We start from the raw sequence: 256,752 nt of genomic DNA on the forward strand, positions 1-256,752 counted from the left end.
CAATTGCCGATCCTATAATAGTTATAATTGCAGAAGCCATTTATTTAACAAAAAAAATTATACATTTATATGGGAGGAATATATTTTTGTTTTTCCAAATAATCAATAGTTAAATTAGATAAAGTAACTGCTAATGTTAACTTTAAAATATCATTTATATCAAATCTATCAACATTAACACTTCCCATTTTGAATACTTTTTTTAATACCATTGAATAACCAACAGTTCCAACTGATAGTAATGCGCCATTATATAATCCAGTTATTATCCACTTATTATCACTCATTTATTTATCAAAAAAATTACTATCATCAAAATATTTAGTTAACTTATTTATGATTAATTCAACATTTATTTCATTACTACTTTTATGATTATCATATATTTTGGATAATATGTTTTTGATATCTTCAATAATTCCATCTTCATTTAATTCATAATATTCTAAAGGTGATTTAATTAAATCAATTACTTTTTCTATATTATACTTTTCTTTATCAATCATTGATGCATTGTTAAATGATTTACTTTTTATATCAGTAATTACATCATTTAGTTTAATTCTCATTTCTTTACCATGTTTAAAATCAAACCCAAAACATATACTCGGTCCAACAGTTATATTCATTTATATAGTGAAAAAAATTACTCTCTACATCTTATAACTAATTCATAAATTACAGGGAAATTATTTAAATCAATTAAGTATCCATTATGATTTCTAATTTCTAATCTAAAATTATTAAATTTAGGAATGCAAGGTTTGAAATCACATTCTGTTAAATTATAATTTATTTGCGTTCCAAATTCTTTAACATTCTTCAATGGTAAAATGTTTAGTAAACCAGAATTACAAGTTATATCTTTAGTTGCTTCGAATGTTTTTGTAGGATCGATTAAATTGCAATAAATATAAAAATGTGTAAAAGGCATTATATTTGGTGTAGCATCAGCATTGCGTATCCTTATATCTGGGGTTATTCCTAAAATTTTAGCTAAAGGTTTTTTAACTAGAAATTGATGTTGATCTTCATTACCTAATTTTATTCTTATTTTATCAGAGCTATCACTTTTAATCAGTCTTAATCCAAATCCAGCAGATGCACCCATTTTTAACCGAGCTCTTCTATTAATTTCTTGAGCTAATGTATCTAAATTATATAATCCTGGTTTAAGATAAAGATGAAACCATTTACTTTTATTTCTATCATGAATTAAAAAGACTCTATGTTCAATAGACTTATCCGATATATTGTAAAAAGAATTACATAGACTTATATTAACTAATTTTAAATCAACACAATTCTTAAATTCTCTATCTAATTGTACTAGTAAATTATGTGATTTATAATTTGTAAGTTTTCTAGAATCAACAAATATTCTGTATTCTTTTAATTCCGCCATTTATTTTACATATTTTCTCATTCGAAATCTATTTCATGGTGTCCTTTTTCATTCTTACCTTTATATACGAAATAGAAATCTCCAGAACATAATTCTTCTAGATCTTCACTTGATAATCTATGAAATCTATCTGGTAAATAAGTTCTGAATTTATGTGTATTTCCTTTTAATCCTTCATATTCTAAATGAATTATTAATTTATCTCCATATTTGTTAGTAACTGTAACAATATTTGTAATTAAATATTTCTTGTGAATTGTTAACTCAGTTAGTTTTTTGAATTTATAATCTACAGATTTGACGCTTGAAGTATCTTTAATTCTATCTAAGAATTCACTGTGTACTTGTTTACTCTCCATTTATTATACAAATTTTTATTGAAATTGATTAACACGTTAGAATCCTTTTCATAATCTCATTTTCTTTTGTTTCTTCTCTTTTGAATTTTATATATTCATCTAAATTGCAACCATAGGCGACTGTGTGGATTCCATCATCTAAAATATATCATTTATCATCAAATGGGTTTAGACTTATCTTCTCTATCTCTTCAATATACATTTCATGATCTTCAGATCTTAAACATTTCATTTTATGTTTTCTAACTTCTTCATTAAATATACAATTGATGTAATCTTTGAAATGAATATTCTTTTCTACTACACTTTTAGTTATTCCTTTTAACTTTTTAGCTTCATGTTCTTTAGTTTTATATGAATACATTTTAGATCTAATACCTATGAACTCTATCATTTCTTCACCACCTAATTCATCCTTAAACTTCCCAGGAACTTTTTTATTATCATTGCTAAACAATTCATGATTTTTTGGATAGTTACTAAAATCAAAATGATGATTTAATATTTTTAAATCATCAGTTATGTTATCAGTTTTTATCTTTAATATATAACTGTCAGTATCAAAATATAATATTTCAATGTGTTTTTCCCCAAAATGGGGTTGCAATACATTATAATAGAATTCATACATCAATAGCTTTGAAATTTCTAAAACTGCAGCTCCAACATAAATAGGTTTATTGAACTTCATAGAAGTTCTTTTTAATTTAACTGCAGCTAAATTTTCATCGAATATTCTATTACCTATGAATTTCGGATACGATTGTAAATGCCTTATCCTTTTACCATTACTAACTAACTCAATATCATTTCTATTTCTTATGTTTTCACAAGTCTTACCATAGAACGCATTGTTCATTAGTTTAAAGTAATCCTTCTCAAAATCAGTTTTAGCTTCAGTTCTCTGTGTAGTATTAAAATCTATATATTTTTCTAACCACTTAGATTGATTAAATGAAATATATCTATGTACTTTTTTTAATATCATTCCTTGATTCAAATAGAATTTTAACATTCTATAATGTACTACATAATTATATTTATCTTCTTGAGTTACCATTAACTTTTCAGTATGAATATGATTATCGGGTTTAATTCTTTTTTGATAATTTGATAATTCTTCATGTTTAACAATTTTATGTTCGGGACAATATGCTAGATTTCTAGATTTAAATTTAATATTTTCAGGGTATTCTAAATCTACAACAAAGAAGTAACCAATATCTGAATCATCTGCAATATCTAGGATTCTTTTCTTCCAATCAAATTTATCAATTTGTAAAACTTCAGTTATTTCAAACATCCCATAAGGTTGTGGTTCCATCATTGCCCAACCATAAAGATTATTTGCATCTATGTATAATAATTTATATCCAGGATTATCATTTACATTGAAATATCTATCACCCAATACACCTGAAACACCTCCTCTTATAGATTTTTCAAATAATAGTAATTGATCTATATTTGTTAACAAATCCATTTTTATATTTGTAAATTTTAATCCACAATCCCATGTTAATCCTGGTGATGAATAACAATGACAAAGATCAATGTTAAAATATTTTAGGTTTACATCTCTAAACCTTTCGAATATATCAGTTAATAATAATACATCTGATTTTAAATATAAATCTACTAATTGCCCATGATTTTCTATTTTGAAATGATTCCAAATATTCAATGTTCTATTATATACTTCATCTTTAACATATTCATTTTTTAATTCATCATAGAATTGTTCTTTTAATAATTCAGTTATTTTAAAATCATTATGATTTTTATAGAAAGAATATGGAATTGCACCTTTATATCTCATTAATTTAAAATCATCATAATTTGGGTAATATTCTTCTAATATCTTTAATTCATCATCAATTAATGATTTTGATAAGTTATCTAATGAACTATTTAAAAATCTATATGAATCTATAAATCTTAAACAACCAAATTGAAATGATATATAATTCTCAGATGTTTTAGCTAACATTCTAAATTTATAAGTTGGTATTTTATCTTTTGATTAATTTGAATTTAATATTTCTATTTCATTATTAATTTCTTCTATTTTATGACACAGTTGTTTAATGAATAAATGCGCGTCATACCCCGATAAATTGTGAAATATAATGGGGACAAAATTTACTTTTTTAGCTTGCAAATTACAATTCTCATGTGCAGCGCCTCTAAATTTACCATTCAAATGATCATGGTCTCTTACTTTTTTATCTTTATAATTAAATATCTTTTCACAATAATAACATTTATCTGCAAACGCAAATACTTCTTTATCTTCTTCTGTCATTATAATTTCTATATTTCTATTCAATAATTTACTAAATCTTATTTCATATTCAATTAATAAGTCACAAAAATGATTAATAACATTTTCATTTCTATACTGATAATATTCACTTTCAATTAGTTCTGGATAATCAGATTTAATATATAACCCGAAAGCAGCAGCTGATTGATGAATCTTTTTAATAGTATTTGTTTTTGGTGGTTCTTCTGAATAATCACTTTCATTAGAATTTAATTTCTTTCTTTTATAATATATATCTTTTCTATCTTTATCTGTTAATTCTTTATTTAATGATTCAAAATCTCCATATATTACAAATGGTATTTTATTTTTGTAATCATATTTTTTGAATTCTAATATTTTATCCTTTTCATTTGGTAAAACTAATTTACAATAATCATGATTATCACATAGTTGTTTATGATTTAATAATGTACTTTCATTACTAAATTTATGTAAACATTTTCTACATAGATATATTTTATTATGGTGATCACTTTCTGTTCTAAAAAATAAATCTATTTGTTTAATCCACATATAATGATTCTCATAATATAGTATATCTATAACATCATTTGAATCATAATCTTTTGATAGATATAAAGGTTCTAATGTATAATGTTTAATATTATTTCCTTTTGTATTTGGTAATTTAATTAAATCAAATACATTTATTTTAAGATTATTATCTCTTTCTATTTTTGGAATATTTTTAATTCTAACAGGATACTTATCTATCTTATAATTATTTTCAAATTGTTTATAATGAGTTAATCTAAAACTATGTGTAATATCTTCTGTTGGATGTAAACAACTTATTATAGCCCATATAAAACATTTATTATCAAAATTTTGTATATTTATTACACCATTAGTTTTAAATGGTAGTTTAATATAACTTGTTCCATTTATACTATCATCTTTATAATATGATAAATTATTTTCATCAATTGGTTTTGATTTTGTTAACTTATTATATTTTGTGTTATAAACATGTAAAGTTATAAATATTATCTCATCAAATATTAAACCAGATCCTTCAAAATATTTCTCTTCTATTTTAGTTTTTACTTCATTATAACATTTATTTAATTTATCATCTATATGTTGTTTAGATATAATATGTTGTGAATGAGAATTTATATTATATATTGGTTTATCTTCAGATTTTATAAATTTAACTTTAACTGATATACTAATTTTTGGATATTCTACGTTTGTAATTATTTTTATTATTTCTTTCATATTTTCTAAATGTTTTTTATTTTCTTCTATTGTTTTTCCTTTATGAAATTTAAACTCGATAGCTGCTGGACCAATATCACTTTTAAATGCTTCGGTTATCTCTATATCTTTTTTATTATCTAATGAATTAATATAATTTCTTACATCTTCCATGTATGGTCTTTTATTGTTTAATTTATTTTTTATTCTTTTAATTGTCTTCTGTTTCTTATCGTTATCATTATCAAAATAATCTTCACCTAAAATATCATTATTCTTATTTCTAATATGACTTATAGATTTTAAATGTTCTTTATAATATCTTTTATCACTGAATGATTGATTACATGTATCACATTTGTATGTTTCTTTTTCATTCTTTAATTCTTCTAATTTAGTTTCTAATATATCATCCTTATATTCTAGTTTCAATTTATTCTCTAAATGTGTTATAGTTTTATTGTGTCTTGCTTTTTGGGATTTATCTATATCTATATTACATGTTGGGCAGTAGTACTTATTTGCTTCCATTTTAATACTATATTTTTTATTAAAATTGATTTTAGAAGTTCAATGATTTAAATGTTATTCATTTATGTGAATATTTTAAGAGTAATAGGGATAATAGGCTTTCGTATCAAAGGTTGAAGGGTCGAGTGAGTAAAAAATGAAAATAATAATAATTTACAGTTGAATTAGGAGTGTGCGCGACTAATTCAACTGTAAATTATTGTTATTTTCATTTTTTTACGAGCTCGACCCTTCGACCTTTGGTATGAAAGCCTGTTATCCCTATTACTGCCATTGTTGTTTGCCAAAATCAGCACTTTTTAAACATTTTCGAAGTTTTCGTGGGAAATTTTGAAGACGCTTTGATCAATTACCCTGATCTTTCGTTTATATTTGAATCTGCCAAAGGCCCATCAGCATAAGAAAATTGGGTCGATCTGACTCAAGATGGCCGTCCTATGACCTTTTTAGTGCCCAAAAATGTCAATTTTGGCCAGAATTCTAGGTCCTGTAGCTTCCTACTGGTTTGCCATTTTCATTGCAATTGCTGATAGGTATTCTTTAGAGAGGGGTGTTTAATACCTGGGACAGGTATTTTTGATCAGCCAATTATGACGCAATTGGCGGCCATCTTGGTGTCATCAGTACTCATTCGTAGGTGGGAAAAAGTTTTTCCACATTAAATTTATACCTAAGCATATTGTGTTACTATATTCAATTGGAAAGTTGTAGCCCATAACGTGTTCTATGATTGTGGCGAGTTTCAAGGTCATTGGTTTTTGTATGTGGCCATCAGGGGGCATTGAATAATTCAACAACTTAGTATTGCTATATTATATTTGTACCAAGGCATATTTTGATACCATGATCGCTTGCAAAGTTGTAGTTCATGACATCGTCTACGATTGTGGTGAGTTTTTAAGGACATTAGTTATTCCATATAGTCACCAGGGGGCGTTGAATAGTAGAATGACTTAGTATTTCCTTATTAGATTGGTACCTAGGCATATTTTGTTACTATGATCAATTGCAAAGTTGTATTTCATGACATGTACTACGATTGTGGTGAGTTTTAAGGTCATTGGGTTTTGCATATGGTCACTAGGGGGCGTTGAATAGTAGAATAACTTAGTATTTCCATATTAAATTGGTAACGAGGCATATTTTGTTATCACAATCAATTACAAAATCATAGCTGCTCACATGTTCTATGATTGTGGTGGGTTTCAAGGTCATTGGTTTTTGTATATGGTCACTAGAGGGCGTTATGTATTGAAATTGTTAGATTGTTGAGCATTTGAAACCACTGCCCAAGTGAGCATGGTGTCCCTGGACCCCTAGTTTGGTTTTGTCGCCCGCGACAATTCATTATTTTGGTTTTGTCGCACGCAACAATTCAATATTTTGTTTTTGTCACCCGCGACAATTCATAATTTTGGTATTGTCACCCGTGGTTTTGTCGGAACATTAAGGTTTTTGGTCAAACAGCGTGTTAAGGTCGTTTTGGAAATTTACTCGGTCTGGTATATTTTGGATTACTGTGTATGTCATTTGTCAGGACATTAAACAGAAGACGACTTAGGATACTACCTTGCGTGACTCCACCAGTTAGACCGTCTCATTCCAAGATGAGGCGTCCCGTTGATTTCGGTTACAAGTTTCCGTTCAGAGATAACTCCTGAGCCATTTGGGCGACCTATCATTGATACTGTTTCCTAATAGCCTGTTTAGTAATGGCTGATGTTGAGCCTCATCAAATGCTTTGTTGAAATCCACCGTTGAACAGGATTCTAAGACTGTGCAGAAAACCCGTTATCGCTGCTTTGCAGCTATATTTAGGGTTTCTGCTGCCTTCGCAGAAACCCTATTGTATTCCTGCTGATTATTATTATTATTAATATTATTATTATTATTATTATTATTATCATTATTATATTCTTTTTCACACTGGATCTTACTGAAAGCATATAAACTACTGCAACTTACTTTCACTGTCGGTGAATCCATTCTGTTACACAAGTACTACACTGCATTGACAAATACTGCGTATAATATTAATCAGAATGCCACTGTTTACTCACTGTTAGCCTCTAAACATCGAAATTTAAGCCCGATTCAAACAGTATCCATCTACGTATGTGTATTGCCTACGTGTCATTCCCACAGCGCGTCTGTTTGTGTCAGTGTCACTATAAGCATTGATAGAGCTGGTGTACTAGATCTGTAGTTTTTTGACGCCTTATAAAACGTTACCATTATGAAACCTAAACAATGCTAACCATTCAGCGTCATTTTACAAACGACAACCGTAAATCGATGTGCAAAACATCACAGGTTTATGTGTACACATACAAGCTATTTGGTAAAATATTATTGATAAAGATGTAGAATGGCTCCCTGTGATTATATAATGACCTCTATTTGAACGTCGGAATGTTATATTGCATTGAATATCATGAGAAGACGTATTGTAATAGTAAAGGATGTATGATTATATCAGGAGCGGCAGGCATAAATAGAAATGATAAGTAAATCGGATTATCCTGTCATGGGGATGCTAGTGGAATGACGAAGCTATCTACGATCTGAGTAGGGCCGGCGTGAATTTCATCGGCGGCTACAAGCGGTCTATATAAAAACGTGTAAACATATAATTTCAATATTCAAATGTTTTAGAAAATATGTTCGATATTAGGGGTATGCAGGTTTCATGAGATTAGCAATTTATAATAGCATAGCTGTCATATACGGCTCCGCGTCCATTGATGGCATGTGTATAAGGTGACAATTCAATTCAATACTTTATTGATCCTTATTACATTGAAATTCAGGGATAAAATTCCCAAATTCAATAAAGTTACAAATTTTAAACTAAGAAAATACAAAATACAAGACACACGGGTAATTCATACAGAATAACATGAATAAGTTATTTAAATGACAATGTCTATTTCAACCCAGACTCAAGTCTAGGATATCGAGTGACAGCCAAACCGGGTCCCGGGACCGGGACGGCTGGCTACACGATATGCTCGAAGTCATGATGAAGCAGACATCAGAAGAGCTCTTTCTTCAACCATGGATGCAATGAAGTTGCAGACCAGCTTAGAGGCAAAAGTGAATCGAAGTCGGTCACAAGTTGACAATTTCTTTTAAAAATTAGACCAGTCGAAGACTGTATCATCTACCCAATCGCCAAATCTCATAATTCCCCAAATTTCTTAAAACTTCGATTTCAAATTTGCAATTCCACATTAGCTTATCCCAGAAATTCTACATTTTTTCGCAGGCGTCAAATAATTTATTAAAGTTAATTTTCTTGTTTAGTATTTTTATCTCTTCTTCTATTGTGGCGCACTGAATGAGGTCAGTCTCGAGTGAACGCAACTGAGGAATTTAGCCTTGTTTGTGCCTCCTATACAAGCAATAGCAATCCTGGCAGTATCTTCCCTGTATAGAGCTAATTAATGCAGCTATACGCGAGAGCCTGGATGATTATATTCTGCTAGCATTACAATATTCCTTTACGGATTTACTTGAAACTTTCGTGAGATGTACGGATCACAGGTACCTTGAGGTAAGTCGAAGGGATCTTTGATTGGGGACCCCGTTCACCCACCAGGGGGCGTTTTACTTTTGAAAATTCTGACATCGAAAAGTTACTGTGAGAAAAATTTTTGTCTCTTTGTTTTCAGCTTCAGCCGAGCACGAAAGTTGTTCATAACAGCCTGGAGGCTAAAAAAGTCATTGGGACGCCCTATCTGCGATTAACCGTTTGGGCTCTATGGGCTCGAAAATGGGCCCCCAAATTTTTTAATGAGATTTTTGCTCCTAGCTCCTTAACCGTTGGAGATAGAATCGTGGTTGCAAAGAGTGATCAGTAGCCCTTGCGAAGTCGCTTTTATTGATGTATGGTATAACTATGTAACTCATATGGTTCTCCAGTAGCGCCACCTATAAGATGCTGGAATACGCATTTTCATCTATATCGACTAAGGGTATCAATGGATTTCTATAAAAATTGATACACATGTACCTGGTTAGAAAACGAAACGAACCCCTTATATGATTAGTTCCCATTTTAACCACTAGGGGGCGTAAATTTTGAAAAATCGATTTCAGCATCCATTTTTCGCATTTAATGCGGTCTGTTTATTATGAAAATCACGAAACTTGGTATAAGAACAAAGACATGTGTGTAATATGCCATCCTGCATGATTAGTTCATACAACTGCCACCAGGGGACTGTGAAAATAACGATTTTTGCTCCTAGGTCCTAAACCGTTGGCGATAGAATCGAGGTTTCAATGTGTGGTTAGTAGCCCTTTTCAAGATACTTGGATTTATGTATGGTTTAAGTAGGTAACTTATATTGTTCTCCAGGAGCGCCACCTTCATTTTGCTGGAAATGCATTTTCATTGATAGCTACTAAGCGGATAAAGGGATCTCTATAAAAATTGATATACATGTACCTGGATATAAGATACAACGAATCCCTAACATAATTAGTTCCTATTCTAACCACTAGGGGGCGTTAATGTTGAAACTCATTCTAGCATCAGTTTTTTCGATTGTAATTCAGTAGTATGCTAACCGGCAAATTACCGGCCACTTGGGCATGGGAAAAGTACCGTATCTTCGTTATTCTCGGTGTCATATCCCCTAACCTTGGTACATTAGAACTTTTCGCGTAGTATCCCATGTGAATCAACATAGCCATGTTATCAGCTGACCCCTAGGTGGCGCTCCTCATCCAGCAAGGCAGAAACCCGTTATCGCTGCTTTGCAGCTATATTTACTATTATTATTTTTCACCTTTTCACACTGGATCTTACTGAAAATCTATTAACTACTGTCCTCGCGTCTATTCTCAATGAAACCATATTTAATCACAAGCACTACGTTGTATTGACAAATACTGCATGGGTTTTTCATCTGATCCTCACAGTTCACACTTCAAGCCTCTGAACAGCGCAAATTAGCCCCGTATTGAATAGTTTGCCATTTTAGTGGAGTGTCAGCAAGTTAGGCAAAAACCGTAATGTTTCCAATGTCTCTGTTTTTAACGCATGCGCATTAGGCTAAGTAAGTGTTGGAAAAGTCTAAGTCGAGAAATGAGTACAGTGCGCAGGCGTCATGAAAGTTTTTACATGTTTCAAAACTGGGTCATGTAAGTACGGTATTCGCTTGAAATGAACCAGCGTGAACTTTAGCAGCGGGATCGTGATGTCTAAATAATCTTGTATCATATGCTTGCGTATTATATCTTAATACAATTAAATGAATTGTCAAAATAAATAAACAGTGACATTGGGATCACCATAGAAAGTGCACCAAAGTTCATAATGGTTAGCATTTCGAGATCAGCATTTTCGGGATTCGAACATGATAGCGTCGTATAAAATAAATCAGTGTCACTGGAGTCATCTAAGTTCAAATTCAATTGAAATAAGTTCAGTATTTTTCGGGGCTCGAATGTGATAGCGCCGCAAAAATAAACGAGTGACACTCGGGTCATCAATGTTCAAATCGAATTGAAATAAGATAATTATTTATTGTGGGATTCGAATCTAATAGAAACGGAAACATTGGAGTCATCAAAACACTCATTCGTTATGCGTACACTGACATGACCCAGTTTTGAAAGTTCTGACATGAAGTGACGCCTGCACACTCAACCGATTTCTGGACTTAGAGAGAATTTCCCCAACACTCACTAATGCGCATGCGTTAAAAACGGAGACATTGGAAACATTACGGTTATTGCGGAGTGTCATGCACAGGGGTTTGGCGATGGGCTTGGATTTTATTTCCGGGTTGTTGATAATCTCGCGAGAATGGTGCTAAATATGAACTGCGAATAAATTCAAAATATCACGGAAATACCTTGTGTTTATATTGTTTATTTATCCGCTATAAAGTTCTGATAAACAATTGGTCGTTAAGGATCATTATCAGACGGTCGTTACGCTTTACTATATAAAATCACAAGGGATGAAACGCAGTTCAAGTCGTGCCAGCCAGAGAGTTGGGACAGTCACGTGACTTAACGCTTCTTATTTGACTGAACGCGAACCTGAAGCATATAAGATGGAAACTATGATACGAAAAATGTTTGAGAATAACTTACATTCAAATGCATTTTTTGACTATGAATTATATATTTCATCATAATTTATTCTTTATAAGTTATTTATTTCATATGAATCATAATCTGACAATTGATATCGGTCGGTGAATATGTTAACTTTTCGTTTTGAAGTTTTAAATGCGATGACGTCATCAGAATGTCACGTGACTGTCCCAACTTTCTGGCTGAAAATTTAAGTACAGCGGAGGCCTGGCGTTTCATCCCTTGTGATTTTATATAGTAAAGCGTGACGACCGTCTGATAATGATTCTTAACAACCAATTGTTTATCGAAACTTTATAGCGGATAAATAAACAATATAAACACAAGGTATTTCCGTGATATTTTGAATTTATTCGCAGTTCATATTTAGCGCCATTCTCGCGAGATTATCAACAACCCAGAAATAAAATCCAAGCCCATCGCCAAACCCCTGTGGTGTCATGTTATTCTTGAAAGTGGAGTATGTTGCCTAGGAGTATGTTGCCTACAGTTATAATCCCAGAAAGTCAAATTCAAATTGTGTACTTTATTGTTTCTTTTCCCAATATCGTGCAAGTAATATTCCGAAGTAACGATAATATAAGATGATGAATAGTGATACGTTTTAACATAAAATAATTCATATGCTGTAGTCAATTTGGGAGTGTTGTGCGGAACGACTAGTAGCAAGCAAGGTAGTATCCTAAGGCCTGTTTTTTAAATTGCTTGCAGCACGGATTTTATTACCCAAAAAATGGAAGGGTGGAGGGAAAAATAAGAAAAAAAAATTTTTCCAAAAGACCTTGTAAAAAGTGGAAGGGTGAAGGGAAAAAAATAAAAAAAATAATTTTATTTTTTTTCCTTTCAAACAGGAGTTTCATCGCATAATCTGGAAGGGTGAAGGGAAGAAAAACAAACAAAAAATAAAAATTTTCCCATTTATTGCCTGCTATAATGGGATATCCTGGAGGTATAAAAGAAAAAATATAAAATTGTTAAATCACATATTTCTTTATTTCAGAACAGAACACAATCTTATTGATTTCCTTATTTTTTGCCCCTCCCAACCACGCACAGTCCAGCATCAAGGCACGTAATGCAAATTGGACCCACAGTCTTGTATAATGCCTCTGCCTCTTTCCATCTTTCATCGTCTTGGACTCTGCTGTGGCGCCTCCCTCCACTCTCACCACCTTTCCGCCATCTGTATCTACCATCAATGCCACATCAGACCCCCTGAGACCAAGTGACAGCCTTGATAGTCGCCTGTCAAGCTCTTTGCTTCCTTTCCAACAAATGAGTTGGAAAGCTGCCGCCGCCATTTTTTCTCTAATTTAGCGGTCAGAACGGCGGGCGGGAAAAATAAAAATATTTTTTATTTTTTTAAAAGTTCACGGATTTTCAGCACGGGTGAAGGGAAAAAAAAAGTTTCTTTTTTCCCAAATTGACGGAAACGACAGCGCCGGATCCGTGCTGCAAACAATTAAAAAAAGGCCTAAGTCGTCTTCTCTTTAATGTCCTGATAAATGACATACACAGTAATCCAAAACGTACAGGACCAAGTAAATTACCAAAACGACCTTAACACGCTGTGTTCCATACATGGCCAGAAACATGGAAGATAGGCTTCAAGCTAAAAGGCATGATATGGACATTGGATACGAAGAAAACCCAGGTTCAGATTATACCTTTTTGTTCGAATTAGAAGATTATTTTATTCGAATAAAGATTACTCATTATAATGAAAAGACTATTTAGTTCCTACAAAATTTTGCTCTTTGGTACAAAAAATGCTTCGTTGAAACAATATATTTGTTCGAACAAAAAAAACTTAATGTTCTGAAATCTTATGTATATGATTTGTATGTGACAGTCAAATAGTTTCGAGTTGGGTGACTGGAGAAAAGGAGCAGAAACCTATTGGTGCTTCAGAGTAAACAAAATCGCCAATATAACGGTAACGCCGCTGATGTATCGCAAGACGGCTGAAAATCCAGCTGATCCGTTGTCCCGAGCGATAAAATATGGCAATTTGACACGGTGAACTATGGTGGCATGGGCCAGCCTGATCATCAAAGTTTTCAGTGCACGACAACATTCTTCTGTTTCAGTGTGTTACAGTCAATCTTGCTGAAGATGTGGTTCTTGATAATGCAATTATACTTTGCGTACAGTGTCACCTTCTCATGTCATTTAGCAGACATTACACAATTTGATGTTAAGAGACATTTTGACAGTATACTATGACATTTTGTCAAAGTACAAATAATTCGACGAAACGAAGATTTTTGGCGAGAATGCCCATATACGTGCACCGTTACACGCCGTGTCCATCTCAAGTTAACTTCTGATAGGACAGCCCCTACCTTTATACACTGTCTCTAGGTTTGCTGGTCGTCGTTTCGTCCCAGAATAGTTTCTGATAATACCTCTACGTTCAATTGCGCAGCTGAGGTACTCCATGCAATATGTGAGGTACTCCATGCAATATGTGATTCCTAGATTGTTAAATCATATCTTATCTAACTAAGAAGGGATGTGCATGGCGTTTTATCCCTAAACATTGTTACATTGATAAGCCAAATCGAGAGGAGCTTCAGACTTTGCTAGTAGAATTTGAAGCGGTAATAAATGATCAACCGCTCACTTATGTTTCATCGCAATTGAGCCTTATCCACTCACTCTGTCTGAACTTTTTCAAGGCACAAGTTTGAGCGCATTAATATGCCAGTAATCAGTTTGTTAACAGGTGGCATTCAGAGTATCAGCATTCAGAGTGAGAAACTCATGGTTTGTCAGGTTCTTAAGATCGGACTATTGCCGTTGGTAATACCGTGCAGATTCATGGGGATGAGTAGCGTCCGTTTTGGACAAAGCCGTAGTTGCTGGTCTAAATATCGGAGGTGATGGAATTGTACAATCGGCGTGCCATTCTCAGGACCGTCAGAGGGGTGACGAATAGACCAATAAACTGTATCCATTAGAAATACATGCATCACCTGATATGCGTGGAGATCGGGAAATAATTCAATAATTCATACAGAGCAAGTACCTCAGCTTTTTCTGCAGCTGAAGCGTTGTGCACGGAAATGTATTAAACGATTATTCGAATCTGAGGATAATGATTAATATGCAACAGAAATGTACTGTGTAGTGTCTTTAATTGTGCCATGGTCATTTTGGACTTTTTTAAGTCTATAACTTAAAACAACGACCATTGTCAAAATACTTATTCTCATGTTGCGTTTGAGATTTTCTATCGAACGTTTGCAGTTTATGAATGTTACTCTTTTATGCTAGGCTGTCGATCCTGACATACCAGAAGGTTTATACTCTTTGGGATTCAATTCAAATGAATTTTCATATCATTTCAGTTGAAGGCTACATTAAAACTCAAGTCACTTGGTTTGTTCCTTTTCAGGTCATTGTACAAGAAACAATTGCGGAGTTTAAAGCTTAACACCCGCAACAACTATTCGTCAATTGTTTGCTTGATACATAATCTTGAAATAATCCTCATAATAAAGTCGTGTAAAATTTATATCAAAATGTTTTATTATCAATCAGAATATATGTTTATTAGTTCAAAATTAGTTCAACAAAATGTGAATGCAATAGTTCCATGTGGGCTAAAAAGCAAAAGATGTGTAAAAACTCTGGTTCACAGGCCTTTGTGTAATTGCGATAAGGCTTTCCATTCACTGATTATAAAACACTACACTGTTCCAGTGTATTTATAATATTTGTTATAGTCCGCATACAGTCCTTTCAAAAGTTCTCTGATTCCATGATCTAAAACCCCGAACATCATCACCGATGCATGATCATCGCATAGACTCATTAACGCATAGATTCCTGGTAGCAGTGCCCTCTATAAAAAACATAAGACACCTTTCAAATTATAAAGATCACAAATTGTAATATAAATGGTATTATACAAGATTATTTTCAGCACAGGCTGGTCCCACCCAACAGACATTTTACCATTCTTCCAATTCTTGATTGTCCAAGCAACACATGTATTCACCACCTCGTCCAGACATTTAAATTAAAAATTAACTAATAAATGAACTACAAAAGCCAGACACAGGGTGGATCCAGCACCACATGCAGACATTTTTCAGTTAAGAGTGCACTTATTTAGTTTTATCCAGACTAGTGAGCGCAGACGGAACCCCAAAAAAAGTTTTGGATTTTGGGATACATGAATTTCATTTTGTTCTCCCACAATAGGAAGTGCCCCTCTTTGCCCTGAAATTGATTAAATTTTCATGATTTTGAAAATACTAAATCGCCATTTAAAAGGCCACTGAGTTTTGGACTGTCTTTGAAAAAGCGTATCATACCTTAATGCTGGGAACTAAGGTCACTTTCTGTACCTCAAATACATAATCTGAAACTATGTAACAAGCAAGACGACAGAATTCAGTCCTATGATAGCTGATGTTCGTCAATAACCTGCAAAAAATTAAATACAAATAATTTCAATTCATTCATCCTCTCATTGCCTTGCCCCAGCGCCCTTATTCAACAATACAAGAGCCCCAAGGGATGGCCAGCCATCACATTCGCTTTACATAAATGATGCAATCGATAAAAACAAATAAAACACTATTAATATTATCATAATTATCTGTGGCTTATATCCTTCAAAATACATTCCCTGCGGAATTCAATATATATAGTACGAGCGCGTTTTTACAAGAAGCACAGACAGAATGAAGGAATACAGTCAAACCTCATTACAGCAAAGTTCTGGGGGCAAAACACAAACTTCGTTGTATCCAATACTTCGTTGTAAAGGTTGAAGAAAACAAATAAATCGTAGCTTCTAAACATATGCGCTTATAGTCGAAACGGACGTTTCATAACTTAAAAACGCAAGAAAAGTTCTTAGGCACCGTGACTTTTATGATGGACCATTCAAAAGATCTCGCGCAACGTATCACTGAACACGCTATGAAACGACCAACACAACATTTCCTACCATAAGCTGAATTAACCAAAAAAGAAACTAATTTGGACTAACAAATTGCTTCTTGAGCTTATCTGTTCGATGAGCCGCTCCAAGCCTTCAAATTGAACATACATCCACTTTTTTTCGTTCCTTTGTCAACTTTTTAAAGTATTTCGACATGAGTGGCCAAACCAAACAAGAGCCCCAAGGGGCACTATGGCCAGCCTGTCAGCTTTTCCAAAATGGCAAATGATGCATTCTGTGGGTTAAATTTGTCAAAATATACTCCCAGCTCATAGACTTAGTCAATCCCAGGCTAATATCGTGTTTTCAGTAGTAGCACAGACAGCGACTGGAGCTGGCAGAATACCTCAGATAAATCTTTTCCCTTGGTCTTATTGATTTGAATGCAGAATAGAATTGAATTTTCTAAAATTTGCTCAATAAAGCAAAATTGAATTGGATTTGCTGTTTTACCTTGTTCAATAAAGTAAAATTGAATTGGATTTGATATTTTTTTGCAGAATAAAATTTGATTGAATTTGCAGTTTGAGCACATGGCTAATTAGCATATCAAGGTCATCTGTCCGATTTGAGAAAAAGCTATTTTTCCCAGACTTTGCACAATTGTCAATGATATTTTCTGTAGTGCAAATAAAAATATAATCAAAATATAATTTAAAAAAATATTCAAAAAACCAAATCAACTAAAAATTTTCACAGAAATCGATATTGAAATACAATTTTAGATCTTACAATAAAACCCGGAAGTAAAATTGTAGACCATACCGCAGGTTCGTGTGAACACCTGCTAAGCCAATCATGCGATCAGATTTTCGCGAAAAAGCTCATATAAATTTTAACGAGGCGCTCTTTCAAAATTCAGCTTCAAAGGGGATGGAGAATGGATAATGCTCTAATGAATGATTTGTATGAATATATGCTCAGTTGCACAGTCAAAGAGCCTTTACTCTGGAAACCATGTCATTTAAATTCGCTCCATTTGTATAGTAATAGGCTCAGCCTACGGCTGGCCTAAACATGCATTCGTTTGTGAGGCGCCGTTGTAGAAAATATGAACAGATAAGGTGAAGCTGACAAGGCCTGAAGCTGACGAGGATCGCTGGACAATGGCCAGGCGAGTAGATTTAACCACTGGCTGTTCGGATGATGCCGAAAGTTCCCCTGAGACAGAATCAATGGGAAATTCGGAAGAATCCTGGGGTTGTCGCACAGAAAGTTGAGAAATGGTAGGAACCATTTCTGCACCGACCTTCATGGTGCTACCAGAACTGTTGCAATTGACTGATCTCTTCATTTGATCTAGCAAGCGCAGGAGGACTGGTGTGGGCGGGAATGCATACGCATGCATCCCTGACCAATACAGAGAGAAGACGTAGACCCCCACGCTTCCGTGTGTGGAAACAGGGAAACAAACAGTGGACACCTCCGATTGAACCGGGTGGCAAACAGAATGATCCAGCAGCGGATTGCCGAACATGTCTCGAACCCGATTGGCTACTTCTTGGTGGAGAATCCATTCTGTCACTAAAGCCTGACCTTGGGCCTTCCACACGGCCAGCAGTTCCAGGAAATTTATGTGGTTGGTGGCCTGGTAGTGAGACCAGCTGTGACTCGGTTCTCCAGATGCGCCCTCACCCTTGGTGACTGACATCCGTAAATACACGAACTGGGGCCTCTAGCGGGGACAGTGACACCCTGCGACGAAGATTCGTAGTTGTCGCCCACCAATGAAGATCTGGACTAAGATCGGTTGGGGGTACGGGAATAAAAGTCTCCCAGTTGCCCTTTGACTAAGACAGAAGACCTTCCAATATTTTTGCCAGTTCCTGCTTCTGAGGCGGCCTAAGGGCACCGCCAGACCCATGGAGCTGATGGAGCCTAGAAGCCGTGACCATTAACAAGCTGTTCTCGGGGTTGTGGTAACTCCCGCTACAGCTTCTTGAAGTTTGGTTACACAAGCCATGGATGGAAAGACTTTGCCGATTCGGAGATCGAAGTCCATGCTGAGATGAACTAATGGGCCGGCGTCAACTGAGATTTTTCCCTGTTTACGTGGAACCCTAGCCGATGGACAAAGTCCAAGACTGAGGTAATTTCGACAATCTTGAGCCGAGATTGAGACTATTAACCAGTTGTCGAGGTTAATGAACAGCCGAACACCCCTGGTATGAAGTACCTTCTTAGCGGACTTACCAACTTGGTGAAAACCCACAGAGCCGAACTGAAGCGAAATGGAAGAGACCTGGACAGGAACTGGCGGCTTTTCTACTTTATCCTCAGAAAGCGCCGATTTCTTGGGTGAATTGGAACCTGAAAATAAGCATCGTTCAGGTCCAATGAAGCTGCCGATTGACCCAGACACAGCCATTGAATCACGTCCCTGGGTTTGACCTTGAAACTCACTACAATCATAGAACATGTCAGCAGCTACGATTTTGTAATTGATTGTGATAACAAAATATGCCTCGTTACCAATTTAATATGGAAATACTAAGTAATTCTACAATTCAATGCCCCCTGGTGACCATATGCCAAAGCCATAGAACATGTCATAAACTACAACTTTGCAATTGATCATGGTAACAAAATATGCCTAGGTACCAATCTAATAAGGAAATACTAAGTTATTCTACTATTTAACGCCCCTGGTGACCATATAGAATAACTAATGTCCTTAAAACTCACCACAATCATAGACAATGTCATGAGCTACAACTTTGCAATTGGTTGTGGTAACAAAATATGCTTAGGTATCAATATAATGTGGAAAAACTTTTTCCCACCTACGAATGAGTACTGATGATACCAAGATGGCCACCAATTGCGTCATAATAAGTCCCCGTTATGTGGGGCAACCTAAAATTGCTTGCAGCAGGAACAACACCAGAAGGAATTGCCGCTTCTGGGACAAGATCCTCATTGAAATCAGATCCTACCCCAGCATCCAGGAATTCAGTCAGAATTCCGAATAACTGAGAACTTCTAACAATCTTCTTCGGACAATCAGGAATAGGCTAACCTGCTGTAGAAGTTGTAGTAACAAAATTTTTTCTTCGAACACACGGATATCCTTCTGAGTCAGGAATTTTCCCGTATCCAGACGACTTTGGTGACGGTCCCTTGAACGGGATCTAGACCTGCAAGAAGAATGGCCTTCTTCTTCGCTAACCAATGTTGATGAACGATGAGGCGACTTACGGCGAAACATTCCTGCAATAACGAACGTAATCTCGGGATCTATCCTTGATCTGCATGGAGACTGCGCGTCTACTACGATCACGGCGTCTAGACTACGATAACTATGATTCGAAACGTCAGAATCACGAACCGCATGCCGATGTTCAAACCAGAAGTTCAGAACCGGGTGACGTCATATTTTAGTTTCCGAGCCTTATCGACCCGAATTCAAAGACCCTCGGACTGCAAGTCCTGCAAGGATTACTCCTGGAACAAATTTGCCCCGCTTTATGCCTACACGACGCACACGAAACGTAGTTGTCCCAGGCACCGAATAAATGACCACATCCCTCCCCACCACAATGACCACATCCCTCCCCATGCTGACCTTGGAGGGTGCAGCATTATTCCTTCAATTAATCACACAATAATAAATTCAATTCAATTCAATTTATTTAGCTTATTCGAAAAGAAACAAGGGATAGCCCCCAAACCGAATGAACTCACCAGAAAGAGAGTGAAAACTCCCTCACTTCCTAATCCCTTTGTAAATATAAATTTTTTGCAAAAAATCCAAAAGGCGTTCTGAATGCGAGAACGCCAAGAAAAAAGATGGCGGATGGTGACAGTGGCTATGTGCAATACCACAGGGTCGGGTCGTATAGAAAAACCATTGGCGATCAATCCAAATTTAGAAAATATTGGCAAAAACCATAGGAAAGGGAGCAGTACCCAACGGAAATGCAGGGTTTTTACGTGTTTTTCAAGAATAAGTCCCCTAAAAATAACTTGATCACTATGAAATTTGTGTGGGCTCGAGAACTCATTAAGCCAAACCATGACACCAAAAAATCAACAGTTGGTTCAACAGCCAATGTTTGTGCCTTGTTGACACACCGTACTCTATTCGTTTTCTATAAAAACTGCTTCACCAGACCGTTTGCATAAGCAAACCTATGGTTTGCCTAAAATGTGTAAAAAGTGCTGATTTTGGCGAACAACAATGGCTGCCAGTCAGCCATCTTGAATCTGACAGGGCCAGTTTTTGGGCTGAAGATGTGTTTAGGCTAGATACATGTGTAATCCAAATATAAAGACATTGCATTGAAGCGTCTTCCAAAAATAACTGGATTCAATCGGACGAACGAACGAACCATAAACACCTTTCAGGTTGAAAAGTTATGCAAGGGTTCATTGATACCTATGAACAAAAGGACTGACAATGGACGAAAAGTGAATGCAAAAGTAAAACTGGAAGTATTGAATATACATTGGTGCAGTGACAGGGTTCATAGCCTCCAGGCCCAACTTAATTCAAGTACTTTCAAGGACCTATTTCAACAAAATTCAAGTACTATTTTCTGAAAAATACCATATAAACACTACTATTTAAGGCGAATTTATTGCAATGAAAATTCCTTTATTGCAGAAATTTAAAAGAAGTACAAACGCAAATCGTCATAAAGAAACATCCACGCGTAGCAGAGTACTTGATAACTTTGGAATCTTTCAGCTTTATTTTAAGAAAGATTTTCTACATGCATCAGAAATAAATAACTTAAAAACAAGAAATCTGTGGGCCTTTCAACAGAACTACAGGTAGACCTCGCCATCAAAAAGCTATACTATCGAAAGCAAAAATAACAAAATTATACAAAATTAAATTACAGCTCATCTACCTATTTACAATCGATTAATTTGCTCCTTTTGAGTTTCGATGGCTGAAATTAGCTCTTTAGAGCCGCTTCTCCCATCGAAGATATGTAAATGGTTTTGGCGCATATCTTGCACCTAGCTTCTGTTGAAATTGGTCTGCGTTGAATCCAACTTTTGTATGATTCATGCACCAACCAGGAGTCAGAGAAATGGCACTTTCCCATACTGGCCTATCTAATTTTGAATGCAACAAATTTCGATGACCGGCTTAAACGTCTAAATGATAACAGCTTAACGCTTAATCATGATCAGCTCGGGATACTCTGACATAAAAAATCACTTTTTGATAGTTAATGCTCCAAAGATCGTCAAAATCAAAAAACAGTCTTTATATTAATTTGAGGTCATTATTTACTACCAATAATCTATTTAGAATTATTTTGAAGTATTTTGTTTGTTTATTTCATCACAACGGCATTTGTATATACGCGGCGCGCGATAGCGGTAGTGCCGCCACGTGTCTACTAATAGATTTGTATACGCATTGTCAGCAGTGAGCCACGTGCCTAATACATTTGTACTGTATATATACACAAGTCAGCAGTGTATAAGTGTCTATAGCACGCTGACAGTACAGAGTCACAGCACTCTCACACGTGGTTGGCAGTGCGCGGGCGTATTGAAGTCAATACAACAAACTAATTGACAAAATTTGGACAACATTAAAAATTCAAGGACTTCCAATGATTTTTACTGAAATTTTGAAAATTCAAGCATTTTCAAGGCCTTGAAAACGCATTTTGTGATTCAAGCACTATTAAGCACTTTCCAGGATCGCTATGAACCCTGAGTGATCATTTATACCATTAATCCTGTAGCATAGCACTCCCTGTTGAAACACTATGAAGGAGCATCGCTCTTAGTCCAATACATTGCTGGCAGTTGGAAGGGGTATCAGGTCGCTTGATCAATGCAAGGCAATGTGTTGTCGTTAAACCAACATAGACCCTGCTTTAGTGGATGAAATAGTTTCCAGAATCGATTATAAGATACTAAGGTATGTTGCATACTCTTGTCTTATCCGGCAGCTGGGACAAATATTATACAAGCATTAGGGCCGAGGGGTAAAAAATGCTTCAATCATGTATGGCATGAAGGTCTCTGGGCAGTAATGAGGAAGTTCAATATAAACAGAGGCATCATTAACTAATCATTAATCTAATACAAGCCCTCTGCAAAGCATCCAAAAGCACAGTCCAGCTTGGGAATGGACTAAGCTCTTGTTTCCTAAAATCTGTCGGAGTATGACAGGGTAGTCTACTGTCACCCACACTCTGTAACATTTTCATACAGGAAGCACTAATTGAGCAAAGCTCCCCGATTAAAGTTGGAGGAGTTGTCTGATATTCATCTATTAAATAGTTCCGAAGTTGACCAGAACAGACAGATCTCATCCCTTGACTCAACAAGTACTAGGTATGGCAAGGAAATCAGCATCAGCAAAATTAGGTCCTTGGTATCGGACCAAACACATCCCATACATACCTATATGAAGAGAGACGAGCTGGAACAAGTCACAAGTATCTACCATGGTGCAATAAATTCTGAGGAGGGAAGCTCTGAGTCGGAAGTCAATGCGAGAATTGCTAAGTCAACAGCTGCCCTCCGCAGATTAAAATCAATTTGGCGAGATCGCAACATAACGTCAAAGACAAAAATCCACCTCTGCTCACAGTTCTGCTTTATGCATCCAAGTCATGGATCCTAACATTGAGCTGTCAGAATGGATCACTGCCTTTGAAAGACGTATCCTTAACATCCACTGAACCAGTCACACTCCAAACACAACAGTCAAGTAGATAGTGGAACCCGACACAACTTCCTTGACTTGATTTAGAAATGGAAGCTCACTAGGTTTGACCACATAAGAAGAGCCACAGATATGGGCAAAAACCATTTTGCATGGCTCCATCAATGGAAAACGAAGAGAAGGCCAAAACAGTCGGTCAGGGGTAGATGATATCAAAGAATGGTGTAACTTCGATGTACCCACCCTCCTAAGGGGCCAGGACAGGAGATTGTGGCCGGCAACACTGTGAGAGCCATACTGCATCAACTGCCCCCAGGCAACGACATTGATAATGATGACTTAGTTACTTCGATTGTTTCATCACCTCACAGTGGCAATCTAATACATTTACATTTGTATATCCATGCGTCAGCAGTAGGGCTGCATGTCTGAGTATACAACATAGTTACAACATACGGCTGTTATTGTAATCACCTGAGCAAGTCCATACAGCACAGTCAGACAGCAACAGCACTCGTACATTGGCACGCACCTACTGTGCTAGTGCTTGTTAGCCTTTTACATTAATTCAATTAAAACAAGCTAATTTGCAAATCAGTGAATTGAATTCTCCGATAAAGGGCCTCGGCTTATTGGTCATGTATTTTAGGCTAAAAAAATGCCCTGAGCTTATTGGCCAGAATATACAGTTTGTAACTTACTTTCCAACAAGATGAGCACAATTTACCATTTCATCCACTTCTGATGCTTGTATTGTTGCCTGGTTACCATGGTAAATCACTGAATTTAACAACTGTAATACGGTTAAGAAAAAGTTGAAACATCAACGACATATCAAAAATTGCTGCATCACTTAATGACTTTTTGAAAAGGATATTTCTACAACAGCCCAGGAATGCTGGCTTCATTTCCATGACGATCGAAACATTATTATTGAGTAACAAATTCAAGATGTTGTACACAGCTGGAATACATTTGACGGCAATGTGAAGGGTGACATCCTCACAGAGCGGAGTATGGTGGATGCTGTTCAAGCATAGATGTACAGCATTTACGGGTAAAAACACCTGAAATTAGAGGTAATTTAAAGTGATGCAATGTTGTAAAAGGAAACTACATAAAATGATTTCTAAGACAGATTTAACCAGAAGAGAACAGAAATACTAAGCATTTAGGCCACTGCTATCTGGGGGTGACTCCGTCAATGTTAGAAAATAGGAAGTGTAAAATTTGTGCATCTATCTTAAAACATAAAGACACTTGCAGTGAGAGAGCAACCTGGACCCTCTAGATCCAATCTTGATATGTAGTGCTTTTACCTCTAAAGTTAACATGTTCACTTCAGACTGCAGAATAGATATTATTGTATGTTCCACGATTCCTGGATTTGCGCAATTCATCGCAAATTGTAAAATATGTTGGTATCTAACAAGAACCTGAAATAAGCGGCAAATTACTGTTTAACACATGCTTAACTCATCGATGTCGCGAGCATACCTCGCAGTGGAGCATACCTTAGGATGTTTTCAAAACAGTTGGGACTGTGACCTCAAGAAACATTTATTAATCAGTGAAAGTATTCCCTCCCACAGGGCAAACATCCTGCATTAAGGAATCCATCAGATACTGCAACCTCTAAAGCACTGACAATTTTTTAAATCAATCATCTCCTTTCCGGGGTAAATCTAGAAGCTGAACTGGCCCCAAGGCATATCTTACCTCACGAGATAAGTAAGTCAAAGCAGTTTTCTTGTCCAATGAATTATCAGTGCTGGGAGACAGAAATTTCAACAGACATCTCCAATCATCGATAGCTGTAATAACTATCAGATGATCACGATTCAGGTCTTTGGAGCTCTGGAAATATCAATTTGAACTATTCTATACGAGGTAAAGGCAAGAAATTTAAGGTGTGGATTGTAGTATTCCAGACTCCCTCTAATCAACATTAAAAGTAACATTCAAACGTCAGTAGAAAAAACTGGAAAACTAGGGGTCCAGGGACACCATGCCCACTTGGATCTGAATTGTTCAACAATCGGACAATACTAAAATTTAACTACAGTAAACTCCTGTTATACCAACCTCCCATTTACCACCACCCCCGCCTACCGCCAAGTTTTCTCAATGTACATCTCAATACAAACACATAGTAAAATAACCCCGATATACCGCCACACTCCCTATACCACCAAAATCGTTCTGCACTGATGTTGGCAGTTAATCGGGGGTTGACTGTATTAGGACGGACATCCGCCATTCCAGCTGACCTCCCCCCACTTCCTGAGATCCCAAAATGTGTATTCTTTTAATCGAAATGGCTCAATACCAAAGTGACATTTATAAAGTTCAGTTTATCTGTAAGAGCATGATCAGTGGCTTACACAATTACTTATCACTTGACCTGCGTACTCATCGATCTTCGTATGCTTTAACACAAACATAAGGTCCATATGGTCGAAGAGTTTAAAATTGACATGTAATGAGTGGATGCATGAGGAGATTTCATTGTTAGTGAAAAATTCACTGGTTGGAAAAACAAGGCCGACGGTGCATGTCATGCTTTGTAGGAGCTCCTGAAATTTCAGGTTTGTTCAGTTGTTTGTGATGTTGGAGGCCTGATTATTGGATGATAGATTTGTGAGAGACACTTCTATCAATGGACACAATGGTTTCTATTTGTATCGATACTGTCTATTAAGATTTGAAAGATTGATTTTCGGAATTTCGGAATTAGAATTACAATCTCGGGATATCAGAATATCATTCATTTGAAGTGACCATACATTCTACTCACTCACTTTGACGCTTCAGATTCTATAGCGCTGTGGTAAATGTGGTAATTTGGTGCTATGTCAACTCAATCCAGCTTAAAGGACATGTTTGACAGTATGTCTAGTGCTACGAACGGGTCAAGTTAACCGTGAAAAGTGGTGATAAAAGTGCCGAAAACTATGGTAACCCCATTACAGATACACCTAATGATGCATTCAATGATGTTTCGACTCTTACAGAAACTTTTATGGAGACTAATTCTGAGATTAATTCCGAGACTAGTTCTGAGGACGTTATAAATTAATCTCAAAAAGAACCACTGCAAAAAAGGCAAAAACGAAAAGGTAAGACCCAGCAGTAGTACCTACGATGGAATTTCGTTGGAAGAGGGGATGAAGCGGTTATTCACTAAATTAGATGAAATGAGTTCCAAAATTGACTTGCTTACCCATATGAAGAAAGACATAGTTGACACTATCGTTCATCGCACCGAGGAACGCCTTTACGACTTAAAGACTGGCAATACAGAACGGTATAAGAAAATTGGAGACTTCAAAGAAATCCACAACAAGGATATTAACGCTCTTAACCCTTTCAGTGCGTCTACACCGCAGTGCGGTGTATAAATCAGTGATGGATTTTGCTAGTACACCGCACTGCGGTGTATTGATGTAATTAGTAATTATCTCTATCGAAAAATGGCAGCAAGTGTCAAACATAGTGAAATACTAGTAACTAACGATACACCGCACTGCGGTGTAGACGCACTTTAGTGGAATTCCCATTGTTCAACACACTAGGGTGGAATTTTTTAGAATTTTCAAATTTTCTCCAGCACTATAGGGTATTAATTAGTCAGCACTGAAAGGGTTAAGCGAGAAATGTCTGAAATGCGTGGTCAGCTTAATGAAGCCTGTAAGGCCGCGATAAAAAATAACCAATATTCTCGCTATCAAAACTTAAGAATATTTGGTATTCCAGAAGCCGACACTGAGAACTGTGATTTATTTGTGAAATTAATAAATGATAAATTAAGTGACAAGATATCCCCCGTCGACATCGAAGTAGCTCATCGCGTGCGACATCGCGAGCCAATACTTGATGATATGGGCCAAAAGATACCAGATGGGATAATCGTTCGTTTTTTGAATCGTGGTGTTCGTGATTGCATCATTAGAAAATGCTCTGCGCTCAAGGGCACTAAAACTATTATATGAGAAGACCTCTGCCCAGAGATTGTCGCCCTTGTCAGTGAATCTATTAACTCAAAATGATACGAGAAAGTATGTACCACAAATGGCCGTGTCATTGGAATAGGTCTAGATGGTAAATGAACTTATTGAACTGTATAAACCACTTCCAAAATAGTCTCTCATCTGGAAATTGTGGCAGTTTAGATCTGTAATCTCATACCTTAGAATAACCTCAGTATGTTTAATTAAAATATTTACTTATAATCCTGCCAATAATCTACCTGTACATATATGTTACATTTGTGTCTACACTGAACATTACCTGGAACCTGGCTACCTATCATCCATGTGGTCATGTGTAAAACTGCAACCACATTTCGTTTTTAGGGTTTTCTGTTACATCACAGAAAACCCTATTGAGATTCGCGTGTTTCTTATTATTATCATTTTATGTCACACTATTTTCACTAAAAGAACTAAGGCTTTGTTACCTTGCCGCTGTTGTCGATACAATCCGTATGATATCGTTCGGCTTACTGAGATCTACAAATACTCCGCGTGTTTTTTCACGAATCATCGTTACAAAAGCACTGTCGGGTCGTAAACATCGAAAATTCGACATGTTTTTCGAGTCGTCATCCCGAAATCAACCCTCAGGCTGATTGTCACTTCGATTATCAATTCAAGTATAAATGAACTAATTTATTGCCGCAGACTTCACATTCAGCCGCGGTCTTCAAACAGTGATTTTAACAATAGCCCATTTTCCTCATCAAATCATATTACCCATACACTGGAAATTTACTACTTTAGATTTTAAAAGCACTGTCGATCCTGCGTAAACATCGACGAATCGACGTGTGTTACTACATCGTCGTTCTGGGGATCAGCTGCGAGTTTCTCCTCATCATGAGAATCAAATCGAGTACAAATTAATTTATTACTACCAGTGATTTGGCTGCGGGTTTCAAGGAGTTAGTTTAACAATACCTATTTTTCTTTACCGAATTAACCGTGTATTTACCTCGATAATTCTTTAGTGTACCGGGGAATCGTAGGCCTAAACTAAACACGCCGAAGAGATATAGCGGAGAAAAGCTGTTATGTCGACGAGGTATCAAAATAAAAGAATATATTACTTTATTCGGCCGCGGGCTTCAACCTCTATATCAATACCATCAATACTCTATATTTCCTACAGTACATACCGATCATTGTCAAATGCACAAGGTATTTACTAAATACAAGTATATAACACACTCCTATCCGTATGCTGGACTCACACTTGACATTCGAAGTAAGCATTCGCTGTGGAGGAAAGGAGATCGTTCGCTGTGTCGCTTGAAGATTTTATCGAGTTTTACGCGACCTTAAGGCTTAGGCCTACCAGAACTGACCTTTACTGTCTCAAACAAACACAGTATAATTGTTGCGTTTATTAACGGACTCATTGGATTGAACTTCAAAACAAATTTTACGATATTTAGGAGGGTTGTTAATGAATAGGCCTACTTCCAATCTGTCCGGATGTTAGGCCTTCGCATATACATAGGCCTACATAGGCTAGTAGCCTCTACTAGGTTAAAGCTAAGTTCACTGTAAAGGAGGAATCAGATTTATTAAAATGCATGTTAATTAGTGATTAACTGGTTCTGACTTGCAACGATCAATCACAATTATCAATTTCATTGGCAAAAATGAAGAGTTTTTTTTGAAAATTTCGTCTGAGCAGACGGCTTTATAAGCCAGACTTTTCATTTGAGTTTTTTCATCATAAATGGAACAGGTATTTCATTAATAGCTAATGACTTAAGCCGGACGTAGGTCGGCTTTGCGACGGCTTGTGACTCACTGCAACGCCATTCACTGCGACCGCCAGCAACGCTTGTGTCGCAACGACTCATCGACCTACGCTCCCTTGCGAGGTTGCGACTGTCAGCAATGCCAGTCACAAGGAGTCGCACGTGTTCTACTTTCTGCGACGCGACACAGCTGTCACAACCGACCTACACGCTCTTGCGACTGGCAGAAACTAGTCGGACACAGTCGCTGACAATCGTATCGCAACTGACTTGCAGCGAAATTTGCGATGCAACGTGAGGATCGCATCGCGTCGCAAGGCCGACCTACGTCCGGCTTTAAGTTACTGCGGAGCCCCAGAAATATCTTTTTTTCGTTCCTGAGACCTTTCGCTTGAAAATCCTTTCGTCGGAACAAAATTCATTTCGTTTGAATCAATAATATTCTGTTCGATCGAACCAATTTGAAAAAATCATTAGAACAAAGTTGAACAACCTTTTTTTGTCCAAACGAAAGGTTATTCGTTCGAACAATCATTCAATCGAACAGAATCGTTTTTATTTGAACAGAATTTTCTTGTCAAATACATTAAGTTTTTCGTTCGAACAAGTATATTGTAAAAAGTTTTTTCTTCGAACCAAAAGTATTAAGTATTTCGTTCAATCGAACAGAATTGTTTTCATTCAAACATTCGTTCCAAAAAAGTTGTTTTCGCTCAACCAAATTTCTTTGCCGGGACTAAAAGTTTTCATTTCAACAATAACATAGCTTTTTATTTGAACACATTTTTGTCAGAATGAAGAAAAGTTTTGGTTCAAACAAAAAGCGTATTGTTCGATCAAAAAGAATTGTTTTCATTCGAACAAGATTTTCTTGTCGGAACATTAAGTTTTTTGGTCGAACGGCGTGTTAAGGTCGTTTTGGAAATTTACTCGGTCTGGTTTTGGATTACTGTGTACGTCAGGACATTAAACAGAAGACGACTTAGGATACTACTTTGCGTGACTCCACTACTTAGACCGACTTATTCCAAGATTCCGTTGATTTCGGCTACAAGTTTTCGTTCAGAGATAACTGCTGAGCCATTTGAGCGACCTATCATTGATACCGTTTTCTAATAGCCTGTTTAGTAATGGCTGATGTTGAACCTTATCAAATGCTTTGTCGAAATCCACCGTTGAACAGGATTCAAGACTGTACAGAAAACCAGTTATCGCTGCTATGCAGCTATATTTCTATTTTTTATCTCTAGTAATAATCAGAGTGCCATGGTTTTTTCAAGTGATTTAATTATTTATAATACGTGCATATTGTTTATGACTGCCAATCTTTATTTTTGCTTTTCCATATATATAAAAACCTATTAACCTATGTTATAGCACAAGTTCGTGGAGGTCGGGCATTGGTTGAAATGCCTGTTTGCTATCTACAGCACCGGGTGTGTGCTGGTAACTCCATAATAAGTACCCCCCTCGCAATTAATAAAGTTCCTATAGAATCCCCTGATACTACATGGTTATGTCTAAAACCTTATTCAATGCTGGTCCTTCTGCTAATCATTGCTGCAGTCGGTAAAACCATATAACCAGTGGCTGGGATGTCTCATACTGGCTTAACTGAAATTATTATTTTTGCAGTGAGTCTTAGTTGATTCTCTTTTAATGTCATGGTAACCCTTCTCTTAATTTATTTCTAAATCGAACGTGTTCTTTCCGTTTCAGCCCAAGAAAATTCTTTTTAGTTGCTATGGGTTACTAATGCTAGTGTTTGTCCCAGGCTCATCCAATTTAATTTTCTTTTTAAAAACATAAACCTATTAATGATATTCAACTCAACCTTGGTCCAGCCAAACTGTTTAATGTACTGTTCAACAACATAAATAGCCTTACAGCTGACAATGGAACACGTTTTGAATTCGTGAATGAGGTTTCTGTTTGCGCCCTATGTGAAGTAGGTGATATTAGCAATGACATCCTAGGTTATGATATAATTGATTATACCTGTAAAAAACGTGGTATTATTGTGTATGCTCATCATTCTATTATAATACGGACCAATCAGGGAAGAAGCTCCAAATATCTTCAAATTTGAGGCATGTGCCGGTAACTGACGAAACAAAGTTTATCGACTGACATGATTTTTAAAAATTTCACGATAGGATTGCTTTAAGTAGCTTACATCTTCACTCTTTGAAAGCCCATAACCACCGAACCAAGCGTCGGATCTTGGCGATGTAAAGTTCTTCCGACACAAATAGCATTGAATTTTCACATGTGCTATTTTGGACAGTCAACATGCTGCAGTCAATGTCCTCAAATAAATCGAATTTTTGAAACTTTTTGGTAAATTTCTCAAAAAATATGAAACCCATGGCTTTCAACTTAGCGCATCATAAAGAAAAACAATTACGAAATATATTTTTGCTTAATCCGTTCAATTCGCCTATTAATAGTGAAATAACAGGCTACTGAAATTGCGTTTGTGTGTGCTAGAAATAGCTTCGAGCGTAGAGTATTAAGCATACGAATGATTATCGAACGGCCAGACCGTTGACATAGGCTCACTAACGCGAGCCAAAAATCGTAGATCAGCTACCAAAATAACGTGCTAAATCGTCTCGATTACGCCACGACTAATGTTAGAGACTACTTACTGGTTCTTAATAAAGAAACTTATGGGTAATGAATTCTGGTCAATTATTCCACCCCGAACCGACCCTGCGTCTAACATTACGGTTCATAGTCAAGTTGACAAAGCACATTTATTCCTTAATTGGTTGAAAGCGAAGTATCACTTGCAAGTGCATAACGACCCTGCGCTGCCGGTTTTTCCAAATAGATGTCCCCACAGTATAAATTTACCCCGAATTAATCCAGCTGATGTTCGCAAAGTTATTCTTAATCTTGATGCCAACAAAGTATGCGGCTATGACCTAATGAAAAACAAAATGCTAAAACTGTGCATCGATAGTCTATCCCCTCTACTAGCGTGACATTTTAATAAACTTATTAATAAAAGCTCTTTCCCTGAGTGTTAGAAACTTGGAACAGTAACTGTCATCTACAAGAAAGGCTCAGGCTGTAAATCTAACCCGGTACTGACCTTCTATAACGCTTCTACCCTCATTATCTAAAGTATTTGAAAGAATCGTGAACAACAATATTCGCCATCATTTATTTAGCAACGACCTCATCTACGCGAACCAATCTGGTTTCCTTGCAGATCACTAAACAACAGACCAGCTATTGGCTATTACTACATCTTATTAATTAGATAACTTGAATCGGAACAAATATATTTGTTCCGTCTTCTTGGATATTTCTGCTGTGTTCAACACTCTTCCTCATTATCTTCTAATCCACGAGCTAAAATCCTATGGTATTACTGGAAATGAGCTGTCTTTGATTTCAAGCTACCTCTCTTTACATCTCCATTGACTCAAATAACCCAGGCGCTGGCAACTCTATACCGCAATTGAATCTAAATAAGATTTTTAAGTGGTAGCAAACCTGGTGCCTATCTTTTAAACCTTCGAAAAGCGTAGATATGATTTTCAGTAAAAAAGGCCCTAAAAAGTTTGTTGCGCTAACGTTGAGTAAAAAACCCACAAACATTTAGGATTCATCTTTGACAATCTGTCATTTAATGATCATGCAGTCCCTCGCAGACAAGGTGCAAAAATTAATAAATCCGCTGAAGCATTTATCCTGGTTTCTCAATAAGATTTATTCATTACTTTCATTAGCCCCCGACTATGGAGATATTTTGTATAACATTGCAAGTAAAGACTCTCTCGCGAAACTGGACTGAGTCCACTGCCCAGCAACCCTTTGCGTTTGAGGGGTATCCATGGCTCGAACGCAAAGTCATTTCTTGTCTCAACTGGAAAACACTCGATATTCATAGGAAAGAACGACTTCAAACATTTATGTACCGATTCTCATCTGAAAATATTCCCACTTATGTTTCTACTATCTTTAATACACACAAATCCGTTCGACCTAACTTCACCAGAAATCCTTGACCCTTGACCATACCAGCCAGCACTTGTGCGAAAATTCGCTCGTCCCCCCCTCCTTTTTACTCATGTACACATGGAATAACACCAATAATAATCTTCGCTAAAATAAACTAGCTAACCTGTATTAATGCCCAGCGAGAGAGTTTGAGTCCCATTTATTGGTATCATACCACTAAATCTGCCTTCACATTCAATTTGCTTGTGCCTTTTTTTTACATTTTTGGCGAAATTTGACCTTTTACGATAAAACTTATGGAGCAACAATACTGTCTCTTTTAGAATAGTGCCCATTTGAGCAAAGGAAAGTGCCTTAGATTGCCTTTTTTGATTTTCCGCAATTGATTTTCATTCAAATTTTGCTTTAGGCCTAGTACAGAAAGGCAATCGTTTTTTGGCACACAAATTGTGTGCCCTTTTATTTAATTGTTTCCCGAAAAAAAAATTTTTCAAGGGCATTAAAAAACCGGGACTACCGCACGTGCTGCATGTGCGACAGTCTGGATCCGCGCCTGCATTTGACAATAAAATAACTAATCACATTTCCAATCTCACTGAAACCAATAAGATAAACTGCTTAGTAAACAGCAACATCTTTCTTTTTGACCTTCAAAATTTATTCCCAGTAACTACCAATAATTCCAACTTCTACATATGTACAGTATCTGCTCTGTTAGCCATTTCTTGTAAACACAACCTGCATGTAATATATCTAGATTTATGTCTGGTTTATGCCGAATTTGTAATTTGTAAATGTTTAATTCTATCTTTTTGCCTATAATGTACTTGTACCCTGGCAATGGTATCTATATCATAATGTCTATCAATATTCAGAATAAACATCTTATATAACTTGAAAAAAAAAATTCTGATTTCTGACTGTCGTACAGTTGTGCAAATTTCTTTCTAGTCATTAATTGGGGACTGACTTTCACGAGTTGCCAACTGTTGATATGTATGCTTAGTTTAATTTCATTCTCTGAATTGTAAGGAATCCAGTTAATGATTACATAATTAGTGGGACATTAAACCGCACAAATATTGTTTGTGTTAAAAACACGACAACACGATACTGGGTAAAGCGCATGTCATGGTCTGTATTGTGAAATTAGAAACAGTCATTGGTGACATAGCACTGATTCGATAAATCCATGGCTGGCCATATTGAGTCGAAAAATGTATAGGCTACTGGCTTAAAAAAATGTTGGTCAGCAAAATATTGGTTACATCCGGCCCTAGCCAAAATGATAGAACATGTCATAACATAACACAAAACTCATCCAAAACGAAAATTTCGGCACTTTTTCACCTACAAGGTTTGCATGAACAACGCACAACTGTAAGGGTTATCTCGACTGGATGCCGATCATAAAAACGTACACATCAAAACGTTGCACAGAGAGCATGCCAGCATATATAAGTGTCACAGACCGAGGCCAGCTGATGAATGATTCAATATTAGATAACTACAGCAGCGGCAAATAAGCATAGTGATATTTCACATAGTGTCAATCTACGACAAACAACGTATAAATATGATCACTGGTGTGGTGATCAACGTATGGAAAAGATCTTGGAGTTTTTGTTAAGTTTTTTTTTCCGGAGTGGTATTTACAATGCAAATCTACCTGCCAAGTGCGTAAGGTGGCATGGCATTTCAAAGTGAAAACTTATCTTAGAATATAGCCAACCGCTTAAATTTTGCAGACCAATCAATCCTGATTTTCAACAGACACTAGCGATAGTGTGATGAGAACTAGGGGACACCACACCCACTTGGGAAGTGGTTTGAAATGCTCAACAAACAGAAAATATCAATATTTAGTCACACCAGATGAACATGTTATGAAAGCAATGACCCCAAAACTCACCACACTCAAAGAACATGTCACTAGCTACCAAAATGCAATTAATTGTGGTTACAAAATATGCCTAGGTACCAATTTAACATGAAAATACTCAGTTATTCAGCTATTTAACGCCCCCTGGTGAGTAGATCAATACAATGACAGTGATATTATTTATCATATATCAAGACAATAAGTCAAAACCTTTCGATATTGTCTTCCAGAACCTTTTTCTATCCAAGATGGATGCGATTGTGTAACCCTTGACTGCTCAAAGAATCTGACCGAAATGTTTAAAGGGGTCATGAAGAGGTTTTTGAGATATGGCTAAAAGTATTTTCTATCACTAATTATAACCTATTTATTGATTTATTGGTCAAGAAATTAATTTTGGATTCTTCATTTACTGTTAAAACGAGACTTTTGATTCGTTTGGAATTGTGACGAGACGAGATAAATCGTCATGGTGGGTGCACTGCAGTTTGCCGTGACGTGTTATATTGTCATCCATTCAATGTCCTTTTATAGCGTCATGAATTACCTAGCAGAGGCGAGAAACCAGCTAACAATTGTCTGGCAGTATGGAGAGACTAAGATATCATTTATGAGGGTAACTCAAGTCTGGTGCACACTTCAGAAAAAAATCTTCAGAAAGCATTGAATTTAAGCTTCTTTTTCGGCCAATATTTAGAGAGAATATAATGACTAAAATCATTCTATATCATTTTTACAATAAAAACTTTATTCTTTTAGATTTTGATTTGATTTTTCACACTTTTCACTGGCAATGGGGACAAGAAAAAAATGAGAATCTCTTCATAGTGTCGTGATTGATTTGATGCTTATTAAACTTTTGTATACGCTTGCGACCATCTCTAAAGTGATATTGAGATGGCAAATTTGCCAGCAGATTGGTCAATATTTCAATGTCAAATGCCTTGTTTCACATGTATTGTGAAATACCACGTACCCCTCCGTCTGTTTTTTTTCCATATTATATATACCTTAGATCTCTTAAACAATTTGAGCACTTATGTCTAGTATTGTGGTTTTTGTTGATTGTGTAATTGTCTTTTTATGTTCATTGTGTAATTTGTCATATATCATGTAGTACATGTTTTCTAGATAAGATGAGATTCCGAGTAATTAGGTTTTAAATGATTTTGTAACGTTGTTGCGCTTTATAGTCAACAAGTATTGTTACGTTCGAGATACGTTTTTTTAATGATTTTGTAACGTTGTTGGGCTTTATAGTCAACAAGTATTGTTACGTTAGAGATATGGTCTTTTTTTAAATTTTGTAACGTTGCCAGTGACGAGTTATCTCGTCATGTGGTTTTTTATACTAAAATAGATCAGTGTATTAATTTATCAATGTACAAATAGTGCTGGCAGCATATCAATTGTATAATGTCAAAAATTAGCGTTGGCAATGGCGACCAGACCCTAAACCGCTAGGTGGCAGCAAACGTGTTAAAGTGCAAAATAGTACATCAGATTCAAATCAAACATCCGGGCTGGGTTTCATAGATGTGGAGAAAAATAGTCCCTGGGAACATTTTGAAATTTGTCAGTTATAACCATGGTTTCTCATGGTTACTATGGTGGTTGTTACCCAGATTAAGGATTTACCCCTAGGGATAACTTTGATACTCAGTCTATGTAACCGGGCCCCGAAGTTTAGGAAGCCAACAGTTGTTATTAATAGACAATTGAAATTATTCCATTTAATTTGGACCAGATGCCTCAGAACAACGGAATTTGTTACTATCGAGCACAGCATATTTCTACGTTGTGGAGCAGCGAGCATTCATCATCATTTAAAAGTCTTCTATCTTATTTGTTAAAACCACGAGTAGGGGATGACTGATAGAGATATCGCAGATATTTCTGCGGGCAGTGATAGTTTTATCCAGTACTGGACCATAAAATCATCCTGAAATCGTAAACTTGTTCGCGTAGTATCCAGCCAAGCCTGCACCGTCCTGTGTAATGTGTGCTGCATACATACATAGCCAGCCAGTATGTTGTACACACTATAGTGATGTGGGTCACTGGGGAAAGCCAGGACTATATGCGCAGTGGAAATGGCGTATCTCTAACTACATATTGAATTCGCGGATATAGCGTTACTTGGCATAATAAAAGGCTCTCAGATAATGAAAATATAAGTTTTGTGTATCCAAGTTTATATGGGCCGTCATATTTGGGAGAATCCTTCACTGAAGCGCAAAGCTAGTTGACACATAGGCTGGATGACTTTCCTCTTAGTTTTCTTACTGTCCATTATGTTAAGCCTCGAAATCTGTGGTCTTGGCCACTAAAATTTGTCGCTGCCTTTGTGGGAACAGTTCATAGCTAGCTACACACAGCCAAGGCATTTCAAAAGACAGTAAAATTAGCGCAATATTCGACGAAAATGAGCATTGTATTATAACGCCTTAGAGTGTGCTGCAGGAGATGTGTTCTCAGAATGATGTCATCAATATCACCACGTAGACGCAAGCGTCCCGTTGATAGGGCCATTGCTACAGGCTTTCTCGAATTTGGATAATATTTAAAAAATTTTTCACAAGACTTCTATAGATGCACACGGTAAATGTTTTACACAAAAAAAATTAGATTTAAAGATTTTTACAAAACCTCCTCATGACTCCCTTTAACTCTTTTAATGCGGGTGGTGTGCTAAGCACGCTACGCCCAGACAGTTCAAGAGGGCGGGGGATGTGCTAAGCACACAAAAGTTCTTTATAAGCTATGTAGATGGCATACATATCAAGCGCTGCACTCCATATTACTGGCTGCCTTTAGCAACACTACACACGTGTTTGTGTATAGATTGGTGGCACCTGCTAGGAATAATAACAGCGAGTTGCTTAGTACTAGCTGGGTGGTGATGTATGTGCACGTACTCTATCAAGTTCAAGTCAAGTATCAGGCTTTCAGAATAACAACTAACAATAACTCCCAGATAGTAACCGCAGATAGTAATGATTTATATCGCAGTTGTTTTGAAATAGAAAGCAATGTGATCTTCCCCCAGTTACTGGTGGTTTGGTTTCAGTAACACAAACAAGATCATAAATTTCATCACGATCATACTGAATAGCTCATTTGCTGTTTACTTCCATGCACTACAAGTAAGTTTTATTTTGTAGTAAATAGTCAAGGCTTTCATATGATGTATGATCTGATGAGGTCCCCAAAGGGCCACCAAAATCGTGCCCTTTTGGCCCCAAAAATTCATCCAAACCTACTTGGATTTGAAGTGAGCGCTCAGATGTGTCATCTCGAAACACTCGAGAAATTGAAATAGAAGGATGTTGATTTCTGTTTGGTATTTCGAAGACTATGTGAGTAATTTATCAAAAGGTATTGGGTTCGAATCCCACTTTAACTGTTTTAGTGCAGCATACAAAAAAAGTGCCGGGGCGGATTCGGGCGGCTTGAGTAATAGGCAGGGCAGATACCAGCAGCTTGAGTGCTAATGGGTTAAAAACACCTTGACTAAATTAAAATTTGAGGTCAGCCCCTCTTAAATTCCCCAAGAATATTTCAGACAAATAAATTACCCATGGGCAAAGTGTGGCTTACCTTGAAAGCTAGAGGTTGTTTGGAGTAAGGGCATTGCTTGAAAAATCTTTTTAATTCAAAGTTCTAGAAGTTTAAATTGTATTATATTTTTCTTAAGGAATTATTTTGTAGTCAAATAAGACAAAAGATAAACATCTGTTTATGGTCTATGTCCAAAATATTGTAGGGTACAGGTAGGCGTGGCAGGGAAACTATTTTATATTTTCAAAAAAATATTTTTCACAATATTTCTTCAATATTCAGACCTCGACCTATACATGTAGTTTGCTGCTAAGTATTTTCAGGTCACAAGAAATTACAATTTATTACAAATTCTATCAAACAGAAAACACAGCGCTAATCTTCTGCTACAACGATTATTCAGCCAGTTATCATATCAAACGTGCAAGCGCTAAGCAGCGTTACAGCATCACCATATAGTAGTCTGAATGAGCGTGTGTTAGTGTGTGCAACAGTCTAATGTTTAGCACTCCCACGCACGTGGAGGCCTTGTGTAGTGAAGGCCTTGTTCGCTTCACTTCAATCTCAATTAACGCAATCCCCGGGTATTAAAACAAACAATACCTATGGCGATATGTAAAACAAGGTGCCTACTATGGGCACTGTTAGATTCAGAGCAGAAATTAGTGAATAGAAGGAGTTAATCATATCCACCATACTAGATAGACCATACATTGGTTTAGTAAGGTGCTCTATCAGCTTATACTTGACATAAAAGGAAATGCATGATGTAAAAGTATAAGGTAATTAGATTTTAAATGACAAACAGTTGTTTATACAAAGTAGAGAAGGTAAATACGTAACCCATTTTAAGTGGGCCTAATAGATTTGGAAATGAAATACATATAATCATTATAAATTATAAGCTGCCTAATAAATTATAAGGTTTAGTTAAATCACAAGCATCTCATATGTCATATTGATATTTTTGTTGCTGAAGCTGAAATCAAATCTAGCTGTATTGGGAGATGAGAAAGTATTCTAAGTTCCATACAAACTCTGTCCAGATTTTCAGGATTCAGAGCCAAGACCTAAGGCTAAAAAAATGATACCTTGTCTCTCCACTCATTGTTCAGCTTAATAGTTGACACAGCCGGCCACATATCTACCTTGTTCATTACTTTTTTTAAACTATGATCAATGAGATTTTACTATTTCAAACCCGGCAGTTTAGAAATGAACTGATAAAGTTTATAACATTTTACAACTAAAGTCTATCCCAGTAGATATGACCGCGGCGCATCAAGGAGTTGTTACACTAACATATCGGGAACCCTGTTGTTTCTATCACTCAGTCTTACGAGTAATTGAGGTCAAGCGACTACTGAACTCTTACAAATGTATGCTTAAGTAGTGAACATCTAAGGGCAGCAAGCTAGAACCTTCATATATCTTACCATGTTTTCATGGATACCATTAACAACTGATGTAAACAAATCAGTGTCACAACAATTAACAGTGGTTGCCATTGTTTCTTCAACTTGACGCTTTAGGGACTTCAGAGCAGATGGACATAAATCGTAACGTGAAGATGGTGTTTTATTTTTCACATTTTTCTCTGTATCACCATCAGTATGCTTGAATTTTTTCACCAATGGCTGACCATCAGTGGACATTTCGGATTGCAGTTTCCGCTTCAGTGAAAGAAATTCATCATCAAGATCAACATTGACGATGTATGGGTTAGATGACATCAGTGACAACCAGCCATCAGTCATCGGAGCCTCTTCAATTTTACTGGAATATTTTTGTACACCAGCAACAGGTGAATCTACAAAAATAATCGTTCATTCATTCTCGAATTCACTGTGATTGACCGAATAATCATAAGCAAAATTTGGGCTTAACAACCACATATTTTGAACAGGTTACTTTTCAATTTTCAGAAAAGGCTGAAATTTTTAATCCAGTAAATATGGTGGTTAAAAGCATGTTTCAGTCAGTAAAAATAGCGGAATTCACACATCAATTTCAGAAGTGTTCAAACAGTTAAATTCATTTGCGGCATAATTGCGGTGTAGTCTGAGTAATCAATAAGTGTTCATGGTAATCCTCGAAATCCTATAATGTACATACCTATAGAAATATAACGTAGATGTAACTGGGCTTTAAATCCTGACAACTTCTTCCATGTAAAATGAAAAATATCGTCAGGAACTTTTGTTAGTATGGCTTTCGCTTCTGGTGCGTTGGAACTGAGCGTTTTGACTAGAGTCATAATGTACGACAGGTATGCCTGATAAACTAGCAATGGTACTGATCCCACCGTCGTCAAACAATCGAATGCCTGCTTCGTGATCATATTGACATGCTGCAGCCATAGACCATTGCTGGAATCATGGTTATCCATGTCCGCATCTGCATTCTCTTCATTATCAGAACTACCATTTTTTCCCTGCGTGAAATTTAAAAAGAGATGTTATAGATAGTGATCAAGGTTTTTCAGAAGTAGCAGTTAGTCTTACATGTACAGGACTCATCAATCCAGGGTTCATGTGGAGCAATCATATTGGGAGCATTCAGTCAGTTTCACATACTATTCAAGAGCCAGTTGCTTGAAAGTTGGTTACTTAACCAGTTGATATTTGACATAGTGAGAGTTAAAAGTTCATTGTCACTATGGTATTTATCCACTGGTTAACTTTAACCAACCTTTGAGAGACTGGTCCCTGGTCTCTCATCAATCCAGGGTTCATGTATTTGAATAAGTGGTAAGTCAGTCCTTAACATACTGGTCTCATCAATCCAGGGTTCAAAGTTTTTTAGTTCAAATCTTTACGTATTGGCCCCACTCCACGCGGTTCGCCACCGCGCGGGATTTACGCAAAGCAGCAGAAACAAACATGGCCACCTTTTGAATTTTCAATGTTAGAAATTGTGCATGAATTTCAATTATTTCAGCTGTTAGGGTTTCAAGGCACAATATAACTGGATGATGTGATATGGCGATGTTAATAAATGATAATGCCGCAGTGAAGCCAGTCACAAACTGTCCCGATTGAGTGTACAGCGGTCAAAAACATATTAATTTGCGGAGTTACGTAACTATTTGCAGTAAAGTGCAGACGAAACATGAAGCCTTAATGGCCGTTTACAAAAACATTCTAGCAATCACAATTGAAAGATAATAATCATATACACTTTAAGTTAAAATTATGGCCATTTCCAAAATTATAGCAAAATTATATTATAATTTGAAGTCAGTGCGGAACCTTTGGTTTTGAACAATAATGAGGGGTGGCAGGAAGTAGTTCAATTCAAGTCCTGATTTACCACATGTTACTTCCGAGTTGTTGAAAATCTCGCGAGAATGGCGCAATATTGAAACTGGCAATAAATGCCAAGTATCGTACATATTTTTTTTTTTACATATTCATAACTTATCCGCTATAAAGTGCCGATTCATTTGAGTTTAGACCATGTGAATCTAGCCGGATAAAGAGCTTTAATTCGCTATCGTTTTTCGCTACCGCTCCGCCGGTCATTAAACAGTTTGACGTTAAAGCGTTGTCCGTTGTTAGTCCTTTTGTCGCTCAGTCTCCGACAAAAGTTAAAGCTCTATCTTGACGTCACCTGAAAACAGTAACGCCGTCGAATGATGTCCACCGAAAACATGGAATACACAGACCAGAGTCGCGAGAAGCTGTTCGATTCTAGGAAGTCATTAGCGGGTTGGTTGACCCGAAATATTGAAAAGGGTCAAAGCAAAGTCGAAATTCTCAAGAGCCAGAGTGCTCTTAGTTTAGTGAAAGGAAACCGTTTTAAAATCGTTTGAAAGTCTGAAAACGGTACACACTCAGATCATCTCTCTGCCCGACGAGGATGTTCTCGATGCTGAGTTGTGGTTCGAACCGTACTCCGAGAAGGTTCTGGACATCGTCGATAAAATAGACTGTAAAATCAGGTCTCTAGATCTCATGGATTCCGACGCGGGTTCAGTCAGGTCGTGTAAGTCTGATACGCGACGTAAACACGTGGGTATGGCTGAAACCACTGTCGAAGAATTACCAGCCGAACAACCGGGCAGTCGCACTGACGACACGAAACGCTGGGTGTATCAGCAACCTATCGTACCGCCGCTGAACCGAGATAAAGCCATCGATGCTTGGATCGACCAGCTGATTCCTGGCCGTGAGACAGCACCCAGAGATGAAACGGGCGGAGAAGCTAATTTCACACGTGCGTTGGAGCGTTTGAGCGTCGATCGAGATTTGCCACCAGTAGAGTTCCCGATAATCGATGGGTCAGCATTTGCTTGGCCTAAATTCGTTGAACAGTTTCACGTTCAAGTCCATCAGCGCGTTGGTATAACTGACAGCCGACGAATGGACATTCTGTTATCGAAAACAAAAGGTGAGGCGAGGAAACTTATTTATGGTCTCGGGTATTCAGGTCGCAACTATGCGCAAGCCCTGCAAGAATTAAAACGCGTCTTCGGGCATAAGGTTCTTGTAGACACTATATCAACAGTGTGGCTGCGGGACCGGTTGTACAATCTAGTACTTTCGCACTCCGAGATTTCTACACAAGCATTCAAGATTGTTTGACGACACTGGCGCAGTTAAATTACACTAACGAACTCACAAGTTGTGAGTTATTACAGAGAGTCGCCAGGAGACTTCCATTCGAGAAACGACATAAATGGAATGAACATGTTAAAAATGTAGCGTGTTTAAGAGAAACAAATTTATATGACTTGAATCTGTGGTTACAGGATAGAGTGGATGCTGAATGCGAGCCATACGCGGTCAGTGTACTTTCTGTTACGAAACAAACCCATCAACAGGGTGTGGTCAAATCATCAATTATCAATAACACAGTTTTGAAACAGCAAACTGGTCATTACAATAGAGTTAATCGATTCAGCTGTGCACTCTGTCCTGCTCAACATATTTCTCGTTGCAAGAAATTCATTGGAAAGAATTTCAATGAACGTCTTGCAGTGATTCGTTCGTTTAAATTATGCTTCAATTGTCTTTATCCAGGTCACGTGAAATCTAACTGTCCATCCGCAGTTAGCTGTCACACTTGCAAAAAGAGACACCATACCAGTCTTCATCGAGATAATGAAATGACATTCGATTTACCTTCTGGGTCACCTCAGCAGCCAAAGTCAACTCCCTGCTTCTCCAATGGCAGTGAAGATTTGCTGAATGATTCTGCCGGCAAACAACAGACATTGACTAAGGAGATGTTCAATGATGCTCGTGCTATGTGCCGCAATACTGCGAGCAGCACCCCTAGGAAGGTAAGTGTTCACTTCCAGATCGTTCTGGTTAATATCAAGGGGCAAAATGGACGTTTTATAAGTACTTTCGCACTGTTAGACTCGGCTTCGGAAATAAGCTTAATAGATTCAGGGTTAGCATCCGATCTTGGTCTGAAGGGAAGAGGTGAATTGTTGACTATGAATACGTTAACTTCATGTGAAACTAAGCCATCAAAAATTGTTAGCTTGTCACTGCATTCATTGTTCTCTGATGATGAGATTCTTATTCGTGAAGCTTATACTTGGCTAGGTAGTTTCAGGTGTCCGATTCAGACAAGCTCTATAACCGGAAAATTCGAACATTTACATGATTTGAATGTTTCGGATATCAATCAAGATGAAGTTAGAATTCTAATTGGCGCTAATGCGCCAAGAGCCCATTTGCAGCTTGAAGTTCGTCAGTCTTCTAATCCCGATGAGCCTGTAGCGATTCGTACCCCTCTGGGATGGTGCATTATGGGTACCATGTATAATGAAAACGTTTCGGGTAATGTTGATAGGAATTGTTTTACATCTACCACAGATATAGATAACATAGCTCTGAATAAACAGATTGAAAAATTCTGGGAGACGGAGACTCTCGGGGTAACGGCTGATAGTGATAAGAAGTCATGGTCTGTCGAAGATCGTCGCGCTATTTCTATTTTAAATGAATCGTGTAGACTCAACCAAGGCAAATACGAGGTAGGTATGCTGTGGCGTAACACTGAATGCCTAATAATTTGCATCAAGCAAAAATCCGTTTCAAAAATCTTAAGAAACGGCTTGCAAATGATCCGATACTCCGTGAAGCTTATTGCAAAACTGTCAGTGGCTACATTGAAAATGGCCATGCCCGTAAGCTTACGGAGGATGACCTGAAGACTACGGGCAAGAAAACCTGGTATTTGCTGCATCACGCGGTTACAAATCCTAACAAACCGAGTAGTGTTTGACGCAGCGGCCTTATGCAACGGTGTTAGTCTTAACAATCAATTGATGACTGGACCAGATCTATTGAATAGCCTTTTCGGGGTCTTACAACGGTTTAGACTCGGGGCTATCGCGCTAGTCGCGGATGTACAGTGTATGTTTCACCAAGTGAAAGTACCCGAGTCTGATTCAAATTCACTATTATTCTTGTGGCAAGCCGATATTCGAGAAGAATCGGACCCAGGCGTCTACAAGATGACCGTACATATTTTTGGTGCAAAAGACTCGCCCTGCGCAGCTAATTATTGTATAAAGAGAGCAGCCAATGATAATGCCGAATCGCACTCCGCTTTGGCAGTCGCTACAATATTATTACAATATTACTTTTAATTTCTATGTCGACGATTTACTCAAATCGGTTTCTTTTATATTTCAGGCTAGCCAGCTAGCAGACGAAATAACAGTAATCCTTAGCAAGGGCGGATTTCATCTGACGAAATGGATGTCAAACAGTCGAGAAGTCTTGGCACACATTACAGGCGAAGAAAGGGCTCGACCAGAACTCGATCTTGATCTTGACGAATTACCGATTGAACGGACTCTGGGTATCAAGTGGGATGTGGAATCTGACGACTTTGTATTTAAACCTGTTTTGAAAGAAGGCGTTCCTACGAAGAGGCTTGTCGTAAGTATTGTCAGCTCGATTTTCGATCCGTTGGGGTTTGTATCACCGTTTACATTCAGGGCTAAATGCTTGATACAAAAAATGTGGCGGCAAAATTTCGACTGGGATGACGAGCTCTCCGGTGAATGTTTGATCAGATGGCAAGAGTGGGCAGCGGAGCTCATATTTTTAGCAGATTTTCGCCTGCAACGTCATCACCTTGGTTTGGTTGTAGGTGAAACACTGGTTGAATTGCATGTCTTCTGTGATGTGTCAGAGAAAGGATTTGGAGCTGTGGCTTATCTCCGCATGAAACACCCATCTGGAAACATTAATTGTTCTTTCTTGTCTTCAAAGACTCGTGTTGCTCCTGTACGCATGATCACAGTGCCGAAGTTGGAGCTTGAAGGAGCTGTTCTTGGCATGAAGCTTGCTTACACTTTGAAGGACGAGCTACCAGAGTTGAAATTTCTTCGCGTTTTCTACTGGTCGGATGCTGTTACGGTCCTCAGGTACATCAACAACAGTTCAACCAGGTTCAAGACGTTCGTCGCTAATAGATTAAGTAAGATATTACTTCATACTTCGACAGAGCAGTGGATGTATGTTCCATCTAATGTTAACCCAGCAGACATCTGTACACGTGGCTTGCCAGCTGCCGAAATTCACACCAGTTCACGATGGCTCCGTGGACCTGATTTCTTGTATTCAGCGAATGAGGTAGATGAGTGGCCTGATCAGTCAATAGTTAATGGACCCCTGATCGATCGCGAAAATATTAAAAAGTGTACATATGCTAGTTCCGTTGTAAATAAAAACTTTGATTCTGTATTTGATAATGTGTTTCAGTTGGTGAATATTGATAGGTTCTCATCATGGTATGAGTTACGTTGCCATGTAGCTTGGGTAATTAGGGCCGTGAAGAAATGTTCATCATTGGTCTCTCGGTTAAATGTTGATAGTGGCAAGGGTGGTCGAAACTTATTGCCGTCTAAGCTTAGCGAAGCGCAACACTTTCTCATTAGACACGCGCAGCGTGAGGGTTACGGAGATTAGATTAGATCTCTGCAGTCTAAGGGCACTTTATCAAGGAAAAGTCCCACATTACCTCTACGTCCAACCTTTGGTGACGGAGTATTGAAAGTAGGCAGCAGACTGGCGAAAGCTGACATACCATTAGAAGCCCGTCATCAAGTAATATTACCGTTTGGGCATCATGTTTCTCGTTTGATTATTGCCGAGACTCATGAAGCGTTACTACATGCCGGTCCCGAGCACGTCTTGGCCGAGGTCCGACAGAAATTTTGGCCTGTCAAAGGTCGTAGCTTAGTCAGAAGTGTCATACAAAGGTGCGTGATTTGTCGACGTGATAGGGTTAAACGTTTGATACCGATCATGGGTAATGTACCTGCTGCGCGTATAACTGCTTATACTCGCCCGTTTACGTTTACGGGAGTTGACTACTTCGGCCCTATTTACGTCAAATTAGGCAGAAGTACTGTGAAACGGTGGGGTTGTTTGTTCACATGTCTAGTTACTCGGGCGATTCACCTAGAGGTTGCAGATTCTCCGGAAACTGATTCATTTATTCTAGTGTTGCGCAATTTTATAGGGCGCAGGGGTCCTCCGTCTGAGATATACTCTGATAATGGAACAAATTTCGTAGGTGCAGAAAAGGAACTCAGGGATGGTATTCAGCGATTTAACCAAGTTCAAATACATAGATTTTTACTGCAGCGTGATGTTACTTGGAAATTCTCACCTCCTTTGGCTCCCCATTTTGGTGGTGCTTGGGAAAGGCTTGTCAAATCCACCAAAAAAGCGCTCAAACAAATACTTAAGTTACAGTTAGTTACAGACTCTGTTTTGCGTACGCATTGAAACAGAGGCAGTTATCAATAGCCGCCCCTTAACGTACAATAGCTCCGATCCTTTGGATTTCAGCGCAATTACGCCTAATCATTTCTTACATGGAGGTTCAACTAGTTATAAACCTCCTGATGTATTTCACGATCAGGAAATAAGTAGTAGGAAGCGCTGGAGACAAAGTCAAGTCATTGCCGACCATCTTTGGAAAAGATGGTTAAAGGAATATCTTCTGATGCTAACAGTGCGAGGTAAATGGGCTGAGGATAATTGTCCTATAAATACCGGTGATCTGGTTCTATTAGTGAACACTGATGTGCCTAGGGGGCAGTGGAGTCTGCTAGGGTCGCTGAGGTTTATCCCGGCGATGATGGGAAAATTCGAGTAGTTAAATTAAAAACTGGTACTGGTGCTGAGTTCATAAGACCGGTTGCCAAAATCGCTATATTGGAAGAAGCTATCCCATAACTTATAGAATTTATACAATGTCTTCAACTTTCAGGATTGACTTGCATGTTTTTTTTTTGTTTTTTGGTTTTCTTTTTAACTATCAGACGTTAAGGGCGGGGGGATGTTGTCTACTGTTATGTACTAACTCATACTATGGTCAAGTTTCAGGTTCGCGCTTCATGCACAGCGTATTCCTGGCTTCTTATATTTCAGATTTCCGGTTTGTAACTGTTTCTGTGTATGGGTATTGTCCCTATTGTAGTTACCTCTCTATGTAAGCGCATAACATTTAGTTTTCTGGGCATTTAGACCATGTGAATCTAGCCGGATAAAGAGCTTTAATTCGCTATCGTTTTTCGCTACCGCTCCGCCGGTCATTAAACAGTTTGACGTTAAAGCGTTGTCCGTTGTTAGTCCTTTTGTCGCTCAGTCTCCGACATGAATTATAGTGCATTTAAGATCAATGGATAGATACACCTACCTCATTTCTATCAGTGCTGTTCGTTTTGTGTATTATTCCATTCGAATGAATCACCTGACATTTCGCAAGACATGAAGACAACAGATGTATAACAGCCGGTAACATCGTTACTACATTAATGACATTTTTTGGAATGTCGTTCAACAGGTCGTTTGTTATTTGTTCATGAAGAATTTTCATCTCCGCTGTCGTTTCACAACTTTTCTGAGTGTTCTTCATCTGAAGGAGAATGAAAACAGTTTGTTTAAGGTTTTAAATAAATTGCCCATGGGCAAAGTGTGGTTTACCTTGAAAGCTAGAGGTTGTTTGGAGTAAGGGCATTGCTTGAAAAATCTTATTAATTCGTGACTTCAAAGTTCTAGAAGTTTATATTGTATTCTATGTTTCTTACAGTATTATTTTGTAGTCAAATAAGACCAAAGATAAACATTGGTTTATGGTCTGCGTCCAAAATTTCGTAGGGTACAGGCAGGCGCGGGAGGGAAACTATTTTATATTTTCAAAAAAATATTTTTCACAATATGAAAAAATATTCAAATAAAATTCACATGATGTCACATCTCAGAGGGTGGCTGAATATCGAGTCTTGGGAACGAAACCTCTTCCAATGTAAGGCCGCGGAAGCTAAAACACCGGGGCGTAGTATTGGATCGTTTTAAATCCTGGAATTTACCACTACAATATTCAGACCTCGACCTATACCTATAGTTTGCTGCTTAGTATTTTCAGGTCACAAGAAATTACAATTTATTACAAATTCTATCAAACAGCGTTACAGCATCACCATACCAGTATAGTAGTCATTTGAACGTGTGTTTGTGTGCAGCAGTCTAATGTTTTGCACTCATGCGCAAGTGGAGGCCTGTGTAGTGAACGTTCGCTTCACTTCAATCTCAATCACCGGGTATTAACCCTTTCGCTACGTACACGCTTGCACCGCCCCGTACGTAAGGTATTTTCCGAAAAATTCGATTTTTTTCAAATTGTTTTTAACCCCGATTTTTCGCGTTTTTATCGAAGATTATGATGTTATTTAGTGAAAATCAGTAAAAATTCATACCAACAGCCTTTTCTGTAGGGGGGCGTGTTGGGGGGGGGGGGGTCAGGATGGGTTAGAAATTTTTTTTTTTCAGTTCGTCCCAAGAGTCGTCTCCGCCCAGTCCGAAATCACCCCCGTCATCTAAATCGTCATCTTCACTGTCGTCGTCGGCGTAAATCTTGCCTAAAACTTGATTAGCACTGAAAACTTTCTTTCGAGCAGCCATCTCAATCCCGCGCAAATTACCATGTGCTCAACAGGCTGACAGCACCAACTACTGACGCATTTTCGCCATCTGTTGTTTAGAAAGCTAACTATCTTGTCTTACATGCGTTTCCATACTGTTTGCTGTGTACGCGTTCGAGTTATAAATCAATAGGTGCATGACGTTTCTACAACGTCATACGCACAGCACGTGTCACTCATATGACGTTTCCAAAACGTCACACGTAGCGAAAGGGTTAAAATGAAACAATACCTATGGCGATATGTGAAATAATTATATTCTCACCAGCAATGAGCATTTAAAATTCGCACATATACGGCACCAGTCCAATGAAACGTTCGCCATTAATGGCTTTCCCATAATTATTTTAGTAGCGCCGGGAATTCCCCGTATATCCCAAAAACAGCCAATCACATTCGCTCGTAGAGACGACGCCCCCGATCGAGGTCATTGCAATTTTATACGCAAAAGCTAAGAATTTTCCCGCCAAAAACAGTTTTTCGTCGAATTTAAACAAAGTTGACCATGTCATCGACGGAGTTCATCATGCCTTCAATCGCATCGATTATATGTCGTTTAACCCGAGAACCAATGAAAAAAATGCTCACATAAAAAAACGTACCGCGATTTTACATGAATTGGCTCAATGCCAACCTCATACTGCTAACAAAGGTAAACCAAAAACCAAGAGGTACCTGGTAAGAGGTCGAAGCAAGGATCCCTGAAGGCTTATGGCATCTAAAGTACTGGTAGATAGAAATAATGTTTAAGTAATGTTTAATGATGTTGCCCAGCCTCTGACAGCCCCGCATTTTAGAAGCTTGCCAAACTAATAATATTGTACCTAGTCTGGGTTAGAGTACCGGTCTAGTATTTTCCCTTACAATTTTTAAAACATGCACTGAGCGAGGTGCTGGCTTGGTGATTGGCTTGCGGTACTTTGTAATAAGCTGAATCCCCTTGTTGAGTATTAAGTGCATCGCTGGATGGTTTCTGAGCTGTTATATGATGATGTTTTGATGTGGTGGCAGGTTTTGTCACCTGAAATCTTATGTTTACAACTGCTGTTTGGTCATTGTTTGTGATCTTATTAATTGAAACAAACAAGGAAACTAATCTAGATATGTTGTTGTTGCAATCACACCTATCATCATCTTTATACCTTCTAATAATGAGTGTCACTTACTAAAGTATCACAATAATAGGGAAATTTGATTATTTTTCAGCTCCCACGCGTAGTGGGTAATGCTTTTAGATTTGGCCAACACATGATCTGAAAAATGCCCGCATCTCAGCTATTAATAACGAACCGGACATGACGTATATGGTACAGAACATTCAAATTGAGCGAGCTAAAGTGCTTCTTTTTTTATATAGCTTTGACCAAATCGCAATTAACAGATGTTGAAGGATCCAGAAATCAAATCAATTAGCCATTATCAAGTGCAGGAGTAATAAGTATAAAAAAATTTGAAAATTCAGCATGTACATAGATTCAAATAATCCTTCAAAGTAATTTTTTATTCATTTTTTCAGACTGACAAATAATAGTTCAATCTACCTTCTAGATAATTCTCAAAGCTATTGAATGGCACGAGAACAGGAACTGGCATCGAGATTGAACAGAAAATACATGGACTTTCCCAAAGAGATGCCAGTTTCAAGAGATGCCAGTTTCCAGCCTGCTCAAAAGCTAAACGCATATGATGCATGTTGAAAATGCTGGCAAGTTTAAGAACATAAATTGATCCAACCTTACCTTAGCTAAACAGTTCCTAATCACCAGCCGTGTCCAAAATCCAAGAATCTTCCCCCGTTTTGTAGTATTAAACTTATTTATCTAAAAAAATGAATCAAGCATTACGTATAGATAAATGCAGAGAGGATGACCTGAGCTCCTCAAATTGTGAAATTGAATTCAGAGCCAGATTTTATAAACCAGATTTAACTTTAATATAGGGTTTGAATAAACTATGAACCAATTGTGAACACCCAGGATCCATGCGTCAGTTCATTTTGGGGTCCCTTACGACAAATCAATATCAGTTTTGGATATATCTTCACATTGACACGTTTTTTGGGGTGGGTCAAATATCATTTATAATTAGTTTAGAGTACCTAAATATTTTCAGAGAAACTTCATAATCTGAAAAAGTGCATCCTTTAATGTGTTCCATAATGTGTTCAGTGTTCCATATATGACCCCAATTTGTTGATTGAAAACGTACAAGCTAGGTTCTAGCCATGGGTATATATATATGACCCCTTGGGTCAAAGTTGTAAATCTAATTTCATGGAGCACCACCTGGTGAATTTTCTACTAACCTACAAGGCTCATATATGAAACATTGGACTTTTTAGTTTAGGTAGCACAGGTGCTATTAAACACAGCTATGAACTGTTGCACCATCAACAATTCTTAAACTTATGATAGGCTAATTTGGAGGGGTTAAATTTGACCCGCAGGGCCATGGGCAAAGTGGTATACCTTGAAAACTGGAGCTTTCCAGCTTGGAGTTTGCCAAGGGCATTGCCTCTTAAGAGTTTATAGCCTTCAAAAATCTATCATACATTGCATTTTATTTTCAAATAAGGCCAAAAAATAAACATTTGTTAATGGTTTGTGTCCAAAATTTGGTAGGGTAGGTAGATAGGGAAACTAGGGGTCCACCATGCCCACTTGGGAAGTGGTTCCAAATGCTCAACAATCTAACAATTTCAATATTCAACGCCCCCTGGTGACCGTATACAAAAACCAATGACCTTGAAACTCACCACAATCATATAACATGTCAGCAGCTATGATTTTGTAATTGATTGTGATAACAATATATGCCTCGTTACCAATTTAAAGTAGTTCTAGAATCTAAAAATGAAGTTTATGTCATATCATGGCTAAGGGTTTCTTAAGATGATTGGAAAAGAATTAGTGCAAAAAAAAAATTTTTAACAGATTTAGAGAGCTTTTTCTACTATAGCCTGAATCAAAACATTGCGCCATAGTCACGTGACCTGATGACGTAGTAAATTGACACGCAGTAGTACTACTGGTTAGTAGACGCTCCATTCCTACTGTACTACGGCGATCAGTTTTTTAGCGTGTTTATAATGGTAAAGAAATGTGTAGCATACGGTTGTTCTAAAACAAACAAAGACGGAGTATCTCTTCATCAATTTCCGAACCCAGAGAAGAATAATGGGAACGATTTAGCAGAATTGAACCGGCAAGTAAAACAAACGCGAGCCGATTGGGAAGGCCCTCCCGGTCAGTACGGCACTCCGGCTTGGAATTCGTGCGTTTTATGTTCGGATCACTTTACCCCTGACCGTTTTGAGCCTAAAAGCTCAGTTGCCATAGCCCTCAGATACAAAGTTAAAAAGTGTATTAAAGGATGGAGCGGTCCCGACTATTTTTAAGCGGAGATCCGACTCCAAAGCTCAGCGTTGTGGTAGCGAGTCGCGAGGTTAGTATTGACATTTTGTAAATCCGAGATGTATATTTACTGTGATTGGTATGATTTATTTGTTTTATTGACGCTTTGAACGCACATGTTGACATCTGTCAAACTTGATCAATTCAATTTCAATTCAGTATTTTCAGGCCTAATTGCTTGATTCAGTCGTGCTGCATGTCTTATCTGAGCGTTTTATACATATCAGCGCTAATTTGTCTTTTAATCAGCTCATCAACTCGCTGTTGGCTGAAGAAAATCAAGCAAGTGTATGGAAGGCGAAAACCACCAAAACATGGTTATATGTCATTCGATAATAAAAAGGTTTAAATTGATGATGAAAACATATAAAAAGGTGATGAAAACAAATAAAAAGGTGATAAAAACATGAAAAACTGTCAAAAGGCGATAAAAGGTCGATCGATGGTATTTCATCATATTTTCATATTTTATCACCTTTTTATCTTTTACCACCTTTTCATTATCTTTCAACAGCAACCATTCGATGATACGAATGCCATCTATCGGCATAGAGACGCGTCAATCCATCTATTTCAGGCGAATAGCAGATAGGACAACTCTAACAAATGCGTAATAATAAGTGTCGGGTAGCCTAAATCAACTTAGTCGAGAAATCGTTGAATGCGCGGGCGTCATGACATGTGTATTTGTATAGGTTTTATTGCACTTTTGGGTTCAGGTCCAGGAGAAAATTCATATTTACATGAACTTTGATAATGCCAGTTGCACTAGTTCAGTCGTGCGTGCTACGGGCAATAATCTCGATTACTCGGGAAATGTCTTCTGACAATTTGTCGAGACTAAGTTAAGCTAAGGCTCGAATCCAGAATGTCAAATAGCAAATGATCTTAAATTTTCAGCAACACCTTCACTTGTTTGCTGACAAGCGAATTGTCCAAATAAATTGATCAATTCTATTCATAAATCATTTTGCTCGTTAATCAATAAGGATAATGAATTTTTCGCTTTGTCAGTTTTAGAAAGGATTACTTAGTATCTTTCCTGATAAGAGTCATTCATGAATTGCCAAAATTTTATGAATATGTGATACATAAAATTCTCACAACAGTCTAATAAGAGTAAGTAAGGCATCACAATTGTTGACGCAAAGTTTTTCTTAAGAAAAATTAATAAGCATTTTCTTATTAATATTAAAGGTACCCCGAGAAGTCATTGAATGGAACAAAAATGCCTCAGAATCCAAGCATTCTAGATAAATTTACAAAAAAATGATCAAAATTCATTAGGAAATACATGTAAATAAGGGACTCGAACATGATCATATTCAATTTGTTCGGGATTCGAAGATTATAGCGCGACAACAGAGTGTGGAGTAGAGACATTGGAAATCATATCTACTTTTTACCAGAAATAGATGGATTGATAGCCTCTATATGCACAGATGGCGTTAGTAGTATCATCGAATGGTTGCTATTGGCAACCGTTGAAAGATAATTAATAGGTGGTAAAAGATGAAAAGGTGATAAAATATGAAAATATGATAAAATACCATCAATTGACCTTCACCTTTTGACAGGTTTTCATGTTTTCGTTTTACATGTTTTCACTATCTTTTTGTATGTTTTCATCATCTATTTAAACCTTTTGATTATCGAATGACATACAACCATGTTTTGGTGGCTTTCGCCTTCCATACAAGTGACACAACAACAACAAACCAAGAAATCTCTCCTATGCCTATTGATGACTGCTTTGATGATACTCCTCCACCATGTCCAAACACTGCTGATTTTTCAACCCAAGTCAATTTGAAACCCGTCAAGTCAAAGATTTACAAAAGAAGTAAAGGTAGGTTTCATAATAGGTAATTAAATTTCAATTTTTATGACCCAGGCCTAGGCAATAGCCTATTCAACACTCAACCGTTACTTTTAATTCAAGGTTCAACAGCAAAGCCGCGAATTAGAGACGTGATGACTCAGACACGAGGTTCACTGACTAACTCATGCGATCAAAGTTTTGTCTCTGTCCAGGACTATTTGGACGATTTTTCTGATATCGACGATGACCCTGAATGTGATTTCATGAGCCAGGATCCCGATTATCGACCGAGCACTGATGATGAACAAGATGAAGTGTAAGTTGGTCATTGTTTTTTTCTAGTTCATTTTAACTTGACGTGGTCAATACCGTATGGTATTATGTATCATTTTAGAGACGAGATTGCTGTAGGACCCTGTAGTAGTAAAGGCGAAAAAATGTATCTCGTTAGTGAAAGTCATCTGCTGTCACTATTCAAACAATGTCCTATGTGTTTAACAGAGTCAGAACACAGGATTAGTATCAACGGTACTGCGATAACGATTTTTCAAGAATGCCAATCAGGTTTTTGCGGCTATACAAGGACATGGTCAAGCCAGCCGACTATAGGCAATATAAAAGCAGGCAACATAACCCTGAGCGCTGCTTTTCTACTTGCGGGACTGTCACCTGCTAAAGCACTAAGATTTTTAAATCATATAAATGTGCAGAATATTTCATATGACACCTACATGAAACATCAGGCCAAATATCTAATTCCGTCCGTAAATGATGTCATGACAGTCGAACACGCTGAATTCGTGAATGAAATCGCTCACGATGGAAATGGTGGTATCATGGCATTCGGTGATGGTCGAGCAAGTAGTCCTGGTAAGTTTCTTATCTTTACGTTTGGACAAATAACATTCTATTGAAATAATATGATATTATTAACATATGTATACCAACAATTTTTAGGTCATTGCCATGGAAAAAGAAGGCCTTACTTGAGCCCTAGCCCAATTGGATGCGGAGGGGATTAAAATAAAGGAACTGGTAACCGACAGGCACGTGTCGATACGGAAAATGATCAGGGAACAACATCCAACTATCAGACACAGTGTCGATACATGGCACGTTGATAAAGGTACGAAATTATCTTAGATAAAGTGAATATGGTAGATATCAGGTTAATAACCAGTAAAGTAATTTTTTAAGGAATGAGTAAGAAACTGACTGCTCTTGGCCAGGAAAGAGATTATGAGCTTGTCAAAAAATGGAAACCAGCAATTTCTAAACACCTGTACTGGTGTGTGAATAAGGGGAATGGAAACGCTGATGTGTCTGTGGCAGCATGGAAAGCCCTCGAGAATCATGTGATTAACATTCACAATCATTATGACCCGGACTTCGATAGATGTTTGCATGGTGAGATAGAGGAAAGAGAATGGTTTAAACCTAGTAAGTAATAATAAGCAGTTTGGCTTGTATCAATGCATGTGGAATTCTGATCAACTGTTAAATTTGCAGTCTATTTCAGAATAATTGATGGATCACAATCCAAAACATAATAGGTAACATGTATCATATCAGACTTGTTTACATATATTTATGTCATACATTATACGGTAACATGTATCATATCAGACTTGTATCTATGTCTTACGGCTTCTGGTGTTTGTCTACTCTCACTCTTTTTTAACCTGAATCTTACTATTGTATGTGTGCTATCAGTATAATGCTTTTTGATAATCTTGCTACATATAACTTAATTTCTCAAGAATTTTATCATCTGTTCTGTGATGTGTTACTACACTGACTACACTATATATGGTTTTTACCATGCACTGGGCTACAAAATTTGAAAACATTATGCTAGTGAGATGAAATATTTTAATTGCAGCGTCTAAGGCTTACACAAAGTTAAAAGGAATAGCCTTCTCGACCAATATCAGTATAATGCTTTTTGATAATCTTGCTACATATAACTTAATTTCTCAAGAATTTTATCATCTGTTCTGTGATGTGTTACTACACTGACTACACTATATATGGTTTTTACCATGCACTGGGCTACAAAATTTGAAAACATTATGCTAGTGAGATGAAATATTTTAATTGCAGCGTCTAAGGCTTACACAAAGTTAAAAGGAATAGCCTTCTCGACCAATATGATGAAAGATGTCAGACAGCTGACACCTAATAGCATTACATCTGGAGGCGAATCTTCTTTCATTATTGAATCATATGGCTCCCAAGATGCTACATTTCAGCTATCACTGTATTCGTGCTAGGTAAGTAACAACTATGGAATAAATAATGAGAAAGATTATTGGATATCATTGGTGTGACGTGTAAATAGTACAAATACTGGTAAAATTGTGATGTTGATTAAATATAGGTATCAAAAAGCTGTGTTACATCACAATGAAAATTCAAATAGGGCTCAATCCAAGACCAAGGATGGTGATGACGGGTATAATATTGTTTACCCAAAGAACAAGAAAGGCAGCCACACACTTTGTAAAGTGTTTGAAAAGGCCACATATGGTAAAGTCTAATAGAAATGCAGTGTTAATTGCCATGATGGAAAGAAATGATAGATTTATACTGTTTTTCCCATTGTAGGATATGCCACTAGGCTAATGAATGCTGTCTACGAGAGGGTCTTGAGTGACAACAAATATTTAGAAGATTCGTCAAAGCCACCACCGTTGACCAGCTCTGTTAATAAAGTATCGAAAGAGGAGGCCATCAAGCTGCATAAATCGAGATTTGTTGACAAATGAAACAAATCATGAGCAATAATGCTGCATTATAATTGACCTGTAGTTTATTTGTACATATATACAGTTATTTACACATATAACGTCATTTTAGATGAGGGAGCTTGAATCCCTTATAACTGTTACTGCCATCCGGGAATGAACTTCGGATTTTTGAGACAGAACATGATGGAATCGCAATTCGGTTTCCTTTCCCTAACCTTTCATGTATCCACTCGGTGAATTGTCGGTAACTGGTAAAGCGATATTTCCTGAAAGTAAATTTGTATATGTGTTCAACATATAATTCCTAAACAGATACTGGTAAGTAAAATAATATTTTATTTGTTGAACTGTCTAATATTAGATAAACTAAACTGATATGATGAGTAATATTGTACATATTTTATGATTTATCAGAGCGGTGAAAATAGAATCTATGTTTAATACTGATTTACTCACTCTGGTTGTGATTGGTTAGGTTCTATGTAGTCTGTTTTCTTGTAATGTTGGTATCCAAGTTCCAGAGCCCAAGGATCGAGGCATACACCATAAAAACTTGGATAATCCACGAAGCATTTTAGTTCTACATTATTTTCCGAGGCGTGCTGCTCCATCTTATAGGCTACCTTATTCAATTCCTGACAGCAACCACATTCATCTGGTGTACTCATGGCGGTGCAGTTGGTGCAGGTACACCTGAAGAAAATACACATTTATAAATGGTTCAATTAAATTAATATGTTATATTGAAAATGTATTTCGAAGAAAAATTGTGTTTTCTATGGTATAAAAACATTGTTTTGCATTTTATATTTCTATCATTCCTATCTTAATAAAAAATAAAACATTATTAAAGATTCATTAAGACCAGGATTTATCAAGTTTTGTTATGATTTACCAGTCATTGTTGTCAACTCTATAGGCATACTCGTGTTCCTCGGATTCTTGGTTTTCATTTTGGGTAGCAGGATTTGCCAAGGGTTCCAATGCATAAGGGTCGAGCTCGTTTAAGTCTATGGAGTCATCACTGACATCTGCAAATGAGAAATGAAAAGCTGATAAGGCTAAGTGCCAACTGTCCATTCGGTTTTAGGTTGATAGTCATAAACCATCCGATAGGCCTAATACCAATTATTAGGTTAGGCCTATTCAAGTTCAAGTGGCCAAGACCTCTATTACAGAGCGTAATAGCATCTTTTGAGACTATAATTGTATCTTAAAGTGATGACAAGTCGCAATGAACTTACAAACGTCACTTTATACCAGGAATAAAATGAATTTAAATTTGTGTTTGGTGACGGGTCGTATTAGAAACCGAGTGAGTCCACCCCTTCAATGCACGAAAACCGAGTTTAACAAGTGCCAATACTTATGAATATGATTAATATTTATGCCTACCCGAATGCTGCTGTAAATATTGTTGTATACCGTGGTTATAAGTACAGTGAGAGTCGGCGATGGCTGACGCACGGTGCCGGATCGAGTCTGATTGTATTAGCGACTCACTTCGAAGCAGCATTCAGCTTTAACACGATCATTGATATGGCCGAGATGTGTCAATTATCATAAAATCACATTGATTGATTCACCTCTGCTGGAAAATGACTCGTTGTCGTTTTCAGTTACATTTTCCTCCGGATAATTGCTGTCAGAATCGCTCAATTCATGTGTGTTTACACTGGATGCTGCCATGTTTGTCAATTTGCTACGTCATCCAGTCACGTGACTGCTAATCAGAATTTCAAGGAAGAGGTTCTCGGAAAGTCGATTTAAATGCTCATATACAAGATTGAAATGAACGATATGATTATTTTAAACATTCTCATATTAAAAGAATACCATTATAGTTTACAGTTACCGACAGTTTGCTATAACATTCTAGAACTACTTTAATATGGAAATACTAAGTTCTTCTACTATTCAACGCCCCCTGGTGACCATATTCAAAACAAAATGACCTTGAAACTCACCACAATCATAGACCATGTCACAAACTATAACTTTGTAATTGATCATGGTAACAAAACATGCCTAGGTACCAATATAATAAGGAAATACTAAGTTATTCCACTATTCAATGCCACCTGGTGACCATATAGGATAACTAATGGCCTTTAAACTTGCCACAATCATAGATGATGTCATGAGCTACAACTTTGCAATTGATTGTAGTTACAAAATATGCATTGATACGAATATAATATAGAAATACTAAGATATTGTATTATTCAACACCCCCTGGTGGCCATATACAAAAACCAATGACCTTGAAACTCACCACAATCATAGAACACGTTATGAGCTACAAGTTTTTAATTGATTGTGGTAACAAAATACGCTTAGGTATCTATATAATGTGGAAAAACTTTTTCTCAACTACGAATGAGTACTGATGACACCTAGATGGCCGCCAATTGCGTCATAATTGGCTGATCAAAAATACCTGTCTCAGGTATAAAACATCCCTTTTCAAAGAATACCCATCACAAATTGCAATGAGAAATGGCAAACCAGTAGGGAGCTACAGGACTCAGAATTCGGGCCAAAATTAACATTTTTGGGCACTAAAAAAGGTCATAGGACGGTCATCTTGAGTCCGATCGACCCAATTTTTGTTATGCTGATGGGCCCTGGGGGATTCACATACATCCAAAAGATCGAGGTAATTGACCAAAGCGTCTTCAAAATTTCCCTCAAAATGTTCAAAATTGTGTAAGAAGTGTTGATTATGGCAAACAACAATGGCTGCCAGTCGGCCATCTTGATTCTGACAGGGCCAGTTTTTGGGCTGAAGATGTGTCTAGGGTAGATACATGTGTAACCTATATATCAAGGCATTACATTGAAGCGTCTTCAAAACTTCCCAAAATAACTGGATTCCGTCTACGGACGGACGAAAAGTAAACGCAAGTCCCAAGTGGGCTAAAAACGTACCGTGATTTTAGATAATTGGCTCAATGCCAACTCCATTATCGCAAACAAAAAGGTAAACCAAAAATGTGGGTTTAATTCAGTAGACTATGAGCTGCTGTTTAATTCAGTGAACTATGGCCATTTAACTAAATGGACTAAGAGCTGTTACACTCAATTGACTATGGGCTGTTAAACTCAAACACTTAAACTCAATGGACTATGAGCTATGGACTATTCAAAAATGTGTAAGAAGTGTTGATTATGGCAAACAACAATGGCTGCAAGTCGGCCATCTTGATTCTGACAGGGCCAGTTTTTGGGCTGAAGAAGTGTCTAGGGTAGATACATGTGTAACCTAAATATCAAGACATTACATTGAAGCGTCTTCAAAACTTCCCAAAATAACTGGATTCCGTCTACGGACAGACGAAAAGTAAACGCAAGTCCCAAGTGGGCTAAAAACGTACCATGATTTTAGATAATTGGCTCAATGCCAACTCCATTATCGCAAACAAAAACGTAAACCAAAAATGTGGGTTTAATTCAGTGGACTATAAGCTGCTGTTTAATTCAGTGAACTATGGCCATTTAACTAAATGGACTAAGAGCTGTTACACTCAATTGACTATGGGATGTTAAACTCAAACACTTAAACTCAATGGACTATGAGCTATGGACTATGTGCTGTTTATCTCAATGGACTATAAGCTGAATTAACAGGTTTATAAAACTAGCCCACTTACTTAAGTCACTTACTTTTTCAAAAAGTTTCAACGGATTTTTAAATTGGATGAAAACCATTCTAGCAATATCGCTGACCAGTTTACGGTAGTCTTCTAATATTGCCAACGATTTTTCATCATCATCCTGAGTCAACATCAGTCGTTTGTCTGTGTAAGTATATGCAGCAATCAAGATGGTGGACACGTCGAAACTCGCCACACATGACGAAAACATGAATTCGTAAACATTTCGATTCCAACAACGATGCAGCAAACCAAACAGGATCATTGGTAGAGTCTGAAGATCAAGATTTCTAGGTGGATAAACGTCCTCGCCATTCGGAATGAGCAGAGCTAAAGCTAGCAATAACCCGACAACATTCAAATCTAATAGACCTGAAGATAATGAATCAATGGGAAGTTTTGATAATATCTGAAATGAAAAAACAAAACAATCAGTTCTACTTACAGTAGTAATCAAAAATAAAATCCTAAAAAATAAAACAAGAAAGAAATCCTAAGAATGGGCTTGCTGACATGGTTGTACTGAAAGCTTGCTTGGTGGTTTTGTATTTCTGTAGTAGAATTAATCGAACTTTGAACTGATTACTTTTTAAAGAGCTAAGAGATCGGTGTTGTCGTACATCATACATGAAATGTTACACACGGGGACTGGGAATCGGAATGGTTTTATTGTAGACGTGGACCCAGCTTTTGAATAGTTGTTATTTGAATATTGTAGTGTCTTAACGGAATTAATCATCATGTTGATAATTGCTAGATTACTTATCGGATTGTGTTGAAATGATTTTGCATAGAAACATTTACAACTGAAAGAAAATACGTGACTAACTCGAGTGACTTCAGGTGAAGAGAAGTGAACACGAAAATAGATAGGAGCCACGATTTTTCTTTTTAAAATAATAAAGACATTAAGCAAGAATAAGCTGCATTTCCATCAAATGACAATCCACTATGATCATCCGATAAAGTTTATTGCCACCATAGACTACCGCCCCCTGGCTCTTTGGAGACAGGGAACCAGTCTTCAATACAATTCAGTATTTATTTTACAGAAAAGCGGTTTTTAAGTTTTAGATATTTAAACTGAAGAATATAAATGTTCATACAGAGATTTTTCAAATGGCCGCTAACGCAAGCACCCAATGAAAGTAAAAGATCAAAAGAATTTTCTAAAAACGTGAAAGTAAATGCTTTATTGTGAAATTTTAATTGTGTCAATAAAGAATGAATTGAATTGTCGGCAGCACTATGCCGCGCATGAATTCCAATTCCAAGACTGATCACGCACGCTCAACCAAGGTTGGTATGCGCTGCTGAAATAACAAAAACGATTAAACAAAATCATACAACAATGAAAACGACAACCGATATAGCCAATTTACGAAAGGAACCTAGATTTTATTACTGCATTAAATGTGTGTAAATATCAGAGCCCAAGAAAGTTTCTAACGAAAGTAATCGACTCCCCAAGCAAGTTATCAATCTGTGTGATAGCAATATGGGCTTGCAATCAAGCCCATGAAAAAACAAGTATCAACAAACGACTCGACAGAGATGAGTCTAAATCGATTGAAACGTTAATCGTAAAATTTAAATTATTCGATCATCGTGAAGGTTTTGATAGCTGGTTTTTACTTCTATTTATTCCATGTAATGTAGGAATCTTAGTTTCATAGTTAAAGCATTTAGTTGTAGTTGCATATGTGGTTCTATATTCAGTTTATGCATGAACTTTAAGACAGGCGAATGGCATGAACTACAACTTTGCAATTGATTATGGTAACAAAAATATGCCTAGGTACCAATCTAAGGAAATACTAAGTTATTCTAAAACTCAACGCCCCCTGGAGACCACATAGAATAACTAATGTCCTTAAAACACAGCACAATCATAGACGATGTCCTGAGCTACAACTTTGCAATTGATTGTGGTAACAAAATATGCATAGGTACGAACATAATATAGCAATACTAAGTTAATACAAAAACCAATGACCTTGAAACTCACCAATGGGCTACAACTTTCTAATTGATTGTGGCAACAAATTATGCTTAGGTATTAATAAAATGCGGAAAAACTTTTTCCCACCTACGAATGAGTACTGATGAAATACCCTCTTTCAGGTATAAAACTTCCCTTTCCAAAGAATACCCATCACAAATTGCAATGAGAAATGGCAAACCAGTAGGAAGCTACAGGACTCAGAATTCGGGCCAAAATTGACATTTTTGGGCACTAGAAAGGTCATAGGACGGCCATCTTGAGTCCGATCGACCCAATTTTTGTTATGCTGATGGGCCCTTGGGGGATTCAAAGAACAACGAAAGAACAACGTAATTGATCAAAGCGTCTTCAAAATTTCCCTCGCAATGTTAAAAAATTTGTAAAAAGTGATTTTGGCGAACAATAATGGCTGCCAGTCGGGCATCTTGATTCAAACAGGGCCAGCTTTTGGGCTGAAGATGTGTCTAGGATAGATACATGTGTAACCCAAATATCAAGACATTACATTGAAGCGTTGTCAAAACTTCCCGGATGGACGGATGGACGGATGGACGACGGACGATAAGTGAACGCAATAGCCCACTGGGACTAAAGTCCCAAGTGGGCTTAAAAGTGCCGACAGCCTGGTAAACCAGTCTATGCATTCATTGATTATAAAAAGTGTTTTGACCAAATATGGCAAGATGGTCAGGGTTCAGACGTTAGAATATCAGTAGAGGAATCAAGCCCTGTACAAAGGATCAAGGAGTATGGTACTCATTGGGTCAAGTTTCAGTGATTGTTTCCCCACTTCAGTAGGTGCCCGACAGGGGTGTTTGCTATCCCCAACACTCTGTAACATATTCTTGGAAAACATCACGACGGAAGCATTGAGTCTCCCCCCAAAGTTAGCAGGCAGGGCAGTCATGAATCTACGGTTTGCAGATGGCATTGCTCTGATGTCTACTACACCCAGTGATGAACAAGCACAGCCACAGCAATTAGACAACACCAGTGGAAGATATGGCATAGAGATAAGTCTGCCTAAGACCGAAACCATGGTCACAGGCTGTCAAGATTAAATAGATATCTATATCAGAGGCCAACATCTTGAGCAAATAGACAAATTCACCTACCTTGGCTAAGTACAGAATGAAGATGTCACGTCACTGAAGGAGGTGAAAACCAGAATAGCCAAGGCTACGACTACTCTCATGACTGAAACTTGTGTGGCGCGATCGCAACAACATGACAGGAGGCAAACTTTAACTGCTACGGTCCCTGAGATGAACTGTTTCCGTAGGCTGCTGCAGATTCACTATAGGACTCACACATTGAACAATGAAGTCAGAGTCAGGGTTGCCAAGGAAATTGGAAAGTATTATAGCGTGTTGTCCTCTGTAACCAGAAAGAAACTTTCCATGATGGGTTTCTGTGTAATTGTTTCTGTTTCATTCACCGAACTCGCTGTCAAAAAGGCGATTCTCGATAAAAATAGTAATGGGTTTCCCCGCGGGATACCCGCTTTGGGAAAGGCACCTGAATCGATGCTACGAGTTCGAATCCCAATATTAAGACGTAATTTATTATTCTTTGAAATAAATTCTTAGAATTTCTATTTATGATAGGATGTGCAGGTTTTGATTTGGTAATGATGTTAATAAAAGTTAACCTCTTAAGGTATTGTTTTCTATCTATTATTTGTGACGGATTAGTTTCGATGCTCCTCACAACCCGCCCCACCACGTGTCACTTATTCACGGACACGCGGATTGTATCATTTGTAATAGGCCTACCACATGAAAGAGTCCATGGCCTACCGTAGAATAGTAGGGCCTACCGATCACGCTATGTGCGATGAAAGTAGTGTTTGAATAAAACAAATTTTTAATGAAATAAACATTATTTATCATAATTAATCAATAGATCAGGTGCCGCCTTAATAATTGTTTGTTTCGTGAAATTTGTACAAAACTTTGCGGCTTCGTCATGTCTTGTGACCCTGAAAATACTAGAAGAATCATCGGTAAGCTTATAAAACGGCGAGGTCAACATAGTAACAACAACTTCGGGGATTGAAAAAAAAAACTCGAAAGAATTATTTCTTATGCTGATGAGTTATACTGATGGGGAGTAGCGACCGTCATTGACACCGGTTATTTATCCATTCACTATCAAATGTGACGAGCCCAATAAATGATTGCGCATAGATTCGGCCTCTCAGCATTTAGCACAGCAGTTCCGAGAAGTGTTAAGACCGATCAGCGCGCGCGCTATCTAAAACCGGTGCTAGTACGATCAATATCTACAGGTATATACGTGTTCAGTATTACACAGCGAGTACCAGAATGTTGATCGAGCGTCGTCGTAGCAACGCGCTATACAGCGGCTTGAACTAGCGAGTAACGTTAATTATCTTTTAACCAAATTAGAGCACTTATAATCATTGGAATCAAATATAAACCAAGCTGCACCATCTACATCAAGTAGAGAATACCTGTGTGAAATTACAGAATTGTCGGTCCACACAAACAGCTTAAATCGTGTCATAAAGAAACATCCACAGACGGACAGACAGACAGAGAGACAGACAGACAGACAGACATGACGACGATGCCATAGATGGGTTCGTCTGACGACGAAACCCATCAAAAATCAGGAAGTTGACCTGGTTTGGCCATGTGATGCAAGCCAAAGGATTGCTGGCCAACACCATTCTGCAGGGCAGAGTCAGGAAGCGGGGTAGTCCCAAATGACAGTCGTTGGACACAACGACGACGATGATGATGCATGAACAGGCTGTGGACCATTCAGATCTCGGATCAGATTTACCTCCATTGTCATGGAATGCTTTTCACGGTCATGTAAACCAATTTTTATGGTGTGAACTTTAGAAGCAGGTTCAAAATTAGATGAAAAGAAAAGACCAGCTGACACTGATAGTGGAGAGGGAACACAACTGTTGCTGTGGTTCGCTGAACAAAATTAGTGCAACTGACTGCATAATACAGATGGCAAAGAACTGAATATCAATGAACTAGACTGGATACTGAAACTAACGGTTGGCTGAGGAGATGAAAATACTTGCACCAGGCACTGACAGAGCCTTATTTCGTGGTAGGTTAGACCATTTAATATATTGTACATAATTTCAAGTTTTTTTTTGACAATTTAACGATTTATAAGTTTGGTAAAATAATTTGTTGTGTTTATCAGTCTTTATTGGTCGTGGAAACAGTTCACAACAAGGCAATTCGATACTACGTATCTATGTCCCCCGCGATAGCCAGTATAAAATGAATGAACCCTGAAGACATTGATCTTTGGTATAGAAAAATGATGAGTGAATCCAGGGATACCCATACTATGAAATATCATTTTCCTGCTATGAATGGTTATTCAAGAATTGAGTTTACAGGGTTTTAGGCAAACGACGTCTACCAACCTTGACCTTTCACCCTAGAACTCCAAAATCACTAATGCACATCCTCTTCCCAGGGGTAATCATACTATGAAATAGCATTGTTCCGTTATCAATGGTTCTTCTTGAATCGTTTTTACAAGGTTTCATATGAATGATATCTAGTGACCTTGACCTTTTCCCCAAAATCAATAGGGCACATCCTCTCCCTAGGGGTAATCATGCGATGTAATATCATTGTATTGCTATCAAAAGTTCTTTCTGAATCACATTCACGACGCAAGGTTTCACGTGAATGACCTGAAGTGACCTTCACCTTTGATCCTTGGAGCCCAGAATCAATAGGGCACATCCTCTCCCTAGGGGTAATCATACTACGTAATATCATGGTCCTGCTATCAATGGTTCTTCTTGAATGACGTTCACAAGCTTTCACATGAATGACCTGTGGTGACCTTGATCTTTGGTCCTTGGATGAAAACAATGAAAACATTTTACATTGTTCATTGTACTACTTTTTTAATTATGCAGATCTGTTCGCCTAAGACAGTGGAAACAGGAACAAATACGTGAGATCAATTTGTTTTACCTTAAACTTTAGAGTTAGGTATGGCCGGTGATTGTTCAAAAAGATCAACAGACCAAAGTGTATCACTTTCAAAGACTTTTTTGACGCCTTATAAAACGTTACCATTATGAAACCTAAACAATGCTAACCATTCAGCGTCATTTTACAAACGACAGCCGTAAATCGATGTGCAAAACGTCACAAGTTTATGTGTACACAAACAAGCTATCTGGCAAAATATTATTGACATAGATGTAGAATGGCTTCCTGTGATTATATAATGACCTATATTTGAACGTCGAAATGTTATATTGCATTGAATATCATTAGAAGACGTATTGTAATAGTAAAGGATGTATGATTATATCAGAAGCGGCAGGCATAAATAGAAATGATAAGTAAATCGGATTATTCGGTTAAATGGCGGATGTATACACGATGCGGAAGTCTGATATAAAAGTCAGACCCTGACGTGGGCATGCCGGTGGAATGACGAAGCTATCTACGATGTGTGTAGGGCCGGCGTGAATTTCATCAGCGGCTACAAGCGGTTAATATGAAAATGTGTAAACATATAATTTCAATATTCAATCGTTTGTGAAAATATGTTTGATATTAGGAGTATGCAAGTTTCGTGAGATTAGCAATTTATAATAGCATAGCTGTCATATACGGCTCCGTGTCCTCTGATGGCATGTGTATTAGGTGACAATTCAATTCAATTCTTTATTGATCCTTATTACATTGAAATTCCGGGATAAAATTCCCAAATTCAATAAATACAAATTTTAAAATAAATTAATACAACATACAAGACACACGGGTAATTCATACAGAACAACATAAGCATGTTATTTTAAATGACAATGTCTACTTCAACCCACCCAGACTCAAGACTCTAGGAAATCGAGTGACAGCCAAACGCGTGGCCCGGGCCGGCTGGCTAGGCCACACGATATGCTCGAAGTCATAATGAAGCAGACATCAGAAGAGCTCTTTCTTCATCCATGGAGGCAATGAAGTTGCAGACCAGCTTAGAGGCATAAGTAAATGAAGTCGGTCGCAAGTTCGCGATCAATTATTGAGAATTTTCAATAAAAAAATTTAAACCACTACTAGAGTCGAAGACCTGTATCATCTACCCAATCGCCAAATCTCATCATTCCCCAAATTTCTTAAAACTTTGATTTCAAAATTGCAATTCCACATTAGCTTAGCCCAGAAATTCTACATTTTTTTCCCAGGCCTCAAATAATTTTCTAAAATTAATTTTCTTGTTAATAATAATTGGACCGATAATAATATGAAAATCTATAATAAACTTTATTTCACTTTAAATACAAATTGCCCATTGGCCAAGAGGTTTACCACAGCCTCATGAAATGCAGAGATGAGATGATTTAACTAAGATCAAAATATATCAGTAAACTAAATAGGGATGCAATTTGAAATACATGAGTATCAATAAAACAAATGTTCACGTAAAAAAAACATACCTCAATTTTACATGATTGGCTCAATGCAAACCAAAAAGAGTGAAAACTGTATTGGATTAAATTAAAATGATGGGAGATTATTTTTGCACTTTTGCACTTTTTGCAAATAATTAGATGGAAAATTAAGACAGTTATATCAAGAAATAATAGCTTTTAATGTAATTATGAAAACATTACAATTTTTGGAACTAAAATTTGTATTTCCGAGTAGTACTTAACCTTTCCTATGGTTTTTGCCAATATTTTCTAAATTTGGATTGATCGCCAATGGTTTTTCTATACGACCCGGCCCTGCGGTATTGCATTTAGCCACCGGCGAAATCCGCCATCTTTTTACGTCATAGCAGACCCAAAAAAGAAAACAGCTATGCGGGGCAGGTGGGCGGGATTCCCACCATAGGAGAGGGTAAATACTACTCGGAAATACAAATTTTAGTTCCAAAAATTGTAATATTTCCGTCGAGTACTGTACCCTTTCCTATGGTTTTTGCTAGACTAGCCTAGCACAAGGATGGTGGGAAAGGTAGATAGAAAAACCACCGCTCAAACGCAAGGTAAGAGGGGAAAAAGAGAGCACTTACCCAAGCACGGAATGGATCACTGTAGCACAGGGAAGACCGGTGGGGTCCAGCTCAGGGCCCCCCCCCAAAATTTTGCGAAATTAATACTTGCAGATATGAGCCCAAACTATGTACAAGGATACACCCCCTGTGATCCTGATAATGCAACATAAATATTCTACACTACAACGGACACCTTGAGCCATAACAACAGGACCAAGTGAAGCTAATGAGCCTAACTGGCCTGAAACATCCCGTAAATAAAATGATGTGAATGTCGATGGAGAATTCCAAAAGGCGGCCCGACAGACTTCCTCCAACGGAGCACCAGAAAAGGCTGCGCAGGAAGTAGCCATAGACCTCACTTGATGAGAAACCACTCCCTCCGAGGAAAGATTCTCCTTCAATAAAATGTCCTTGATCAGTGAAGAGACCCATCGGGCCACTGTGTCCCGTGAAATATCACCCTTCAGGTGATCCAGCAGCGGAATAAATAACCGTTCCCGTCAACCCCTCCGTGAAGCAGAGCAATCTAAATAGAAACACAACGCCCGTACAGGACATAAAGTCCTGTCTGGAAGGCCCGGTTCCACTCGATGTTTTTGGGCTTCAATTCGCCATTGACGCCCAACCGAGCCTGGTTGTTGGTTCTTTGCCAAAAATTCCAAAGCAGGCCGCAGTGAAACAAATTCCTTCGCTGGCCCAGAGACAATATGACCTTGTCGGACTGAAAGCGCATGAATCTCAGAGCGACGGGCCGAGCAAGCCAAGAACAGCAAAAATACAGTCTTTTTTGACAAATTCACAAATGACGCTGCCGAAAAAGGTTCAAATGGAGCCTCCATTAACTTCTTCAAAATTACAGACAGATCCCATGGTGGAACTATCCTTGGTACCCGAGGCCGGGAAATAGAAAACCCTGCAACAAGCTGGGATATCCGATGATCCCCTGCTACATTTGACCATCCAGAAGCACGCAATGTATGAGAAATCGCGGAGCGGTAACCTTTAATAGTTATGACCTGCAAACCTTTTGCTACAAATAGGTGCAGTAAAAAATCTGCCAATTGAGCTACAGAGGGTGAGCATGGATCAATTTCCCCTGCAGCACATCAATCCGCAAAATGACTCCATTTGGCATCGTAAATGGCACTTGTTGATGGCCGCTTAGATCCTGCGATAAAGGAGGCAGCCTGTTCTGAAAAGCCTGAAGCTGACAAGGATCGCTGGACAATGGCCAGGCGAGCAGATTTAACCACTGGCTGTTTGGATGATGCCGAAAGTTCCCCTGAGACAGAAGCGATGGGAAATTCGGAAGAATCCTGGGGTTGTCGCACACTAGGTTGAGAAGTGGTAGGAACCATTTCTGAGCCGGCCAACATGGTGCTACCAGAACTATGTTGCAATTGAATGACCTCTCTATTTGATCCAGTAAGCGTGGCAGGACTGGTGTGGGCGGGAACGCATACGCATGCATCTCCGACCCCCGGCATCGACCCCCCACGCTTCCGCGTCTGGAAACGGGGACACAAACAGAGGACACCTCCGATTGAACCGGGTGGCAAACAGATCCAGCAGCGGATTGCCAAACATGCCCCGAACCCGATCGGCTACTTCTTGGTGGAGAACCCATTCCGTCACAATAGCCTGACCTCAACGAGACAGAGCATCGGCCATCACGTATATTTTCCCTGCTAAATGTGCAACAGTCAGGGACAAGCCCTTTGTCTGGCACCAAAGAAGAATTTTGGCCGACAGACCCGTGAGGGTTTCTGAGTGAGGACCCCCTTGGTTCTGAAGGTAAGTCCTCACTGTTGAATTGTCTGTGGCTAACCAAACGTGGTGGCCCTCCACTCTCCTGTGAAAGAACTTCAGGGCCTTCCACACGGCCAGCATTTCTAGGAAATTTATGTGGTTGGTGGCCTCGTAGCGAGACCATCTCCCGGCTTTGACTCAGTTCTCCAGATGTGCCCCCCATCCTTGGTGACTGGCATCCATGAATACACGAACTGGAGCCTCTAACGGGGCTAGTCACACCCCGCGCAGAAGATTTGTAGTTGCCGCCCACCACTGAAGATCCGGACTTAGATCGGTTGGAGGTACGGGAATCAAAGTCTCCCAGTTGCCCTTCGACCGAGACCAGAAGACCTTCTTATATTGTTGCAAGCGCCTGCTTCTGGCGGCCTAAGGGCACCACCAGACCCATGGAGCTGATGGAGCCTAGAAGCCGTGACCAGTAACGAGCTGTTCTCGGGGTTGTGGACACTCCCACTACAGCTTCTTGAAGTTTGGCTACTCGAGCCATAGACGGAAAGACTTTGCCGAATCGGAGATCGAAGTCCCTGCCTAGATAAGTGAACTGTTGGGCCGGCGTCAACTGAGATTTTTCCCTGTTTACGCGGAACCCTAGCAGATGGACTAAGTGCAAGACTGAGGTCATTGCGTCCCGACATTCCTGAGCCGAGTTCGCGACTATTAACCAGTCGTCGAGGTAAACGAACAGTCCAACACCCCTTGACTGAAGTACCTTCTGAACTGACTTGACCAACTTGGTGAAAACCCACGGGGCCGTACTGAGGCCAAATGGAAGAGACCTGAATTGGAACTGGCGGCCTTTCCACTTTATCCTGAGAAATCGACGAGATTTTGGGTGAATTGGAACCTGAAAGTAAGCATCTTTCAGGTCCAACGAAGCCGCCCATTGACCCGGACGGAGCCCTTGAATCACGTCCTTGGGTTTGGTCATCCGGAACCTTGGAATGTCTAGGTGCCGATTGAGGGATGACAGATCTATCACCGTCCGTTGACGCCCTGTGGCCTTTGGTACCATGAATATTCGAGAAAACCAGCTGGGAGAAGTTTCGTTGCAAACTGGTTCTGTCGCTCCCTTCTCGGCCAATTCCTTGAGAGCCGGAGAGATTAAGGCCTCCTGACCTGGTTTTGGCCACATGTCGGGAGGTGACCTCGTCAGGCGCGGTCGCCTTAGGAAACGGAGACGGTAGCCATGAGAGACGACCCGAGAGGGCCAACCGTCTCTGAAAAGGTCGGACCAGTGGGTTGCTGCCTGCTGTAGACAACCTCCCACTGGTCCCAAGAATTCATTTCGAGTTTTTCCGAAAGGAAGAGCCCCTTTTTGGAGCCTACCCCTTGCCTCGATACGAACCGGAACTATTACGACTGGACGAGGCTTGACACGATTGTTGAAGTTGCGTGCTAGTTCTCCAACCGGCATCCGAAGCCGCCTGAGAAAGTGCTGAAGTTTGAGATGGTCCTGTTTGCATCCGTTCCGAACCTTGCACCGCCGGCGTCGGACCAGAACGCTTTTCCACGTAGTTCGGGGGTTGGACTTGGCCTGGACCTCCCGAATCTTCCTGAGCTCTGCAGAAACCGGAGCGCACCAACAGGAGAAGAGACGTGAAGACGTCCCCAATGGAGCTCTGAGCAAAGCATTGGACACCATATCCGGTAGACGGGTTTTGGAACTGGAGTCCATAACTGACTGACGGGAGGCTAACACAAGATTAGCCTGACCCCGAGGAGCTGCTGTGGGCTTAGCGCGAGTTGCCCCGTGCTTGACAAAGAACTCACTTATCATCGCTCTAAATGGCATGTCCCCCGCTGGTTCGGATAAAACTGACAAGGCGGAGATACATTGCGAGCCAGGGAAGTCCCCATCGTCTGGGGCAACCCACAATTGCTGGCGACAGGAACGACCCCAGAAGGAATTGCCGCTTCTGGGACCAGATCCTCATTGAAATCAGACCATACCGCAGCATCCAGGAATTCAGAGTCAGAATTCCGAAGAACTGAGTGGGCTGGCGAACTTCTAACCGGACAATCAGGAATAGGCTTACCTGTTGTGGTGGTTGCAGCGACTTGTTGCGACGATGATAACAAGTTTAAAATCTTCTCTTCAAATACATGGAAATCCTTCTGAGTCAGGAATTTTCCAGTATCCCGACGATCATGCCGACTTCGGTGATGGTCCCTCGAACGGGATCGGGACCTACTAGAAGAATCGCCTTCATCGCTAACCGACGTCGACGAACGATGAGAAGACCGACGGCGAAACTTCCTACAATAACTATCGTAATCCCTCTCGCGATCAAACCTTGATCTGCGAGAAGGAGATCTTGTGCGTTTATAACGCTCACGGCGTATAGATCTAGTGGGAGAGCCGTTCCCGACTACCGCGGCGCGCGCTCGGTTCAGAACATGTAGTCTGAACTGCCCGACCCGGCCAAACCGGCTGAACCGGTGAACGACCAGAGACCGGTGAACGACTGGAGACCGGTGGCGATGAACCAGCGTTCCTCCCCGGTGAACGGAGTTGGGAAGCCGATCATACCAGAACGACCGGCGACCGCTCCGCTATACGATTAGAAATAGAAATAGAGACGTCAGTTGGCACAATCCCTGCTATTAACTCGACGACGATCTCTTAGTTTAAGAGCCTTATCGGCCCGAAGCCAAAGGTCCTCGGACCACACCTCGCAAACTTTGCAAGGATTGCTCCTTGCACATATTTGACCGGATTTGCGCCTGCACGACGCACACGAATCGTGATTGTCCCAGGCGCCAAACAAATGCCCGCATCCCTCCCCACCACAATGTTGACCCTAGGAGGGGGCGGCATAATTATTCTGTCACAATAATACAGAGATGCTAGGGCCAAAGTACCAAAATTCCGGAATTTAGAAGGGGGGGTCTGGGACAATCACGATTCGTGTGGGTCCCCCATAAAAAATTTTGCGTTTTTGCATCGCCGGAGATGCGTTCTAGAGCGGTCTGGGTGGTCTCGGTAACTGTTACTACATTTTCAATATTCGGAGCAGCTCCATACAGGACGGATACTTTTACTTCTTTTTCTACTTTTGCCTTCTTATGCCGCGCGCTATCCGGGTGACGAAGAATATCTTTTTTCTCGCCACTACCGTATTTGACCTGGTCTTTACAAACGACGCAGTACGCCACGCCAGCTAAGTCTAACTTACGAATGTAGTTCAATAAGTAGTCCCCGTTACTGTCCTTACACTCTTGCCAGTGCCAGTTAAATTTATTTTTTATACCGCTGTCAATTGCCTTTATATCGGCCGACTCCCGACTGACAATCTTTCCGTGCGTGCTCATTTTGCAGACCGTCCTGCTTGACAGCTGCAGGTAAAAAGAAAGTTACAAAGCTGCGTGCCTCAGGACATAGCACGCACGTGGTAATAATTAAGATGATATTTATTAAATATCATCTTAATTATTACCACGTGCATCTTCACATTGTTGGCCGTCAGCGGGACGACGTACAACAGCGCGTAAAGATTTGACTTTTAATTGGAAATGGCGTCACAACAGTGGCGCTCCGCCTACGCACGCACAGATACCACAACAAGCACACATATATACATTTTAGCAGATCGTCCTCGGAAACAGAGACCAAGATAAAATAACACAGAAGCGACGACGAGTACAAGCAAACGAATGCTTTTACGGTCCTTCCATTACTGGTCGCCGCGAGGAATTCTCACCCAATTTCCGGAAATTACATCGGCGATCCTAAATTTCCGGTATTCTAGCATCTCTGATAATAAATTCAATTCAATTCAATCAAATTATATTTGTAAATAAAATTCTTACAGAAAAATAGAAACCAGGGATAACCCCCAAACCGAACGGACTCACCGTTATGAGAGTGAAAACTCCCTAATATCCTTATTCCCAGATTTTTACGGCGAAAAAATCCAACGCGTTCTACTGCTAGAACGCCAAGAAAAAAGATGGCTGATTTCGCCGGTGGCTAAATGCAATACCGCAGAGCCGGGTCATATAGAAAAACCATTGGCGATCAATCCAAATTTAGAAAATATTGGCAAAAACCATAGGAAAGGGTACAGTACTCGACGGAAATACAACATTTTTGGTGGAATTTCAGTGGGATTTGCACTACAAGTAATGAAAAAAGCCTTACATGTCTCCCCTTGAACCACGAAATTTTTTGATGCCGAAAGAATGATATACAATAATGTTTATGCATATGTGATACCTAGTATGTGTTATTTGTCAAGGGGTTCAGTGCGAGTCGATGTGCACTACGTCATCAATATTGGCATTTTGAAATGACAATTACAATTGTGAATTTTGGGGTTTATTTTGTACTTAAATATACTTCATATTTTATTTCATTTTTTGATAAATTTTTATAAATATTTTTGAGAGGAAGTGCACTGTATCATCAGTAATGAGGCTAGACTAGTAGCCAGTCAATTCAATTCAATTATCATTATATTCAAATCCTAAATAAAGCATTCTTATCATTATTATGTAATCTATATTATTCTATTTATTGTCGACAATATTAAGCAATAAATTGGTTATGTTTCAAGGCATCAATAAACTTTCAAGTTAGTTCTATGTCCATCGATTAACAAGATCTCTGCAAAGCACTATACATGTAGTAATCCCACAGAACTCTGCATGATGATTCATGAATATACGTGGTATTGGTTTTGCCCAATGACTCAAATAGACACCTTCCGTACAACACAGGTCAAAACAAATCAATACTTCTTATATACCGTACATTGTATGAACTTGAATGCTTAATGATTCGATTTATGAGATACACTGTATATGTTTTTTAGACAATCTATTTTAACAAATTGAACGATAACCAAGATTCATTGCACCATTCCTTATTTCACTGCCACGAATCAATTTTTTCTATTCACTATTCTAAATTCCCTCGACGTGTCCTGAATTGTGTTTGGCTAATGTTTATGTGGTATTAACACGGGATTTGGCCTTTATTTCTGTAAGCCTCCTTCATGCCCGGTCTCCCTGTGATATGAGACTCTGTCACAGAGCAAACCCCTGCCATAAAGACCAATCCTGCTTAGAGTATATTCAAACTTGATGAAATCATTAATTTACCACAGTAAAACCCCAAGTGACTGTCTTGATATTTGAGAAAGGGGAGAAGGCTGTTGGGTGATGCAATATTCAGTAGAGCAATATTCAGTAGAGCCATGTCATGTACCCGTGCATACATACCTGCAACAACAACTTCAGTTTCATAGTGACTTTTGGATCAATCTTCATTCTACTTGATTGTCGAATTCCATCCCAATTCTTTATTAATTGGTCTCTAACCGGTATGAGGAATTCACTGCAAATAATTTGAGTCAAAGTTTATCTTACACAGTAAAGCCAAGACCAGAAAAAATTAATTCAGGACCATGTCCCACATTTGTGATTTACATCAAAGATCAAATGAACTGAACGGTCATTTAAACTATCTAACTGATAAGTCACCCTGGATTTTTAGCTATAATCATTATCTAATTTCAGAACAAGACTAGTTCCATCAGTCCCAATGATACCGATTTGATTTCAACTCGGATCCTGAGCAAGAAGCTACCTTTATTTCAAACATAGGCCTTGAATTAGTGGTAACAAATCGATATGCAGAATTTGCAATAATGAAGGTAAGATGAGAGCCCCTGATTTGATGAAAGAGTGATAATCGCAACAAGCCTGATCTAAGCCTGCCTTAAATCTTGATGGCAAAACCAGGTTCAAGGATATACTGATCACGGATTGTATACAGACCTGAGTTGAGATTCTGGAATAGCATCCTCTTTCAAAAACTTTTTGAACAAAGTGATGAAATCTTTACCAGCCCTGTAAAATTTAAGACTTTGGTTAGACTTACTTAAGAAACTAGAGGATCAATTTTTGATTTCATAATCATGGTGAAAACAAATGATTACTCATTTCATCAAGCAAGTTGGTTCATTGTCTATCTATAAGTGCCCAGGGGGACTACGCCCAATCTGTAACTTTTACTATCATCTTCATGAAGATATTGTCAATTGCAAATATACAATACCTGCTAAATGTAATTTACACTGCACAAGTGTATTCAACTAACACCGACACAGTAACTAACCGAGATATGTTTTGGTTACCCAGGCATGTTGTTTGATAATTGTGTCAAACGTTTTCTGGATTCTACATATACACCTGGTAACAAACAGATTGAACATGAAGTCTGTCAATTCATTTCAATGTGAGCTATCTTCTCCATACTATTTGCCCTCGAGATCAGAAATTTGTTAAAAAACACTACTGCATTGATTGCATTGATCTCAAATTTTCAGTCACTACCACAAAGATTAAGAATTTCTTCTCTTTGAAATGTCCTACTCCAAAATCCCTTAAGGCTTATGTCGTATATAAATTCAATGAGGATTCCGAGCCACCAGCTATCCCACTAGATGCCGTGCGTATCAGTGTGACAACCCTGTCACAATCTAGTTCATGTTCACTTTCATCTAGATTTTTAGCCTTGGAATTGTTGTCTGAATGCACACTAGCAAACCTGGTGGATCCTCGCTTGCCACAAGTGAAACCCTTATTGCCTCAGTCGAACAAAAAGTCCTCATTGTTCATGTGATGTTAACGTTTCCAATATTAGAAAAACAAAACGATAACTAGCTAAAAGAGTTAAAGAGCATTGAATAAACAAATCTGCTATAGGACAACATTTACTTGTAGTCAGAACTTCAATGAAGACAATTTCAAGGTTTTAGACAAAGGTAACACTTTCATTGTAAAATCCTAGAGGCATTGTTTATAAAATTAGAAAAGCCAACTTAAACCAACAATTTTTTCAAAATGAATCCTCATTCATTTTAAATGTACCGGGTATTTCATTAACCCAGCCTGTTCTGGCTGTTGCCATGTTATATTATGTAATCTACTGCTATTTTATGCACCACCATTGACCTGTTTCTGTAGCTTATATCTACTATCGCACTGTAGTCTTGTATCATTTGTGAATTGTCAAATATCAAGACTATGAGCTAAATCGTGTCATTATTATTCCTTAGAAAAAAACCTTTTCCAATCTAGGAATGAGTACAGGTGAGACTAAGATTATTCAATATTCAACTCCCCCTGGTGGCAAGAAAAAAGCCTGGGTAACCCCAATTCCACGCGAGGAGATGTATACTATGACAGTGATACTATCTATCGAATATTAGGACTATAGCTCGAAATCTGTTTATATTTTCTTCAAAAAACCTTTTCCTATCTACAAACTATACCTTCATGACACAGTAGAAGTAGAATCATTTAGTATTCAGAGTTTTACAGAAAGATTTACATTGTAACGATGTTACAAGTTTTAAAATAGTTAAGATGGCATAGGCTATATGGCGATAATGTTCATTTCCTGATTTTATATTCTCACTTGAAAAAACAATCTCAGCTGCCCCAAACCTCATGACTGTGAAAATGGCACAAATCTTACACACAGGTCTACACAGGTCTCATAGTCCTCACCCCTAAAACAAATATACCAAGTCACTAGAAAATCAACAAAAAACTAATGCTAAAATCGTAACAGCTAGCATGTCTGGATATACAGTGCTTCATCTAGCATTAAAAAAGGGCAGGGTGCTGATTTCAAATAAGGGCATTTTTGTGCGTGATTCCATCGGAGCAAGGGCACATAATAACGCACTCACGTCTGTTTTAGGGGCAAACTGCAATGTTCCCTATTGCATAGATCGAGGTACCCCCTACTACGATTGAGGACTAGAAACTATGTTTAAATCTGATTATGCCATGAGTGACACACTTGACCACAGTACATCCTTACACCTATGCCTGTCAATGAACAAAAGTTAATCTAGATAGGGCTTTCAAAATGATTTGGAAAACCAGTTGCAGACAAAAAAATTGCAGAAAAAACCAATCTCAAGTAGCAAATACAGCGAAAAAGAGCCAGCAATTGTGTATAGACCTACATGAAATTGCATATTTTTAATCTTAGAAATATCAAATTAATTGATTTAAATTGATAGTGTTAGTGATTGGCAAGTAACTGTTGATAATTGGTAAGCAGTCAGCTTAAGAACACATTATTGCTATTAGGCTACTCAAACTAATTGTCTGTGCGAGTCTCTCTGTGAGTTCACCGAACAAATTTTTTCACCTTGTATATAAAAAATTTGTCTAATAGTCTAGATAAAAAGATCCAGAGCATCACGATGTGTTCAAAACGAAACAATCCATCGAATATACACTACCAGCTTTACAACGGCAGTCGCTAGAATGATTGGCAGTAGTTTGGAAGTCAGCCAATTTCCTGGAAACTTAAACTAGGCCACGCGTCTGAGGCATGTTTTCACACGATGCACACTGACTGCAGAACATTTGAATATAACCACTGATCACATGAGCTACTATCGTTGATATCATACGAGATATTTCATAGCCGTTGCAGGAAACTTACTAACAGTCGGATGCGTCGGCTTATTTTGAAAGCCCTGACTCATTACTCGTGACTGACAAGGACAGGATGGCGGACCTACGGCAAGTGATGAGGGCACAAGGGCGAGCATGGGACACATCTGAAGGGCACAAGGGCGGCTATTATGGGGGCGGGGCGGACCGCCCTTCTATTTTTGGCTCGATGAAGCACTGATATATTCTACTCTCTCTGGGGCCCGTTGTGCAATGGCAGCTCTGCGTTGATTCAAACTCGTTTTTGAATGGCAAAATTAAACTTTTGGGCATTTTGATCCATCAAATGCCTGTAGAACAGTGTAAATTACTTAAAACGCCAACTTGAATAAGCACTAAAGCAGCTTATTTTCGTTAACACTAACACACTTTGTTAACACTAAGCAAACTTTAAGGTTCATGAACTAAGCATATCAGTACAAAATGAGGAAGAATAATCAGATGAAGTACATAAACTCAGTGGCGTTGAAAGAACAGTGAATGCAGCGGCAAAGCCGCGGTAATAATTTACTGAATGACGTTTTTTTTTTCTTTGAATACCAATTTTTTTAAAGTAAATTCGCTGCAATCAAAAATTGCTTCCACGTGCCTGAAACTTACTTCGATGATTTTGATAAACCCGTAAATAATGTTTCTGCAATCTGTAACCATGTGTAAGCTACCAAAGGAGGGTGCAGCCACTGAGCTTCCTCACAAGTTTCACTACCTAAAAACTGCTGTGATAATGAATAATGTGTAAAACCGATTTCCACAGACCTAAAAAAGAGAAACATTGAGAAATAGGGGTCCATAAGTTATACTATTCAAACGAGAAAATATCACTTATCATGTCATGAGCATTTGGGGGCTTACTATAGATTAAACTTTTTCAATTTTCCAATCACTAATGTAGGAATCCATAAAAGAACAAACAGTTTCATTTTCCATATATATAAATCATGTTGAATAAGTCGAACGTTTTCTGGTTAACATATACCCCTTCTCAAGACAAGTAACAAATGATGCAAAACTACAGTATGTTAAGATATAAGTTTACAGAAACAGGTCAACAGTGGTGCTTCAAATAGCAGAAGATTACATAATATAACCTGGCATCAACCAGGACAGATCAGGTTAACGAAATACATTTAAAATGAATGAGGATCCATTTTGAAACAATTGTAAGTTCAAAGACGGCTTTTCTAATTTAATAAACAAGGCCTCTCGGATTTTACATTCAAAGTCTGAGTTAGCTTTGTCTAAAATCTTGAATTTGTTTTCATTGAAGTCCTAACTACAAGTGGAACAGATAGATAAATGTTGTCCTATAGCGGATTTGTTTGTCCGATGCTCTTTAACTCTCGTAGCTACATGTCGTTTTGTTTTTCCTATGTAGGAAACGTTTACATCACATTAACAATTGAATTTGTATACAACATTAGCCTTAAGGGATTTAGGAGTAGGACATTTCAATGAGAAGAAATTCTTAATCTTTGTGGTAGTGAATGAGCACTTGAGATCAATGCAATAATGTTTTTTGAACAAATTTCTGATCTTACAGGCAAATAGTATGGAGGGGTAGCCCACATATGGAATTGAGATAAATTGAGAAACTTCATCGCGTTCAATCTGTTTATTACCCGGAGTTAATCTAGAATCCAGAAAATGTTTGACACAATTATCAAACACCCTGCCTGGGTAACCGTTACGGCAAAACATATCACGGAGACAATCTAATTCTTTAGTGAAAACCAGACAACTGTTACAAATATTGTAAGATCTAAATAACATACAGTTAACTAACTAAACCTATTTTCCACTTAAATGGACACATCACATTAAAGTTGAGTAAAAGACCAGTATTTGAACATTTTCGGTAGACACTTGATATAAAATCTTTTCCCATTTCTAAAGGAGTTTCTATTCGAGTATCTAGGAAGGGTACAATGTTAGGACCAAATTCGAAAGTGAATTCTAAACAAGAATGTAAATCGTTTAATTGTTGGAATAACTTTAGATATGTGGAATGATCTCTAAATACACAAAATACATCATCTACATATCTCAAGTATAGGGCTGGGGTATATGTTAACCCGAAAACGTTCGACTTATTCAACATGATTTATATATATGGTAAATGAAAATGTTTGTTCTTTTATGGATTTTTAATTATCGGAACTCTCTACCGAGGTTTTATCACTAATGTAGGAGTTCTGTAAAATCTGAAAGCTTTATGATATACAAAATAAGGGCGATTTTGGCAAACAACAATGCCAAATTCCTGGATTCCATATATTGATGAATGAACAGATTGAAGACAGATGTGTGACATATGACATATGTCAACACCCCATGGCGACGAAACCCATCAAAAATTTTTTTTTCTTATCTAAGATTATGAAAACAACTTGTTAAAGAAAAAGTTTTTGGCAGATTTTGAGAAGGGGATCCGTGCTCCACATAATTCAAATGTTATGTTAAAGTGACTTGTAAGCCATACATGGCTGGGTTTCAATTTCAATATTCAACACCCCCTGGTGACCATATACAAAAACCAATGACCTTGAAACACACCACAATCATAGAACATGTCAGCAGCTACGATTTTGTGATTGATTGTAATAAGAAAACATGCCTCGTACCTATTAAATATGGAAATACTAAGTTATTCTACTATTTAACGCCCCCTGGCCATAGAACATGTCATGAACCACAACTTTGCAATTGATCATGGTAACAAAATAAGGTACCTATCTAATAAGGAAATACTATTCAACACCCCCTGTTATTCTACTATTCAACGCCCCTGGTGACCATATAGAATAACTAATGTCCTTAAAACTCACCACAATCATAGACAATGTCATGAGCTACAATGGTGCAATCGATTGTGGTAACAAAATATGCATAGGTACAAATATAATATAGAAACACTAAGTTATTGTATTATTCAACGCCCCCTGGTGGCCATATACAACAACCAATGACCTTGAAACTCACCACAATCATAGAACACGTTATAAGCTACAACTTTCTAATTCATTGTTGTAACAAAATATGCTTAGGTATCAATATAATGTCGAAAAACTTTTTCCCCCTACGAATGAGTACTGATGACACCAAGATGGCCGCCAATTGCATCATAATTGGCTGATCAAAAATACCTGTCTCAGGTATAAAACATGCCTTCTCAAAGAATACCCATCAGCAATTGCAATGAGAAATGCCAAACCAGTAGGAAGCTACAGGACTCAGAATTCGGTCCAAAATTAACATTTTTGGGCACTTAAAAGGTCCTAGGATGACCATCTGGGGGGGTTCAAATATATACGAAAGATCAAGGTAATTGATCGAGGCGTCTTCAAAATTTCCCTCAAAAAGTACAAAAACGTGTAAAAAGTGCTGATTTTGGTGAACAACAATGGCTGCCAGTCGGCCATCTTGATTCTGACAGGGCCAGTTTTTGGGCTGAAGAAGTGTCTAGGGTAGATACATGTATAAACCAAATATCAAGATATTACTTGAAGCGTCTACAAAACTTCCAAAAATAACTGGATTCGGTCTACAGACGAATGGACGGACAATGGATGAAAAGTAAAGGCAATAGCCCGCTGGGACGAGTCCCGAGTGGGCTAAAAACAATCATAAATCAACGGACTTGCAACAAGGCCCCAATGGCCCGCCAGACACCAAAAACATCAAGTCGCAAACGTTATGGTCTGAATGGAACTGCTCGTATGAATTCAAGATCATATAAGATCTGGACCAGTATTGAGGAGTACAGCCCACGGCGGGAAAAGACTATATACAATTGGTTCACTTACCACCATAAGCATTATAGGCACAGTAAAAGGGTTTATTTTTTCTGAACAAAATTTAAGTTATGAAAGACCAAACAAACCTTTCAGCCAGCGTTGATTCTGTGATGGAGTTGATGATGTTTTGGATAATGGGTAACAGTGTTTTCTGCGGAATGCTGTCTGTATTAGTTAAACTACCCAAAAGAATTTTCCACTGAGCAATTTCATAATTCTCTCGACTGATATCTCCCACCTAAAACAATTTGTAAATGAATAATTTAAAGTAGCAAGACATTCATCCTTCAAACATATACAGTATACCAAAGTAATGAAGACCCAGTGGTTCCATATTTTGTGTTATATTAGATTAAAGATGCAGGTTCACTGTTAAATTTGACTGTTTATGCAATTCTTTACCTAGAACTTGTCCCAGCATTATGCAGACAGTGATAGGGCATGAGAGTCAACCGAGGTATAGGGGACTGTAGTTCCTATTTTCTCAAATTCATAACATTCAATCAGTGATTCGGTCACTTGACAGTTCTACGATTTGACAGTTCGACAATTTTAAGATTCGACAGTTCGACGGAAGTAAATTTCCGCATTTTGAACCCACATTTTCACCAGATATCTTGATGCAATGTTACCTTATGCAGGGGATTTCAAAATAAGAATCGTTTAACACATTTCAAACAATAAATTGTTGTATGATACGCCTTGAGTGTCAGTAATCGCACTAGCAACGATGAATATAAACCAATTCAATTGTGCCACCATTCTATTTAATGCTTTACACACATGACGTCATGAGGGCGGTCAAAACGGGTCAACACAAATTATATATAACCGAGATTTTGAGGGGTTTCATCTTTGAAAGCCCATTTCTACGGAACAAAGCTTTGGATTTTAAGGAGATAAAGATCTTCCAACGCAAATAGCATTGAATTTTCACACGTGTAATTTTTTACAGTTAAAGATGCCGCAAAAAATGTGCTCAAATAAATCGAATTTTTTACCCCATTTCTCAAAAAATATGAAACCCACAACTTTCAAGTTCGCGCACCATAAAGAAAAACAAACTACGAAATATATTTTTGGTTGATCGACTCAATTTCACCCATACGTAGTAAAATAACAGGCTACCGTTTGAGAGCACTAAAAACAGCCTTGAACGTAGTGTATCAAGCATAGGAATGATTATCAATCGGCCAGACCATTGACATAGAGTTCGATCTAAGGAAGCAGACTTCTCGAGCCATGACAATAGAACCCAATGAAGCTACTGAGCCCACCTGGCCTGATACATCCTGTAAATAAAAGGACATAAAGGTTGAAGGAGCATTCCAAAAGGTAGTGCACTAGGTAGCCATAGACCACACTTGGTGTAAAGCCACTCCTTCTGAGGAGAGATTGAACTTAATTGAAATGTTCTTCATTAATGATGGCGAGCCCCAGCAAGCCACAGTCTCGAGAAATGTCACCCTTAAGATGATCAAGTAGTAGAATGAACAAATAATGCTTGTGCAAACCCCTCTGGGGCGCAGAACGATCTATCGATGGTAACATAAAGCCTGCACCGGACACAAAGACTTGTCTGGAAGACCTAGTTCCACTCTGGCTTTGACTCTCCATTCACTGCCCACTGAACCTGGTCAACAACTGCATGGCAGGCCAAAGGGTAATGAACCCCACCCAGCAGTCCAAAATGCCTATACTGTCCGATTTTCATGAGATTCTCCTTAAAAGGATTTCAAATTCCACAATGATTGTCTGGTAAAACTTGACAGGATATGGATGAAAATTTAAAATCCCTGTCATTTGAGCAGCAAATTGTTGACGAAAGAATTTCTTTCATCCACAATTTGCCGCGAAAATGAGAGGCATTTAATAAAGCAGCAGTTATGGATTGGCCTCAGTCTGAATGATAGTTGAAATGAGTCAACTGTCAAGTCATATCAAAGCAAATGTTGTGCGAATTGCTTTTGTTCCCTTTACAACGATTATAAGGTTGTTGGGCCTGCAGGGCTGTTAGAGGCTGGGCAACACAGTCAGGTTCACTGGCATCACATCTGACATCTTGTTTTACAAATACCAACGAAGCAATTTTTGTGTAATATTGTCTTGGTTGTTAAAGCTTGATTCAAGAAGACTCGTCGAGTCGTTAATCTCGTGAATGTAATTTACAGCTATTCTAGACGGGGTCCGCATTATTGAATGGGTTGGGCCGGCTGGGCCCTTTGAGGTTAGGCAATATAGCCCAGCTTCCGGAGGCAAACCCATAAACATGGATACCCGATAATCTATATGTTGCACTTGATGTTAGTATTTCAAGACCAGAATCAAGCAAGCTTGTGTAATGTTCTTGGAGTTATTGTCTTGATTAGATAAGACTCATTATATGTCAAGTTGATTCAGTTTGCGACTTGTTAATCACTCTAAACTACGGCGATTCTGTAACTAGGCGTCCCAGCATGTGTTTGAGCATAGGAGCACCTGTGTATCAGCATCAAGTGTGTGATGGAGTTATAACCATACGATTATGCACTAATTCCTTTCCCTATGGATGATCTTTTGGAAACGTCATGAGTGACACCCTGCTGTGTGTAGGACGTTTATGAAACGTCATTCACCTATCAACTATTAGCCTGAAGGCGCACAGAGAAAACAGTATAGAAGCGCATGTGAGACTATCTAAGGCTATCTTATTTCACTTCTTAACCCTTTCAGTACTGGCCTCATACCCACCCAATATACTGAGCCAGAAATCAAAATTTTTGGTAATTCTACTAAAACCCCTGGTATAAAGATACCGTAAGTGGTTATGAAAGGGGTACTGTACCCACAGAGGACAATATAGTGGCCGAAAATTTTGGTGATAAAAGATTAATTTTCAGGCTAATAGTTGATAGGTGAATGACATTTCATAAAATGGAAAATGCTATCAAAATTATACTTTCTGCCACTTCTTAACAAGAAGAAACTTTAGTAAAAAATAACAACCTGAGATCTGTCTGATGGAAAGAAGTATCTCTAATTAGCTGTAAATTAGTCACTTATTTTTCCTTCACTCCGTGCGTATTGTTCACATACAACTTGCAGTGGCGCTATTTATGATGTTATCTAGTACACGTAGCCAATGTATAATCGATCAAATAAACATCGTTTGTTCACTGTATATAGCGCTACTCACTGATATATGTTTATCATGTCATATCCGACAGTAGCAACAGTATACAATGGTAAGATTTCAAAATTGAAAGACATTTCTAAAATGATTAAATACCCTACTTTGAAACGTCTAGTGAAATGATTGGAAGCCGGGAGCGTTTGTCAGAGATGTCAGAAACATGCACCTGCTTACATAAACAATAGCAGTGCCAATTTAAAAGTTGCATTTCTCAGAAATGGCTGAACTAAAATTCAAACCAGTTATATTTGATATTTGTGAATATATCACATTTGAAAATACCTATTACACAATATTCTATTTTGAAAGCATTTGCTCTTGAAGTCTTATAATGTTAATAGGTTCAGATTTCTTAGCCAGGATGTAACAACTAGGGCAGAGTAGAGGTTTGTACTGTGACAGTGTCTCAAGACCAGTTTTGTATCTGGACTGGGAGAGCATTTGTTTGTTAGAATTTGTTCATACTTCAAGGACTCAATTCCAGAGATATGACTTAAATCGCACACTTATATTTTCAATCACTCATTCTCCAATCACAACTGAATTTGAACCTTATAACGACCGAACTCACCGTTCCATTCCATGCTTGTCCATGAAATAAATGTCCTGTATCACTTTTGAATATTTGCTTTACACCTTCAGTAATGACAACCATTGTTGATGCTCGGTTTGAATCAGTCATCATCAGTAAGGCTGCCTTCATCTTCTGAGTCCATAATAAACTCTATGAAAATACATATATCATCTAAATATTCCTTATGAGCTTATTTTTACCTCTAAAGAACCAATATACGTATCGTTCTTTGAGTTCAGATCGTAATTTCTACTGTAAGTCCCCATTTTAAGCCACAATCACAGGAGTGTTTTTGAAGGCACCTCAGAGTAAACAAAATAACTGAATATCAGAGAGTTGTAGTCACAATTTTTCCAAATCAGTTTGGTGAAATAGTTTTTCTGGCGGTTAGAGGAAGTTCAAGTGGACTTCAGTTTGACAAATAGTCAGACCAGGCCCATGGAAAATTCTATAATGGGTCAAGTAATTCCGCGAGAATGTTGATTGGTCCTGGGAGTGACTCTACATCTTTTGATTGGATTTTAGTAACCAGTGAGTGATTTATGAGTAAAAGCATTGATCCTTTGAAACGATTTATGTATGTTTCCAAGCTATTGGAACACTTTTGTTTAAGTGGAAGACAGAATACCTTGCAAACTTGAAACACTTTTACATTGGACATGCTAAACAAAGCAATATTTCTGAAACCAGGTTCAGATGTCATTATTCAAGATGAAGGTCCAAGATTAAACAGTAAGTTAGAATCAATCATTGATAATGTATACAGGAGGGACAGTTTGATAAGGTCATGTAATCTAAAGACACAATGCACTATAACCATCTATTAACGAATTATGTCCATTAGAAATTGTTAACTACTATCTTAGATCATTCTACTAACTGACCTCCAGATATAACTAGTAAAACCAAGCAAATGCCGTAATAGAAGCAGGACCCAAAATAGTAAATTTTCTTGTAAGACATCATTGTATTTGATGTATACCTGGTTATGAATTAGTGTTTATGGTGTCGGGAGTGTCACAACGCATCAACACTAATGTATCATATTGATTGTACACCTGGGTTTTTTTCCCAAAAATTTCTCACAATTACCACATAGTTTTGTAACTTCCACTCCTTGGGCTATTTTTGTCTGTTTCAATTTTACTGTGTTCCATATTTTCCTTGGCTTGAGGGACCATCTTCCAGACAAAAGACATAATCCTAAAGTGCCAACATTGATGACCTGAAAACCCTCATACATTCACGGCAGTGCGTCGTGACAAGAAGCAACCTCACCCTATGATGGTAGAGCGAGCCGATCTGCTGATGACCCAAAGAATTGCCCAAATCACTTACCATAAAATACTCTTCAGTTGGAGCGGAATATTCACTGCATACAACATTCCATACTTCTGGATAATAAACCGGCACAATGCAGCTCATATTAGATGTTACATCATCAATCGATCCAAGTTTCAACCAGTCACATTCACGACCATAAATAAGCAGCAACATGCGTATCTCCGCCCACATACTTGCTAACATAAGAAACGTCTTGCGCTCTGATTGAGAGCCCTAAAAGATAAAACATGCTCTGATGAATAGAATAGGTGCTGGTTGCAGAGTGGTGACTTAAAACCAAAGAAGTTGCCTCAAATCCTAAGACTAGTCTGAAGTTGTTAGATTAGCTAATAGCTGGTCTTAAACTGGTCTCAAGTCTAAGCAGTGACTAGGCAACAGGCTGTAACAGGTCTGTAACAGAAACCAGCGATTAACAATATAAAAACCCATTAGTCACCTAGACAACCAAATAAAACCTAACTAGTTCTATCATGTTCCCTGTATTTTTGTAATTTTTAATTGACCATGAAATATTACTATAATTCTGGTAGATTATGGCAAAAGGACAAAAACAGGCTGAAACAGTCTGTGGACAACACTGGGTTGTATGCCGAGTAAATAGTTGTGAGCTGATTAAGCACTGAGTATGCAAGGGTGTACCTGTTTCTTAATAATTTTAACAGACCATACGTCGATGACTTCATTTAATGTTCGTTTCATCAGAAGTGATATGTCTTCAGCTGTTTTTGACGCCATGTTGTAATCAGGAATTTGTATACTCATGAGAAATTTGTAAAACAACTCAACCACGAAAGACTGATTCATGACTGAAAAAAAAAACATCTCATAGTATCAACTGAAAACATAATCTATATATTAATACGAAACTATGTAACAAATAATGTCGCCATGGAGAAGAATTGGGACTTGAAATTTTGTGTGGTAGTCAATCATTGTATAAACTAATGCAACGGGTATAAACGAGTGTGAAAATATTTATAGGGGGGCCAAACGAAGGCAGACAAAATTCCAGCCAATCAGTAAGCAGGAATTCTAATTATACTCTTACTGCAGCAAAACAATTCTACAGTACGGTATCAATAACGGGTCACGATGGCCCAGTCAGAAGACAAGAGCACAAGACTTGCACCAGATGGGTAAAAAGTTGGAGCCCCACGTAGCTCCGTACATATTTTGTTTATCTCAGATAGTTCCCAGTCTCCACGGGAACAGGTCATCAAAGCTCACTGAGAGTCTCCACGGGCATGGACACATAGATTTTAAATGGCCCGACTTAATTACATTGCAAATAAATTGAACAGTTTGAAGTTCAGGGCCAAAGAAAATCACCCGTGGTTTCCACGAGTATTACTATAGTAATGTATTAATTGATCTAAAGAGTCCATTGATATGATCAAGATATTTCCATCTCCAATGTCAAAGAAATATGTGTAACCAAATGGAAATAATAGTGCGGTCCATGGGCCACAAAAATGGACTTGAGTGGAAAGACATATTCGTGAATATTTCTGTATCCAGCGAATAAACTCGAACAGATAACGCTGCTTATGTCAGCCTGACAGGGCCTTCGTTAAGTTAGGTTTTCCTTGAAAGAGCAAGAGAGCTAACAAGAAATTCAAGACGTCTACAGTGGTGGCCAAATAAGATGAGTAGAAAGCTAATTTTCTATAGGTTTCATCCACCAGTCTACCCCATTACACTTTATTTGATGTGTGTAGAGTGCTAACAAGAAATTCAAGATTTCCGCTTTGGTGACCTTATTGGAAGAGCGCGTACGCTAATTTTCAATCGTTTTCTTCCATGGGCCTACTCCATTACAGAAACCAAGTTTAAAAGAAATCACATGTTATTTCATGTGTTATGCAACAGGAAAGTCAAGATGTCCTCCGTGGAGGCCCTTTAAGCAGAGCAAGTAAGCTAATTTTTTATAGGTTTCATCCATGGGCTAAGCCCATTATACAAAACAAGTTAAAAAGAAATTGCATGTTATATGATGTATGTTCAGTCTTATTTTCAAGTTTTGAGCAAGGATGAAACTTGGATCTGGTCTATAGAATAGATCTACAAACATACCTTTATTAATGTAAAAATCTGATAGTTCATCTATAAACATCGCCCATACAGCCTTCACTTGACTGATGTTCAAACCATTGATTACTTTCCCAAAACTGTAAATAAACAAATGAAACTCATCTGATTTATGAAACATGTACAGAATGATTGTGATGTGAAATACCATCAAAACACAAAATGTATGTAAGACCCTTTGTGGGGCTACCTAGAATTCAAAATTATAATCCATAGTTTATCTTGGAACTTTGTTTGTGAGGATATCTCCCTCAATTTTTGGATATTAAGTAAGACTTAAACTGACTTGTCAAATTGTGCAATTTGTATAAACTGTCAACTTTCAATCCATTTTCAGGGTTTCCAGTGGTAAGGCCAGGATAAAAAGACGTACTTTTACGGTAATTTTAGACCCCAAAAGGAATAATAGAAGCATATTTTTGACTCAGAAAGAAGAACTTTCCAGTAAAATGAGGGCGCATCAGGAAGCATTTCTGCAATGCCTTCGCATGGATACTGGTCAAGTAGACCAAATGTCATGGTCAAATGCAAATGAAGAATGTCCTGCTCTACTTGGAATCTGGAAGCAAGACTCCATCCAGGCCCAGTTAATCATTTAGCAGATGGCAACATCTTGTTGGCCCGGCGACAAAACGCCATGTGAATGCTCACCGAAATTTGGTCCGGTCTAAATTTTCACCATACCAGGAAAGGACCCATTTAGACCGGTCTATGAACCACTGAACGCAGCTTTACATTCCTATTGGATTCAGGTCTCGAATTTTGGCAAATCTGACCTACAGCATTTCTAGCATAGTTTGCTGTGGGTTGGTACAGCAACCCACAGCAATACTTCAAAACCTACATTTAATTTCAAATTTGCTGGGAGCAAATTATCAATTAATTGTAAGGATTTTTTGCAATATCATTCAGACAAATAGTAAATCAACTATTGACGAATTAACTTTATCATTCAACCACTTGATATATTTATCTATGAACCACTGAAGACAATAGATTTGAGCACCACTATTCTGGCGTTACTACTAGGCCTAGAATCAATAGGCTGTAAGTACTCTAGCTCTGTGCCTTATACAGGTAGCTATGAATAGAACTGCCATCACTTCTTCTGTTTTTATACAATGTAAAAGCTTTGGTGGTGCAGCTTTGAGATGGTTCTCATCGTATTTGGAAAGGCGAAACGTTGCTGTTGTTAATGGAAATAGCAGGTCCACTAGTCAAACTCTGCTTAATGGTGTACCGCAGGGATCAGTTCTAGGTCATGTTCTCTTCACGATATATACTCTGCCGTTAAGTGATCGGATAAGTGTGCCCTATCACCTATATGCTGACGATAACCAGCTCATGGCGTCAGCTCGTTGTGGTGATAGGTCGACTTGCGGTAACACTATATCACAAGTAGAATCGTGCGTTGCGGATGTTAGCAATTGGTTGTTTGATAACAGATTAGCTTTGAATGCCCGCAAGACGGACATGATAAATATTGTTTTGTCACGTCGAACTGGTACAATACCTGGTATTAATGTAGGTGATTCGTTTATCGAGGCTTCAGATTCCGTTCGTGATCTGGGTGTTATTCTAGATAGAAGCATGAACATGCAGTGCCACATTCAATCGATTTGTAGGAAAGCTTATGCCAAGCTATACGGCATAAGTCGGATTAGCCGTTTCCTTGATCGTCCGAGTCTCGAGCCCCATGCGTTTGTTACTTCTATCATAGACTGTAACAACAGTTTACTTTATGGATTACCGCAAAAGTCAATCGCACCACTCCAACGTGTACAGAATTCAGCGGCGCGTGTCATTCTCCGAAAACGCAAATACGATCACGTTACGCCACTACTAGTCGAGTTGCACTGGCTACCAGTTGCTGCTCGCATTAAATATAAAGTGTTGCTAACCGTGTTCAAATGTGTCTATAGTTTAGCACCGGCATATTTGTGTGATCTGATTAAGAGACCCGACTCTGGACATGTCACGAGATCTACCTTATCAACCCTGTCTGTGAGACGTACCAAAACACAATTTGGAGATCGTAGTTTTTCTGTTGCAGGGCCAAAACTCTGGAACACAACGCCAGCATATTTACGAAACATTAACTCACTCACGCAATTTAAATCAGCAGTCAAGTCCTGGCTTTTTTCAGTGACCACCTCAGTCGGAGAACTAGCGCTTTGAACTTTTTATGGAAAGGCGCTATAGAAAAACTTATTATTATCATTATTATTTTTATAACAAGAAAGAAATTCTAAGAATGGGCTTGCTGACATGGTTGTACTGAAAGCTTGCTTGGTGGTTTTGTATTTCTGTAGTAGAATTATTCAAACTTTGAACTTATTACTTTTTAAAGAGCTAAGAGATCAGTGTTGTCTTACTTCCAAACATGAAATTTTACACCCGGGAACTTCGAATCTGAATGGTTTTATTGTAGACGTGGACCAAGTAAGTACAAGCTTTTTTTGGATGGTTGTTATTTGAACATTGTGGTGTCTTAATGGAATCTATCATACGGTGATAATTTGTAGATTACGTATCGGATTGCGTTGAAATAATTTTGCTGTATAGAAAAATTCACAGCTGAAAGAAAAAACGTGACTAACTCGAGTGACTTCAGGTGAAGAGATGCGAACACGAAAATAGATAGGAGCCACAATTTTTCTTTTCAAATAATAAATACATTAAGCAAGATTAAATTGCATTTCCTTCAAATGACTATCCACTACTATCATCCGTTAAGTTAATGCCACCATAGACTACCGCCTCCTGGCTCTCTGAAGAGAAAGGGTGCCGTGGGCAAAGAGACAAACCCACAGCAATAGTTTTACAACCAACAGTAAATGCCACTGTTGCCGTTGTTAATTTTGAGGACTGTTCATCCCTTTTAGATTTACAATTGAACTGATGATACTGTTACTTTAATGAGACACTTCTGAACCCAAAGTGTCACACAGGTTTAATATTTTTCATTATATATCGTTAAATTTCCAACATAGTACTCTGGTATTGTCTATCAATTCTTGCAGGCCATATCTTAAATGTCTTGCCTAGATTGTGGGATTAGGTAAACTAACTAGGCAGTGCTGATTAACGAGGAATAAAAATTGCAATATAAATTCAAAATGGCAAATAGAAGATGCAATACTAGGTAATAAATATACTAAAGTTTATATCCGAGTTTCGCCACCATGTATCAACAACTATGAGAACACATTTCAATAGAATAGATAGTTAATCGCTCATTTTGAAGATAGTCCAAAATTGTTAAAAACGCTTGACACAATCAAAATGGTTCAGTCTTGAAAGTATTAACATAGATATCAATAAATACCCTCCCCCATAAGGTGAATGTTTCCGATAAATTTTAGCATCCTAACATCAGTAACCAGACCTGCCAACATCAAAAACAGATTTGGAGTAATTTTGATAGTAGTGTTTCTCCTTAAAAGTAGTTTTTTTGAAGATTATAAAAAATAGTAGTTTTCTCTCAGTAGGGTAGTTTTGAATAAACAGCTCAAATAAATTGTAGTTCCCGCAACAGTGTAGAAGCTTTTACTGTTTTAGCTGTGTACAGACATCAGATCATGACGGAAAATGGACCAGGAAACGTAAGTGTCACCTTTTCTCGACGCTTTTAAATATGGATACAAATTTGAATAGAAATCCTTAAATTTCTGACACGACTTTTTGTTGCCTGTTGCTGCACGCTTCATTCTTCCACGACTTACTTCACAAAATCTATCATATATACAAGACACGTGCACACGAGAAGACGGCTCACGAGGTATTGATTCAACCACAAGATGAATTCCTAGTATAGTAATGGGTTTTTCCCAGGGACCAAATTAGCCATGCACCGTTATAGTATAGAAATCAACACAATTTTTATTTCATACATATAGTATCTTTTATTTCTGGGCCTGTTTCATTAAAAAACTAATTAACTCCAAGATCAACTAAATAATAATTAGCGGTAGATAATCTTAATCAATCAGGAAATTAAATTGATTAAATAGTTAATCCTTTGGGTGATATAAGGCCCTGTGAAATCAATTATCAAAGTTTGATGGACTAACGGCAACGGCAGACTATTCTATATCACGAACACTTTTATGGTTCAGTATTGTCTACCGATCTCCAGTCAATTCAGATCTCCAGTCAATTTCCGCAGAGCAAAGGAGAACCCTGCATACGAAATGTGCGCCTGCTGAGAGACGCCCGAACACCGGTAAAATTATCGTAGGTATTTAGTTGAAATCGTAAAATTAAGAAAAGAAATGTCTTCAAGCATCAAATTAGTCTCATTTTCGTATTTTGGTCTTTAGGCCTTTCGAATCGTATTTTTCTACTACTGCCAGTACTAGCGTTGTGATAGCAACTTTCTCGTAAAAAATACGCTGATATTTTAGATGTTGGCAGGTCTGAGTAACAGGTAGTCTTATTCAATTTTCTCCGTTGATGATGGATGTGTCTGGAGATTAACTTCGTTAACAGTTAGATGTCTAAGAAAGTGATGAATGTTGATAACACATATGCCCAACCTAGAAAATTGCTCAATACCATTCATAGATTTCTAATCTTCTCTGATACAACAACGACCAAGTTTTTCATGACGTTCAAACCCAGAAAATATCAAAACTTTCTTTTCTTGCCTTACCTGGTTAAGAATTCTGTCGGCCAGCTGACCTCGATTTGTTTTTCTTCAAGTTGAATGACCATTAGAATCTCTGTTATGAATTTCTCGGTTTGTGAAAGAGAGCGGTATGTTTCAGTTAGCTGTATTAACAACTTATTGCATAATACTGTTACAGGATCATCCTGAAATTGAACAGGAAATTAACATCTTCATACTCTCCGATTTTCACAGCAAGACATCTGAGATCTAATAGCAATAGGCGAGTCACCATTGCCAGCAAAACTTGTTCTCGTATGAACTTTGAAATCCTGTTTTTTCCGATTCAAATTGCCTTTAAATTAATACCTGCCTCTTATGTGGTAGTTTTTAAGTTGTGTAAACGCCCAAATCACACTTAGATTGGATGTCCCTAATTCCCAAGTCTATTGATAAGTACTTGAAGTGTAAGTGAACATTTGCTTACACTCCTATAGACATTCAAAACAAGCAAAGGATAAATGAAACAATACCAACGGTGGATATACATATGTAAAACATATTCTCACAAGGTGAGCATTTAGAATTCAGGTGTGTACGGTACCTACTCCAATGAAACGCTCACCATTGTGTGGCTTACCCATAATTACACAGAGCCGTCGGAAGGAATTTTTCAGGGGCGAGGCTTATTTCTGAAGGGTGGTCTGGGGGCCCTCCCCTAGAAAAATTTTGAAAATTCAATCGCCGGAGATGCGTTTTGGGACCATTTCACAGTCTCATTCACAGAAGCATGAAAAGTTGTGAGCAGACCACATAGGACAGAGAACGACGAGCCGCTACGCGGTACAGCGTGCTTTTGAAAAAATTTTTGTTAAGCAAAAAAGTGGGGCGGCTTCAGCTGCCCCTGCCGCCCCTGTTCTGACGGCCCTGTTAAGTCAGTGGCACCAGAATTCCCAGAATTTCCCATACATCCCAAAAACAGCCAATCACATTCACTTGAAGAAACGACGCCCTTCCCTCCCCCAATCAAAGTAATCGCAATTTTATATGCAAGAGCTTAGAATTTAACGGCCAGAGTATTTTTGAGAATTTTAACAAAGTTGACCATGCCATCAGCAAAGTTCATTGACCTAGCGGCCATCTTGATTCTGACTAGGCCAGTTTTCGGGCTACAGACCTGTACAGGGTATATGAATGAACTAAAATCAAACTAATATCAAATCAATCCATTGAAGCATCTGCAAAACTTCCAAAAGTAACTGGATTCGGACGTCTGACAAAAAGTGAACACAATTGCCTGCTGGGACATAAGAGGGTTCAGAACATGTACAAGCATTCACACCCTGCTTGGCGACAGGCCTGAGCGCACTCTACAACAATTTACATTCATCTCCCTAGGAGGTGCTTCAGGGGATTAGCTACTACGGAAAAGCAAAGAAATTTAGGGCAATTGCAAATTATGAGGCAAAAATATGAAGTAATTCGGTCAAAGATGTACCGGTATGCAAAATATATTACAATCAAGCATTACTATTACAATATTTTTTCTTCTATAAATCAAATAAAAATATGCAGATAAGTCAAATAAATAATAATAACCGCTAAACATTTTTTTGAATACCCGGTACTGTACAGTGGCGCCCCCACGAGCCACGTGACTTAATTTCTTCCGAAACACAGTGCAAAGAGCCGAGCGGGGAAGACGGGTGGGAAACTCCTGTGCCCCACGGAAGTACCCCTCAGAAATACAAATTTTACTCCAGAAAATTATGATATTTCCTTCAGGATACATTTTGTGAGGCACATATTAGAAGGACTAGCCAAGCACCAGGCGGTGGGTAAGGCTCCCAAATAATGTATGTAGGCGAAGGCCTAAAATAACGGGTGTTCAACAATGAATAAAGGACCAATAGTCCAGTGGCTCGCCAAACTGTTGTAGGGAAGTAAAAAATCTTGTCACATAGCCTACTAATACGCAAAATTCATTTCATTGAAAATTAAACATGAAAAAATAATGAAAAGGACTCAATTTTGGTCAGTGTGAACTTTTAATGATAACTGACTAATGCACCAGCTGATCTACCTCGTTCAATGTTATGATGTCATGATGGAAGTCAAAAGCGGGTCAACACAAAATTTTATATAACCAAGATTTCGAGGGGTTTCGTCTTTGAAAGCCCATAACTACCGAACGAAGCGTCGGATCTTGGCGATATAAAGTGGTTCCGACACAAATAGCATTGAATTTTCACATGTGTGATTTTGGACAGTTAAAGATGCTGCATAAAAAAACGTGCTCAAATAAATTGAATTTTTGAAACTTCTTGGTAAATTTCTAAAAAAATATGAAACCCACGGCTTTTAACTTTGCGCACCATCAATTTTTTGCTTAATCCGTTCAATTCGCCCATTAATAGTGAAATTACATGCAACTGAAATTGCGTTTGAGCGTGGTGTATTAAGCAGACGAATGTTTATCGATCGGTCAGACCGTTAACATATGCTCGCTGACGCGAGCCAAAAAACTTACCCCGGAAACCATGCAAGGACCGAATCACCAACTAGACCTGCGTTCATCGGTGAAAAAAGGCTGTGCAAAGATAATAACCTGCCTACAGCATTCGGACTCTAAATTAGACTCACGACCGGAGCAAACAGACAAAATATGTACACGTATATACAGATCTAAATCTAATCGACTAACCTGTAACTATGCAAAATATATAAACATATCACAGCCCATGGGAGCAAATGAAACCACCACACTTCCCAGGAGCTCGGCAGAGACCCCCAAGGCCTAAGCTGCCGTACAGAACTGCAAAAATCAAGATCAAAACAATACATCCATCAATCATTTTGATTCGGATCAAAAGGATCCCATGAATGACGGGGATAAGAACTGGCGTGAGCAGATCCTGAAGGAAAAACCCGAACACCCTGTGTGAAACAGCTGGGCCCACTGCCAAAAGAGAACCCAGCTACCCCGAAACATCCTTCAAATAAAAAAAAGCAAAGGTATTCTGACTACTCCAGAACGCCCCTCGACAAACCACTTTGATGGACGCACCCAAAAATGCTGCCCATGAAGTCACCATCGAGCATACCTGATGACTGACAACACGAGCTGGCTCGGCATCTACCGACGATAAAGCCTCACGAATTAGTTCTGAGACCTGAGAAATAGTATCCTTCGAGACATCCTTCGAGGACTGCTCATTCAGCAACATATAAACAACCAATCTCTCTCTCCTCAAAGTGAGGCTGTCCGACGCAAATAAAATCTTAACGCCCGCCCGGTCCGGAGATCGATTGGACCCTAAGCATCAGCGCCTCCACCCTCCACTCTCTACCACCCGCACCCGGTCTTTGAATCTTAGCGATGAAGTTGAGGTAAGGCCGGAGAACAACAAAACATGATCATGGCCAAAAACGATATGACCAGGTCGAGTCGTTGATGCATGAATCTCGGACCTTTTGGCCGACATAGTCAGAAAAAGAAGAAACACTGTTTTCTAAGTGAATTTAGAAAGACTCACTTCGGAGAGAGGTTCATATGGACTAGCCATGAGAAACTTTAGGACCACCCCTAAGTCCCATGGAGGGATTTCCCGAGGCACTTTCAGCCGCGCTACTGTGAAACCCGCAATGAGCTGAGAAAAATACAGGGATCAGTAGTTAAGTCCTGGATACCAGCTGCCCTGAAAGTATGGCCAATAGCAGGCCGGTAACCTTAATAGTTACCACCTGCTGCCTCCTAACCTCAAAAAGAGAGAGGAAAAAATCTGCAAGAGCGGCTACAGGGGAGAGCATGGATCAATCCCCCGTTGACTACAGCAATCGCCATAGAGCTTCCACTTGGAGTAATTTATCCTACCTGTACTAGGGCGCTTGGATTTAGCAATGAATGAGGAAGCCCTGACTGAAAACCCTGCACTCGCCAGGCATCGCTAGACAATGGCCAGGTGTGAAGGTTGGACATTTGAAACGCCGGGTGCCTCCGGAAACCCCTCGGAGACAGGAGGAATGGAAATTGCGGCAGGTACCTGGGGTTGTCGCACAGGAGGTTGAGAAGACAACTGAACCACGCCTGAGCTGGCCAGCAAGGCGCAATCAGAACTATCAGACAGGACGCCAGCTCTATCTGGTCGAGGACTGCTGATAAGACTTGAATCGGGGGGGTACACATACACCAGGATCCGATCCCAGTGAAACGAGAACGCATCTACCATCCTCACCATCTGGTCTGGAAACGGGGACACAAACAGCGGGAACCTCTTGTTGAACCTGGTGGCGAACAGATCTATCAATGGTTGGCCTACCAGGGACCCCACTCGAACTGCCACCTCTGGATGAAGCGACCATTACGTAGAAATGGCCGCATCCTGACAGGAGAGGGCGTCAGCAACAATGTACCTCTTGCTCACCAGGTGAACCACAGACAGGTGAATCCCTCAGGCCTGACAACAGAGGAGAATCTCCGTCCTAGGGTTGGTAAGCATAACCGATCTAGTGCCTCCCTTGTTCCGAAGATAGGCCCTGACTGTCTGATTGTCGGTGGCTAACCACACATGTCTGCCTATCAACCTCCTGCAAAAGAACCCCAGAGCCTTGCGGACCGCCAACAGCTCTAAATGGTTGATATGGAGAAGCCCCTCCTGATGAGACCTTCTCCCGGCTTTCTGCGAACTCTCCAGATGGGCGCCCCAACTGGCGTGACTCACGCCGGTAGACAACTGGAGAGGAGCTCGGAGAGGAGCCAGAGATGTACCCTCCCTGAGGTTGCGAAGAGACATCCACCAACTTAGTCCTGGAACCAGAGCGGGAAGCAAACCTCCCAAACTCTTCTCGATCGTAGCCAGCAGGCCTTCCAGAAAGGTTGAAATGGCCGGCTGTGGAGGCGACCCATTGGAATCACAAGGGACATGGAGCTCATTTGTCCGAGGACTCGGGACCAGTACTGCGTTGACCGAGCAGAGCTCGACAGGCCGGATACAGCTTCCCGGAGCTTGTCTACCCTGGCTTGGGTGGGATATACACAACCCTTGCGAGGGTCGAACTTCAAGCCCAGATAGGTGAAATTCTTAGACAGGTGTAAATGAGACTTCTCGAGATTTATCCTGAAGCCCCAGTCCCGTACCAGGCCCAGCACGAAGTTGATGGACGCCTAACATTCGTCCTGAGAGTAACCCACAATTAACCAGTCGTCAAGACACACGAAAATCTACACCCTTTTTTTCTGAAGATATCATTGAACCGGCTTGACTAGATTGGTGAACAACCAGGAGAGCCGAGAACTGGTACTGGCGACCCTTCCACTTGACCCGGAAGTAGCGACGCGAATTGGGGTGAATCGGCACCTGAAAGTATGCATCCTTCAAATCGATCGACGCCGCCCATTGACCGGGGCGGAGCCCCTGAACTACCTGCTGTGGCGTGGTCATGCGAAACATCGGCACCCTGAGATGTTTTTTGAGAAGGGACAGGTCTATCACAGTGCATTGGCCTCCTGAAGCCTTGGGCATTGTAAACACTCTTGAGTTCCAGCCCGGAGAGGACTCGTTTTGAACCGGCTGGAGAGCACCCTTCTGAAGCAACTCCTCGATTGCAGGGGTAATATGTGACTCTTGACCTCTCTTGGGTCTCATTTCTGTAGGCTGTAGTTGATTTTTTGGTACTCCGCTGCCACTGGAGCACACTTGCCCGAAAAAAGGCGTATCAATGAGGTCCTTGCCGCCAGAATCATGTTAGCATGAGCCCCGACGGCAAGAAAAATCACATGTGAAGCTGACCGTGGCAGAGACTGGATTATCCTATCCATACCTGCCAGGGCAGACGCAACCTCCGAGGGATCCGCCGTCCCCCTTTCCAGTAGTGACTGAACCTCCCTGAGCTCACCAATCAGTGACCGAACTCCCGATTCGTGTGATATTCTCCAGGAATGACAAAAAAGAGACCATCCCCCGCCGTAGGCATTTGAATGTTAAGGACAGGAGCAACCAAGGATGCGGACAAAATTGACCTAGCACTGCGTCAACCAAACCATGCATTCGTTCAGTTGACCCGGGCGTACTATAATAGGATGCACTAAACGAGGAATCGGTGGCCCAGTGAGAGAAAAACTTTCCCTGCTTGAGCCCAGACTCTGGCGGAGGATACGCAAACCCAGTCGGCTGATCCTGACCCCACAAGTGTCTATCGATCCGAGTCCACTCGACCATCACTGCAGAGGACTCACGAAGAGCATGAGAGCCCTGTGCAGAGGCAACATATAAGGCCATACACTCTTCCGGATCCACAGACTTAAGAGGTTTAGGCACGGTTGGGCCATGCTTGTGGAAAACCTCTTGTATTATGAGCGTGAGAAAAGGCCTATCCACCGGCGCCGAACAGTCAAAAGTTGTGGCAACCGAGGACGAAGGGCTGGGTGGTTGAACATTACTGATGTACGGGGATTGGTCACACCGGATGGGATTGGAGGTGACGACTCCCTACATCCCGAATGCGTGCCAAGACCTACCTTCAAGGAATACTCGTCAAAGTTTTTGAGATCAGGGACAGTGAGGGGAACATCCTCAGGACTGGAGTTCTCCAACTCGGACGGCGTTGGCCGCGAAGCTTGAGTTCCTATCAGGCCGAGATGGCCCTTTACCGATTCCAATAGACTTTGCATTTCCGCCTGAAAAGCCTAAAAATCCTCAGTGGAAATGAAATTGGACATGGAGGCCGCCGGCTCAGGAGATAAAGACCTCCAGGGACAGTTCCTGTAAAATCGTTGAGGACACTCTCGGCTCCTACTCGAAGATCGGGACCTCGAGGAGCTGCTGGACCGGGAGCGTGCCCTACTTTGTCGATAACGGTCACAAATTTTCCTACTTGAAGAGGTCGAACACGACGGCGAAGTGGACCGTCTCCACCCCACTCCAGGGGAGCGACGCATTGGCGAACGGGCTGGCGGAGAAATACGTGATTCCAGTTTCCCTGTGTAGGCTGAAAATCCTGGACCAGCCGAGCGACTCGAAACGAGCCCTGATTCGGATCTATCTGAAATCCCGATTCCGGACAATTTGAGGTTTTTAATAGGACACAGCCACAGAACCCGGGCCCGGATGAGAACGGGTAGCCAGAGCCGAAGCACGGACGGTTTTAACTAGTGCCACCTCGTGAAGGCCAGACGGGGACCCAATGGAAGGTCAACTGGGACGGGACCGGCTGAATTCGTAGGGACAAAACCAGACCGGAATCGGGAACCTGTTTGGGCCGAGGTTTAATGGCATGTTGGATGGCTGTTTGTCTGCAACCGGAGTGTTAGGGCGGTTGGCCGAGTCCTGGCCACTCCACGACTTTCTTAGCATTCTTGCTGCGGTATTGTCGCACAAAACTTCCAGTCAAGAGCTCCCTCGAGGGAACGCCGGCCTGCACCCCTTCTGGAGGTCGAACCGCGCCACTAGGAGAGGAGGTACCGGACAATTCATAAACCCAAGAATGGGCTTTCTTATCTCTAGAATCCGACATATTTATTGGTTGCTGCTACAAAAGCAACAATAAACGACCCGCGAAAAAAATTAATCTTAAATTAAATTAATTATCAGAAATAATAATTAATGATTCGCGAAAAATTTATCTCAAATTAAATGATTAGAAAAAATTTAATTAACGATTCCTTAATTGATATTTCCTTAATCAAACCCTATTATATACGGTTTGTCGGATGGACTCGGACTACCCACTAACCGAGAAGTCCCGACTGAATGAAAGGAAAAGGAAACAGGTGGGCTGAGACTGATGCCCGGCCGTGAGAAAGACCGATCGAATTTATAGACGAACTCACCGAAGAACCGGAGGTGCTAGCTTGGTCCGGGACCAACAAAACTACCATTTGGCTTGAACAAGAACTCAGAATAACGTCTAGGTGGCAGCTCCATTGGAAAAAAAAGCACCAAAGATGGCGGCGCAAAGGGAGAAATTGAGTCATGTGGCTCATGGCGGCACCACCCTACGGTACCGGGTATTCCAAAAAATGTTTAGCGGTATAGTTCTCAAGCTAAGGTAACTTCTAATATGTGCCCCACGTAATGTATCCTTAAGGAAATATCAATGCCATTTGTCTCATTCAAGTCGCAGCCAGATATCAGTTAACACAAAGATTGTTACTACGTACATTGTTACTACGGCCTGGACTACTTGATCCGAAACCTTTTATTCTGACGCTGCCAAATATTGATTTTTTTTCAATCAGCTTTTGGACAAACTTTTTGTCCAATCGGCTTTCAAGTTCATTCAGACCAAAAATGTGACGTCACAATAATACTATGGGACAGTAGTTATGAATCAGGTAATTCAAGAACATGTACTTAAAACATCATAGTTTACTGTGGGAACTTCTCAAAGTTTATTCCTCATACACAAGTGGTACATTTATGCTACGTAATTCACTTCCATATCTCGTCCAAATTAATTTGACTTAAGCGGGCTTGACTGTATTTCTGTTATTAATGTTGGAGTTTCCAAGCTTTCTAACCTACTCCAGTAGTTATTCCTCAAGTTTTGCTCATACACATTAATCTTTACATGGACATACATAAATGGACAATTTTTGGAGATACAATATTTCAAATGACCTAAGTTTACAGTGGGGAATTTAGGGTACCTCACATGCCTCATGAATTTCAAAACTTTTCAAATTTTTTATCAGGCAAATTTCCTGAGGGTGTGCCTCAAACATTGTTTTCTTCCGAATAGTGTTTTGAATATTCAATCACAGGCATTGAGTAAAAACAATAGCAGCGTTACAGTATCGCTATAGTAGTGTATACTGTACGCGCGTGTGTTTGTGTGTGTGCAACAGTCTAATCTAATGATTTCCGGGCACACGTGGAGGCCTTGTGTAAGTGAATGTTCGCTTACACTTCAATGTCATCAAATCAATATTTCAAATGACCTAAGTTTACAGTGGGGAATTTAGGGTACCTCACATGCCTCATGAATTTCAAAACCTTTTCAAATTTTTTATCAGGCAAATTTCCTGAGGGTGTGCCTCAAACATTGTTTTCTTCCGAATAGTGTTTTGAATATTCAATCACAGGCATTGAGTAAAAACAATAATAAATTGCCCACGGGCAAAGTGTGGTTTACCTTGAAAGCTAGAGGTTGTTTGGGGTAAGGGCATGGCTTGAAAAATCTTTTTAATTCGTGACTTCAAAGTTCTACAAGTGTAAATATTGTATTTTATCTTTCTTAAAGGATAATTTTGTAGTCAAATAAGACCAAAGATATACATTTGTTTACGGTCCACATCCAAAATTTTGTAGGGTACAGGTAGGCGCGGCATGGAAACTATCTTATATTTTCAAAGAAATATTTTCTATAATATGAAAAAATATGCAAATAAAATTCATATGATGTCACATATCAGATGGTGGCTGAATGTATGGCCGCGGAAGCTAAAATACCGGTGCAGTAAGATATCGGCGTATTAGATCGTTTTAAATCCAGGAATTTACCACTACAATATTCGGACCTCGACCTATACCTATAGTTTAGTTTGCTGCTTAGTATTTTCAGGTCACAAGGAATTACAATTTATTACAAATTCTATCAAACAGAAAACACAGCGCTCTTCTTCAGCTGATGAAATGTCAAACGCGCCAGCAAGCAGCGTTACAGTATCGCTATAGTAGTGTATACTGTACGCGCGTGTGTTTGTGTGTGTGCAACAGTCTAATCTAATGATTTCCGGGCACACGTGGAGGCCTTGTGTAAGTGAATGTTCGCTTACACTTCAATGTCATCAAATCAATCGCCGGGTATTCAAATGAAACAATACCTATGGCGTTTAATAATTACATTCTCACCAGCAATGAGCATTTGAAATTCGCACGTATACGGCACCTAGTCCAATGAAACGTTCGCCATTTGCTTTGCCATAATTATTTTATTAGCGCCGCAATTCCCCATATATCCCATAAACAGCCAATCACATTCGCTCGTAGAGACAACGCCCCCGAATCGAGGTCATTGCAGTTTTATACGCGAGAGCTAAAAATTTTCCCCCAAAAACAGTTTTTCGTAGAATTTTAACAATGTTGACCATGTCATCGACGGAGGTTCGCCATGTCTTCAATCGCATCGATTATACGTCGTTTTAGCCGAGAACCCATGAAACAAATTCTCACATAAAAAAACGTACCGCGATTTTACATGAATTGGCTCAATGCCAACTTCATATCACTGACAAAGGTAAACCAAAAATGGTTGACTTTTACTTTGACTTTCACTGTGCATGGGGTTGATTCCTATAATAAACCTCTTCTTGAATAAAGTGCCTTTTTTTCTTTGGTGAGGCAGTCACAATTGGACCCTGAATCCACACCTGGTCTATAATGCATGGCAACAATCAAATGTCTCGAATGTGTAAAACCGCAACACTGCTTCAATTTTGAGGAAGGTACTAGAATTGAAACAGAATCCTTCTTCTCGGCCCAATACAAGTATCAAACCTACCTGATTTGTTTGTATCCAGCAATGCTTCCATATTTTCAACACGTTTTTGAAGAGTAACTCATAGTTCAATTCAAGAATGTGTAACAAGCAGTGGAACCAGGCCTCGTGTGCTGAACCCCTACAAGATATTTGTGTACAAATAAAGATTTCCCAGCAAGTTCAGAATGAAATGTCAACATTCAGATGAAACAGATTTCCAAACAAGTTCAGAATGAAATGTCAACATTCAGACAAAAACAAACATGTGAAAAATCAAGGAGCAAATAATACCAGTTTAGCTTAGACCAGTTGAACCAATTTCACCTGTCAACTTTTTCAACAATTTTCTTTTATTCAACTAATGGGAGAGTGCAATTAAAAGATTTTTCCCGATTCCTTTAAAAAAACATATTGGGTAATATTGGAAATTCCTGCTGTATGGTACTTCATCTTGATCTTGATTACTGTATTTTCCAGCCAATTAGCCGATTTTCGAACCTCAGATTTCTATCCCAAAATATCATGATTGGCTTATTGGACGCATACCATCTGACCTAAAAAATCACTTCCCGAACTATGACCCATTTAAGCTCCCAAAGATCATCAAAAATAGGGAAGAGTGGTCTATATTTATTTTAGGTCAATATTTACTACCAATAATCTATTTTGATCTATTTTGCTACTTTGTTTCTTTCAATACCTTACAGCAGCGATGTACATTGTAATAATACATTAGTATATATGCGCATCAGCATATATAGGTTACAATATATGGCTCTGTTAATGGCATGCGGGGCTGTTTTCAGTTGACAACAGTGAAGGGGACAAACGGGTTCTTATACTATTTTGTTGTGGCTCTGATTGTTTGAATTTTATTGTCGTTTGACAACCTAGTTTTCTGGTTCAAAACTGAATAGAGTCGTTTGGGTTGACTGCGATTTGGTGGTTAATGATCTAGTTCATTAGTGGAATTTCTGTTTGGCATTCAGCAAGCGATGACAAATTTGCCTTTTTAGCATTCCTGTATGACAGATGAAGCTTGCCTCACCGGGTCCCAGACCGCAGCTCCATATTCTAGTTGGGACAGACAAGTGAAGTGTAGGCTCCTGTTCAGCTGTCTTGGTGCATGCTTGAGGTTTCACCAAATGATTCCAATGCTTCTCTCTGATGCACGAGATGAGCTTACTCCAATTCAGGTCAGCCGATATGGTGAGGCCAAGATATCTATTGCTTGTAAATTCTTCAAGAATATGGTGACCAAGTTGGTAGAACTAGAATATGGCTTTTTTCACGTAAAAGCGCATAGGCCTACCCAATTTCAGGGCCCAGTCTGGGAGTGCCTCCAGGTCATGCTGCAGATCAATCTGGTCAGCAATCAATTTTATGTATTTGTAGATGCAGTCGTCTACATTGTGGCATAATCAAACACTTGACTTAACTCGGTGGTCCCTCCCAAGACTGTGCCATGGAATACTCCTGAAAGGTCAAAAGCATTGTCGGAAGTTGTAACATCCAACTGTACTTGTTTGGGGCATTGGTAGACCATGCTTTAATCCTTAACCTGCCGGCAGCTTTAATGTTAAGTCCTGTTTGTGCCAGATGATTTGCATGTGAATGAAATTGACACATTAAATCCTCATAACTTCCAAACTACATGTCTTGTACATAGAGCATTGAAACTTCACAAAGCAGTAGGTTATTGTCATAGCCATGGAATAGCGCTGAGAGATAAAATTTCCGACCTGTGAAAGAGGGGGTCCAATGGGTAGGGTAGGCTAAAACGCAAAAAGAACCCCTACAAAGTCAGAATACTTTTGTGTAACATTGTCCATATACTCACCATTTTGAGTAACATTGTCGATATTCATAAATAAAGACACTGTAGATTTCTATATCCATCGTTAAAACATTTACTATGCCTCTTATGACAGTCTTAATGTTTGAATCAAAGTATCAAATTTACGGGTTGTTTTTAGAGCAAAATTCTTCGAAAATATCAGAATGTGAAATTAGTTGCAAGTTTGGATTCCATGGTTCAAAGCTTCCATGACCTATCTGATTCAATGACTTTCCATGACCTTTTCAATCCCAATTCAATGACCTCTCCAACCCTAATTTCATATCTGAAACCCCGAGGAATGACCATGAAACGACAAACTTAACTATAAAAGAACAAACGTTAAAAAGACAAATTATTAATTTGTTAGAATATTAATTTTATTTCATAATTATATACTCATATACTTCATGGTGCAGACAAATGATTAATCTTTTATTTACATAAACCTAAACCGGTAAAGCATTGATATATCAAAGTAACATCTTAAAGTCCTTTTAGTGCTTCTTGTTTTTTATCAATAAGTTCTGAAATGTCATTAATTTCTGCACGTTTATCATTGGCCGATTTGCGGAATGACACTGATTTCGTAATCAGTGGACGAACATCTTTTAAAGCTGTTGCCTGTTCTGCTTGCTCAATAAACTTATTTGCGGAGGTGGTGAGCGACTCGATGTCAATTTCAAGCAATTTCTTTTTTCGTTTTAATTTCTCCAATTCGTCACATTCGGCTTTACGCTTAATACCCCTAGCACTTTTTTCTGAATCAGCCTTACATTTCTCCAGATAGGCCTTGTACTTCGAATATGCCTGAGATGCGGAAAGAAGTAACTCCTTGGTAATTTGTACTTTCAGCACACCACCTACGGATCGAATGTGGTCTACAATCATTCTTTGAGCTTCATACGATTCATTAGCTAGGTTTTCAACCTCGATCTGCTTATTTACCGAAAACCCTCTCTCTACAGAAGCCTGCCCATGAGATAATAACAGCAGGTTGCTTATAACTGACCATAATTTATCAAATGATGAATTGCATTGCATATGTTTATGATAGAAAGTATCTAATCGATCTGTTTTTTTGTTGAAGCTCACAAAATCCGATTTAGTTTTTACGACTACGCTATTGATGAATTCATCCATTTGGTTTAACACGGTATCACAATCCGAATCATCTATATGATTCGAGCTCGACAATGAACTTATTATTCTCTTGAACTGAGCGCGACTTTGGTCACAATTAGCGGCAAGCTCGTTCGGATTTAAACATACCATATTTCTAACCAAAGAATATTAGATCGGCGCTTTGGCTATTATTTTATCCACTAAACTGATAAGAAATTTTCGAGTGTTCATTCTCAGATCGAGAAACTGGCGCTGACTTGCTTTTCCAACTGCAATAAGTTCCTTAACTTTTGCCTCCGCGATAAATCCGATGTCGATTTTAGAATGAACGCAATAATTCGATTCCTTTTTTGTATCTATCTTGATCAACTTAGTGAGAGTATCTGCTTCCCGAATTATATCACTTTTGATGAATCGCTTCATCAGTAATCGGAGAACATTATGTATGTCTTCCGCCAAAAATGGCAGCATTGGCCTGTCCGTCTGGTAGATGGTTAAGAACGGTGTAACTGTTTTTGCAATAGATACATACGCATGCAGTCTCGGCAATACCATATCAGATGACGCTAAGTCTTTTATGTATAAATATGGTTTCGATGTCGGTATGTTAGCCTTTTTCAAAGTTTGAACGTGCTCCACGAATTTTATGATATACGGCCATAGTTCAATCGCACGTTCTGCAGCTGGCAGGTTATCCAGCCATCTAAAACAAAAATAGAAATGTTGAGTTTAACTGCTAACATACGGCAAGGAGATAAAACAATAATTGATAACCAGGGTAATTTGGATTGCCTAATTAAGTACATGTATTTTAATAACAACTAAAATCCAATTCACTTACCTAGTAGAGCAAAATTTATATGGAAACTTCTGACTACCAGTGACCTCAGTAAACATTTCTCTTCTGACAGGAGCATCTTTGAACAAATAACGCAGGTTGATAAGAAGTGACTCCAAATCCCAGTCAGTAGCATGGTCGCCGGCTTTGAAGGCATTATGCATGACATGTAAGCCACAGCTGCCTATGTTCAGAATAGACTTTCGAGTATTACACATACTTGAAATTTCTTGTTGCAACAATTCATAAAATTTCCAATTCACATTTGGACCATCCATGGACAGTTGATAAAGATTGGAGTAATTGAGATCTCCAAATGTGTCCATAAATGAATGCAGCATATCGTCTGCAGTCGCTCGTCCAATGAAGTCTGAACCGTAATACGAAGACCTTACTACATCATGGTCCCAGAACCTAATTAACACATCCAACTGTTTAGTTTGCGTACGCTGATTCAATGATTCGTCGAATAGTAACACGTATTGTTGGTCTTTGATTTTCCGTCTCATTAGATCCTTTACATGTGGCATAATACCAAAACGAACTAGATATGCTGCTTTCTGTTGACTAAGCGAAAACATCTCGGCTATTTGACTGTCTGGAAAGCATGCCTTAAGTATGTCATTCATTCCAGAACAGGAATTGTAACTGTGGTGATTGTTTATCATATTCAAAGCATAAATTATCTCGGATTTCAGGACAGTATCTTTTGCAATATATGAGTCCATTATTGGCCTGCAAAATAAAAATAATAATTGTAATAACTAACATAGTTGTAATAAATTCAATTGTAAAATATTAACAATTCTGTATATTAATGATTAACTTACCTTGATGTTTGACGATTACTTGCTATCAAAATACTGCTTGTTGTATTACTCGAAAACATGTTAGGAATACCTCTTGTTGAATTCGCCAAGGTCATCCATGACACATGGAGTTTACTTTTAATGTGACTTTTCAAAGCAGCCTCTCCCATATTTGCGATGCTGAAGTTCCGAAGACATTTCATACATCTGGCTTCATATTCTGATTTTGTTTTTCCTATCCAAGGACTATAATCCTCATGATTAAGCCAGGAATCTTTAAATCTACACTTTCCGGGCATACTGAATATTTCTTTAAGGACTGAACTCTGATGGATGTTTCCTCATGCAGATGCAATACATATCTAATGAAAGGCCCAGTTTTGCTAGGCCTATTATTTAGTTTCAGAGCTATTGTAAAATTAATAATTAGGAAACAATTTTGAATGAAATATTTAATAAATTAACCATGTGAAATGCATTGTTCTAACAGACCCAGTTTATGTCATTTAGAAATTAATCACAGTTATATATGTTATAGGTAGGCATAAGTAGAGTCTGAACACTGAAACGCTACTAATTTAACTGCTAATTACCAATTTCATTACAATTCAAGCAATTATCAAGACTAACATTATTTAGACTGCAAGCCTTTACAATAGTAGATTGAATTGAGGAATGAGCCATCATAATTAACACACCTCTTCAATGGTATACTTCAATGGTCAATGCATTCAGAGTGCAATTTATAGTAACTTAGGTCCCCAGGGCTTAGGATATGTATTATTCATCAATTAAGTGGGTCCCAGTCTGGAATACACAATGATGCATGTTGTTGGATATAGGCCTTTAAACATGTGTCAGGGTTCTGTATCCTATGCACAGGGTTTATGGAAATGCAATTCCATGACCTTTCCATGACCTAGGGACATTTAGGGGCAATTCAATGACTTTCCAGGCCTGGATTTGACAATTTTTGAATCCATGACTTTCCAGGAAATCCATGACCGCTTTGAACCCTGGGATTCTCACGTATCTTCATCGGCGGAACTATGGCTCAACGCACTGCAAGGCGCATGTGACATAGAAACACTTTAAATGCGAAATAGGTCTGGCTATCAACTACAGTTGCCTACGGCAGTTCCCCAGTTCCCCCTTGCCGATGGCAAGTAAAGGGTTAATCCATGAAAAAACTAGGTTGTTGATGTCATAGTGTTTCAGTTTCATCCGATCCAGGAGTTGAAAATGTGGCACAGTATCAAATACCTTGATGAGAAGCAATACCATCACGTCTACTTGTTCCTTCTTCTTAAAGGATCCCATCAATTTGTCTGTAATGATCAGCAATTGTGCCTCACAGGATTGCCCTTTTCTGAATCTGTGCTGGACATCAGTTTGCAACACACGCACGTTAAGGATACTGGCACCTGTCCAGTGCTTCATCAAGCATTAAAAAAGGGCAGGGTGCTGATTTCAAATAAGGGCATTTTTGTGCGTGATTCCATCGGAGCAAGGGCACATAATAACGCACTCGCGTCTGTTTTAAGGGCAAACTGCAATGTTCCCTATTGCATAGAATCGAGGTACCCCTTACTACGATTGAGGACTAGAAACTATGTTTAAATCTGATTATGCCATGAGTGACACACTTGACCACAGTACATCCTTACACCTATGCCTGTCAATGAACAAAAGTTAATCTAGATAGGGCTTTCAAAATGATTTGGAAAACCAGTTGCAGACAAAAGAATTGCAGAAAAAAGCAATCTCAATAGCAAATACAGCGAAAAAGAGCCAGCAATAGTGTATAGGCCTACATGAAATTGCATATTTTTAATCTTAGAAATATCAAATTATTTGATTTAAATTGATAGTGTTAGTGATTGGCAAGTAACTGTTGATAATTGGTAAGCAGTCAGCTTAAGAACACATTATTGCTATTAGGCTACTCAAACTAATTGTTTGTGCGAGTCTCTCTGTGAGTTCACCGAACAAAGTTTTTCACCTTGTATATAAAAAATTTTTCTAATAGTCTAGATAAAAATATCCAGAGCATCACGATGTGTTCAAAACGATCCATCGAATATACACTACCAGCTTTACAACGGCAGTCGCTAGAATGATTGGCAGTAGTTTGGAAGTCAGCCAATTTCCTGGAAACTTAAACTAGGCCACGCGTCTGAGGCACGTTTTTACATGATGCACACCGACTGCAGAACATTTGAATATAACCACTGATCACATGAGCTACTATCATTGATATCATACGAGATATTTCATAGCCGTCGCAGGAAACCTACTAACAGTCGGATGCGTCGGCTTATTTTGAAAGTCCTGACTCATTACTCGTGTTTGACAAGGGCAGGATGGCAGACCTACGGCAAGTGATGAGGGCACAAGGGCGAGCATGGGACACATCTGAAGGGCACAAGAGCGGCTATTTTCGGGGGCGGGGCGGACCGCCCTTCTATATTTGGCTAGATGAAGCACTGCCTGTCTCCTTTTTTCGAAAAACTGGTATAACCAATGCTTTCTTCCAGTCTAGCAACTTGATTTCATTTCAATAGAAACTGATGCATTTCCTTGTAAGCTAGTGGCCAAGGTAACTTACTGGTAATCTACCCAGATAAATTTGTGATCACCTAGGGTGGTAAGGACAAATCAAATAACCTAAGAACAATCAACATATTTCGAAAGCTAATGACTAATTACAATGTGGCACATGCACATTCCAGCGACAAACAGCATATCAAGCAGTATACGTGAAGCCCCTGAACTAATGTATTTAAAAGCAACGAGAGTTTTTGCTGATGAAGGCTGACTGACAGTGATCACAGTGATAATGCACCCATCAATCAATTGAATGAACCTCCGAGCTCATCTACTCAATTGTTATTCTATGAACTCGACATCCTCGTGATATCGATGTACCCAAGATTCATATAATCGTTTCTATGTTGAATGGGCAGAACCACAAAAAGTACATGCAATGGAGTACCCAACCAACTGAAATTGAGCGAAAATATGCATACCACGAGCAGTGTTTTCAGAGGGCAGGTCACCTTGCTGTGTAAGGCTAAACTGCCATACTGAAACTTTTATCACCCTACAAAAAATTTGTTGTCCTTTGCTATATGCGTAATCTATCAGAATCATTAAAGCCTTAAATCAATCATGCACATGATTAATTTTAAACAGCGTATACATGTAATAAGTTGAGAAATCGGATGCTTGGCAGTTTGTTGGCATGTAGCCAGCTGTTAATTACCTGGTTTCCTAGAACACTTAAACTAGGTCGCGTATCATTGGAGGCACGATATTGACACGATGCACACCGGTAACAGTGAATACATAAACATATATCCCTTAGCACTGTTGCTTGATATATCCCATCCTTTAGGAAATAATGCAATATACGAATGCAAATGATCACTATTTCTATTGATTTCAAAAAATTGAAGCATTGGTGAGCAAAGCTCAAGTGCACCACTAAAAATCGGTTTGCTATATCCTTTAATGAATGGCCAGTTGATGGTATATTATTCACTCTTGAATGCAGTAGTCGCTTGACCTCTATTACTCGTAAGGCTGAGTGAAAGACACCACAGGGATCCAGGAAGAAAGACACTCTAAATATTTGGATGGATATATGAAAGCTGTGGGTACTGGAGTGTGTAATGGGTAGTGTAGTGTGATCTGTGTGCATTTGTAGCCAGCACACAGATCACATTGTTCAATGGGGTTTGGTCCAGGACTCGCGAGATTTTCAACAACACGGAAGTAACGTGTAATAAATGATGACTTGAATTGCATGACTACCTACCACCCCTCATTATTGTTGGAAAACTAAACGTTCGGCACTGACTAAAAATTAGTAATAACATTTTAGAAATGGCCAGAATTTTAACTTAGGTTCTATCTCATTTTTATTTTACAATTGCGATTGGTATAATTTTTTTTTAAACGGCCGTTAAGGCTTCATGATTCGTCTGCAATTCACTGCAAATAGTTACGCAACTACGCACATTTCAGTGTTTTTAGCAGCTGTACACTCAATCGGCACCGTTCGTGACTAGCTTCACTGCGGAATTATCATTAATTAACATCGCCATATCACATCATCAACTTATATTGTGCCTTAAAACCCTAACAGCCGAAATAATTGAAATGCACACACGATTTCTATCATTGAAAATTGAGAGTGGCCATATTTGTGTTTGCTGCTTCGCGTAAATCCCGTCCAGATATGTTAGTGTAACAACTCTTTGATGCACCATGGTCATAACTACTGGGATAGACTTTAGCAATGATTATCTTGAAGGAAACACATTGAATGGAGGTGAATGGACAGGGGTAGCTTAGGACTGTGAAATAGATATGTGATCGAGTGGATCACCCAAACTACCTTATGTAAAATCGAGTGGATGAGCTGGGGGGTTCATCCAATCTATTGACGGGTGCATAACTACATACCACACTCAAACTAACCCTAACCCTATCCCTAGCTGAAAAGGGACCCTATACCTAACCCTCTGGACCTTCTAGACCCTAAGCCTAAACCTAATTGAATAATTTTTATTTATTTATATTTCCATTACTTTACGATGAACTTCCCATTATGAGTATCAAATTAAATTGTGGGTAAAACTTAAACAATTCAACTGGCCAAAATCTAATTACACTCAACTTACATGGTCTCTTCTGTCTTCAAGTTTAACAGAAAATTAACCAGTTTTTCAAACCAATTTTTCATTTCTTTTCCGTTTTCATTGTCACTGGCAACATCATAGACTTCTTGTTTGACAACAACTGCCAGCAGACGTTCAATAACAATGACACTGTTGCCATCTACCAAGCAGAAATCAGTCGAGTCATTATCAAAATCAACTCCAATTATAATCATCAAATATCGCAGCATGTCAAAATTTGACCTGAAAGGATGAAAAACACAACAGATCATCTCTACCATATCTTCGTAGCATATCTGCTAGGAACTCAATTAACTTTGAGATACATTATTAGGCTACTGAATCAATACATAATCACAGGACCCAGCCAATCTATACGAAATTCATTTTTTTATTCTTTGCTTGTTGTATTTTCATTAATAATTTGCCTACGTGTTCCAATAAATCCAATAAATTTTAACCTAGTAACCACTAGCAACACCCGAAGAACCCCTGCTTGCCATAAGTGGAATCCTCGATTGCCACATTAGCATTGATCGGTACCTATTCAAATGGGACTAAAAGATTATGTATAAAAAACGTCACATGCATTGTTCGCCAAATGACTGTCAGATGTGAATTGTTACTTCAGTTAGCCATGGAAGAGAGGTTTGCGCTTGCTCCATATCTGCATAGTGGGTTTAATCGATTAGCTACCCAACCGCTGCCATCAATCCACAAAGGCCAGAGTACTGATAGGGACAGATGCTATGAGATTTTTTTCGTAAGTTCCAGCATCTTGCAACTCGCCTTTGTGACCTCACATGATTTAACCCATTAGCACTCGTAATGCATGAAATAAACAGCGAATGAGCTATTCAGTATCGTGATAAACTTGGATTTTACCTTGAATTTTCTGAGGAGTAATTGACACTACATAAAGCAATTCCTGAGTGCAATGGGTTAGGTCAATTTCACACAATGTTTTAGGGCGAGTCAGAGCTGGTACACGACACTCGAAAAGATTTTGTTTTCTTAAGTCTAAGAAGAATTGAAATAAAGGATAATGTACTAGATTCACATCTACCAAGTTGTTCATTTCAATATCAACTAAGACATCAATACACAAAATGCTGGAAATACTGGCCATTAATTGAATTACACTATTTTTTGTTGCGCATGGTACAGCACTAGAAAACAGTTACAGTGTGCCGGTAACGTTAAATGTTTGTGAAACTGTCTTTCATTTTGTGAAAACACGTCCACGTGCATCTGGTTGACTAAGTAACTGAAATTGAGTGAAAACCTACCCATGGGATTTGAGAATGAATTGTTTATAGAACCACGGAATAAACTCAACCATAGCTAAATTGTGATCATATTCAGGAGGCGACGACCACAGAGTTGTGATAGTCTTATGAAACAACACAAAACATTTAGGGTCGTTTTCCTTTTGTTTAGTTTTCTGAACGTGGACGTCGAAGTGATGAATCATGTGTTTATGACCTTCGCTGAAAAAAAATAAACAAACATAGAAGTTTTAGAAGAGTCACACATGAGCCGTGTTCACACTATCACTAGTTAGATCGTTCTAAATGGGTCTGTACCTGAAAAGTGCCAAATTAACAACATACCGAATCAGGTGCAAGTTCACACACTTGTAATTAAATTGACTACAGATAGTTATCACTGGTTCTTGGACTAAATTCTCAGACCATTAAAACCGATTAAAACCATTAAAACCGATACTCCGCAAGCAACACAAGCAAATTTTAAGATATGAATCAGTTAGCTTATACATTAATTTTTAAACAATATGGAAATGCTATGAAATTAGAAAACAATTTCAATTAATCAGCTTGATGACAAATTATTTTTCATACCACAGCATACAATTAAAAACAATTAAAAACAGACCTGTTTCCCACACAAACAGATTTAGTCTCTTTCAAAATTTAGAAACTGGGTCCTTATCAGAAAATTTCATCAACTAATTTTGAAATGAGCTAATAAGAATATAACAAAGTCCCTAGAGAACTAATTATCAATTTCTCTTTCCAATTCCTCAGAGGAATTTCTCAGGATCTGGGGACTTTTGGCTGGGGGAAAATGCATGTTTTACCCAAAAAAAGGAAAACATCCTCCCAGATACCCTGATATCACCAAAATCAATAAGCTTTTTGACCAATATACCATACACTTTTTATGTATATATCATACACTTTATGTGTGAGATACTCTACTCAACAAATTGCACCCAGGGAGAAACGCACTAGATAATAGGATGGTTATATCAAAGCTGTGGGTAGTTGGGTGTTGAATGGGTAGTGTAGTGTGATCTGTGTGCATTTTTGGCCAGAGAGGCAACCTGTAAAATATAAAAAATTCACTCTATTTCCAAACTACATTTTCCAATGCATTTCTTAGAAAGTATTGAATGATTAAGATTTCATCTTTTATCTTCGATCACTGATCATCGTACGAGATACTAATTTACCATTTCAAGCACGAGCGAGGCAGCCGATCGCAAGTGCAATCATTTGAAAGCTTAAAGACTATTTCTTTAATTAAATCTTCAAAAGTTTATGAGAAATATATGAATGACATACGTGGCAAAATATCAATATTTCAAAACGTTTCATATGTCTAAAGATCCATCTTAACCACTGGCAGTCCCCGGTATGCTAATAAACACATTGATACACTAGATACATGAATAGAAAATGTGAAAACAGTGTCAGAAATTGATTTAATTATGTAGACGAAAAATCGTAGAAAAGGTGCCCAGGTTGCAGGCGGGTTCCGGTAGGCTATTTGACATTGTTTTGTTTGTAGGTTGAGAGCTGTGAACGCTGATACTGTGAATGTAGTGCACACATGTGGATTGTGTTTACAAACAGAATGGGGAGCACGCGCACTGCAAACAAGATGGCGGAAACTCTCTTGTTAAAAAAATCGCTTCCCAGGCAACCATCGCGGCCAAACATACTGATCGTAAACATGCAATTGTTTATCAGCACTTTATAGCGGAGAAATTATGCATATGTACAAAAAATATGCATGATATTTGGCATTTATTGCCAGTTTCAATGTTGCGCCATGAGATTTTCAACAACACGGAAGTAACATGTGGTAAATCATGATTTGAATTGATGACTACCTACCACCCTCATTATTTTTCCAAAACCAAACATTCTGAACTGACTGCAAATTAGTAATATAATTTTAGAAATGGCCATGATTTTAACTTAATTGGTATATCATCATTATCTTTCTCAATACATCCAGTAGATTAGGAACAACTAGTCCAGATGGACAGACATACAGACGGATATAGGCCACAATACCCCACAATACCCTTTGCAAGGTCAGCTGAGACTAAAAAGACTTAGGCCATCCCAAAATAATGGTCCATTTGCCGTTTCCCGACAACCCAGCCTTCAAAGGCACCAAGTGAAAACTTTTCCTGGGATTCATTGAAATGAATTTTATTTTTTCAACAAAAAACAGCTACCGATCGACCCACTGCCAATGAATGTGCTACGTATGTTTGAAGTCAAGTGTGCATCCTATGAATATGTGCCTCGTTGTGTGGCCTAGTTTGGATACAAATGTATGTGAAGGAGTGAGATAATTGATCAAAGCGTCATCAAAATTTCCATTGAAAACTCCACAAATTTCTAAAAAGTGCAGATTTTGGCGAACAACAATGCTACCAGTCAGCCATCTTGATTCTGATTAGACCAGTTTTTGGACAGATGTATCTAAGGTAAAGGCATGTATCAACCAAAGATCAGGAAAATCCATTGAGTGTTACATACAGATTCAAGAAACAATAGTTACAACTGATTCAAGAAGAAAAGTTATCCTCTGTCTAGTGTCTGATTCTTTCAACGTTGATTGTTTTCTAAACTTTCTCAACTCTAAGCGTCCTTGAAATTTTACATATGAATAGGAAAGTGAAACAAAAATGCCATTCCTAGATGTTATGATACACAAGAAGAAGTCACATTTGAAATTTTCTATATATAATAATTGCCCATGGGCCAAGGTAATAGGTTATATGTCTTTTCATACCAGAGGTCAAGCTCACTCGCCCTCTCAACCTCTGATATGAAACAACATATACTATTACTCTAATAATTTCATATAAATGAACATTATTTATATGAATATCATATGAATATCATATATATGAAAATCAATTATATAGATTTCAAATAAGAAAATAGGTTAAATAAATGGAGAATTAAAAACTAACGATTAATTAACGAGTTGATGAAAATATCAATTTTGATTAAAAAGAAATTACTAAATAAATGAAAGAAAAGATTTCAAAGCATTTCAAAAAACTACATTTCAAAGATATGGATTTACATAAATTAGAAAAATATTTTACAATTAAAAATTTTATTATATTCATAAGCGTTATGTAATTGTGGAAAATATTATACTTGAAGCAATAAATCACATCATCTTAAATCAAAATATCATAACTCAAAAATAATAATTCAACTCTAGATATTCAAAATAAGATATTTCAAATTACTTATAAATCTTTTAATTCCTTTCTTAAATAAATGAATGAGAATGATTTCAGCATTCCAACTGGAAAAAGTGATTGAAAATATTATTTAGTATAAAATATGGAATTGAGTAAGAAATTGAAATAAAGGTCCAATGGCCCTGTGGCTCACCATTAAATCATTGAGTGCATATATTGTCAAAAATATTATACTAAATATGAATTAATTTGGATTAGAGATGTATGAGGCTGACAATATATATTATACATCTGCGATATTTATTACTGAATCAAATATATATAATCCATCTATGATATTTATTACTGAATCAAATATATATAATACATCTATGATATTTAAAAATAATCAAATCAAATATATATGATAAATCTGTGATATCTATCATTATTGAAACAGTAATATATATGAGCTGGATCAAATCAAAAACATGGTATACGTACATATACACATAAGTGCCATGCCAACGGGTACGATTATAGAATGACAACCACACTCAAACGTGGTGAACACATGACAATGATCTCTATCTCTAGGGTGAGATTGAAACGTCGGGAACGATTATTTCATGCAACTCCCAACGGAACTATGAAAGCACCAAACAAGGTACATCAGCACTTTTTACATGGTAGCCCTTGGATCCAAATATCCAGGATATGTGTCCAGGATACGCGCTCCTTCAAAATAGTCATATGTAAACTGATAAGAATGATTTGGTGAAATCTTTGTGCGCTTCCCAGTGCGACATTTAAACCAGCAAGGCAGAAACCCGTTGTCGCTGCTTTGCAGCTATATTTATGCTTCTTATTATAGTCTTTATGTCTTGAATTTTCATGAAAAGCCCCAAAATATCAAATTTACGGGGCTTTCAATTGTCAAAATTCTTCAAAATATCAAAATGAGAAATTACTTCTGTGTCAGGATACTCAAGCATCGCCAGTTGCCGTGCATTATGAACTACGGCTCAACGCACTGCGCGGCGTGTGAGACATAAAATTCTTTGCGTGTGGACACTTTTATTGTGAGATAAGTCGGAATGTTGATTGCAGTTGCCTACCACAAGTTAAGGGTTAAAGGACATAAATGTGACATCATTAACTGCCAATAGTGCCATATTTAGCCCTACTGACACCAGCCATCATTTCGACTTTTAGGATACCAAAATCCTTTATCCTTGCATATCACCCGGTAAACAAAGACATATTATAGAATCCGTCCTCATTTCTAACTGTAACAAAACTGTCAATTAAGTCCTGATTTTACTCCACAGTTAAAACTGTTATCTGTTTTTGTGCTCTCCTCTGTCAATATCCCTTCAGGAAAGGTTCCTGGTATGATCCAGGAAGAAAGACACTCTAAATATTTGGATGGATATATGAAAGCTGTGGGTACTGGAGTGTGTAATGGGTAGTGTAGTGTGATCTGTGTGCATTTGTGGCCAGCACACAGATCACATTGTTCAATGGGGTTTGGTCCAGGACTCGCGAGATTTTCAACAACACGGAAGTAACGTGTAATAAATGATGACTTGAATTGCATGACTACCTACCACCCCTCATTATTGGTGGAAAACTAAACGTTCGGCACTGACTAAAAATTAGTAATAACATTTTAGAAATGGCCAGAATTTTAACTTAGGTTCTATCTCATTTTTATTTTACAATTGCGATTGGTATAATTTTTTTTAAACGGCCGTTAAGGCTTCATGTTTCGTCTGCAATTCACTGCAAATAGTTACGCAACTACGCACATTTCAGTGTTTTTGGCAGCTGTACACTCAATCGGCACCGTTCATGACTATTTTCACTGCGGAATTATCATTAATTAACATCGCCGTATCACATCATCAACTTATATTGTGCCTTAAAACCCTAACAGCCGAAATAATTGAAATGCACACACGATTTCTATCATTGAAAATTGAGAGAGTGGCCATGTTTGTGTTTGCTGCTTCGCGTAAATCCCGCATGGTGGCCCAACCGCGCGGAGTGGGGCCGATACGTCTAGCAACAGTCCTTTATTATTGTAACCATCAATTCAAAATAAATCTCTGAAGATGGGTGGAAGAATTCCATCTGATATGTCACAATAAAATAAAAACTATTGTTTCTTGAATCGGTATTGAGGGTGTTCACGCAACTATATCTCAAGACTGGAAATATTCATAACCATTGAAGCATCTTCAAAACTTCCTAAAATAACTAGATTCCGTCATCGACGGACAGACGGACAAAAAGTGAACATAAAAATAATTGCCATTGAGTCCTAAGTTGTCTAAAAATGGTTTTTAATGACTATTCTCTGATGTGCCTCTGTCTTGAGGACCATCGTGTAGACAGTAAAATCTAGGTGCTAAAAGAATTTTCCTTAAGTTTTAGCATAACAGTACATTTTGTATATCATGGAACACTTATTACCTGGCAAACATAATGTCACATATTGTATTACGGAGTGTCATCAACAACTTTGAATGCTTGGTATCAGTCTGAAATCGCTTCCATAGTAACAGAATGGGAGACAACAGATGACTTGATAACCATGCGATTAACTGGAAAAGAGAAAGGAAAAACCATTTTTTAATGATTACTGATTCATTTAAACTTGAAGTTAACAATCTGAAAAGACTAAAAAAAACTCTGGGTCCAGGGACATCACTCCCACTTAGATAGTGCTTTGAAATGCTCAACAATTAAATTAGAAAATTTCAATATTTAATGCCCCCTGGAAAATGTATGAAGAAACCAATGACCTCAAAACTCACCACAAAAAAGAACATGCTTAAATTTTAAGATGGTTAACAGGGTTAAATTTTGCAATTGATTGTGGTAACAAAATTCGCCAAGGCACCAATACAATACGAATATACTAAATTATTTGGCTGACGATATTCAATGCTCCCTGATGACCATACATATTAAAAACCAATGACAAACCTCACGCCTCTTTTTGCCAAGACCAATATGTTAGAGATCTCATCTTATGTTTGCGGACGAAGCTATATAATAGTATAATACTGTAAGGGCGTGTGTGACAAGCGACGCCGACCGAATCTTATTACACAACTGAGAGCTACCGCCATCGCACCCCAGCTTATGTCGACTGCACTCCGATTCCCAGCAACTGAGGCCGACTAGCGGGATACAAGATCCGATAAGTTGCTCCCCTGCTTATGTTGGTTACAATCACTGGCAACTGCAACGGCTCAGATGGCCACGTGATAAGCATTTTGAGAATATATTTAAGTCATTTTAAATTATTTGGAAAAATGTTCAGGGTTGGAAGATATTTCTTTAAGATCCTTATCTTTCTGATTCTGTTATGAATACAATGTGCTAGCGACATCATATAGAAAGGGCTGCGCACATCTTAATTCTACTAAATTCGTTTCTAGATATTCCGTCCAGCCATCTGTCGGCTGAAGGGTTGGTTTGCATTTGAAACTACTCGAATTTAAAAGTTTGTGACAAGATACGAATAACGCAAACTATCGGTCAAAATTGTATATTTGGTGACTGATTGGCTGGAATTCCAGTGCTCAGTTCCATCACGTCACGCTTATGTCGGTAGCTATCAAAAGCAACTGCCTGTAGGCCGGAGTAGAACATGGGCTGCTAGCTGGATACGGCTTGCGACGAGTCGGTAGGCGTTAGGTTGTGCGTCGCAAGCCGGCTTATGGCGAACCGATAAAGCAGGCGGCCTCTCATAGGCCGCTAGTTGCCGCGATAAACCCAGTTGCGTCGGTGGGCGTCGAGTCGCTTGTCGAACTAAGCCTGCCTTGGCATCTATGGCGGATATGTGAAATAATTATATTATCACAAGCAATGAGCATTTGGAATTTGCACATGTACCTAGTCCAATGAAACATTCACCATTTTATAGCTTCCCCATTATTATATTAGTAATAATCCACCATTAATGTATCCACCATTCTAGAGAGGATGACTCTTGTTTTTGGGGAAGTCTTTTCATTAGAGGAAGGCTTAGCCCAGTTTTATATGATGTCGCAGAAGGCAGACGAGTCAGTTGCTCAGTTTAGCTACTTGCAATTTAGCTACTCGTGTCCGTGGTTTTCCGGGAGGAGCAGGCGCTGTCGGTTTCAGGAAACCCGTGGTCAGTTTTGGCGTGGTCTCCATAATGAGATGGTGCGCATGGGAACACGCATTCTCTTTCATTCAAACGAGACCTATTACGAGATTGTAACAGAGGCTAGAAAGATTGAAGGGGAAATGGAACGGAGATATTTCAAGTCTGTGGTGCCTCCTAAAAAGCTTATGAATTCTCAAGTGTCTTCTGAAGACACACCTGGTCCCTCTGGGGATCCCACCTACTCGTGGGAAAGGCACTTTTATCAGGTTATGAAGCGAATGGCCGCTATCGAGGCTAAATTGGAGATCCGTCCTAGGAAGTGGGTCCCTCCTCGAAGACCTACCTTGAGGAGTCAGGTAGGGCAGCGCTACGGAGAAGCTTCTTCTTTGGGTTTCGCCCAATGCAGCCCACACCTTTGCAGAAGACGTTTTTTTCCTATGGCGGTGTTGGGCATATCCGTCGTGCATGTCCGAGCAAGAACATGGATAACAGGCCTTTGTCAGCCGGCAACGGTAGTTCGGGTGATAGAGATGGTCGCTCTAATAGAGATGATGGTCTCTCTGGTAATAATATCTCATATGACCCAAAAGAGAAAGTGACCGTTTCGAGGGGCAGAAGCGTGACATGTCGGTATTAGGGAACAGCCCTCAAACGAATATATCTTAGAGCCAATCTCTCGACAGTTTCATTCGATGGGGTACCTTGCTATGCTTTAATTGACATTGGGTCACAAGTGTCCACGGTTTCGAGGAAGTTTGTCGAGGTCTACATGCCCGAAGTCCCTGTGCAGCCAATAGCTGATTTTCTTGAGTTAACGACCGCGGATGGTGCGGTCTTACCATATTCCGGTTATGTCGTTGCTCGGTTGCAAGCTTCTGCCGTGCCTGTCGATTTTGAGGCGGGGCGCTGGTTTGTATCGGAAGACGGGGCGATTATTCCTTCAGGCGTCGATGATGCTATGCCGGATATTGATACTCCTCCTCCGGAGGTCTCTAACGATAATGTTGCTCCTCGAAAACCTTGGCAAAAATCTTTGTCGCGCGAGGACTTTATAAAACTGTTTGAAATGTATGGCGTAATACCTGAGGCTAAATCGAAACTCAAATATCTGCTGTGAATGTGGCGATCTATTTTTGCAGTGAGAGATCTCGACATGGGACGTACGAGTTTAATAGAACAATAAATTAACATGTCTGATCCTATTCCTGTCCATCAGAGGTTAATGAAGTTAGGGAACCTCTACGCATGATGTTGGAAGCAGGTGTGATACAACGTCCAACAGTGCGTTTGCATCTCCTATAGTTCTTGTTCGGAAGAAAACCGGAGAACTTAGGTTCTGTATAGACTACTGTCAGTTGAACAAGAGAAACATTCCTGACAGGTATAGCCTCCCTAGGATCGACGCGCAGCTGGGTGCACTAGCTGGTTCCACTTACTTCTCAAGCCTTGATCTCAAGAGCGGTTATTCGCAAGTAAGCATGGGACCGGAGCATCGTGAACGTACAGCTTTTACTCTTGGTCCGGGGTTCGGATTCTTTGAATACAATGTAATGCCTTTTGGGTAAACGGGAGCACCAGCCACGTTCCAAGTCTTATGTAGAATTGTTTAGGCAAATTAAACCCCCAAGAATATCTTGTTTATATTGACGATATAATTGTTTTTAGTGACACCATTGATGAGCATATCGTGCGTCTGTCTGACGTGTTTAGGAAGCTTCAATAGGCCAGGCTCAAGTTAAAGCCTGCAAAGTGTACTTTTTTTCGTGAGAAAGTTTTGAACGTGGGACACATCATGTCAGCGGCTGTGAAGGGTTTTTCAGCTATTGCAAAACCTCTAAATGATCTTTTGAAGGGGTTATCTAAATCTCGTAGGAACGATAAGATTCCTTGGAACAGGCCAACAGCAGGCTTTTGACCAACAAGTCAGCACTTTCTGAGCCTCCAGTTTTGGCTTACGCTGATTATAAACTTTCGTTTGAGCTTCATACGGACGCTTCTCTTAAAGGGCTTGGTGCGTGTTTATACCCAAACAATAGTTAACTTCCATCTGATTACAGAACAATCAATTTGAGGTAAGTTGATGGTGTTTTAAGTGGTGAAATAGATGCTCAAAGCCTCGTCCTTCAAAATGAATTCGTAAAATTTTTAGTAGTTCTTCACAAGGATTTTTGTCTTTGGTTGTTCCAGGTTGTTCTCGATTTAATGTACCAATTCTACTTTATTTCGAAAGAAGTCATACATAACAGCACCAGCACAACTTGTTAAATAACATTTGCTGACTGCTAGATCCACTTACTTCAACTCGTTGCGATTTTTTCTTTTGTAGCTGGTTAAACTGATTAGCAATTACTTCCAGTACAGGTAATGATTCTCGTACTGATGAGTCATCATCATTGTTGTATTTGTTTAACTGATTCACGTAATGCGTGATCATTAATGAAAACATCTCTATCTGTAAAACAATTAATCTTTTGTTAATTACATACCAGCACAACTCCATGGCATGACTTCGTCATTTGACCAGAGTCATTTCAAAAAGCACTTAGACCAACGCAAACAATATTCCTTTTAAAAACAGTGATTAGATTTACAAATGCATACCTCTCGCATATGGCCTTGATGGTCAACTTCGATGACTTACAAAGTCAACAAATTTCTCATTAGGATGCCCTGGTTATAATTGGTTCAGCCTGATTTCATCGCATTATTGACCAATTAGAAATTTCTCATTTATATGGGAAATTTTCAATTTGTGTCGATAAAGAATTGAATTGTCTCATGCTTTTTACCAATAGTATATTACTGAATTGAAGCAGCCAATTAGATTGGTTGCCAACAACAAGTCTATCTGCAGATTTAACTGACAAGAAGTAGTGTGATATTTATAGACTATATTGTGAGAACAAGGTGTAAACGCCTAATTTAAACTCAAATATGGACTTGGTGGTGACCTTGAAATAGGGCTCATCACACTTCCATTCCCAGGTCAAATACAATCAGCCAAAAACTATGGAGTGGGAACAGGACCAGACCACCAGACATTTCTCATTCTGGGCAGTCACAGGGGATGACGATACCCCTTGCCAATGGGTAAAAACTTCTCCCAAACAGGTATTTCATTATCTAACCAGACATATGCAATGAATGTGTGAGTCATGTAGAGAATGCAAAATTGTAATAGGCTACATTTTCCTGACACTAGGTTTCATCTCACCAAAAAAAAGTTTCGATGACTGTGGCCACCATCTTGGATAACAATAGGTCTATATATCAAAAACACTAACGGTTCATCCTCCTCCTACCGAATGCCCACATGCGAGAATTATACCCCCCGCAGCCTACAGCCAAGGGGCAAAAAAGTTCTCGTCATCCCAGATGCATGCAAACCCAAATACATGAAAATCCCATAGATGGATCTCACGCCCTAGATTCAACACTTTTACTCCAATAATAGATTCAAATGTCTAATGAAAAATCTGAAAATAATTGACAACTTAATCATCTTATGAGAAAGGGCCAACACTTGATGCATTCACACATAACCTAATACATACCAATCTGTTGATGTGAACATTAAATAAAACTTGAAGTGATTTTGAACGGAAAATTGCACAAACACAGCGAAAAGCCACACTTCGATTCCATACCATAAAATGTCTCATTTGTGATATAAGAAACTGAAAAACAAAATCTTGATGTTACAAAGGGGTCCAGGTTATACCATGCCTACTTGATGAAATGCTTTTAAATCTGAAAATCTCAATATTTGTTCCCTGGTGAACAAATACAGACACCGATGATATTGAAACTGACCACAATCATTATACATGCTACAATTCTGAAGCCAGTTGGTTGAATGTAGGTTAAGTTAACTAGGTGGATAAGTTCTTAACTACTGGTTAGGAATTTTGACATCTTCAATGTCTCATTTATCCTCAGCTAATAGGTTTGAATCTGCAACTGTTTTTGTGTAGCAGACAAAAAAGGATTCAGGATGCGGGCGGCTTCAGGTCTTAATACCATTCAACGAATATCCTCGAGCAACCTTTATTTGTTTATGACATAATTTGAAAATGTATTGTTTCTTTAGAAGGTCTGAATCTGAAGAAATATTTTCCATATAATCTTTGTTTATCATAAAAGAGATCCACCAAGTCACCCAGCGAGAAACACATTTGATATTTGGAAAGTTGTAACAAAGCAGTTCCTGATTACACGAGATCTTTTTATGATTGGCATAAACCTCAAATATAGAACATCATATATTGAAATCCTAAAACAAATTACTATAGATCGTGAGCAGTGGAGATAAAAAGTATACAACATCTTGGCGCAGCGGCGCTTGCTGATGTAAGTGATGATGATGAACAAAGCAGTTCCAGTCAGATTGCCTGGTAGAAGTGTGATCTGTTTGTTTTTTTAGCCAGCCCACAGATCACAACGATCATTGTCAAAGTCAAGTAAATATTGAGAGGCAGGTAACATGAGCAATTAGGAAACAAATTAAGGCAACCCACGAAATAATGGACAGTAGACTCCTCCCTACTCAGTACCGGTTGACTAGGAAAACCGACTGTGTCAGTGAAATTTCATTACAAATTTAATGATTCCTAGTGTAAAAATCCTAAAATTCCCGAATGTCATGAGTCGGTATTCAGTGAACTTGGTAAAAACTAGGGATCCAGGGACACCATGCTTACTTGGGAAGTGGTTCCAAATGCTCAACAATCTAACAATTTCTATATTCAACGCCCCCTGGTGACCATATACGAAAAAACCAATGACCTTGAAACTCACCACAATCATAGAACATGTCAGCAGCTACGATTTTGTAATTGATTGAGATAACAAAATATGCCTCGTTACCAATTTAATATGGAAATAATAAGCTATTCTACTATTCATCGCCCCTGGTGACCATATTCAAAACCCAATGACCTCGAAACTCACCACAATCATAGAACATGTCAACTACAACTTTGCAATTGATCATGGTAACAAAATATGCCTAAATACCAATATAATAAGGAAATACTAAGTTATTCTACCATTCAACGCCCCCTGGTAACCATATAGAATAATTTATGTCCTTAAAACTGACAACAATCATAGATGATGTCATGAGCTACAATTTTCCAATTGATTGTGGTTACAAAATATGCATAGGTACAAATATAAAAAGAAAAAAGAAATGCTAAGATATTGTATTATTCAACGCCCCCTGGTGGCCATATACAAAATCCAATTACCTTGAAACTCACCACAATCATAGAACACGTTATGAGTTACAACTTTCTAATTGATTGTGGTAGTAAAATATGTTTAGGTATCAATATAATGTAAAAAAACTTTTTCCCACTTACGAATGAGTACTGGTGACACCAAGATGGCCACCAATTGGCTGATGAAAAATACCTGTCTCAGGTATAAAACATCCCTTTCCAAAGAATACCCATCACAAATTGCAATGAGAAATGGCAAACCAGTAGGAACCAGTAGAAATTACTGTCATCGGAGGTATTTCATTATCATACAGACCAATCAGGACAGAAGCTCTCAAGTTCCCGTTAGTGCCAGTGCCCGTTACTGACGAAATAAAGTTTATCGACTGATATGGTTTTTAATAATTTTACGATACGATAGCTTTTGCACTCACAGAAAAAATCGTTGTGATGCGCGACCTACACCATGGCACATATTATCTATAACTGATACATACAAGCAGTGAATGCGAAAGTAATTAGGCGATATTGCCTACGCGACTGTTCGTGACTGTTTTCAATGCGAACGCTCATCACTGTGCCGCAATTAACCTCTTCGCTACCTCCCCTCACCAGAGCATTTTCCCATACTTTAACATATTTTCGTGTTTTTATTTAGATCTCAGAAAATACTAATAATGTCCCCTACAAACCATATATATTTGTAAAGCTAAGGTCCTCAGCTATCAGATGGCATTGTTTAGAATCAAAATGATTAAATCAGAAATTGATCACCAATAATTATTTATCGATTTTTATCAATTTGTGGATCGATTAATGGATTTTGATCGAATAACTTGTAATGATCCATTTCCAGCACTTTTTTTGTATTCTTATCGTGTAGTGATTGACTGTCTACTAAATCTGGACCAGGATAACATTTTATAATACAGACAAAAAAACTCATGCATGTGCCTTCTTGTTTCGCACTCAAAGTGGTGCATGTTGTCACTCAAGCATAAATTCAATTTGATTCAGTTCAGTATTTGAGGCACTGATTCGCCATCTATGAGTAAAGATTGTAACTAAATTGAAGCAGACGATCATTTAGTACCTCTGTACACCAGCGGTGTAGTGACTCCTGACACCAGCAATTGTAGTAAATGAATATATTTGCGACGTAAATATACGTCGCGCATGGTGAGAGAAGGTCATTGCGAAGAGGTTAACTAATACAAAATACTGCTGCAAAGCAGCGAAAATGGGTTTCTGCCTTGCTGGTTTAAATTTCGCTCTGGGAAGCACACAAAGAATTCACCAAAATAATTGTTATCAGTTTACATATGACTATTTTGAAGGAGCGCGTCAAATATCCGGGATATGTGGATCCACAAGGACTACCACATAAAAAGTAGTGATGTGCCTAATTGTTTGGGGCTTTCATAGTTCCGTTGGGAGTTGCGTGAACTAATCGTACCCGTTGACATATGGCACTTATGTGTATACTTTCTTATACCATGTTTTTGATGTGATCCAGCTTTGAAACTTTATTAAACCACCTGTACTCAATAAATGCTAATTGATTTCAACATGCATTCGTGAAGCATTTTGATAATATCACATCATTAAAGATCTTGATTTGTTCTATCAAGAACACAATCTTATTCTGATGAGTTGACATTAAACAGAGATAAGAATATATCTCTGTTAATTATATGTAAAGCACTATTATCAATATCATTATAAATCAATAACTGATGGAATCCCAAGCAATGAATCCCTTCAGGTCACACGTATGTAAAATGTCAGAAAACCCATTATTGCTGCTTTACAGCTATATTTTCCATTTGATTTGGTAGGTCATCTTGCTTAGGAGTCAGTTTGTCAAAGCATCGAAGCAATGCAGTCTAACTTGTTTCGCATGGTCATTACATTGCTCACCTAAATCACTTACACAGCCCAATGTTTTTCAGTGTGTAAACTCCATCGTACTCAGCATTACAGGGACATTGAGGAATTGAATTTCAGGTACCTGAGCCCTCAACTTGATTCGTCCAAAAGACCTTAACTGACTTCATAGAATTTGATTATGAGTCTAGGATTTTCTAAATTGCTGAATGCTTTCTGCTCTGGTTTTAAGATCAATTCAAATTCAATCTTGAATACATAAAAACTAAGTCAAATAAATTTTCATTTTATTGAAAGAAATTCTAGTGAACACAGATTTTGAAATGTATGATGTGTTTGTTGATTTATCCAGGCGAAATAATTACAGCAAAATCAACTGACGATCAACAAGGTGAAGTTTTCATTTATCTTCGGATATTTAGTCTACCCCTGATGATACAAGCATTTTGGCTACACCTTTTGAAACATCAACGCTTTATCTACTCGCGCCAATTAGTCAGCCACCGTCGATTTTCATGCCATCTGACCTCTTTCCACCTGCAATCAAGCAATCAAATGTAAGAATTACTCAGTTATGTAATATAATAGAAGAGTGAAAGAAAGTATAATAGATTTCTAAATAGATAATAGACCAATTTAAATCGTGCATTTGTCATGAAACATCTATTACTACTGTCTCGCAGAGCATAGACACCGACCGTTAAGCCATGTGGAATTGGTATTTCAAAGGCTATTCGGTTTACTCCAAAATAACTCTCTGATAAACTTTAAAAAGCTTCATATCAAGGGTATGTCGTAGGACTCTTGATGCCCATGAATTATCAATTGAATTGAATTGCCCATGAAGAACGTAGTGACCAGTTCATTCCACGAATAATAGCTGGAAAGAAAGTAATCGAAATAAATAGTCATATACATGAATGTAAACCAGCCCCTTACTAATTACTTCGGCTTTCCACTGGCTCTACACACTACATTAAGGGCCTTAATCTATTCTAGGCGTATCCCCCAAAAAAGCTAGGCATTAAGTAGGTAGCCAACAATGATCATTACTTCGCTGAGTACTCATTTGCTACCATATGTACTCATATCATAGCACCACCCAGTAGAAAGGTGACCTTAACTGCAGTTAGACCAAGAAATCATGTCTTACATTCCCTGGTTAATGGATTCTCACCTTAAATTACATAAACTCTGCAGTCGTTGTCATCGATCCGAGTCATCCAATGAACGCGGAAGTAAAATTCCATATGAAAATCCCTACCATTTCTGTCCATATTACGTTGATTTGAGCCAGAAATCTTCCGCAAAAATGTAGCCAACGTAATTGATTTGCGTTATCCTTGTCGCTGTTGAGACCCGGTAATAATTCGGATTTAATTCATAATAAATTACTATATAAATTACTAAATTCGAAATGGTCAGACGCAGAGTTACATTTCTGTCAGAATTGAAAATTACGTGTATAAGCTGTTAGTAGTTGAATCTGAGAGGAGATACATTTTATGAAAAACATTTGTCTGGAAAGTGGAAAAGGTAATAATCACGAGAATTACAATACGGTTTCTGCGAAGCAGCAGAAAACCTTATAATCAGGGTCTAAAACGGATAGCCTTGAGGCATTGGTAGATTATACTGTGGTAAGGTATAAAGTGGTTAATGTTTTACATCTGCCGGAAAATGTTCCAGTGTTCTCGCAGAGGGGTTTTAAAACAGCGGCCCGCCATGCTATGGCACTTCACCGCTACGCAATAAAAGATATGCCATGCTTAAAAAAATTCTGCCATGCTTAAAAAAATGATCGGGAGTATATTTACTTATCTGGCTTTGTAAGGCTGTCAGGTTCACATGCTCAATTTTATTACTGGTGCATCAATAAATTGCATAAACACATTCTCATAGTTACTTAGTAAAGGTCAATAATTGTATAGTTTCGAGCGAGCGGGAGCTCGCACTGAACTGCCGGTGGTAGGGCCTATTAATATCCAGGGATTTCCCCGTGTGTTAAAAATAAAAGAAATCAATGCCAATAGAGGTCACACCACTGCGCTCAGCGTGCGCTGAATACACGGGCCAGCGTATCAATTTTTCTTAGTCTCCTATCGAGACAAAAAATTTTACCACCATTTCAAAAATGTGTAAAAAGTGCAGAATTTGGCGAACAACAATGGCTTCCAGTCGGCCACCTTGAATATGACAGGGCCAGTTTTTGGGCTGAAGATATCTTGGGTAGATACATGTATCAACCAAATATCAAGACATTACTTTTAAGCATCTTCAAAATTCCCCAAAATCACTGGATTCTGTCTACGGACAGACGTAAAGTGAACGCAATAGCCCGCTGGGACTAAAGTCTTAAGTGGACTAAAAAACTATAGCAGCGGCAAATCAACATCGCAATATTGCAATTTATGACAATCAACATGTAAATTTAATCACTGTTGTGGAGTTCATGCATGGAAAAGATGATAAAAGTTATATTTCGCGGGACCCGGTGCGCATTACAAAGCGAATTCATCTGCCGAGTGCATACAGGGCTGCTACCGCCTCGTAAGTGAACATGAGACGGGCAGGGCAGGGTGGTTTCAAATGCTCAACAATCTAACAATATCAATATTCAACGCCCCCTGGTGACCGTATACAACTAGGGGTCCAGGGACACCATGCCCACTTGGGAAGTGGTTTCAGATGCCTAACAATCTAATAATTTCAATATTCAACGCCCAATCCAATGACCTTGAAAAGATCAAATGACCTTGAAACTCGTACCAATCATAGAACATGTCAGCAGTTACACTTTTGAAATTGATTGTGGTAACAAAATATGCCTAGTTACCAATATGATATAGAAATACTAAGTTATTCTACTATTCAATGCCCCCTGGTGACCATATGCAAAGCCCAATGACCTTGAAACTCACCATAATCATAGTACATGCCATGAGCATAACTTTCCAATCGATTGTGGTAACAAAATATGCATAGGTATGAATATAATATAGAAATACTAAGTTATTGCATTGTTCAACGCCACCCTGGTGGCCATATACAAAAACCAATGACCTTGAAACTCACAACGATCATAGATCATGTCATGAGCTACAAATTTCCAATCGATCGTGGTTACAAAATTTGCTAAAGTATCAATATAATGAGGAAAAACTTTTTTCCATCTACGAATGAGTACTGATGACACCAAGATGGCCGCCAATTGCGTCATAATTGCCTGATCAAATATACTTGTCTCGCTTATCAGAGATTCCTTTCCAAAGAATACCCATCACAAATTGCAATGAAAAATGGCAAACCATTAGGAAGCTACAGGACTCAGAATTCAGGCCAAAATTGACATTTTTTGGCACATAAAAGGTCACAGGACAGCCATCTTGAGTCCAATCGACCTAATTTTTCCTTCTTTTTCTTCGGTATGGATTGATATTGCCTTAGATACAATTACAATTAGATAAAATTAAAAATTTTAGAAATTAAAAGCGTTTTCCGAACACTTACAGCGATCTTGAACCAATGAACAACTATTATATTTTGGAAGGTAATGGCTAGTTCCGATGTGGTACATCCTCATTCGATGTCATTCAGCATCTCATGCATTACGGGTCGAGCCCTGAATTATTGCAGTTAAAATGCGCTGAAGAATGCTCTCTAAAAATCATCACCCAGTAGTGTATAATATCTGAAGGCGTTTACCACACACGTGCGGCAACAGTAAGTAGGCCTATGTACATTACTACTGTTGCCGCGCGCATATCTGCAACCGATCGATAAAATACATACACACTCATTGTAGTACAAATGTAGATACAAAATCAGTGTTGCAATGAATATGCATTGAAATGCGATACTTTTACGCGATAATTAAAACGGGCACTGAACGCTTTTACGGTTCACCTGATTACCGATCGCACCAGACCAACTGGGATTATCATGTGTTAACACGGTTGTTTTGAAGCTGTTCACAGACTGAACCAAAGGCCAACTGCTAGCTGTACCCTTAGGGCCTGGAGCTAGTCTAACAATCAACCAAGTGGAACAAAATTAATATTTACCAGCAATTTCATTAGAATTCTTGAATATTAGAAAGATTGATTATGGGAATCTTTGACTTGACAAATGTTTGATAGATTCAGGAGAGTGATACAAAACTACGATGAGGGCGTAGGCCGGTTACTGACAAGTTAGTTACCAAATCATTGGTGGTTAAAGCTTTTATAATCTGATGGGATATTTGTGAAAATATCTGAACGTGAAACTAAACCGGCTACAGTCGAAGTTAAACTAGTTACTGACGAAATTAAGTTTACCGACTTCAAGGTTTTTAATGGTTTCACAATTGGATAATTTTTTTGGTAGAAGTCTTGAATAATATTTCTTCTGCTAATTCAAGACCTTTTTGACAATACGAGCGCGAGTCTTCGACATTGCTTGACGTACTGCGATCTGTAAAAACTATACTGTGCATGTACTAGACTTTTACACCGCATGTGAACGCTGAGTATCGATTCAACACAGCAGCTAATGTTGAATTGATGTAGCATGTGTACTCACCAATGTGTAAACATTCAATTAATCCGCTGACACACACACCAAGAAAATAATGAACTTTCGGGCAATAAACGACAAAATAATTTTCCTGATATCTATATATGGAAATATACAACTAAATCATAGAATAGGCCTATGTAAAGTGCTATTTCAAAAATGTATACGTGACACTATCTTAAGCGCAGACTAATACAGGTTTACTTCTAGACAGGGGCAGCGCTACTTTTGAGTCTGAATTTTTTTATTTTGGCAATATCTAATTAACCAAGTAACAAAAATTCACCATATACGAACTCAACCTTCTATGATTCATATTTAGGTGACTGTGAAAGTTTCAGACGCGGACATAATCGTTTGACGAGACGGATTCCACGATTACAATAGGATGACGTGTAATACGTACCGTCGTCCTAAAAAAAAGGGTTCTGACCCAAGTGATACCCCACTTGTGTACCAAATTTGAAAACAATCGGTCAACAATAGTGGCCTCTAGGCTGTTAACATCACTTGCGGCGGCGGCAGCGTATTCAGTAATCTACATGCACCCTCTCAACTTAAGTTGAGCTAGGGGCATAAAAATGTACCCTTTAAAGTTGAACTACAAAGGTGGGCCTAGTTACACTTGCATACAAAATTCATTGATTTGAATACAATGCACACTATTATATCAAAACATATCAATGTGACCCTGAGTAAAAATTTCAATTATTAAACCTAAGTGTATATATTTAATTCAGTAGTTTAGGGTAGTTTAGGTGATGGGATGTTACAAATTGTAATAGATTTATTTTTTCCGAAATTATCGGCTTGTTTTTCTACTTTAGCTTGTTTCAGACTGTGTGTACTCATTCTCAACTTTTGTCCTTTTGACCTGGCCTTTCCCTGTCGACGGAGTTAGTTTTTTACCATTTGCAACACGTAGACACACCATCTCCAAATCTTAGAGTATGGCTTCTTTCTGGTAATTTTAACCTTAATTATTTTAGTTAAGTCTTACTTTTAGATTCATATCTTGTGATGGCTCAAATTTGTGTCGATAACAATGTGGGGATTCTTTATAGGGTATTGAGGGTTAATTTGACCTTGCTTTTAAGAATATTTCTGGACATACATACTTCGTGACCTGGCACTATTTTCTACTGAAGGATCTTGGGAAACAAATTACCAGGGTTGAGTTTTTGGGGGGTTGACTGAGCTGGTTAGTCGCTGCACAGGAAAAGTCTACTCGACTTTTGGTTTTTACCAACACGGTAAACCATATTTATACTAAATTTTGCAGCTGTATCAACTAGCTGTTATTTTCCCTAGCCAAGGGTAAATAGATTTTTATTAGTGTCAAGTCACATTACTTGTTAGCGTCTATTTAGACTATATTTTTCAGACTACATATTATACTACCCCAAAGTTGGATTAATGCTCGGTATACTAAGAATATTATGGAAAGTACAATTTCGTAGTTTTAAGACAGTGATGTTTCCACTGCTATTTGCATTATCTTATCATTCCTATTTGCGATACTTTGCGATTTACTTTTTCAAATATCAATTAAATCGAAGTCATCAGTGAACTCCGCATTTTGCGTGGAGCTAGATTAGCGTGGGACCTTCCGTTACATTGGATACTTATCATGACCGTGGTTGCAGATTATGGCAGAGATGCGTGAAGCAGTTGTTAATTCGTCATGTACATATCAAATTGATCATCGTCACGCTGAAACCTTTTCGTCCGTTCAGACTTTTTGCCATATGAAAACTATTGGTGTTGTGTTAGACTATTCGTCATATTGAAACTATTGGTGTTGCACTAAACTGTTCGTCATGTTTGAACTATTGGTTCCGTTCAATTATTCGTAGAGTTTTACAATTAGTTGCGTCAGAACTATTCTTGCGGAATTCCATCAACAGCGAGTCAAGCAATCGCAGTCCAGCCGGAGACCTAAGTATCTTTCTCTTACACAATAATAACGAATTTAATAGATTGAGTATTCTTTTGTCCATAAGGCATTTTACAGTTGGGTATTTTTGTCCATAAGACATTTAAATAAAGGTTGAGTCAGACATGTGTTTTAGCTAGTAATTAGATATTTTATTGACTCATTTCACTTCTTATTTCATAGTTCATCTTAGTAATAAATAACCCTTGTATAATACCGGTATATTTTTTTCTGTTGTGTTGTGTCATTAGAAGAGGTGCTTGCGATAGTTTTTCAGTTCTTGGACCTACGGCGCACGGTGGCCGTTCTACATTCTTGGCAAGTGCTTTACATCAAAACTATCAAAATGCGCGCGAACATTCCGCACGTTGTTTGGCTACACTACTCGACTAAGTCAAAAGAACTAGAACAAGTTCTATTTCACTCAACTAGTTGAGAGTTAAGTTGTATCGAGGAAAACCGAGCAACTATTTCGCTCACAGACATGACTCACTTCAAAATAGTTGTGTTCAACTGCTAGTTACTCGTATGTGTGTGAACTCAGTATAATGACGACCCCATAGCATCGAAACATAAAGGCTATAAAACTACATATCAAGACAATTTAAGCATCTTTCTTTAAAATTACTTGCTCCCTCCACGTACAGATGGCAATTGCCTTTTAGGGGCTACAAATAAAATCCAAAGGGCGCTAGCTCAATAATTTGCACATCAAACAAACTGGTAGCACTAGAACTTTGAGATATTCCATATTGGCAACAATATACTATGGAATACTATCTATATAATGATATATGATATCTCATAGTGGCATCTGGAAAAGGAATGGACAACAAGATTTGGCATAGGTTGTGGTGAACTGAAGTGGAATGATAATACTTACATTACTAAAACGAATTGGTAGAATGAGCATGTCATCAGCGAGACATAGGTCACTATTTAACATATCACATACAGTCTCAAATACCATTTTAGTATCTTCTACTGTTAGTTTTCTGAAAAGCAAAGCCAGACAAAGAATCACTCTTAATCAATGTTCACTACTAGTGTACCTACACTACAAGTGCATGTAACCAACGTCAAAACTAAACTCGATGGGCTCAATTTCACAATGACGGCAACCAACATAGCGAATATCATCCAGCAAATGAAGCTAATTAATATATAAACCACGATATTCTAAACCTCAAGATGTTTGATTGAAACAGGACAGTCACAAAGCATCATGATTGAAGTTTATTGTTGTGATATTGCTGAGGTTTCCATGAGGACTTCAAAAAGTAACACACAGTGCAGATTTTAACCAAATATCTCTGCCAGCGAGCAATCTAAAATTCATGTATGTTTGCAGTTACACACTGACCAAAGGTTTCAGGATAGGTAGGTTGGTAGATAAAAAGCTTTTTTTGCACACAGGAATTTGTCGAATACAGGCTCCCTACGGATCCGTCATTCCAGAATTCAAGGACTTTTCATGGAGAAAATCAATGAATCTTGGAATGAAGTTTTCACTTGGTACTCTTGAAGTTGAGTAGACAAAATACGAACAGACAATTATCGTGGGATGGCCCTGACATTAATTGTCCTCACCAACAAATTAGCAGATTATTCATTTTGTTGAACCTACTGTAAATCATGCGACACAAGCCGTTCAATCAGCAGGTTTAGTATCATTTGAGGTTTATTAGTTATCACAACATCCTCGGTCAACCAGGCGTATCGTGCCAATAAAACCCGATCATTCCATGGATTCGGACCATTCTCAATATGCGATAAAATCTCTGCAAAATAATATATCTCTTTTAGAAGCAAGAAATCAAAAACACATTGGCAAAATATCCACTTTCATTTAATTAATGTTCTGATGAACGCAAGTGAAATCCCGGAAAACGAATTCATGTCAATGCATTACAATTTATTATTGATAAACTGCTGAGACTATCAGAATTCTTTTCACCAAAAATAATTTATTTTGATTCTCCAGACCTGATCCCTGATTATGTCAAGAAAATGACATTTTGAGGCACTAAAAAGGTCCTGGGCCTCCATCTTGAGTCTGATCGACCCAATTTTTCTCATGCTTATTTTGGCAAACAACAATGGTAGCCATTCGGCCATCTAGATTCTGACAGGGCCAGTTTTTGGGCTGAAGATGTGTCTAGGGTAGATACATGTATAACCCAAATATCAAGACATTACATTGAAGCGACTTCAAAACTTCCCAAAATAACTGGATTCCTTCTACAGACGGACGGACGGATGACGGATGAAAAGTGGACACAATAGCCCGCTCGGACTTCAAGTCCCAAGAGGGCTAAAAATCATCTACAATTGAAATTATGGGCACTCTTTATATTTCAGAATTTAAATTGACACCTCGGAACGAACTTCAGCAATCGTCGGCAGTGTTCGGCTGTCCGGTATATGCGGGTAGATTTAAGCATTACGGAAGGAGATAGGAGCGTTCCAGCCTTTCTGTATAGTATGGTTAAGGCAGGTGATATTTTGCCAATGCAGCATTATTCCTGTTAACGCTACTTTGCCAATGGCACATTCTGATTGGCTTATTGACGCTGCGCATGCGCACTGAGGTGACTTAGAAAATTCAAGGAAAGTGTGGAGAATAGAGTGAGTTAGAGAACCAGAAAGAAACTTTCCATGATGGGTTTCTGCGTAATTGTTTCTGTTTCATTCACCGAACTCGCTGTCAAAAAGGCGATTCTCGATATAAATAGTAATGGGTTTCCCCGCGGGATACCCGCTTTGGGAAAGGCACCTGAATCGATGCTACGAGTTCGAATCCCAATATTTAGACGTAATTTATTATTCTTTGAAATAAATTCTTAGAATTTCTATTTATGATAGGATGTGCAGGTTTTGATTTGGTAATGATGTTAATAAAAGTTAACCTCTTAAGGTATTGTTTTCTATCTATATTATTTGTGACGGATTAGTTTCGATGCTCCTCACAACCCGCCCCACCACGTGTCACTTATTCACGGACACGCGGATTGTATCATTTGTAATAGGCCTACCACATGAAAGAGTCCATGGCCTACCGTAGAATAGAAGGGCCTACCGATCACGCTACGTGCGATGAAAGTAGTGTTTGAATAAAACAAATTTTTAATGAAATAAACATTATTTATCATAATTAATCAATAGATCAGGTGCCGCCTAAATAATTGTTTGTTTCGTGAAATTTGTACAAAACTTTGCGACTTTGTCATGTCTTGTGACCCTGAAAATACTAGAAGAATCATCGGTAAGCTTATAAAACGGCGAGGTCAACATAGTAACAACAACTTCGGGGATTGAAAAAAAAAACTCGAAAGAATTATTTCTTATACTGATGAGTTATACTGATGGGGAGTAGCGACCGTCATTGACACCGGTTATTTATCCATTCACTATCAAATGTGACGAGCCCAATAAATGATTGTGCATAGATTCGGCCTCTCAGCATTTAGCACAGCAGTTCCGAGAAGTGTTAAGACCGATCAGCGCCATCCTCGCTTGCCAGGGGTCCGGTATCACTCCCAAACTCGCTTCCACCAGCCCCCTGGCCTCACGAAGCGTGATTTCATTACTGGCGCTGTTGCGCATGACGTCATATATCGATTTGCAAAATACTTCCTTGTTCGGTAAAATGTTCGCTGATTGGTCAATTTAACGGGAAAACCAACATAAGTCTACTGACGGTTTGTTACAAGCGCTGTGATTGGTACGACCGGATTCTGGTCGGCTAGCAATGACTCCAACGACTCGTGAGGTCAAGGGGTTCGGGGAACAGCTTTAGCGTAGTGGGTTCGAATCCCTTGACGGGTGAAGATGGATCAGCGCGCGCGCTATCTAAAACCGGTGCTAGTACGATCAATATCTACAGGTATATACGTGTTTAGTATTACACAGCGAGTACCAGTATGTTGATCGAGCGTCATCGTAGCAACGCGCTATACAGCGGCTTGAACTAGCGAGTAACGTTAATTATCTTTTAACCAAATTAGAGCACTTATAACCATCGGAATCAAAAATAAACCAAGCTGCACCATCTACATCAAGTAGAGAATACCTGTGTGAAATTACAGAATTGTCGGTCCACACAAACAGCTTAAATCGTGTCATAAAGAAACATCCACAGACGGACAGACAGACAGACATGACGACGATGCCATAGATGGGTTCGTCTGACGACGAAACCCATCAAAAAAAGGAGCATAGAGCGGGATTCAAACCCGGACCAGCAGATTGCTAGCCTAACATCTTTCCATTAGACCACCTGCCGGGCCCACTCGAAACCACCCGTAAGTTTTTACTACATTTAGCCTAACCTTACCCTACCCTATACCAATATGTTTCCATGCCTACCAACTGAAGTTTGGTATATAGGCATGGAAGCATATCGTTAAACTTTCAAATCATGGAGTCTATTTTCTTCATTTAACCCCTTTCAGCGAAGACTTTTTGGGCAGGCTTCAATAGTTTCAAATGGATTAAAAAATTATGATTTAAGTCGACTGCCAGTCCTTTCTGGTCCTATTAAGACCTTTATCGGGTATGTACTACCATAACCAGTAAGCGAGCTGGTTAAATACCGGAATGCTCTCAAGTCAGGTTGAAATAGATATTAGACACTAGCCCTATTGAAACCCTTACGCTAAACCCAATATAATGATTTTGTTGTCATATTTTATTACTATACCTTATTATATGTTGCCATTGGCAATATAGCAGTGCTTCATCTAGCATTAAATAAGGGCAGGGTGCTGATTTAAAATGAGGGCATTTTTGCACGTGATTCAATTGGAGCAAGGGCACAAAATAACGCACTCACGTCTGTTTTAGGGGCAACCTGCAATGTTCCCTATTGCATAGAATCGGTACCCCCTACTACGATTGAGGACTAGAAACTATGTTTAACTGTTAAGTTTGCCATGAGTGATACACTTGACCACAGTACATCCTTACACCTATGCCTGTCAATGTATATAAAATTTGTCTAATAGTCCAGATAACAAGATCCAGAGCATCACGAAACAATCCATCGAATATACACTACCAGCTTTACAACGGTAGTCGCTAGAATGATTGGCAGTAGTTTGGAAGGCAGCCAATTTCCTGGAAACTTAAACTAGGCCACGCGTCTGAGGCACGTTTTCACACAATTCACAATGACTGCAGTACATTTAAATATAACCACTGATCACATGAGCTACTATCGTTGATATCATATGAGATATTTCATAGCTGTAGCAGGATTCATACTAACAGTCGGATGCGACGGCTTATTTTGAAAGCCTTGACTCATTACTCGTAACTGACGAGGGTTGGAGGGTGGACCTATGGCAAATGATGAGGGCAGAAGGTCAAGCATGGGACACATCTGAAGGGCACAAGGGCGGCTATTTTCGGGGGCGGGGCGAACTGCCCTCTTTTTTTGCTAGGTGAAGCACTGTATAGCGTTTACTATAATAATGCCGCATTTAGCAAAATATCCACTTCCAATGGTTAAACGATAGGGACAGGCCCGCGCATTGCATCATGGGTAAATTCATTGTAAAACATGGCGGATTATCGAAGTAGGAATAACATATCGCTTGTAAATTATTGAATATTTATCCAATGTCAAAGCCCATATATAAGAGGCAGTGCCTCGCACAGGGGCTTGTATCAGAGTTGTAGGTAATGTAAAAACGATAATCAGTTAATCCAATGTCTATAGTATATAACAAAGGGGCTAACGACACTCACAAACTACTCGATGAATAGTTTGTGAATTATATGTCTTTGAACGCGAAATTAGGGCCGAAATCGCCTGGACCGAAAATGCTATGACGCCGGTTTTTGCCGATTTCGAAATTTAAAACATTGAATTCGACACGAAATCCTTCACCGATTTTGATGATTGAGGGCTTCAAATGCACAAAACATTCTATATTTTCCCCATATTGCGGTTGTTTCTTTAATCCATACGATCTTCCAGCTTTGCAAACGCGAATTTTCCGATTGTAATTCACGAACTATTCATCGGCAGTTAACGGGATTAGTTTCGTTAGAAGCAGGAAGCTATTAGCTTTCATATCATGCCTGGATTATCAAAATCGGATGAGAAATAACGAAATAGTAAGCGATTGAAGTTGAGTAGTTTGTGAGCGTCGTTAGCCTCCTCGTTATTTTATAGACGGACGCCGGGCGCCCAAGGCGCCCGGAGGACGTCCCTTTGGTAAACGCGTATATGTGGATACTACGAAGTGTCTTCTTAACCGATTCTGACTAGCTGATAAAGTCAGAAAAAAATGACGTCACTTGACGTCCGGTTTGAAGTTCATGGGGAAATCGGAAGTAGAATTACGTCACGCTAAAATCCGGCATTCCACTAACTAAAACACGGTAACTTATGGATCGGGTTATTTCAGAATGTATTTATTTCATGAAATTTCGAACAAGATTGGGTCGATGAATAGTTAAACAATGAACCGCGTTGATCGATTGAGTTGAAAATAGCTGAAATTCCCTTAGCAACAGAACAGGGGCGAATTCAATAACAAAACGCGGCCGCGGCCCGGTGCCACGCGGTTTGTCAGCGCGCAGGTTCAAATCTCGGAGAATTACGCTCTCGCGCGCGCAGCAGTCATTCCCAACCGCAGCACTGAAATATGCTTCTTTAATCAAAAGTAATGACCCTAAAAACTGCGATGAGAGTCGCGTTAGAGTCATAAAATTTCTCGGCCAGTACGGCGCCGGATCGGTACGTCTTGCTCGCTCGCAGCAGCAACATCGCGGTCGGCAAAAACATTAGTGTCCGGCCCTTCTTCACCAAATAAGGAATTCGGTATTATTTTGAACCGTATTCCCGGAGGATTAGAAAGAAGTGTATATTTTTCGCAAGAGAAATCAATTTTTGTACTGACATTCTGATTTTCTGCTAATTCGATTTTTTTTTAGCAGAAAATAATTTTTCGATTTGTGCGCGTTTCAATGCGTATTAGAAGGTACAGTACATTTGAAGGTACAGTAATTAAGAAATGCGTTGTAATCTTCTCGTCTCCCTTTTATTTCCAAATGGAACTAATTTCTAAATTAACTACCAGATCAAAATTCTTCAATATTGCAAAAACCCCTCAGTTTCCACCAAAGAAATGTCATTGGTTACATTATGTTTTCACAAAGAGTTTTAAACCATTAAAAATGACACTTTATCTAAATCGAAAGAATGATCGACAGTGGTACCGAGACCTAATTTATAAGAAATTTTTCAAATTTTTTTCTCGCAAAAATCAAAAATTTAAATTTCATTAGATCTTATAATATAGCCTAAGATAAGAAAATTATGAGGTTTGATTCATTTCTGAAATTTGGGCTTATAATGAGTTACAGTTTCATCTTCTTTCCTCCCACCCCTTAAGTCTGGCATTAATTTTCAATTTTCCAAGTTTTGACTAAGAATTGATTAAATTTCTTCATTAATTTAATGCTTTGGGTCCAACTAGGCCCTACAGTACAATTTCAATATGAAATAGCCTATACTGAAGTTGATTCTCTTTCCTGTTTCATTAACAACATTTAAGTGTGTTCCTTCACTGACAATATTTTGAGTGTTTTCGTTACCCCGTACTTGAGGTAGGCCTACTTGAGGTTGTTTTCCCGAATCACTATGATTTCTTAATATGAAAAATTTAATCAAGCTGTGACAAGGCGTCCGTCACTTAGATTTCATCTATTACATATTATATTATATACTATAGACATTGGATTAACAGATTATCGTTTTCAAATTACCTACAACTCTGATACAACTCTGTGGTGCCTCGTGCCTGTGACGATTGACTACGGGTTTTTTAACGCCAACGGCCGTAATCGGCGGGGTCCGTTGGCTTGAAGTGTTAAAAATCTAAACCTCCGATCATTAATTACGAACGATAATTAAAATTGAACAAGCAAAGTACCCGGTACGAAATTGTTGAAGATAAAACCGTTTTTGGTAACATGCCTAATCTAAAATCCCTGATAAACCTAATCTCACGTGTACTTGCATATTTACCTGTGGAAGTCGCCATCTTTGTTTTGATGATCGGTTTCGGCATGGCCTATAATGGGTAGCTCCGACAATATCCAAATCAGGGAGTCCATTTCGCGCCAGTCTCATCAATTTGTGTAAAGGCAATAATCTATGTATTTTAAATGGTCGTTGTCCTGGTGACAGTTTTGGGGAATATACCTGCCATCAATGGAACGGCAGTAGTGTGGTTGACTTAGCTAAGCCAATGGAAGCCTATATCCACGCATTAAATATTTCTATGTGCACCATCTGACTGAACTATCTGATCATTGCGCTATTTCACTCGGCCCTTTGAATACAAAAGAGATGTACCTCCTAGACCCAAGAATTCCTCGGTTGGTCAGTCTAATTTTTATAACAAGCAATTTTCTAAACTCAAAGATGTAGAAGAGGTCAACTCTTACCTTTCTAATCCGGTAATATTGTGTAAATTAGATCAATTTCTTGAGGGTGATACGGTATGGACTACTAAAGGTGTAAATATCGAAACGTTAAATGAAATAGTGAATAATTTTGTAGGCCTATACTGAATACCAATGTCAAAACAAAGGTTCAGAATCCTAAGGTGCAGAAGAATACCGGTAAGAAGAGTTGGTTTGATAAGGAATGTATGTCGTTGAAAAAGAATTTACAGTTAACAGGCAGAAAATAACATTATGAAACAAATGGGGAGAATAGGCAGAAATATTTTATTTAAAAAAAAATGATGTAAGAAAACTGTTAGGACAAAACGTGCAATATTCAGACAATCTGAGCTGTCAAAATTAACTTCGCTAAAATGTAGACCCAGGGAGTTTTGGAAAATTATCAAAAATCTAAACAAGGATGGTGAAAAACCAGTCAATGACAATTACACCCCTAATTCTACGGAATTTATCAACCACTTTAAGTCGCTGAACGCTGCCAAAATTTGTCATAAAAATGTTGTCGAAGACAACTTACCTGAAGCCGACAATGTTTTTACAGAATTAGACTACCGGATTACTGAAGAAGAAATATCCAATGCTCTGTCTAAACTTAAAAACAGTAAATCCCCAGGTCTTGTTGGAATAACTAACGAGCTACTTAAATATGGCAAAGACTACATTATCCAACCACTTGCCAAATTGTTCAATTTCGTTTACTCAAACGGTACATTCCCGATATCTTGGTCTGAAGGTCTTATTGTGTACCTCTGCTAAAAAAAGGCGACAGAACGCTGCCGGATAATTATAGAGGAATCACACAAGGTAGCTGTTTGGGTAAAGCTTTTGGCCAGGTCCTCAATAACAGACTTACTAATTACCTTATAAATAAAAACCTAATAACCCCTAACCAGATTGGTTTTATGCCAAAAAGTAGAACTACAGATCACATGTTAACTTTAAAAAAAACTCATAGATTCCAATTGTCCACCTCGGGTAAATTGTATTGTTGCTTCATAGATCTCAGGAAGGCATTTGACTCTGTATGGCATCAAGGTCTCATACATCTGAAAATCTGAAATTGGAAGTCACTTCAATGAAATAATTAAAGGTATGTATGAAAACATGACATGCCGTCTAAAACTAGGACCATTTTCTGCATCTGATAAATTTTAGTCTTGCATTGGCGTACAGCAGGGATACGTGTTGAGCCCCATGCTTTTTAACCTTCATGTGAATGATATTGTATCGATTTTTGATGAAGAATGTGATCCAACCACCATTAGGGGAATTACTTGTAAATTGTTTGTTGTACGCTGACGATTTGCTACTCGTGTCTAATTCGGAAAGGGGTCTCCAGAAATGTCTCGATAAACTGTCAAAAAAACAGTGAAACACGGAAATTAGAAATTAACACTGAAAAGAGCAAATGCATGATTTTCAACAAGAAAGGACGAATACGGATTCATTCAAAATTTTACCTAGGCAATCAAGAAGTTGATATTGTAAAAGAGTATAAATATCTTGGTTTGATGTTTTGTTCAACAGGTAGTTTCCAAAGGGCTAGAGAGGAACTATTCACGTCAGCGAGTAGGGCTATGTTTGCAGTACAGAGATTAATAGGTAGCCAAAATTGCCCCCCCCCCCCTGATATATCGCTCCAATTATTTGACACTCTAGTAACCCCTATACTCCTATATGGATGCGAAATATTGTTACCTAAGACAAACTTAGCAAAACGAATCCATAAGAATACGGACAAAAAACCTTTTTACCTAGAAGAATCATTCGAAAAAGACGACCTAAACAAACTAATGGTTAAATTCTGTAAATATATTTTGATGGCCAATAAAAAAGCTACCAACTAAGCGATTCTGGGCGAGTTGGGTAGACTACCTTTGTATATTAATGCATTTGTACATATTGTCAAATATTATAAGAGTAATAGGAAGATGTGGGTTTTATACCAGAGGACGAGAGGACGAGACACCTCTCATCACCACAAGTAATTTTTTTTCCTTATAAATGGGAGATAGAAAAGCATTCTTAGCAACAATAAATAACAGAATAAAACCAGCAAAAAAACAATTTGAAATAAAAAAGTTAGTTGATGTTACAAAAGAAATTGAACATAAAATATTGAAATTAGAAAAGATAAAAACTAAATATGGAGAGAAAGTATCAGCTAATTTAAGCTACTGTAATGTTAGTACATCGCGAGAATTTAAAGTATTTTTACCTGATAAATGGGTTTCATTGAGTACAGAGGAATTAAAAGATTTAGAAGGATTTAAAATAATCTACCATGGGAAAAAGGAAGACGGTCATCATGATTTAGAAATTGTTGATTAAATAAAAAATAAAAATAATCAATATCTAGAATCCAAAATGACCTTAGTCGTTTTACAAACAACTACAATCATACAGCCAAACATCTGTTACATGTTATTATAAGAGAGTGCTTCATTTGAATATTGATTGATCAAACAGGTGTTGCAATTCAACGTTGTTGTTATAGCAGTTATATAATAAGCACGCAGTACATACAACACACACAGGACAGGATACATTCTCTCTCTCCTGATTAAAAGGAATATTTCAATGTTTTTACGGTAAGTTTTAGCAAAACCACCCGACTTGACTCACAGAGTTTTTAGGGGATAAGCATCCCGTTATTGAGAGGCGCCACGAGATACCTATCCCCATAAGCATTTCTAATTACACCCCTGTGACCCACACCTCACCAATTCTCCTTCAATGGGTGACAGGAAACACATTATATTAAAGGCGCCTAATGCATTTCCTATCAACCCCTTACCCCCGAAAGGAGGATCGAAAGTCGAAACTGAAGGAGAACCACGGAGGGTGGACAAAGGTGCATTTTCGAAATGCCCCTGCAAGCCAAGCCCGGCGGCACTCCAGTGGTCGAATGAATTGCCTTATATACTTATCTAAAACACCTAAGTAAATGTTGATCGTGCTAAAAAATATGTGAAATTTGAAATTATAAATTATTCCGAATGAAAAGAATATAAGAATGAAAACTGATAAATGAATTATAAATTTTTAACTTAATTATGATATAATTTTTAATCAAATTAGTAACCAATTACCATGTAAATTGATTAACAAATTCAAATTCAAATTCAAATATTCATTTTAGCATCACACCCAGTGCTGCCATCGTTCAATTTAAGAAAAAACTAATAATAAGAAACGACTGTAATACAATATTCAAGTAAAAACAAAATAAATTAATAAAAATAATGAATATCTAAAATCCGAAATGACTTATCTGGACAATTTAATTGCTCCGCATAGATAGACAAAAGTAGTGAGATATTCAATTATTTTTTTTGCTTTTTTTCTAAAATATTAATCCATTTTTTTTATTATCAATTTTGGAATTTCAGAAGTATTTTCATTTTTGATAGCAGTTGTTTCAGAATTATTAATATCATGAATTTTATTTGATTTCTTATACCAATTACACCCAATCAAAATGAATACAATTACAAATCCAACTGTAAAATATAGACATTTATCAAATATTCTATCATTAGAAGGAGTAGAAATAACAATATTTTCACCATTTTCATTAACATTTTTATTACTTATTTCATCTTTTAGGCCTACAGCTTTTTTATATTCTTGTGATTTAATTCCTAATTGCCGAGACCATTCAATTTGTTTCTGTGATCTCGGTTTTTTCTTCATTTCTTCTACCTTGTTCATTTATTATAGAAATATTTTTACTTTCAATATTTGAAAATGTTATAACTCCAGTTGATAATAATGTCATAAATCCACCTAATTGAAATGATAAATATCCAATCCATTTATCTAATTCGGTCATAACTAAATAATCATTTTTTAAATCAGCATATAATCTATTTTCATCTTGAATTGGCAGCATATAATTACATAATTTACTATAACCTTTTACTACATTTTCTGATATCGCGTCATTAATTACAGCTGTTCTCGCGGCTTCATAAATCTTAAATAATCTAATAATTTCATCTGATTTCATTGTATCTAATTCATTATGAGTTAAATTTTTACCGACAAAAATTTTGCATTTTCCAGATGCTATTAATATTTCTAATTGATGTTTACAATAAAGATGATATTCATAATTATTATTTGTTGTAACATTATTTAAAGCACCATTATCTGGAATTAATTTGTTTTCTGTTATTCCTAAATCATCTAAAGTTTTTTCAATTGGAACATCACCATTTTTAGATTTTATTTTCTTTTCACCTACCATTTATATAACAAAAAAATTAGTTGTGATGTTGCAACTAGAATTCAACTAGAATGTAACTAGCATTCAACTAGATTAACAAGCTACTTGAAATATTGTTGTTTTTGTTTATTTCTTGTTAAATCTAGTTGATTTTTGTTTCAACTACTAACAACTAGAATTCAACTAGAATGTAACTAGAATTAAACTAGATAAACAAGCTAGTTAAAATATTGTTAAATCTAGTTGATTTTTGTTACAACTACCAATAACTAGAATTCAACTAGAATGTAAATAGAATTCAACTAGATTAACAAGCTAATTGAATTTAAATAAATTCATATTTAAATGGGTGTTGTAATCTAAATAGTAATTTTGATCTTTTAATATTTTTCAACTTATCCATATATTCATTATGTAAATCATGTGGAATAATATCATTTTCCTCAAGTGCATTTTTCATCGATTTTCTATCTTTATTGAAGAATAAAACTAGAAATCTAATGTTTTCTCTAAAGTCTTTAACAATTGAATTATATTTTTGATTTAAAACCCAAGTTGTTATCCCAAAATGTCTGCCAGAAAAAGCTAAATAGCATAACTCACTCTCTCTAACTTTTGAATCATGTAGATTAGCACAATCATCTATAATGAATAATGTATTTGATCCTTTATAAATATCAATTGCTATTTTTATACAATTATCTAAATTTTCTTTTACTGTTTTAGGATCTAATATAATAAATTTATTATTTCTAGTAATATTTCTATCATAAGTTTGATTAAATTCATATGTTGGACAAAATAATACTATATTATCAAAATAGTTTTTATAAACAGTTTCTAATAAATTTAATATAAAATAAGTTTTTCTACAATTTGTTACGCCAGAAATTAACATATTATGAGGCTCATATATAAATAATTCCTTATTCATTTATATATTTTTAATTTTACTTGATAATATCCATTCATTGAATTTATCTGGCCATTCAACCCATTTTACTAAAGAATATTTTTTTCTTTTAATAGTTTTTGTTTTTAATACTTTTTCAATTTTATATTCTTGTTCTAGATTTTCAGTAACAGAGAACTGAAGCTAAAACTGATTTCGAGAAAGATTTCTTCAAGTTAATGAATAATGCATTCTATGGTAAGACTTGTGAAAATATTAGAAATAGAAATGATATTGAGTTAGTCAGTAATGGTAAAAGAATTAGACATTTACAATCATATCCTAAGTTCATTGGTAACAGAATATTTGATGAAAATTTAGCCGCAGTTAAAATGAGAAGAACATCAATGAAATTTAATAAACCAATCTATGTTGGCGCATCAGTTTTAGAATTATCAAAATTACTAATGTATGAATTCTATTATAATGTATTACAACCACTTTTTGGAGAAAAAAATATAGAAATATTATATTTTGATACCGACAGTTACATATTAAAGATAAAAACTGATAACATATCTGATGATTTAAAAACATTAAAACATCATTTTGATTTTAGTAATTATCCTAAAGATCATGAATTGTTTAGCAATGATAATAAAAAAGTTCCCGGTAAATTCAAAGATGAATTAGGCGGTGAAGAAATGATAGAGTTCATAGGTATTAGATCTAAAATGTATTCATATAAAAGTAAAGAACATGAAGCTAAAAAGTTAAAAGGAATAACCAAAAGTGTAGTAGAAAAGAATATTCATTTCAAAGATTACATCAATTGTATATTCAATGAAGAAGTAAGAAAACATAAAATGAGATGTTTAAGATCTGAGTACCACGAAATGTTTATTGATGAAATAGAGAAGATAAGTTTGAATCCATTTGATGATAAACGATATATATTAGATGATCGTATACACACAGTCGCGTATGGTTGCAATTTAGATGAATACTTAAAATTTAAAAGGGAAGAAGAGAAAGAAAAGGAAATAATGAACAGGATTATAACGTGTATATTCAGTTTTAATAAAAATAAATATTATAAATGGAGCCGGAACAATCACAAACTATCAATATTACAAATAGTGTTATAAATATATATCATAAAACATGTTGCAAATGTAAAATAAGTAAGCCATTTACAGATTATTATAAACGTAAGATTGGTAAAGATGGTTTACGCCATAATTGCAAAAGCTGTTATAATCAGAATAATCAACAATATTATAGAGATAATATTGAAGCACGCAACGATAAAATTAAGCAATGGAAGGAAAATAATCCAGAACGCATTAAAGCGTATCAAAATAAATATCATAAAGAAAGATATCAAACAGATTTTAATTTTAAAATGAAACAATGTCTAGGTAATAGATTATCACAATTATTCAGTAAAGAAGCGCATTCAGTTACACTATCTAATTTATTGGGTTGTTCAGATGAATTTCTCAAATCATGGATTGTATATCAATTCAACGATAAAATGAATGAAAAAAACTATGGTGAATACTTTCATATTGATCATGTGTTACCGATATCTAAATTTAACATGAATGATGAACACAATCAGAAATTAATTTGGAATTGGAAGAATCTAAGACCTCTTGAAAAGAAAGAAAATCAAATCAAATCTAATAAACTAGATTTTCAGTTATATTTGGATCAATTAGATAAAGCAAAGAAATTCATTGAATTTTGGAACAATGAACCAAATAATGAACAATATGTTGAAGAAATTGAAAAGATAAGTCTAAACCCATTTGATGATAAAAGATATATTTTAGATGATGGAATTCATACAGTTGCTTATGGTTGCAATTTAGATGAATACTTAAGATTTAAAAGAGAAGAAACAAAAGAGAACGAGATAATGAAAAGAATTCTAACGTGTTAATCAAATTTTGATAAAAATATGTATTATAAATGGAGAGTAAACAAGCACACAGTGAAAACAACAAATTATTTCTAGATAGAATAAAAGATACTACAAATGTAAAATCTGTAGATTATAAATTCAAAAAGTTAACAGAATTAACAATTCATAAGAAATATCTAATTACAAATATTGGTACAGTTACTAATAACTATGGAGATAAATTAGTTATACACTTAGAATATGAAGGATTAAAAGGAAATACATATAAATTCAGAACATATTTACCGGATAGATTTCATAGATTATCAAGTGAAGATTTAGAAGAATTATGTTCTGGAGATTTCTATTTCGTATACAAAGGTAAGAATGAAAAAGGGCACCATGAAATAGATTTCGAATAAGAAAATATGTAAAATAAATGGTAGAATTAAAAGAATACAGAATATTTGTTGATTCTAGAAAACTTACAAATTATAAATCTCATAATTTACTAGTTCAACTAGATAGGGAATATAACAATTGTGTTGATTTAAAATTAGTAAATATAAGTTTATGTCATTCTTTTTATAATATAACGGATAAAAAACTATTGAAGATAATGCTTTTATGATTTATATTAGAAATGTAAATAAATGGTTTCACCTAATTTTAAAACCAGGATTATATAATTTAGAAACATTAGCTCAAGAAATTAATCGAAGAGCACGGTTGAAAATTAGAAGAGATGATGAATTTTTAATTAGATTTATAAAAAGTGATAGCACAAACAAAATTAAAATAAAGGTATATGATGAAAGTCAACATGCATTTATGGTAAAAAACCTATAGCTAAACTGTTAGGAATTGTACCAGATACTGTTACAGAAAACGTAGATGGTCATTCAAATATAATACCTTTTACACACTTTTATATTTATTGCAATTTAATCGAGCCTACAAAAACTTTCGAAGCAACTAAAGAAACAATTTGTAGTTCTAGTATACTAAATATTTTACCGCTAAAAAATGTTAAACAATTTGGAACTCAAATAAATTATAATTTAACTGAATGTGATTTCAAACCTTGTATTCCACATTTCAATAATTTTAAATTAGAAATAAGAAATCATAATGGTTATTTAATTGATTTGAATAACTTTCCTGTGATATATGAATTAGTTATAAGATGTAAAGAGTAATTTTTTCACAATATAAATGAATATAACTGTTGGACCGAGTATATGTTTTGGGTTTAATTTTAAACATGAGAAAGAAATGAAATTTAACGTTAATGATGTAATTACACATATTAAAAATATTTCATTTTATAATGAAACAACATTTGAGTATGAAACAACAATAGATAAAGAAACTTTTAATGTAGAAAAGATTACTAATTTAATTAGAGAATCTTTAAGATTTTATGAATTAGATGAAGAATTTATTATAGATGATATTAAAAAAATAATAATTGAAATATATACAAATGAAACTAGTAATGAAATAAATGTTGAATTAATCGTAAATAAGTTAACTAAATATTTTGATGATAGTAATTTTTTTGATAAATAAATGAGTGATAATAAGTGGATAATAACTGGATTATATGATGGCACATTACTATCAGTTGGAACTGTTGGTTATTCAATGGTATTTAAAAAAGTATTCAAAATGGGAAGTGTTAATGTTGATAGATTTGATATAAATGATATTTTAAAATTAACATTAGCAGTTACTTTATCTAATTTAACTATTGATTATTTGGAAAAACAAAAATATATTCCTCCCATATAAATGCATAATTATTTTACTAAATAAATGGCTTCTGCAGTTATAACTATTATAGGATCGGCAATTGTTAACGCTTTAGCATTTACTGGTGGTGGATATTTATTAAAAAAATGGATCATTAACAGAACAAAAAAGACATAACTTAGCATTAGAGAAATACAATAAAGCAGCAGAAGAATATAGAGAAAAGAGACAAAACTATATGGATTATATTAACAAGGAATTATATGATCAGAAGATTTCACATAGAGATTTTCAATCAGTTGATGATGCAATGAGTTTATATAACGCGGTAACCAATAAAGAAAAATTACATCTATACAAACCTGAATTATCAGATTATTATACCCCAAGTAATGAACAACAGAAATATGAAATGATATGGATTTTAGGCGGAACAGTTATTGTTATATTTGTGGCGTATAAGTTTACTAATTAGTAACTTTTTTTGCTAAATAAATGGAAGATAAAGTTGATAATATTGACATTATTCCTCATGATATAAATAAAACTAAATTAAAAACATATTTAGAAAAACAAATATTAGAATTTGAAAGTGACTTAAAAGTTAAAAAGAAAAAATATTTAAAATCTAAAATTATATATTATTTGATTATAAGTGGTTCGGTTACAATTAGTTCTGTAATAACATTTCTAGCAATATTTTCACCATTAACACCTTTAGCTATATCAATTGGTGTATTAGGATTAAGTTCAAGTGTTTTAACTGGTATAAGTTCAAAATTAAATATAAAAAGTAATAAAGAAAAAATTAAAACTAATATAAAAGAAATTAATAAATTAAAGAATACACTAGATTATATAATAAGTTTAAATGGCCATATAACAGTTGAAGAACAAGATAAATTATTAAAAGAATTAATAAATTATTAATTTTTTAGTTATATAAATGGGGTTTCCAAAAGCTTTCCAATATAATAAATCAATCAAATATAATATTCCTGCAATAGATTTTAATAAAGATATTACATATAGAAATGAAGTTTCAAATTCATTAATTGATTTATATATTTATGTTACTGAAAGTAATAGTTTTCATGTAAAGATGGAAAATATATTTCATGTGTATACAATTAATTTTAAAAATTTAAATGAGGCAAAACAATGGTTATTAAAATCTAATATGAAGTATTGGCAGAACCAATTAAATTTTGCTGTTTATTGCGCAACAACAGGATGTGGAATTAGTTGGAATGATCATTTAAACAAACCGAGTTAACCATTGACGTTATCACTTTTTAGATTCCATACTTATTTTCAAGTAAAATTAATATTAGATGAATTAGAATGTCCTTTACCAGGTTCAAAATATTTTAAAGAATGGAATAATAATATTAATTTTTCTAAGTTTTATAAAATATGTAATGAATTTAACATTAATTCAAATAAAGATTTTAGAGCAAAAATTGGAACGATGGGTGGATTAGGAATATTGTATACTAAAGAATTTGGAAAAATAATGACAAATTCAGATATAAGAACACTAAATTGGAATGAATTACCAAAATATTATAATAATATACAACAACAAAACAATAATGGTTGGGTTAATTTCATTTTAGAAAATAGTGAAGGTTTTACTAAAGCTGGTATACAAAGAATAAATCAATCAATTAGAACTTATTTGATATGTATTTTAGGTGCGCAAGTTGAAACAAGATCCCCAATAATTGGAAATGATAACACTTCATTCGATGCGCAGAAACAATTCAAAGTATTATTTGAAGATTCAATTCATAATGATAAAAATAGATCGATTCCGGAAAACATTGTAAGATATCAAAATTATTTAGATAAATCACATATTAGATTAAATTATTGTATAGGCCCTAATCTATTTATTATTTCTAATGATTTAGTATTAAAGATGGGAAACATAATTGGTTATAATAATCTAATTAAAACTGCAACAATAAATAATTCATTTGGATTGAATGATATAAATAAAAAGATTATTACTGCTCCAAAATTAATGGAAGGTGAAAAAAATAAAAAACACATTCAATCAACTGAAACTAAAACTAATAATATCAAGTTAAATAATGATTCTAAAATAAAAGATTACAATACATCAGAAAATATTAGAACTGATAATATTCAACATGATATAACTAAAACTGATAATGATAATAAATCCCATGAAAATACTAAATTAGCTATAACTTGTATAGGAATTGTAATCGGAGGAATATTATATTTTAGATTTTAATTTTTTTATTATGTAAATGGCAGAAGGTGGAGAAGGTTTTCCATTGGGCCCTTTAGATGAACCTGGTATAAGTGATGAACAACAACCTGATTTTGATGAAACAAGTTTTAGTAATGACGGTAATGAATCAGCATATAATTCTAATTTAGCAGATAGTGGTTCTAAAGCCACATCAACAGAAGAACATGATAGAAGAACTATATCGAGAATACCTACTGAAAATTTAAACCCAGGTTTAGTAAAAAAAAGATTAGATTATAATGATTATATTTATAAATTCAAACCTGCATTTGAAAGATCTGGGTATAATATAAGTAATAGAGATGCTGAACTTTTAGTAGAAAATTTAAAACTTTTTAAAGGTAAATATTATTATAATTTGGATGGTGATTATTATATTGATATCACTGATCATAGAACAAAACTACCTAAAATATTAGCGGAATCAACTTTGAAAAATTAAGAAACAGAAAAAATTAAGAGAATAAGTATTAGTAATGAAATAACTGATATTACAAAAGAAGAAAGAAAGGATAATATAGGAGTATTTAGTGAAAGAATTGAATTTTTATTAAAAATAATCAATAAAAATTCAGAACCAGAAACAATTCCTAAAGAACCAGAAACAATTCCTAAAGAACTTATTAATTCCAAAGCTAGTAAATCTAATTCAAGAGAAGTTCAAACTGAAAAACTTTTACCGAAGGGATTACTTGATGCAACAGATCAACAATTAGAAGATTTAAATATATTTTCTAAAAAAACTATTAGAGAAATAATAAGTATACGAAATGAAACTGATAAAATTGGGCGCGAAAAACATATTAGATATAATAAAATTAAACCTTTAGAAAATAAATTATTTGACACCAGAAAAGAATTAGAACAATCAAAATTAGATAGAGAATTTAAAGTTATTGAAGAAATTGAATTTAAAAAAAGTAATGCATATTTAGAAAAAGAAATTGATGATTTAGAATATAACATAGAATTTCAGAAAGAAGAAAATTATTATTAAGATCATATGATTATTGTATTAATAGATTAAAAGTTGTTGTTAAAGAGTTAATACTAAAACCAAATTCTGACATATCACTACAAGATAGAATAAAATTATTATTTAAGTTTGAAGGAATAACAGTTCTTTCAATTCTAACATCTGTAACTATGGTATTTACAACAATTGGTTTAGCAATATCAAATGCTTTGAAATCTACTCCTACTCCTACTCCTAATAAACCGGATAAACCCCCAGATAATAATTCTATACAAGATAAAGTTAAAGATGGTTTAAAGAAATTAGCAAAATATTTATGGGAACTATCAAAGAAATCTGCTGCAGCATTGCCAGGAATTATTGCATCAATTGTTGGTTTTATATTGAAATCTGCAGGAAACATTATTAACTTTGCTGCTGAACATATTATTTTATTCTTATTTACAGTTGTAAGTGCAATTATTTTTGGGTTAGTAAATATGATAAAAAATAAATAATTAATTTTTTTGTTAAATAAATGAGTGGGAGTTATATCAATCCTTCTAAGAATCATAGAATATCTAATGCTATTAAAGCAGAAAGATCACATCATATAATTACTCATAACCCTTCTAATATTAATCCCGATGAAACTTTATATGTTAGAATTCCTAGATTAACACAAAATACTTTTTATGTTCCAAATAGTATTTATTTATCAGCCGATATAAAAGTAATCGGTAATAATAATAATTATGTTGTTGATAATGTTGGAAGATATTTGATTAAAAAATTAACTATAAAGATTGGTCCAGAAACAGTTTTCTCATTAGATGATTATAATTTATGTATGCATTATAAAGATTTATGGTTAACTTAAGAAAATAGAAATAATATGATATTTCAAGGCATCCAATCAGAAAACCAAAATAAATTAAGATCAGGAGCTAATGACGCAATAGTAACTCGTACCGCAGATAATTTGATAAAAAAGATTTATGGAAGCAAATATGAAATTCCATTAGACTTTGAATTGATAAATAAAAATGCACCTTTATATAAATACGCAATTCAAGAAGATGTTATATTCGAAATAACATTTGCTCCTGTAAATGAAATTATAATATCTAGCGTTGTTAAAGATATGAGTTATAAATTATCGAATATATGTTTAGAATATAATACAGTAACTGATGAAAATATTTCAAGTATAATTCAAACTCAATACAATCAAGGATTTTCATTATTATATGATTATATTGATAAATTTAAAACTGTAACTATTACTGCAAATGATGAAATTATTAATGAGAATATTAACTTCCCAAGAAGATCTATTAAAGGTATATTAATATTTTTTACCATTGCAACATATTCTAATGGTGCAATACAGGTTGATAAGTATTATAATCCTGAAATAACAAAAGTAGAAATAACTATCGAAGGAATAGCAAATAAAATATTTTGTCAAGGAATGAGAATGATAGATCAATGGCCAGAAATTAGAAAACATTTTATGAATGAAAAAGGGAAATCATCTGAAAATTGTAACATTAATCAAATTGATTATTATACCGGTAATAAATATGCATTATGGTTAGATTTTAGAACAACAGAGGATAATTCATTACATGGTTCTGGAAAAAAATTACAAAACACTAAAGATGGAATACAATTATTCATGACAAAGAAAAAAGGAAGCCTAAATTTCAAAATGCACATTTATATTATATCTGACGCGCAATTAAATATTGTAAATTCTCAATTAAATAGTGTTATGTATTAAAATTTTAACTTTAATAAAAATATATATAATAAATGGAAGGAGGTAAAGTATATAAACATATTCCATACATCGATACACATGAAAATAATGATGGTTTATATTATGTAATACCTTGTAATATAGCTTTGATATTTGATCCTATTTTCAAAATTTATAAAACTAAACTAATAGAAATCGATAATAATAAAAGTGGTGTTGTTGATAATTCAAGTAATGTAATTGATAATAATGTAATACCTTCTACATCTAATAATGTAATACCTACTACATCTAATAATGTAATACCTACTACATCTAATAATGTAATACCCTCTACATCAAATAATGTAATACTTTCTACATCTAATAATGTAATACCTTCTACATATAATAATGCAATAATATTAAATGTTAGTGAAAATAGAAATTATTGTGATTATTGTAAAGGTGAATTTTCAAACGCCCCATCAAATTGGAATAATCATATGAATACAAATTCACATATTATTAATGTAATAGATCGTGTTGGTATAAGAGAATTTATAGAACACCCATTTAATTATGTTACAAAGTTTGTTTCAAATAAAAAAGTAGATGGTAAAGATTTATATAAAGATTTATTAGGTGAAGTTTTATCTAAGGAACCTAGTAATGATGAATTAGATTTATCTGCTGCTAAAAAAATACTAGAATCAAGCATTGTAAATACAATATTAAGGTCTAACACCAAGAAAGATGATAATGAAGATTCTATGAAACATAAAGTAGAAAATAAAGATATAGTTGAGATGACTAATAAGTATATCAATAAACCAATTATTTATGAAGATACGGTAAAAAGGACGAAGAATAAGCATAAAAATAAAACAACTCTTAATGAAGATACGGTAGAGAATTTGGGAAAATTGTTAGAGTATGATAGTGAAAGTGATTAAAATATTAATTATATTTAACTCAAATAATAATATTAGTTGAAAATTGTATAAAATAATAGTAAATAAAAAAGGTGGTTTTAAGTATTTAGGTATCTAATACATATCTAACCGGTATCTAATACGTATCTAATACGTATTTAATACATATTATTTGAAAATACCTTAAACTATATTCCTTTTTTAAATTTATATTGAAACCTCAGTAATAATAAATAACCTTTATTATTTTCAAACTTATTCATATATTAGTTGAAAAAAATAAAAATAAATTGGTTGAAAATTATATGAATAATATTTATTTTAAAATGGGGTTTTAAGTATTAATGTATTTAATACGTATCTAATACGTATTTAAAACGTATTAGATAGATAGATAGATATATAAACAGTTATTTTATAACTTTATATTCATAGGGAAATTCAGTAATCTCAGTAATAATTTTGAACCTTTATTATTCTTTAATTTATTCATATATTCATCATGTAACTCAGTAGGTATAATTTGATTTTCTTCCAATCTTATATTCTCCCTAAAGTCTTTAACAATTGAATTATATTTTTGATTTAAAACCCATGTTGTTATCCCAAAATGTCTCCCAGAGAAAGCTAGATAACATAACTCACTTTCTCTAACTTTTGAATCATGTAAATTTGCGCAATCATCTACAATGAATAATGTATTTGATCCTTTATAAGTATCAATTGCTATTTTAAAACAATTATCTAAATTTTCTTTTACTGTTTTAGGATCTAATATAATAAACTTTTTTATCTTAACTATATCTCTATTATATGTTTTATTCATTTCATAAGTAGGACAGAATGATATTATATTATCAAAATGATTCTTATAAATAGTTTCTAACAAATCATATATGAAATGTGTTTTACCACAATTGGTTACACCAGTAACTAACATATTATGCGGTTCAAATATAAATAAGTCTTTATTCATTTATTCTTTTAATTTTACTAGATAAAATCCATTCATTAAATTTATCATCGTATCCTTTATATTTCACCAAAGAATACTTTTTTCCTTTAAGAGTTTTTGATTTCAATAATTTTTCCATTTTGTAATCTATTTCATCTGGATTTGGTACAAGTGATAATTCTTGTTCATAGAAATAACCTAATATTTCTTCATCTTTTACATCTTCTAAATTATAAACAAAAGGTTTAGTTAATATTATCTTTTTAATCTTGAATATTTCTTCTGTAAAATTTGGGGTATAACCTTTATAAAATGTTATTCTATATTTAGATATTCTTACGTGTTGTCCTATTTTAAATTTAGGTTCTCCGAAATCATGTGTAACAAATGCGCCATATAAATTATTCCAAATTATTTCTGAATTATCTTCTTTTCTAGCTTGTATAGGTTTCATATTTATAGAACTATGTTTAGAATTATTATAACCTTTCACTAAATCATCTTATACATCGATATAAATATATGTTTCATTAGCAGTAAAATATTTCCACATTCTAGTTTTCAATGTTTTATTAAATCTTTCTATAATAGATGCTTTTTTATCTGAATGTGTTGAAAAATATTCTACATCGTTATCAGATAATAGTTTTTTAAAATGTTTGTTATAGAATTCCTTACCTTCATCAAATTGTATCTTATCTGGAATAGCTTCTTTAAATATAGATTTAAAAGCATTTGTAACTTCTATTCCGGTTTTATTTTTGATTGGAATTGACCATGCGTATCTACTGAATATGTCTATAACATTCAGTATGCAGAAATATCCTTTGTTGTATTCTTCTAAGTTCTTCATGTCAATTAAATCTGCTTGCCATTGTTGATCGATATATGAAACCATAACTTTTCTTGTTAAATAAGTTTTATCAATTTTTTTATGGATTTGATATGTTGGTTTATTTTGTAACCATAATCTTAGTTCACTATATTTTATATTACCATTTTCCTTATCAGATTTAATTTTACCCCATAATTCTGTAACGTTAGAATATGATACTTCACTCTCTGGATTATAATATAAATCTCTTAGATATTGTTCTTTTTTCATCTTATTTTAATCCATTAATAATAATCTTGATTTATTTTCAATGACTTTATCATTTGATTTATTTTCTGGTATGATAGGTTTATTATCATTGGAATCATCAGATTTGAATTTTGATTTATATACACCGGATAATATAATAATTGTGATTAACCCAATTGAAATATATAAGTAATTATTTCTTCCAGCATTATAAGAATTAGATGGATTGTTATTTGAATCAATATCAGATAAAGTCTGTGATTCAGATAAAGTCTGTGATTCATTTATATCAGTTAATTTCTTTTTCTTAGCTCTTTTTAATTCTGAAGATCTTTTACCAAATTCTCTTGCCCATTTAATTTGTTTTTCAGATCTAGGCTTTTTCTTAACGCCATCACTCATTTATTTTAGTTAATTTTTGTTTTGATTCATTTTCTGTTTCACGGTTTGGTTGTAGTACATCTGTTTCGTTCTTACCTGATTTATATTCCATAGGCTTGATATTCGAAAATGTTATGACACCAGTAGAGATTAATGTCATAACCGATCCTAATTGAAATGAAGCATAACCGACCCATTTTTGTAATTCAGTCATAACTAAATAATCATTTTTCAAATCACTATATAATTTATTTTCATCATCAATTGGTATTAACTGGTTACATAACTTAGAATAACATTTGACAATACCATCTGAAATAGAATCATTTATTCGGGCCAATCTTGCCTCTTCATAAATCTTAAAATATTTTATTACTTTATCGGGTTTCATAGCATCTAATTCTTGAAAAGTTATTTTTTTTCCCAAGAAATCCTTAGTTTTTCCACCGGCAATCAATAGTTCTAGATGATGCTTACAATATAAATAGTATTCATAACCTATATTACAATTAACTTGAACACAATTAGTTACAACTGTATCTTTATTATCACTTATACCCAAATCATCTAATGTCTTTTCAATATCAATACTATTCTTATTAGATTTCTTTGACATTTATATTAGAGAAATTTAATAAGAAAAATATTATAAGTATTATAAAATGATACCAGTATCTCTTTAGATTAATACTAGCTTAGTTAAAGGTAAAGAATTTTAGTATAAGTTATTGTTTTTTAGTATTTTTCATTTGTGATATAAAGTATTCTCTTTTTGAAAAGAAAATATTAAAAATATAATAGAATTTACTGGTTAGTTGAAGTTATGTAATTGTTAATATTTTTTATTTGAGATATATTAATCTTTAACCACTCATTAAAGACTCAACGTATTGTTCATTATTTGGATCATTGTTCCATTGATCAATAAATTTCTTTGCCTTTGTTAACTGTTCTAAATATAACTGTAAATCTAGTTTATTAGATTTAATTATGTTTTCCTTCTTTTCTAAAGTTCGTAAATTCTTCCAATTCCAAATAAGTTTTTTATTGTATTCATCATTCATGTTAAATTTAGATATTGGTAACGTATGATCAATATGAAAGTATTCACCATAATTATCTATATTCATTTTATCGTCGAATTGATATACAATCCATGATTTAAGAAATTTATCTGAACAACCCAATAAATTAGATAGTGTTTCTGAATGTGTTTCTTTGTTGAATAATTGTGTTAATCTAGATCTTAAGCATTGTTTCAATCTAAAATTAAGATCTGTTTGATATCTTTCTCTCATATATTCTGCCATATAATAATTATAATGTTCTATATTATCTTCTCGATATTGTTTGGTATATAGTTTAGTACAAGTTTTACAGCAATATTGAAAACCATCTTTGCTAATCTTACGCTTACTAAATTCTGTTAAAGCTAATTTATCTAATTCACATTTAGAACACTTCTTGTAGTATATATTTATAACACCATTGTTATTTGTAATATTGATAGTTTGTGGTTGTTCTGATTCCATTTATTATACATATTTTTTATTAAAATTGATTTTAGAAGTTCAATGATTTATATCATGTATTATTTCAATCACACTTTACTAACACTTAATGTTTAAAAATCTAACTCATACAAATATGAATATTGAAATAATGTTGTAAATATATACTTTTATATCTATTCTATAAGATCTCACACTTTACTCACACTTTTATATTGAATAATCTATCAATTTATATGTTATTCATATATATTTTATTCATGTATATAAATATTTTAAGAGTAATAGGGATAATGGGCTTTCATATCAAAGGTTGAAAGGGCTAGTGAGTAAAAAATGAAAAATATGAAAATAATAATAATTTCTATTTGAATTAGGAGTGAAACTCATATAAAATGAAAAATAAATTCGAGTGTGCGAGAATTATTTTCCATTTTATATGAGTTTCGCTACTAATTCAAATAGAAATTGTTATTATTTTCATATTTTTCATTTTTTATGAGCTCGACCTTTCGACCTTTGGTATGAAAGCCCATTATCCCTATTACTGTCCGCAACGCCAGTCACAAGGAGTCACACGTGTTCTACTTTCTGCGACGCGACACGACTGTCACAACCGACCTATGCGCTCTTGCGACTGGCAGAAACTAGTTGCACACAATCGTATCGCAACCGACTTGCACCGAAACTTGCGATGCAACGAGAGGATCGCATCGCGTCACAAGGCCGACCTACGTCCGGCTTTAAGTTACTGCGGAGCCCCAGAAATATCTTTTTTTTCGTTCAGAAGACCTTTGCTTGAAAATTCTTTCGTCGGAACAAAATTTATTTCGTTCCAACCAATAATATTCTTTTCGATTGAACCAATTTGAAAAATCGTTAGAACAAAGTTGAACAAACTTTTTTTTTCAAAACGAAAGGTTTTTCGAACAGAATCGTTTTAATTTGAACAGAATTTTCTTGTCAGAACATTAAGTTTTTCGTTCGAACAAGTATATTGTAAAAAGTTTTTTCTCCGAACCAAAAGTATTAAGTATTTCGTTCAATCGAACAGAATTGTTTTCATTCAAACATTCGTTTCGAAAAAATTGTTTTCGCTTAACCAAATTTTTTTCCGGGACAAAAAGTTTTTCATTTCAACAATAACATAGCTTTTCATTCTAACACATTTTTTTGTCAGAATGAAGAAAGTTTTGGTAAAAAAAGCGTATTGTTCAACCAAACTGAAATGTTTTCACTCGAACACGATTTTCTTGACGGAACATTAAGTTTTTTGGTCGAACAGCGTGTTAAGTTCGTTTTGGAAATTTACTCGGTCTGGTATATTTTGGATTACTGTGTATGTCATTTGTCAGGACATTAAACAGAAGACGACTTAGGATACTACCTTGCGTGACTTTACTAGTTAGACCGACTTATTCCAAAATGAGGCGTTCCGTTGATTTCGGCTACAAGTTTTCGTTCAGTGATAACTGCTGAGCCATTTGGGTGACCTATCATTGATACTGTTTCCTAATAGCCTGTTAAGTAATGGCTGATGTTGTGCCTTATAAGTTGAAGAAACTTTTTTTGTCCAAACGAAAGGTTTTTCGTTCGAACAATCGTTAGATCGAACAGAATCATTTTAATTTAAACAGAATGTTCTTGTCAGAACATTAAGTTTTTCGTTCGAACAAGAATATTGTAAACATTTTTTTCTTCGAACCAAAAGTATTAAGTATTTCGTTCAATCGAACAGAATTGTTTTCATTCAAACATTCGTTCAAAAAAATTGTTTTCGCTCAACCAAATTTGTTTGCCGTTTTTCATTTTAACAATAACATAGCTTTTTATTCGAACACATTTTTTATCAGAATGAAGAAAAGTTTTGGTTCAGACAAAAAGCGAATTAATTGATCAAACAGAATTGTTTTCATTCGAACAAGATTTTCTTGTCGGAACATTAAGTTTTTTGGTCGAACAGCGTGTGAATGTCGTTTTTGGAAATTTACTTGGTCTGGTATATTTTGGATTACTGTGTATGTCATTTGTCAGGACATAAACCGGAAGACGACTTAGGATACTACCTTGCGTGACTCCACTTGTTAGACCGACTTATTCCAAGATGAGGTGTTCCGTTGATTTCGGCTACAAGTTCTCGTTCAGAGATAACTGCTGAGCCATTTGAGTGACCTATCATTGATACTGTTTCCTAATAGCGTGTTTAGTAATGGCTGATGTTTTGCCTTATCAAATGCTTCGTCGAAATCTACCATTGAACAGGATTCTAAGACTGTGCAGAAAACCCGTTATCGCTGAGCTTTGCAGCTATGTTTCTAACTGTGATTTGAATCGCACGCCCTCGAACTGATTTAGATCCCAAGGCTGATAGAGATATCACTATCCGTAATCCTTCCACCATGACAAACGACCGTGAGAGGTCTTTTTAGATCCATGCTTAAACCTGTGGCTAACTGAGGATTGAGGTAAAAATCCAAAAAAAACATATCAGTGACGGAGAAGCGACTCCAACACCGCCGCCATATTGAAATTTTGAGTAGCGTCATTGAGAAAAGCTAGTAGTTTTCAGCACTAAACGTAGACGATGTTATTCTTCAGATTTTCTATCGAGTAGCTTGGGAATTTGCCTGCAAGATGTGTCAGGCTCCAAGACTAGTCTCTAACTTAACTGCTTGTTAACAGATTAACATTCTATTTATATTCTAACTATAAAAGTTGACAGACATGTTTGAGCACACAACTAATTATTAAACAAACTGTTATCACAGGTGTCAAGTTGACAGATGTCTTAATGATTGCAGGAGTAATAATTAATTAATGGCGTATAAAAACCATAGCTCGATTGAAAGTTTACATGTATATCATTTTTCCTAAATGTCATTCAATTATTTATTATCTTTATTGCTGCATTTTTTTACAGAATTTCGAGCACAGAAAAGAAAATACATTATTGTCACATGCATACATACATACATACAAATTAAATTCGGAGTTTACTACTTAGAGTTGATACAGCTCGTTTAGTTTCTTCAGAAAAATAGATAAATTACGCAGCACAGTCATGTTTTAAACTAAATAGCTGCGAGAATTTATGAAGATTTGGGTTTTCATAAAAATATGCTAATTTATATATATATTGTTTACGGAGGTCTTCAAAGAAACTACACTCCAAAACAACATGATACTCGTCACCGATTTTGTTTAGGTTACATCTGGTACAAATTCGTGCTGCTCTCGGTATATTTACGTATCTGCCTGTTTCTATGGGTAAGGCATGGTTCGAGCATAGGAATTTTATCAGTGTCATTCTCAGATTAGGAGTAAGTGAGAGCGAACATGTTTCCATACCCCATTCTGGTTTTATAATGTTGTATCTAGCTTTGACGAATTTTTTAAGTTTTGACGCCAATCCTGTCTAAATTAATCTTGCAATCTAAGTTTCGTTGATTCCATTAAATAATTAACGTTGGGGAAATTTTGTTCATACGTAGCAAGTAAATTTACCGATTCCTTTATCATCACCAAGCCTTCCGGCATCAGACCACAATTAGGTTAGTAGCTCGAAGATGCGTAGGGCCGGACCCCAAATAGTACCTAGAGTGAAGAAGAGGTCCCCCATAAATGTTGCCATAATTTCTGCAAATGGGATAGGTAACGAATTTCGGTTATATGTATGAAATCCATTGATCCTGAGAGACAGATTGATGATGAAATAAGGGATTCCCTGGACTTTTTTTGCTTGGAGTAAGGGTACCAAACACGGTGGGGGATTCCCTTAGATATTTGGCTCGGATGTACTGGCATACCTGTACTGGGATACCCCTCCTTTCTAAAGGTTTGATTATTTCAAAAGTTAGGTTGGGTATGTGGGGCGAAAACCACTTCAATGCGTAGCTAAGATGCTGGCCTATGAGCCATAAGCAGGATTTCCCCTGAATTTACGCGCTTATATATGAACTAAACTCTCGAATTTCTTGTTTTTACTATAGGATATAGAAGATTTTGGAATAGTGGTCTGAGCTCTGACAGCCAATACAGCCAAAATAACAAATTTTGAAGTTTTGATGAAATTTCACAAATAATTTTTATCTTATACATCTTTTGCACATATAAGTCGTCTTGAGGCATTCATTGAGACCTAATTCGCTGATTTTAATCAGTTCCATGGTAGGATTTGGTAATATTTTTGCTTGTAGAAGGCTAGAATCGCAGATTTCGGTCAATTTTTAGGCATGAATCGTAAGATATTTTCTCGTAGGAGGCTCGGTCTAGGCTCATAAATTTATTTCATAAAGGCCATCCTTGCCCATGCAGAATAATCACATTAATTCAGCTTTCTTTGATTAAGTTATCTAGTTTGGCTGACTTTTTGGTGCCAGATACTGTCAGGAATTTAAGGGGTAGGGGAAATGCATATTTTCGTTGAAACCATGGCAACCGAAAGGACATTGTCAGAGGCCAGTTGTGATATTTTTCCTAACTAGTACTGGTGACAACTACGCTTGGTATATAAAATTCGTCCCGGCCGAAGGCCTGTGGACGCAGTAGGGTGCATTCGAATTAGGCCTTCAGCGCAAGAAAACGCCAAATCTAAAGGTTTCAGCCAATTCGATGATGAAAATGGCATTTTTTTCAAAAAATGCTTAAAGATTGTGTTTCTGATTTTTATCCATAGCCATATATTTATATCCATCAGTGAAAAAAATCTATCAAGTATTCAGAAAATGTTGTATAATTGTTTTATTCATATTTTGAAATGAATGTTTGACTTAGATGATATTGATAGAAAACTTGGATTTTGTCGCATACGCGCGATTTGTGCATTAGCATGTATTTCCATGTGTAATTGGCCGAGAGCTATTGTATTGCGTTGTATAACTAGGGTGTCTCCACTCTTTCTAAAACTGTACAAAAACTAATGCTATTCTTAAGTTTGGGTACTAGTCAGGCATCAGACCACAATTAGGTTAGTAGCTCGAAGATGCGTAGGGCCGGACCCCAAAAATAGTACCTAGAGTGAATAAGAGGTCCCCCATAAATGTTGCCATAATTTCTGCAAATGGGATAGGTAACGAATTTCGGTTATATGTATGAAATCCATTGATCCTGAGAGACATATTGATGATGAAATAAGGGATTCCCTGGACATTTTTTGCTTGGAGTAAGGGTACCAAACACGGTGGGGGATTCCCTTAGATATTTGGCTCGGATGTACTGGCATACCTGTACTGGGATACCCCTCCTTTCTAAAGGTTTGATTATTTCAAAAGTTAGGTTGGGTATGTGGGGCGAAAACCACTTCAATGCGTAGCTAAGATGCTGGCCTATGAGCCATAAGCAGGATTTCCCCTGAATTTACGCGCTTATATATGAACTAAACTCTCGAATTTCTTGTTTTTACTATAGGATATAGAAGATTTTGGAATAGTGGTCTGAGCTCTTCCGTTTTGCGATAAAGACATTATGAGCTTTACAAAAATCCAATAATCTATAACCCCAATTATTAATATCTTTATCGCTGTTTACACGTTTTAACAAGTTATTGTAAAAAAAGGCTATCTACACATATGCGACTCTCGGCAAAAATATCATCTATACCTAATAATTCAAAAAGTTCGTTTCATATGGTACAAAATCTGGTAATTCTCTAGTATAAGAATTTAAGTCGCCATTAATGCATACGTATGCATTATTATTGTTTGATATCCTAATCATTTCGGCATCAAAAAGGTCAATTTTACCGTACCGTGTCGTATCTGGTGGGATATAGATACCACCAATAATTAAATTTTTATCCCATGCTAGCAAATCTTTACCTACTTCTATCCATTGGACACAGCTAGAACTTTTTTCAAAAGTTTTTATGTATTTAGATATGGATTCTCTGAAAGCTATCAAAATTTCACCAGATTTTCTTAAGGCTAATCTAAATCTATTGTTAAAAACAGTTTGATAACCTAACGAGTGAAAGTATTGTTTCGCCCATAATATATCGGAGTCATCGAGTTTTGTCTCGGTAAACACAAGAATATCTGCTGATTTACACACATAGCCTCTGAGGTTACTTGGTCTGAGTCCATTTCAATAGTGAAACGCGCGCTTTGTAACGCTTCACTGACATTAACCGGTTCATCAGATGACAATACTCACGGTCGTTTCAGATCGGGTTTTTTGAGGTGCATACGTTTTTTGCGGTTGGTTCGACCTACGGCTACGACTTGGCGCCAACGTAGACTGTTTCTCTCCCGAGCTCACCGGATGGTTACCACGGAAGGTAAAAACCTCAGTCGAGGGTTTCGTTGTCTGAGAATCTGTGGGTGTCCTGTGCGGGTGGTCCTTTTTCGGTTGATTTTGAAATTCACTCCCATCATCACCTTCATACAATTTCGAGTTGACAAACAGATTGCCCTGCAAATTAAAATAGGCTTTGTTTCCAGCTTTTATCGCTAGTTTTTTTATTGGCAGTTTTTTCACGGATTTTCACGGTTTCCGGGTTGTGATCTTCGCTGATCGAGATTTTGGTGCTCTTGAGTTTGAACGCTTTCCGTCTTACGCGCTCTCTGTCAGAGTACAAAACAAAACGCACGATAATTGGTTTATTTGCTGCTTTACTTCTATTAAGTCGGTGTACTCTCTGAAACTCTCCTCTGCGTCGTCGATCTCTAAAGTTTCTTTAATTACTCTGCGAACTATTTCACCATCATGTTCAGTTATACCGTAAAAGATTAGGTTTTCTCTTCGATCATAGTTTTCTAGCGATTCGATGCGCTCTGTTGCTCTTTGGGCCAGTTTGGAAACATCGTTAATTAGTTTTAACGACGAATTAACATCCCTCCGAATTAGATTTTGCTCGTTGCGCATGTTCACAATCGAATTTTTATTCCTTTTCGTTTCTGCTTCCATACTATTTACGCGGAAGTTTAAGGCGTTAAGGGAGACTGACATTTTGTCAACTTTATCTTCAACCTCGGGCAGGACACTAACTTTCTGCAGTACTTCCTGTAATAAATTTTCGATATTACTGCATTTGTACACCCGTTACACGTTTCGGGTTTTTCACTGTCCTGCAAGTTGTCATCTCTACTCGAGGTGGCTCGATCTGGAATTGTGCGATCGGTACGTATGTTTCCGTCTAACAATCTGTCGAATAAAACACGCTGCAATTCTCAATCATTGTTGCGTGACGGATCAAACGAGTCAGGTGTTCGTATTCCTACTATGGATTCGACTATATATTACAGTATATACCACAGGAAAATGGCGGGTTTAATATTCCAAAATTTCCGGCGTGATTTTTGCTAATATAGATCTGAGAGTTTCCCTGCGGATAAGCACGGCGATTTTGATTTTAATGTGATCTAACTAATTTACACTGGCTTCTGACATGTGATAATAAGCCTTTCGGACGTAGATTAGGGGCCGTGCATAAAGTACGTACGTCCGTAGAGGGGGTGGGGGGTTCTTAAAATCTGTACAAAAGCGTACAGGGGGAGGGGAGGGGTCAGCTAAAAACGTACATACTTTCCAAGGGAGGAGGGTTAATATTAATAGTACGTACTTTGTGCACGAAACATATGTCTGTGGGTAAACCTGTCTTCCTTTAATGTATAGCAAACACTGCCTTAATTGCGAAACCGGTCTCCCTGGGTTTGTTGCATTCAATATATTATATATTATATTTGGATCTCGGGAATTCCCCACTTTCAGTCTTTCATTTCGTCGCCATGTAAGATCGTTGATCAACGTCAGCAGGAACTCTGTTGAATAAGGGTGGATTTTGCCTTCTTTAAACAATTATTCCTGAAAATTCTGTTTTACTGGGGGGGGGGGTTACCCCTAAAAGTATGTACGCAAGGGGGGATTATAAAAAAACGTACAATGAGCGTACAAGGGGGGGAGGGGGGTTAAAAATACCCGGAAGTCAAGCGTACGTACTTTATGCACGGCCCCTTACCGTGTTTATGACAATATCCAGCAGAGCTCCACAACGTTAAAACTCTCCAACCGTCACCATTTTGTATATCCTCAATCAATGCATTCATTGCGGTCATCGCTTTCAATAGCCACCACGGACTGGCTACTTAGTATCTCTTTGGCGATACGTTTGGCGGACGATCCCACATTTCTTGCTCGAGCCCTAGAATATTCGCCATGAACCCCGATTAGAATTTAGATTCAAAATGCTCCTAAAAATACACCTGTTTACTGGATTACTCTAAAGCGCCTTTATGTGCAAGAATCAGTGAAATTGGCGCTTTATCAGCTGTATTCACCATTCTTACCCACGAATCTCGTATCGTACGTATCTCGTCATTGGTTCCCGGTCTAAGCTTTACGCTTGATTCGCGGTCGAATCAGATGGAAGGAGGTGCTGCCCCTATCATATGCCCGGCATATGATACAGATTTGAGCTATGATTATATAATCATTAGTGCATGTAACGCAGAATTCCTCTTCAGTTTTAGATAGACTAGAGTGTAGCCAACTATCCCATAGCTGACCATATATAGTTACACAGTCACAGCATAAGTTTACCTCTTCAGTTCCTAACCATCAGACTCTCCTGGGAGAGGCCTAAGATCTAGTCGCTCCTCATCATTCTTATTTGAAATTATCGTAGTTTCCCTGGTGGACAGACGAAATAGACCCACAAAACGAGAGAACGAACAAACAGCGTTGTTTACAAGCACAGAACAGAGCAGCACTGCTGAAAATTTTATTTTACAAATATATATGTACCCAAAGATAATCAGGCGTGAAAACGCCTATTTGTATTGCAGGATTATCTGACAGACTATTTTCAATACAATCATTCAGTTTAAATACATTCTAGACATTCTAAACATTCTATACACTCTGTAGTCATAGTAACAATTTAACCTTCGACATCCTCCCGCCCGACAAGAAGACGTAATTACGATTTTCTGCTTTAATTTTTAATTAACTTTTAACTTTTAATTTTTTAACACGAATAGCAGTAGCACAAGGGATGACAACCTTTCTTTTTCCAAATCTATTTCACTTTTAATTTCCAAAGTATTAATTGGCCGTGTCGTACGCCCCCTAGCAGTTCGAATATGAGCCGAACGAACTCTGCCATCATTCCCGCGCTCCAATCGTTCAACAACTGCTATTTTCCAGCTGACCCTAGGTTCTTCGGCATAAAGTTGAACCACATCACCGACCTTGATAATTTCGTCATTCTTGCCTGGCGTCAGGTGTCGTTCTCTCAAAGCTGTGAGATATTCGTGGTGCCATCTTGACCAAAACTGAGAAATAAGTTGAGCACGACGTGTGATACGCTGGTTTAATTCGGTTTACCGAAATTCGGATCATTAACAGATTCTTCATCCACTATGGGATGCGGTAAGGTGGTTAACCTTCTTCCGTGTAACAGATGAGCAGGAAGGAGTCAATGGTTTACAATCTACAATACTTGAAGAAACATGTGTTAAAGGACGATCGTTTAAAATTGACTTACAATCGATAACGAGCGTTCGCATTTCTTCAAAATTAACTAGAGCGCGACCGAAGACTTAACCATACCGGTCAATCTCTCCAAAAATCCCCCGTGGGGCTCGTTTTGGAATGAAACGCCATTTACGTGGCGTAAAGCCATTGATTCTTTTATTTGAGGATCTTTGAATAATGAGGTAGTTCGTCCGAGGCGCACACAAAATTTGACGCATTGTCACTAATCAAGGTTCTAGGCAAGCTGCGACGTGCTGAGAACCTACGAAGTGCTTGTAGGAAAGAATCCGTACTTAATTCTCAAAACAAACATAGAATATGTATATGTTGTTTCTCTCGAGGATACCGTTCGATTACATCATTTGCAGGTGGCCAACACTAAAACAATGGGCCCAGTCTAAAGCCCAACTTTTTTGATAATATTACGAATAATTATCTAAAAAAGGTTATGAGTAGGTAGGCCTACATGACATCGAAACAAACAACAGTTGTAACATATTACGACAGAGACAAACTAGTCTCCAGAGGACAACAAGCATAGCATTTATATGCGGGTATTTGAAGATTAAATAACAATATTGAATGTACATGTAGATAATTAAGTTATTACAAGAATTATAAGTGAATTCAGTTTTGTTACATATACTGAAGTACAGGACCCGAATTCAGCTTTGTTACGTATACTGAAGTACAGGACCCATTACCACAGTTGTGAATGTATTCTAATCGATCTAAAATTTGAGTTGATTCTTCAGTTAAATCTTAACTCACAATTTAGGAACTGGGTCTAGGGTGTTTAGATAAATATATCGTTAACACGTCGATACGCTGAGGTTTAGCGAAATTGATTTAGGTTATTTTATCATCCTCGTATTATAACTTTGAACCTGATTTCGATTGAAGTATGGTACGGCATATACGCGCAATCAAATTGCTCTGTGTCACCAACCAGTTAGTTATACGTTCAGTGAAATTTAGACGTATATATAACATCCCATTTTTAGAAAGCTCTCGATCGAAATTCCGTCTGCTTCTCCTTCAATCATCGTATCAAAAACTATAAGCAGAGTTTTGTCAACGGGTGTAAAGGTGTTCCGGGCATCGTGCATAGAAATACGCAATATACACTACTAGACATGTTCTTGATTTCCTCGATTTGTTGAATTGATGTTAATACCTCCGTACTTGCATACTACTTGTATGTAACTGAAACAGTGCGTTAAACGATTATTCCGATACGCTGCTGATAGAAATAAGAAAATCAAATCTAGACGACTGGTGAGTTCGAGACTGCAAATTGATACCACATAAAAGAAGTATTCAGATGCACAATAGAATTTAGATTAGGAGAACGTTCTTGCACTTAGTGCACCCGTAATTTAACAACGTAATGATAATGAAACTTAAATTTCATATTAATCTGCAATGGACCCAGTTAGATCCAATCACGCCCAAGCTGAAACTCCAAATTACTGATGTAAAACGAAAATCATACGTTGCATGTTTATAGCGAGATAATGAGAATGTATGATATTTCGAGTGGCATTGACAGGAACATACGGAGTTGTAATATCACCAGTTTCTCCATGAGTAATGTTATATATCTGGAAACCAATCATATCATATTTCGAATGGCCATCCATTGCGATTGATTAAATCGACTCTTGTCGCTTCCTGGGTAGGTATATATATCACGAATCTATGAGTCAGGGTAAAGCTGTAGGCCTACTGTCCGGTCTGAGATTTTCTCCACACAACCAATTCATCGAATCTAGAAGTTTGCAACATGTCTATAATAAGAAAATACCATTGCATCCGAAACGTACCGGTATCAGTAGAAACAATATGATTTTTAACCGACGGCTGCTCAATTAGTCCATTCTGACGGTAACCTCTAACGGGATGGCCTTTACGAAAAAAGCAAATACTCGGCATGATATCGCAAATCAGTTGTGAGTATCACCGGTTCCAAGCGATAGAAAATTCAATTCAAAACACACTAAAATCAAATGAATAATCACGAATCGGATCAAAACTGTGAAATTTTTTAATACGCTGAGTCGGTAATGCTCGATCCAGTGGATGCCAGTGTTCAGTACCGGTAGTCAACGGGGTCTATTGAACACTTCCACGGGATCAGTAGATCCCCATACTCGAGGTCAGTCGAACACCAACTCGCAGTCAGTTGATACCCATATTTGAAGGTTGCGATCGACACTTTTTTATTTCAAAATATGACGTATACCCGAAGAGCGAGCCCCGAAGAGAGGCCTCCCCCAAGATAATTCTTTTAAATGCTCAGAAAGTGACACATTTTTGAAAGTTTTCTTGGGGAAGGGTCCCAAAATCCCCCCGACCAAATCCCCCAAGAAAATTGTTTTTATAGGTATTATCATCTGAACATTAGGGTCATACTTATACAAGTTCGCTATACGTTAATGTTACCCTGGCCCTCCTAAATCCGCCCTAAACGCAATCATGCACGCGTAGCGGGAGTCATGAGCAGGTCTTCTCTGCACTGAATTTCTTAGTGCATTATTGACCTTAGGTTCCGTGCTTTGTAAATAACACGACAATTCACCGGTCCGGTAATTTCGTGTATTCATAAAGAATAACAAGATCTGGCATAGTTCGGTCCCATACTTTAGGTCAGTGCATATGTATATCTCGCACAGATGAATCACGGTAAGTCTTACGCCTTTTAAAACGCCTATTTTACTGTGCATGCCAAAGACTATTTCAATGATGTTCCACAGTTCTGAGTTGAAAATGAACTAATACAGTAGAACTGGGCCAGTCAGAAACTTTCTTAATTTATATTTTCAAGTTCGGAAATCTGTTAGACGGTGCACTTCATTGACAGTGGTGGTTATTTTCATCTGTGGGTCGTTATCAACATGTTTTTTCCTGTTCAAACGGAGAAGCTTCAGTACGAACCACAATCACGTCAACGGAAAGATAGTGGTACCACCGGTTCTCAAAGATATGCCTATTCCACCGGTATACTACGGCGATTTCGCAGCTGTTATTGAATATTTACATAGGCAAAGTTATGTTACGCCACGAAATTGCTCGGCAACTATAACAAAAATCATTCATCAAACCTGGAAAGATGAGATGATTCCTCTGAAATTCAAAAACTCAGTAAATTCTGTCATAACTAATCATCCAGATTGGGAATACTGGTTCTGGACTGACGCTGTCGCCGAGGATTTCATGCGCAAGCGATTCCCTAGTTACATTCAGCTTTATAGAAATTACCCTAAATCAATTAATCGCGCAAATGTAATTCGATACTTTATTCTTTACGAGTTTGGAGGAGTGTTTGCTGATTTGAATATCATGTCGTTGCGCCCTTTGGATAACCTTATGAAATTTCACACTTTTATTATTCCCGAGGAGCACCCTTTCCATACTGATATAGTGTTCGGTTTTAATAGAATCCCATTAATTGCTTTAATGATGTCCATTCCGAAACATCCGATTCTTAGGTCGGTTATACGCCGATTACCGGAATATGCGAGTAAACGAAATAGTTTATATACGGCAGGACCAATGATGTTTGATTTGGAATTGACAAACTACGAAAATGCGATGGCCGGGAAAAGTATCTATTCGTTGTGTGAGGCCGTGTATATGGGCAAGTGGCAAGATTTCATACCGCAGTTTTTAGACGATCATCTGACAATTGATATTCTAAAGCGAACGTGCTGGAGAAAAGGTGGAAATCCAAAGAAGATAAAACACTGTACTCATTTAGAAGCACGGAAATATAAGCAACTCCCGATACCGAGTACTGCATATACAAAAATAATTGGACAATCCAAGGAAGGAAATGATGTGTTTCAAATACGTGATATTGCTGGAATACTGTTTAAAAATATCACTGCTTTCTTATGAGATATGGGAAGTAAAACTCAAGAAACTTTATAGGCTCCAATAATTTTACAGTACTCTAAATGGACAAATATTTCAAGCTAAAAGTTATTTGTGAGTCTTGCTAAATCAATTGAACATTTCATCATTTTACATAATCTGTACATTCAAATATTGTATAGACCTAATTTTGAGGTGTATTTTGGTGTTTAAAGCGTGCGCGCCAAGCTTATAGGGGAACTACAGTGAAAAAAGTTTTATATCTATATGTGTTAGAAACCTTTATTAATACATTTTCACAACAACAGAAAAACATTTCATCCAATATTTTATCAAAAAATAGGGTTTTGTAGAGTGCCTGGCCGCCCCCAATTTCTTCACGTAGCAGACGCTCTCTCAGCAGTGACGTAGAACTTTGCAGCCCAGCAGGAGTATTTTAATCACAATTTGAAAAAAACCTGTGAGTAATCGTCATTTAAATGAAACGCCACAACCAACTACCAGGTGTTAAGAAAAGTTGTAATGTTACAATAGAAACACCTCAACAGGATTTACCACAGTTTTCAAACGATAAGAAAACTCCTAATGAGATTTTTTTGGGTTCGAATATTGTGTCAATTAACCATAATAGTGGTTTCAATTGCGTATTACTTAAGACTGCTAAGGGCAACAGTCAAATCATCTGAAAATACAATTGAAGATGTAGGTGTATTGTAAGATGACGGATCACAAAGATCTCTCATCACAGAGCATCTTGCGAAAGTATTAAAATTAGTTCCTTTTAAGAAGGAAAATTTGAATTTGTCAGGATTTGGTGCCAAAGGCCCAGGTTATCGGATAATAGATGTACATGTAGTACGTTTAAGCCTGGTTTCTAATCATGGAAATCTCATCGAACTTGATACATTAGTTGTACCCACGATTACTAAACCCTTAGCAGTACTAATTAATGTCTTGTATTTCGAAAATTCCTGAGTTCAAGAATTTAGAACTTGCACATTCCATCGAAATGGAAAACAACTCACATACTGTTTCATTGCTTATCGGTGTATATTTTTATTACACATTCGTGAACTGTTCGGATAACATTCAATTCAGTGTTGGGCCTAGGTAGCGGTGAAAACTAAGCTAGGGTTCGTGAATTGCGACGCACAACATTTGGTATCTCTAAGATGAAATCAACCCTGTATTATTACAGTCGCTACTCCGTGGTACGACATTTCTCCAAAAAATTTGGATTTATCCCTGGCGATTTAGGCACAATGATCCAACATAAGCCCCGATAAAAACAGGAGAGACGGACAGTAGAAGGAAACACAATATTTCGGGGAATTTTGTAAGGATAATCCAACCGGGTGCAAGCATTGTCTTCATAGGATGATCCAATACATGTTTAGCAAAACTATTTTCGGTCCTTTTCGTGAAGAATGGTCGACGTCGGAAATCCGGAACAGAGCGAAGAGAGTGAGACTTAACTACTTGGAATACCAAAACTGGAACTGATTTATTTTTACACACAAACTATTTATATACATTGAGATACGAGACACGGTGGAGACATGGAAAATGATACAAAAACAAAGGTGATGAGCAGTGACATGACAGGGAGACAAACAACAATTAACGCATTAAACACAGACAAACTGTCTCAAGAAACAAAGAGCTATTACACGTAAACATAAATATTAAAGGAATATAGAATATAGATGAAATATAAACAACAATTATCATGGACATTTAGTGTTGTTAAACATGATGGTCTATCCTTGGAGTTATTACTCTAAGGTCCGTCGGTTCCCGAATTTCCACGTATAGATGAATACTTTTTAAAAGTGAAGTCGCAGAGATAAATCTAGGGAAAGGGGCTCAAGTCCATTATAGCATTAAATAGTTCCAACAGAGACTAATCACATCGGACTGGTATCCGAAATTAATCTGCCAATTACGGACTGACTGAATCTTACGAAATTACGCTATAGGACATACGGACATACCGGCATACCGACATTCCGACGTACCGACGAACCGACGTACCGACGAACTGATATACCGATATACCGACAAACCCGTGCGTGTATTACCCTTATATATATAAAGTATAGTTGGGATCGAGGGGCTGGGTGACGTGGATTACCCGTGACTAGATCGAGGGACTATGAGTATGTCGGTTTGTTGGTATGTCAGTAGAAAAATGCAAAGTTCGTAGCCAAATTATTCCATCATAGGACATTAACGTTGGATTGCATGTTACGAATTCTCGAATTTCCCCAGGTACTCGTACGTATTAACAAGGTTCGTAGTTCAAATTGCTAAATTAAGGTTAACTCATTAAAAAACTTGACTTTATTTCTAATGCATAAATCTGATATTTTCCCGCCCCAGAAATTTTGCCGTATTTGTCAGAAATTATCCTTAAAAAACATCACAGTTCTTAACGATTGCTCGCAATATTACACATGAAAAGACACTAAAATAACGGTATATCTGAATAGAAACTTAATCTACCTACCATTTTGAAAACCGCATATACGAAAAATACGCATCCTGATGTAGAAATTATGACATCATTTGACACATCCTGATCTTTAATTTAAATCTTCTGAGTAGTTGATGCATCAAAATTGACGAGTAATTCAATGGCAGACCCAAGGCCTAATATGACGCATTCAATGGCGAGTTCATACAAAGGTAGAAGGGGGGATCGAGGGGTTCGGATGGACCCCCTCTTTGGTGAATGCCCTTGCTAAAATTTATGACGTCTGAAAATTTTCACTAGTCGTCCCAATCAATCACAAACGTATAGAATGGCACACTTTCACAGGACGAGGCAGATAAAGTAGAGGGCACATTCAGTCGTCCATCAATACAGAAAAAAACAAGAGAGGGCGTTTTTAGTCGTTTTTAATCAATACCTAAAGAAGGAAAGTGTATATTTCTACAAGACGAGGCAGATATGTTTCAACAAAAAGGTTCACCATTCTTCAGGATTTCATCTTTATTGCTATGAAACTACATCTTAATGCAGTTAATTTCCTAGAAAGCTCAATTTGCATCAGGACTTCACTTATTGCTTGGAAATTGCATCAAAAAGCAGTTAATTTTCAAAAAATGTATTGGGGAGAACCCCCAGACCCGTTCGTTTTTCGTGGATATAATGCCCTTTTTTACAAGTCGTCCCGTGTCCCAACTTGTCAAAACTCGAAAAGAAAAACAGTGAGAGGATTTTGACGTTTCAAATTAGATGGTGATAATGAGTCATTTTCAAACACTTTAAAATGAGCATTGAGTTGACGCGAAAATCCGAAAATCATCAAACGACTCCGAGTCGTTTGATAATTTTCGTACGATCATTTTCTAACATCTACGTATCCTATGGCATTGGATAGTTGTAAGATTCCTTTTCTCATTCAGATGCTTCGTCTAAACTAGCTTGTTGAACCTGGATTTCGATGGACGCGGGTTTGATGAACGCGTGCGTTCGTAGTGAGTTACAGCTACTTCGGTAGGACTCCACCATTTTTAGTTCAGCAGAGCACTTCCGCCAGCCAAATCTTATTCATTTGACAAAACGATCATCAATAAGTAGGTGATGATGCCCATAGGTGATGATACTTCATACCCTAACGAATGGAGAGATCGTTTAAAACTTCAGTGAATTATGATTTATTACCACAGAACAATATAAAACTCAATTAACACGGTTCAAAGTATCTGCGAAGTTAAAGAAATGAATGAATTTGAATTTCAACACGTATTTAACAAATTGATTGGCGCGTTTCTTTACTTTTAGCCCAAAACGAATTATACGCACCCAGCAAAATAAAAGACGCACATGCCATTCCGTATGTCATTGAAAAGGTTTAAAAAGCTCAACACCCGACTAGAAATCATATACACTCTGAGCAGCGAATTACACCCAAAAAATCCTTTATCACATAGATATCTATCCGTTATGGTGCTGGGTATGCGTAATGGTACTGAATTCATATGTTACGGTACTGAAATTATACCTTACTGTATCGAATTTAATAAGGGGCAAAATAAAAAAGAGTGAAATAAAACGTAGTTCTCATTATACAGTATTCGGTTTTCCGCAGAAAAATAGCAACGTTGGGATGGTTGGGATGCTTCAGGGGTCCTTTTATATATTGAGAGTGAACAACATACAAAAAATTGATGTTAATGAAAATCAATATTATATTGTAAAAATACATTGATAAATATAATAAATCACATCATGAAAAATCTGCAAATCATTAAAAAAAAATGTTATAGATTTTGAAACTCCAGAAAATTCCAATGAAAGAAAAGAACGATTAGAAAATATTAATGTGGATGAAATATAATGTGAAGTTTGTAATGAATTTATAGTAAAAAGGAATTATATAAGACATCTCGAATCACAAAAACACAAACAAAATTTAAATAAAAATATTCTAGGAACAGAATATTTTGATGATAAACCTCAACAAGTAAAAAAACCAGTTTCAAAAACTAAAAATCTATTTCAAATAAACCTTATATGGAAAATGTAAGAAATTATATCGATTCACTAGAAATAAAAGATACAATTGAAATTTTAGAAACATTACGTAGTAAAATTGGTCCTGCAGCTATTATATTTAGATTTTTTAAAGGTACAACAATAGAAGATTATAGTAAATTTATTGAAATAATGGAAAAAATAATGGATTTTGTAACAGATGTTGAATACCCAAAAATTAGTTTCTCTGGAAAAGTCAGTTTTATAAAGTCAAAAGAAAAAATTGGATTATAACATTCAAACACATTCTGAAGAAATAATTTCAAAAACACAAATAAAAGAGTTATAAGATAAAAGTTATAAAAGATATTTAATGAATTTAAACGTCATATTGAGGAAAGATATTTTGAGGGTTCTGGTTGAACATTGAATGAAATCATATTTTTAGATTTAAATATTTATTATACAAAAAGAAATAAAGCATCAAAAAGTAATAAAATGTTTGAAAATGATTCAAACTTTACAACAGAACAGGATAAAGCATAAAGTTATATTAAATTACCATTGACAACAAAAGCAGTAATAAATGTTCAAAATGAAGATAATAAGTTCTTCTATGGTCAATTATTAGTTGTTAACACCCAACAGAAGATATTACGCATCGTTTTAGATTAACAGATTATCGGAAATATGAAACATAATACAAAATGGATCAATATCCAGTAACTACAAAAATGATTCCTAAAATAGAAAAAGTAAATAATTTAGAAATAAATGTTTTCGAATTAATGCAATTACCAGAGACAAAAGGTGAAAATATTAAAGATTATACATTAGAAGCTTTATATTTAACAGAATATTATGATGATGAAAATGTTATGGATTTGTTATATTACAAAGAACATGAAAATGAACATTTTATGTGGTTAAAACAAATAGATCTATTCTTTAGAACAGAAAGTGATCACCATAATAAAATTTATCTATGTAGAAAATGTTTATCGAAATTCATGACTGAGAATGCATTATTAAAACATAAAGAATTATGTGATAATAAAGATTTTTGTAAATTAATAATGCCAACAAAAAAAGATTGTAAGTTGAAATTTATTAATCATAAATTTAAAAATATAGTACCATTTGTAATTTATGGGGATTTTGAATCGTTGAATAAAGAATTAACTGATCAAGATAGAAAAGAAATATATAACAAAATGCAATTTTTAAAATCAATGGATAAAGGAAATGAATTAAATGAAGAGATAATTCAAGACCCACCAATCATGAATACAATTAAAAAGTTCATCAAAGAGCTTCTGCTTATGGAATTTATATAAAATCAAATTATCCTGAATTATATGAAAGTCAATATATTTCTTTTAGAGGTAAAGATGTAGTAAATTAATTTTGTAATAATATGATTGAATTAGAAAGTGATTTTGCAAAATTATTAAACAAAAATAAAAGAATAGTTATGACAAAAGAAGATGAAATTGATTTTAATTATGCAACTCATTGTTGTTACTGTGAAAACGTTTTTATTCATTTGATAAAAAAGTTTCAGATCGTGATCATTTAAATTCAATATATCGTGGAGCTGCTCGTGAAGATTGTAATTTACAAACTAAAAAAGTAAATTTCGTACCAATATTATTTCATAATTTATCAGGTTATGATACGCATCTATTTATAAAACAATTATCAGGAAAATTAGGCGCAATTAATCAAGAAATAGAAGAATATAATTCTATAAATGATTTAAATGTAAGAACATATAATTTTAAACTATTAGCTAAAACATCTGATAATTATATTTCATTTCAATTTGGTTGCATTAGATTTTTAGATTCTTATAGATTTTTAGCAAGTTCATTAGATGATTTAGCAAAAAGTTTAGTTGATAATGATTTTATAATAACTCGACATTATTATCCAAATGAACAAGATTTTAAATTATTGAGATATAAAGGTGCAATTCCTTATTCATTTTATAAAACACACAATGATTTTAATGTAAAAGAATTATTAAAAGAACAATTTGATGATCAATTAAAAGAGGAGTATGTGAAAGATGAAGTTTTTAATAGAACATTAAATATTTGGAATCACTTTAAGATAAAAAATCACGGTGAATTAGTAGATTTATACTTAAAATCAGATGTTATGATATTAATAATTACTGGCTGATATATTTGAAAAATTTAGAGAAGTTAATTTAAATAATTTTAATGTTGATCCTTGTTATTGCTACTCTACCTGGTTTAACCTGGCAATGTGGTTTAAAATATACAAATGTAGAATTAGATTTATTAAAAGAACCAGACATGGTTTTATTATTTGAAAAATCAATTAGAGGTGGAATTAGTGGGGTCATGGGAGGTATTTTAAAGCAAATGATGAATATTATTATATATTGACGCCAATAATTCGTATGGTTGGGCAATGATGCAACCTCAACCATATAAAAATTTTATATTAACAGAAGTTGAAAATGATGATAAAACTGATTGGGAAAGTGCAATTATGGGTTTAAAAGATGAAGCACCAATTGGTTATTTCTTTGTAGTTGATTAAGAATATCCTGATAACAAAAAGTTTAAAATAAGAAACTTACCATATTTCCCAGAACATTTAGCCGTAGATGATAGTTATTTAAGTGAATACAAAAAAAAAATAAAACCGAAAGATCATGTTTTTACAGAAAAATTAATACTAACACAAAATAATAAATATAAGTATATTGTTCATTATAGAATTTTAACATTTTATCTAAAACAAGGAATAAAATAAAAGAAAGTACATAGATATATTGAATTTAATCAAACGAGTGGTTAGAAAAATATATAAATTTCAACTCAACAGAGAACCTTATCAAAACAGATTTTGAAAAAGATTTTTTTAATAAGATAAAAATCCTGTATTTACAGATTAAAAGAATTTAAAAACACGAATTTATTTGTTCAATCTAAATATAAGACACGACGTTTCGATCTCACCCTATAGAGATCATCGTCAGGTCTGAAGCATAATTTGAGGAGTATTAATTGTGTTTTATGTACCGTATGTAAATAAAATTAGCAGTTATGAATTTGTAATTGATGAGTTGTTTGTGGTTGTTTCATGAGGCCTTTTTATGAACCAGCAAAATCGAAATAGATAAGCTATTTAGATTATATAGCCGATTAGTGTCAATTAGCATAACCGGGTATGTTGGTTGATAAAAACGCCAGGTAGAAATTATTCAATTATGGCCTACTCAGCAGCGACTTCTACCGAGAACACCATATCGGTTGGATTAGATAATCGGCATACTTGCTCGCCGAGCGAGTAGGCCTATGCTGAGTATGCTAATCGATTATGATAACCAATGTTCATAAAAATGACGGATTATGACATAATCCATGCTGATAAAAACGTTTTGCATACTCGGAAATATACTAATCGAGTGTTCATAAAAAGGCCTATGAAAATCGGGGGGATTATCTACACCCGGTAACTTGTTTGGTTCATCCTCGCTTGCCAGAGGTCCGGTATCACTCCCGAACTCGCGGAACAGCTTAAGCGTAGTGGGTTCGAATCCCTTGACGGGTGAAGATGTGTTTGGTTGGGAATGTGAATTATGAATACGGAGAGGAGGTGCCCCCTTGTTGTTGTCTCTTCATTTTTTGTGTGGTGTCTGGTGTTTGTCACCGTAATGTTGTTTGCCATTTTTCGAAAGAACGGGTGTTTAATTACTGGTTGAAATTGTATCATTGGCGGCTTTTCGTTGCGCCTGCTGGACACCCGCTTCACATGATGATGATAGTCGGACGGTTTTTGGTGGTAATTAGTGTGACATCATGACACCGTGTTCGTTTTTCGTGATTCCATTGGATTGATGTCTGTCTGCAGAGTTTCCAGAACCTGTCATGTCAGGTCTTAAGACCTGACATGACAGGTCTGACCTGTCATGTCAGGTCCCGAAAAAACCCAAACTCATGACAATATTTGACGAAACGGCGAAATATCTAGACGTGCTAGACGAATGGAAGAACATTTTGAGTTGAATGAATATTCTGACCCGTCGTTAATATCGAAAATGATTCAACAATAACGATAAGGAAAATGTTCTGACAAATAATTCATTTGAAAGGTTGATTTATAAGAAGAAAATATTTATGTGTAAACTATGACTTATTTCTGTATTTAAGGGAAAAAAATAAGTTTTAATTTAGTAGATGAATTAATTAATGTAGAAGTAAGAGCACATTATAAGAGAATATTTTCGCTAGATGAATCGAGGTCTTGATATTTCGTTTCCGCAATAAGACACTGAAAATTATCTGCTCATTATATCACAGTTCGGCAACACTCCTCACTGTCATCAGTCATGAAGTCTCACTATTTATATTCATTGTCTTTATGATGTACATGTAAAAGAGCCGAATGCAATATAGAAACTGATTTTATTGAGACTGATTTTAAATCTACTCATCAATTTAAAGCATGAAGTTTTTTTTCAATTTATACCAGTTTTAATGCAGACCTGTCACCTCAGGTCCCGAGAAGCTCTGCAAAATGGCGCGAGCTGCCGTGTGAGGTCTCACTTCATAATTATTGTTTTATAGTAACTTAAGATTACCTATATCCATGGTTAGCAATTTATATTATACTCTTTACTATAAAGAGACCATAAAAAATAAAGTTTTCCTTCATTTCATCAGTTTTAATGCAGACCTGTCACCACAGGTCCCGAGAAGCTCTGCAAAATGGCGCGAGCTGCCGTGTGAGGTCTCGCTTCATAATTATTGTTTTATAGTAACTTAAGATTAACTATATCCATGTTTAGCAATCTATATTATACTCTTTACTATAAAGAGACCATAAAAATTAAAGTTTTCCTTCATTTCATCAGTTTTAATGCAGACCTGTCACCACAGGTCCCGAAGGCTCTGCAAAATGGCGCGAGCTGCCGTGTGAGGTCTCGCTTCAAAATTATTGTTTTATAGTAACTTAAGATTACCTATATCCATGGTTAGCAATTTATATTATATTCATTACTATAAAGATACCATAAAAAGTGAAGTTTTTTCCATTTCATCAGTTTTAATGCAGACCTGTCACCACAGGTCCCGAAGACTCTGCAAAATGGCGCGAGCTGCCGTGTGAGGTCTTGCTTCAAAATTATTGTTTTATAGTAACTTAAGATTACCTATATCCATGGTTAGCAATTTATATTATATTCATTGCTATAAAGAGACCATAAAAATTAAAGTTTTCCTTCATTTCATCAGTTTTAATGCAGACCTGTCACCACAGGTCCCGAGAAGCTCTGCAAAATGGTGCGAGCTGCCGTGTGAGGTCTCGCTTCATAATTATTGTTTTATAGTAACTTAAGATTAACTATGTCCATGTTTAGCAATCTATATTATACTCTTTACTATAAAAAGACCATAAAAATTAAAGTTTTCCTTCATTTCATCAGTTTTAATGCAGACCTGTCACCACAGGTCCCGAAGGCTCTGCAAAATGGCGCGAGCTGCCGTGTGAGGTCTCGCTTCAAAATTATTGTTTTATAGTAACTTAAGATTACCTATATCCATGGTTAGCAATTTATATTATATTCATTACTATAAAGATACCATAAAAAGTGAAGTTTTTTCCATTTCATCAGTTTTAATGCAGACCTGTCACCTCAGGTCCCGAAGCTCTGCAAAATGGCACGCGTTGCCGTGTGAGGCCTCACTAATTAATCAGTGTCATGTCTAATTTATCTATGTCAACTTATAAGCTTGGACTGAAATGTTTTTAAATTGTATGTACACTTGGTTAATTAATTATATTGCGAGTAATTAATAATAATATATAATAATATAGGGCCTAATCTTAATGAGTATAATGATTGTTATTAATACTGATTATGATTACATAAGGCACTACTGGTATCATTTTGCCTGATCTTGATATTTTTATGTTTCGTGTTACAAAAAAATAAATTAATTGTAAACAATTCGTTCAATGTTCTCCAATAATTCACAATCATTCCATCTTTATTATTATAAGGCGATATAGTTCAACAACTTTTTATAAACGGACAAACATAAATTCTTAAATGAATTTATAACACATCATAGTTTGTTTTTTGTTTTTGAATAATATATTCAGAAAGCACTACGATATGTTCTTTGTGTTCTTATCGGCTATGATTTGTTGTAAATCCGCGCCTATCATATCTTCTAATCGCCTATCATCGGTTCAGTCATAACGATTTTCATTTTAGCGAATCGACCTGTCACCTGAGGTCCCACCTGTCATGTCAGGTCTTGGGCCCTGACATGACAGGTTCTGGAAACTCTGCAGACAGACCTAAATGTTCCATTGACGGATTAGTTTGGGTTGTTGTGGTTTCTAAGTTGTCTATTACTTTGACAAAAATCGTCGGCTGTTGGAGTAATTAATGCAAAGGCACCAATGCAAATTATAGTGGAGGTAATTAATTGGACGGTGGGTTGATATAAGTTTTGTAAACGTGGGCCGGCGGAAGGTATAAACTATTGCCGTATTGCCATTGGTTGGTACGGCTAATGTCTATTTCAACCTGACTTGAGAGCATTTCGGGTGGCCTAGCTCACTAATTTTTGGTAGTACATACCTGATAAAAATCTTTATAGGACCAGAAAGGACAGGCAGTCGACCTAAATCATCATTTTTTAATCCATTTGAAACTGTATTGAAGGATATCCAAAAAGTCTTCACTACTGAAAGGGGTTGAAATTGTATTGCTATTAAATTTAACCGAGTTTACGTATTTGAAGTCAAAATTTTTTATAAGAAAAAGAATATGTAAAATATGACTCTAGAAGGTATTTATTACTGATATAGCATGATTTCAAGTGTTAAAATCGATAAGGAATAAATAAATATGCTATATTTCATTTCATCTCCAGATATGAGAATTCCCCGCGGATCCGCGGTTTCCCGCGGATTTCAGTATTGAAAAATATCAATTTTCCAAATAGTCCAAAAATGATGTAAAAGTATGGGGGGGGGGGGTTGATGATCTCACTCAATTGGTCCAGCTCGATCGGTAATCAGGTAAGTGCCTGTTTTATTTATCGTCACGTAAAAGTATTGTATTTCAATGCATATTCATTGCAACACAGCGATTTTGTATGTACATTTGTACTACGATAAGTGTGTATGTATTTTATCGATCGGTTGCAGACACGCACGCACAGCAACCGTAGTAACGTATATAGGTCTACTTACTGTTGCTGCGTGTGTGTGGCGAACGCCTTTGGATATTATACACTACTTGGTGATGATTTTTAGTGAGCATTCATCGGCGCATTTTTACTGCAATAATTCAGGGCTCGACCCGTAATGCATGAGATGCTGAATGTCATCAAATGAGGATCTACCACATTGGAACTAGCCATTACCTTCCAAAATATAATAGTTGTTCATGGGTTCAAGATCGCTCTAAGTGCTCGGAAAACGTATTTAATTTCTAAAATTTTCTTGGGGGAGTGCCCCCAAACCTCCCGAAATAGCTTCGCGCCTTCGCTAGTGCTGACGGCTACGCCGTCAGCTGGTTCGCTATGTCACTCAAGAAAAATAACCCGCGGATTTTACAGGTCAGCGTTCTCATCCCTGATCTCGGTTAATCTCGGTAAAATACATCATCTCGGTAATAAGGATGACCCTAAATCACAGGGGTTTGGCGATGGGCTTGGATTAAAGCCAATAAAATCCAAGCCCATCGCCAAACCCCTGTGGGTTAAATGAAGAGAAGTGACTCCATGATTTGAAAGTTTAACAATATGTTTCCATGCCTACGTATCAAATTTCAGTTGGTAGGCATGGAGACATATTGTTAAACTTTCAAATCATGGAGTCTCTTTTCTCTCAGGAACCCCTCTCAATGCAGATTTTTTGGATATCCTTCAATACAGTTTCAAATGGATTAAAAAGTGATTATTTAGGTCGACTGCCAATGCATTCTGGTCCTAATAAGACTTTTATCAGGTATGTACCACCAAAACTGACTGAGCTAGGCCATCCTGTATGCTCTCAAGTCAGGTTGAAATAGACATTAGTCTGAATACCAGTCGTTGTTACGGTTCCGTACAACGGCTGACGCTAAACAGGGGCGGATCCAGACCGTATTAGCCGTATTGCCCAATACGGTCTCGAATTTTTAAGTGCCTTTCGAAATTTCACCGGCAATATTTTTGACGGCATTATTTCAGCAACCGCGAATTCCGTGTCCGTAATCCGGGCATAATTATAAAATTAATCGGTATATACTGCTGCCGAAAAAGTGAGGAGAGATAATCATATTTGTAAAGCCTTTTATCATGATATATTAAAAAGGGCACTTTCCTTTTGCAAGGGGCACTCTAGTCAGTAACCTGTCTGTGGTTTAGTTTCACGATCGGATATTTTCACAAACCACAGTCAGGAATGGGAAGGTCATTTTTGTATGAAATCTTCGTCAGCCAATTTGACTGACGAGTAATTTGCATGGCATTTCATTGTCTCTTAAGATATCCGTCTAATTTTTGTTGTAATCGACGCACAACAGATTCGTAGTTTGTCTGATACCTATAACACCTCACCTGACGATCTTAATCCATGTGCAAATCGGCCGTAAAGTGAGAGTAAATTTCCGTCCAGTCAACAGCTGCCATTTTGAAAATTACTGGAGGTGCTGGCACCTGTGGACTGAGGCCAGGACAACAGCACAAACTAACGAAGCGAAACGACGAAATTAAAAAAAATTAAGAAATCAACACTTATTCACATTTTTCTTTTACCAGAAATTTATTATTTCATTATTTGTTATGGAAAACACGAAGATTTGAAATATAAGTTGGAAAACCATCAAAAATAAAAATTGTTGTTTCGTCTTGGAAGTTTTATATAAATCCTTGTAGGCCTAGGTCTCCTTGTCTTATCATGCCACATGTGCAATACAGAGAAATGGCGGCCAATGGCGAAATTTGTGGAGAAATTAATTAATTTCTCAAAATAATGTTGATTAATCATTCGAAACATACATGAAATTGGATTATTTCGAAAGGTACCTGTGTTTGTGAATTAAGCCATTAATTGTGGACTGAAGTGAATAGAAAGTATATTTTTGAAGTGTTACTTTTTTCAACCGTGTTTTGGTCCTTGTCATCCCTAACGTTAGTATAAGCCCATCCGATTATAAAAAGCTTACCACCAACGATTAGGTAACTAACTAGGGGCACTCATGCTTTAGATGAGGGCACCTTGTCCTTGCCTTTTCAGGGAGGGCTTAAGGGGCACTCGTACTTTAGAAGAGGGCACTATACGCGGAAAATGTTGAAGAAAAGGGCACTTTTTTGCCTAATTTTTAAAATTTTAGCGGCACTTTTGGTTTGGAAGGTGGCACACGACATAAGGATAAATGTGAAGACAAGGCAATTTTTGCCGATTGTTAACAATGAAGTGGCACTTAGCCATATTCTGTATAATTGTTAAGGGGCACTTTTAAAGATTATAGGGGCACTAGGCGAAGTTGGCGACAACCATTCTTTCATGGGTTTGCCAGCTTCATTTTTTATCCGCATCTGTTCAAATCTTGTCTCGAATTCGTTTATTCTGGATTGCTCTGCTAGCCTCTAGAAGCCCTATAAAAGCCTTTAAATGGTACCATATTTTCAAAATTTTCTGGGGGTGGGACCCCCCTCTAAGGACTTCGCGCCTTCGGCGCTCGCATTGACCTGGATACTGGGTGTGCCCTAAGATCAGAAAGGTGCCCTTAAATTTCCTTCCAATACTGTCTACCCATCCCCCTGGATCCGCCCCTGCTAAAGTATCATATAGAGGTTAACTCCTGTTAATTGCAATGCAACAACTGATTTTAGTGTCAAATCAAACCTGTGTACTAAAATAAATTAGTTACCTTGTGTTTTATGATAAAATTTTTGATGATTTAAATCGCGAACCGGAGAATTTATTGATTTGATTTGAATTGATTGCCACTATCGGGATTTCCAATACGGACTACATTAATAAAATATAAAAATTCAATGTCTCTCTAAAATTACTCTAAATGTTATTTTTTGTTGATAAAACGCATAAATTTTGGTAAATTTTAACCTTAATAATTTGAAACCAGAATAATATCTGGATTGCCATTGGCACCAAGTTTAAGTTCGAATCCGTAATTTACACTCCCATCATGCACCACGAAAAGCCGCCATATTTGTTATGTTGCTTTACTTCAACTGTTTTTTGAGGCGACTAGTCCAAAGTTTTGAGCTACTACGATCGTCAAAAGCTACTTAGGATTACAATTTTATGCACAAACAATAGTTAACTTCCATCTGATTACAGAACAGTCAGTTTGAGGTAAGTTGATGGTGTTTTAAGGGGTGAAATAGACGCTCAAAGCCTCGTCCCTCAAAATGAGGGACGAAAATTAACCTTATATGAGCACTTTCGCCCTAGACGTTGTTTCAGGAACAACGGCTAGGTACTAGACTATTGGTACGGCCATCCTGACCCAAGCGGGAAACCACAGGGACTTGTCACAATTAATAGTGAATGAATAAAACTGGCCCAAGTTCGTTATAAGTCGAAAATAGTGCCAGTATAAATGCGCATGTGCTTCGCCCAATGGTAAAGTACATATATAGTATAAAGGCTGGCTTATGTCGACAAGCAACGCGACGCCTACCGACGCAACTGAGAGCAACCGCGATCGCAACCCAGCTTATGTCGACTGCGCTCCGATTCGCAGCAACTGAGGCCGACTATCGGGATATGAGATCCTCCCAGTTGCTTCCCTGCTTATGTCGGTTGCGATTACTAGCAACTGCAACGGCTCAAATGGTCACGTGATAAGCATTTCGAGAATAAATTTGAATTATTAGGAAATATATTTCTATTAGAAAAGCTATTTCTTTAAGACTTTGATCTTTCTGATTCTGTTTTGAATACAATGTGCTAGCGACATCTATAAAGATGGCCGCTCACACCATAATTCTACCAATTTCGTTTCTAGATCTTCGGTCCAGTCCTCTGTCATGCTGAAGGTTCGGTTTACGTTTTGAACTACTTGAATTTGAAAGTTTATGACTAATTACGAATGACGCTAACTAGCGGTTATAATTTGTACTATGTATATGTGGTCTCTCATTGGCTGGAACCCCTGCGCTCAGTTCCGTCGCGTCGCAGATGAGCTTATGTCGGCTGCGATCGAAAGCAACTGCCCACCTACCGTAGGCCGGAGTAGAACATGGGCAACTTGCCACATACGGCTTGCAATGAGTCGGTAGGCGTCGCGTTGCCGTCGCAAGCCAGCTTATGTTGAACCGATTGAGGAGCAACTGGTGGCCTCTCGTAAACCCAGTTGCGTTGGTAGGTGTCGCGTTGCTTTGACATAAGCCAGCCTTAAGAGAAGGAGAGAGAGAGAGAGAGAGAGAGAGAGAGAGAGAGAGAGAGAGAGAGAGAGAGAGAGAGAGAGAGAGAGAGAGAGAGAGAGAGAGAGAGAGAGAGAGAGAGAGAGAGAGAGAGAGAGAGAGAGAGAGAGAGAGAGAGAGGAGATAGAGAGATAGAGAGATAGAGAGATAGAGAGATAGAGAGATAGAGAGATAGAGAGATAGAGAGATAGAGAGATAGAGAGATAGAGAGATAGAGAGATAGAGAGATAGAGAGATAGAGAGATAGAGAGATAGAGAGATAGAGAGATAGAGAGATAGAGAGATAGAGAGATAGAGAGATAGAGAGATAGAGAGATAGAGAGATAGAGAGAGAGAGAGAGATAGAGAGATAGATAGAGAGATAGATAGAGAGATAGATAGAGAGATAGATAGAGAGATAGATAGAGAGATAGATAGAGAGATAGATAGAGAGATAGATAGAGAGATAGATAGAGAGATAGATAGAGAGATAGATAGAGAGATAGATAGAGAGATAGATAGAGAGATAGATAGAGAGATAGATAGAGAGATAGATAGAGAGATAGATAGAGAGATAGATAGAGAGATAGATAGAGAGATAGATAGAGAGATAGATAGAGAGATAGATAGAGAGATAGATAGAGAGATAGATAGAGAGATAGATAGAGAGATAGATAGAGAGATAGATAGAGAGATAGATAGAGAGATAGATAGAGAGATAGATAGAGAGATAGATAGAGAGATAGATAGAGAGATAGATAGAGAGATAGATAGAGAGATAGATAGAGAGATAGATAGAGAGATAGATAGAGAGATAGATAGAGAGATAGATAGAGAGATAGATAGAGAGATAGATAGAGAGATAGATAGAGAGATAGATAGAGAGATAGATAGAGAGATAGATAGAGAGATAGATAGAGAGATAGATAGAGAGATAGATAGAGAGATAGATAGAGAGATAGATAGAGAGATAGATAGAGAGATAGATAGAGAGATAGATAGAGAGATAGATAGAGAGATAGATAGAGAGATAGATAGAGAGATAGATAGAGAGATAGATAGAGAGATAGATAGAGAGATAGATAGAGAGATAGATAGAGAGATAGATAGAGAGATAGATAGAGAGATAGATAGAGAGATAGATAGAGAGATAGATAGAGAGATAGATAGAGAGATAGATAGAGAGATAGATAGAGAGATAGATAGAGAGATAGATAGAGAGATAGATAGAGAGATAGATAGAGAGATAGATAGAGAGATAGATAGAGAGATAGATAGAGAGATAGATAGAGAGATAGATAGAGAGATAGATAGAGAGATAGATAGAGAGATAGATAGAGAGATAGATAGAGAGATAGATAGAGAGATAGATAGAGAGATAGATAGAGAGATAGATAGAGAGATAGATAGAGAGATAGATAGAGAGATAGATAGAGAGATAGATAGAGAGATAGATAGAGAGATAGATAGAGAGATAGATAGAGAGATAGATAGAGAGATAGATAGAGAGATAGATAGAGAGATAGATAGAGAGATAGATAGAGAGAGAGATAGATAGAGAGATAGATACATAGAGAGATAGATAGAGAGATAGATACATAGAGAGATAGATAGAGAGATAGATACATAGAGAGATAGAGAGATAGATAGAGAGATAGAGAGATAGATAGAGAGATAGATAGAGAGATAGAGAGATAGATAGAGAGATAGAGAGATAGAGAGATAGAGAGATAGAGAGATAGAGAGATAGAGAGATAGAGAGATAGAGAGATAGAGAGATAGAGAGATAGAGAGATAGAGAGATAGAGAGATAGAGAGATAGAGAGATAGAGAGATAGAGAGATAGAGAGATAGAGAGATAGAGAGATAGAGAGATAGAGAGATAGAGAGATAGAGAGATAGAGAGATAGAGAGATAGAGAGATAGAGAGATAGAGAGATAGAGAGATAGAGAGAGAGAGAGATAGAGATGTAGGAGACAGACACAGACAGGTAAACAGGCAGACAGTTGAGGATGGAGAGCTATGTGGCGAGACAGACACAGACAGGTAAACAGGCAGACAGTTGTGGAGGGAGGGAGAGAGGGAGAGCGACAGCCACAGACAGGTAAACACGGTGTACAGGTAGACAGTTGACTGTATATCTGTATGTGATCAGATCAGTTATTTTTAAGTTGACAAGGTAAATGTTGACAAGGTTCCGTAAATTGTGGGATTTGAACCGAATTTCATTATTAACAATGAAAAAGTATTGTGACTAAACGACAGGTAGACTCATGCAATTTGTGTGTTTACTGTAAAACTGTAATGTCGGCCTGTCTACCATTCGGTAAAGAGGATGACCAAATGACCGCCATAAACATGCGCCAACTGCACTATTTCGACTTATAGGCCTATCGGACTTGGGCCATAAAACCAATATCAATGACCAGATCCACTATCCCTGTATAATAAAAAAACTTATTAAAAAAGGTTTCATGCTATTACATTTCAAAGAAGATGAATTTAATTTACTGTGGGGAAAAAATGAAGGACGCAACAAATTATGTAGCCTATTACACAATTTATTTCTGTGAGAAGAGTATCCAAAAATTTATCAGAGAGAATAAATAAGTTTTATGGTAAAATGGGATGAAAGGAATTTGCTTTTTAAGTTTTTGCTTAGGCCTATACCCCGGTAGTTAGTGACCTAATCGTTGGTGGTAAGCTTTTTATAATCGAATGGGCTTATACCAACGTTAGGGATGACAAGAACCAAAACACGGTTGAAAAAAGTAAAACTTCAAAAATATACTTTCTATTCACTTCAGTCCACAATTAATGGCTTAATTCACAAACTAACACAGGTACCTTTTGAAATAATCCAATTCTATGTATGTTTCGAATGATTAATCAACATTATTTTGAGAAATTAATTAATTTCTCCACAAATTTTGTCATTGGCCGCCATTTCTGTGTATTGCATACATGTGGCATGATAGACAAGGTGACCTACAAGGATTTAGGCTATATAAAACTTTCAAGACGGAACGACAATTTTTATTTTTAATGGTTTTCAAACATCTATTTCAAATCTTCGTGCTTTCCATGATAAATAATGAAATAATAGATTCTGCATGAAGAAAAATGTGAATTATTAGTGTTGATTTCTTAATTTCGTCGTTTCGCTTCGTTAGTTTGTGCTGTTGTCCTGGCCTCAGTGCAGAGGTGCCAGCACCCTCCAGTAATTTTCAAAATGGCAGCTGTTGACTCGACGGAAATTTACTCTCACTTTACGGCTGATTTGCACATGGATTAAGATCGTCAGGTGAGGTGTTATAGGTATCAGACAAACAACGAATCTGTTGTGCGTCGATTAGGCCCTACAACAAAAATTAGACGGATATCTTAAGAGACGATGAAATGCCAGGCAAATTACTCGTCAGTCAAATTGGCTGACGAAGATTGCATACAAAAATGACCTTCCCATTCCTGACTGGTTTGTGAAAATATCCGATCGTGAAACTAAACCACAGACAGGTTACTGACTAATATCCCGGGATCATTAGCCCTATGCTAGAGATGCAATGATGTTTGACGACTCATGCAGGGATGTTGTCACTAATTAGGGTTTTCTGACTTTCGTCGAAAACCCTCTTGAAATTCTGTTGATTATTATTATTATATATTTTCCGCCGATTTCGTCAAATAAAATTCATCTTCATTCAGATTCGGCAACTGACAGCTTCGAAACGAAATGTATAAATTGATACTGTAATAATAACGGTCTCTCTGAACCAACAGATTCTCTGAATGTACTTTCCATCCTATTTGAAACTTAAAATTACTTATTAGGTTACTGTAAATAAAGAATTGAATTGAATTGTTAGACAACAAGCACCGGCGAAATAACAGTTTGTGACGTCATTTAGTAAGTAAATAAAGGAGGGCTCCGAGAATTTCCAAATCACGGGGACTATACTGGGGTTAGACCATTCAACCAAAAAGAGGATTGCTCCGATAATATCCAAATCATCTCATTTTATTTTTTCCATCGAATACCCGGTAGGCCTAATTAATTTTTCCTTTCGATCACATGCATCCAGAAAACCCGTTATCGCTGCTTTGCAGCTATATTTATGAATTAAGATCCTAGCAATGTTCTCCTTTTGTTCATTGCAGATAAAATGCAACAGCGAAATGTAAAAAAACATGGACCACATCATCATTCCAAACAAAGTATAAACAGCGTTAAATCTGTAGCTCCCTCTAGTAACCGTTACGAGAATTATTCGTGCCGGCGAGATAATCATTTACCAGTGCCGGCATTTGAGGAGAATTCACTGGTGAAATGTTCGGCAATTGTTTTCGTGTTGGCGATCGTTTGTTTTGGGATCAGCTACGATGGCGAATTCGCATTCGACGACAGTGAGGCAATCGTTGCCAATCGCGACGTCACCACAGACATCTCATTGGATCGAATTTTCAGCCACGATTTCTGGGGCCGGCGTTTGAATTCTTCGAACAGTCACAAGTCGTATAGACCTCTGACTGTTCTTACATTTCGGTAAGTTTCAAATTCCACCACTGGACGATTAGTAAAAAGTAAATCAATTATTATCAATGACATAAATATCAAACGCTTGCAGACCTGCTTACCCCTACGGAATTTCCGTATTTGCTACGGATTTTAATAGCCAAATACGGAAGCACGGATGCTCTTTATAAACTACAGCTTTTCATCCGTTCTTTACAAAATACGGATTTGTTTTATCTTTATATTTGTTTTATCTTGAAAATATGGCTATAGTATATCATCAAATCTGTGACGGTTATGAACTTTCAAAAACGGGAGTAGGGGGTCCGTTTACTTCTACTGCTCGTAAATCTGGTCAGAGTATTGATTAGCACTGGTGGCAGTGGCATACATGTGCGTCCATTTATTTTTCACTGCATTGATGCTGTGTGTGATCAATATAATCTCTTTACACACACTATATGTAGCGTAGTATACATTAAAACTCTGGCATGTCTCTGCATCTACGTGGTACCTGAAAGATACTCACCGGACGAGCTTGTGCACTTGCTCATACCAGGTTCAATCATCGTGGTAGCGTGATCCTCTTTTGTATCCTCAGAGTATATATATATGTGTAAACGTGTACGTATGTAATAATGTATGTAAAATGGCGTCGCTACTAAGGGTTCGCCTGCGTCGCGTAAACAACGGGAAAGATGTTTATGAAGGGGTGTATGACCACCACAGGAAGATATGTTTGTGTGTAGAATAACAAATGGCTCTCAGGCTTAACTCGACCGAACACACGAGTAAGCATTTCCCTGAATCCCGGGTGTAGATTGCTGATAGATCCAGGAACGCAACGACTGGGCCGACTCGAAAACTACCCTCCGGGAACTAAGGATCAGGCCCAACCCTATATTAGAACCTACAGACCACCCAATAACTCACAATCTCGTGGTAATACATGGACCCGAGTCGACCGTAAAACACACCACGTCACCCACCCCTCGACGTGGAATTTCATCGCTTGAGCCTAAATTGGATAGCGGAATAAACGGACACCGCCCATCACCCGAACGGGATTGCACTACGTTCCGCTGGACTCTATCCGTTCCGAGAGTGAGCCTCTGCGCAGACCATGGACACTTGGACCAAATCCACGGTTTTACTACCCAACATACTCATACGAAATCGTTAATATAATTTCACGTACTGCGACAGCAGCTTTTATTTAACCACAAGAAATCAACATACGTCATGCTCAAAGACAAGATAGGTTCATACTCTGCAAATGCTTACATACTTACAAAAAGGGAAAAGACTATGCGATTGACACTTGCTATTAAACTTTAACCTCACACAACGAACACATATAGACCACGGACATTACATAACCTTAAGGGTTGCCTACATGAATTTCATTAAAACTTAAGTACGCACACAAAGAAACCAGCCATAGAGGCCTATGATAAAAATGACAACGAAGACGACAATAGCTTATAATGATATCAAGAGCAAACGATTATTAGACCCGTGTTAAATACTTAAGTATGAACGGGGAGAGATTAACATAAGACTCAATACATAACGATACGAATCAATCCGTCTCTAATACATAAGTATTGACGGACTATAGTTCAAAGATCCTATAGCCCAAATAGAAACACAACCGAAACCCGTCTGTAATACATAAGTATGGATGGGAGTTATAATGCTTAAAGCTTAGGCTTACGGCCATATATATACACACAATAAACAGTAACTGAATTCACCGTAATACATAAGTATTAGCGAATAATAACGCGTAGGCTAATAACGTATTTACAATAGGAGGGATTCTGTGGGCTTAAGGCCCTTGATTTTTAACTCTGAAGGAAGGAACAGGCCCGAAACGCCGCCAGGTGGCGCTGTCCCCGGACCGACTTACATCTCTCAAGGATGGTCTCCGAGTAACTGGCTAAACTAAAGAACCGTGTGTCTTATATTCACGTATTGCCGACTCCGATGTGTTGCATCACTCCGCGTCGCTTCGCTGGTCGCTCAACAATGGCCGTCGAGGTAGATGTGCTTCTTCGCATTCTTCAGAGTCATTCCGCTGCCGAACTACGGATAGAAACTTAAACTCTCCCGCTAGGTGCGGGCCATGTGCTCGTACCGGAAGTAAACTAACCGGCGAAATCGGCTCAACTAATAAACTTCAGCTCTTGTCGCCTAAAAATGATGAAATTCGTAGATACTTGCACCGAGTCAAGACTTTATAATCCTCTTTCATACGGTATCGTACATGATAGCTTTCGACAATTATTTCGTGGTTTTGGTACTATTTACCACCGGGAACAATTTTGGGACTAAGGAGCCGCGGGTTATCGCCGGCGCTGGAGTAAGGGGAAAGGTATCTTCTGCAAGGTCGCTAATAAACAAGGGGAAGGAGGTATCTGTCTTGAGAAATGAAATTTTGTTACATATGCACACAGTCACTCGTGACAGCATACCAATGCTCACAATGGCGCACGCGTTATGATTACTTTTTCATGCAGTGTTTGAATGAAAAGTTTTTGAAATAAATAAACTTTCATTGAATATTTTATCATGACCTGACCTGAAAAATAGCAGCACCAGCCAAATACCTTTTCCATGATACTAAGTAGATTCACTCCAGGGAAAGGTCGATATTGTTAAATTATAAGCCACATTTTGAACATACTGTCTGTTAATTAAGAACAATTGAGGTTTATGGTTTACCTTTGTCAGCAGTATGAGCTTGGCATCGAGCCAATTCATGTAAAATCGCGGTACGTTTTTAGCCCACTTGGGACTTTAGTACCAGCGGGCTATTGCGTTCACTTTTCGTCCGTCGTAGCGTCCGTCCGTCCGTAGACGGAATCCATTTATTTTGGGAAGTTTTGAAGACGCTTTAAGGTAATGTCTTGATATTTGGGTTACACATGTATCTACCCTAGACACATCTTCAGCTCAAAACTGGCCCTGTCAGATTCAAGATGGCCGACTGGCAGCCATTGTTGTTCGCCAAAATCAGCACTTTTTACACATTTTTGAACTTTTTGAGGGAAATTTTGAATACGCTTTGATCAATTACCTTGATCTTTCGGTTATATGTGAATCCCTCCAGGGCCCACCAGCATATCAAAAATTGGGTCGATCAGACTCAAGATGGCCGTCCTATGACCTTTTTAGTGCCCAAAAATGTTAATTTTGGCCCGAATTCTGAGTCCTGTAGCTTCCTACTGGTTTACCATTTCTCATTGCAATTTGTGATGGGTATTCTTTGGAAAGGGATGTTTTATACCTGAGAGAGGTATTTTTGATCAGCCAATTATGACGCAATTGGCGGCCATCTTGGTGTCAGCAGTACTCATTCGTAAGTGGGAAAAAGTTTTTCCACATTATATTGATACCTAAGCGTATTTTGTTACCACAATCATTTAGAAAGTTGTAGCTCATAACGTGTTCTATGATTGTGGTTAGTTTCAAGGTCATTGGATTTTATATATGGCCACCAGGGGGCGTTGAGTAATGCAATATCTTAGCATTTCTATATTATATTCGTACCTATGCATATTTTGTAACCACAATCAATTGGAAAGTTGTAGCTCATGACATAATCTATGATTGTTGCGAGTTTTACGGTCATTAGTTATTCTATATGGTCACCAGGGGGCGTTGAATAGTAGAATAACTTAATATTTCCTTATTATATTGGTACCTAGGCATATTTTGTTACCATGATCAATTACAAAGTTGTAGTTCATGACATGTTCTATGATTGTGGTAAGTTTCGAGGTAATTGGGTTTTGAATATGGTTACCAGGGGGCGTTAAATAGTAGAATAGCTTAGTATTTCCATATTAAATTGGTAACGAGGCATATTTTGTTATCACAATCAATTACAAAATCGTAGCTGCTGACATGTTCTATGATTGTGGTGAGTTTCAAGTTCATTGGTTTTTGTATATGGTCACCAGGGGGCGTTCAATATTGAAATTGTTAGTTTTTTGAGCATTTGGAACCACTTCCCAAGTTGCCATGGTGTCCCTGGACCCCTAGTTCTATATGGTCACCAATGGGCATTGAATAGTAGAATAACTTAGTATTTCCTTATTAGATTGGTACCTAGGCATATTTTGTTACAACAACAATCAATTGCAAAGTTGTAGGTCATGACATTTTCTATGATTGTGGTGAGTTTCAAGGTCATTGTGTTTTCCATATGGTCACCAGGGGGCATTGAATTGTAGAATAACTTAGTATTTCCATATTAAATTGGTAACGAGGCATATTATGTTATCACATCAATTACAAAATCATAGTTGCTAACATATTCTATGATTGTGGTGATTTTCAAGGTCATTGGTTTTTGTATATGGTCACCAGGTGGCATTGAATATTGAAATTGTTAGATTATGAGCATTTGAAACCACTTCCCAACTGGGCATGGTGTCCCTGGACCCCCTAGTGTTAATAAGGGTCCCAATGAATCCAATTTTATTAGTTTCAACAGGGGCGGATTTAGGGGGGTACACCGGGTGGACAAGTACATCATGACTTTCTTAGTACAAAAATGAATCCTAGTGGGCTCTGATATGAGCCAGAAATGCCCCACTCAGCCCTAGAATTTCTGTAGAAGGGCTCCAGACTCCTCACCATTGTTGCCTTTGCAGCCCTCGAATTACCAAATCTGCCCTTTTCAAATTAAGTTCCAATTCCAATTCCAACGAATCCTTGATCTGCCCTTGATTCATTATTCCCTCACTGCGTACCCCTAAGTTGAGTTTAAGCCAGGAAATTCAAATCGCGTAGGCCTATGCGTGGAATTTTCATATTTCATTGAGATCACGTGACACTGATTTTATATACTGGCAGGTGCCCGATTGCAACAGTAAATTGCAGTGGTAGTTAACTAGGAGCAAAGCTCCGGATTTTCTAATCATTTTGAAGTGACTGATATAATTGACCGTCAGTAATTGAAAATACTATTAACAAACCCTTGATTTATTTAGATTTTCTGAGCCTTATATTGATCAGTTTATTGGCTATACTGGGAAAACATTCAGTACATGAAATGTTGCTTCATTAATGCCTGCATTCACTACGTATGTATTCCAGTTTTAGACTTTGTTTGCGTTGGCTCAGATTGTCTCTTACAGAAATGTACCCAGATAAAAAAAGTTTTAAATCTTCCTACTATTACGGCCCATCAGGGCACTGCCCGCGCATTGCCTGCATCGGGGGTGATTTTTCATTCGGCAAACATGTCACTCCGTGACATCTAAAAATCACAGACCTCATACATCGATGCACTTTGATTTGTCAAGGTCAAAGAGGTCAGGTAAAGACGTGACGTAACCATTGGTATAAAATCTATTTTGAAACAGATAGGCGGCTTATCTGTTATGCCTATGGCTTACCTTGAAAATATCCTTCGAATTTCATGACGGCAATGGATGGCTTTTGCCGATGATGTGTTCACTAACACATCATCGGCAAAAGCCGTCCAATCTTATATGGCATCGAACGTTATTTACTGTAGATAACTGTTGGTACCGTGTAAGATTATCAGTATGCCTTACCGGACTGGTAGAGTTTTGCACCGTCCTAGAATTTAAACAATTAGGCTAATAGCTTCTGATTGATTTTATCAATGTACTCGTGTTAGTAATGGAAATATTTTGAATTTCTTTCAGTAATGTCTCTCTAATAAAAGGACCATTTGTCAGTTTTGCAATACAATTTTATAGGAGAAACTAAATTTACAGCTGTGAAGGTTTTTAGTCTTTGTATGCTAACGTATCGTTGACCGCTGGACCGATGGTCTGTTATTTTTATCATTACTATTTTATAGGTTCAATTATATCGTGGCTGGTGGTTTAAATCCGATTGGTTTTCACGTCACTAATATCCTACTTCATGGTGTCGTTTGTGTTTTGTTATTGATTGTTTTGAATGATATATTTCTCGATCGATGCGTGTACTCGTACTACGATGATGAATCATGCAGTAAATCAGCGATGTTCACTACGATTCTGTTCACCATTCATCCGATTCACAGCGAAAATGTGAGTGATATTAGCCCCGAAAGTATGCAGGATTTCTAGTCCCGGCTATGGTGTATGGTCTTGATATTTGTTTCATGTATGTATCCGCAGGGAGAAAATTGGCAAAATCACGATGGCCATATTGTGGACAATTTTGTTTGGCAGAACCAGCACTTTTTTTGCACATTTATGATGGTTTCATGGGGAATTTTGAAGACCCTTGAGTACATTTTTAGCCCACTTGGGACTTTAGTTCCAGTGGGCTATTGCGTTTACTTTTCGTCCATCTGTTTGTCCATCCGTAGATGGAATCCAGTTATTTTGGGAAGTTTTGAAGACGCTTCAAGGTAATGTCTTGATATTTGATTTATACATGAATCTACCCTAGACACATCTTCAGCCCAAAAACTGGCCCTCTCAGATTCAAGATGGCCGACTGGCAGCCATTGTTGTTTGCCAAATTCAGCACTTTTTACACATTTTTGAAGTTTTCGAGGGAAATTTTGAAGACGTATTTTGAAAATGTATTTCCGCATTATATTGATACCATAACATATTTTGTTACCACAATCAATTGGAAAGTTGTATCTCATAACGTGTTCTATGATTGTGGTGAGTTTCAAGGTCATTAGTTTTTGTATGGCCATTTGGACAAGGTGGCATTGAACAATGCAATAACTGAGTATTTCTATATTATATTTAGACCTATGCATATTTTGTTACCACAATCAATTAAAAAGTTGTAGCTCAGTTCAGTTTCAGTTTCAGTTTATTGCTCACAATTAATACTTAATGCACAGAGTAGTTTACAAAATAATAACAACAACATAATACACTTTTAATACAAAAAAAAGATACAAGATAGAATATCATGGCTTTAAACATATGATAATAAACCCTTTTTAACAAATATTGCTAAATTACTTGAGGCCTTTAGAATTTAAAAGACGTGCGAATTGGTCTGGTAATCTCCCAAAACGAGGGTGGATGAATTTTAGACGTAAATCCAAAAATTATGTACGATTAAATAGAAAATGTTTCTCGTCACCAACAACATTAGCTTGGCATTTGACGCAGTATCGATTTTCCCTGGCAACACCCTGGTATCTACCTAACTTTATTGGCAATTTATGATTACAGAATCTAAATCTGCACAAGGTAGTTCTCAAATCTTGTGGCAAGCTATTAAGGTAATTTTCGTAGCCCCAATCTACTTTAAGAGATTTGTATGTTGAGGCACCCGGACCTTGCCAATTTTGGATATATTGATCTCTAATCCTTTGTTGTAATTAGGTTTTGAACAAATTTACATTTACTTCTGACTGGTCAATCCAAAAATAACCTAGGCCAATAGTTTCTAACAGATTCTGTATATACATAATCCACTGATTTGAGTTACCCCTCAAATGTGATCAATATAAATAGCGATACATCATAGACGACATATTATTTTCATCGTTCACTAGTTTTGCCCAAAAGTTAAGCATACGTATCTTGATAGTAACCTCCAGGGGAAAACGACCCAGTTCCCCATATACAAATATACTGGGGGTCGACCTTCTCAACTTCCTTCGGCGTCCTTCTAGTTTTCCTTTTTGGAAAATGACCGCTTTAGTTTTTTCACAATTAATTACTAATTACATTGTTTACAATATACAATTAGCTGGTCTATCATACATTCAAGCCCTTCCGGACTGTCAGCCACCATAACCATATCGTCTGCGTACAATGTACATCAAAATAAATTCACTAAACCATAGCTCAACTTGGCCATCATCGGCAAAAAAACTTATTGAAGGGCAATTATTTTCCTGTAAATGCTGTTGCAGGTCGTTTACATATATGGAAAAGAGTACCGGGGACAAATTTTCGCCTTGCCTTAGGCCCATAAAAAATACTGATTTTTCGCCCCTTACCGACACACATGACTTAACATGCTGATACATATTGTGGATGATTTTTGAAATTTTGCCGGTAATTCCTGTCTGAATCAGCTTGTGCCAAAGCGCTTTCCTCCAAATACTATCAAAACATTTTTGGTAATCTACGAACACACAATACAGCCTGCGATTTGATTTCAAGAACAAGTCAATTAAGGTTTTCAACATGAATACGTGGTCGAGTATACTATGATTTTTGCGGAATCCCACTTGATTAATTAGTAACAAGCCTAAATTTCCCCTTTTGTTTAATAGAAAATTGTCGCCCTCATCACTTTTCGAATTCGGAATAAGGCTTTTGATTTCTGTCTTTTTAAAGGGAAGGTAAAAAAAAAATGCCTGTCGCCTTTGTCTTCTCATCGCAAAAGGGCTGATTTTTGTGTGTGGCCTAACTATGTATAATTATCCAACCTAGCAGAACCTTGCTTGCCATCAGTGGAATCATGGATAACCGCAGTAGCGTTGGTAGCTGTCCATTGCAAAATTCTTGCTGATGGCAAGTTCTATGATTGTGATGAGTTTAAAGCTTCATTACTGTGTTTGTTCACTAGAGGTTATTGAATGCCCGGTATTGAAATTGACAGTTTGTCAAGGAAGTGGACATGGTGTCTGTGGATCCCTATCATGCGACTCAATTGACTAAAAGTTGAGTTTAAGTTACCCATACACCAAACAGTCTCATAACAGGATTCGTGGGACACTGACTACCTATTTCTGATTTCAGGTGGCAGGTTTGGTTGGCAGAGCAGATCTTTTGTGCGCCGTCAGCTTTCTGACTTCACTCATATTTTACATTAGATCATGTAAAACAACCGGTATGTTCATATCATTCACTGGCCGCTGCCCTTCATAAACTTTATTTTTCTTAGTATAATAGCCACGAGTACTTAAACATGGAGATCATCGTAAGATTGTCAAGTGCGATGATGATCTCTTTAGTTAGGGTTCGAGCTCTATTTTTGATTTTCAATTTTCTGGCCTTGGTGGAGTTTTAATGGACCTAAGTGCTGTTACTCGCAGCATGAACTGTTTAGTTTCGACAAGTTGCGTCGATTTATCGCTTTTCTAGTTATCAATAAATGCTCCCCATCTTATGTACTAATCACATCGCTTAGAGGGTGCGTATGTTTCAATGTGCAGAATTAAATAGTTCCAAATGTCACCTATTTTTTACTCTCCCTTGTGTAAGAAATATAGATTTGGGGCGTTACTTTTGAACGAAGAATGTTAAGCGAAGCATACACCAACAAAGCGACTGGAGACAACTAGTTGCTAGTGAGCGAGTACCCTGCTCACATCGAAAATCTAATGAAAACCAGCAACTGCGTGGCTAGGTCCATAGCACACACATCGACAGCAACTATGATGTGTAATCTAGCAAATATTCTCAGGGCATCTCGAATCACGTGACAAATTGCTTTGCTTTAGTCAGTTACAACCATGTGTTTTTGATTATAGAGCGCTCACATCGACGGATTTGACAGTAATTGAGTACAACTAGTTGCTCAAAAGTAGAACATGGGCAACTGGTTGGAACTGTAGATAGATGGACGCTAACCGGTCATAAGCTAGCTCACATCGACGCGTTCGAGCAACTGATTGTATCCAGCCAGTTGCTCTCATGCGCCAAAAACTGCCTGGCAACTAGTTGTCTCCAATTGCAGTGTCGATGTAGACTAGGCTTTATACGCGCCGATTACATTCTCCAATCAATGTCCATACCATGTGTAGTTTATCATTGCGTTTTATATTTTGAGCCTCAGGACCCTTGTTCCTCTAGTTGAACAGTAAATCAATAATCTGATAATTAGCCCACTTGGGACTTTAGTCCCAGCAGGCTATTGGGTTCACTTTTCGTCCGTCGTCCGTCCGTCCGTCCGTAGACGGAATCCAGTTATTTTGGGAAGTTTTGAAGACGCTTCAATGTAATGTCTTGATATTTGGGTTACACATGTATCTACCCTAGACACATCTTCAGCCCAAACACTGGCCATGTCAGATTCAAGATGGTCTACTGGCAGCCATAATTGTTTGCCAAAATCAGCACTTTTTACACGTTTTTGAAGGAAATTTTGAAGACGCTTTGATCAATTTTCTTGATCTTTCGTATATGATTTTGGTGAGTTTTAAGGACATGAGTTATTCTATATGGTCACCAGGGGGCGTTGAACAGTAGACTAACTTAGTATTTCCTTATCATATTGGTACTAGGCATATTTTGTTACCGTGATCAATTGCAAAGTTGTAGTTCATGACATTTTCTATGATTGTGGTGAGTTTCAAGGTTATTGGGTTTTGAATATGGTCACCAGGGGGTTTGAATAGTAGAATAACTAAGTATTTCCATATTAAATTCGTAACAAGGCATATTTTGTTATTACAATCAATTACAAAATCGTAGCTGCTGATATGTTCTATGATTGTGGTGAGTTTCAAGGTCGTTGGTTTTTGTATATGGTCACCAGGGGGCATAGAATATTGAAATTGTTAGATTATTGAGCATTTGAAACCACTTACCAAGTGGGCATGTTGTCCCCGGACCCCTAGTTTTTAATAATTTTATTTTCAAATTCGTGCAATTTTTGTCATATTTACCAGTCTCGTCGTACCAGGTACGGGATCAGAGGGTGACTTGGATCCTCCCCCTTATACATTTTTATCAAACTGAAACAGAAATTTGTTAAGTTAATGTCAGACATATAGCTGTAAAAATATAATTTTTGTGTGATTTTTGTTACAGTGATAACACGGTACGTGGTGTGTTTATCATTCAGTATGATAATGGCAGCTGTATCTGTGCTTTGTAAAGAGCAGGGAATTACTGTTATTGTAAGTTAGTAACAACTTAACATACCTAATCATTAGTGTTCTGTTATAACTGTCGAAGTACTTGTATAAGTCATCATAGCTTGGACAATCATTAGGTTGATGACTTATCCAAATGTCAATCTAGATAAAGTACCGGTATACAAATTTTGGACTCAATAAAGTAGGGATGATGACACATCAGTGAATGATAATAGAATATGCTGAATTGTAATACAATGATGACTTAACCATCTAGATTCAAACGAACCCACACAACTGGATCCAGTGTCAAATGAAAAAATATCTAATGAAGACTTATCCAATCCACATTACTGTGGGATAGTGTGGAGCCCATGGCGAAAGAGCTTATTTCATTTCAATTACAATTTTTAGGGTGTCTGTGGTGGTTATGATTTACTGATGAATTGCAAGTTCGATGTGTTTTCATTGATTGCAATGATTCGCCGACCTTTCGACCGAAAAATAGAAAAGACTGTGATAGACACGAATAGGAATAAATCATGGCACAAGGTACAAATGAAAACATGTGGGACGAGTTAGTCATCCAGAATCTTGAAAGTAGGCGTACTCTTTCTTTTAGAAAATGAATTAAATTTTTCATACCATGACACGTTATTGCCTTTTGTCCTTCCCATATACCATGGCTTGAACATGATTGATAATATAAGAAGTTTATAGTACTCATTTAACTTAAACCTAAGGGTCCCCATCAGCAGCCACCCATTGTAATCACCCCTTCAATTCACCGTTGTTATCTGAAGTTTTGGCCATCAGTTTTTGAATGTGTGCTGATGAAATATCTCATGATGGGTGCTTGTTTTTCATTAGAAATTAGAAATATCTCAGCGTGGAGGATCGAAAATTGGAAGAATGAGTGATAAAAACTGACTGAGTAAAAGCTGTTCCCATGCAGATGTTTAAAAGCATTGTAATTGTTTTTTTTTTCAGTCGATTTTGCCAGTTGTATATAATGAACGGGTCTCTTATCGTCTGCTGTTGTTGTTCCTGGTTACGAGCGGATTGTTGTTTTTTCGATGGCGTATTATGGGTTCGCAAACACCGACGTTTCAAGTAGTCGATAATCCGCATTCTTTTGTAAATGATACTTTTTTTAGGGTGAGTTATTCAAGCATCGTTTGATTTGGATTATGGTCTAATCTGGACATAATTTTAAGTACTCATTTTTTGAACAAATGTTCTATTTCACATTCCATCATCTAGTGCATGATGGTGTACGACTAAAGGGTCCATCCATTGAGTACACACACGATAGGATCATAGGGGGAGAGGGGGAGAAAATGCATACAAATGCTTGCAGGGGAGGGCTCTCCATCTGCATACAGTATGTACAAGGGTGGAGGAGGGGTTTAAGATCAACCGACTTTCGCATGCGTACTAAATAGATGGTCCCTAACAATGATGGCATTTTTCTTCTGGAATTCCTTCTGGAAATGGTGGCATTTTAATCTCTGGCATAATTGCCCACATTTGCTGGCTATGAAAATTTTGAAATTTATCAGACACACTGAACTAAGAATAGATTGGAAGAAAGTTACGATGCTCCAAATAATACATAATACATGTTCTAATCCAGATGATTCTCATCTGACCAAGCAGGTTTTACTGTTATATGTTCAAATCTACTTGCAGGTTTTGAACTATAATTATTTATACGCCTTAAATGCTTGGTTATTGTTATGTCCATCTTGGTTATGTTTTGATTGGTCAATGGGTTGTGTACCAGTGATTGAATCACTTGCTGATGCTCGTCTGCTGGCTGTTACTGTGTTTTGGCTCATCGCGGGTCTTGTGGTTTATGTTTGTTTGTTCAAGCCTCCCACAAAATATTCAAGGTAAAGGTACCATATTCATGGTAGACAAATTGTTATGAAATTAATCTTAATTTCGTTGATTGCAGGTGAATATAGGCCTAGTCCGCATCCCACTTGATAAAATATAAGAATTTTGATTTGTTTGCAGAAATCTCAGAAAATTTACAAAAAAACAAATGTTTATTTAGGCCAAACAAAGAAATAGCCTAGTTTCTCAAGAAAGTCAAATGCCGCACGCATCATGAAAAAAGTCCCTAATAATGATTAAAAAGACAAATGCGCTCGCCTGCATCGGCAAAGCATCAATCGTCTTTCCTTTAATGAAAATTAAAACCTGCTTGCCCGCATAGCTGTATAGTGTAAGATAGTGGCGTTTGTATGCTCATCCTCGACGTACTGTAATCAACATTTACGGTGACAACAACAGCGTAAGGTTTGTTTCCTTTTATTTCATTTCGAGGAAGCGTAAAAAAAGCGAATGATTGTCTCAATTTCGATTAAATGAGTCGATATAGTTAGATTTTATAAGTTTTGGGAGCTACTTAATTCTAAATAGGGTTTTTTGCATATGTTTTACCTGCATTACTGGTATTTGTTTGGCATTAGTAGAAAAAACTTCCCTCCCGCATCTGTTCTATAAGTCTCAGATTGAGCTTTTTATTTCAACTTTTTTATTTCAAAAAGCAATAAAAATAAAATTCACCCGCCCTCGTCACTTTTCAGAAAAAAATCTGATGAGAAACTAGGGTATTTCATTATGTGGCCTTAGGTTGGATAATGATTACCAGACCCTCCAACCCTTCCGATTTATGCGAACCGTATCAATATCCGTATTCCCATTGCCAAGGTATATATATATACGGATTAATTCCGGAAATTTATTAAGTGATGATGGGCAAGTGATACTGGACGTTTTTATTCGTATCCCTGCAGATGTCAATTGTTCATCTGAAATATTTACTGTGTTACCACTTAAACCAGAAGTGTGAATTCCGTGCGGATCCGCGGGCGGTATTTTCCAAATAGTCCAAAAATGATGTAAAAATATAGGGGGTGATGTTGATCTCACTCAACTGGTCCGGCGCGATTGGTAATCGGGTGAACCGCAAAAGCGTTCAGCACCTGTTTTACTTATCGTCGCGTATCGCATTTCAATGCATATCCATTGCAACACTGATTTTGTATCTACTAAGATGTGTACGTATTTAAACGATCGGTTGCGGACAGACACGCGCGCGGCAACAGCAGTATTGTATATAGGCCTACTTACCGTAAAAACCGGCATATAAGTCTACGCGGCGTATAAGTCGAGGTCGATTTTTAGACCTACATTTCATGATTTTAACATATATCCGGCTTATAAGTCGAGTCCCTTCTATTAGAAGAATAATTACTAGTATCATTGTATTGAATAGTTTGTTTTGATAATGATGTGTGCCTTCACCATGCCACCGGCGTCAGCCTGATTGCTGCTGTGTGTTAATCAATAGACTGCTAAACACACACTTGGGTATAATACACTACCATACAGTGATAGAGTAGTGTGAGTCACACTCTATATATAGCCTATATATAGCCTAATGTATTAAGCGCTGCTATGAGCGCGCATATATGAATACATCGTTTTAAATGAAGCTGTGTCAAAATGAAAGAAGTTTTTTTTCATTAAATAGCTTTATTTATCATGAATAATTATTGAAACTGTTATAGCAGTGAGAAAATGAACACTGTCTTTTTCATCTGGTAGAATCAATATTTCTTGTGACCTGAAAATACTTAGTAGAAAACTGTACTCGGCGTATAAGTCGAGGTCAATAATTTAGTGGTAAAATCAAGGGTTAAAAACTCCGACTTATACGCCGGTTTTTACGGTACTATTGCCGTGCGCGTACGCGCCTTCAGATATTATACACTGAGATGATTTTTAGTGAGCATTCATCGGCGCATTATAACTGCAGTAATTCAGGGCTTGACCCGTAATGCATGAGATGCTGTATGTCATCGAATGAGGATGTGCCACATTGGAACTAGCCATTACCTTCCAAAATATTATAGTCGTTCATGGGTTCAAGATTGCTCTAAGTGCTTGGAAAAGGCTTTTAATTTCTAAAATTTTCCTTCCACTCCTCTGATCGACAAGATCCTGGATCAAGTAGAATCAGCTGAAAACTGCGAATTGGTTCTCGTGGCGCCATATTGGGCATTGCAGACATAGTTTCTGCGGTTGAGGCTTTTGTGCGATTACCCAAGGACTCTGCCGAACTTTCCGTCTCTGTCCACGCAGGGGGTGTTTGGGAGGCACCTGAACCCAGAGTGGTTGGAACTTCACGCTTGGGTGTTATTGAGCGATGCCTGCAAGGACCTTGTGGAGGATTTTTAAAGCAGGCTGCCTCTCTCATTGCTGCTTCACGATGGAAAACGACCAATAAAGTATACAACGCCAATTTATGCTGGTTGGTGTTGTGAGCAGCATATCAATCCTTGCGCTCATTCTGTAGGTGAATTCACAGAATTAACCCATTAGCAATCAAGCCACCCGTATCCGCCCTGCCTATTACTCCTCAAGCCGCCCAAATCCGCCCCGGCACTTTTTTCGTATGCTGCACAAAAACGGTTATAGTGGGATTCGAACCCAACAGCTTATGATAAACTAGACACCTAAGTCCTCGAAATACCGAACCGAAATCAAAATCCTCCTGTTTCAATTTCTCGAGTATTTCGAGTTTGAACATGACACATCTGAGCGCTAACTTCAAATCCAAGTAAGTTTGGATTGATTTTGTCGGGGGGCCCGCTTCATCAAATCTTACATCATATGAAAGCCTTGACTATTTACTACAAAATAACACTAACTTGTAATGCATGGAAATAAACAGCAAATGAGCTATTTGGTATTGTGATGAACTTGGATTTTACCTCGAATCTCGTGTGGAGTAATCGACACTACATAGTAAAATTCCTGAGTGCTAATGGATTAACTCTGACATCTGACATAGGGCCTACTTATATTTTCAGATTGTTAACACTTTCACTCGCGTGCCTTGTAATACCGTTTTTACCAGCTAGTAATATCTTTTTCCGAGTTGGTTTTGTCATCGCTGAACGCAACCTGTTTTTACCGAGTATCGGCTACTGCATGCTGGTTACAATTGGTTACAATGCATTGTTATCAAACCTACCAAAATTTCGCCAGGTAAGATGTAATAACACGGTACGTGGTGTGTTTATCATTCAGTATGATAATGGCAGCTGTATCTGTGCTTTGTAAAGAGCAGGGAATTACTTTATTGTAAGTTACAAACAACTTAACATACCTAATCATTGTTGATGTGGAGGCCATAGTGTCCAATGATGGAAATAATTTGTGGGGCTAAAACTCGAGAGACAAACGCTGTTGTTCTTTGCTATACTCTAATTATAACTAAACTTTATTCATCAGTTTCTCATCATCATGGGATAACACAGGATCTTGAGTCATGCAATTCCACGTAAGGTAACCACAAGAATGTCCAATACAGTTACCGTATTTTCCGGCCAATAAGCCGACTCGGCCAATAAGCCGAGTGCAGTTTTTTAGCCTAAAATACATGGATTTCATAAAGCTTCGCCCAATAAGCCGAGGCCCTTCATCAGAGATTTTAATTCACTGATTTGTCAATTAGTTCGTCTTAATTGATGATTTAAGAGGCTGACAGTAGCGCCCGCCGATGTGTGAGAGTGCTGTGTATACTATCATCGCCTAGTGACTGTGCTATATATAGACTCACTCAGCTGATTACTATACGCAGCCATGCAAGCAGTACGCGGCTCACTGCTGATTTGCATATATACTAATGTATGAACTGACACGTGGTAGTACGATGAACTCGCGCGTTATATAAATGTATACCATTACCGCTGTGCGGTGATGGAACAATCAAAGTAAAAATAAAATAGTTCAAAATAGATTATAATTGGTAGTAAATAATTACCTCAATTAAATATCGACCACTTTTCTTGATTTTGACGATCATTGAGAGCATTAGAGTGGCATAGATCGGGAAGTGATTTTTTATGTCAGATCGTATCCGCCCAATAAGCCGATCACGATATTTTGGGTAAAAATCTGAGGCTAGAAAATCGGCTTATTGGCCGGAAAATACGGTACAGCACATCATGTTTATAGTCAACAATCATTAGTGTTCTGTTATTACTGTCGAAGTACTTTTAAGACTTAATTTCATACACATTTGCACCTTGAGTGACGTAGTCGCCTAAGCTTCTTATATCACTTGAACATCGTGTCCCTAAAATCAATAGAAAAGAAGCAGGGTTTGTAGCGGGTGTGTCAAGTCGGTATTTACTTGTATGTTTAGAAAAAAAAATCATAGCCAGTATTTGTCTTGATTTTTATGAAAAATACAAAAAGTCAGTATTTATTTGTATTTTTACCTTCATGACGTAGTCATGAAGGTTACAAGATGGTAGCGAGTCGATGACGTCATTTTCGTGTCGTCACTTATAACTTGTTGGTGGGAGTTCAGAGGAAGATTTGTCAAACGAATAAATACTTTAATCTTATTAATGCAGAGTGTGAGATTTCGCTTTTTTAAAATATTTCCCTAAATTATTAGAAAATGCTGATAGTAAGACCGAATCATGGCGGCAGAGTGCACCTTGTGATAAGGCGGAAATAGTTCCATTTGAAGGCAAAGCTTTTAAATGATTAGACAGTCGGAGGTGGTTTATTAACTTTTTGGTTTACCTTTGTCAGCAGTATGAGGTTGGCATTGAGCCAATTCATGTAAAATCGCGGTATGTTTTTTTATGTGAGCATTTGTTTCATTGGTTCTCGGGTTAACAACATTTAATCGATGTGATTGAAGACATGACGAACCTCCATCGATGACATGGTCAACTTTGTTTAAATTCGACGAAAAACTGTTTTTGGCGGGAAAATTCTTAGCTCTTACGTGTAAAATTGCAATGACCTCGATTGGGGGGCGTCGTCTCTGCGAGCGAATGTGATTGGCTGTTTTTGGGATATACGGGGAATTACGGCGCTACTAAAATAATTATGGGAAAGCCATTAATGGCGAACGTTTCATTGGACTAGGTGCCGTACATGTGCGAATTTTGAATGCTCATTGCCGGTGAGAATATAATTATTTCACATATCGCCATAGGTATTGTTTCATTTTAATACCCAGTGATTGTGTTGATTGAGATTGAAGTGAAGCGAACGTTCACTACACAAGGCCTCCACGCGCGGGAGTGCTAACATTAAACTGTTGCACACACAAACACACGCTCATACAGACTACTATATGGTGATGCTGTAACGCTGCTTGGTGCGTGCACATTTTATATGATAACAGGCTAAATAATCGCCGTAGCAGAGGATGAGCGCTGTGTTTTCTGTTTGATAGAATTTGTAATAAATTGTAATTTCTTGTGACCTGAAAATACTAAGCAGCAAACTATAGGTATAGGTCGAGGTCTGAATATTGTAGTGGTAAATTCCAGGATTTAAGACGATCTAATACTGCGCCCCAGTTTTAGCTTCCGCGGCCATACGTTGGAAGAGGTTTCATTTCCAACACTCAATATTCAGCTACCCTCTGATATGTGGCATCATATGAATTTTATTTGAATACTTTTTCATATTGTGAAAAATATTTTTTAAAATATTAAATAGCTTCCTACGTTTACCCTTCGAAATTTTGAACGTAAACAAATGTTTATCTTTGGTCTTATTTGACTACAAAATAATTCTTTAAGAAAGGTAAAATACAATATAGACTTCTAGAACTTTGAAGTCACAAATTAAATAGATTTTTCAAGCAATGCCCTTACTCCAAACAACCTCTAGCTTTCAAGGTTTACCACACTTTGCCCATGGGCAATTTATTTCAATTATAGTGCTGCTATTTTCCCAATCAAATTGCTAGATTTCGATCGTTCCTCATAAGTCAACACTTGTAATTCAAGTGTGATTTTGATGTGTGTAGAGATACATCGTGACTAGCGTATTGAATTGCGGCGCCATGTTTAAGCTGCGCGTCGATCGTTGAATAGTGGAATTATACGGTTGAATTATCTTGATTGCATCCATACTAAGTTTATTAAAGGTTAGTGTCAACAAATGGTCCATTACAGTCCCTCTAATCCATGTGGAGAGACGCTCTTAACCGGCAAAACCGTGGTCTGTTGCGTGTTATCGTTGGCCTGCGTGACTGACCTTGCTTGAGTGTTCGCTGCCGGCGTGCCGCTTCAAAGTTATGAATAAAGTATTATATAACTGATTGTTAATGACATACAACAAATTAACCTTTAAAGAAAGGTACCTAGTGTCTGACATTCTACTGAAAAATTCCGGATTGATTTACTGCGTAGTTTTTTCATAGCATTTTAGCATAATGAATCAATTAAGATGATTGACCGACGCGGGTGCGGTTGTATCAGCTGTTGAAGAGGTTCGATGTAAACAATAGTTTTAACCACGTGTGCGATGAAAACAGGGAGCACTAACTAAGAAGCACTGAATTTTTTTATTACATGTGATTTGAATAGGCATCTGTGCTTGTTTTTCAAAAAGTCGAATCTTAATTGACTCCTATTGTATTGGCCTAATCCAAGCCCTCCAGAGTTGAATTGAATTCGACACAGTAATTCGCCTGTAATTTGCGATGAATCTTTTTGAAAATAAGCTTGAAGATTGGGTCTGGCGAGATGTCCACCCCTATTGTGAAAAAATGCCATTGGTGATCAAATATGGCAGTCATTGGGGTGGCCATCTTGAATTTCTTGTTTGCACGATGCAGCCTGCAATTCTTGATGGATTATCACAAAATTTGGTGTGAGGATCAGGTAAGCTGTCCATGCCTTTAGTATTTGGAGGTCATCGGCTTTCAAATATGGCAGCCATCTTGAATTTCTAGCACGAAACGGCCTGCAATTCTTGATGCATTTTCATGATAATAGGTGTAAGAATTTAGGTAGGTGAAATGTCTACCCCTTATTGAAAATTGAGTTCAAGTATAGCCACCAGGATTGCCATCCATCTTGGATTTCTTTTCAGCACGATGCCTACACCAATTCTTGATGCATTTTTTCATGTAGTGTGATCTTTGGGGCAGCTGAAATGGGCTTGTCTTTTCATGTAAGGATATATTAACAGAAAATGAACATTATCGCCACATAGCCTATACTATCTTAACTATTTTAGAACTTGTTACATCGTTACGATGTCAATCTTTCTGTAAAACTTTGAATACTGAATCTTCTACTGCGTCATGAAGGTATAAGGCCCGTGGGCCACTTGCTTGACATTTTGTGGATGGACGGATTCTGACTTGTGAAATTGCGGTCAATTTAATACCACGTCGCTAATACATTTGTATGTACACGTATCTGCAGTCAGCGGCGTGTGTGCGAATAAAGGTTACCGTACAATATGGCTCGGTGTGTCAGTAATCAGTGAGTCTATATATAGCACAGTCACTGGCGATAATATTAGTCTATACACAGCGCTCTCACACATCGGCAGGCGCGTGTATTATCAGCCTCTTTCATCTTCAATTAAGACAAACTAATTGACAAATTGAGTGAATTAAAATCTCCTGATGAAGGGCCTCTGCTTATCGGGCGAGGCTTCATGAGATCTATATATTTTAGGCTAAAAAACTGCCCTCGGATAATTGGCCAAGTCGGCTTAATCGCTGGAAAATTCGGGTGGTTGTGTTGTCATGAAAGCTGGCTCGTACGCAGCCTCTCTTTTGGGTGAGTGTGAATTTAGAGAGGGTGGTACTTATTTGATTTTGCCGTGGCTACTGCGAAATGTAATTTTGAAAATAGAAATGCATATTGGTTCAAATTTTAGTGAATGTTTCACATAAAAATGTCACTGAAAAAATGTAATTAATCCTCGATACATTTTCAGAGTAAGTTTTCAGGTCTAATAATCCAACAACATACGCTGGTGTCTCATCGTTTATGGAGACTTGCAAATTTTTTGATAACAGTGTCTATATCTATATCATAGTTATATGTATGTGAGCAAGAAATTTTCTTTGACAAATAATAGTGAAACTCACAATTTTGTAGGGAGGGGCTGCGTTCCCATGGGTACAGGCCTGCATAAACTCAAGTTTTGGTGTGACTGTTTTTGATGGTTTGCACATTTGATTAAAAAAGTATTGATTTCCACTTTTCAAAGGTGATGATAAGTCTTGATTTTGACCAAGGCCTGACAACTATGAACCCTGAGAAGTCTGATCCTGTTTACATGCGTAAAGTTAAAAACCTTTATTCGCATCCTTTAACTCATTGCCTGTCAAACACGTACTGGTACGTTCGATATCTCCCATCACTTGCCTGCCAAAACCGGACTGGTACAGTTGACTTGTTTCTTAACTCTATGGTTAGATGGCGAATTAGTTTAATGCCTTTTACTACTAAAACAGACTATCATCAGTCATTATATGCAGTGTGTTAGTGACATCACATATTGAAATGAGGGCTGAACACACATGAATAGGCATATTTTAGGCAAAAAACCCCTCTGCACTGGAGATTGTTGTAGATTTTATTACTTTTATAAGAAATGCTGCTTATTTTAGTTGAAAAAGCAAGACCAGATGATCAAAATAAAACAAATTAGATGAAGATATCTCTTCTAGTTTTTGTTTTATGAATCTCTGAAAAACACAGAAATCCTGGCAAAGCACAGCATTTCCTGAAAAATAGTCCTGGCAGGCAAAGAGTTAAAGATCAAGTGTAGCCTATTCATCAAAATTCTGATTATGATCTCATTTAATAGATAACTAACCTATATACAATGGAACCCGATAAATGAAAAAAATGTGAGTGCTGCACCGACGTATGTTTTTTTGCAACGTAATAGCGTCCCGACATAAGAATCTATATTTCTACAGTGACGTAAAACTTTATGCATTCGTGACGACGTAACATTTTGCAGCGACGTAAGTTATTTCCGAAAAATCCCCACCAGGTGGCACTGCAGATGTTCATTTCGAAAATTAATCAGATACACATGTACATAACTCCGCAAATAGATTTTAATGTGAAGCAGAGGTGTCTCACCTTACAAAATGTGAAATAACTGACTATGTCAAAGTCAAGAATATTGCAGAAATCGTCAATACTGAAATGGTCAATCTGGGAAAATGGTAGATGTGCAAAGGAATTATATTGCAAATTCAGGTGCAGTTGCCCCCCCTCTGAAATATTATGAGCCAATACAACTGCCCTTTCTCGGGATTTTCTACAGCGCCCCCCCCTCTAAATACTTCAAACGCAAGGCACGGGCATTAATTATTTGATGGGAGGGTTTCTGTGCAAAATGCAAAATATCTATAGGATCAATGCGTCAACATACGCCAGCCAGCATTGTTTATCAAACAATCCAGACGTCAATATTTTTCAATACACTTTTCAACGCCATTCTGAAAATTGAATTGAAATGCATCGCGGATATCATATTGTTAGGATGAAGATCTACTTTCACTTCTCGATAAATCTTTAAAAATGTGTTTTAAACTTCAAGTTTTCCTAACGTGATTTTATTGCGGTCTAGTCTGCAGTGCCACCAGGTGGTGATTTTTGGAAATAACTTACGTAGTCACAAAAACTTACGTCAACACAAAAACTTACGTCGTCACAAAAGCTTATGTTGAAAAAAAAACTTACGTCGTCGTAAAATCCTACGTCGTCACAAATGCATTAGAATATTTCGTCACTGTAGAAATATGAATTCTTATGTCGGGACGCTATTACGTTGCAAAAAACATACGTCAGTGCAGCGCTCATATTTTTTTCATTTATCGCGTTCCATAGTATACCAGTAATAAATGTTATTTTTCGATAAACACTGAACTTGAATATATATTTGAGTTTGAAAAATGAATAACAGGTGCTCAAATTTTCTGAACGCGCTCTGACTACTTGCTGTGTGTGACGTCGAGCGGGCTACAGTGAATACAACGTATGCTGTACACGCATTGTCAGTGTAAGTTTTTTTGGGTTTTTTTTCTATTTGATGTCAACTGAAATCATGATTAAACTTTGGTATTATCATTATTTTCATCAGAACTGTAATCATTTAGATATAATCTTAATTTTTCTACTTTCAATCGTCGCAGTACAGCGATGATCAGTAGTGTTTCCCATGCCTCTCAGAGACATATACCACATGCTGCTGATGAATGTACTATGCAGTAAAGCCGGTCATATAAGATGAACAGGGATAATTGAAACTTTGAATACCATGTATATCAACATGAAACTAGAAATTCGCGCTGGCTTTGATTCAGCCCCTATTGTGTCATCATCAGCGCCATCTACATGGGTGTCAGATGAACTACGCAACGTGAAAATTCTTTCAAATTTACACCTTTCAATCACTTATATTTCAGTAATACATCACTCATTACAGCTAAAATTTCTCAAGATTGATAATTATTTATTCATGTAACATAATCTATCGTTAAAAACAAAAACTATTGTGGGCTACACTTGATCTTTAAGCTTGCTCCATGGCTTCTTTTCTTCAATAATCGCAATTTTTCAAGAGGGTGACACTTTGTATTTCCAATAAATGATATTGTAAAGTAGAAAAAAAATCTTGTGTGTATTCTTCAGTCCAAGTCAATCAATATGGGCATGGCTTACGTCACATGGTGTGAATGGGCACCTTGTAGTTGTTGTCACTGTTGTTCTCTTTAAACCATCATTGATACTCGATTAAGCCACTGTGGTAATATCAATAAATTGCTATATATTGTATTATATTATCATTATATTATATTATTATTATATTATATTAGGCCTATATTATATTACCAGTTATATCACCATATCATTAGATTATATCACTGTGATGATTAAGCCATATCTCACTATGGTATTTTAGTCGTAATCCAGTAAAACGCTCTAATTAGTGCAGTTTGAGCTTCAGAAACTTTTATGAAGCATTGATAGTCATGTTGATTACATTAAATCTTGAAGCAGTGTTTAGAAAAATTTAAATCAATTTCATTTGCAGCCAAAAGAAAATATAATCCAATTCAATTTTATTGAGCATATAATTTGTAGGAAAAACTAATCGATCTGAAGTATTTGTTCTTGCCAACTATTTGTGTTTGTTGCAAAATTACAATCGCGTGGAGTCAATTAGTTACACTTAACAGATTTACTATTTCATAAAGATGATAACATAAAAGACAGGCTGGCAATTGTTGTTAAATGAGCCAATTTGCATGAGTAATAGTAATATATTTCCACTGATATTCTGAAAAGAGGACCTCATGAGCAAAGGACCTTAGGTCCTTAGTTGATCACTTTTTTACCACTCGCTGAATAAAAAGGAAATACAGTCAACCTCACTTAATACATATCTCTTGGGACCGCGTAGTATTTTCTACGAACTAGACATTATACGGATTATACGTAATTCTTATTTTCTATGAAGTATGTATAATTCGTAGAATTAACGATTTATCTATTAATTGGTAAGAAGTACAAGTAAAAATTGTTTCCACTGGCATTAGAACAAACGCCGTGTGCCACGCCCATTCATTCTTTTAGACTTAACTGGCGGGAAAATATGTCGCGTGGCCACAGCACGCTCGGTGCCAATCACCGACACTGACAAATAATTGATAAGCTTGCCAATTACTGCCAGTAGGCGGAACAATAGCATACTAATTACGCGTCACATTTTCAATTGTTTTTGATGGCTTTCGTCGTGAGACGAACCCATCTATGGCATCGTCGTCATGTCTGTCTGTCTGTATGACACGATTTAAGCTGTTTGTGTGGACCGACAATTCTGTAATTTCACACAGGTATTCTCTACTTGATGTAGATGGTGCAGCTTGGTTTATATTTGATTCCGATGGTTATAAGTGCTCTAATTTGGTTAAAAGATGATTAACGTTACTCGCTAGTTCAAGCCGCTGTATAGCGCGTTGCTACGACGACGCTCGATCAACATACTGGTACTCGCTGTGTAATACTGAACACGTATATACCTGTAGATATTGATCGTACTAGCACCGGTTTTAGATAGCGCGCGCGCTGATCGGTCTTAACACTTCTCGGAACTGCTGTGCTAAATGCTGAGAGGCCGAATCTATGCGCAATCATTTATTGGGCTCGTCACATTTGATAGTGAATGGATAAATAACCGGTGTCAATGACGGTCGCTCACCAGTATATATGTAACTCATCAGTATAAGAAATAATTCTTTCGAGTTTTTTTTTTCAATCCCCGAAGTTTTTGTTACTATGTTGACCTCGCGGTTTTATAAGCTTACCGATGATTCTTCTAGTATTTTCAGGGTCACAAGACATGACGAAGTCGCAAAGTTTTATACAAATTTCACGAAACAAACAATTATTTAGGCGGCACCTGATCTATTGATTAATTATGATAAATAATGTTTATTTCATTAAAAATTTGTTTTATTCAAACACTACTTTCATCGCACATAGCGTGATCGGTAGGCCCTACTATTCTACGGTAGGCCATGGACTCTTTCATGTGGTAGGCCTATTACAAATGATACTATCCGCGTGTCCGTGAATAAGCGACACGTGGTGGGGCGGGTTGTGAGGAGCATCGAAACTAATCCGTCACAAATAATAGATAGAAAACAATACCTTAAGAGGTTAACTTTTATTAACATCATTACCAAATCAAAACCTGCACATCCTATCATAAATAGAAATTCTAAGAATTTATTTCAAAGATTAATAAATTACGTCTAAATATTGGGATTCGAACTCGTAGTATCGATTCAGGTGCCTTTCCCAAAGCGGGTATCCCGCGGGGAAAACCCATTAGTATTTATATCGAGAATCGCCTTTTTGACAGCGAGTTCGGTGAATGAAACAGAAACAATTACACAGAAACCCATCATGGAAAGTTTCTTTCTGGTTATTAAAAGGGACTGTAGATACGGCTACGAATTACAAATTAAATTTATTCCTGAAGATGACTATGAATATGACGTTGAATAAACTACTTTCTCAAAGTTACAGTTTCGGACTTTTTCCTTATCATTGAAGGATTCTCTCTACATCGCGTCAATACGGATATAGTGTTTATCAGTCGTGATAATACAAATTACGAATTAAAAATTACGAATTATCCGATTGAAATTAATGGGAATAATGAAGGAAAAAACCGGGACACTTCATTTTTATACAAATTAGGTAGTTAGACGTTAGTTACTTTTGGAGTAGTCTTCAGCCATGAAATAGGGTAATTATTGTGAAATCTAGTTTCTGGGTGTCTAATCATTCTGTGGAGCAGTATGGGCAAGTGTCTCCAGATGAAAATATTATCTTCAAATCTTATCTCTCTACCCGGGTACAGATGGATACCTGGTCTGAAAGATGACATCTGAGTGCTGCACTAAGTAGCAGCTCTGATGTTACATCTTTCGGAAAGATAAGTGATTCCCAGCTTGGGGTAATGATACATGTACCAATAAGAATGAACCCATTTGAACTGTTGGATAGGTTTCTTGTGCTGTACAAATGTCAATTATTATTGTTTACAGGTTCTTTCATTATTTTGTTACATCGTATTTGCTGTATTTGTGATCCGTTGCATCCACCGAAGTGACGAGTGGAGACAAGCGATAAGATTGTTCGAATCAGGCGAGCCTGTCTGCCCACTCAATGCTAAAGTTCACTACAACATCGGTAAAGTGAACTCAGATATTGGGAACATCGAGCGAGCCATCGAGAAATATCGCCTTGCAATCAGGTACATTTACTACCTTTTCAGAAATTTTTACTTTGAAGTTTTTAAGCCCATAACCAGCCAGCCTGTAGTCATATTTGTCTGTTCGTCCATTCATCGTAGATGGAATCCAGGGTCTTTGAAAAGTTTTGAAGACAATTCTGACACTTGCTTTGCCGCTCATTTTTGGTTTACCTTTGTCAGCGATATGAGGTTGGCATTGATCCAATTCATGTAAAATCGCGGTACGTTTTTTTATGTGAGCATTTGTTTCATTGGTTCTCGGGTTAAACGACGTATAATCAATGCGCTTGAAGACATGGCGAACCTCCGTCGATGTACATGGTCAACTGAGTTAAAATTCTACGAAAAACTGTTTTTGGCGGGAAAATTCTTGGCTCTCGCGTATAAAATTGCAATGACCTCGATTGGGGGGCATCGTCTCTACGAGCGAATGGGATTGGCTGTTTTTGGGAGATACGGGGAATTCCGTCGCTACTAAAATAATTATGGGAAAGCCATAGAATGGCGTACGTTTCATTGGACTAGGCGCCGTATACGTGCCGATTTCAAATGCTCATTGCTGGTGAGGATGTAATTATTTCACTCATCTGCCATAGGTATTGTTTCATTTTAATACCCAGTGATTGTTTTGATTGAAATTGAGGTGTAAGCGAATATTCACTTACACGAGGCCTCCACCTGTGCGCGCAGAGTGCAACACGACACACACACAAGCTCGTACAGTACACTACTCAAGGTGATGCTGTAACGCGTGCGCGTTTGACATGAAAATAGGCTGAATAATCGTTGCAGAAGATGAGCGCTGTGTTTTCTGTTTGATAGAATTTGTAATCAATCGTAATTTCTTGTGACCTGAAAATATTAAGCAGCTAACTAAAAGTATAGGTCGAGGTCTGAATATTGTAGTCGTAAATTCCAGGATTTAAAATGATCTAATAACCGATTTCTTCTGTACCGGTATTTTAACTTCCGCGGCCAACATTGGAAGAGGTTGCCATGACCCAATATTCAGCCACCCTCTGATATGTGACATCATATCAATTTTAGGCCATCCCATATTAATGGTCTGTTTGCCGTAACCCAAGCGACCCGACTTCAAAGGTACGGAGTGAAAACGTTTTTTCTGGGATTCATTGAAATAAATATTATTTTTGATAAAAACGGCCGACCGACCCACTGCCTACGTATGTGAGCTACGTATTATATATGTTTGAATTCAAGCGTGCATCGTGTGAAAACATGCCTTGTCAATGTGGCCTAATTTAAGTTTTCCAGGAAACTGGCAGTGTTCCAATAAGCTGCCATTCATTCTCATAGTGACTATATCAAAGCTGGTAACGTAAAAGTGCACACATATTCAACTACTGTTTCATTTTTAACACAGAGATGACGCTCTGGACGAAGTTATAATTTTTAGAATAATTCTCGAAATCTACGCTATTAGACAAATTTTCCGTGCACAACGTAGATGACTTTTGCGATATTGTTTCCATGTAAAAAGGTGATAAATTTGTTTTTTTTTGCCCACAAATTTAGCAAAAAGATTTTTTCTTACCTACCGACTCATCCTGAAAAGTTGAGTCGGTGTTACGGCAAACAGAGAATTATTTTGGGATGGCCTTATTTGAATATTTTTTTCATATTTTTTTTGAAAATATAAAATAATTTCCCTGCCACTCCTACCTGTACCCTACAAACTTTTGGACGTGGACCGTAACCAAATGTATATCTTTGGTCTTATTTGGCTACAAAATAATTCTTTAAGACAGATAAAAAACAATATAAACTTGTCGAACTTTGCAGTCACGAGTTAAAAAGAATTTTCAATGCCCTTACTCCAAACAGCCTCTAGCTTTCAAGGTAAACCACACTTTGCGATTTCATGCCCGCTGGTGATGTGCGGTTCATGTCAGTATGATTAAGTTCCATGTGATACTGATTTGTACAGATGGGTAAATTGTCTAACTCCGTGAAAACCTAGTGTCACCTCTAAAATTTTGTCACTATTTGAAAAAATTGAAAATCTCTTCACATATCACTGATTCCGGGCATACTGATAGTAAAAGTGATAGCAGAAAATAAGTTATTCCTAATGTTCAATCTGATCTTCTGTTCTCCGAATAGTCCCTTCCCTAGCATTTCTTATCAATTTGACATCCATAGCTACAGCAATCTAAAAAATTACAAATATTCACAAATGTAAAGAAGAATGTGCAGTATTCTTGTTGTGGCATACCTAATAATGAACTGAAACTAAAGACAACTAAATTGTCGTTTCATACTCTCGAGTCACCTCACTGAGTACGCAGGCCCACAGCAATAATCATGTGTAAAACACACATTTTTGCTGTGAGATGGCGACAGAAATGAAACTATTGAATTGATTTGGTAACCGGCAACGATTTTCTTAACTTTAATGTCACCTTCCTATTTTCCTCTCAAATCCTGGAGTTAAAGGTTCATATGCCTGTTGTACAAATGAATACAGGCAAGTAATTTTGGGCATACTCATTACTCCGAAGTCCCATTACTCTGATGTCCCAATACTCCGAAATTGTGTTTAAAGGGAACATATAATCTCAATCACAACATTGATGAACATCGTTTGAGGCGTTTCAGATTGGGGGCCGTTTAGGTTTGAGCAAACCATTTTGAAACAACGTGCCTGGCCATGGAATTTCCATAAAGGAGAATTACTGTAATTTCGTCATACCTTGTATCACTATTATAGGTCTACCCCAGGCATTATGTTATTGTAAAAATCAATAAAACATTTTCAGAGATGTTATTTCAGCGCCTTAAATTAAACATTTATTATGATTTTTTCTATATATTAGGGCTAGCTTTCCTAATAAAATCCAAGTTCAGTCCTGCTTTATGTACCCTTACGAATGAATTGTTTGGAGTATTGGGACCTCGGAGTAATGGGACCAGCTTTAACTACACTTTATCTAATGGATTTTCGGAGTAATGGGTCTTCGGAATAATAGGACTTCGGAGTAATGAGACAACCCCAGTAATTTCTACTAGTAGGCGATTAATACCAGTACTTTTATTTTCGAAATTGGCATATTTGTGGAATCTGAAGATTTTGGTTTACCTTTGTCAGGGATAGAGGAGTTGAGCCAATTATGTAAAACTGCGGTACGTTTTTAGCCCACTTAGTACTTCATAATGAAAGTAGTTTTTAAACGAAATAAACTTTATTATTGTGAATGATCATTTGAACTTATTCTGTGGTTGCCATTGCAAATTTTATTTCCCTACCTACCTACCCTACCAAATTTGGGCATGAACCGCAAACAAAGGTACATGTATATTTTTTACCTTATCAGACTACAATAATGGTTCTTTGATGAAGATAAAATATAATTTAATAGAACTCTAAAATTAAGAAAAAGATTTCTCATATTCCTTGGCAATAAAGCTCAAGTTTTCAAGGTAAACCACTTTGCCTATGGGCAATTTATAAAAATTAGAAGATGTACAAAAATAAGAAAGAGTTTTGCAAATTCGCAGAAAACCCTATAAATACAATGATAGGAATAGCAGTGTGGCATAAAAGGGAAAACTCTAAAAAGATATAAAGAAGAATAGTGATAGAAAGGCAAGAACTAATTTCGTATTTTGTAGTTTTCATTCATATTGATTGTATTTAATTTTCAGGCTATTCCCAGATTACGATCAACCAATGAATAATTTGGCAAATATTCTCAAAGATCGCGGCAATATCTCAGAAGCCGAGGCTCTGTTAGAAAAGGCTGTATCAGTCAAGTAAGTTGACATGACCTGTAAATCTTGTCATTTTTGGTTTACCTTTGTCAGCAGTATGGGGTTGGCATTAAGCCAATTCATGTAAAATCGCGGTACGTTTTTTTATGTGAGCATTTTTTTCATTAGTTCTCGGGTTAAATGACGTATAATCGATACGATTGAAGACATGACGACCATCCTCGATGACATGGTCAACTCTGTTTAAATTCGACGAAAAACTGTTTTTGGCGGGAAAATTCTTAGCTCTTGCGTATATAATTTCAATCACCTCGATTGGGGGGCGTCGTCTCTACGAGCGAATGTGATTGGCTGTTTTTGGGATATACGGGGAATTCCGGCGCTACTGAAATAATTATGGGGAAGCCATTTATGGCGAACGTTTCATTGGACTAGGTGCGAAATATAAATGCTCATTGCTGGTGAGAATATAATTATTTCACATATCACCATAGGTATTGTTTCATTTTAATACCCGGTGATTGTGTTGATTGAGATCGAAGTGAAGCGAACGTTCACTACAAAAGGCCTCCACGTGCGCGGGATGGGAGTGCTAAACATTAGACTGTTGCACACTTAAACACACGCTCATACAGACTACTATATGGAGATGCTGTAACGCTGCTTGGCGCGTGCACGTTTGGTATGATAACAGGCTGAATAATCGTCGTAGCAGAAGATGAGCACTGTGTTTTCTGTTTGATAGAATTTGTAATAAATTGTAAATTCTTGTGACCTGAAAATACTAAGCAGCAAACTATAGGTATAGGTCGAGGTCTCAATATTGTCGTGGTAAATTCCAGGATTTAAAACGATCTAATACTACGCCCCGGTGTTAAAGCTTCCGCGGCCATACATTGGAAGAGGTTTCGTTCCCGAGACTCAATTTTCAGCCACCCTCTGATATGTAACATCATATGAATTTTATTTGAATATTTTGTCATATTGTGAAAATATTTTTTTGAAAATATAAAATACGTTTCCCTGCCGCGCCTACCTGTACCCTACGAAATTTTGGACGTGGACAGAAATAATTCTTTAAGAAAGATAAAATACAATATAAACTTCTAGAACTTTGAAGTCACGAATTAAAAAGATTTTTCAAGCAATGCCCTTACTCCAAACAACCTCTAGCTTTCAAGGTAAACCACACTTTGTCCATGGGCAATTTATTGAAGTTATATACTAAATATACCAATTAGAATTTAAGATGTTGATAAAATAGTTTCTTATAGTTTGGAAATGTTTCAAATTTGAAATAAAAAATTGACCTGTACACCGGAAAATAGGATAGATAGAAAAGGATTTTTTGAGAAAAATATTTACAGGTCTTAACTTATAGTCGTGATATTTGTTAAATGTTATCGCTATTATAAAATTCATCTTCTTATGTGAAATTGGGGTTACCCAGACATTTGTTTTCCCCACTGGGCGAGTTGCAGGGTTTGTAGCGGGTCTTCCAAGTCGATATTTATTTGTATGAAAAGATACAAACTATGTATAGTATACTGTTACTAATTACAGAGAATATCATGCAGGCGTGAAGTGGCCTAGTTTACAAAGTACAAATGGATTATAAACATATCAAAATACGTTCAGTAAAAATGAGACACCATGTGTGGAGAGTTGTTTGTTAATACTTGGTTTTTTGGATTTTATGTATAATGCCTCTTTGATGGTGATTTCAAAGTCATTTTTTCCAGAATCAACGATTGAAAAGTTGTTTTTTAAAGAAAAATTTGATGCACAATTTTTACATGATGTTAAATGTTCCTTAATTGCTGTAGGTAGGGATTTCAAGTGAAAATTTTCCAAACACTATAGAAACAATTTAAAGGGCCTAAATGAAAGAAGGGTTTAATATAAGATCATAGCAATTTACAGAACTAAAATCGGTTGCGCCGTTCAAAAGTTATGAAGGAATTTGTCGGCTGAAAATCGCACTTCTCAGCCATAGAGTCTTCATTAGGAAATGAACTAAAGGTCATAAGGTCAAATGGTGACCAAATGATCAATTTCTTAGTTAAGAAACAATTGAAAGTAGAAAAGAAACTTGTATATCTTTGGGAATTGTCATCCGATTTCAATCAAACTTTGGGAAAAATCAGAATAATAGTTTCCCTATTGATAATAAAACTTAAACTAATAATTAGCTTAATTAATTGGCTCATTGCCAGATCCAGGTATTCATCAGCTAAAAGCAGAGGATAAATGTTTACTTATTTGTGTTACAACTTTACAGGGATAAATATATGCGACCATAATTTGTCGCAGACCTCGCAACACATAGAAATTGGTTGCCATGGTAACCACTATAGCAACAATTGATTCTTGGGATCAATATGGTTGCCGGCGCTCGGAAAGTATTTCAAACCCAAAAACGCATCATGATTGGCATCAAACTGACCGTATTTACCCCAGCTTCCTCTATTTAATCAGGATTCATGCATTCAGTTGATTGGTAAGAAAATATTAGAGATCGAATAAGAATTCTTGAATTTAAAATTTAGGCCAAGTTGCGTTAGGCCTATAGGATCTTCATAGCTGAAGAAGATCCAGAAGGAACCTTTATGGTATATAAAGTACTCGAAGAAGGATTTATTACACTTTTACACTTTTATTATTTGCAGGTGACTCCAAGAAATATGGTGAAGTCAAATAAGCCGAACCCATGTTGAAAAAATCATTATGCAAAATGTAGAATTGTAGGCAAATCCCTTAAAGCTTAGGCCTACCACTGGCTGGAGGGAGTAATTTAAACTGCAACCTTCTTATCTGAATAAGCTTCAATAGATAAGTTAATGGATTTGTGGATTGAGAATTTGATTGCTTGTAATTAATAAAATGCAGCAATTAGAAATTTTGTGGCGGCCCAAGTCCAAAGATGTTCATAAGAGTTTGGCCATTTCAATTGTAGCTTATAGTTGATTAGTAAAACATAAATAAATTCATTTCAGTTTAGTTTTTACATGGTCAGTTTTATTGGGGAGAGGCAGGGGGCTCATCTAGCTGCTTTTTCAGTGTGATTGATGAGCCGAGCGAGGAGGTAGGCCTAAAAGGCCTTCAGAATAACACACGGGATTTCTTTAGCTTCATCGGTTACATCAACCCCAAAGTTGCTCAAAATGAAATTATTATCATAAACTTCATTGATCCTGGGAGAAAATGACTTAAAACAACTTAAAACTAGCGTAAACAGCTGATTTACACATGTAAACAAACGCTAACGCGAACCCGGAAGTGAATGAAAATGCCCGGATGTAGCAATTTTTTCGATACTTCCCAACTTTACAGCAATTTCCGGGGAAGACGGCTTAACGAATCAAACTAAAACCTTTTGCTATATACACTAAAACTACTATATTTTTACACCTGGGGGAGAACTAATTTCTAAATTTCATAATTTGATGAAATATATTGCATTTAAAACTTTATAGTGTCGAAAAATCGGTCAAATTGCCGGTACAAACAAGTACGGCATACCTGGATGTCAATCAAGAACTTTTGAAAACACCTGTGAAGGTTTCGTGATCCCCAGTCCCGCCCCTTTTTTGCGAGATCGCCTAGAGGTTGGGCATCTCAAAACTGCATTTTTCGAAATCCGCGGTGAAGAGTACACGCGCACCTGTCAATCAACAATCTATAGTTGGCTGGAGTCCAACAGCTTGTAACTCGCGAACTACGCTGCGCATTAACATGGAATTTTCAACACAGTACAAGATGCTTATTATCTTCCCTCGAAAATTTAGTTCAAGTAAATCGGATGACAATTACTGAATTTATCAAGTTCATAACTTTTGAAGTGGGAAAAAATGGCACTATGGCCGGTTTTGATCACGTGATCTGAAAACCCTACTGTAGGCCAAGTTCCATGCTCCTTTACCCTTGTGGCCAAATGTCGCATTGTTTTACCAATGTATGTGTTATTTGCATCACGCAAACATTTGAATTTAAAATTACATTGGCCAACAAGGGTGAAGGAGTATGGGACTTGAGTGAAAAGTAGTTCCTAATTTTGAAAGAAGTAAAGACAATACGAATATCCACGTTGTAATATTGTTTGAATAGACTCTTGAGTTTTTTGCTAAATATAATTGAAGGGAGGCCTATGTAAGGAACGAAAAAAAGTGTTTCGACCTTATCTTCCCTGACCATACTAGCGGGAGTATCATCACTACATTTACTATTCAAAAATCTTCTAAGACATGAATTAAACAAATCTTGTGGGTAGCCATTTTTGTGGAAAACGTTTTTTAGGAAATCAATTTCTTGTGAGAAAACAAACCAACTACTGCTTATGGTATATGCTCTATGGAGCTGACATTGGATTAACTGGTCGCTCCCTCAGCATTCGTATTAAAGAGCTTAAGAAAGATATTATTAATCAATAACCCCAAAGTGCTGTGGCTACCCACGTTTGGGATACCAATGGTCATCAATTTGATTTTGATAATTCTCGTATAATTTTTCCGTCTCACAGTATTACCCGAGTCAGCTTTAATAAATTCCCATTCAAATTCCTTTCGAGCTTGTGATTGTGGGACTCATATTTCATAGCCAGTATTTGTCTTGTATTTTTTTGAGATTTTGTGGATGGATGGATTCTGACTTGTGAAATTGCGGTCAATTTAATACCACGTCGCTAATACATTTGTATATACCCGAGTCAGCAGTCAGTCGCGTGTGTGCGAATATAGGTTACAGTACTATATAGCTGCTGTGTGTGTTAGTGATCACCTGAGCGTAGTACAGTGATGATATTAGCGTATACACAGCGCTCTCATATATCCACAGGCGCTCACGTATTGTCAGCCTCATTCATCGTCAATTAAGACAAACTAATTGACAAATTGAGTAAATTAAAATCTCTTGATGAAGAGCCTCTGCTTATTGGGCGAAGCTTTATGAAATCCATGTATTTTAGGCTAAAAAACTGCCCTCAGATTATTGGCCAAGTCGGCTTAATCTATGGAAAATTCAGGTGGTTGTGTTGTCATGAACGCCTGTCTTGTACGCAGCCTCTCTTTTGGGTGGGTGCGAATTTAGAGAGGATGGTACTTATTTGATTTTGCGGTGGACCTACTGCGAGCGCCGTAGGTGCAAAGCTTCTTTAGGGGGACAATTTTAAAATAGAAATGCATGTTCGTTCAAATTTTAGTGAATACTTCTTATAAAAATGTCACTGAAAAAATGTCATTAGGTCTATTAATCCAACAACATACACTGGTGTCTCATCGTTTATGGAGACTTGCAAATTTTTTGATAACAGTGTCTATATCTATATCATAGTTATATGTATGTGAGCAAGAAATTTTTTTTGACAAATAATAGTGAAACTCAAAATTTTATAGTGAGGGGGTACGTTCCCCTGGGTACAGGCCTGTATAGACTAAGTTTTGGCGTGACAGTTGTTGATGGTTAGCGCATTTGATTTAAAAAGTATTGATTTTCACTTTTCAAAGGTGATAATAAGTCTTGATTTTGACCAAGGCCTGACAACTATGAACCCTGTATTGGATTATGTACAATTTGCCTATTTATATTAATACCAACGAATATTTGTAAACACAATCAATTGCAAAGTTGTAGCTTATGAAATCTTTTATGATGAAGTTGTATTTCAAGGTCATTGGTATATGGTCACCAGAGGGTGTGGAATAGCTGAATAACTTAGTATTTTCACATAGTATTGGTTCCCAGGCATATTTTGTAACCACAATGAATTGCAAAATTATAGCTTGTGACATGTTTTATGATTGTGGTGTGTATCATAGTTACTGGATTTTTATATGGTCACAAGGGGGCGTTGAATAGCCAAATAACTTAGTATTGAGACATTATATTTCACTCTGTGTCCACGGTGCGCTGTTATCCTGATACAGGCTCGGTACAATTCTCCATGGATTTTTCTTGAACTTAGTGTGAGTCAGGTAAGATGTCCGCCCCCAGTGAAGATGGCCTCCAGGCCATCTTCAAAAATCTTGAATTTTTTGTTAGTGCAATACAGCAAAATACAATTTTTAAATGGAAAGCCCTTTAGCTTTCCAAGCGATGTCATCATCAAGAACATGGTATTGATTGTTCTGTCATGTGCTAGGGAGTCATAGGGAAAACCCATTACCATGTATATCATCAAAATTGAACATGCTAATCACACAGCGCACCATCATTTCATCTGTAACAGCTGTCCTTTTCCCTTTATACGAATCATGAAATTGTAATAAATTCATTGTGAAAAGGAGACAAATAAAGAAATATCATTATTATTTATACCTTATTGCAAATCTGAGAAAAAATCAATTTTTGTGCTCAAAAGTAAAATGTACTCAGTTGATCCTACTGGACCCATGGTCCTTTATCATCGAATGCCATGTTTCTGATGAAATTAAACCCTTTCAATACAACATGGTGTCTCCGCTGCTGTACCGGATAGAATTTAGGGGTTTATAGGGGTATATTTGAGGATGTTAGGGGTTTCATTAGGGTATGATTTCAGGCCTCAGAAAATTGTTACCTATGTATTTGACACTGACATATTATATACCATGGTGTTGAAAACCTTTGGGCTTACAACTAAGACAAATAATTTGGATATATGTGACCTTGAGGATGGACAGTTTCTGGTTATTCATTATTGTTCTTAGTGTCCGTTGCCATGACAACCGGATCAACGGGTATAAAAAATTGTCACAGATTTCATTTTCATCATCAAAATCATTGCCGGCACTAAACTATTTTCTGACTAAGTCTCATCATCTGAACTGCACTGTCATATTCGTTGTCACTCTCAATTTGTTCACTACCAAATTCCAAGTCACCAGCATCGTATCTGTCAGCATCATAGACGAGCTGCTGAACTGTTTCATCCAGCCAAATTGTTTTTTATCTCGGGCGAAGCCCGATATGTTGTAATGGGTCCAAAAATCGAATTTTTGCTTACAAATGAGGTTATAACTTTGACACGATGTCATACAATCTACTATGTTTATGTGCAAAATGTAGCTTCATCATGCGGCTAAACTCTGTTGGAAATGGAATTTTGGATATCGCGTTCATTTAAGAGAAAGCGACGAATTTGTGGCGATTTTTAAAGAAATTTCAAGGAGCATTTTGTTTCATAAAAGGCTAGAAGGCTGATATACAACGTTACATTGAAGTAAAATAACTGCTCCCTGCGGTTGGCTGAGCTCCCTCTGTCAATCAGTGTAAGGGCATATTCGATTGACGCAGACAAACCGGTCTATTAATCTTCTCATGTATTAATCTGTTCGGTTTAGTTTCTCATTTTCCAGTCATGGGAGCGTCTTATATGTTTCTTTTTAATTTGATAGCCATAGTATCGATTCCGTGTCCCCATATCTATTTCATTATGCAAATAAACGAAGATTCAATCGATACGCTACTTCACGGAAGATTATGCGTGCACAATCGAATAGGCCCAAACCTTGTGTATTGCCGCGATGATTGCTGATTAGATTTCGATGATGTTGTTCACCGAAATCAGCAGATTTTACACATCCATGAAGTGTTCAATGAAAACCTCAAAGATGCATCAATCCGATGGCGCCTATACATTACAAAGATAACATTCTGCGCCCGAGATATTAAGATCCGTGGATCTCTTGTTCCTGGCTGTTGCCATCTTGGATTTTATGCAGATGGCAGCACCGGCTGATACTGATAGATATGCCCTGCGATACCGTATCACATACGGTACGGGTATGCTAGCTTGCCAATTTGTACCGTATGCCATCCGATATTGGTATTGTAAGGTTAAGCAAATTCGCCGTGTCAACATATTGGAACCTGTAAAAAAATGGCAATTGGTCACGAAAATCATTTGGAATTGCTTCCAACGCACCTGTTTTATAGTTAGAAGATAAACTACCAGTAATTATTTTGCAGTGATAACTTTGCGGCTGCTTGGATGAACCTCGGTATCGTACAATCAACGCTTAAGAAATATGAACAATCAGAACGAAGCTATTTCAACGCCATAAAACATCGCAGAAACTATCCTGATTGTTACTTCAACCTGGGAAATCTTGTAAGTGAAACTTGAAACTCGGTTCCACAGTAAGTTGCGATAGTTCAGATCGATTGTCGATTTAATTGATTTTGGGCAAATTCCACAGTTGTGCACGTTAAATTTCACTCGCTTCAGTTCTAGTGCGGGTTAATTTGATACTTGATTCAGTCCCACAGTGGTGTGGGTGCTATTTGACTATGAAATCAGTTCAGCAGTTGTTAGTGGTTTTAATTTTAGTGTTGATCCAGTTTCACAATTGTGTGGTTTAAGTAATCATCTTTGCAGTTTTTTGCATTCACAGTATTTGGAAACAAAGCAACATACAAAGGCCTTATTTGCTTGGCGTAACTCAACCCGGTTGAAACCAACTCATGTCAGCGCCTGGAGCAATATGATCATTTTACTTGATAATATTGGTAAGTATTTTCAATAATTTCTATTGAAAGATGGTAAATATACATTAAAGGGTAACTGACACTTTTTTAAAGATTTTCTACTTTTTACACTAAACGATATATTATAGTATACAATAAGGCTAGGTGATTTCATAATTGGAAAAATCTTTTCAATCTAGTCAGAATTGATGATTTTGATGTTCGCAAATTGCAAAATCACAAATTGCACGTAAACTAAACATTTTGGAACAGAACGGTTGAAGATGAGTGTATAGATCAATAGAATACATCATATTTTGAAATTTAAAAAAAAGTGTCAGTTACCCTTTAAGTAATGCTATTTATATCTGGGTGTGTTGTTCTACCATCTGATGTATAAATGAATCATAGGGTGTTTCATTTTTTGCCCCTCTTCGTCAGCCACAAGGGGTATTGTCATCGTCTCTGACTTGTATCAACAGTATACCGAGTTTGGATCACTTACTATACAAATTGAGCAAATTCATATGACATGGTTTCCAGATGAAAGGCTTTTTTCACTGTGCAACTAAGCATATATTCATACAAATCATGCATTCAAGCGTCATCCATTCTCCAATTCCTAGGGAGCTAAATTTTGAAAAGTGCCTAGTTAAAAATTCATAGGAGGTTTTTTGCAAAAATCTAAATGCAGAAATATCAGTTTTAAAAGACCAACCAGAAACCAAAGCCTCCTCTAAGATTGGCTTAGCCACAGAAATCTGCTGGTGTTCTGTGAAATCTCTAGTTGATTTGGTTTTTGATGGGTTTCGTCGTCAGCCGAACCCATCTATCCACCCGAATGCCATCTGTCTGTCTGTCCGTCTGTCTGTGGATGTTTCTTTATGACACGATTTAAGCTGTTTTTGTGGACCGATAATTCTGTAAATTGGCACATTTATTCTGTACTTGATGTAGATGGGGAAGCTTGGTTAATATTTGATTCTGATGTTTATAAGTGCCCAAATCTGGTTTTAAAATAATCAACGGTACTCGTTAGTTCAAGCTGCTGTAGTGCGTTACTACGGCGACGCTCAATACACTCGCTGTGTGTATGTAACACAGAACATGTTTGTACATGGAGATATTGATCATACAGCACCTGGCGCTGATCTAGTATTAACGCCTCGTGCGCGGTATTCAGCGCTAATACCGAGAGACTCGGGAATGTTTCGGACACAACTACGCAGTGAACTATAGAACTTTCGGAATTTGGATAAGGCCGGATCATTCTTTGCAGTTTCAGACGGTCGCTACTCTTTACCGCAAAAACCAGCGTAGATTAACTGGCCAGCTGAGATTTCCGCCCGATTATATCACTCGAATTTACTGAGTACGGGAGCTTCAATCACAGTCACAAAGAAATATTGATGATAAGTCCAAGTTTAATTATATATTCCACAAAACAAACGAGGCATTTGATGAATAGAGTTTATTTTGTTTGAAAAAAAACATCATTTAAACACCGAAATATCAGCGCACCAGGTAGCGCGCATCCACTATTTTTCGCAGTGATAACATCACACGCAGTATACGGCCAAGATCCGTGTTTGGAGCAACGCTGAGGACTAATCTTAAGTAATTGAAGATGGCAGTAAGTGTCATCAATTGAACTCGTCATTTTTATGCCCTCATGTTAGCAATCGTTGGAGCCAGGCTATCTTGTATTTAGTTTGCAACACTGATGATTTTGATATTGTTAATACTTAGTGCACGGTGCGAGTCGATTGCATTGTCAGCAATAAGGCGTTAACCGTTAACCATTTATGTATCAATTACCTGTAGTAATAGATAACGCTTCCAAAGGACCAGATTAGTGTTTTTACCGCGTGCACACAGACATGCATCAACAGACCCACATCTTAATTGTCGAATGAATGGTCATGCAAAGACATGGTGTCTTATTTAAAAACGATTTAAGCTTGGGCATTAATTGCTTTTCTATTAAAAGATATCCTATGAATGAAACTATTGTAAGCCACATTCAGTTGATGAACTTGATTTCAACAGTAACCGGCCGGCCTGGTTTTATATGTACTGTTCTAAAAAACTTATATAGCAGCTTCTGATTTTGTTTGTCCCGAGTAGTTAGTGCTAAAGTTTTAGTTGTTTTATGTCATTGTCAAGTCCAAAATGCCCATAATTAATCTTGCGTAACTGTCGTTCTACCGCTGGTGAATATTGTTTTCCGGTTCCACTTGGTCAATCGTAAGACTAGCTACAGGCCCTCAGCTAGCAGTTGGCCTTAAGGTACAGTCTCTGAACAGCTTCTAAACACTCGTGTTAAATCATGGATGTGAAGCTTCTCCCCCATGGACTGCATGGTCATTGGCCTATGTCATGGGTTCTTGGCAATAGTGCCGAGAGCAGACTGTATCCAGTGGTCATGGTAAGTATACTTTCTGATGTTTTACCTTGATAGTATGGATTACACATGCACCACATCAACACAGTTATTTCCATTAACTTTTCAAGTTCTAAGTCAATACTGAAACCCATCATGGAATGTTACTTTCTGGTTTGGAAGGAATCTTCATATGCACTAGCCTAAAGAAAATTCATCCTTCACAATTTGCGCCATGTTTGGGAAAAATAGCTTTGGATGGATTACCTTGATATGCTTTTGGCCATGTGCTCGAACTGCAAATTCAATCACATTTTATTCTGCAAAAAAATATCAAATCCAATTCAATTGCCGCTCACGGACAATTAAAACAGGAAAAAGGACGAGTTAAACGACAATGACTAAATTTCTGTTGACTACGAGAAGACTGTTTTTAATGGCTGACTGGAAAACAAGTACATATACTATATAACGAGTACAAAATACGCATGCGTAGAGCTGAAGCCTGTCGGGAAAACTAATAAAACGAAAACTGACACCCGAAATATCTGAAATATTCCCGACACACTCCAGTCCCACGATGTTACAACACAACAACGGTTTTTATGACAGTTCTTTTGAATTCGACTGAATCTTAATTAGTTCATTAGCCTTGATGGTTGCAGCACGCTGAAGTCTGAGTGGAACGTCACTCAGTTGTTTGGTGTCGTTGATTAACGAGTTAATGTCCTGACACGCAATTTCTAACGGAACCAGTTTCGAAATTGGTATAGCCTTGGTTGGTTCTTATACACGTACGATTCCGTTTGTTCCAGGATGTAAGCGCGCTAAAACGGCTAGTTTCCACGATAACAATGGGTGTTGTCTGCGTGTACGAGCACTACATCGTCAACCTAACCTTACATAACAACTCTGAGAAAGAGGCATTCCCGGCCTGACCATGCCTCTCACGAAGAGCAGGAAGATATTCCTCGAAAAAACGACGCTTAAAGTGATTGAACAAATAGGCTCTTTTTTTCGCCCTGTTGACGTCTGATCGTTGAATGTAGTCGGGATTGTGTAAGTCGTCGATATCAACTAATTTGTATGGTACGCCGTTAATTTGACGACCTATAATAATTGCGATGGCGTTAACGGTTGCGGATCTGACATTCCATTGCATAAGGCGGTAATCGGACGGTCGTTCAATGGGGACTCTATTTCGGTGACTACGGTTTGTAATTCGGTAAACTCTAGTTTTGCTCGCCTTAACATTTTCTTCAATGCACGTTTCACTAAACCAACCAATCGTTCAAAGAATCCACCGAACCATGGGCCTCGACAAGGCCCGCATTTCCATTCGCATCCTTTCAACGCAAGTTGTTTCTCCAAGTGAAGAGAGGAGAATAACTTAATTAACTGTTTCTCTGCTGCTTTAAACGTTGCAGCAATATCGGATATGCAACAGGTAGGAACAGAACGATGGCTGCAAAATCTACGGAACGCTAGCATGAAAGTCGGTAATGATAAATCTACGACAAGTTCTAAGTGAATACACCGGGTTACCGCACAAGTGAATAACAAAATATACGACTTTGACACAGTAGACAGATTTAAAGTTAGACAGAAATTCGAATGGCCCAGCGTAATCGAGACCGGTTATCGCAAACAGCACTGCATCTTCACTCTCTCTGGTGGTAGAGGAGGAGATATTGGATACGCATACGGTTTACCCTGGCGTTCTCTACAAGTCTTACAACTGGATAATAGTTTAGCAGTAAGCCTACGCAATCGAGGAACCCAGTAACATTGACGAACATTAGTTATCGTAGCTGAAACTCCCTCGTGATGTATATTCCTGATTTAAATTCAAAAGTTCTCCAGAACATGCGGAAATTAGATTTTCAACTTCGGTAATCGTTTTTGTAACTATGGCTCATTGTCCACTCTGCTTATTACGTGACATAATATTAGTTAACTTAAACGACGGCTCGGTCTGTGCTACTTATGAAAAATTGATTGTACTGAGTAAATTATAGGTATTGAGTGGGGTATTTTGACAAATATTACCCATGGAATGGATCATTTGCCATCTATGAAAAGCTGACAGGCTGGCCATAATGCCCCTTGGGGCTCTTGTTGTATTATGTAGGTCTTCCAACATGGCCACCAATCCCATATATGTATGTGAAATGTATTTTGGACCTTGTTCCCGCTCTACAGTCTACAGATTTTGACTGATTTTCTTATAACTTAGTGGGTTTCGGATAATATAGGAGAAAGATATGGCTTGTTGTTTCTTATGTAAGTTACTTTGCGTATTTATTTTTTAGAACAGTATACCGAGGCAGAACGGATTGCGCATAAAGCACTGGAGTATGTACCGAAAGAATCTCAGATTTACTATAACATCGCTAATGTCCTCGGGAAACAGTCAAAATACGTCGAAAGTGAAAAATTCTTCAATATCGCCATCAAAATCAATCCGAAGCCTGTCTATTTCCTAAATCTTGGTAAGTTATCAAACATTTTTGACCCCTTCCGCATGTCTGTTAACTGAATTGCATTAATCCTTTCATAATGAGTATTATCTGTGAACCTATGTAATACTGATGACTCACTCCCAGTAGCCCATCAGTGAACCCATTTTAAGAAAATTAGAAAATATACTAGCTATTGAGATCATCCATTTAAGTGTACTTTTTTGCCCACTTGGGACTTTAGTCCAAGCGGGCTATTGTGTTCCCTTTTTGTCCGTCGTCCGTCATAGCATTAGTCTGTCCGTAGACGGAATCCAGTTATTTTGGGAAGTTTTGAAGACGCTGCAATGTAATGTCTTGATATTTGCTTTATACATGTATCTAATCTAGACACATCTTCAGCCCAAAAACTGGCCGGGTCAAATTCAAGATGGCCGACTGGCAGCCATTTTTGTTCGCCAAAATCAGCACTTTTTAGGACAACAGTACGTAGTACACGTTGTCCTATTGTTATCGTGGAATCCGTCACGTCAAATGCTTTTCGTCTGAAACTTTCACAGTCGCTTGAATATGAAACACAGAAGGTTGAGTTCGTATATGATGAATTTTCGTTACTTGGTTAATTGAATATTGCCTAAATGAAAAATTGAGTCTCTAAAGTAGCGCCACCCCTGTCCAGAAGTAAAACTCTATCAGTATGAGCTTAAAATAGTGCCACGCATACATTTTTTGAATAGCACATTACATAGGCCTATTTTCTGATTTAGTTGTTGATTTCCGTGTATAGAAATCGGGAAATTTATTTTGTCGTTTATTGCCAGAAAGTTCGGTATTTTCTTGGTGTGTGTGTCAGCGGATTAATTGAATGTTTACACATGGGTAATATGGACTCAGCGAGTACACGTGCTACGTCGATTCAACATTAGCTGCTGTGTTGAATCGATACTCAGCGTTCACATGCGGTGTAAAAGTCTAGTACATGCACAGTATAGTTTTTACAGATCGCAGTACGTCGAGCAACGCTGAAAACTTTCTTACTATTACTATTACTAAGTAAAATGATTAATCTTCAATAATTCTTTTGGACTTTTGCGTCAGCGATCTATTTTTAGAGCCCGATTATGTGTATTTAGTCTGCGGCACAGTGATGAGAGCGCGCGTCGATAACATTATTGAAACTTAACTTTTGAAGACTATTGATGAAGCCTAAATTGGGTAAATTGTCAATGTTATGTCATTTTTGGGGATTTTTAGCGATGTAGTATGACGTCATCTTGATCTACTAACGTAAACACATGAGCATAATTGTACATCATTTGCTGTCGAATCTACAAGTAGGCTTTTTATATATCAGTGATACAACATATAAAATTCTTCAATGAGAAAACCACAAAAGAAGAAATAAAATTGACAAGGTTTTTTGGTTTACCTATGTTATGGCTGTTGGTTGGCAGTCTGCCAAAAGTATGTTAAATCGCGGCACAAAATTTAGTGGTAATACTTACAGGGTTGTCTTTTATCGTGAATCAAGTAGAATTGTACGCGGACGTCAGGCCGGAAAGCTTCGAACAGATGATGCAATATTTTTCGTGAAAAACGCGAAAAACATCGAAAATTTTTCGCTTTCTATAAGTTACTTGTGTTGACCTATATTTGAGTTTCCGGCGTGAATACGGGAAATTCTCGGAATTTCTGCGAATTTCGGCACCTCTGACGTAATTTTGGGAGTCACAAAATGGCGAACAATTCATTTTATATTTGTGCCGAGCTTAGTTCGCTGTTAGTTTGTTCAGTTGTGAGGATTATTATAGAGTCGGCTATCTAATTTAGTATCTCAAACTTAGTAAGTGTGGCAATTTCTATAGTCCTAGCCCGGCTTTGTCTTGTCATTGTCTTATTTTGACCGACTCGTACAAAATACATTCTTTGTTTGAAAGAGTAATAGACGATGGCGCCAGTCCGTGAGCCGTTGTTTTTGGAGAGAGGCAGTCGACAAATGTTTGGCATCGTTTTTATTGAAATGAGAGTTAATTGGTTCCACACAGTTGTGTGCGCTTTTTCATTTGCTATTGCCGTAGGCTAATTAGTGTGTTTGCCGATGTTTTTGCGGTATATTGGCATTCTTCGCGTAACCAGGGCTGCCAACCTTGTCCTTACGCAGATAGGGACAGAAGGATATCTTAGGAGGAACTTTGGGGGTTCAAATAGGAACCTACTAAAATGAAGCAATTTCTCAGTTTTGCTTAATAGGAACAAAATAACTATAAATAGGAACGATTTAATCTAATCAATTTTTATTGAACAAAAACACCTACGTTTCAAAATTTCTTTTTTGAAACTTAATCATGCAAAATATCAACGAAGTGTATCATACATAAGATCACCATAATATTCTCAATTTATCAAAACTATCTAACTACAATGAGAACCAACTTAAGCAAAATAAACTTGATATTTCTCGAATATGTAGCTTTAAGAAAACAATAGAGGAAATGGAATAATAATAATCAGATCATGCTTACCTTTGTCTTTGGGCCAGCGAAGGAATTTTTTCGCTGCGGCCTGCTTTGGAATTTTTGGCAAAGAACCAACGACCAGGTTCGGTTGGGCGTCAATGGCGAATTGAAGCCCTAAAACATCGAGTAAAACCGGGCATCCCGGACAGGACTTTATGTCCTGTGCGGGCGTTTTGTTTCTTTTAGATCGCTCTGCTTCACGGAGGGGTTCACGGGAGCGGTTATTTATTCCGCTGCTGGATCACCTAAAGGGTGATATTTCACGGGACACAGTGGCCCGATGGGTCTCTTCACTGATCAAGGACATTTTATTGAAGGAGAATCTTTCCTCGGAGGGAGTGGTTTCTCATCAAGTGAGGTCTATGGCTACTTCCTGCGCAGCCTTTTTCGGGTGCTCCGTTGGAGGAAGTCTGTCGGGCTGCCTTTTGGAATTCTCCATCGACATTCACGTCATTTTATTTACGGGATGTTTCAGGCCAGTTAGGCTCATTAGCTTCACTTGGTCCTGTTGTCATGGCTCAAGGTGTCCGTTCTTTCCGATCGGACCCTTTAGTGTAGAATATTTATGTTGCATTATCAGGATCACAGGGGGTGTATCCTTGTACATAGTTTGGGCTCATATCTGCAAGTATTAATTTCGCAAAATTCCGGAGGGGCCCCTGAGCTGGACGGACTCACTGTGGCCAACCGGTCTTCCCTGTGCTACAGTGCTCCATTCCGTGCTTGGGTAAGTGCTCTCTTTTTCCCTCTTACCTTGCGTTTGAGCGGTGGTTTTTCTATCTACCTTTCCCACCATCCTTGTGCTAGGCTAGTCTAGCAAAAACCATAGGAAAGGGTACAGTACTCGACGGAAATATTACAATTTTTGGAACTAAAATTTGTATTTCCGAGTAGTACTTACCCTTTCCTATGGTGGGAATCCCGCCCACCTGCCCCACATAGCTGTTTTTTTTTTGGTCTGCTATGACGTAAAAAGATGGCGGATTTCGCCGGTGGCTAAATGCAATACCGCAGGGCCTGGTCGTATAGATAAACCATTTGGGATCAATCCAAATTTAGAAAATATTGGCAAAAACCATAGGAAAGGGTAAGTACTACTCGGAAATACAAATTTTAGTTCCAAAAATTGTAATTTTTCAAGCACGTTATTGTTTTAGACACAGCATCCTCAGCGAGAGCGCCAACTATGTGTGAAGTTTTAGTACGCCCCCAATGATAGTTCATTGAATTGTAATGACTGGGAAACATTTTTTTCAATAGTTCTCTCGCGTGATTTCAACTAGGAAAAATGTAAACAAGGTTTCAGCCCTAATTACCTCCAGTTCCTTAGAGTCCGGACGAAAAAATGAAGATATTTTCCCTATCTTCGATATGCTTTTGTGTTTTCCAGAATCGCAATGTTTTTTTACATCGTTAAGGCCGCCGTAAGAGATGCTGAAATCAGTGCCACAAGACAAACAGAACGCAAAGTAAACTCCCCGTTTACTTTTGGCTACGCAAGGAAATGTCAACTTATAGTCTTTCGGAATTTTTGCATTCGCTTCGTTTTTTAGCCCACTTGGGACTTTAGTCCCAGCGGGCTATTGCGTTCACTTTTCGTCCGTCGTCCGTACGGTAGCGTTCGTCCGTCCGTAGACGGAATCCAGTTATTTTGGGAAGTTTTGAAGACGCTTCAAGGTAACGTCTTGATATTTGGGTTACACGTGTATCTACCCTAGACACATCTTCAGCCCAAAAACTGGCCCTGTCAGAATCAAGATGGCTGACTGGCAGCCATTGTTGTTCGCCAAAATCAGCACTTTTTACACATTTTTGAACTTTTTGAGGGAAATTTTGAAGACGCTTCGATCAATTACCTTGATCTTTCGGATATATATGAATCCCCCCAGGGCCCATCAACGAAACAAAAATTGGACTCAAGATGGCCGTCCGATGACCTTTTTAGTGCCTAAAAATGTTAATTTTTGCCCGAATTCTGAGTCATGTAGCTTCCTACTGGTTTACCATTTCTCATTGCAATTTGTGATGGGTATTCTTTGGAAAGGGATGTTTTATACCTCAGACAGGTATTTTTCATCAGCCAATTATGACGCAATTGGCGGCCATCTTGGTGTCATCAGTACTCATTCGTAAGTGGGAAAAAGTTTTTCCACATTATATTGATACCTAAGCGTATTTTGCTACCACAATCAATTAGAAAGTTGTAGCTCATAACGTGTTCTATGATTGTGGTGAGTTTCAAGGTAATTGGATTTCGTATGGCCACCAGGGGGCGTTGAATAATACAATATCTTAGCATTTCTTTATTATATTCGTACCTATGCATATTTTGTAACCACAATCAATTGGAAAGTTGTAGCTCATGACATCATCTATGATTGTTGTGAGTTTTAAGGACATTAGTTTTTCTATATGGTCACCAGGGGGCGTTGAATAGTAGAATAACTTAGTATTTACTTATTATATTGGTACCTAGGCATATTTTGTTACCATGATCAATTGCAAAGTTGTAGTTCATGACATGTTCTATGATTGTGGTGAGTTTCGAGGTCATTGGGTTTTGAATATGGTCACCAGGGGGCGTTGAATAGTAGAATGACTTAGTATTTCCATATTAAATTGGTAACGAGGCATATTTTGTTATCACAATCAATTACAAAATCGTAGCTGCTGACATGTTCTATGATTTTGGTGAGTTTCAAGGTCGTTGGTTTTTGTAAATGGTCACCAGGGGGCGTTGAATATTGAAATTGTTAGATTGTTGAGCATTTGAAACCATTTCCCAAGTGGGCATGGTGTCCCTGGACCCCTAGTTTTGTCATTGGGCCAGATTCATCGGCGGATCCCGAATCGCTGTGTGACGACGGCCCAGCGTCTGCCATCTTGTTGATGGTTGAGCTAATTACCGACCGAAACCAATATTTCCTAATTCAATTCAAATCAAAAGTGAATACGGCTGATGCTGAACGAAGGTCAATTCAATTCACATCTTTACTGAGTCACGCTTTTTCCGTAACAATTTTTTCCATCAAATTTATTTGATTTAATTTATTTCATAGACATTATGAGGAAATGAAGATGTTTTATAATAAAAATCGTATTCTTGAAATTATTTTCGGGACATCGGGACACGTTTTTTTAACCCTGTCGGAACGGCGTATTGTCGGAACGTGACCAATTCATTTATACGGAATAAGCACTTATACGGTTTAACCGGAGACGGATTAACCGAGGTTGACTGTAGTTGAATTCGAACGCCGCATTAGTTGTCGTTTCCTCGCTACGATCCTGCCTCTGTGTGTCTTGATGACCTCTGCATCTTTTATGCGCTACTGCTTGGCGCTAAGGTTTTTGATGAGGCGGGTACGTAGCAGGGAGGCCGCATTATGCTCGCAGGGAATAAACATCGCTCACACGTACATATTGTTCATGTCGAACTGATCCACTGTAGTTTGAAAATAGATAGAGAATTCATTAGAATGTCTAACTTGTTACTAACCCGCCCACATAGAAAGAGTCTTTTTAGTATCATTGATCATGGTTTAAAAAAGTAATGTACAGGGTAGATAGGTGGCTGGCTGTGTCAACTGTGTAAGCTCAGCAATGAGTGAAGAGACGAGGTATCAATTTTTTAGCCTCAGGTCTTGACTTTAAATCCTGAAAATCCTGACAGTTTGTATGGAACTTAGAATACTTTCTCATCTCCCGATACAGCTAGATTTGATTTCAGCTTCAGCAACAAAAATATAAATATGACATCTGAGATCTTTTTGATTTAATGAAACCTTATAATTTATTAGGAGGCTTATAATCTATAATGATTACATATATTTCATTTCAAAATCTATTAGGCCTACTTAAAATGTGTTACGTATTTACCTTCTCTTCCTCGTATAAACAACTGTTTGTCATTTAAAATCTAATTACCTTATACTTTTATAACATGTATTTCCTTTTATGTTAAGTATAAGCTGAAAGAGCACCTTACTAAACCAATGTATGGTCTAGTATGGTGGATATGATTAACTCCTTCAATTCACTAACTTCTGCGCTGTATCTAACAGTGCCCATGGGCACCTCGTTGAAGTTTTCGAGGGATATTTTGAAGACGCTTTAATCAATTACCTTGATTGTACGCATATATTTGTATCCCCCAAGGACCCATCAGCATGAGAAAAATTGGAGAGCTTGGACTCAAGATGGCCATCCTGTGACCTTTTTTGTGCCCAAAAATGTCAATTTTGGTCTGAGCTCTTAGTCATGTAGCTTCCTAATGGTTTGATATTTTTCATTGGAATTTGGGTATTCTATGAAAAGCGATCTTTAATACCTTAGACAGGTATTTTCGATCAGCCAATTATAACGCAATTTTGCAGCCATCTTAGTTTCATCAGAATTCATTCATAGGTGGAAAAAGGATTTTTGAGGAAAATAACACAGGTTTTGAATTAATAGCCTTCATGTTCGATCATTTATAGCACAGTAATATGATAATCTCTTCATATGGAATTTGGGATCACCCAATTCTTTGTTCTTGCCACTAAGGAGTTAGATATTGAATAATATATAATTTGTCTACTTATAATGGTACCTATGCATATTTTGTAACTACAATCAATTGCAATGTTATAGCTCATGGCATTTTCTATGATTTTGGTGAGTTTCAATGTCATTGGTTTTTGTATATGGTCACCAGGGGCGATGAATTGTACATTAAATTAGTTTTTAGGCCAGCCGTAGGATGGGCCTATTACTATGCAAATGGAGCGATTTTGAATGACATGGTTTCCAGAGTAAATGCTCTTTGACTGTGCAACTGAGCATATATTCATACAAATCATTCATTAGAGCATTATCCATATTCCTAACGCGTTGAAGCTGAATTTTGAAAAAAGTTTGTTGAAATTTATATGAGACTTTTTGTGAAAATCTGAATGTAAAATATCTGTTTTAGAAAGCCAATCAGAAAGCAGGTGTTCACGTGAACGTACAGTATCATCTACTGACTACCGGGTTTCATTTTAAGATCCAAAATTGCATTTCAAGATCGATTCCTGTAAAATCTTTAATTGATTTGGTTTTGAATCCAATTCAATTTTACTTTATTGAACAAATAAAAGATCAAATCCAATTCCATTTTGTTTTATTGAGCAAATTTCACGAAATTCAATTTGATTCCGCTTTCGAATCAATAAGACCAAGAGAAAAGATTTATCTGAGGTATTTGTTCTTGCCAGCTCCAGTCACTGTCACGATTGTATTGTGTAAATTATAGGATGTTGCGTGCAAGTCCTCTTATAAATGTGATAGTGACGGTGTACGTAAACACATTTTTACCTGTCATGAAGGTTATAAGATGGTAGTGAGTCGATGACGTCATTTTCATGCCACCACTTATAATTTGTTGGTGGGAGTTCAGATAAAGATTTGTCAAATGAATAGATACTTTAATCTTATTAATGCAGAGTGCGAAATTTCACTTTTTAATAAATATTTCCCTAGTAAGACTGTGGGAAAGTTTCTATCTTTGAATGGGCGAATCACGGCGGCAGAGTGCACCTGTGTCTAGGCGGAAATAGTTCCATATGAGGGCAAAGCTTTTAAATGATTAGACAGTCGGAGGTAGTTTATCAACTTTTTTCAACTATAGTGCTACTATTTTTCCAATCAAATTGCTAGATTTCGATCGTTTCTCATGAGTCAGCACTTGCAGTTCAAGTGTGATTTTGATGTGCGTAGTGTTACATTATGACTAGCGTAATGAATGGCGGCGCCATGTTTAAGCTGCGCGTGGAATTATAGGGTGGAATTATCTTGATTGTATCCATACGAAGTTTATTAAAGGTTAGTGTCAACAAATGGTCCATTATAGTCCCTCTAATTTATGTGGAGAGACGGGAAAACTGTGGTCTGTTTCATGTTATATTTGGCCTACATGACTGACCTTACTTGAGCGTTCGCTGCCGGCGCGCCGCTTCAAAGTTATTAATGTAGTATTATATAAATGATTGTTAATGACATACAACAAATAAACCTTTAAAGAAAGGTACCTAGTGTCTGATATTCTACTGAAAAATTCCGGATTGATTCACCGCATAGTTTTTTCATAGTGAGCATTTTAGTATATGAATCAGTTAAGATGATTGACAGGAGCGGGTGCCGTTGTATCAGCTGTTGAAGACGTTCGATGTCAACAATAATATAAACCAAGTGCGCGATGCAAACAGGGACATCAAACTAAGAAGCACTGAATTTCTGAATTACATGTGATTTGAATAGGCCATATGTGCTGGTTTTTCAAAAAGTCAAATCTTAATTGACTCCTATTGCATCGGCCTAGGCTAGGCCCTCTGGAATCAAATTGAATTCGACACAGTAATTCGCCTGTAATTTACGATGAATCATTTCGAAAATTAGCTTGAAGATTGGGTCTGACAAGATGTCCACCCCGATTGTAAAAAAGGTAATTGGTGATCAAATATGGCTGCCATTGGGGTGGCCATCTTGAATTTCTTGTTTGCACGATGCAGCCCGCAATTCTTGATGGATTTTCGCAAAATTTGGTGTGAGGGTACAGACTGCTTACCCCCACGGAATTTCCGTATTTGCTACGGATTTTAGTAGCTAAATACGGAAGCATAGATGCTCCGTAAAAACTACGGTTTTTCATCTGTTCTTTTCAAAATACCGATTTGTTTTATCTTCCTGTATGAAAATATGGCTAAAGTATATCATCACATCTGTGAATACAGTTATGAACTTTCAAAAGCAGGAGTACGGGGGTTCGTTTACTTCTACTCCTCGTAATTCTGGTCAGAGTATTGTTTTTATGCCAGGGGCGTACACGTGCGTCTATCTATTCTTTCACTGTATTGCTGCTGTGTATGATCAATATAATATATATATGATTATTTTATCGTGTCCTGAAAAATACTAAGTAGTAAATAAGTATGAATAAAGGTCGAGGTAGATATTTCTTCAGCTGGTAAAACCTGGGATTAAAGGCTCATTGACTTAACAGTGGTTTTTACTATATTTCGTGTGGCCAGGCTTTTTTATTTTGAGGTACGTATAATGTCAGAAGGCAAAATAGAAATGAAAATGAAATTGTTTTTTGTATTTTCTTCTTAAACGATTATTTTCCTGACTTCATTAATAGATATTTTCATCCTTGGGGAAAGCCCACTACTCAACTTTTCATCACAGTGGCAGCACCTGCCTGATACGCCTGATAAGTAGATACACTCCCGGGAACGATCGATTGATGCTTAATTGGAAACTATTGACAGACAAAGATTCATTAGACTACTGATTCGAGCTTATTTTTACTGAAATAAGTATGCAATACTACTGATGTTGAAATTTGGGGATAAGCAGGTCTGAGGGTAGGTAAGCTGTCCATGCCTATTGTATATGGAGGTCATCGGCTTTCAAATATGGCTGCCAGGGTAGCCATCTTGAATTTCTAGCACGAAACAGCCTGCAATTCTTGATGCATTTTCATGATACTAGGTGTAATAATTTTGGTAGTTGAAATGTCTACCCCTTATTGAAAATAAAGGTCAGGTATGGCCACCTTGGTTGCCATCCATCTTGGATTTCTTTTCAGCACGATGCCTACAATTCTTAATGCATTTTTTCATCCAGTGTGATCTTTGGGGCAGCGAAAATGGGCTTGTCTTTACATGCAAGGATATATTAACAGAAAATGAACATTATTGCCTCATAGCCTATACCATCATAAATATTTAAGTTCATCCTCAAACTAGAAGATCTTGGAATTAGAAATATTAAAGATTGGTCACATGTTTAATAGTAACAGAATTCGACATTTTTTCCTTCATAATACCAGTAATCACCAGCATAATACTCGGCAACAAAATTATGTTTTGAGCAGCATACCAAAAGTATCTACAACAAATGTTTTCCGCGCCTTGTTCCGTATCGATGGCAAAATGCCCCAAAATCACTAAGAGATTCTCCTACATTGAAATCTCTACGTTCAAACTTCAAACTTTTTTCGTTAAGCAAATATTGACCTCATAGTCTGGCTTCCTTTCGTAATTCTTTAAGGGACCTTCATTTAGTATGTACGCATTGTTTCATGGATTTTGGTCCCTCCTCTTTGCACAAGGTCAGCCATTTTTTCCTGTGTCTTGGAGAGCTCGCTTCCTTGGCCCCTCCCCTACATGCGTACATACGAAATGAACGACCCCATATAATGCTATTTGATGTATTCTGTTAATTTGATTCATATATTAGGGGATTATATTTTTCCCCCTTCCCGCCATTTGTAATTTTGTAAATTTGAATGTGTGCATGATTGATGAGTATGTGTTTTGACCGCTTGTGAGGGATAGGTGTCTCATACCCGACAAGCAACCTTGCTTTAATTGAGCACCTACCACTGATATCGGAACATCCTTTATAAATATAAAATTTGTTACAATTTCTTGTGGAAATAAACTATTATCATAAACTGTTATTAGGCCAGCAGTTGGCTGAGCCTATTACTATACAAATGGAGCGAATTTAAATGACATGGTTTCCAGAGCAAAGGCTCTTTTACTGTGCAACTGAGCATATATTCATATAAATCATTCATTAAAGCATTATCCATTCTCCAAACTCAACGTAGCTGAATTTTGAAAGAGGGCCTAGTTAAAATTTATATGAGCTTTTTCGCGAATATCTGATCGCAAAAATATTTGTTTTGAAAAGCCAATCAAAGGCAAGGAATCTTCTATGATTGGCTTAGCCGCAGAAATCAGCAGATGTTCACGTGAACCCGCGGTATCATCTACCACTTTACTTCCGGGTTTTATTTTAAGATCTAAAATTGTATTTCAAGATCGATTTCTGTGAAAGGGTTTGTTGATTTGGTTTTTGGGAGGAATATTTTTATTAGCACTATAGAAAATATCATTGACCATTGTGCAAAGTCCGGGAAAAATAGCTATTTCTTAAATCGGATAGATGACCTTGATATGCTAGTTAGCCATGTGCTCAAACTGCAAATTCAATCAAATTTGATTCCGCAAAAATTATCAAATCCAATTCAATTTTACTTTATTGAACAAACAAAAACATCCAATCCAATTCAATTTTGTTTTATTGAGCAAATTTCAGAAAATTCTATTCTATTCCCCATTAAAATCAATAAGACCAAGGGAAAAGATTTATCTGAGGTATTTGTTCCTGCCAGATCCAGTCGCCGTCTGTGCTACTTTTGTATTCTACAATTGTATTGTGTAAATTATTAGGTATTGACTAAGTTAGTTACCTAATCGTTGGTGGTAAGCTTTTTATTATCGGATGGGCTTATACCAAATGGCCTTCCCATTCCTGACTGTGGTTTGTGAAAATATCCGATCGTGAAACTCAACCACAGACAGGTTACTGACTAGTATTGACTCTGAGCTGGGAGTGTACTTTGACAAATTTAACCCACAGAATGCATCATCATTTGCCATTTTATGAAAAGCTGACAGGCTGGCCATGGTGCCCCTTGGGGCTCTTGTTTATAACTATTTTAAAACTGTTACATCGTTACAATGTAAATCATTCTGTAAAACTTTGAATACTTGGATCATTCTTCTTCTACTGCGTCATGAAGGTATAAGGCTATAACAGTATTAATTGATTGTCTGCTATTTTGCTATGTTCTGCTATATCAAACTTCACCATTTAGATGGCACAATGACTGTCTAGTCATCTCAATAATCCTAGAAATCAAATAATAGCTCTGCTCTTGCCAGGTTACCGAGGTCGAGAGGATGCGTCCCAATTCTCTTCACACCTCTCCGGACTCTCCCTCGAATAGATCTATTCTTGGACAATGAAACTAGGAAATCGGTTTTGATTTTACAAAATATGAAATCCAATTAAATTTCATTCGATAAATATTTCAGGTGTTTTGTATCATCGTTGGGGGCAGTTGATTAAAGCAGAGAAGACGTACTTGAAAGCGCTGGAACTCGACGCTGGACTGAATCACGCTCACGAGTATTTAGTCATGGTCCGAAAAAAGATCGCTACCTCAAGGCAAAATACATGATAATGACAATTATTGTTTTATCGAAACCTGCCAAGTATGACTTGAAAATTATTCTACCATAAGTTTGCAGACTACTGTAGGGCGATAAAAATGCGCTGGAAGAGGTGCGGTGGAAAAAGGCCGTCTTATTCCAGGTAAATCCTGACATGGTTACCTACCGTACTACAGTGGAACCTCGTTCTAACGACCTTGGAACTAACGGACCATCGCTTGTGATGTACGAAAAGAAAAACCTGGGCCAAAAATCCTCCTCATTTACAGTTAAATTTCATCGGAAACAACGACCCATTTTCTAACGAATTTTCGGTTATAACGACCTTAGTTTTTGAGTCATATTACATCTTTTTCATCGGGTCTATCGATCGCCAGCCACGATCAATAGCACTTGTTTATTTATTGTCAGGTTTAAACCGAGAGACGGTGTTGCTTTATTTACCTTAGATTAGTTATTCAGATTAACGATATACAAGGTGTTGCTGGCTGCTACAAGTATTGTTTCAGCTGTTTAAAGTTTTTTTTTTAGGCCAGCCGTAGGCTGAGCCTATTACTATACAAATGGAGCGAATTTAAATGACATGGTTTCCACACAAAAGGCTCTTTTGCTTGCCAAGTGAGGGCATATTCGAACAAATCACGTATTTAAGCGTAATCCATTCTCGGAATCGTAGCGAGCAGAATTTTGAAATAGGGTCTCATGAAAATGTTTTCTGCATTTTTCACGAAAGTTGAATCGGGAAAATTTCAATTTTTATCAGCCAATCAGGAAGTTGTGTCTTCCCTGTGATTGGTTTATCTGAAAATATCAGCAGCTGTTCACGTGAATTATCGCGATTTCATTACTGGCGCTTTTGCGCATGACTTCATGTGTCAACACGCGACAATACTTCCGCGTTCGCTACGTGTTCGCTGATTGGCCCATTTACTGGGAAATTCCACAGAAGCCTAATGTGGTTTGTTACAAGCGCTGTGATTGGCCCGACCCGATTCTGGCATGGCTATTATGACGCACTTGGCGGGCTCCACCTACGATGAGTACTGAGTACTGATGACCCCAACTTGGGGTCATCAGTACTCATTCGTAGGTGGAAAAAAAGTTTTTCCACATCATAATTGATACTTAAGCATATTTTGCTACTATAATCAATTGGAAAGTTGTAGCTCATGACATGTTCTATGATCGAGGTGAGTTTCAAGCTCATTGGTTTTTGTTTATGGCCACCAGGGGGCGTTGAACAATACAATAACTTACTATTTCTATATTACATTCGTACCTATGCATATTTTGCTACCACAATCAATTGGAAAGTTGTAGCTCATGACATGGTCTATGATCTTGGTGAGTTTCAAGCTCATTGGTTTTTGTATATGGCCACCAGGGGCGTTGAACAATACAATAACTTAGTATTTCTATATTACATTCATTCCTGCTGTCTGTGTTAACACACGATTTTACTATGTAAATGATATTGAGCAGGGAGTGTATATTGATAAATATAACCCACAGATTACATCATTTATAAAAAGCAAATCTGACAGGCTGGCCATTGTGCCCCTTGGGGCTCTTGTTTAATCTTAAAATAGGGATTGACCCTGTTATTTATTTGATTGGTTGATTTCGTTTGATTTTTTTGATTGAGTGTGCCTAAAAGACCCACCCAATAAATGATGTTAAAGGATCTAACGAACTATCGGATATTACAAACTTTTTATTTTGCCCAGCGGTTCGTTAGAAGGAGGTTCCACCGTAATATTCGTCCAACCTGTATTAGAAGGAGCGAGTCCATACCATAGTGCAGGTATACATTCTACAGTGAAGATATCGGGTGCCTGTTTGTGATAGACAATATTTTTCCACCTGTTTTGAGCCATTTGGTCAGAAGAGATATTACACTATACAACTTTCGTAACCCGATTCTAGCTAGGGTTAAAACTAGGGTTGAAATTGATTCTCCTCTCTGTGGGGAATTGGTCCTATAGTTTAATGTATCCAGAAATTAAGGTTTTTCTGATAAAAGTTTATACTTTTAATGGATATTGCCCCTAGTAGGGGAAGCGTTGGTGTGCCAAGTCCACATTGAAAATCCTTGACCATTGGATGCTCAGGGTTAAATGTTATTTATATAAATTCATATTGTCCTGTGCTGGGAACCGAGAGGTCCCTAGTTCGAAATCACCTCTGGCGTTGGCTGTCGAGACACATACATGGACTAAGCTCTGCTAACTTAGTCAGGTTGTGAGCCATAACAACCTATAAAAAGGCCCTGGCCGTCTCTTAAGACCCACTAGGGTTACAGTGTAACTAATTGCAGTTGGGACGTAAAACTCTTCTAAACTAAAAAAAATAAATGTTATAATATATAAGAATGTGTCTGGTTATTTGTATTGGAACAGTATGAATAAGTGACCAGGTTTGGGACATTGTGTTGATTACTTCAAAGGAGGTGTGAAAATGTTTTCAGAACTGCTGTTGAAATATTAAAGCTCAGGCCAGTATAAAAGCATGTGATAGAAAAAAAAGGAAATGTATTTCTTGTTAAAATAAGATGGTTTGTTCTTTATTGTTATTATTACTGCATGTTTACGATATTTATGTTTTATACTATATTTTGTGTTTTTGGACCACACTGTTAT

At 37.1% G+C, this 256,752-nt stretch overlaps 3 protein-coding genes across 5 annotated transcripts; 2 read left to right on the plus strand and 1 right to left on the minus strand.

The window, feature by feature from the left end:
- Positions 1 to 15,486: 15,486 nt before the first annotated feature.
- LOC141911072 (unhealthy ribosome biogenesis protein 2 homolog) lies at positions 15,487 to 145,299 on the minus strand. 3 transcript variants are annotated; one of them, XM_074802034.1, is made up of 29 exons: positions 145,274 to 145,299; positions 138,860 to 139,013; positions 138,116 to 138,227; positions 127,185 to 127,307; positions 125,927 to 126,082; positions 121,962 to 122,092; positions 116,311 to 116,511; positions 115,025 to 115,264; positions 105,749 to 105,866; positions 95,294 to 95,454; positions 90,625 to 90,719; positions 89,191 to 89,357; positions 88,546 to 88,764; positions 87,205 to 87,357; positions 83,548 to 83,699; positions 80,268 to 80,423; positions 76,965 to 77,036; positions 76,407 to 76,521; positions 61,347 to 61,745; positions 51,435 to 51,515; positions 48,411 to 48,629; positions 40,845 to 41,163; positions 40,166 to 40,539; positions 25,261 to 25,398; positions 24,861 to 24,977; positions 24,418 to 24,608; positions 24,243 to 24,335; positions 16,264 to 16,375; positions 15,487 to 15,788 (listed from the first exon to the last, which is right to left on the minus strand). In XM_074802034.1, the coding sequence occupies exons 1-29, from the start codon at positions 145,287 to 145,289 to the stop codon at positions 15,633 to 15,635; spliced, it is 4,740 nt and encodes a 1,579-aa protein (XP_074658135.1). In that variant the 5' UTR covers positions 145,290 to 145,299; the 3' UTR covers positions 15,487 to 15,632. The 3 variants fall into 3 exon arrangements, with proteins under 3 accessions (XP_074658135.1, XP_074658136.1, XP_074658137.1); XM_074802035.1 differs by lacking the exon at positions 125,927 to 126,082; XM_074802036.1 differs by lacking the exon at positions 80,268 to 80,423.
- A 31,150-nt stretch (positions 145,300 to 176,449) lies between these two features.
- Positions 176,450 to 177,972, plus strand: LOC141911124 (uncharacterized). The gene is made up of 2 exons (XM_074802085.1): positions 176,450 to 176,511; positions 176,654 to 177,972. Exons 1-2 carry the CDS (start codon positions 176,502 to 176,504, stop codon positions 177,724 to 177,726), a joined length of 1,083 nt encoding a protein of 360 aa, XP_074658186.1. The 5' UTR covers positions 176,450 to 176,501; the 3' UTR covers positions 177,727 to 177,972.
- A 10,557-nt stretch (positions 177,973 to 188,529) lies between these two features.
- On the plus strand, positions 188,530 to 254,195 carry LOC141910514 (protein O-mannosyl-transferase TMTC4-like). Its single transcript, XM_074801208.1, has 15 exons — positions 188,530 to 188,653; positions 197,762 to 198,146; positions 203,962 to 204,175; positions 206,819 to 206,909; positions 208,835 to 208,923; positions 209,296 to 209,433; positions 209,872 to 210,039; positions 210,574 to 210,776; positions 213,771 to 213,948; positions 224,324 to 224,532; positions 228,199 to 228,306; positions 236,209 to 236,350; positions 236,634 to 236,748; positions 241,402 to 241,581; positions 253,976 to 254,195. Exons 2-15 carry the CDS (start codon positions 197,767 to 197,769, stop codon positions 254,119 to 254,121), a joined length of 2,361 nt encoding a protein of 786 aa, XP_074657309.1. The 5' UTR covers positions 188,530 to 188,653; positions 197,762 to 197,766; the 3' UTR covers positions 254,122 to 254,195.
- The last annotated feature ends 2,557 nt before the right edge of the window (positions 254,196 to 256,752 follow it).

The sequence above is a fragment of the Tubulanus polymorphus genome, chromosome 9 (genome assembly GCF_964204645.1).
Source record: "Tubulanus polymorphus chromosome 9, tnTubPoly1.2, whole genome shotgun sequence".
Classification (NCBI taxonomy): domain Eukaryota; kingdom Metazoa; phylum Nemertea; class Palaeonemertea; order Tubulaniformes; family Tubulanidae; genus Tubulanus; species Tubulanus polymorphus.

Coding starts and splice junctions, on each gene's coding strand:
- LOC141911072 (XM_074802034.1), bottom strand. Junction 89,358..90,624: donor AGATTTTTACATTAATAAAG/GTATGTTTGTAG, acceptor TTTTTTTTTCAG/TCATGAATCAGTCTTTCGTG. Junction 48,630..51,434: donor TTAGGAACTGTTTAGCTAAG/GTAAGGTTGGAT, acceptor ATTCTCCTTCAG/ATGAAGAACACTCAGAAAAG.
- LOC141910514 (XM_074801208.1), top strand. CDS start 197,767: ATGCAACAGCGAAATGTAAAAAAACATGGACCACATCATCATTCCAAA. Junction 209,434..209,871: donor GGAATAAATCATGGCACAAG/GTACAAATGAAA, acceptor TTTTTTTTTCAG/TCGATTTTGCCAGTTGTATA. Junction 224,533..228,198: donor AAATATCGCCTTGCAATCAG/GTACATTTACTA, acceptor TTTAATTTTCAG/GCTATTCCCAGATTACGATC.